Source organism: Chenopodium album, chromosome 10 (genome assembly GCF_948465745.1).
Source record: "Chenopodium album chromosome 10, dcCheAlbu1.1, whole genome shotgun sequence".
Classification (NCBI taxonomy): domain Eukaryota; kingdom Viridiplantae; phylum Streptophyta; class Magnoliopsida; order Caryophyllales; family Amaranthaceae; genus Chenopodium; species Chenopodium album.
In genome coordinates, this window is record NC_137843.1 from 3,560,224 (window position 1) to 3,785,391 (window position 225,168).

General features: G+C 34.7%; 21 protein-coding genes and 3 pseudogenes across 33 annotated transcripts; 10 read left to right on the plus strand and 14 right to left on the minus strand.

Annotated features, from left to right (window-relative positions):
• Nucleotides 1-4,803: 4,803 nt before the first annotated feature.
• On the plus strand, nt 4,804-10,055 carry LOC145561960 (monosaccharide-sensing protein 2-like). Of its 2 annotated transcripts, none has more exons than XM_081622098.1 (7): nt 4,804-5,017; nt 5,765-5,872; nt 6,039-6,605; nt 7,290-7,820; nt 8,254-8,618; nt 8,916-9,103; nt 9,216-10,055. In XM_081622098.1, the coding sequence occupies exons 2-7, from the start codon at nt 5,794-5,796 to the stop codon at nt 9,658-9,660; spliced, it is 2,175 nt and encodes a 724-aa protein (XP_081478224.1). In that variant the 5' UTR covers nt 4,804-5,017; nt 5,765-5,793; the 3' UTR covers nt 9,661-10,055. The 2 variants fall into 2 exon arrangements, with proteins under 2 accessions (XP_081478224.1, XP_081478223.1); XM_081622097.1 differs by lacking the exon at nt 4,804-5,017 and adding an exon at nt 5,051-5,402.
• A 1,242-nt stretch (nt 10,056-11,297) lies between these two features.
• On the plus strand, nt 11,298-15,023 carry LOC145561961 (splicing factor-like protein 1 pseudogene; annotated as a pseudogene). The gene is made up of 2 exons (XR_014094245.1): nt 11,298-13,747; nt 14,647-15,023. The product of XR_014094245.1 is annotated as a splicing factor-like protein 1 pseudogene (transcript).
• Nucleotides 15,024-21,307: 6,284 nt separating this feature from the next.
• Nucleotides 21,308-29,791, minus strand: LOC145563163 (MLO-like protein 10). Its single transcript, XM_081623593.1, has 15 exons — nt 29,397-29,791; nt 29,035-29,092; nt 28,640-28,845; nt 27,068-27,184; nt 25,805-25,865; nt 25,600-25,688; nt 24,530-24,604; nt 24,341-24,429; nt 24,175-24,224; nt 23,990-24,030; nt 23,743-23,916; nt 22,659-22,694; nt 22,484-22,551; nt 22,316-22,376; nt 21,308-21,823 (listed from the first exon to the last, which is right to left on the minus strand). The coding sequence occupies exons 1-15, from the start codon at nt 29,559-29,561 to the stop codon at nt 21,449-21,451; spliced, it is 1,665 nt and encodes a 554-aa protein (XP_081479719.1). The 5' UTR covers nt 29,562-29,791; the 3' UTR covers nt 21,308-21,448.
• Nucleotides 29,792-43,121: 13,330 nt separating this feature from the next.
• On the minus strand, nt 43,122-46,879 carry LOC145562961 (uncharacterized). The gene is made up of 2 exons (XM_081623375.1): nt 46,036-46,879; nt 43,122-43,168 (listed from the first exon to the last, which is right to left on the minus strand). The coding sequence occupies exons 1-2, from the start codon at nt 46,877-46,879 to the stop codon at nt 43,122-43,124; spliced, it is 891 nt and encodes a 296-aa protein (XP_081479501.1).
• A 23,350-nt stretch (nt 46,880-70,229) lies between these two features.
• Nucleotides 70,230-73,023, minus strand: LOC145563164 (uncharacterized). Of its 3 annotated transcripts, XM_081623595.1 has the most exons (3): nt 72,797-73,022; nt 72,004-72,053; nt 70,230-71,508 (listed from the first exon to the last, which is right to left on the minus strand). In XM_081623595.1, the coding sequence occupies exon 3, from the start codon at nt 71,503-71,505 to the stop codon at nt 70,816-70,818; it is 690 nt and encodes a 229-aa protein (XP_081479721.1). In that variant the 5' UTR covers nt 71,506-71,508; nt 72,004-72,053; nt 72,797-73,022; the 3' UTR covers nt 70,230-70,815. The 3 variants fall into 3 exon arrangements, with proteins under 3 accessions (XP_081479721.1, XP_081479720.1, XP_081479722.1); XM_081623594.1 differs by lacking the exon at nt 72,004-72,053 and having other exon boundaries at nt 72,745-73,023; XM_081623596.1 differs by lacking the exon at nt 72,004-72,053.
• Nucleotides 73,024-78,996: 5,973 nt separating this feature from the next.
• On the plus strand, nt 78,997-81,803 carry LOC145561963 (protein PIN-LIKES 5-like). 2 transcript variants are annotated; one of them, XR_014094246.1, is made up of 9 exons: nt 78,997-79,134; nt 79,390-79,514; nt 79,618-79,742; nt 79,884-80,066; nt 80,149-80,247; nt 80,437-80,556; nt 80,745-80,797; nt 80,879-81,064; nt 81,167-81,803. XR_014094246.1 is itself a non-coding variant. In XM_081622099.1 (9 exons), exons 2-9 carry the CDS (start codon nt 79,397-79,399, stop codon nt 81,289-81,291), a joined length of 990 nt encoding a protein of 329 aa, XP_081478225.1. In that variant the 5' UTR covers nt 78,997-79,134; nt 79,390-79,396; the 3' UTR covers nt 81,292-81,803. The 2 variants fall into 2 exon arrangements, 1 of the variants encoding a protein (XP_081478225.1); XM_081622099.1 differs by having other exon boundaries at nt 80,456-80,556.
• A 1,353-nt stretch (nt 81,804-83,156) lies between these two features.
• LOC145563166 (protein PIN-LIKES 7-like) lies at nt 83,157-85,397 on the plus strand. The gene is made up of 7 exons (XM_081623597.1): nt 83,157-83,448; nt 83,679-83,758; nt 83,994-84,118; nt 84,216-84,340; nt 84,495-84,665; nt 84,766-84,864; nt 85,273-85,397. The coding sequence occupies exons 1-7, from the start codon at nt 83,314-83,316 to the stop codon at nt 85,375-85,377; spliced, it is 840 nt and encodes a 279-aa protein (XP_081479723.1). The 5' UTR covers nt 83,157-83,313; the 3' UTR covers nt 85,378-85,397.
• A 1,411-nt stretch (nt 85,398-86,808) lies between these two features.
• Nucleotides 86,809-89,234, minus strand: LOC145563167 (uncharacterized). Its single transcript, XM_081623599.1, has 8 exons — nt 89,087-89,234; nt 88,546-88,818; nt 88,233-88,325; nt 87,922-88,066; nt 87,678-87,788; nt 87,486-87,568; nt 87,332-87,389; nt 86,809-87,163 (listed from the first exon to the last, which is right to left on the minus strand). The coding sequence occupies exons 2-8, from the start codon at nt 88,813-88,815 to the stop codon at nt 87,084-87,086; spliced, it is 840 nt and encodes a 279-aa protein (XP_081479725.1). The 5' UTR covers nt 88,816-88,818; nt 89,087-89,234; the 3' UTR covers nt 86,809-87,083.
• A 4,633-nt stretch (nt 89,235-93,867) lies between these two features.
• Nucleotides 93,868-102,854, plus strand: LOC145563168 (uncharacterized). Its single transcript, XM_081623600.1, has 16 exons — nt 93,868-94,245; nt 94,358-94,456; nt 94,639-94,730; nt 94,842-94,942; nt 95,484-95,574; nt 97,619-97,677; nt 97,771-97,891; nt 98,420-98,485; nt 99,057-99,109; nt 99,199-99,307; nt 99,591-99,761; nt 99,903-100,061; nt 101,042-101,134; nt 101,543-101,710; nt 101,912-102,087; nt 102,204-102,854. Exons 1-16 carry the CDS (start codon nt 94,113-94,115, stop codon nt 102,568-102,570), a joined length of 2,058 nt encoding a protein of 685 aa, XP_081479726.1. The 5' UTR covers nt 93,868-94,112; the 3' UTR covers nt 102,571-102,854.
• Nucleotides 102,855-103,289: 435 nt separating this feature from the next.
• LOC145563169 (exosome complex exonuclease RRP44 homolog A-like) lies at nt 103,290-115,989 on the minus strand. Its single transcript, XM_081623601.1, has 24 exons — nt 115,679-115,989; nt 115,447-115,584; nt 115,184-115,341; nt 113,761-113,816; nt 113,478-113,600; nt 113,263-113,393; nt 112,909-113,146; nt 112,085-112,232; nt 111,699-111,939; nt 111,380-111,536; nt 111,232-111,300; nt 110,108-110,233; nt 109,971-110,023; nt 109,721-109,827; nt 108,402-108,456; nt 108,191-108,290; nt 106,780-106,891; nt 106,389-106,509; nt 106,075-106,134; nt 105,870-105,975; nt 105,671-105,766; nt 104,819-104,900; nt 104,663-104,728; nt 103,290-103,551 (listed from the first exon to the last, which is right to left on the minus strand). The coding sequence occupies exons 1-24, from the start codon at nt 115,730-115,732 to the stop codon at nt 103,350-103,352; spliced, it is 2,799 nt and encodes a 932-aa protein (XP_081479727.1). The 5' UTR covers nt 115,733-115,989; the 3' UTR covers nt 103,290-103,349.
• A 5,018-nt stretch (nt 115,990-121,007) lies between these two features.
• Nucleotides 121,008-123,183, minus strand: LOC145563170 (thioredoxin-like protein YLS8). The gene is made up of 2 exons (XM_081623602.1): nt 123,038-123,183; nt 121,008-121,653 (listed from the first exon to the last, which is right to left on the minus strand). The coding sequence occupies exons 1-2, from the start codon at nt 123,155-123,157 to the stop codon at nt 121,345-121,347; spliced, it is 429 nt and encodes a 142-aa protein (XP_081479728.1). The 5' UTR covers nt 123,158-123,183; the 3' UTR covers nt 121,008-121,344.
• A 4,372-nt stretch (nt 123,184-127,555) lies between these two features.
• Nucleotides 127,556-135,528, plus strand: LOC145562962 (serine/threonine-protein kinase/endoribonuclease IRE1a-like; annotated as a pseudogene). The gene is made up of 6 exons (XR_014094475.1): nt 127,556-127,904; nt 129,046-129,251; nt 131,111-132,522; nt 132,948-133,145; nt 134,276-134,600; nt 135,169-135,528. The product of XR_014094475.1 is annotated as a serine/threonine-protein kinase/endoribonuclease IRE1a-like (transcript).
• Nucleotides 135,529-136,797: 1,269 nt separating this feature from the next.
• On the minus strand, nt 136,798-141,897 carry LOC145561964 (glutamate receptor 3.6-like). 2 transcript variants are annotated; one of them, XM_081622101.1, is made up of 7 exons: nt 141,547-141,897; nt 141,068-141,410; nt 139,259-140,613; nt 138,904-139,181; nt 138,654-138,685; nt 138,155-138,561; nt 136,798-137,790 (listed from the first exon to the last, which is right to left on the minus strand). In XM_081622101.1, the coding sequence occupies exons 2-7, from the start codon at nt 141,339-141,341 to the stop codon at nt 137,422-137,424; spliced, it is 2,715 nt and encodes a 904-aa protein (XP_081478227.1). In that variant the 5' UTR covers nt 141,342-141,410; nt 141,547-141,897; the 3' UTR covers nt 136,798-137,421. The 2 variants fall into 2 exon arrangements, with proteins under 2 accessions (XP_081478227.1, XP_081478226.1); XM_081622100.1 differs by having other exon boundaries at nt 141,068-141,897.
• Nucleotides 141,898-143,191: 1,294 nt separating this feature from the next.
• On the minus strand, nt 143,192-148,226 carry LOC145561965 (glutamate receptor 3.6-like). 2 transcript variants are annotated; one of them, XM_081622104.1, is made up of 7 exons: nt 147,711-148,226; nt 146,996-147,308; nt 145,489-146,840; nt 145,118-145,395; nt 144,998-145,029; nt 144,499-144,797; nt 143,192-144,174 (listed from the first exon to the last, which is right to left on the minus strand). In XM_081622104.1, exons 2-7 carry the CDS (start codon nt 147,276-147,278, stop codon nt 143,668-143,670), a joined length of 2,751 nt encoding a protein of 916 aa, XP_081478230.1. In that variant the 5' UTR covers nt 147,279-147,308; nt 147,711-148,226; the 3' UTR covers nt 143,192-143,667. The 2 variants fall into 2 exon arrangements, with proteins under 2 accessions (XP_081478230.1, XP_081478229.1); XM_081622103.1 differs by having other exon boundaries at nt 144,499-144,905.
• A 2,829-nt stretch (nt 148,227-151,055) lies between these two features.
• Nucleotides 151,056-151,753, plus strand: LOC145563171 (uncharacterized). The gene has a single exon (XM_081623603.1). It carries the CDS (start codon nt 151,102-151,104, stop codon nt 151,570-151,572), a length of 471 nt encoding a protein of 156 aa, XP_081479729.1. The 5' UTR covers nt 151,056-151,101; the 3' UTR covers nt 151,573-151,753.
• A 3,684-nt stretch (nt 151,754-155,437) lies between these two features.
• LOC145561966 (amino acid transporter AVT3C pseudogene) lies at nt 155,438-157,419 on the plus strand (annotated as a pseudogene).
• Nucleotides 157,420-160,198: 2,779 nt separating this feature from the next.
• On the plus strand, nt 160,199-165,795 carry LOC145561967 (uncharacterized). The gene is made up of 4 exons (XM_081622105.1): nt 160,199-160,654; nt 163,671-164,462; nt 165,039-165,086; nt 165,170-165,795. Exons 1-4 carry the CDS (start codon nt 160,472-160,474, stop codon nt 165,464-165,466), a joined length of 1,320 nt encoding a protein of 439 aa, XP_081478231.1. The 5' UTR covers nt 160,199-160,471; the 3' UTR covers nt 165,467-165,795.
• Nucleotides 165,796-168,961: 3,166 nt separating this feature from the next.
• On the minus strand, nt 168,962-171,099 carry LOC145561968 (uncharacterized). Of its 2 annotated transcripts, none has more exons than XM_081622106.1 (2): nt 170,941-171,099; nt 168,962-170,571 (listed from the first exon to the last, which is right to left on the minus strand). In XM_081622106.1, exon 2 carries the CDS (start codon nt 170,413-170,415, stop codon nt 169,273-169,275), a length of 1,143 nt encoding a protein of 380 aa, XP_081478232.1. In that variant the 5' UTR covers nt 170,416-170,571; nt 170,941-171,099; the 3' UTR covers nt 168,962-169,272. The 2 variants fall into 2 exon arrangements, with proteins under 2 accessions (XP_081478232.1, XP_081478233.1); XM_081622107.1 differs by having other exon boundaries at nt 168,962-170,496; nt 170,941-171,080.
• Nucleotides 171,100-176,889: 5,790 nt separating this feature from the next.
• LOC145563172 (DNA mismatch repair protein MLH3-like) lies at nt 176,890-188,396 on the plus strand. Its single transcript, XM_081623604.1, has 25 exons — nt 176,890-177,054; nt 177,320-177,371; nt 177,461-177,508; nt 178,138-178,292; nt 178,398-178,455; nt 179,336-179,393; nt 179,500-179,592; nt 179,673-179,835; nt 179,936-179,951; nt 180,051-180,253; nt 181,302-181,371; nt 181,473-181,556; nt 181,758-183,467; nt 183,558-183,660; nt 183,759-183,844; nt 184,912-185,009; nt 185,134-185,331; nt 185,516-185,560; nt 185,680-185,733; nt 185,838-185,944; nt 186,594-186,642; nt 186,867-186,926; nt 187,031-187,103; nt 187,804-187,889; nt 187,971-188,396. The coding sequence occupies exons 1-25, from the start codon at nt 176,929-176,931 to the stop codon at nt 188,148-188,150; spliced, it is 3,975 nt and encodes a 1,324-aa protein (XP_081479730.1). The 5' UTR covers nt 176,890-176,928; the 3' UTR covers nt 188,151-188,396.
• A 162-nt stretch (nt 188,397-188,558) lies between these two features.
• Nucleotides 188,559-190,609, minus strand: LOC145563173 (F-box protein At5g03100-like). The gene is made up of 3 exons (XM_081623605.1): nt 189,484-190,609; nt 189,217-189,399; nt 188,559-189,128 (listed from the first exon to the last, which is right to left on the minus strand). The coding sequence occupies exons 1-3, from the start codon at nt 190,411-190,413 to the stop codon at nt 188,841-188,843; spliced, it is 1,401 nt and encodes a 466-aa protein (XP_081479731.1). The 5' UTR covers nt 190,414-190,609; the 3' UTR covers nt 188,559-188,840.
• Nucleotides 190,610-190,816: 207 nt separating this feature from the next.
• LOC145561970 (uncharacterized) lies at nt 190,817-193,764 on the minus strand. Of its 2 annotated transcripts, none has more exons than XM_081622111.1 (6): nt 193,359-193,764; nt 192,934-193,015; nt 192,729-192,813; nt 192,324-192,378; nt 191,715-191,853; nt 190,817-191,595 (listed from the first exon to the last, which is right to left on the minus strand). In XM_081622111.1, exons 2-6 carry the CDS (start codon nt 192,994-192,996, stop codon nt 191,491-191,493), a joined length of 447 nt encoding a protein of 148 aa, XP_081478237.1. In that variant the 5' UTR covers nt 192,997-193,015; nt 193,359-193,764; the 3' UTR covers nt 190,817-191,490. The 2 variants fall into 2 exon arrangements, with proteins under 2 accessions (XP_081478237.1, XP_081478236.1); XM_081622110.1 differs by having other exon boundaries at nt 192,934-193,122.
• Nucleotides 193,765-194,334: 570 nt separating this feature from the next.
• LOC145561969 (WUSCHEL-related homeobox 8-like) lies at nt 194,335-197,744 on the minus strand. The gene is made up of 3 exons (XM_081622108.1): nt 197,279-197,744; nt 195,686-196,219; nt 194,335-194,689 (listed from the first exon to the last, which is right to left on the minus strand). The coding sequence occupies exons 1-3, from the start codon at nt 197,505-197,507 to the stop codon at nt 194,604-194,606; spliced, it is 849 nt and encodes a 282-aa protein (XP_081478234.1). The 5' UTR covers nt 197,508-197,744; the 3' UTR covers nt 194,335-194,603.
• A 3,343-nt stretch (nt 197,745-201,087) lies between these two features.
• LOC145563174 (uncharacterized) lies at nt 201,088-206,726 on the minus strand. Of its 2 annotated transcripts, none has more exons than XM_081623608.1 (7): nt 206,403-206,726; nt 206,094-206,152; nt 205,665-205,847; nt 205,367-205,449; nt 202,923-204,785; nt 202,620-202,788; nt 201,088-202,053 (listed from the first exon to the last, which is right to left on the minus strand). In XM_081623608.1, the coding sequence occupies exons 3-7, from the start codon at nt 205,735-205,737 to the stop codon at nt 201,416-201,418; spliced, it is 2,826 nt and encodes a 941-aa protein (XP_081479734.1). In that variant the 5' UTR covers nt 205,738-205,847; nt 206,094-206,152; nt 206,403-206,726; the 3' UTR covers nt 201,088-201,415. The 2 variants fall into 2 exon arrangements, with proteins under 2 accessions (XP_081479734.1, XP_081479733.1); XM_081623607.1 differs by having other exon boundaries at nt 202,923-204,788.
• A 6,392-nt stretch (nt 206,727-213,118) lies between these two features.
• LOC145561971 (transcription factor TGA4-like) lies at nt 213,119-218,524 on the minus strand. Of its 2 annotated transcripts, none has more exons than XM_081622113.1 (9): nt 218,094-218,524; nt 216,448-216,578; nt 216,264-216,341; nt 215,370-215,429; nt 215,206-215,283; nt 215,034-215,091; nt 214,186-214,457; nt 213,719-213,949; nt 213,119-213,557 (listed from the first exon to the last, which is right to left on the minus strand). In XM_081622113.1, the coding sequence occupies exons 2-9, from the start codon at nt 216,565-216,567 to the stop codon at nt 213,405-213,407; spliced, it is 1,050 nt and encodes a 349-aa protein (XP_081478239.1). In that variant the 5' UTR covers nt 216,568-216,578; nt 218,094-218,524; the 3' UTR covers nt 213,119-213,404. The 2 variants fall into 2 exon arrangements, with proteins under 2 accessions (XP_081478239.1, XP_081478238.1); XM_081622112.1 differs by having other exon boundaries at nt 216,448-216,684; nt 218,094-218,521.
• Between the last annotated feature and the right edge of the window lie 6,644 nt (nt 218,525-225,168).

Below are 225,168 nucleotides of genomic sequence, written 5' to 3' on the forward strand. Positions count from 1 at the left end.
ATCGCACTTAAGTATGGTACTTCTGGACCAAGAATCTCTTCATCATTTTCTCGAGGGCGGAATGGATCCTTCTTTACATCTAGTGATCTTACAACCATGGGATTACCCAATGGATGTGCTTTATCTATAGAAAACCTTTTGAGAACCTTATCTATGTATGTTGATAAATGCACAAGGATTCCATTCTTTAGGTGCTCAATTTGTAATCCCAAACAGAATTTTGTTTTTCCAAGATCTTTCATTTCAAAATCTTTCTTTAAGCATTCTACTGTCATTGAAATCTCTTCAGGAGTTCCAATTATATTCAAATCATCAACATACACTGCAACTATAACAAATCCTAATCCAAATATCTTTATAAAAATGCATGGGCTAATAGGATCATTTTAGTAGTCTTCTTTCAACAAATACTCACTAAGGCGATTATACCACATACGCCTAGATTGTTTCAATCCATAAAGAGATTTATTCAATTTAACAGAGAATTGTTCTCGAGAACTAGATTTTGCTGCTTCAGGCAGCTTAAAACCATCTGGGAGTTTCATATAAATGTCATTATCCAGTAGGCCATACAAGTAAGCTGTGATTACGTCCAGCAGGCGTAAGTCTAGTCCTTCTCTTATTGCCAGACTTATGAGAAATCTAAAAGTAGTTGCATCCACCACAGGAGAATATGTTTCCTCATAATCAATACCAGGTCTTTGTGAGAATCCTTGTACAACTAATCGTGCCTTATATCTCACAACTTCACCTCTTTCATTTTTCTTTCGCACGAAAACCCATTTATATCCCACCGGCTTTACACCTTCAGGTGTATGGACTACAGGTCCAAATACTTTTCTTTTTCCAAGAGATTTTAATTCTGTTTCAATTGCTTCTTTCCATTTTGGCCAATCATTTCTTTGTCGACATTCATCAATAGATTTTGGCTCATGATCCTCATTAGCATTCATAACATCTAATGCCATATTGCATGGAAAAACATCATCGACGTCGATTTGGTTTCAGTTCCATGTAATTCCAGACATGATATAATGTATTGAAATTTCTTCATTATTAGGTACCCGAGTTTTCTTTTGTATCATGTGTAAGGTCTCTTCTTGAGATTCTTCAGAAATTGTATCGTCATTTTAGCCATCATCAACCATTACTCCTTTCCTTTTTCGAGGATTCTTGTCTTTGGAACCTATTGGTCTTCCACGCTTCAGGCGTGCTTTAGACTCATTAGCAACTTCATGTTGCCCTTTGGGGACATCAATCTTGAATGGAGCATTTATAGTTGGAATATGTGACTTAGTCACTCTTTTTGGGTCAGCAAACGAGTCTGGCAATTGATTTGCTAAACTTTGCAAATGAATTATTCTTTGAACTTCCAATTCACATTGCTTCGTTCGAGGATCAAGATGAATTAATGATAACTCATTCCAGCTAATTTCTTTTTCAAAATGTTTGTTTTCTCCCCCTAATGTTGGAAAAACTGACTTATTAAAATGAAAATCAGCAAATTGAGCAGCAAATAGATCTCCTGTGGTAGACTCAAGATATTTAATTATAGATGGAGATTTAATTCCAACATATATTCCTAACCTCCTTTGAGGACCCATCTTAGAGCGTTGGGGTGGAGCTATTGGAATATAAACTGCACATCCAAAAATTCTCAAGTGGGAGATATTTGGTTCCTGACCAAAAACCAATTGTGATGGGGGGAATTTATGATAACTTGTTGGCCTGATGCGAATTAGTGATGCTGCATGTAATATAGCATGTCCCCAAGCAGAAATAGGGAGTTTAGATTTCATGAGTAATGGTCTAGCAATTAACTGGAGACGTTTAATCAATGATTCTGCCAAGCCGTTTTGTGTATGAACATGTGCTACAGGATGTTCAACATTTCTCCCAATGGACATGCAATAATCATCAAAAGCTTGAGAAGTAAATTCACCATCATTGTCAAGACGAATAGTCTTGATAGGAGAATCTGGAAAATGTGCTCTTAATTTAATCAACTAAGCTAGTACTCTCGCAAACGCCAGGTTACGAGTTGATAACAAAGATACATGTGACCATCTAGTCGATGCATCGATCAATACCATAAATATCTAAATGGTCCACATGGGGGTGTATGGGCCCACATATATCCCCATGTATACGTTTCAGAAAATTAATTGATTCATAATTTATCTTAACTAGTGATGGACGAATTATCAACTTGCCTTTTGAGCAAGCAACACATGAAAAATTATTATGAAGAATAAGCCAGCTCTTCAACGAATGACCACAAGAATTATAAATTATTTTTCGCATCATTATTGAACCAGGATGGCCTAACCGGTCATGCCAAACAACGAAGTCATTAGTAAACTTCTGGTTCACAATAGTGTGTGTCTCAATTGCATTGATCTTTGTGTAGTACAAATCGGTAGAAAATGCAGGAAATTTCTCTAAGATACATTTTGTGCCTTAGTTTATATTAGTGATTTGAAGGAATTCATCGTTTCCTTCACTTTTTGTCTCAATATGATAGCCATTATTACGAATATCTTTAAAGCTTAGCAAGTTTCTCTGAGACAATGGGGAATATAAAGCATCAGTTATTTCAATTTTGTCCCCCAAGACAATATTATGTTAGCTCTTCCGGAGCCTTCAATTATATTTGTACTACCCGATATAGTACTCACACTAACCTTTTTCAAAATCAATTGAGAGAAATAATTCTTATTTTTGAGTATAGTATGAGTAGTTGCACTATCAGCAAGACACAATTCTTCATCATTTATTGCCACTTGAACTTGAGGAGTATTCATACTATATATTAAAAGAAATAAAATATGTCACAAAAATTAAACATGTCTAGAATAATAATAATAAAATATGTCAACAAGATAAATAAAACATCTAAAATATTACAACATCTCATGAAACATATAAAATCATATTACAATCATAAAACCATAAAATATATACATAACCAACATAATTTAAAATTAACGTTCTATAACTAAAATCAAACAACATAACCAATACATTATTAATTATTTATTTCTGGGGTGGTAAGAAAATTATCAACTTCAAGATGAGTTGCATCGCCAGAATCAAAGTCACCTTCGCCATCTTCAACTACAAGATTTGTCTCAACCTTCTTTCCTTTCATTAATGATTCTTGATAAAGCTCGACAAGGTGTTTTGGTGTTCGACACACACGAGACCAATGAGTATTTACTCCACAACAAAAACAAATATTAGGCTCATGTTTTTCTTTCTCAACATTATCATTTTTGTGTTCCCACTTCCGGTGGGAATGTGAGCTCTTAGAGTAACCTCCACGACCTCTACCATATCCATGTCCCCGACCACGACCATGCCATTGACCGCGGCCTCGACCACTAATACTATAATGGTCTCTATTTTTTTTATTCTTTTCCATTATAGGAAATCACATTCTCTTCAGGGAATGGAGTAGAACCAGTAGGATGGGATTCATGATTATTCATCAACAACTCGTTATTTTGCTCAGCCACAAGTAAGCAAGATATTAATTCAGAATATTTCTTAAAACCTTTCTCTCGATATTGAGTCTGCAGAACAATATTATTTGCATGGAAAGTGGAGTATGTTTTTTCTAGCATCTCCGCAGCAGTAATTTTCTCCCCACTTAATTTCAATTGAGAAATTATTCTGAATACGGTTGAGTTATATTCACTAACAGATTTAAAATCCTATAATCTCAAATTTAACCAATCATAACGAGCTTTAGGAAGTATAACAGTTTTTTGGTGGTCATACCTTTCCTTTAGACTATTCCAAAGGATTTTTGGGTCTTTAACAGTGAGGTATTCATTTTTAAGCCCTTCGTGGAGGTGATGGCGAAGAAATATCATGGCTTTAGCTTTGTCTTGCAATGTAGCTTTATTACCCTCTTTGATTGTTTCACCAAACCCTTTAGCATCTAGGTGTATTTCGGCATGTAACACCCATGATAAATAATTCTTTCTCGTAATACCAAGGGCCACAAATTCAAGTTTGGCAAGGTTCGACATTATTCACTATACAAGATAGTATTTAAATCAGAATTTATAATACTACAATTATACTTCAATTCTCACAATCATCAAATAAAATAACCATAACCACTGATAATTCGTCATATGCATAACAATAAAGATAATGTCTAACACTAATAAAGTCTATCATAAAGAAATTCCTACGGGATATATATAAATGAGAGGGATGAATTTTCAAATTGACCATCAGATATTTCATATAGGGTTGCGAGTAATATACTAAAGAAATTATTAGCATCATTATAGACATTCACGTGAGACATTTCATATACAAGTAAAATTATGTCGTACTAATGACAAAGCATGGAGGTACTAACACAATATAATGATTAAGTAATCAATTGCAAAAGCGAGTAAAGTATAGAAACCATCAAAAATTGAAGTTGGACTCACGAAATTGTCGTTGCCTACAGGATAATACAGACCTTTTTAATTAAAGAAACTGAACACAATTGCTCAAATATGATAGATGATTGCAATGATTTAATTTTCTTTGTACTTTTTCTTGTTGCTGCGTTTTCCTTGTGATGTGTATTTGATATTCAATGATAATTATAGACAATGGTGTTGATAACGTATTGTAAAAGTAAAGAGAAGGGGATGAAGGAATAGAGGAAAGGGAGAGTGTATAGAAAAAATGTAGAATATCATAAAACTGTATCTCACATTAACCATCCAATGAAGTAATATATATATACAGAATTAACTACCAAATGATAATGAATAGACACTATTTTACAACAAAAGCAATATTTTAGAAACAGACAGAACACTCCGATAATAATAAAATCCGATCCGAACACATCCAACCCTACGTTTAATCATTGTAAAGTTAACTAACTCTAATAATAAAAAATCATCCTCGGAGAAACAGAGCAACTGAAAAATGCACGTTCTTCGCCTCTAAAACCTTGTCTGTCTTACATCTGGCGGGAATATACTCTGTTGAAGAACTGGTAATTCGATCCCAACTCTCACCTTTTTCACTTAATGTCTTTTTTTCATGTCAATTAATTACTGTTTGTAGTTTTTACTAAGATTCTTGAGAAGATTCTTTTGTGGGGATGATATTTTTTTAGTTTTAATTCCAGCTATCACCAAGCTAAAAGCCAATCTATGATATCAATAATGGCGGTCTTCATAATCTTCTCCTGCATCTGAAATCACAAATCTTGGCTTTCTGTATTCAATCTTTTTTATTTTATTTTAGGTTTATGATTATAATTAAGGGTCGGTGCAAAATTTTTGTATAAATTTGAAATTATATCTTTTGGCAATAATAAAGATTCCGCTTTATTTCCTGTATTTTTTGAGGGGGCTGATTTGCCCATTGCAAAAAAGGTACGTTTTTTTTTTCCCTCTTCTGAATTTTAGATCTTTTTTGATGGGCTTTTAGATCTATTAATATTGCTATTATTGCAATGTGTTTAGGTATATGTTTAATTCTGAATTCTGGTATTATCCCACTAAAAAAGTTTTGAACTTAGTAAAAATTTGCTATAATGTATGAAATTTGATTTGGAATTATGAATTTTTTTAATGGGAGGAAGATTTAGGTATTTCTCTTGGTTTTTTTTCTTCTTGAATTCGATGTTGAATTAAGGTTAAATATCGTGGTAGTTCATTGAAAGATTTGATCTTTGATTTTGAAAGTAAGATTTAGCAGTGTTTAATCATGATTTTGATGTGAAATAATGATTCAGGTTATAGGGTGCAATTTATAGCAAGCAAGATGAGAGGAGCAGTATTTGCAGCATTAGCTGCTACGATGGGAAACTTGTTGCAAGGGTGGGACAATGCAACTATTGCAGGTTTTACTCAAATTCTGTTCTTTTTAGTTCTTTTGCTGATTTGAATGACAATTGAGAAGAATAGTTTGTTGGGTGTTTATATGATTTATCATAGTCTTAGATTTCAAATTGGAATAATGTAATCCTAGAATTTTGAGAGTTGAGATTATGTTTGATGTTAATGTAGGGGCTCTAATATACATCAAGAGGGAATTCAACCTTGAAACACAACCAACATTGGAGGGGCTTATTGTGGCCATGTCTCTTATTGGAGCCACAGTTATCACGACGTTCTCAGGTCCCGTTTCAGATTCAGTTGGACGCCGGCCCATGCTGATCGTCTCATCATTGTTGTACTGTCTTGGTGGTGTTGTTATGCTATGGTCTCCCAATGTATATGTCTTGCTCTTGGGTAGGCTGTTGGATGGATTTGGAGTTGGTTTAGCAGTTACTCTTGTGCCAGTCTATATATCAGAAACTGCACCCCCGGAGATCAGAGGACAGTTGAATACCCTCCCACAGTTCACTGGTTCAGGAGGGATGTTCTTGTCTTACTGTATGGTATTTGGCATGTCTTTGATGGATGCACCCAGTTGGAGATTGATGCTCGGTGTACTTTCAATTCCATCCCTTCTGTATTTTATCTTGACAGTGTTTTACTTGCCTGAGTCTCCTAGGTGGTTAGTCAGCAAAGGGAAGATGAATGAGGCTAAGAAAGTCTTACAAAAATTACGTGGCAGAGAAGATGTCACTGGTTAGTGTTCTGTTTTTTTTTTCCCTAAATCTTTAAGTGGCTGTTATTTTAATTAGTATCTAAACATTGCTGACAGTTAGCATCCCTTAGTCTGTGATCTAAAGAGTTGATATCTTGAAAGGTTTTCATGGAGTTGCTTGATAGGATGTGCTCATTGATTTATAATTAATATATGCGGGCTTTGTTGCTACCATAATCCCCGCCATTATGTTGCTGGCACATAGTGAAGCAATAGTCTACTTTGATGTTGATAGATATTTGACATAAAATAGAAAAAGAAATAGTGAGAAGCTGAGTGTCAACTACTAGAGAAATCTGTTGTTTTGTCGAAAAATTGACATGATGTGGGAGAAGAAACAGAAAAGGCTGAGTGTATACAACTTAAGGGAGCATATATATAGTATAATTACCAGCTACTACAAATTCATTGTGGCCATCAACTCAACAAAAGCATGAGAAATTCTCAAGTGAGTTTTAAGTTATCTATGGACCTTTAATGCTAGTACAGTAGTACAGGGACGTATAGTGTTTTATGCTCGCATCAGTTAGTTAACATTCAATGTTTATTTGTAATCTTCAAAGTGTCTTCTTCATGGTTGTATAAAAAATTAAGAATACACACTGATGCTTTTTTGTCCAATTAATTACTTAATATTAATTTCGTATTATTCAATCATCTTTTAGGTGAGTTGGCGCTGCTTATAGAAGGACTTGGAACTGGAGTTGATACTTCCATTGAAGAGTATGTGATGGGCCCAGCAATTGATGAGGAAGCCACCACAGATAAGGATCAAATCAAACTATACGGTGCTGAGCATGGCCAATCTTGGATTGCCAAACCAGTCACAGGACAAAGCACGCTTGGCATGGTTTCTCGTTATGGAAGCATGGCCAACCAGGGAAGTATGGCAAACATGATGGATCCTCTCGTCACTTTGTTTGGAAGTGTACACGAGAAGCTGCCCCAGACAGGAAGCATGAGGAGTGCAATATTCCCAAACTTTGGGAGCATGTTCAATACTGCTGCTGATGATAATGGTAGAGATGAAAATTGGGAGGTTGAGAGCCGAGGTGAGGATACCTCTTCTGATGTTGGCCATGATGACTCTGATGATAATCTGAGGAGTCCATTGCTTTCACCTCACGCCTCTGGTGTAGCTCCTCCATCAAATGGCAGCATGCTGATGCAAAGTGGTGAACTAGTCAACAGTACAGGTATCAATTCAGATGATTATAATTCTTACATTAACAGTACTGTGATGTATTTTTGGTTTTTACTGCATCCTTTGAAAAATTTGTTCTTTCCACTCTTAGATATCTTTTTGAAAAAGAAGATGTTGATGATGGCTATGTAACCATCATGAAATTCTACCCCCTCCTAATATATCTGAATACTCGGGCTTGGAGGGAATTGGAGGAAAGCAGCTCATACTACCTTAACTAAATAATTGTTTGATAGATTTTAAGGGAAATGCGAGATTAAAATTATGTGAACTTCTACCTAAATCCTAAAGAGAGGAGAGACTTGGAGGGTATTGAGCCTTTCTTCTCTGACTGAAAAGTTTTCTTTCCTATTCCTTTTATGGTGCTTCCTGTTACTATTTATATGAGTTATATCCAACCTAATGTTTACATTCTTCCTTGACAGGTATCGGTGGAGGTTGGCAGCTTGCATACAAGAAAGCACAAGATGGAACAGGCGAATTGAAAAGGGTTTATCTTCACCAAGAAGCTGGCATGGGGTCTATGCGTGGGTCCATGCGTGGATCTATGCGTGGATCAGTCGTTTCACTACCTCCATCCGATCTTCTTGATGGTCAGCTTATCCAGGCTGCTGGTCTTGTGAGTCAGTCTACCCTCAACATCAAAGATTTCAAGGGAGAGTCTCCCCTTGAGGATGGTAATGTACAGCCTTCAGCAGCTGCTACTAAAGGGCAGAGCTGGAGGGAGCTTCTCGAACCAGGAGTTAAACGAGCATTGATTGTTGGTATGGGAATGCAGATACTTCAGCAGGTAAACAGCGCTTTTTGAAGTTCAGGATTTGAATTTACAGTAGTTAAAACTCAAAACAACTCAGAAACTCGATTCTTTTCTATCTAGGATTTGAATTTTCTGATCAGTCTGCTTATTATTATTGTTATACTTCCTAGGCTGTTTCATCTCCCCCCCTCCCCCATTCTGTTTCATCTTCAGTTATCATATTTCCCTTCATAGTTAATGGGGATGTAGGCAGTAGGCTTGACTATTTTCTCGTACTCCTGCTTATATAATTTGTCTGACATAAATTTTGTTTTTTTGTTCTGAATTCAGTTCTCTGGGATCAATGGAGTTCTCTACTACACCCCTCAGATTCTCTCACAAGCAGGAGTGGATGTTCTCCTATCAAGATTGGGGATTGGTTCGGACTCCGCTTCACTCCTGATTAGTGGTTTGACAACATTGTTGATGCTTCCTAGCATAGGCCTTGCTATGAGGTTGATGGATATCTCTGGAAGAAGGTAACAAACTTGCACAATTGCATCATCACAACTTGATGTTTTTAACACCTTCATTACTCTCTTCTGCAGTAGAATGTGCATCATCACAAACATGTGTTTTTTTACTCTGCAGGTTTCTTCTGTTAAATACACTCCCCGTCTTGATTGGATCACTGATTGTTCTAGTTCTTTCCAATGTTATTGAAATGGGAACTGTCTTACACGCAACATTATCCACTATTAGTGTCGTTGTCTACTTCTGCTGCTTTGTCATGGGATTTGGTCCAATCCCCAACATCCTGTGCTCCGAAATCTTCCCTACTAGAGTCCGTGGGATTTGCATTGCCATATGCTCTCTTACCTTTTGGTTTGGAGACATCATTGTCACATACTCTCTCCCTGGTTTGCTCTCCTCTATAGGCCTTGCAGGAGTCTTTGGCATCTATGCCATAGTTTGCACCATTTCTTGGTTCTTTGTTTACATGAAGGTACCCGAAACAAAGGGCATGCCCCTAGAAGTCATCAGCGAGTTCTTCAACGTGGGAGCAAGGCAAGCTGAAGCTGAGAAAGATATGTGAGTTTTGTAATATTCAGAGTTTTGATTTGCTCATTGCTTCAGGCCCTCGAAGTAGACGCCTGAAAGAAGTCAGTAATGAGGAGTCTGATCAACCGAGAGAAAGGGAGAAGAAAGGAGAGCCTAAGATTTTTTGCAATACAAACTTGATGCTGTTGCATCAGTCAAAGAAAAAGGTTACTGTGGGGGATTACACTACTGCAATCACCCCTTCTTCTAAAAACAATAGTTCTCGGTGATTGGATTTGCAGTTTTGTTCTGTTTATTGGTAGTATAATGTGTAATTTCTGTCATTAGTTTATTTGATTGTCTAATTTGTTTCTCTTTATTCATTGCCATTGTTAGCTGGTTACAATATGGAGAAATGGTTAGCTTTTACTTAAACCTTTTGAATCCTAAGACCATGTTGGTTTCTTAAAACACCTCACATAAATCAAGGAGGAGGAGGTTACTTTGAATGTTCAAAGACATGAAGCTTCCCTTTACTTTTCACTCATCAGCTTTGACCTATCCCTTTGCCTTACAAAAATTTCATTCATACATGATTTTCTTTTTAGTCAGCAAAGGTACAAGTTTGTTTCTTGACCTCCCAAAAGCTGCATCCCATTTGTGTCATCAAGTCTTTCACAAATATACTTGCATGAGACTATGAGAGAGAGAGAATAAGAGGTACAATTTGGAATTTGATTTATCTTGCTTTCACAAGAATCAAGTGTCTTGACTTGATCCACACTCACAAATAAGTTATGTTATATTGAAAATAAATTCGAATAACTTTGAATTGTATTATTGCTCATAAGTTCAAATAATGGAAATATACATGGGTTAAATTATAATCATGTGAATCCAACTCTAAACACCCAGTTCCTAATACAAACCAAGTAAGGTCCTGTTCACTTCACCTTAAAAAAATAATGTTAAGTAAAAATAATTTCAGTTCAGTAAAAATAATTTTAGTTCAGTAAAATCAGTTATCTTAAAGAAGAATTATAATAGGAAATCAGTAAAAATAATTTCAGTTCAGCAAAATTAATTTCAGTTCAGTATAATTAATTTAAGTTCAACAAATATAATTTTGTTTCAGTAAAAATAATTTCGGTTCAGCAAAAATAAAGTGAAGTGAACGAGGCCTAATACTTGATCTATTGGTAAAAACCATGATATCATCCCTCTAGGTACACTAGTTGGCGAGGATTTTCTACCCTAGTTGGCGAGGATTTTCTACCCTTTCGTTTGTTTTTTCCCCAGCTAAAGCACTACCAAGTTGGATAAACTTTTCCGAAGTTGTGACCTAATTGAAGCCTTCTTCGTTATCTACTAATCTCTTCATTCCATAATAATTGATAAAATTATCTTTTTTCCTCAATATCTTTAATCATGTATTAGTAAAAATATTTAATATTCCAATAATATAAAGTAAATTAAATTAAAATAAATCATGTCATTTCAATTATTTTTGCAAAATCGAAATTATTTTTACTGAAGTAGAATTATTTTTACTAATTCTATGTTATTATAGGTACCCGTTAATCTGTATAGCACAAAGCAAGATATCCAGATATCCCGAAAGTAATTGGATATGCCGCCTTAAAGTTGATAACTGTTTTTTAATCCAACCCTAAATTCTTCAATTCAATACACTCCATACACTTTCACTTCAAACAAACCAACAAACTCTCTTTCTTTCTCTCATTTCTTCTCCACTTTTCCCTCTTTTTTTCTGGATTTTCTCAACTCAATCTCTTTGATTCACCCCCATTAATCTTCATCAATGGAAGCTCAAAATCTCTCTGAATCTTTACCCCAATCTTTAGATTCCTACTCTTCTCAACCTCCTCACCAAACCCTAGCTTCTTACCAAGAACTCAACGACCAAACCCTAACCCTAGCTCAGCCTCAATCTGACCATCAAACCCTAGATTCTTCGCAGTTTCAGAACAATAACAACAACAATCACCAGAATGGAAATGGGGTGAGTGAATCTTTGCCGAAAACCCAAAGTGGGACTACTACGGCCGACAGAGATCAATCCGGCGGCGAAGAGGAGACGACTAGCCGTAGAAAACGCCGGAGTAGGTGGGACCCGCCTCCGTCTTCGGATGATGGAGCTGCTGCTGCCGCTGCTGCCGGAGATGGTGCCGGAAGAAAGAGGAAATCGCGATGGGCGGATGACGAGCCGAAGCCGGCGTTTCAGTTGCCTGATTTCATGGGAGGTATTGAATTTGACCCTGAAGTTCAATCTCTTAATAGTAGACTTCTTGAAATTAGTAGGAAATTGCAATCTGGATTGCCTTTAGATGATAGACCTGAAGGGGCTAGATCCCCGTCCCCCGAACCGGTTTACGATAACATGGGAATTAGGATTAATACTAGGGAGTATCGTGCTCGTGAGAAATTGAATAGAGAGAGACAGGAGATTATATCACAGATTATCAAGAAAAACCCGGCTTTTAAGCCTCCGGCTGATTACCGGCCTCCTAAGCTTCATAAGAAGCTTTATATTCCTCAGAAGGAGTTTCCTGGTTATAATTTCATTGGGTTGATTATTGGGCCGAGAGGGAATACTCAGAAACGGATGGAGAAGGAGACCGGGGCGAAAATTGTGATTAGGGGTAAGGGTTCTGTTAAAGAAGGGAGGTTGCAACAGAAGCAGAATTTGAAACCTGATCCTTCGGAGAATGAGGATTTACATGTTTTGGTTGAGGCTGATACGCCTGAATCACTTGAGGCTGCTGCTGCTATGGTGGAGAAGCTGTTGCAGCCGGTGGATGAAGTGCTTAATGAGCATAAGAGGCAGCAGCTAAGGGAGCTTGCTGCTTTGAATGGGACTATTAGAGATGAAGAGTTTTGTAGGCTGTGTGGTGAGCCTGGTCACCGACAGTATGCCTGTCCTTCGAGAACTTCAACTTTTAAGAGTGATGTGCTGTGTAAAATTTGTGGTGATGGTGGACATCCAACTATTGATTGTCCGGTTAAGGGGACAACTGGGAAGAAGATGGATGATGAGTACCGCAACTTTTTGGCAGAGTTAGGAGGTACAGTCCCTGATTCTTTGGCCAAAGCTGAAGATTCTTCGTCCCCTGTTGGGTCTGGTGGTGCTGGAAGCAATCCACCTTGGCAGAGTAGCAGTAATGCCAGTAGTGCACATGCGGGTTTGGGCTCTAATCCTAGTAAACCTAAAGATTATGATGATACCAACTTGTATATTGGCTACTTGCCACCTACTCTTGATGACGATGGCTTGATACGCCTATTTACTCCTTTTGGTGAGATTGTGATGGCTAAGGTTATAAAGGACCGTGTTACTCAGTTGAGTAAAGGGTATGGTTTTGTGAAGTATTCCAGTGTTGAACAGGCCAATGCTGCCATTAACGGTATGAATGGCTATCGTTTAGATGGACGGACTATTGCAGTTAGAGTTGCTGGGAAACCTCCTCAACCCACCGCTCCCCAGCCTCCTGCTGCTCCAGCAATGCCACCGTATCCAGCTGCAAATCAAGCTCCAGGTGCTTATCCGTCTCAGCAATTCACATCTGGTGGGCCTCTAGGTAGCTCTGCTCCAGGGAGCTACGGTACTCCTGTTCCTTGGGGGCCACCTGTCCCTCCCCCTCCTTATGCTTCCTATCCCCCTCCACCACCTGGATCAAGTTATTATCCTCCTATGCAGAATCAGTCTGTGCCTCCTTATGGTGTTCAGTATCCTCCTCCGCCTGTTCCTAGTAGCACTTCCACACAAACTGTACCTCCTGGTGATGCACACCAAAATTTCCCGCCTGGTGTGCAATCTCAGAGTAGCGCATCTGGTCAATCCCCTACATCTAGTGTATATGGTTCAGCAGCTACTTTGGCACCGCCTGCACCACCTGCCTACTTGCCTTCTTATGGCTATGCACCTTATTATGGAGCACCTCCTCCCCCACCTCCTGCTGATCAGCCACAAAACATGCAGAATGTCCCATGGGCTTCAAATCCTCCAGCGCCACCTGTATCAGCTTCAGAGCAGTCAACCCAGGGAGTAGATGTGGAGTATGAGAAGTTCATGGCAGAGATGAAATAATTCTTGTTTTGGCATACTGCTTAAATGCAATGAGGTATTGATACTTATCTTTTTTTGTTCACTTTACTTTCAATTATGTTTTGCTTAGCTATCTTTTATTATATTGGGCTGACAACTATAGAATTTGTTTCCTGTAACTAATCCTCTCTGCAATAGCTTTTTAGCTGAATATATGTCCCGGCTTCTTTGTATTTGTAAAAAGTAAGATAGATTTGTCCATAGCATTGTCATATACCTTGTAAATATTGATTGTTGGAAGATTTACATTGTGCTGACATTTATGTCTTTTAATTAAGATGCTGTGAACTGAAATCAGGCTGAAGTATTACAGTATCGTTTTTAACTCTTCAATGTCAGTTGGACAGCAATTTTTTTATTATCATCCATTACGGGAGACGAAGCTCTTTAGAGAGAGCAGTTTGAGGACAGGCCCTCGTTTTGTCATGAAACTCGTGCTAATTTAAGTGTAGTGACTAGACAAAAAAAACCGTCAAAAAAAAAAAGTGTAGTGACTAGACAGACAGTATCACAGTAGGGTTGAGGGATTTGATCTGTTAAGTATTGTGGAAGGAACTAGGCTGATATTTTAGGAAACTTTGACTTGGGAGTTAAGATGTTAGTGTTGAAGAGAGGATTGCGAGCTTGTTTTATAAATCCTTTCAATTTTATTTTATCTATTTTTTGACATCTTATCCTTGTCAATTCTTCACTGTGGTTTGTCATGAAGTTTGGTGTGCAGTTCTCAGCTTCTGCTGTCTGAATGTCGGTATTCCTTTCTGCTTCTGGTAGATCTATACGCTTCTTTCTAGTATCATATTAACTTGGTGGGAATTATTTTCATAGAATGTATCCATGCTGCTGTATCTTTTGGCTTGTTTCCATATTTTCGTTTGCTAACCTTTGTCATTGTTATTGTTGTAATATTCTTGACAGGCATCATGTTTCTTGGAGCTGTTGTGAACCTGATTTCTTACATATTGCCATGACTTGTTGGAAGTTTAGGACTCACCTCTTTAACCTTGCTGTACTGTTATGACATTTGCAGAGACGTGGGATACAAGTTGAGCTCCTCCAGCCTCTATTATACTAGCAATTCTGAAGTTCATCTATTTTACGTTTTCTTATGCAGGACTTCTCTGTACTGGGATTTCATGGCATTCATGGATCTGCTTCTATTTTTGTTTGATATTATTTTTGCTGTCAAGATAGCTAATATGTTACCTGGATAAGACTTGCTGATCCTGTTTTGTATTTTTTTGTCAACTATAATGTTTCACCTTCATACTTTTTCTTAATATCCTAATTTTTTTTCAAGTGATTACCACGTGTTCCTCACTGTGGTGGAAGTTTTCTTGTTGACAATGCTGCTCACTGCTGGTATGTTCAGAGCCTCTCATGCCCTATCTGGTAGCTGTTCCTGCACGATGGAAAAGGCTCCTATGGGGGGTTTTTGATTACTTGACATTTATAAATCTACCCAAGCCATTGATTTTTTCACATGCCAGATGACATTGCTAATGTAATTATTGAGCTGTTATTGGCAGGTTAAATAGCAATTCCTTGTGGTTGTATGCTTGGATTCTGCAAGGGAGAATGTTGCTGCTTTTTGGATGATCCATGAATTTTGTGACTTCATAAATTCTTCTTCTAGTTATTGATAATTAGTCTGATTCTACAACTCTCTAGATGTACTATGATAGATTGATAGCTCAGATCATATTATAAATCCATTGTTGTGCTTCATTAATTTTAGTAGAAGTCTCTACATGAGTTATACCCTTTGAGGTTTGATCATTCCCTGGGTATTGGTGGTACCTAGAGAAGATATACTGGATAGACAACCAGTGATAATTTTGGTATAGACTTGTGTGGTTGAGAAACTTGAGATTTAGAGAAGTATTTTAAGGATAGGTAAGGTACATTAGAGTCATCAATAAGAGGGAGAATGAGAATGTGTAAAGAACTACATCATGTAATGTTCATATTAAGGGTATGGAACAGCACGTTGTCTCGTATTTGTATGGACATTGAATCCGGATTTCGTAATTATCAGGTTAACCTTGAATAGTTCTGAGGGCTGTGTAGCTTTCATTTTGCAGGAGTGTGTTATGAGTCATATTGCTGTAATAGCATATATTGTGCTCTTGGAATGTCGTTTCCTTGTGAATTCATCTTTGTTGGTTGGCATAGCATGATGTGACAGAACTAAGGCTTTTTCTTTGTTTATGGTTTCTACTTTCTAGTAATATGTCACTTAGGTGGCCTGTTTTTCTTATAGCCTTAATTTCATTGTCATAGGCTCATAGCCCTCATTGGTGTTCTAGATAAACTGTCCTAGTTTGTAATCCTCCAATCACCTTCCTTACATAGTATCAAGCTGAACCAAATACAAGTTGATATTGTTATGTGTGTTCATTGCTTTCTTTTGATGTCAAAGTGAGCCTTTACCTTCAAATTCTAGATGTTTTATGTTGGGTTCTTTTGTCTGGTATGTAGATTTTGTAGGTATGATTGATGAAATACGAGCATTGATCTTTTGATTGGTTTTTCTGCCTTGTCATTTTCTTATGCCAATCACCTACCTATTTCTAAAATTTTCCCCCATTGATGATCTGATTATACTTTTAAAATATAAAGTGGTAATCATTTGATTGAGTCAATGGTTATACAGTATACACATATAAGAGCGCACACACTGACATGTTCCAGTTATCGTTAATAGTTTTTTAGGCCATGAACTACTACATGATTTTTGCTTGTTGTGCATAGTATATAGTCCATCAATAAGCTGTACTCACTCTCCTTGATCTTTGTTCCTGATCCTTATATCTCACTTGTTTGACTTTTGTGGTGACCTAGAGATCTCACCTTGTGCCTTTTTGAGTGTGGTTGAACATCAAAAATTGTTATTTGCCAATTTATTCTGTGCCTTGTTTGCCTTCTTGCCTGTTATTATATGTTACTTTGTGACTGGTTTCTATTACTTGTATAGGGTTTTATTCAACTGTTCTTTTGTTGTGGGGCTAGTGGGGCTAGTCTACCGAGTTATTAATATTAGATGGCATTTTCTTATTTTACCTTCATATGTGTGTGATTATTATCCTTGATGAATGTCCTGATGTTACAGAACCTTTTTGTTCTTGTTGATCTATTGATATTTGACTGATAATATCATCAGCCTTCTATCTCCTTCTAGATTTTCTAGTGTTAAAATTTTTCTAAAAATAACTTACTAATATTTATGATATGTCTATGTTAATCTTTGTACAACTAGTATATAGTATGTCAGGGGGTAGGAGGCCTTCAAAGGAAGTTTGCTGCTGTTGCTAATCTGCTGGACATCTGTTTATCTCATCCTTTGAAGAAGTTGGTATTCTCGTCCGATTGCGAACAAGGGAGTTAATTTAAGGGGGTGATGTTGTACTGCTAGGTATTGATGAGAAGGCTAAGGGTTGTTTTTTTTTTTTTTTTTTTTTTTTTTTTTTTTTTTCTTTTTTACATTATAATATTTATTCGGATGTGGGGGGTTGTGGTGTGGGCTTGATACAAGTATCTATTGCTACTAGGATATGGGTCTGGTAGGCAGATTTTTTTTTTTTAGGAATTTTTGTTTAAGGTTAGATTAGCCTGCTTTATGCTTTGCATTTGAAATTATGAATTATCCTCAATTTTGTGAAAAACTGTCTAGTTTTCTTGTTTAACCATGGCTATGCTGTGAATTTGTGATGATGTGCTTTGTTATTTATTTTTCTGATTGTATCATGTATTCCTGAGATCGTATGACTTCTTGTGGTTTATACCTGTTACCTGGTGCTGTTATTAGTTTCCACAGAATACAGGTGAAAACAACATAAACATTTGGTTAAGTTGTTGGCACAAGTAGTCAAACTGGCCTTTATGTTCTGGTAAGTGCAGTAAGTACACTAGATTCTTGAGTGCATGTTGTCGTGTACATGCTGTTCGGGCAACATGGAGACGCTGTGCTCCTTTCTGATGGCGATAGTGGTTTTCTAAGTGTACTGGGGGTAGTTTTTTAGTGGGGATTTTCTCCCTTGGTGCATCTGCATATGCTTTATTTTTGTGTAGTTTCGTTGAATCGTTGGAAGGCTTGAAAGGCATTTAATTGCGTAACCTGGTAAATGATAGGGACCAACGGCGGCCAGTCTGCCACTTGATTGTTTCCTACTTACATGATACAGAATAGTGCCTATTTGCTTTGCTCTTGACTTGAGTCATCTGAAACCATTTCTAGGACACCTGGGAAGTGTTGTCATTTGTAGGCCTTTTATTATTGAGGGTGATCGCACACTTTATTTCTGGTTGAATTTAAATCGTTGAGCTTTTTTTATTAGGGACACATGTTTATGATGTTTACTTTGCCCCAAATGATTACCAATGTGTATAAAATGAAACAACATACGAGTATTATACTATCTTATGAACTTTTGGCGGGCAATTATGTGTCTATCGTCATGATTTAATTTGCAAACTTTTTTAAAATACATGGACATGGTGTTGAGTAACACCGGGAGAAAACAAGCTATGATCTTTAAACCTAGTAAAAACCAACTTCATTTTATGCTTGCAGTGTTGCAAATGATAGTTTGCTAAATTTTAACCTCTAAGAAGCAATAACTCGACCAAGGTAGTTTTGCATTCCACCATAACTTGCTAATTAAGAATTTTTCAACAGCTATTTCAGGCATTTCTACTTGGCCTAATCTAAATCAATCTAAACCGAATTTGGACAGCTAATATTTTGGACAGAAAACATCTAAATTAATTATTGTTCTTAATGTTTGAAGAGAAATAAACTAATCATGTAACGCTCTTTTTGAATTGCTGAAGATGTAGTATGAGCACAATATATTAAGAACGGAAAGGTACATAAAGTTAGATTAATTTTCTCTCAAGATCGTAGAGTACGGGCATATATGCGCCTATATGAGAGTTGCATCATTGCATGACATAAGAAATATGAGGCTGCGTTAAATTACGTTCTATGTTCATTATTGTCCCGTGACAATTTCATGCATGGGATATTATTCATACCTCTTTCTCTGTTTTCTTTTTGCTCTCAATCTTACTTTTGATTATTTTTACAATTATTATAGAGAAAATTGGATGAAAGTTGACAACGATATTACCATTTCATATGAATTGAATATGGACGAACATGGAGGACATGTCTTTCGTGTGTTGCGATGAAACATAAAATACCAAAAGTGGTATTCAGTCAAAAATACCTAAAAAAAGAAAGAAAAGGGTAGGTTGAAAATCAAAGATGAAAACTGCTCCCAACTTAATATGAGTTGGTGGATGATTTATCACTTACAAAGTACTACTCGGCGTATATTGTCCTATTATGGAAACACAATTTTGATAGGAAAGTGAAATAATTTATCAATTGTTAGCTTAATTTGCAATTATCAATTGTCCCATTCATTTGTTTTCCAAAGTAAAATACACTACACAATTTCTTCATTAGAAGGATAAAAAGAGAAAAACACATTTATCTCAATAATTATGTCTATTATTGAAGCTCGAAAACGATTGCTATATAGAAGGCACATAGATGGCACATAACATTAAAATGTCCAACCCAAATTTTGCATCTCATTAATACAATATTTTGAATGAAACAATCACTACAAATGTTATTAGCATTTTGGTGAATGTTAAGGAATAATTGGATTTAACTATTGAACGGAATTTTCCTACATGGGATCGGATCTCAAGTTACAAACTCACCTCTAGTGTGGACTTGGTGGAGCTTTGCCCATTTCATTGATACCTTACCAAAATGATTTTTTTTTAATACTTGTCTTATTTTAGAAGCATTTTCATTAAAAAAGTATTTATTGGTATATAAGGTAAGCAAAAATTAGAAAGTTGTATTCAACAAAGTATTTTGAATGAATCTAACAAAATCTTATGTAATTAAAATTTTACTACAAATCACAAAACATAGTCAATAATTGAAGAATAATGTGAATTGTGAAAATACAAAAGCAAGTACTTTATAAGAACACAAGAGTCTATATAAATAATATTTTTTTTATACTACATTTAAATAACCTAGACAGTCCTAGCTCCTAGCAAAGTATAGAGTGTAAGAGTTTAAGTAATAAACTTAAAAAAAATAAATAAATAAAATAAAAAATTGTTGGTTTTTATTAAGAGTTTCACTTGAAAAAAAATTCTTATACATGGTTGCCTATACTGTGTGGGCGTGTGGTCAGTTATTATAGGAATTAATTCGTTAATGTTTTAGAGGTTGCTTGGTTAGTGTTACAGGGGTTATTTCGTCAGTGTTATAAAGGTTATTCAATCAGTATTATAGGGGTTATTTTGTATTTTTTCTTTCAAGTGGCCACATGGTGTAGCCAGTTGCACACAAAAGGCGCTGAATTTTTAAAGTTAGTCACATTATATTTCCCATGAAATTTGAAATGTAATTTCCGAATTTCGCCTTTGAACTTTAGGTCATACTCTTTCAAACAACCAAAAAGCACCAACAAAAAACAGTCAAGGATGCCGAATATAAACGACATAAGTCCTAAAAGTTGAGTGAACCTCAGAATATTTAGGATGTAGATGTTTTTATTTTTCTATTTTCCTTAAAAATAAAATCCTCGAAAAAGCTAACTTCACCTGATCCACTGCCCTACTCCTATATATAGACATACAGTCATTGCTCCAAAGTATCGTCTTGCAATTTATGGAAACTATTATCAATAGAAAATTCTCACACCTCAATACAGCAAAAGCAGCATTCTCAGTAAACTCGAACATGCTGATCATCATAACCTGCATTCTCTGTGCCCTCATTTATGTAATGGGACTCATGGCAGTAACCCGCTGTGTGTGGCCCAGCCCTCAGCTTCCTACTACGCGGGGAACTACTGATGAAATGGTTCCCAACAGATGCTTGAAGAGGGAGATCATTGACTCGCTCCCTAAAAAGGTCTTCAAGTCTGGCAGTCCAATAGCTGCTGCTGATGCGGATGCGGCTACAAGTGAGAATGATAAAGCAGCAGCAGAGTTTGTGATTTGTTTGGCTGAGTTTGTGGAAGGAGAGGAGGTTAGGGAATTCCCAGGATGTTCCCACGTGTTCCATGTTGAATGTATTGACACGTGGTTGATCGGGTCCCATTCCTCCAGCTGCCCTTCCTGCCGTCAAAGCTGGTTGTTGTTGGCCAGTGCCAGATCTGCAGGACCGGTGTATCTGTGGTGTTTCAACAGCAAGAAGCTGATTTCTTACCTTAATTTTGCATCTTACTCTACAATATCATACAAGAAGTATATATACTGTTCATAAAATAAGATCTCTCAGAAGAGAGAATTCTGTTACCACTGCTACTCTGCAAGTTTTCAAAGTGGTACAATAGATAAAAATTTAAGGTTACAGTGTCAAATCAAACTCAACCATCAAACTTTCACGTCCAAAAAAAAAAGAGTGAATATATCACAAGGGAATGCAACTATGTACTGCTTCATTATGTAATCAATGGAATGTAAAGGTGTACAAGAAACGCTAGTACAATCCAAGTTCTTCCTTTCACCTTTCTGAAGAGTGAAGACTGAAGTGCCCTACTACTAAACAAACCTCGTAAGCATTACATTTGTCTTTGGCCTTAATAAAACCAACCTATCTAAATTAAGGAAAAATTAGTCTATAATACCTGTGTAGGCTGTTTACATGGGTAGCAATCAACTAACTTCACCGCTACTGTCAATTCGGGTTGGGCTTGCCAAACAGGTCGTCTCCCTGCTTAATTTCCTTCCTAGTAGACAATAAAGCCATTTCACTCTCCCTGTGATTATCATCGACCTTAATTATCTCATCACCTTCACCATCCGTCACATGAAGCTCAACATAGGATGGCAAATGCGTTGAGTGGCCAGTTGTCATGAATCGGTGTAGGGTGGGGCCAGATGAGTGCCGTCTCTTGGAATTGCTTAAGCTCTTTGGGCTTCCTCCCAGGGTTTGGGTAGAAGGAGACTTCTCTGTGGCCTGCTCTTGCTTTCTCTTAACTCCCATGTGCCATTTCGTAAGAGATTTGGATGTTTGCTCATCAAAGATGGACTTCTTCAAGTTTGATCCCATCTGTCAAAGTTTTCATCACCAAGTTTCATTCTTGAGGCTGTTCTAAAATCTAACATCAACTATGATTTTCAGACTTGAAGATAGCAACTAAGAACTGACAACTAATGTAAGTTAAAGATAAAGGTATCAGGTATGTCCAATTGTCAGGTCTTTACTAAATTTTTGATGAGTGAAACTAGACATTTTAGGATGAAATAAAGAGTAATGTAGATTGTAGAGTAGAGAAACCTTAAATAGAGAAGGAAAACCAATTTTTCGTATCGAATTTGAGTCACATGTGGGTAATAAATCATTACAGGTTGTAAGGTTTGTACTTAAATTGGATCATACTCCTATTGTACATAATCTTGCCAAATATCAATCAATCATAGTCACACTAACTTTCGGGCTCATTTGTGTTAGATTTAGATTACAACAAAGCTTAAGTAACTTAAAGCTTTGTTTTTTGGTTGTTCAAGAGGAAGTGGTAAGCAAAAGAAATTATGATGATACCTGGGTCACAAGAGCATAGAGTGGAAGAGTACTATAACTGCAAAGAACCATAGCACCAATCCTGTAGTCCCAAGTTATACTCCATTAATCCAAGGAGAGAAGATGATGTAACACAAATGACAAATGAAGATTTTCATGCAGAATTACCAGAATTTATGGAGACATTACCCGATAATTATTTTAATAAGCACAAAGATGTGTCTATCATGGAAACAGGACTTCAATCCGAATTCATACTACAACCAAAAAGTAAGGGGAAAAAAAAAATCAGCATTTCATTATGATATTTTGAAATTTGGTATATTTGGGTCGAGTAATATTTCAAAGGATGTTAAATTATTACCAGTATCCACAAGAAGTATGTTATCTGGAAGGCATTCTGCAGAATATGAAACCAAATGGCAGATATGTCCTCATCAGATAAACAATTTCCATACAAAAACAAATTTTAAATGCTCAACAGATTTAAAGTAGCAATTTATGATTTATAAAATCGTATGAGAAGCAATGCTAAAGAAAATAATCTACCATAACTTGATATCACACAGCTATATCACGTACTAAGCAATGCACAATCCTCTTGTCTTATTTAGAACTGTCAAACACTAGCCTGCCAGCAACCCCACCACCCCCCCCCCCCCCCCCCCCCCCCCACCACCAAAATTAACTTTAATAGTGTGTTTGGATTGAAGGAAATGGAGGGAAAGGAAGGGAAGGGAAATGGAGGAGGGAGTTTCTTTCATTTGGATTAAAAAAAAAAAAAATAGGGATGAAGGGAATTAGAAGGGAGAGAAATGGAGAGATTAAATTCAAAGAAAACGATCCCTCCAACAATGGAGAGATTTGGGAGGAAAACTCATCCATCTTCCTTCCCCTTCCTTTCCCTTCCCTCCCGTTCACCTCCCTCCCTTTCTTTTCCTTCCTTTAACATTACCCAAACAAACTGTGAATCTTGAAAACCTGTGAAAAGTTATTCTAAGAGACTGACCAACCTGAACCAAATTCAACCCACTGGCAAAAATTTTGAGCATAAAACGATTCAACACCCAAACACTGCAAATTTATACTCAAGAACTTGAAAGCCACATTTTAAATTGGTACACATACACTTTAAACCCGAAAAATAAGACCAACCCATTTGGCACATTACTCTTGTCAACAGTAATGCAGTGAATTTGTATTTATCAATCCAATAATAATCATAATCCACACTACAGAAAACGTGAGACAAAAGACAGGAGAGTCTTTTGATCGAATGAACATGCATATCCTGAAGTTCAGCCTACATTTTGAGTTGTTGATGTATAATGACGTCATCATCGACAATGACGTCCGAAATTTTGTAATAAAGACTTCCATTGAAAAGCAAAATTCAATATGCTTCGTAGGATACGTAGTGTGATAAAACACCAAGACACAGTTTATACCTGAAACAGAGCAAAATGGAGGAGATGAAGAATAAATTGAGGCCGCGAGAACCAAAAGTATTCATCTGAACCTTGCACAAGAGGAATCCCTTGGACCACAGCATGCCTCTCTGTGATTTCCAAAGCCATCCTTGTCAGAATGGCTTGCAGCTTTGTTCCAACAGCTAATATAACCTAATGCAAACTGTAGTCTTAGAAAGTTCCTCTGATACAATTTCACAATTCATTTCTGAAAACAATGTCTTACCAACAGTGGAAGTATAGAAGCCCAGAAAAGTGTGTGCCATCCTGGGAATGCAACAGCACCAGTGGAAGAAGAGTAACAAGTTACAGTAATCAGTAAGCAGATAAAAAATCAATAGTAGCTCCGTCCTTGAATTGTGGGCCTCTAGACAGGATACATGGAGAATTGAATAAAGAATAGTGGCTCACCTTTGACATTTAGAAGCAAGAAAATCACAAAAGATGCCCATAAAAGTGGACTGCAAATAACATAAATTTTAAAAAAATGTAAAAAGATTTAAATTTGATGTTAAATGATAAATGATGGTTTAAATCTGTATTAAACATATCAATTGCTTCATACACGAAACTTCACCTGACACCAACAACCACTATAAAATCATCTTCCAATGACTTTTTGATATACTTCTGGAAGTTGAATTGGCTTCCTGGAGCTATATGGGCCTAAAAGCCATACCAAGCAGAAATCAGAATTAGGCAAGGAAGATTATTTATGAATGAGAGTAAAACAGCTCCAATCAATCAAATATTAAGAGGCACTCACGGTTATGAATCCATTTCTTAATGTCATGTAATCAGACCTAGCAACTGATCTATAGAATTGGCGAAAAAAACATCCCTGCAAGATTATGAAAGGAGAAATTACAGTGCTAGTAGTTAAGGTATGACCTCGTGGTAAACGGCTGATTAATGTAGCAATAATACAATGAACAAGAGGAACATAACAGGTCCTCGACTTTCAGCCAAGCAAACATTTACAAAATCCTCCTAGTAAAGTTTAATCTTCCTTTTGAACATCTCACTTACTTATTCTGCAACTACAATCCTCTATAAGCTAGAATACTTGAGGAAAATATTAAAGCATATGACTTTCAAAAAACACTTTCCAACTTTTCTTCACCCTTTAACATCCTTTTGCTTTTGAATCTGTATTACTCCTTCCGTCCCAGAATTGCAAAACCTGATTAAAGAAAAGAACTGCTAATACTTTATATTTCTTGGTACTTACCACTCCTTTGGACTCACTATCTCTTTTTACATTACAATTTCATCCACAATAATGATTACAATACCCCACAAACTCTTATCACATCTAAATTTACAACAACAACAAAGAAAGGAAAAACAAAACTCAACAAATGGTCCAACTAACTCTATGCAAAGGCAAGTGAACGATTATTCAGAAGCAAAGGGCTAGAGAGTATTCCACATGCACAGGCATCAGATCAGAAAAGGCTAAATCTCAATCATGATTCATGAATGCTCTTACACATTGTGACAGACAGCATGGAAGGAAGAAATATTAAAGAATATATTTCCTTCATCCCAAGACTCCCAACTCAGGGTAACAAATGAAGTGAATTTTCTACATTTACCCATTTTTCCTGTCTACTTTTCTCCCTCCTTAATCTATCTGCCCCTCATCTATATTATCCTGAGCTGAAATGGAGGGAGTAATATTTTGATAAATTCATTGTGTGCATTTAAAAAAACAGATTAATTCAACTCTCTTTCTGATGATATATGCTTAAGCACTAAATCAAAATTGGAAAGATTTACATTAAATTATATCTACTCGCTTTCCATAATTCATCCAAAATTTCTATTGCTTACCACATAAAAGAAGAATGGGATCTTTGTCCAAAATCTGTTGTGTGTTCTTACAAAAGTTGTCTGATGCGTGAGCCTGAATCTTGAAGGATCTAATACATATTGGCAATAAAACACACAGTCATAAACATGTCATGGAGAAACAAGAAGAGAAAATAAAGAATAAATAAACAGTTCACGCATCCCTCAGGGGCAAGAAATAATGTACCGTTCCTTAACTCATAGTTAATCGATGATGTCTCATACTCCCATGCTTTCCAGCCTTTTATCTGCAGAAAAAGCGTTATAGTGGGGAGAATCAACAAGTGATTCATATTTAGCATGATCAGCTACCCTAATTTTTCCCAAAGAATCAACAGTTAGAAGGCCAGTTAACCACAGGAAACATAGAATAAAGGAAATCTTCTGAGAAGCAGGAATTTCCAATAATGAACAGGGACATGTGAACTGCTATACAAGTGACTCTGGGCCATCAATCAAAACCCAGCGCCATGCGTAATTTCATTGATGTAGCCGATAAGGCACTATAAGAACCTCGTCACTTCTATTCAAATGATCTAACGATGGACATTGAAATTACAAAATCGTAGGTCATACATGCTTGCACAGATGAATCCACCCACTCCAAATTTTCCAAAATTATTACCCAAACTACAGTTCAAACATGATAGCATGGTATGAAAAATTCCTACTCCTCAATTGTCAGTTATCTAAAAAAAGGTTAGAGCTGTTCATTCATGAGTATTGTTGGGTAACTTGGGTTGATTGGTTATATTAGCGGTTGCAGTCAGGTCATTATCATTGTCGTTGATTATTGCAGTTAAAAATGGATTCAAGCATTGACTTAGGTCATCTATCACTATTAGCTTGCTTATTACTGTCATTTCAATTTAAGTTTTGGAATCCAACCTTTTAGTCCCAGTTCTCTCCAAAAAATAACAATAACAACAGCTTGGTGCAGAGCTTTCCTGATTAGGTAATGACACTAATGAGACCTCACAAAAAATAATTTCAGGTACTTTTGCAGTTAGCATATGAACAATCTGTGAGATATATGATGGACTACTGAAGTTATAATGCACCTACATTCAGAGAATTATGCCACAACCACTTTTGACACGTCAGCTCGAGCTTGTTGAGAATTAGTTACAATAAGGCCAGCTGTAATAAATGCCTTAAGCATAATCATTGTAATAAGTAGCAGAGTAGTATAAATACTACTGCTACCTAGCATTTCACATTTATTCTTTCTTTTTGCTTTCTTCTTCATTCATAGTTTCATACACTTGTAATAACTCAGAGATTTTCTCTTACCTCCATTAATGAAGTTTTAGTTTAGAACCCGAGCTTAAAGACTCTACGGATAGAGCTATGAGGGTTGAAAAATCGTGTGTTCTGTTTTGATTTCATCTTCAAATTCATAACACAATCACCCCAAAAATTTAAATAAATTAATTTCTGGCAAGGTTACCTTTAGCCTTCCAAGCATCATTGTTGCTGCACTATATAGCACATGAAAGACAGCTAAAAAGAATATGAGAATGTGTAGCTGATGAGCAGCATCAACTGTAATAAGTGGCACTTGATCCTGGTAGCAGAAAAATGAGTAGAGTTGGAGTAAGTAATAGGAAGTAATAAGGAAAAAGACAGTTTACGTGAACTAACCAAATGATAGGAAGGATAAAGACCAAAGTTTAAAGTAACAAGCTACAAGACTTGAGATGATTGAATCTTGTTTATTGGTGCAGTCAGGAGACTGAAGCTGCAGCAAATGAGCTCATACTGAAAATACGTCTTACTGTTCCAAATTAAGATTACATCTTGAGATTATACTGGCTTTTAGTCTCATAATTATATTAAATAGTAGCATTTCTATAAAAGCCTCCTGCCTATTTCTTAAGTAGTGTTGGTTGGTTCAAATTGTACAAAGTATAATTTATTCTGCTGGTGTCAATGACTGGCAAGACTCTAGAGATCAACAGGTAAAGTATAGTTCAATAATTATCTAATCACTACAATTGTTGAAACCTTCGGAGATATAACACAGAAAACATGAAACCAAAGAGCAATTATTGAACAAATAATACTCATTACAAATTGTGTCTAACAAGGTAATCAGAAAAGCTCAAAGTAAATTTCAAATTTTGCCAGACTATTCAAGATGAGTACACCCAGTGCCATAGATTCATAGTAATGTAGTATCACTGAGGCAATCAAGAAACGGTACCAGCACTCAGAGTCTCAGACATACTGTACATATTTGAGATGCAGTCAAAATATATATCCAAGGACCAAGGTAGTGCTATAAAATGCTAAAACTAGTGAGTTACTCCCTTGGTCCAGAAACAAGTGGTACTTGAATATTTTATGTTCATTTGTAAACGGAGAGAGGAATCGGCATAAACTAGGATTTAATACGGGATACTGGATAGGGTATGGCCCGTATGGGAATGGACCAACAACTATAAAGTGCCTTATATATAGTAGTACAGTTGGGACAACTTAACAATTATCTGTAGATAGCAAGAGATAAAACAATGAATTAACTTCATCTCTTATCAAAGGTTATTAAATTCAAGAATAGAACCTAGGTACTTGGAATTTCTACATGTACAAACAAAAAACAAAACAGATTTTAAAATTGTAAACTCATGATTGAAGTACTCTTGTATGGATGTACATAAAAAATCATACTCCGTACTAAAATTGCACGATACTTCATATAAATAAAATAAAGGTCAGTCAACTACAAATAAACCCGGATTTAAATAGGCGTTATAAACCGACAAGAATAGCTTGCTGAACAAATGCAATCTAGCACCTAGCTTCAGTACTTGGGTAATTGCAACATGTCACTCGAATTATACACTCAAATCATCATAATCGCCATAAATTCAATGTATATATCAAAGCAAACCATAATCACCAATTCACCATTAGTAATAAGCTGACATCAGTACCTTACTATCTTTCCTTAAGAAAGTTAAGCAATCAACTTTCAAAAGCATTAACATACCAGTATACCCCGACTTAACAATCATACCTTATGACAATGATGAGAGACACCACCAGATACTAAAACACGGCGCTTGTTCCAGAGCAGCCGCCTTCGATTTTCTTCACCTGAGTTGCGGCTTTGGAATTCACATGGTAACATATGGTCTGCAAAGTTGGAAGGGATACAGATTTTCGCGATGTATCCTTGACTAAATGTCAAGAGAAGTGAAATGAATCCCATAACCATCAACTCTGTAATATTTAAACAGCTCCTTAGTAAAAGACATCACCCAATGTATAGCTCAATCACAAATTTATAAATTTCAAAGACTATCATAAATTCTACTATAATTTACAACAAATTTACAAGTGTATTTCAGTCCGAATAAAAAATTACAGTATTAAATTACTCCGACACAAAATATATACAGAAAGAATTACCCTCTTTAACCTTGTCTAAGGCCTCATAAAGTGCCCTCTTCTGCTTTTTTGTTAACCACTGAACAATCAAATTCAACCGCAATATCAGCAACAATACCGATCAAATTCAACTACAATTTCAGCAAAAATACTAAAAAATCCCCTTAATTTAGTACAGTAGAAATTAGGCTAATGTGTAACACCATATATAATGTAGTTCAACAAATTTAACAAAACATACAAATTGTAACACCCACATGAAGAAAAATAATATAAACCCATCAACAAAATTCCCCATTTTTTTAATTAGCATTAAACAAGAAAAAATAAATTAGAAAAAAAAAAAAACAAAAAAAAAAACAAAAAAAAACAAACAAACAAACCGTTCCAACTCTGTGAAGACCCTTTTCCATAATGAATGAAATGAGAATAATAAAAGCACAAACTCCAGCAACAGCCCAAGTTGGAGTTTGATGAAGCATTCTCTCACCATCTCCAACTTCCTCTCTATTATTTTCACTACTACTACCATGATTTTCATTCTCCATTAAAACCTTGATTTCCCAGATTATTTTTTTTATGGAATAAAATCAAAAGTTGCAGAATTTGAATAAATTTGCTATAAATTTCAATGATTTAATAGGGTTGATTGATAGCATACATGACCAAATGGGTCCCCAAGAAAATGTAATGGGGGATTCGGTTGCAAAAACGAGAAATCAAAAATGGGTGACAACTGATAGTAGGGACATTTCACACTTTTGAGCATACAAGACTACAAAATCAAGAATAGTTCAAGGGTTATAAATTAGGAATTGTAGATTGTATGAATACATACTCAATGTTGAAAATATTTGATAAATGAAAGTGACAAAGTGTAGGGGCGGTTTCTTTAGCCAATCACTCCTTTAATGAAGGGATATCTTGTCTAATTACTAATTGTCCGTTTTTCATAACGTGGATAATTTAGTACTCTGTCACTAAAAGCTCTTTTAATTTGAAACTAGATATATTACTATTCACATCTTTTAAATTCTTAACTAGTGAATAGCCAGGCGTTGTATCAGAGTACTACTTTTTAGTTGTGCAATTACTAATTTTTAAGAGTGTTTAATAGTTTATATGTCGTATGTGTCTTTTATACTTTAGAGTATAAAATTACTATGCAAGATTATAGCATAATTGACCATTAGCCTAGATGGTTAAACCTTTTTATTCTAAAGCTTTTGTGCTTTTCTTTTATATGTATATATAAGATAAGTAAAAATCAGGTGTGTGTAAAAAAAAATCAGGTAAATAAAACACACCTTAATCTCGAATTCTCGATTAGTAGTTTTAGCATATCAAATACTTCCTCCGTTTTTTTAGTTGATACCATTTGACTTTTACACTATTCACACACTACACTTTGACTCGTGTTTGTGATTTATAGATACGATAAAATATAGGCATGTATGGTCTTGTTTGAATTGTCTCGATATATAATTTATTAATATTCACTTTTTATAATTTTACAATATTGATAATATGAATTATTAAGTGTTAAAAACATGCATTGACAAGCGTGATAATATAAAAGTATTAATAAAAAAAAAACATAGAAAGTAATAGTTTTACCATTCTTAATTTGTAAAGACCGGAGACGGAACAAAATCTGTCCTACATCCAGTATGTGCCGGGCCAACTCTTCAACAATGATGTATTGTTTCCGGGCTTATAACGAAACATTAAGTCTATACAATGATGTTTTCGGTTTTACTTTGCAGATTCAACGTTTCGACCTAACTACTTACTTCTCATCAACAGTATCTAGTGGAGTAGGAGTAATAAAGGGTCTACACGTCAATATAACTAACCACCAGTCCTTGATCATAAATCCTCCATATAGGAATAAAGTAGATTAATCATTTTTTTTTCAATTTTTTTTATACTTGATACAGTAGATTAATCCGGAGTTGATACCATTAGGCATTTTTAATAGTTTGATTGATTGTTTTTTTTTTTTTTTTTTTTTTTTTTTTTTTTTTTTTTTTTTGACAAGACGAGCTGAGAAAAAACTACTACAAACAAAACCTAGAAACAGAAAACTTAAAAAGACCAAAACAAAAAATGACGCTGTCGAGCTTTGGTAGCCAACCAATGAGCTGGAGCAACCCACTGACGAGGAACCTTTCGGAGTTCTGAGGCCGAAAGTCTGGAGATGACTTCCTTAATATCGTGAAGAAGCCATAAGCAGGAAATGTCCACACTACCTTTACCCTGAAGAAAAGAAGCCAAGCTTGAGTAGTCTGTGTAAATCAAAATCCGACGAAACCCCCGTCGTTCAGCTATTCGAAGAGCCCAAAGACAAGCCTGTAATTCTGAGTGAACAGCAGAGGAAGAGAAAAAGGCTCTCGAACCCCCTCCGATGATCAAATCTGAAGTAGTGTATCTAAAAATCCAACCCGCTCCTGCTGTTTGATCCTGTGACTTGAAAGCACCATCAAAAATCAAAGTAATATCATAGTCTAACCCAACAGAACCATTAAGACAAAGAGAGAAAGGAACGGGACTTGGAGAAGTAGTAGAACGAGAACTGGATAAGAGGGTAGAGGCCCGGAAGTCAGACGCAGCCGTGCTTCGAGAAACCCAATCCTGCATAAAGAAGAGTACCAAATCCGGAGAAATCACAGCTTGACGAAACACCTTATGATTCTGTGCAATCCAAATAGCCCAAAAGAAAGAAACCAGATAGACTAAAATCTCCCATGATTTCGAATTTCGCAAGAAAACCACCAGTTCAACAAACCAGACGGAGAACCGCCTATCCCGAGCCATCGGAAGAGACAAAAAGTGATGAACTGAACCCAGAGAGAGGAGACGAATGGACAGTCTCGAAACAAATGATCGACAGTCTCAACCCCGCGAAGATAGAAAACACATGTCGAATCCACTGGAATACCTTTAAGTTGAAGAACCGTCGTCAAAGGCAAAGCGTTATGAAGGAGCTTCCAACAAAAACACTGCAGCTTTGGTAAAAGTGGTAACCCCCAAAATCTTTTCCACCAAGAAGGAGGAAAAGAAGAAGAATCAGCAGAAGATCTTAGTCGGGAGAAAATCATTGAATATGCCGACTTGGTGGAGAACTTACCGTCTCTAGTAAATTTCCAATACACAAAATCATCCATTAGTTTACTAGGACGTTCCAAAGCTAAAATACGATGAGCTGTAGAAGAGTCAAACAGCCGGTGCACCATATTTGCATTCCACGCGTAAGAACGCGGATTGATGATAGAAGAAACATGAGACGGGATTTGCGTCTCACTAGTATCTCGAACAAAAATAGGTTCCCCAGGAACCCAAGAGTCTTCCAGAAGGCGAACCCGAACCCCAGAACCCACTTTCCAGGCAATACCATCAGAAAGAACAGACAATCCCTGCAACAGACTACGACAGCCCCAAGAGGAGCCTGGTATCCTTCTCGTCGAAAAATCATGAAGAGAAGGATATTTCGCAGAAAGAAGTCTGGAAACCAGAAGTTGGGGATTATGGTGAATACGCCAGCACTGACGAGCCAAGAGAACCGAATTAAAAGAACGTAGCTGACGAATACCTAAACCTCCTAAACCTTTAAGAAGATGTAAGAGGGTTTTCGAACGAAAAGCCAAACCCCGAGAGCCAGAAGCAGACTTCCACCAAAAACGAGCTAAAAGATTATCCACTTTGGAACAAATGGAAGCCGGAATCTGGAAAACCGAGAGAATGTGGTTGAACGAGGCCACGAGAACTGAGTTAATGATAACCAGTTTCGCCGCTGAAGAGAGCCCTAAGGAAGCAAAAGTTGAGAGACGCCGAACCACTTTGTCAAGCAGGAAGCTGAAATCCGAGACCTTACTACGTCCAAGTTCCACAGGCAAGCCCAAATAAGTACCAAGTGTAGACTTGCACTGAAGCTTCATACTATTCGCCAAAAAATCCCTATAATCATCCGGAGTATTGGGACTGAACTTGACAAAAGACTTCTGGAGATTAATAGCTTGACCTGACAAAGAGCAGAACTCAGATAATAGAGTCGTAAGGTTTTCACACGCCTCAGGAGTAACTTGGAGAAATAACAAGGAGTCATCAGCGAAGAACAAATGAGAGACCGCCGGAGCACCCCGAGCTATAGAGATGCCTTTAAATAAAGATGCCTGTTCAGCCTTTCGAAGCATTGCAGATAAAACTTCCATACACAACACAAACAGATAAGAAGAGAGAGGATCACCTTGTCGAAGCCCACATTGAGGATGAAAAGTTAGGAGCGGATTCTCATTGACCAGAACCTGATAGGAAACTGCAGTAACGCATTGTTGGATAATATGAATCCAATAGGTAGGGAAGCCATAAGCAGTAAGCAACCGAAAAAGAAAGTCCCAATTGACCTTATCATAAGCTTTATTCATATCCAACTTGATGGCCGCGAAAAACCGTCGCTTGGCTTTTGATCTATTCATATAAGTAAGCACTTCATGAGCTATTAAAGCATTATCTGAGAGAAGACGCCCCGGAACAAAAGCATTTTGAAAATCGGCGACCAGGGAAGGTAAAACTAAACGAAGCCGACTCGTAAGACATTTCGCCACACATTTGTAAATAACATTACAAAGGCCAATGGGGCGAAATTGAGAAATAGATTCCGGAGCATCCACCTTCGGGAGCAAAGCCAGAAAGGTCCGATTCCAGTCTTTTAACATGTAACCATGGACGAAAAAATGCTGAACTGCCCTGACCACAGAAGGGCCTACAGAATCCCATGAGATTTTAAAAAAAGCAGAAGGAAAACCATCTGGCCCAGGAGACTTACTATCATCAATGCTGAAAATTGCCTGTCGAATTTCCTCTGGAGTAAAAGGATCCATAAGAAACCGGTGCTGATCAGAAGTAAGAGTGGGTAACCAAAGGCTATCCCACCACTCATTGTCCTTGGAAGAGACCGTATCCGATACTGAATATAGGTCCTTGTAGAAAGACTGGGCAATGGAAGCAAATTGCTGAAAATCGCGATGCCAATGCCCAGACGAGTCTCTTAAGCCAAAAATTCTATTTTTCCTTTTCCGAGTCTGGACATAAGAGAAAAGGAGCCGAGAATGAGAATCTCCCAAAGCATCCCACTTAATCTTCGCTCGCTGTTGCCAAAAAACATAAGCTGCCTGTGCTTCAGCAATTTTCTCATTTTTGATAGAAAGAAATAAACAGTGATCCATCCGAGAATTAAGAGAAAGAGAAGCGTGTTGGACTTCAAAGACTAAATCCTTCCAATTAATACCCCAAACCTTTTTATGAGAAACACACCAAGCAAGAAGGCGATTGTAATCCCCCAAATTTTAATTTAATTATAATTTAATTATATGTTACTCTTATAATTATATTTATGGTAATTTTATTAAATAAATTATTTTATGGAAGTTTTTTTTAAAATAAAGTAGTGTTTTTTTTTATATTTATTAATAATCCTAGCCTATTTAGGAATACCAATCCTAATTTAATTAGGAGATTAAAAAGCCCAAAATAAAAACCCTTATAGCTCTCCTCCCTCAAATCTCACGTAAAAAAAAAAAAAGAAACACTCTCCTACTTCCTACTGCCTTTCACGAAGAGAAGAAGAAGAAAAAAAAAAAAAAAAAAAAACTCTTACCTGCTGCTACAGTGCTGCCGCCAGCAGCACCACCGGACTGCCGCCACTGCCGCCGCCGCCTGCCTGCTGCCGACCACCAGCAGCCCAGCCAACAGTTGCCTTCTTCCCTTCTCCTTCCCTTATTTCTCCTTCCCTTATTTCTCCTTCTCTTATTCTTGTTTTATTTAATTAAAGTTTTGATCTTTATTAAATTTTGTTTATGAATTCTTATTATTATAGTTTGATAGTATGTTTAGATTATAAAAGATTATAAATTTATGGGTTTTTGTATGTTTAAATTATTATATAAATTTTCAGATTTGGTTATGTATGAATTTAGGGTATTAAAGTGTTGATTTTTCATGTTTAAAGGCTTATTAACGTACTAAACAAGTTACTTAATTTTTCTATGTTCAAAGTATGTCAAAGTATGATTATTTTGGTTGTATATAAATTTTCAGATTTATTAAAGTTTCAATTTTTATGAACAAGTAGTGTTAATTTCATGTTTTTATGCTTCTAAACCTATAAAATAATTATTGTGAGTATTTTGTGATTGAAAAAGCTTTGAACTTTATATTCTAACCTTAAAAATAATTTTCAGATTTTATGTTTTTTATTTTGAAGCCTCTAATTGCATTGAATTGATATATTCTTGGGTTTTTAACACACTAATTTGCTACATAATGACTATTTCAAATAATTATGCTTATGGGATTATTTTATATGCTTAAACCAAATTTTCAGATTTATTTTACCACTCTAAAGTTGCTGTAATTTATTATTAAACACTATATTTTCATGATTTTAACACCTAAACTTGTAGTTGGGATGTTGTACTATTAATTTTGGCTAATTGGATTAATTTAAGGACTTTATCTTAATGGTTTGAGGGGTTTTTAAATACTTTAGTATTGCTGTAATTTTAATTGCTTTGGTATTGATTTATTCCTTATTATTTGGTTTAGGAGAGGACTTTGTAGAAGGCGATTTTTAGTCTTTAAAGTGGCCAATCGAATCGTTTACTCAAGGTACGTACAAGTTACAAAACCTTGCTTTTAGGTGCATGTTTAAGGATGGATCGAGAACTTAGTACCATGTCTAGGGATGACTGGGTTAAATTGTATGGTTATACATTGTGAATTTCATTTGATGTGCATTATTTATTATTGCAATTATTGGTTATGTACTAATTATGCAAGGTGTGCTTAGAGGCAAAGGTATGTGATTGGTGAAATGATTCAATCATTACTCATTCATGATTTAATGAAATAGGATGAGTAAGTTTGGGGTGCCTTATGCACTCAAGGTGTTTATACACCGAGGTAGTAAAGGAATGAATAATAAATGTTGCTTGCCACTAATAAATCAAGAATTGAAATTGAAAAGTTGTTTTACTTGATTGAATTGACATTGGATTGATTGAATTGTTATGCATGTGAGTCATCACCAAGTCTAAACCTGTAAATCACGTAAAGTGCAAGATGGATGAGCAATAAAACTCTGGATTGGTGCACTTCTGGAGTAATGACAATCAGGGGTTGGGGTACATGGGGTATTAGCCGTGTACTTTTCTCGAGGCCGTCTGATCTACGAGTCTCTTATTTCAAATACTTTTTTTTATAAAACTAGGAGTTAGGTGAGATCTCATACTAACTACGGTCACGGAGTCGCGCCCGTGGTCGTTGGATGTTTATTGATGTTTCCGAAAGGAGGCATGGGGTTTTTCTTTATTGATGTTCCAAATGGGACATGGGTTGGACAACCTTGTCTATTGCTAAATCCAATGAATAAATTGAAATGAGTTAGCTACTATTAGCTAGTGGAGTCTTAATAAATTAAATAATCGAGTCGTGTGTTGAGTTTGTGATCTACTTATGCGTATGATTGTTTATTAGTAGCATGTTAAGTATTTCCTTATTTTACTTGCAGCTTGTATGTACTCAGCTTTGCTGATTGCGTGCTTTTGTGTGTGTCCTTCTTGGTCATGGCCTTCGCCTTCAAATGACCCTGTGACGATCCAATTTTTACACTTGTAATATTGGGGAGCAGAATAACCACAGGTTCTCTCACATGCAGCATTCATCAGGGTTGTGGGATCTTGAGTAGAGAGTTGGTTGCTTATTTTCGCATTTCTTGCAAGTTTGATTTTATTTAACTCGTTTCCACTTGACACCATTTCTTTTGGTTTAAGTTTGTTTTAACACTGAATTTTAATTACTTACTTATGCTTTTGGGTTTTGAATAAGGGCCTTAAAGGTTCCAACTTGTAATACTTTGCTTTGAGGTTTATTTAAACTGTTTTGGTTTTCCGCTGCTAACTTCTGTAATAGCCTTAACGTTTGAACACGTGGCGGTAGCACTCCAGTAATTCTCTTGGATTTGTTCAGGTTATTTACAGGTTTCTCACAGGTTTAAAGAGAGAATTATTGGGGTGTTACAAAGTGGTATCTGGGAGCTTAGGTTTAGATTTAATTACCACTAAAAGCCAATTAGCTTAACATGTCTTAGGCGCCTAACTAACTAACTAACATTGAGGATTTAAGTTCAAAGGCTAAAGTGATTTTTCGAAACTTGGTATGTTTGAAATGTTTTATCTAAAATGATTTTGAAGTTTATTTTGTCTACTTGGTGAGCTTTGGGTAGACTTAAGAAGGGAATGCATGCATATTCCATACATACCTTTACATTTTATTGTCATTTGGAGTGTCATTTTCCTTATTTATCTAACATTTAGTAATTAATGTCTTAATTGATGTTTTTTTTTGTGATGTGCTTGTGTTATGCTTTTGTATGTTGGTTGCGTTGGGATGACGTAGAAAGGAGATGAGTGATTCAGTAAGCACGTCTGGAAGCACGAATAATGCTACTAGGAACAACCCTATTGTTATGTCTGAGGATGAGAATGATGTGCGAAGTGAAGATACCTTAGAGAGGTACGAAAGGACTATGACGCTAGATAATCCTGATGAGGAAGACTACCAATATTTACATGAGTTTAAAACTGCGAAGAATAAGAAGCATAAGATTAACACTTATGACAGAATGTTCAAGGACTATACCCTTATTGACTTTCCAGATGAGGATGACCTTGAATGGCTACAACCACCACTGGAAGATCCAAATGCGGGAAAAAGAGCTACTAGGAATCCTAATCCGCTTCACAAGTACATAACTATTGAAGATTCAGATGATGAAAAGGATCCCGACTTTGATATCAATAACTATGATGAAAAGAAGGATAGGAACAACAATGTGATACCTTGAGATATTTTTTTTTAGAGTATAGTTAGCATGAATAAGGCAACTTGCCATTAATAATAGTTATTAGAACTTCATTATAGTATGCTTTAGATGATTAATTTGAATAAGTAGCTAAAGCTATAGAGTTATTGTTCTTTGGGATTCATACTTTTATTTAAGTTATAATAAAGTCATTATTTTATATTAGAAGTTTCATTTTACTAATATTTGTGAGCCAAAGAAAGTTAAAGTTAGTTAAATAAAGATTTTAAGATATTTCCTTTGGTTATTATCAAGCTAGTAAGAGTGACGTGGTATGGGGATTATTTTTCTTAACTTTACTTGAATTTGGGTGTGAATTGTGTTTATATTTGTATGATTCTACTTGGGACAAAGGGGTGCAAAGCAAGGTGCCCTTTTGAACCAATATACGTGATATTTATTATGATGATTCTGTGAGTATATGCGTATGGTATTTGAACTAGAGTATGATGTCCCTATATTTACAGGCGTAAAACTACAATGGCCAATAACGCCGCCCTTGCTGAAGCCATCCGAATGTTGGCAGAGAATCTGAACCAAAACCGAGGGGATCAACTTGACCCCCAGGCAGAAATGTTCAAGAAGCTAGCACAAGTGAGACCCCCAGTGTTCAAGGGAGGTGCTGACCCCACCTTCTTAGAGAACTGGATACGTGAGTTTGACAAATTGTTTGTGGCACTGAACTGCCCTGATAATTTGAAGGTGGATCAAGCAGCCATGTATCTTAAGGATGAAGCTGACATTTGGTGGAGAGATAACTGTGAGCTAGTGAAAGCCAAACCTAACTTTGGGTGGGAGGTATTCAAAACCGCTTTGAGAGACAAATTCTACCCTCCTTTCCTAAAGAAACAAAAAGCCCAAGAGTTCATAAACCTGGAAATGGGGCAGATGACAATCTCTGAGTATTATAACAAGTTTATGGCACTTGCTAGGTTTGCCCCTGAAGTAGTACCCACTGAGGAGCTGAAGGCTCAGAGGTTTGAGCAAGGGTTAACTAACCAACTGCAAAAAGACCTAGCGGGGAAGGTATTTAAAACCCTAGACAAGGTATATGAAAGAGCTGCCCACATGTACCACCTAAATTCTAAGAGTGTGGGAGAGACTGCCAAGGCCGGGGAAAAGAGGAAGGACTTTGGGAGACCAGAGCACCAAAGTAGCTATAAGAGGCCTAGGAATGGGAACTCATTTGATAGAGGTGACCAAACTGCTAGCAACTCTTCTACTGTTAGCAATGGAGAGAGAACCTACCATTGTAAGAGGTGTAGGAGAAACCACCCTGGGAGAGATTGTGATGGGAATTTAGTGACTTGTCGGTTCTGTAACAAGAAGGGGCACAGGGAATATGAGTGTTACACCAAACAGAAACAACAGGGAAATGGTGGGAATGGTGGGAACACTCAACAGAGGCCTAACAACTTCAACAACCAGGGGAACAGGGGAAACGGTCAGAATGGGAAGTTTGGAAATGGTCAGAATGGGAAGTTCGGCAATGGAGGCAACAACAACAACAGATCTGGCAACAACAGCAACAACTCAGGCAACAACAACAATGGTTACCAGGCAAGAAACAACACTCCCGGACGCTTGACTGTGATGAGCAAGGGAGAAGCTGAGAGGTCCTCAGATGTAGTTACTGGTACTTTTTCTATTCATTCTGCCTCTGTCAACACCTTGTTTGACTCTGGAGCAGCTTACTCTTTCATTTCTACTTCTGTTGTGCGCAAATTAAACTTAACTGAGTCCAGTCATGTTGATGTGTCGGTTAGTCTGCCTACTGGCAAACTTGTCCATTGTAATAGAGTATTCAAAGGCTTGCCTTTGAAAATAGGAGAAGCTATCTTCCCTTCGAACCTTATTGAGTTTAATCTAGGGGATTTGGATGTAATTCTGGGGATGGATTGGCTGAGCTCATACAAGGCCAAGATAGATTGTGAGATGCAGAGGGTGCAGTTGAGAGATCCTTTGGGAAAGACGGTGTCATATAGACGTTTAGGGAAGCCTAAGGGTTTTGGGATCATTTCTGCTTTGAAAGTCAAGAAGCTAGTGAGTAAGGGATGTCCATTGTACTTTTGCTGTGTCCAAGATTTGAGTATGAGTGAGAGTAGGCGGATGGAGGATGTACCCATTGTGAATGAGTTTTTAGATGTTTTTCCAGAAGAGATTTCAGGAATGCCACCTAAGAGGGAACTTGAGTTTACCATTGATTTAGTCCCAGGAGCTGCACCTATCTCAAAAGCACCTTATAGGATGGCACCAGCTGAGATGAGTGAGCTAAAGGCTCAATTACAGGAGTTGTTAGACAAGGGGTTCATTAGGCCTAGTGCATCACCTTGGGGAGCACCTGTGTTATTTGTGAAAAAGAAGGATGGAAGCTTGAGGCTATGTATTGATTACAGAGAGCTGAATAATGTGACTGTGAAGAATAAGTACCCTTTACCTAGGATAGATGACTTGTTTGACCAGCTAAAGGGGGCAAGTGTGTTTTCGAAGATTGATTTGAGGTCGGGGTATCATCAGCTGAAGGTTGCAGATAAAGACATTCCCAAAACAGCCTTTAGAACTCGATATGGGCATTATGAGTTTACTGTCATGCCTTTTGGGTTAACCAATGCACCAGCCATATTCATGGACTTGATGAACCGAGTGTTTCATGAGTATTTGGATAAGTTTGTGGTTGTATTCATTGATGACATTTTGGTGTATTCGAAAAATGAGGAAGAACATGCTGAGCACTTGAGAACTACCCTTGAAACTCTTAGAAAGAACAAGTTGTATGCTAAGTTTTCTAAGTGTGATTTTTGGTTGGAGAAGGTTGCATTTTTGGGGCATTACATTTCGAAAGAGGGTGTATCTGTGGATCCTGCGAAGATTAAGGCAGTAAGTGAGTGGCCAACACCTAAGAATGTGACTGATGTTCGTAGTTTCTTGGGATTAGCTGGGTATTATAGAAGGTTTGTTAAGGATTTTTCGAAGATAGCTAGACCCATGACTACCCTTATGAAGAAGCAGAGTAAGTTTGAGTGGAATGAGAGTTGTGAGTCAGCTTTTCAAACCCTCAAAGAGCGATTGACTACTGCACCAGTGCTGGTATTACCTGATGGGAGAGAAGGATTCGAAGTGTATAGTGATGCTTCAAAGCATGGTTTGGGATGTGTATTACAGCAGAATGGAAAGGTGATCGCATATGCATCGAGACAACTGAAGAAACATGAGGTCAATTACCCTACCCATGACTTGGAGCTTGCAGCTGTTGTGTTTGCCTTGAAGATTTGGAGGCACTACCTTTATGGTGTTTCTTGTAAGATCTTCACAGACCATAAGAGCCTAAAGTACATCTTCACCCAAGATCACTTGAATATGCGGCAACGTAGATGGCTAGAGTACCTCACAGACTACCATGTCCACATTCAGTATCATGAGGGAAAGGCAAATGTAGTTGCTGATGCCCTTAGCAGAAAGTCGAGTCATAATGTCAATGCTTTAATTGTGGCTAATGAGTTGTGTGAAGATATGAGGAGACTGAACCTTGAGGTTATCAATCAAGGAGAGTTAGAGGGATTACTGAGTGCTTTAACCATCCAACCTACCATATTTGAGGAGATTAGGGAAAAGCAACTGGAGGATGAGTCGTTTCAGAAGATTAGGGATCGGGTGACTAGTGGTGCGGAGACTGAATTCAAGATTCATGAGGATGGGAGTCTGAGATATAAAGAGAGATGGTGTATACCACAGAAGTGCGAGGAGATTAAAAGAAAAATCATGGAGGAGTGCCATAATACACCTTATTCAGTTCACCCCGGGGGAGATAAGTTGTATAAGGACTTGAAAGAGTTCTATTGGTGGCCGAATATGAAGAGAGAGGTAGCTGAGTTCGTATCCAAGTGTCTGACGTGCCAGAAGGTTAAGATAGATCACAAGAGACCCATGGGAAAAGTACAACCCTTGGAGATACCGGAATGGAAGTGGGATTCTATATCTATGGACTTTGTGACAGGCCTACCCAAGACTCGTTCTGGGAATGACACGATTTGGGTGATTGTGGACAGACTTACTAAGTCAGCGATGTTCATTCCTATCAAAGAGACCTGGAAAAAGAAGCAGCTAGCAAGTGTCTATGTGAAGAATGTAGTTCGATTGCATGGAGTTCCTAAGGACATAGTGTCAGATAGAGATTCGAGGTTTCTATCAAAGTTTTGGCAAAAAGTGCAGGAGAACCTTGGGACAACATTGAAGATGAGTACTGCTTTTCACCCTGCAACAGATGGTCAGACTGAGAGAACAAACCAAACTATGGAGGATATGTTACGAGCTTGTGCTTTAGATTTCCAAGGAAATTGGGAGGATCACCTACCTTTGATAGAATTCTCCTACAATAACAGTTACCATGCAAGCATCAAGATGGCACCTTTTGAAGCACTATATGGAAGGAAGTGCAGAAGTCCAGTTTGCTGGAATGACTACAGTGAACGGGTTACTTTGGGTACAGATTTCATTGAGGATATGGTGGGCAAGGTGAGACTAATCCAGTCGCGTATCAAGGCAGCACAAGATAGACAGAAAAGTTATGCTGACTTAAAGAGAAGAGATGATGAGTTTAATGTTGGGGACAAGGTCTTTCTGAAAGTTTCTCCAACAAAAGGTGTGATGCGATTTGGCAAGAAAGGGAAACTTAGTGCTAAGTATGTGGGGCCATATGAAATCCTACAACGTGTGGGAAAGGTGGCTTACAGATTGGCTTTGCCAATGGAGTTTGAGAAAATGCATGATGTGTTCCACATTTCCCAGCTAAAGAAATATGTGCCTAGTGAAACTCATGTTTTGCAACCAGAGACTATTCAATTAGATGAGTCTCTAACTTATGAAGAAAGACCAGTAAAGATACTAGATCACAAAGTGCGCAGTACTAGAAACAAAGATGTGAAGATAGTAAAGGTCCTTTGGTCTAATCAGGAATATGAAGAAGCCACTTGGGAGGCCGAGGAGGAAATGAAAAACAAGTATCCCGAGTTATTTGACGAGGTGAGTTACGAGGGCGTAACTCTTTTCTTTTGAGGGGGGGAGAATGCGATGTAATTTCGCGCTTTTACCTTAATTATACCATTTATTGCTTGATTTTGCACGTTTTTGCATGTTTTTGGTTATCATTATGCATTATTATTGCGTTTACATACAATAAAAGTATGTACACTTAAGCCAAATATGAGTTCATTGAGTACAAAGTCCGATTTGTTAAGTCTGTTTGTTAAGAAGCAAGCAATTTACAGCAATACAAAACACAAAAGTTTGAGCTATTTTGAAAATTATGGTTTTTGGGTTAAGTTTCGAGGGCGAAACTTCTTTTAAGAGGGGTAGATTGTAATCCCCCAAATTTTAATTTAATTATAATTTAATTATATGTTACTCTTATAATTATATTTATGGTAATTTTATTAAATAAATTATTTTATGGAAGTTTTTTTTAAAATAAAGTAGTGTTTTTTTTTATATTTATTAATAATCCTAGCCTATTTAGGAATACCAATCCTAATTTAATTAGGAGATTAAAAAGCCCAAAATAAAAACCCTTATAGCTCTCCTCCCTCAAATCTCACGTAAAAAAAAAAAAAAGAAACACTCTCCTACTTCCTACTGCCTTTCACGAAGAGAAGAAGAAGAAAAAAAAAAAAAAAAAAAAACTCTTACCTGCTGCTACAGTGCTGCCGCCAGCAGCACCACCGGACTGCCGCCACTGCCGCCGCCGCCTGCCTGCTGCCGACCACCAGCAGCCCAGCCAACAGTTGCCTTCTTCCCTTCTCCTTCCCTTATTTCTCCTTCCCTTATTTCTCCTTCTCTTATTCTTGTTTTATTTAATTAAAGTTTTGATCTTTATTAAATTTTGTTTATGAATTCTTATTATTATAGTTTGATAGTATGTTTAGATTATAAAAGATTATAAATTTATGGGTTTTTGTATGTTTAAATTATTATATAAATTTTCAGATTTGGTTATGTATGAATTTAGGGTATTAAAGTGTTGATTTTTCATGTTTAAAGGCTTATTAACGTACTAAACAAGTTACTTAATTTTTCTATGTTCAAAGTATGTCAAAGTATGATTATTTTGGTTGTATATAAATTTTCAGATTTATTAAAGTTTCAATTTTTATGAACAAGTAGTGTTAATTTCATGTTTTTATGCTTCTAAACCTATAAAATAATTATTGTGAGTATTTTGTGATTGAAAAAGCTTTGAACTTTATATTCTAACCTTAAAAATAATTTTCAGATTTTATGTTTTTTATTTTGAAGCCTCTAATTGCATTGAATTGATATATTCTTGGGTTTTTAACACACTAATTTGCTACATAATGACTATTTCAAATAATTATGCTTATGGGATTATTTTATATGCTTAAACCAAATTTTCAGATTTATTTTACCACTCTAAAGTTGCTGTAATTTATTATTAAACACTATATTTTCATGATTTTAACACCTAAACTTGTAGTTGGGATGTTGTACTATTAATTTTGGCTAATTGGATTAATTTAAGGACTTTATCTTAATGGTTTGAGGGGTTTTTAAATACTTTAGTATTGCTGTAATTTTAATTGCTTTGGTATTGATTTATTCCTTATTATTTGGTTTAGGAGAGGACTTTGTAGAAGGCGATTTTTAGTCTTTAAAGTGGCCAATCGAATCGTTTACTCAAGGTACGTACAAGTTACAAAACCTTGCTTTTAGGTGCATGTTTAAGGATGGATCGAGAACTTAGTACCATGTCTAGGGATGACTGGGTTAAATTGTATGGTTATACATTGTGAATTTCATTTGATGTGCATTATTTATTATTGCAATTATTGGTTATGTACTAATTATGCAAGGTGTGCTTAGAGGCAAAGGTATGTGATTGGTGAAATGATTCAATCATTACTCATTCATGATTTAATGAAATAGGATGAGTAAGTTTGGGGTGCCTTATGCACTCAAGGTGTTTATACACCGAGGTAGTAAAGGAATGAATAATAAATGTTGCTTGCCACTAATAAATCAAGAATTGAAATTGAAAAGTTGTTTTACTTGATTGAATTGACATTGGATTGATTGAATTGTTATGCATGTGAGTCATCACCAAGTCTAAACCTGTAAATCACGTAAAGTGCAAGATGGATGAGCAATAAAACTCTGGATTGGTGCACTTCTGGAGTAATGACAATCAGGGGTTGGGGTACATGGGGTATTAGCCGTGTACTTTTCTCGAGGCCGTCTGATCTACGAGTCTCTTATTTCAAATACTTTTTTTTATAAAACTAGGAGTTAGGTGAGATCTCATACTAACTACGGTCACGGAGTCGCGCCCGTGGTCGTTGGATGTTTATTGATGTTTCCGAAAGGAGGCATGGGGTTTTTCTTTATTGATGTTCCAAATGGGACATGGGTTGGACAACCTTGTCTATTGCTAAATCCAATGAATAAATTGAAATGAGTTAGCTACTATTAGCTAGTGGAGTCTTAATAAATTAAATAATCGAGTCGTGTGTTGAGTTTGTGATCTACTTATGCGTATGATTGTTTATTAGTAGCATGTTAAGTATTTCCTTATTTTACTTGCAGCTTGTATGTACTCAGCTTTGCTGATTGCGTGCTTTTGTGTGTGTCCTTCTTGGTCATGGCCTTCGCCTTCAAATGACCCTGTGACGATCCAATTTTTACACTTGTAATATTGGGGAGCAGAATAACCACAGGTTCTCTCACATGCAGCATTCATCAGGGTTGTGGGATCTTGAGTAGAGAGTTGGTTGCTTATTTTCGCATTTCTTGCAAGTTTGATTTTATTTAACTCGTTTCCACTTGACACCATTTCTTTTGGTTTAAGTTTGTTTTAACACTGAATTTTAATTACTTACTTATGCTTTTGGGTTTTGAATAAGGGCCTTAAAGGTTCCAACTTGTAATACTTTGCTTTGAGGTTTATTTAAACTGTTTTGGTTTTCCGCTGCTAACTTCTGTAATAGCCTTAACGTTTGAACACGTGGCGGTAGCACTCCAGTAATTCTCTTGGATTTGTTCAGGTTATTTACAGGTTTCTCACAGGTTTAAAGAGAGAATTATTGGGGTGTTACAGCGATCCCTAGAGACTGAGAGTTTCCTAGAAAGAGTGAACATAGGAGAACCCGGGAAGAACAAAGAGAAAACAGAGGAGATGATGTTCTGAATTTCTGAAGCATGTAAACACCAATTCTCAATACGATAAGGACGCTTAGCAAACTCAGAAGAAGCTGTGTCAGTAAAAATGATCGCTGCATGGTCTGAGAAGAGAATTGGCTGGTGAATAAGTCTAGAATCCGGGTAATTAGTAAACCAGGTAGAAGACCCATAAGCTCGATCTAAACGTTCAAAAATGGGATCAGAGTTCAATCTATTATTGGTCCAAGTGAAACGAGGACCTGTAAATGGAACATCTAATAAATCCATTCCCAAACGCCAGTTCATAAACTCCAATTGACCGGGGATAGAAAAATTACCACCTAATTTATCCAAACTATATTCCACCTGATTAAAATCTCCAATAATTATGACATTTGAAATGGAATTTAAAATATTGCTAATCATTTCCCAAATCTGCAGACGATCAGCAATATGAGGCGAACCATACACAAACATCACAAATTTTATTTCATCTCCTTGCACCAATTTACAGAGATATACATTAGGAGAACTATAAACAGGAACAAACCCAACTGGAGAAAACCAACAGATAAACAAACCACCACTATGGCCTATAGCATCTATACCACTACAACCCAAAAAAGGCAAAGATGCTAATTTTTTTACAACATTATCTACAGGTAACCTAGTTTCCAAAAGACATAGCATATCCAAACCATAAGAGCGGACTAGTGAGGTAATATAAGGAATTTTAGGGGAGTCCGCTTGTCCTAAACCCCTACAATTCCATAGTGCCATTTTTCATCCAGACTTTGGTGACTTGTCCCGGGAAGTCACCGAACCCTCAGAAGAGATGTGTGAAGGAGAACAATGATCAGCCTTGCGCTTCTTATATGGAAGAAAACAAGGAATGCAAGCCGAATCTGAAACTTGCTGCTGCTCATTGTCAATAAGGTATTGCTGAGAATCAGGAAGAGGTGGTGCAGTTGGAGTTAACAACCCACCTGCTCGCTTTCGAGGACCACGTTGCTTAACCCATTCCCACATTTTTTCTCCACTCTTCCTTAATTTAAGACTAGAATAAGTCTTTAATTTACTCCCTACCTTGCGCAAAGGGGAGCAAGTAGGAGTTTTTGGTGGAGAAGAAACAATAACAACAAGAGAAGATGACGAAGTGGGAGGAGAGCAGTCCATAGGCACCACCGAATCGGTGTCAGAATCGGAATTCGGCTGCTCTGAATTTGGCAGATTAACGTCGTCCATTGGATTAGAAGAAGGATAAAATTCGAAGGCACCATAAGACGAGTCTGCCACATACCCCGAATGTTCCGAGCTTTCTACCGGAAAAGAAGAGGATAACGACGGTGAAGGAGAAGCTGCAGCCGTCGTCGCCTCCCAGTTGCTCGGACCTGCACCAAAGGGGTCTTCATAAATTGGGCCAGAAGGGCCCATTGGAGGAGGAGAGAAGTTTGGAAGATCCAAATGTTGTTCGGGTACAATCTGATTCGAACTCGCGAAATTTCGGGCTGCTTGAAAATATGGGTCGTCATTAAAATTGGGCCAGCCCATCAATGAAGAATCATCCAGCCCATTAGAAAAGGACTCCAGTGACACAGGGGAACTTATTTCAGAAGAAATAATTCTTGAATTCAAAGCCCATCCTGAATTTGCACGGCCCACTTGAAGTGGATCGAATTGAGAATTATCAGACCAATCTTGAATGTCAGAAGAGTCCAAAAATCGCCGCCAACCGTCACGTGAGCTGTAAGATATGGAGTGCCCGAGATTATCTTCTAACCTTTGATTCATCTCAGATTGCCACCGAACCCCTTCAGGACTTGCATGATTGACACGTGGAGTAAAAGTGTCGACGTGATCTTGTGTTTCAAGTTCTTCTCGAAGAAAGCGATTATTCCCGAGATTTCTCCGGCGAACCTCATGCTCACGGCTGCGAAAAACACCAGGTGCTGGTGGCGGAGATAATCCCGGGAACGAGTCGGCCATGGCATGATCATGAACCGTGGACCCAGACCGTGAATCATCCGATGCTAAGGGAAGTCCGAAGCCACCGCTGTCATAGTCCAATGGCCGAGAATCCGCTGAATTCTCTTGTGGATCATCGTCATCATAACCACCAAAAAACAACTCAGTGGTCCAATTTGAACGAATAGGGCGAATTCCACGAAGAGCATTAGAATATAATTTAGAATCTGTAGGACCATATAACACACGAGCGCCGCTTTCGTGGAGCTGACGGAAGCGAGCTTCTAGATGATAATTAATTGATGCTTGATCCGCGACACAAGAATCTCCTCCATGCCCGACAAAGCCACACTTTTTACAGAATCTAAAAATACCCTCATATTTAAAGCGAACCCACGTGACTTGATTATTAATAGTAGGAAAATAACAACCAGGAATCAAAGGCAACGATAAGTCAACTAGTATTTTAACACGAGGGTGAGGTATGGGAAACTGACCAATAGAGTCTTCTACCATAGTAACATCTCCAACATGTGGTAAAACGGTGGCTGCTATGTCCGGTGTAGAGTAGCGGACTGGAAGACCCTCCACTTGAACCCATAAATCCACTAAGTGCAAATTGAGATTGAGTGGAACCGAGTGGCCCCTTAGACGCTGAAGAACAAACATACCACCCCGGAAATGAACCCAACCCCTCGAATCAAGTTCATCTGCATCCTCCGGAGTTCCGCAAAAGAAGATATAGTCTTTTTCATAGGGAAATACACGAACTGGAGCTCTTAAGTGCCAAAAGCGTGAAACTAAACGCTGAACCATAATTGGAGTAAAATCCTCCCTGTCGTCCCAACAACGCCCAATTACACTACAATTCCAGTCTAAGTTTAATCCATCATCTAAAGGAGGAGGAGGAATATAATCCTCTCCTATATAGTGAGGATAGACAAAGGTTTGAGGAGCTAAGTAGCGAGACATAACTGTAAAGAAGCGATAATTCTTAGGAAAGAAAGGATTGAACAGTGAAGAAGACACTTTGAAGGAAAAGTTAGGAGAAGAACAGGAAGGGAAGTTAGTAAATGATGTGTGAGATTTTACTCATTGAGACTTTCCTACTCTAGAGACTTTCTCGCTCTAGGATTATATACTTTATACGATCGTTTGTTTGATTGATTGTATGTTGTTTGAAAGTGATGTTGTAATTTTTACATTTTACGTACTTCGTATTTAGGGCCTGTTTTGATTTATTGGAATGAGTTGAACTGAATTGATTGAAGTTAAACTGAACTGAACTGTTTATAAGAGAAGAAAATTAGAAACTAAACTGAACTGATTGGAGTTGAATTGTACTGAAATTAAATTGAAGAGAACAAGCCCTTAGGCTTCGTTTACCTTGATGGAAAATGATTTGCAAGAAAATGATTTTTCCCAATTACTCTTCTAAGTTCAAAATTAAGGGTGGGCAATAATTTTTGCTCTTTTCATTTCTATGGTTTTAAATACTCCATTACACAACACGGAAAAAGGTTGTCTTTAAAAGCACCCTTAAATTATCAAAGTGTTTAATATTTAATGTGCATGCTGTTTCAATTCATTACGAAATGCTATGTATCAAACGATCTTAATGCTAAGTGTCCCGTGCAAGATATGCTTTTTTTTTTTAAATTTTTTTTTTTATTTAATATAGTATGTATAATTATTTATGAGTACTCCATAGTATTTTTAGATATTTACTTCGTACATATTTGTGGGAAAATACTCTTTCATACATAGTAATGTCAATGGATCAGAATTTGGTTGAATTAGGTTTCATTCATTGGGAATCACCACCTACTGCAAACGTCATTTACATAAGACATATTAGCACCTGCATTTGATATAGAAAACACCATTATCTTTATCGCTAATATATCAGCTAAAACTTGAAAAAAAAGAGCAATAAAAAAAAATTCAATACATATATCCGCATCATCATATGGATCATAAAATTGATACAAATATGTAATTACACAAATATATTACCCAAATTCTGGTAACAGAAAGGGAACTTTATAAATAAAGGCCAAATACAAAGCATATTAGTAATCAAGGTCATAGATGTCTTATTGGCTTGGGGACACTATTTCTTGAGGACTAGTATAAAGTTGCACTCTACTACTAAACAAAAAACACTCCATATGGTTTGGATGAAGGAGAAAAATCCACGAGTTCGGGTGAAATTGCCAATTCTTACATTTGTTTATGTATGAAAAAGTGGTCTTACTTTGTACAATGTTTAAGTTATTTGACCTAAATGTTTTCTCAAGTTTATAATTGAAAAAATGGTACAACTCGCTAATTAGTTGTGTATTTAAAGTGTTGGTTGACAAAGTGTAATATTAAGTAATTTGTATTACTCATTCTATTATACGCTCCCTCTATCCCTATTTTTTCCACATTTGCCCGTACACGGTTTTCAAGACACATCTTAAAACATCTATATCTTCATTTTCATAAACGTAATTATTATACAAATGTGATATTAATAAAATATACAATAAGACGAATCTAACAAGACCACTCATGACTATATGATCTTGTATAGATTTGCGGTAATTTATGGTCAAAAATTTTAAAATTTGACCCATAAAATAACTATGGAGCAAAAATAAAGGGATGGAGGGAGTAGTAGATTACTTTGGTGGAGTTATAAACATTGATTATGGGCCCAAAAAGATATAGGGGAAGTTATGTTTGGGCCCTCTTAATCAAATCACAACATGGTTTAAAACACATTTTCAACGATTGATTATGGGCCTCGGAAACTTCTGATCACCAGCCCATATAATATATGCACCCAAAGTTTGACAATAAATTTCTGCTTCATTCCTACTTCTCAACTTCTGTAGTGTCCTAACATTAATTTCTTAATTTCTAGGTGGTTTTTTTTTTTTTTTTTCTTTTTTTGGGAGGCTAGTCCAATCTTAGTCGATCAAGGATTTAATGTATTTTGTGTTAAATACGTAGTAGTTAAAATAAATACTAATAATTGGAATTTTGTTAAATTCCTCTAAATATCAGAGTATTTTTTAGAATTGACAACACAAATTAAAAATGTCGTAATAAGTTCATGAAAAAAATAAAATACACTTAGAAAATACTTCGTATGCCTTAACATCTAATACTACGTTGAGTTAAACAATAATAAGTATCCTGGTAATTAAAACAAAATAAAATAAAAAATACGAGTGACAAATAAATTTTTTGTTTTTTTTTTTTAAAGTTACATAATAATGCTTCGTATAAATTAAAGTGAAGACTTTGAAGACAATATCATTAAAATCGAAAAGGAAATAAAATTTTTTCTCGTCCGTGTATCAAATACTCCCTCCATTTCCTTTTGATAGTCACTAATGCCATTTTTTGTGACACAAAATATTAGTCACATTTGCTTTTTTCAAGTACCATTAATATTATTTTTTTACCAAAATTTTCTCCCATTTACAAAAATATTTGTGCAAATTTAACTTTTCCATGTAAATTTTTATTTTCCCATGTACTTTAATTACTTTCTTTGTCTACTTTTTTACATACCCAATGTAAATTTACTTTTTTAATTTAATTTTGCTACTTCTTATTTATGTTTATTAATTCCCGTGATTTTCTATCAAAAATGACCATTAAAAGGGGACAGAGGGAGTACTCGGTAAAAGGCAAGCTAACAACATAGTTGTAAAAGAGAAGCATGAAAAACGTGGACACGTTCAAACTAAAATAATGCGGGGAAAGTAATGTTGATAATTAATTAGTTGTATTACTTTTAGAAATGCCCCATATTTAATGTTTTTAAGCTAGAATGAAATGAAGGGACGACAATCATCACTTTGCATGCGAGGCATGGTACGGTAAAGTGTTTTGTTCCCACGGTTGCTTACTTCAACGAGTTTAACCCAATTCTAATTAATACTTCCTCCGTTTCTTTTTACTTGCAACACAGTCTTGTGCCACGTGTTTTGAAGTCGGATTTATATAATGTAAACGGATAAATTATTCATTATAATTTTTACAAATGATACTTAACCCTATTCTAATCTTCGTGTAAAAATTATATTGATGAAATCACTCGTTTACCCTCACTAATCATCTCCTAAAACTACGTGCCTAAAAGGTGTGTTGCAAGTAAAAGAAAACGGAGGAAGTAATAAATTTACTATTCCCTCCGTCCCCAAAACTTCGACCCCTTAACTTGATTTCGCGGTTATTAAAAAACTTAAATAAAAAAAAATAAAAATATATCGAAAAGATAAATTTACATGGAGTTTGTAAAAAAGTAGAGAGATAAAGTATTAAAAATACATGGAAAAGCAAAATTTATATGGGAAAACTAATTTTGCACAAATATTATTGTAAATTGGTGGGTATTTTAATGCAAATGGGTCGATCATTTTGGGACTAAAATTAGGCCAAAAGGGTCGAAGTTTTAGGGACAGAGGTAGTATTATGTATTAGAGATAGAGTTGTTCATCGGTCCAAGACTGAAAATTAGAATTTTAAAAATCTAAGAACCGGACCGATTAAGCTGGGACCGAATCCGGACCGGATCGAAAGAATCGCTCTAGAACCTGGACCGCACCGCGTTGGACCGATTTAAGAATTTTTTTTAAAAAGAGTTCTAAATTTTTAATAATTTTATAGATAACTCGAAAAAACTAAAGGAAAAACTGTATTTTAACATTTTTAAAAAAAATATATATTTAGTACAAAAAAGCTTATAAAATTAAGTTTTCAAATCTTATTAAGGATAATTTTAACCATTATTTAAGGTTTCACGCATATTTTCAATAAAAAAATCGGTCCGGTCCAAAATCAGTTTTATAGGGTTTTGGACCGGAGACCGGAAAATAAATTTCCAAACCCGAAGAACGGACTGAATTAGTGGTCTGGTCCATTTTTTCGGTCCGGATTCATTTATGAACACCCTAATTAGAGATGTGTGTAACATCCCTCGACTAGAGGTGTCAATTCGGATACTTAATTAGGTTGATTCGGTGAGATTGAGTCGGGTCTATACGAGTAATGCTAAATTAATGGTCCCTATGAGTCGTAAATCTAAATTATTTTTTTTTCCGAATCAGTTCGAATTAAGCGGTCAAATCAGTTTTTCACCCCTTTATTAGGTCATCATCAGTGGTGCATGCAATGTATACTAACTCAGTCATTTTGGTTGTCAGCGATTCATTATAGGTTTTTTACTTTTTTTGTTGCATGCAGAAATTCCATTAGAGAACCGATCAAATTGGCCGGTACTTACTCCCTTCGTCCCCTTTTGATAGTCCCTTATGGGTAAATTTTAGTCCCAAAATGTTCACCCCATTTGCTTTTTCCAACAACCATTAATATTAATTTTTTTTACCAAAATTTCCTCCAATTTGCAATAATACTTGTGCAAATTTAAATTCCCCATGTAAATTTTGTTTTCCTATGTACTTTTATTACTTTCTCTCTCTACTTTTTTGTATATCCAATGTCAATTTACTTTTTCAATGTAATTTTACTACTCTTATTTATGTTTATTAATTCCCGTGAAAAATGCCCATAAAGGATATCAAAAGGGGACGGAGATAGTATAACTTAGGCAGTGATGGATTTGCATGCGACATGCCTTTTTTTGTCCCCGTTCATACCATACTAAATTAGTGATTGAATCTAATACCCTTAACCTAATTTAATTTTGACTTTTAATTCAAGAGGACATAAATTCATCATTACGAAACTACGAAGTACATTATTGTTTTCTTTTTTGTGGCTATAAAGGAGGGCCTAATGATTTACGTAAAATGTGATAGCTGGCCATTTTTTTTTGGCTCCGTAATTAAGTGAGGTCGGGATTAAAGAGATCTGGTGTTTGTTAAAGAGGAATTAAAGATAATAATGTTGGTGGGAGGGGGATATATATAAGAAATCTCGTACTAGTATTATTTATGGGGAAGGTTAAGATGATGGTATTTAAAAACGAATACATCAATATTATACCTAAAGTAAGTTAAAAACCATACACATGTGTCATGTACACAAAAAGTAAGTTAAGTTGATCAAAATAAGGTCTTTGAGAATAATCGGTGACGTTCTATTAGACGAAAAATAAGTAAAGATAAGGTGAAGATAACATAATTATTATTATTATACGGATTATTATTTAAGCTTTATCGGTCATTAATTTGTCAGTGAGGTATTGATGAGTTGGTGATATTCATAACATGCATGCCTTTTTTTTTTTTTTTTTTTCTGTGTTTTAAAACAAGTTGTAAAATACGGAGTAACTTATAACAATAATCTTGACTCTTGAGGAAATTGAGGTGGTGAATTGTGATAAGATGGGTGGGATGGGCTTTAATGCATGGGCTCGGTTGATACCATGAATTAAGCTGGCTCAATCCAGCCCACAAGTACTAAAAAAATTTTACTTATATATTGAACGCCGACTTTGTTTGGAAATTTTTGGTACGGAATAGCTTATTCCAAGTATAAAATAATAACATATAAGGAATACAAAGTATAATCCATATACACGTGTATCATACCAGGCTAAACTTGGTCTAGTGGTAAAAATTGTACATTTCAACCTTGATGAGGTTGGGGGTTCAATCCCCACTAGAGTCACTTTGAGAGTGGAGGATCCCTTATCCTTCCCCCCTCACTCCTCAAAGTGTCTAACCCGCAAATACCGAACCAAAAATCCGTGAGGATTGAGGTTCGATCAGGGTACTTCTCCTTATTTTATTTAAAGAACATAACTTTATTTTAATTATACGGATAACTCTATTATTTACTTCCTCTGTTCTTTTTTACTTGACCTGTTTCTTTTATCACGCTTGCCAATGCAAAACTTTAACGATCAATAATTTTAATTCTCCATAAGTAAAAATTACAAAAGTTATATATAATGATAGTACTTATTGAGACGAATTCAAAAAGATCTCACGTGAATATGTTTTTCCTTACATACTATTCACAAAATACGGTCAAACGAGGGGTGGTGAATAGTGTAAAAGTCAAAGCGGGTCAAGTAAAAAAGAACGGAGGAAGTAAGCTTTATCTTTTGTCGGTGAGGTATTAATGAGTTGGTGATATTATTCATAACATGTATGCTATGAATCATATATTAAAGATCTCTTATGACTCTATCTCTATCAAATCTTGCATGTTCAAGTTAAGCAAGTTGCTTGCCACATGCATGCACAGTCAGCATGAATCTTGCTGCTTAATGCCTCATATATTCTTTTTAATCATTTCTTATCCCCTAATGATCATACTATATATTACTACAATTATATTATTACAGTTGGATCTTAGCTGATTAGGACTTGGGGGTTGGGGACAATTAATTTGAATTTGATTTCAATTAATATTGAGGTCAAAAAAAAAAAGTTGCAGTAGTATTTTAATGTTTGATTGATGAGGAAAATTCTTTAAGAGAGTTGGTGTGAATTGAACTAGGACCTACATACTCCCTTGATTCAAGGTATTCAAGTTAATTACCAATAAGTTAATCTACTTTCGCTTCTTTTTTTCTTAAATACGCTACATATTAAAGCTAAGTTTAGTTCGTTCAACTTATTTTTACTTACTTGATTTCATATAAACTTTTTTTTTAATCTGATCTTATTGCTTAAACTTTGACCTTATATTAAGAAAAAGACGGAAATTGAGATGAGATAGACCATCTTTAATTGCATACAACTTTTTTTAAAACATTAGGTATTCTACTTACAATAATGTGTCTAATTTGGACAAATTTAATTTAATTTTTAGATTGGAAAGATATTCGAAACATAAGTATACAATACAAATGCGTGGCGTCGTTGAAGCGGTGAAATGAACTCTCAGAGTCTCCGCGTATACCAAATCCGTCTGATGTCTGCTGGTTGGCTGGTTCCTAATGTTTTGATTTTTGTCATAGGTTGAGCGGTTCATATTGTCAATTAGTTTAATAATTTCATAATATGATACTCGTTTATCTTAATATGATTCTGATTAAAGCGGTGACATCATCTAAAATTAATTTTAATGTTGCGTTATTCAACAGTATTTACAAAATTTGTGATGATGAAATATGGGCCTTTCCCTAAAAGAATAAATGAATGGTTTTGCTCAATCAATTCATAGATACAACCTTCCCTGAATGCTTCTTGCGTGATGGCTTGCTGCTCTACGTACGTACACTCACTCAACGTGCATGATAATGATTTACAATGAAATATTTTTATTTTACCATTTTCTATGCCTATGTGTTTTTTTTATTTATTATTACTAGTTGTTCGCGCGCCCCCCAACGTTTGGATATGTTGTGTGGTCGGTTTGTTTTTGGCTCCTACGTATCTAAGTTAAAGGAGTACTTGAAATTATGAAGTGATGTCGATTGTATGAATGTAGTATAGTTTAAGGTAGAGTGGTATGTGTGATGGAGTTATTAACTGAGTTTAGGATAATTTTTTTTCTTCTTTTAGTTCATTGTTGAGGGTACTATTTTGCTGTGATAGGTGTTAAATTGTTGAGAATTGTATTTAACAGGAAGTACCTTTGTTGGACATTGAGAAGGAGTTGTAAGTGTCATTGGTCAAAGATGTATTAAGTGATGGTTTTTGTGTATTTAATTGGAGGTTAGTGTTGAGCAATAGTAAGTATGAGTATTATTTTTTTTTTGTTGTTACTTTTTATTATAGTGTAATTGCCTTTGCTGTATATGTTTTGAGTATCTATTAGAGTTTTATGTAATGCTTGTTTATGTAGAATATGAATTATATTGTAGGTAGTAAATTGTTTTCTTGTTGAAAGCAACTAAAAGAAATGTATTGAATGTTGTAAGTAGGTTTATTTGCTGCTATGGGTGGCTTGGGTTTTGTATCTAAACTTTATAGTCTAATATTGTACTAATATCTTTTATGATATGTTATTTGTCCTGTGTAAAGTAGTGTTAATAATCAGAAGTAATACAATAAAACCTGCTAGTATAATGTTGTCTGAAGTTGTTTGAAGCATATAAGTAATAATGACAAAGTAATGAAAAAGCAAGTACCATAATAAACTTATTTATAGGGAACAACTTTTATGGCCTATGTTCCTTTTAAACACCCAAAAGATTTATGCCTTTTAATAAGTAAGGCAATATTTATATTAGAAACTGCTGGATCATACTTACTACTGAGATCAGGTCATTAGGATATACTGCCTATGTACAATGTGGGCTTCCTTGGAGTTCATTCTTTGTCAAGAGTGCTAGTAGGTGGAACTTCTTCTCCAGTGGTTTCTTTCTTATCAGCTTGAATAGGAACATCTAGTTTTGCCTTCTTCCTAGGATCATGTTCCATAGGTGCATCAGTTAGTTCTGAAGTAGTGTCAATGGATGCTTTGTCCTTGCTGATGCTTCGTTTACGGGAATGCTGTGCCCATGTTGGCAACATTCTCATTGAATCAGGTTGTTCAAAGCTTTCTGGTTCCTTAATTTGAAGGGGCTTGAACATCAGTTGTTGTGGTACTGGGTTGTTAGCAGTGTTTGTGTACTCTTCAACTTGAACAAGCTCAGCAAATGCGGCATCATCAATTGCATCAGGATCTTGGCTGAAACCAGGTGTTGTTTCATACTCACTAAGCAAAGGTTGCTTACCATGAGCTTTCACTTCTAGATTAAGTTCATGCTGAACTTTTTCCAGATTTTCAATTGAGGCTGCTTCTTCATTTGTGGAACGAACAACAGATACTGTATGTGCAGTTGTAGGTTGTGCAGATTCATCTTCAACTTCAATTGCTTTCAAAATCCATATGAGCACATTGTTTGATGACAGTTCATTTGTCGGACCCACTTTAATGAAGAAAGGTTTTGTTGAAATAAGTGCTGCTATCTCTCTAAAAGCAATTAAGTTTTCCTGTATGTAATGGATTATAAAGGTATTTAAGTGCCAAAAGATTTTTAGTGAATTTATTTAGAATCTAAAATGAAAGTTAATGTAGCGAATTGAAAATAATTTATGGTAAAGGTAAATCAAATTGCAAAAGTAATTTTAGAATGTATCTAATTGATGAATTCTTACAGTGTTCTTAATGCTGCATATTTCAATTGCTGGCCTTCTGAAGAGTCTTTCTGTGTCGTTGTTGAAACAAGTGAATGCCATTGTACCAGTGTCATCTTTTGCTTCAAACTTGAAAGTTACTCTGATTATGGTAGATAGCATTAGTGGATAAGCAAGTTAAAGACTACAATTAAAATGGATTAGAGGTTAGGCCTATTACCTATAAGCGGAGTAACTATCTCCTTTCCTGCAAGAAGCACAAGGAAAAGGCGTGCCTATACGAAGATTAGTTCGTTTACCGCAATTGACACAACCAGCATATGCATAAACTTTGCTCAAGTCAGGTTCTGGAATAGTCACTTTGATCCAGAATGTTTCATCTTGTTCAACATTTTTGGGCTGTAAATGTGTTTAAGTATTAACCTTGGTTAGTAAGGTACAGTGATATTTGCAGCATGATATAAATGTTATATCAATATCAGTAGCTGATTATATAGTTTGAAGGAAAGTAACCTTTTTGTTCCTCAAATCTTCTATATGGATGATTGTTTTCTCAGCACTTGGATATCTGATATTCAAGACACTTGCTTGCCTATCCTGCAGTACTTGTGGGTATAACTTGACCCTGCATTGGAAGAAAATAATGACTAATTATCTAGTGTGCATACAATTACTATTTAACAATGCAATGCGATAAGTGTAAAAGAACTACCACTCGCGAAGCATATCTGCTCTTGTTCCTTCTGGTTCGTGGATAATTCGAGTTGACATAGTAGTTGTCAAAGTAAATCCTGCATAATAGATTTGTATCCATAAATAAGCATATTATATGTTGTATACTTTGATTTGTAATTTAAAGTTATGATGATCAACCTCTTGCAGTCAAGGCTTTTAGAGCAGTAAATCCAACAACATTGAATGTTGCAGCCCAATTATTTAGTTCATTGCAGGCATTGATGGTAAGATCATTCCATGTAGAAACTGTCACAGAACGATCTTGGCTGGTGCAAGGAGGAAAATAAAGGTTAATGATATGATGTATCTATATATAATATAAAGAATCAAATACAATTGCAATGAAATTCATGAATAGGTGAACCTTGAGTCAGTGATGACTATTTCACGAACAGGACTTTCACGGCCCCGAGAATTGGGAATCATTCGTGCTTGTTCTTCAACAAAAAGGACTACTGCAACTACATCTAAATTATGGAGGAAGAGATTATATTAGAAAATTGTAAAAGCATTAATATATTGGAGATGAAATATATTGATGTTGTTTAAGATATTACCATATCTAGCATCAGGTTCGGGTGCCCTTGGAATACTTGCTAGGGGCTGATATTTAGGCAGTATAGGACCAGTTTCAGTATCCAAGCGCTGCACAACAGTCTGATGTCCGATTGTCATTTGATATGGAAGTTCTTCCAAATTGATCTTGTATTGATCATCAATAGCAGAAATAGGTGCTTTAGAGATTTCATATTTTGCAGTTGTGTGGAAAACATCGTGGCAAGTGATGTGTTCATTTTATATATATATTTACCCCCGTCCCTTGGTCGTAATTAGTAGCGTTTTTGGCTCCTACGAGCCACTTTTATTACTAATTTGTGTTTTCCAGTGCTTTGGTAGATTTGCTTGAGTTTTGTAGGAATTTGCGTACTTGGAGCATTTTCCCGGGTTTTCAAGGAGCATCTACAAGTGTTGGAAGACCGCGACCCAGTTCGATAGCCCAAAACCGATTGGAAGTAGCAAATCGGTGAATAAGGGCTCAGTTATGGAGATTCAAGGCCTTGGGCCAAGTTCGGAGGCCCAAAGGAGGAAGATTCGAGGCCCAAGAGATCCGCCCGGATCTACAAGGCCCCGCCCGAAGGCGCGCCCGGCCGGGCCCGGCCGGGCGGGGCGAGGAAGCCTTTGAAGAATTCCTCCGCCCGGAGCACACGCCCGGCCGGGCGCGAGAAGGAGCTTCTTGAAGAATAGGACGGGCCCGGTCGGGCGAGCCACTGCCCGACCGGGCGCGAGTATGGCTTAGGAAGTTGTTACTTTCCGTTCAGCTTTGTTTAGCGATTAGTGCTTGCTTAGTATTAATGTGATTTTATTAGGCAAGATTAGATACTTCTTTTCACTTCTCTTACTCTAGATTTTAATTCTTTCTCTCACTACTTAGACTTTCTCTCTCTAGACTTATTCTCTCTTGTTCCTTAACTCCATTGTAATTCCGCCGTCTTTGTACGATTTCTCTCTTAATTAATCTCAGTATTTTATTCATTCAATTTCTTCATGTCTTGTTTAATTATTATGTTCTGTTTAGTTTTAATTATGTCTGAGTAGTTTAATTCTAGGGTTTATGGGGATCCATAATTAATATGAAGGGATAATTTGTTATTGTTGATTATTGATATTGCATGATAATTTCTTATTGAATTGTTTTAATTCTTTGCAATTAGATTATGAATCGAGCACATGTAATTTGATTGTGAATGTTTAGCAATATTGAATTGATGAATCGAGCAGATGTTAATTTAGTATTAAAGGCTATTTTCAATAGGAACTTAGATCTAGTAAATTGCGAGAGCCTGTTAGATCTATGTTGGTTAATAAATTGCGAGAGCCTGTTAATCATGTTATCTGTGCAATGTTGATTAATTGATTGTTATGTTTTATCCCGGAATATTAATTATTGGTGAACCTATGACCCTAGGCTTTCTTATTATCGACTTTCTCTCTAAACTCAATCTTCGTAGTATAATTTCACATTACAAACAACAAATTGGTTACTTTAATAATTTAGATTATATTAATTAATTAGGAGTAGAAAGACCAGTTTCCCTGTGGATTCGATCCTACTTCCCTATCTACTTTAGTTAGAGGATTTAGGTAATACTTTTGATTAGGTGATACGACTTTAGCCTGTCAGTAAGCTTGTACTTGTTCTCCAAATAAAGCACAACACATCTTATTTTTCTGTTAAATATGTAAATCGAAACAGATGATCATTAAAATCATAATGAATAAGTATTTTTCATCAAATACTAAAACTTGGTATGTGTTTTTTTTTTCATTTATTGCTACTTATTAATTTTAATTATTGAGTTCATAATATTGTGAAATGGTGTGTAGATGATATGGTTAATTCTTCTTTACCTTTTTTTTTTCTTTTTCCTTTTTTTATCTTTCGTTTTATAGATATAATTTAGAGTCCAACTTAGTAATACATGTTGTGTACATGGAATGTGTATGAACATGCAAGTATTTTTTGTAAGAAATATAGCCATAGAAATTATGCTACATATAATAATGCATCAAATCAAATATGTTTAAAATATCTAGACATATTGTGTAATAGCTAACAATTTTAAAGAAATATATCAAATAAGTTGGGGCTATCAAGATTTCAATGGAATTTAAAATACAATAAACATATAAACTTGATTATAGTTGTAAGAAATTGATACCTTCTTATCTTCAAGGATCAATGTCTGATGTAGTGTCCCTGATTTTTTTGGAGAAGGTTGTGCTCTACCTTTTTCAACCACTGTAACTTTGACTCTATAATCTTTACTCTGAGGAGTTAGTTCATCCAAGTATACTGGTTCCAGCTTCATAGTGCATGAGGTTAAGGTCAACTTAGTTGGATATTTTTTGCAGAGCTACAAATAAACAATAGGTTAGATTATCAATTACTGAAGCGCCTAAGAATCTGTACATGCTTGATGATTTAGAAAGGGGAAAATATATTTGCATGTTACTAAGGTCTGATGGTGTAAGTGGTGAAGGTTTTTGAAAGGAAAAGTAAAGCTAAAAATACAGGAAATGATAAATTATCTTACGAAGTGATAGATTATTCATAAAAGTGCTAATATATATATATATATATATATATATATATATATATATATATATATATATCCAACACCTTCAAGGAGATAGTATTATATTGTTGTCATTAATTGCATTTTAATCGTTTCAAAAAAAAAATTGCATTTTAATTGTTTACTTCACATGGATAATGCAAATAGAGAAAGAATCATGTAAGGCAAAGATGTTTAAAATTGTGTAGACACTGAAGAAATATGTAGTGCATGTAGGAAGCAGGATCTGAACAACTGACAAACCAAACCTTAAAAGAATATGGAGAGCATAGGATGAATGCAATTATGATACGTGTGTAATGGTTAGCTTAATGTGCAGCATGCAAATGAGAATGAAAACAGAAAGCAGGGAATTTAATAGCATGAGAATCTTAGCATGGAAAGTTGTATAGCAGACATGTATAAAGAATAATTTGACATAAATGTGGATATTAAATAACTAACAATGAAGCATATTCATGTCAAATAATTCAATTCAACGTGTAAAATATTCTATAAATAAAGAAAGAAATTAATGGTAATTGAAAGGTAGAAGACATACCTTTATCAAAGAAGATTTCTTAGCAGTTTAAGTGGTAGTTTGAAAGCAATAAGTACTTAAGTATTTATAGGCAAAAAGAAGCTATCATAGTCGGTGCTTTGTAGCAACAATTACTGTTAAGGACTGTAGCAACCATACTTAGTATATCTAGCAAAAGTAGTGTAGTACATCTTTCTAAAAAAAAATAAAATAAAGTAGTGTAGTACATAAGAGGTAATTGCTTTGCTTGTTTGACTGGTATTTTGCTTTTCTCTTACATTTATAAAAATTTAATTGAAAAGTTACAGAGAGTAGGTAATCTTTTAAAATTGTGTTTATTTTTTGTGGCTGTAAAATAAATAGTACAAGATCTCAATTTTTAAGTAAGAAAATTATCTAGCAAAAGTACTTATACTAAATACAAATTTTACAAGTGTTATATCTACAGTTAACTTGACCATTCTTTATGTTGCTTGTAAAATAAGATATCTACTATTGTACTTGTATAATTCAACTCTCTTATTTTTTTTATCCTTTAACATAACATTTAGCCATCCAATTTCAAAACAATGTAGCCCAGCCCATTGGATATAGCATTTTATCATTGTGAGTTGCACGTAAATTGGGCCTAGGTCATACCCACATTGTAGCTATTAGCTGAGAAATAAATAAAATAAGAAGGAACTCATAAAAATACATTTATTATATAAATATATTCATATAAGCTACATTAACTTATCTGATTGAAACTGAAAATTTAAACTTCTAATCTGCACTAATACAAGCATGTGTTCCTATTTTACCTTATATAGCATTAATATTAGCTATTTAATCAAAAATAATAATAGCTACTTAATCAAATACTCTTAGTCTGTAGAATACTTATTAAAAGTACAATATGTTCTTACCATAGCAAGCTCCATACATTACAAGTTCAGACTGTTTTTATTTACCTTATTCATAACATTCTAACCTTCAGTTTGTGCAGAATCCAAAATCAGGAGACCCTGCAATGTAAACCAGTAATTGTCGGAATTAATGTGTAAAGCAACACGACTACACAATTTAAGATGAAGAATTTGTTAGAATATGCTTACATGCACTATATATTAATTAACTTGAAGAATTTGTAGTGCATGTAAGCATATGGCTTCTTTTAAATTTGTAGTACATGTTAGCATATGTTGGATGCCCTTCCTCAACCGATGTCTCTCATATGCAAGCATAAATTCTTTTTAAGATAACGAATTTGATAGAACATGGTTGGACACCAGAATATTCTGATTTTCAAATGGCACAAAGGTCAACAGAGCAAATTAGCCCATCCCATTGTACATCAATCTTCATACACCTAGCATATGTTTTATGTTCAACAGAACAGGTGTGCTTACATAGTTTCCTTCTTAGTCTAGTCCAATAAACTTGCATATTAATGATTACAAGTAGAAGTATGTTTAATTTCATTACTTTTGGAATAATACGTATATAATATAGTCAAAAGATGTAACGTCATCAGACTAAATGTCCTAGTTCTTATGTCTAATTAAGCATCAATCAAGTGATGTACTTCAAAACTAACATATATAGACAGCAAATGCCTCGTCTAACCCAAACCGCTATCAAAACTTAATCTCTAGAGCTTTAGGAAAGGACAATTGGAGTTCTGACACTATCAAAGTATGAAACTATTGGCGTGCTTAAAATCCCTCATTTAGAATAAAGAAAAGAAAAGGCTACTGCATCCTTGTTTGGTAGCCCCATAACATGGGCAGCAGATAGCACCTGAATTTTACTGCTAAATCAAGACAATCAATTATATATGACAATCAAATCAACCAACTATGACTCTTCAACTCTTGGTTAGTTACCAAATGAAGACAATCAAATCAACCAACTATGAATCTTCAACTCTTATTTAATTCCAACTAAATATAGCATTCCAGCAATTTACAAACTACGAGAATAATATGTACATCCAAACTCCTATTAAGCTATCCAGTTCCTCACAACTCCCAAAGCTTACTTAGAGTAACCATCAATTAGTTCAAGGCATGATTTTTACACATATAAATTCAACTACATTAATAACTAATTTTAAATTCATAAATTTACAAAATTATAAATTAAGGGTAAAAAGTAAACATGATTGTTGATGCAGTGGGTGAGGTATAAATCAAGAAAAAATTGAAGAAGAACCGCTTCAAAATATGGTGGAGAGCATAATGAAGTACCAGTTTCCATCACATATTAAATAATACCAGCTAATCGCAAAACTTCATATGACACTACATTTTTAACACCATTTTGTGGATATTGGTCTGGTGGTTTAGCAGAAAAGACCTGAACATCTTTTGCTTTCTTTGCACGAGAGAGTGCAACATACAATTGACCATGAGAGAAGCAAGAGCGAGGTAAGTATATTGACACTTGATTGAGAGTTTGTCCTTGAGACTTATTGATTGTCATTGCAAAACTCAACTTGATAGGGAACTGCTTCCGTTCAAACTGGAACGGATAATTAGTAGAACTTGAAGGCCTTAGATTAATTCTGTGAATGAACACATGCTCTCCTTTATAATGTCCAACTGCAATTACACATTCAATCACATTTGGAAAGAATCTTTTGCAAATGAGTCGAGTGCCATTACATAAGCCTGATGATGGTAAGATGTTCCTTAGAAATATCACTGGGCAATTCTCTTTCAGGACAAGTTCGTATGGACTCATACCTCCTGGACAGAGTTTGTTCATAAACTCTGTGGGATATATACTGCATGTATCATTTAGCATAATATCAAAACTCTTGTACGTGACAATGTCACCGGGGAACTTGTCAATCATAACTGAATTGATAGAATCAACATCATCATTCATTGGAGTTAAAATTGCCCTTGTTATGAAAACATCATCTACAAAGCCACCTTGCATGATTTCAGGGAATGTCGTTTCTGTGAGATTAGCTATTAAGCTTGTGTCATCTTCGAAAGAATGTGCAACTTGAATTGGCAAATCAACGAATGAGATTTCAGTGGACTGTAATTGACCATTGCCCAAGGCAAGTAAGAAAGAGGAATATGCAGGATCATCTCGTGCTCGAATGTTCTCTGTAAGTTTAAACTTTATGAATGTCTCCCATAGATGTGAAGTGACAATACTTGTGTCTACTGCCTCTTTCATTGTTTTTTGAGGAACAACTGGTAGAACTTGTCTGAAGTCACCTCCAAAGACAACTATCTTCCCACCAAAGGCAGTGGTTGTGTTACATATATCTTGTAATAATAAATCAAGGGATTCAATATTTTGCTTTTTTGCCATTGAAGCTTCATCCCATATAATTAATGTGGTTTCTCTTAGAAGTGTTGCTAAACTACTCTGTTTAGGAACAACACATGCTAAGGATATGTCACTGTCAAGAGGTATTTTAAACCTTGAATGAGCTGTACGACCAGAGGGAATATTTGCTGCAACAATACCTGAGGTTGCTGTGGGCAATACAATTTTATTCATCAAGCGAATCTCTGCATACAAGGCATTATATAAGAAAGTTTTGCCTGTACCTCCAGGACCATCTATGAAAAAAGCACCTAATTTCCCTTTTGTGACAAATTCCATGATACATTTGAAAGCAGAATTTTGTGCAGAATTTAATCTGGATCGACATGTTAGGCACTCCTCTGGAATAGGCGCATCAAGAGCATCTATAATATCCTTTGTTCTTTTGAAACCATCATCAACTTGGCTATTTAAATGATCTAAGCCAAATGTAGATAATGATTTTCCCATTGCTTCAAGATGTTGTTCAAGAGACCTAACAGTCAGCTGATGGACTTTCTGCATATCGTTTGGAAATCTGTAATAAAAATCCTCAGATAAGGAAGGGAAAAATTTGTTCCATAAACCAGATGGATCACTCACTTGACAAAATATGAGCACTGTTGCAAACAAACGACGTAAGGCTACTGGGTGTTGAACTTTAGAAGCTTCAGTCAAAGCTAAATCTGCTACATCATCTTCTTCTATCAAGCCTAGTTTAAGAGCAGCCTCTTGAAAAGTAGGACAAACATAACCATTTACAGTTCGTAAATTCTCAAAAGATGTAGGACTTCTAACGTTCAACAATAAAAGGCGCAAGAAAAAACGTTCATCTTCTGCGGGGTATACAAAAGCCAATCTTCCTACTGCATATCTGTTTGTAGCTCTGTCAGTCCATTCTTTAGCCTTTGCATCCCATTTGAAATGTTCACAGAATTCACTGTATAGATAACCAGTACCACCTTCTACTGCAGCATTCATTGCAAAGAATTCGGTTAGCTGAGTCCTTGAACGCTTAGAGTCAGAAATAACAGTGTTTAGCCTCTCATGTGGCCAAATATGAACCGTATGCATATTGGGGAGATGAACTTGTAAAGGCAATACTGATGGAGACATCTCAAACAAATCAAAACCAAATATTCGCCAAGCAGCTTCACATGGAGAAACCCATCTTCCTGACTGATATTGTTCAATTTCATCTACAGAATCATCATCAGCAGGGCGAAAATTATAAGAAATCCTGTCATGTCCCTTGTAAACATACTTGTAGAGATATTTTACTGCCTTGATTGTAGAGCAAACTTCGACATTAATATGACAATCAAACAACATGGACAAATAAGGATTGTAAGGAATCACCCATTGGTTGTTTAGCTGTGCACCATGAATAGTGACATTTTCCCCCGTGTTTCTTCTTCGGTATATAGGATAACCATCCTTATTTGTACTTGTTTCAGATGCACATGGTTTAGGGAATTTATTCTTACAGCTTAGTTTTTGCCCTTCCTTCCGCATACATGGACAATGCGGATTTAATGAGCCACATGGACCATGCATCATGTGTGCTAGAACAATCTTGCGAAGAATAGGGTTAGAAGTATCTGGAATTTCAGCATATACAAATTTATCATAATCAGCAGGACACTTTAACTTGAATTCTGGTTTTAAGATTATCAAGAAATGAGCATGTGGAAGGCCTCGTTTCTGAAACTCTACGACATACACCATAGCTGCAACCGTACCAAATACCTTTTTCTCCATAATTTCTCTTTTCAATGTAAGTAATTTTATTCTGAAGATCCGTGCTACTAAATCAGGACGATCTTGTGCTGCTTCACCAGGTGCTAATTCAGACTTTATTTCTGGCCAGTTAGCGTTGCATGTCATCGTGACAAACAAATCAGGCTTACCAAATCTCTGCACCAAAGCCATGGCATTAAGATACCGTTTTTTCATATCCCGAGGACCTCCTATGATACTTGGAGGCAGGATTACTCTTCGACCAACATTGTGTGCTTTAGTTTCTCCACTATCTAGAGAATCAAGGATTCCTTGATATAAATCAGCTCTAATGGTTGACTGGTTATTGCGCAGATAGTCGAGCCTTGTATTCTCTATCTTGACATACATGTCAACAATGTATTGTTGTAAACATCTACCGGCTCTGAGCAAGAAATTGTTAGGCCGTATTTTCAATCTATATGCATAATATTCTCTTGGAGAAATGAATTTATCAGCACGTGTATGCTTCTTCTTTGCCCCTGTAAATTATAAATGCATCTTATTAAGTAATAGAATATAATAATACACTTGAACATAAATATAATCATGTACTTACGTATTTCTTCCTGGCTCAACAAGTCTTCAACAGTGTGGACAGCGCATGACATTATTGGATTAGGGTATAAACTTGCTTGTCTTCTGTCAGCATGAGATGTTTTCTTTAGCCCTTGCATCCAACCACATTCTCCACGAGGAAATAACAATGGATATTGTAATGGATCATAACACCCATATTTGTGATAGATTCGATGAGATTCACAAGATTTACCAGATACAAGTATGTGAGGGCTTAAAGTATCACTTGATGAAGCACTGTCTGGCCAAATAACAGCAACATCATCAACAGTTGGGGCATTGTACACACGTTGATCATATACTGTATTTTTATTCAATACAATACGTGTGTCTTCAGCTACATCTCTTTCTTTTAAAGAACGGAAAAATGCAGCATATGGATTCTGCTGAGAAACACTCATAAGAATATCAATTATATCTTGCCTTAATTCTGGAAAAGACCCAACCCTATTCTCAGCTTCACGTTGGCAATCATAGAAATACAGTTGCAAGTATTTAGGTGGCCCATCATCAGGTAATAAATCAGGTACAAAATGATATAGTTGGCCATGCAACTTGAACACATAAATGCCCTTGTATGTACTTGCATCAAAGTTTCCACCTATGGAACTAAATGCAAATAGATTATTATATAACCGAGCATACTTTCAAAAGTGTATAGCATCTTCTTCCAGTGATGTGAATAAGCGAATAAGTTCGGGAGGGTACTCATTTACGGCTAGTTGGATATCTCCATCACCGCAGCAGAAATGGGCGGTCTCACTTTCAAATTTTTTAGCACAACATTTTAAACAATAATGAGGTGCACACAAAGTATGTGACTTTTTGGGTAGCGGTTGACCAATCATTGCAGCAGGTATACCTATGTACAATACAAGATATAAATGGATGTACATAAAAGCTTCTAAGATACAAAACAAGGCAGAGTAGCTGCAATTTTAAAACATACACTTTTCTTTCTGTTTAGGGGCTTTTTTGACCACCTTCTTAGCCACAGTAATACCTTTTCCACTGCAAGGTAATCAAAGACACTTAATATATAATTAATCTAATTATCATTAAATTTGATATTTATATACACATACCTCTTTGCATGTATGCTTCCATTTTTTTTCAATGCATTGACTACGTTTAGTCAACTGCGTCTGAGATGTACTACCACTTTCTTGTTCACTGCATATTTACAAAGGCAATAATAACAATAAATTTTAAAGTTTCTCTTCTTCTGCTCTTCCTCCATCCCTCAGATGTCAAAAAGAAAGGATATTAAATGAAGTTGAAGGCTATGATTCTAATCAGTGCATAAAGTAGATGTAGTAAATTAGAAATGGACAATGCATGGCATGCAGAATTTGCATATGCAAAATAAACAACGTGCACAGTAATTTGGGTAAGTCTATAGGCAAATATTGACAAGTTTTGAATACAAGTACTTCTCTGAGTAATGATTAGCCTCTAAATTATAAGTAAATATGAGACAAAGAACTATAACTAATAACAATAGTATACCTATATCTGAAAATTTCAGATGATTCTTCAAATGAACGTCTTCTTTTAGACACTCTTCGAATAAGCTGAGTTGAATCATGTACTGATGGACTATATGTAGAAGTTAAATTGCTGTAGTCAGTATGAAACATAGAACTAATTGTAATGTAAATACTAATCATTGTTTCAGTACCTAACAGATGATGATTTAGATGAGTGTTGTGCAGCCTGATTTAATCGTTGACAACTCTTACGAGATAACCGCGGTATTCCAGAATTACAATCTACCATACAAAAGGAATTTCCAATAAAAGGTTCACATTATTGATATCAGTATAGTCCATAAGTATAAAAAAATTTTGATATAATGAGTGCAAAACATGTAAAGAACAGAAGGAATTACCCATTATAATGTAATTCTGCAAAGTGATTACTGAAAAGGCAATTAAGCTATCTGCAGTAACCTAACAACCATAAATGATTTCAGGACTTTATCATCTACTTATATCAATGAATATAATTTCAAACAATAAACAAACACCATTAAACACCAAGGGCACAAGTACAAAACATAGTGAATAAGTACTTTTTCATATAATTAAGGAAATGATTACATGATTTCAGAGCATGCTCTGCGTACAACTTCCTAAGCAAAATAGGCTTCCCTTAGCAAAAGGTAACATTACATTAATAAGTACCCCAACCTTCCAAAAAAAGCAAAGTAAAACTAACAACCAAAGCTAAACTGGCTGTCTTCCAATACCTCTAATTTCAAAAGGGAAGCTAATAAGACCTAAAGCTTATTCTAAAGCCATTGAAATACAACAATGACATACTACAACAACATAAATCTAATCTAACTTAGGCTTCTTAAAAAGTGTTTCTACTTCAGGAATATCAGCCTCAGCCACCAGGCCTTCAGATGTTCCAATTCTCAAGGCTGTTGGGCGATAAACATTTCCAACATTGGTTCGCTTGATTGGACAAGGAGGAGGTACTTCACTAACAAGGATCTTTGTTACATCATCTGTTGGAGTGACACACTCAGCATTAGCAGCAACGTCTAAAGGCTCAGATTGTCTAGATTGCTCTCTTAGACAGTCAAGATGTTCTCTTAAAATGAAATACTTCTTTTGAACCAAAGAGCATTCTTCACTTACTTTAATTTGCTGCAGTACCATAGTTAGCATCAACTATCTCTAAATTATATTGGCAGGCAATGTAAAACACTGCTCTCTTTGCCACCTTCTGTTGAGCAATGGCTGCTGTTAGACAAGGTTCGCTGAAAATACACTCCTTCCTCATGTTAGTAGGTGGACAAGTCACCACAACCCAGGCTATGTAACCATGGCCATCAACCCAAGTATATTCAACAGCAGTTGCACAAGCACCAGTTTTCCTGACAACAACACCTAGAAATTGTGTACAGTCAAGTGAAACATCAGCATAGTCCAATGCTGAATGCGTTCCAGAGTCAACTCTCCCAGCAGGTCTACATGACCCCCTCCTCTCTTGTACTAATTCAGCACATTTGTGCTTGTAAAGCTTAGTACAGAGCTGATACATTTTAATTCTATCGTAAGTGAAATCAGCTACCCGAACTCCAAACCTAGAAATCAGTCTATGCACAGCTTTATGAGCTGCCCTCTCACGAGATTCATCAGCTGAATCAACCTCTCCACTGTAAAACAGAAACCCAAATCGACTATTTGGTCGATTCACTCGCACACACGCATTATGCTTCGCTACATCTATGAAGCCATAAACTGGTTTTGAAAATTTCAACCAAGCAGTTATCTTTTCCAAAAGAGGCTGGAATGGAATGAAAACTTTGCGTGGTGCTACAGCCATAACCTGTAACAAGAATAACCACGTTAAGGACTATGAGTAAACGATGAATGGCCCTTTTCATCATGGCTTTTTCAAAAGCATAAACTACACAAACAAACTTATACAAAAGAAAAGTAAAAACAAAATCTTAAAACCACCCCCCCTCCTCTAAAAAAAAAATTAAAAAATAAACCACCAAAAAGTAGAAAACAAAATAAGCAGAAAAGAATGTTTATCAAAATTTCTATTCAAAACATTTGCTTGTATATACATAGATATACAAAATAGGTAGATGATAGGACCAGTAATTACATAATTCCAACCTTAGCATCATTCATGATAACAATCTAAGTGAATTTACCCATGGAACATAACAGTAAACATACAACACAGTCTACTAAAACCAAAGGAAATGGGAATTTGTACAGGGAATAGACCAGTCATTAAATAAAAGAAACTCAAAATCAGTCAAAATACTACACAAATGAAGCCTTTTAGAACTGTAAGAAGAACACATACCAAATAAGAATCACACTACAATGATAGAACAACAACTCCTACACAAATCCCTGCCATGTAAAGAAGAAACAATAATCAGCTACTTATTAATCAGGATTGCAACAACAGCACAATCTAACAGTATTTTTTGTTGAATGTATGGATTTTGTGTTATATTCAAGTGATTTGTACTTCCAGATTTGTCCAATTCGGATAATGCACTGGTCAAGATAATAAAAGTAGAGATTTTAGGTAAGCGATGTTTAATGTCTGAATTTGCAATCGTTGTCCAAGAAATCAAAGCATATGACATAGAACCAGCTTCTAGTTCGGTGCAAAAGTACAAGCACTTACAAATAGAACACTGTCTGAATTTAAATCCTGATCTACCAGCAACCACAATAGAAACATGCACACGCTCATCCAACACCAGACATCTATATATATATATATATATATAAAGAGTAAATTCCCAACCCTAGCTAACAACACCGCCTTAATTTAATTTTTTTTTTTAAAAAAATAAATAAATAAAAATAATTCAGTCAAAGTAATCGTACAAAAGTGCTACTACCTAAGTCACCTACTCTGATAATAGGCAACACTAAAACAAAGCAAGAAAATATGGAATTTGTCAAAAAAAAAAAAATTGGAATTTGCAACTTGGGACCACCGACAACAAACACAATGCTAGCTAAATTAACAAGACTAACAATGAAATATTGTTATTAATCTATAATTAAACCAAAACATGAACTATACCCAAATAAAAAATACAACAATGAAATCCATGTCCACAAATCTCGTGACTTACGCGGCTGCCTGAGCCTCCTCCACCATTCCTCTAGCAATTTCTGGCGACCATTGAGCAGTACCACCGCCATGGCAACGACTTCCATTCTTCTGAAGACACCTCCCTACCTAACCCAGACAATTGGTTGTGCAAAAAAAATAGTTGCGTAATAATAAATTTTTTTAAATTCATTCATCAGAAAAAGCAGCTAACACTGACCAAAGATGCAACGTGGCCCATAGAAGCAGCTGGAAACAAACAATCCACACATACTACTCGTATATTACTATCTCATTCACAAGAAAAGGGGAAAAAAAAAAGGGCAAATTGGGTAATATATTATTGTTGGGGGCAGTAGAGTAATAACACCAAGAATCACTGTTCATAAGCACAGTAGAGAGCAAGTTGATGGAAGTTTTAATGTTAATATGGGTTATAGATTATTTTTTGATTCGCTGGTGAGACACTTCAACCCTAGCTATTAAACCAAACTTAATTTGGTAATTATTGTACATAGTGTAGATGATATTGTATAACGTTATGTTATATAATATAAACTGGTGCAACACACCTAATGAAAGTCGTCGTATAAAATTCCACTTCCCTAAAAAAAAAAAAAAATCAATTATGTATATATGTTTTCAAGCATATTGGTAATGTCACTATAATGGTCAGGATCGGGATCCTACTTTGGATCAGAAAAGGGTGATAGGATCAAATCGGTAAATCAGATTGTAAGATCCTACCAAACCCGTAAAAGAGGTGATAAACACAATAATAATACTTATTACATGTCATTCGGGGTAAAATTGATACTAAAACCAATAATTTTGAAATTAAATCATTAACCATGTTTAAGACAATACAAACCAAAAAAATAACTTATAATACTACTAAGGCCCATTCTCTTCACCTTAATTTTGCTGAACTGAAATTATTTTTATTGAACTTAAATTATTTTTGCTAAACTTAAATTAATTTTATTGAACTGAAATTATTTTTGCTGAACTGAAATTATTTTTACTGATTTTCTATTATAATTCTTCTTTAAGAAAACTGAAATTTACTGAACTGAAATTATTTTTACTGGACTGAAATTATTTTTACTGAACTGAAATTATTTTTACTTAATATTATTTTTTTAAGGTGAAGAGAACAGGGCCTAAATAGCCTAAAAATCTAGTAGTAGCAGAACAAATAGGATTGTGTGATCCTCCATGATCCTATGAGATCCTATCCGATTCTACAATGATCCTATTAAACTTGGGCTAAATTTCTCACAATTTAGTTGATTTGCAGGATCGAGTAGGATTGATGGGATCATACGATCCTACCAATCCTATACGATCCTACCCGATCCACCTCAATTACGATTTTGCTAATGATCTGGATTGTTCGGTAAAAATTGGATTGTAGGATTGTTCGATCCTACGATCTGAATCGCGATTCTAATAACTATGTTCAACTATCAAAGTTTTAATTTAAAATATAATAAAAAATTGATATCTTAAAAGTACATACTCCTTTATATAAAACAAATTATATATTTTACATGGATTTTTTTTAAAATAGTGAATTACAGTTAAATTATAGTATTATTATTTAATGAAATTTGATATGTAAGTAGGATATATAGAATTTGAATGATACTACTACTCTACTAGAGAAGGTTACATTACGATGATAAAAACAACTACGATCCGATACAATCTCACATTCTCATAATCTCAATATATTAGTTTCCGGATGATAGTTACACGATAGTTACATGCTTACATCTATGTTATCAATCTAAACCAAAGAGGATATATACAAAGTATGACTCATTCAGTAATACAAGTATAAAACTTGGGCGACATACGCAAGAAAAACAATATTGCAAGTGAGATTCACGTAAGAAACTATTAAAGAATAAAAACAAATTCCACGCATTTTCTATGTGGCCAATTGACCTAAGAATAACCCCTAAACCTCTAACGGACCAAGTATTTCTGATCAATTAACCTCTGCTCAACCAATTAACCTCTAATTTAGTAATTTTGGCTATACGATATGAGCATATGACCAACTACATATGAAATTTTGTAAAAATCAAAAGCCTAATAAACGAGGAAAAAAATGGGAGAAGGTTTCGTAATAAATAAAACATATAAATAAATAAAGATTTAAGTTTGGTTCAATTTGAACTCCAACTAGCGACAACTAGAGAGATACAAAATAAATTAATAATACTTGTACAAAAGATTTGCAAAGCCTGGCTAAAAAGGTAATATTAATAATAATGAACCCCAGTTTTTTGGAATATATACGTGTCTTTGCATTTTATTTCCACGGTCTTTAGCTTTCTCTCTCAATTTTTGTTTTCTCCACCTCCAAATATATACTACTCATAATTCATAATTTATAACACCCAATATCATACTTCGTAGATTATACGACTATATATATAAAAGCTTATTATTTATCTTCTTCTTCATATCATAAATTCCAATGAGGCAATGACATGAAATTTTGAAGGCCAATTTCAATTCTTTTTTTTTGTGCAGATTCGTGTATACAGGTTCGTTTTGCTTGATTATCAGTTTTTGCTTGTTAATTATTCAGGCGTTTATGATTTCATGCATCATTTTTTTTTTTGGTTACGTTTTCCTTTTTTCTTGCGGTTTTCTATGATGAGATTATAAAACCAGCAAACTAAATAATGCTAAAAATGATTAGATTCTGCAAATTGCTTGCTGTAGATTAATGGCTTTTATTCATAACGCGATATATAGATGAATTTATGTGATTACAAATACTCCGTATAAGATTTTAACTTCTAAAGTAATGATTATTTTTATTTGAAAAATTTGTCAATGCCATTTAAAGTTTCTATTTTGTAAATTTCAGCTATTTAAAAAAAAAAAAAAATTTGCAAATTACAGCCTAAAAGTTCTTGTAAATTGTAAATTATAACCCAATTCAACCTTTTCATCGGTTTGCATTTGAAAAATATTTGATATTTAAAGATCCGTATTGAGCTCGGAATTAGCAAAAAAAATAATGTCATTATTACAATTAAGCCAATAAAATTATCTTTAATTAACAGAACTTAGCATAGCTAATACAAAGTTTAAGACAATTGTCATTTTGATGAAATTACTTTTAATTAATACTTCATTGACCCTTGTTGCTGTACATCCTGTTTTTGTAACGATTTCGTCCAATAAATTAAAATAGATCTTGCTAACGAACGTCCTTGGGACGTTGGATAGGCATTTAAAATATTGCCTAAAATGGTATTAATTTGGAAAAATATGACAAAATCACGCGTTGATAGGTGTAATTAATATTCATTTTAATTTAATCTTTCAACTTTTAGCTAGCTTATCCAACGTCCTCGGGACGTTTATTAACTTTTGCTAATTAAAATATGTGTGTTTAGTATATTACGTAGTACGGAGTACATAATTACGTGATATTAGAGAGTGGGCAATAGTAATTTTAAGATCCCAATAATTGTTCTTAATTATAAGCGGTACGGAGTAATTATCAAAGTTAAATTCTTACTCCGTATTAAATTGAGATGTATGAAATAATATTCTCAGACAAGAGAGTACCATATATTAGTCACACTAATTAATACTCCGTAATTGATAGTGTGAGTGAGAATCAGTCACATTTATTAATTAATTAAGTGATTATGAAACCATAAGAATTCGCCTAAGCATCTTTTTTCGTTCGAACAACAACAACAACAAAAATCCATGGAGAAAACTTTCAATCAGGTACAAAAATTACTCAATGCTAATCATGTTGTTCTACTCCGTATATAAACATGCTTATCATGCTATCTTTTTTTCAGTGGGCTTACGTGGAATAAAACTTTATTTTTGGATATGTATGAATTTCAACTTTTCACGACGTAGCGTCATCTTTATCCTTAAAAACAATATGGAGTACTTCCTCCAACAACCCTGTAGTCTCTCCCAAAAAACTTGTAAAATCTTGAGATAAGGAATGCAGAGTATGCGTTTTTTTGGGAGTTGAGAGAGCCACAAGGACAGGAAAGAAAATCGATCCCCAAATCTTTTAAAATTAGGAGGAAATCTCTAACCAATTAAAATATCTCTCACTCTCAAAGAGTACCAGTATGTAATTTTGCAATGATAGCTCTATTTGCCAAGTTGTGCCAAGTTGTTGACCCACTTTTTTCAAAATGAAAGTCTTTTGGGCATACATTACCTTAGTTGCACATTTTTATTGCAATAATTTAGAAGAAAAAAGTAGGGGCCCTATTGATGGTATTTATTGTAAGAAAAAAAATTACATAAATTAAAAGACAAGTGGGAAATGGTCACTGTGTGAAATGTAGGTGCAAAAAGGTCATTTTATAGAAAAACCAAAGTTATTTATTATTATTTGGGAAAAAAAAAAAAAAAACCAAAGGCCATTTTGTTATACGGAGTATTAAAAATGGAGTACTCTGCATACGAGTATCATTTTATGTAACTCACATATTATAACCCGATGATTTAGGCTTAGGGGTAAAGGATAGTCAGTTACTCGTATTGTTTAAAGTTATTTTATGCTAATGAGCCATAAGCACATTGTAATTGTAGTGTAAAATACTGATAAGAATAGGATTAGGTGATTTGAACTTACGACCTATCATACACACTCTGGATTAGACTATACCTTACAAAATAGGTCAAGTCCACATCCTTGGTCCAACAAGCTATGTTCTGGAAAACTGTAGAGGAATATGGGGACGTGGGCAGCCAGGCCCAGGCAGGTATATATCATCAGTCACTACTAAAGAATATGACATTTATTTCAAGGGTACGCTAAAGAAAACGAAAGTCAATTAATTGGATAGGATTAAATTATTGGAGTTGCGCAATCAGATCATGGCCGCCAATATTGTAGACGTAGATAGATTTTGTGTCTTTTCATGATTATTGACCAATATTCAATATTGGATCCAACTTTATTTGTTTTTTGGTTGGCCAGCTACATAAAAAAGTATGAAACTCGTTCATGTAGTAATCATGAGCTGTAATTACACTGGACGAACTAGCTTAACAATGTGAATGAACGTAATTAATATTGGGGCTGAGTGTTATTATTCCTGTCTATATTTGTTGGTTAGTCATCATCAAACTTATCACATGGACAGAATTTTGTTATTGATTACTCCGATCCCGATGTCACTATTGTTATTCTACTCCGTAATTATCAAAAGTGTATATTAAATAGTCATTATTGTTTCCAGGGTTAGGGAAGAGAGGGGGCGGTTTCTAGGGTTGGAGAAAGGTGATCAGCCGGTTTTTGAGGTAAAGGAAGGGAGGGGTGGTTTGGGGTGGCATAAGGATTTTTTCGGTGGGGAAGGGAAGAGGGTTGGCAACCAGCGGTGGTTGGAGCTGGTGGCTCCCACATTTTCTTCATTTTATATTTTCATTTTTTTTAGTAATTTTTAGACCAATCAAAACTTGATACGTGTCATCTGATATAACAAGTTGTTGACCAGTTAGACCTGTTAAAAGAAAACGCACCACAAAATTAGGATTTGTATAATTGTATGATAAATCAATATATAGCACAAGTATACATCAGGAATTTGTTTGAATATGTGATGTATATCCCATTGTAGATTATGTGTTCTTTACTTTTTAATAAGATATGCTCTCCTACTATTATTTATTGACCGAATTTGGCTTTTGGATATGAATCGATTCCAATTGCTTCGTTATAACGAGTATACTTTTTCATCATCATCTTTGGGTCACCTATTGTATGTATAAAAAAAACTCTAGGTATAGTGTTACTCCTAGAGTCCTACCAAAACACGTTTTTATTTGTTGTTTTTGCAATTTCTCATGAACCAACAAAAAAAAAAAAAAAAAAAAAGAAATACGTAGAAAATGTTTTGCTTATTGCTAAATTTATGATTATGAATTAGAGAGTGAACTGTTGATGTCGATTTCAAGGATATTTCTTGCACTTTGCACCAATTTGTAAGTTCAATCATACAATTTATTTTCGTTTCTTTGTTTTTGTGACCCCAAAAAAAAAAAAAAAAAAAAAAACACCCTTCATATTTATGAAAAAATTTAGCCAAAATTTTAAAATATTGAATTAAATCATCATTGAACATTTTTGCAGAAATTTTTTTGCTTCATTAGAAAAACATAGAGAAAGTTGGAAACTTTTGAGCAGAACTTAGAAAGAAAGAAGAGTTAAAGATGGGTTTCTTGTCACTCTTTGAAGTGGCATCAATGCCCATTTTGCAAGTGCTAATAATCAGTGGATTAGGAGCATTTTTGGCAACTGGCTACTGTAATCTTTTGAATGCAGATGCTAGGAGGTCCTTGAATAAGGTAAGTCCCGCGACTATATCTTATGTACTCGTACATATTTAATTGTTTTTCATACATGGATTATGGATTGAAATTCTTTCCAGTAACTAAATTGTAGTCCTATCGAAGGAATTTAGAAGGCGGGTATAGCATACATTGCATACATACATATATTGATATATAGATACATTTTAGTGTACTTTAATTTTGGAGGAATATGTACAAAAAATGAAATAACAAAACAAATGTTGAAATATGGTATATGTCAAACTGCAGGTGGTTTATGCCTGTTAATGTAGGGCTAACGTTTTTAATTGGAGGAATCCTTGGATGGATTACAGTTAAGATTCTGAAACCTGGGTTACATCTTGAAGGTTTAATCATTGCTTCTTGCTCAGCAGGTAACAAAATTCAGTTTCTAAGTTTTTTTTTAAATCTGACTTGGTAGTTTAGCAATATTCGTCAGAGTTTCTAAAAATTATAATCTCATCTTTGATATCCCAGCAAACTTGGGAAACCTTGTTCTGATTGTACTCCCTGCAATCTGCAATGAGGATGGCAGTCCATTTGGCGACGACCATGCTGCTTGTTCTTCAATTGGCCTTTCTTACGCCTCTTTCTCAATGGCGGTATGCCAAAATAGCTCCTCCTCTGGTTTTTAGTAACACATTGATGAGCATCTTTTGATAAGAATTTTGACAAATCTGCTTGCATCATAGGCTTAAGCATGCTTTCGCACTGAAACACCTAGCATGCTGTTGTTATTGCAGCTAGGGGGGTTTTACATATGGACATACACTTTTCACTTGGTAAAGAGTTCATCCATTAAGTTTAAGGCACTAATAGCCGCGGAAGAGGAGGCTGCAAGGGATCCAAATGACGACTTAGAAGCTGATGTAAAGGCCCATCTTCTTAGTGGAGAGAGTCAAGGGTATGATGCAGGAAGCCATCCTGTAAGTTCTTTTCTTCTGTATAGTATGTTTACAGAATATAACAATAGTACTGTCACTTATCTGACCTATATAAATAAATCAGGTATCTCCTAAGAAGGAAAGCAAGCCCCTTTGGAGGAAGATAATAGAGTTTCTACATCTAATATTAGAGGAACTAATGGCACCTCCTAGCCTTGGTGCAGTGAGTAACTCGTTCTCTCTATAAACATAAACTTTTACAGACTTAACTTTTACAGACTTTGTATGGTGAAATAGCATTGTATGTAGCACCTTGCATCATTGGTAAAGCGAGCTTAATCTGCTTGAAATGCTACTACCAAATGTTTAATACTACCTTCTTTTCGATCCTATATGCTATGAACTTGTGCAGTTTTATGCTTTTGATTTAGATTATTGGACTCATTTTTGGAGCTACTACTTGGTTGAGGGGCCTCGTCATAGGAGATGGAGCTCCACTTCGAGTGATACAAGATTCTCTCAAATTGCTTGGGTATGTCTTGGTGAAATTTTCAACTCTCTTTTTTTCAGCTTATTAAATCCAGTTTCAGCAAAAATAACTATATAAGTTTTGTTCATCAAAAACAAGTGCAGTTCAGAAAAAACGAGTTCAATTTTACAAAGCCTGTATACAAAATAACATCTACTAAACTATAACATACCTTATAAATTTTCTTGCAGGGATGGAACAATACCTTCTATCACCCTTATACTAGGTGGAAACCTTATACAAGGTAAATTAATATCAGATCATTTGAGTTAACAGTCCAATTAAACAGGATTACAATATCTGACTAATTACTTGTTTTGAACAGGATTAAGATCATCAAAAGTAAAGCCAACTGTGATTATTGGGATCTTATTTGTCAAATACTTGCTGCTTCCTGTGATTGGAATTGGAGTAGTAAAAGCTGCTGATACTTTTGGCTTCCTCCCATCAGACCCTTTATATCGCTTTGTGTTGATGCTTCAGTTCACGTTGCCTCCGGCCATGAGCATCGGTTAGTCACCAATTAACTCCTAAGCTTTAACATCTTGCTATATAGTAAGTCTAGTTCAGAGTTCAACTAAATTTTCCTGTCTGTTTTGGTTGGTTGTTGCAGGTACTATGGCACAATTATATGATGTGGGACAAGAAGAGTGCTCAGTGATATTTCTTTGGACATATCTTTTTGCAGCACTAGCACTTACTCTCTGGTCCACAGTATTTATGTGGATCCTATCCTAAACAAAGCATTATAAGGGCAAGCAAGCATAATATTATGATTAATCATTCACACAGAATTATACATTTGTCCTGAAAAGAAAAAAACTTGTCACAGATGGTCCATGCAGTCAAGTTTTCAGCAACTGGAATTTTCGAAGTGACAAGTAATTCGAAATGATGCATATTACTCTACATCGCGGTTTAATATCAGGATAAGTTTCGACTCTAGTGCCAGTGCAAGCTTCTGATACAAAAACGCGGTGGCTATATATGTAATAAAGAACAATTTTGTCAAGTCATATGTGATTCTCTGTAATCACACCTGTATCATTCTTTGTAGCCTTCTCTTTTAGAGGGGAAGGGTTGATTTATGAAGTCATGTATCATTGACATAGATAATACTTCATATTGTAAAATTGAAGGCCACATTTGGGTCATATTTATGTTATATACTAGGATTTGGTTTAAAAGTACTCTCCAATTAAACACTTTCATCATTAAAACTATGCATGCTTGAGATTTTTTATTTTTTATTATTATTATTATTTTTTTTTTTTTACAAATTAACTCTACCATAATCAATCAACACCAAATAATAATAATTTCCCCCATTACTTTAAATTCTATTGCAAGAGCATTTTAATGTTTGATGAGAGGAAAATTCAATACAGAGCAACTTTAACAATTGACTAATTATTACCAGTCAAATAATTTGTTTTTCCCTTTTTATTTGCTAAGGTAATAGTTAGCTTTGTGGAGCTAAAATAAGCCTAGCTAATACCTTTCATATGCTCCATTAGCCAGTCGATTACCAAATTAAAAAAAAAATTTATTGTAAATAATAAGAAACAAAGGTACAAAGTGGTTTAAAATTACAAGCAACAAGCAAGCTTCTAAAACCATTGGAGAAAAGATAGGTGAGGAATGAATTTGAGGATTGAACTAGGACCTACTCCCTTGATTTCAAGGGATAGGAGTTGGTTACCAAATTAACCTACTCGATCTCATTTTTCATAAGTCATTAGCTATAGTTAATACTCACTCCAAAGTTTCTGTTTAGTTATTTGAAAGATTCTATTATAAATATACTGGTAGTAAGAAAATTTGTACTAACGATTGATCTAGTTAGATTTGTCTTGATGTGTGTCATTTAAAATAGTATTTTTTTTTTATTTATTTATTTTCAATTTAATGTAAATAATTAAATGAGAATTACTCTAAATTTTTATGTTTATTTATTTGAAAGATTCTATCATACAAAGTACTAGGTATAATGGTACCTATTAAAAAAAATTATAATCATGTGTGATTTAGTTAAATTTGTCTTGATGTATTGTATAAAAATAATACTTTGTATTTGATTGTTAATTTTGTAATTTAACATAAAGCTAGCAAGTATATTGTTGTTCAATTATGTACATTGAGGAACAGATCGAATGGAGTACTCCACATGCATGCTCAAATATTCAAATAAGAATTAATAATAGCATGAAACACAAAAAAACAAGTACTTTGAACTTTTGAAGTGGACTAGTGGAGTATTTTATAATCATCATTTCTTATTTCAGTCAAAAGAATGTATATTTAAAGCATGATAGATCACACACTCATCATTTTTTGACTAAATATGTGTTCTACTACAGTCCTACTATGGTAGATCGAATTACTGGGTCTGGGACAAAGATGCGATTCAAATTGCCTCATTATTTTTTTCCTCGAGTGGAGACCTTCTTAAGTGTAATTAACATATATATATATATATATATATATATATATATATATATATATATATATATATATATATATTACCTTCGTTTCTTATTATTTGTAACAAATGAGTATTATTTGTGAGACTCTAAATGCCAGTTTGTATTTGCATTTCTTTGTTTTGTGACAAAATTCTTCATTTACTCGTATATCTGAAGAATTGAACGAATTGGATTGCGGAACTTCTTGCTAACTTTTATTCATTCATTCTAAAAACATAGAGAAAGTTGGAAGTTTTTGAGAGAAATACAAGTAAAGGGAAGAAGCTAGAAGAAGATGGGTTTCTTGTCACTCTTTGAAGTGTCATCAATGCCCATTTTGCAAGTGCTGATAATCAGTGGATTAGGAGCATTTTTGGCAACTGGCTACTGTAATCTTTTGAATGCAGATGCTAGGAGGTCCTTGAATAAGGTAAGTCCCGCGACTATATTTTATGTACTCGTACATATTTATTTGTTTTTCATACATGGATGATGGACCGGAATTCTTTCCAGTAACTAAATTGCCATCCTATCAAAGGAATTTAGAAGGCGAGTATAGGATACATTACATACATGTACATAAACATTTTAGTGTACTTTATAGCTTAAATTTGGAGGAATATATACAAGAAATGAATTAACAAACAAATTGAAATGCAGATAGTGTACGTGGTTTTCACTCCTGCACTCATGTTTGCAAGTCTTGCCAAGACTGTAACGTTGCAAGACATCATTTCATGGTTAGCTCATCGCTATCTTCAATTTCTATTCTTACAAGATCTCTTCAGACTTTCTGCTCTTCTCAAGTTGTTTTTTTCTTTGCTTTGCTACTGTACTGTTCTTTCACATCCATGTTGATGTGTAATGGCTATATGCGAATAGCTTATCATTTGGCTAACTGTTAATCATCTAACGACCAGGAATTAAACTTGTGCTATAATTACATCTTAATATATGGTACATGTCAAACTGCAGGTGGTTTATGCCTGTTAATGTAGGGCTAACGTTTTTAATTGGAGGAATATTTGGATGGATTGCAGTAAAAATTCTGAAACCTGGGTTACACCTTGAAGGCTTAGTTATTGCTTCTTGCTCAGCAGGTAAACTAAACTCAGTTTCTAAGGTTTTTATAACTTGGTGATTCAGAAATTATTGTCAAATTTTCTGACAATTCTTTTCAGGTCTTTGATAACACAGCAAACTTGGGAACCCTTGTTCTGATCGTACTCCCAGCAATCTGCCATGAGGATGGCAGTCCATTTGGCGATGACCATGCTGCTTGTTCTTCAATTGGCCTTTCTTACGCCTCTTTCTCCATGGCGGTATGCCAAAATAACCCCTCTACTGGTTTTCAGTAGCACATATTGAGCATCTTTAGATAAGATTTTTGACAAATTTGCTTGCATCATAGATTCATAGGCTTAACCGCATAAGCATGCTTTTGCACTGAATCACCTAGTGCTGTTGTTATTGCAGTTGGGGGGGTTTTACATATGGACATACACTTTCCACTTGGTAAAGAGTTCATCCATAAAGTTTAAGGCACTAATAGAGGAGGCTGCAAGGGATCCAAACAAGGACATAGAAGCCGATGTAAAAACTCTTCTCAATGGAAAGAATGAAGGGTATGATGCACAAATCCATCCTGTAAGTTATTTTCTTCTGTATAATTGATTATTTGTATAGTATGTCTACAGAAAAATAAGAATGGTATTGTCACTTAATTTGGCCTTCATAAATTTTGTAGGCATCTCCTAAAAAGGAAAGTGAGCTCCATTTGCAGAAGATAGTAAAATTTCTACATCAGATTTTACAGGAAATAATGGCACCTCCTACTATTGGTGCAGTGAGTCTCTCTTTCTCTCAATTAGCTATAAACAGTAACTTTTACAGACTGTGTAGGTTCAAGTTCAAATACATTGTAGTATTTTCATCATAGTTTAAATTGATTGAGACGGCGCTACTGAATGATTTGGGGGTACCGTCTTTTGGATCCTGTGTACTTTGAACTTTCACCATTAAGCAATATTTTGGTGACAAAAGTCCTAGGATGGGTGCTTGTCTTTAGTCAGTGATCAAGGCCAGTTCCAAACATTGCAATACTAGCTAGGATATAAATACTAATTACTCAGTATAACAGATTCGCCGCTCTCAATTCTGCATCTTAAGCCCAGAAAACCCTGCAGTTAGGCAAGGTGGGTGGCTTTTTGTGTAGTCTTCAACTAGCTAATGCAGTTTTATAATTTTGTTTCAGGTTATTGGACTCACCTTTGGAGCTATAACTTGGTTTAGGGACCTTGTCATTGGAGATGGCGCTCCACTTCGAGTGATCCAAGATTGTCTCAAATTGCTTGGGTAAATCTTGGACCTCTTGGTGAAGGCTCTGTTTTGTTCAGTTCATAACATTTAATTTCAGTAAAAAATAAGTTTAATTCATCAAAAACTAATTCAAGGTAAATACAACAGAAAGAACTAAACTATGATATACCTTGTGAACTTTCTTGCAGGGATGGAACAATACCTTGTACCACCCTTGTACTAGGTGGAAATCTAATTCAAGGTAAACTAGTGAATTGAGTAAATACCAGGTTTTAACAGGATTACGGTCTCTGACTAATTACTTGGCTAGAACAGGATTACGCTCATCAAAAGTTAAGCCATCTGTGATAGTGGGAATCTTATTTGTCAAATACTTGCTGCTTCCAGTGATTGGAATTGGAGTGGTAAAAGCTGCTGATTGTTTCGGCTTCCTTCCACCAGACCCTTTATATAGCTTCGTCTTGATGCTTCAATTCACAATGCCTCCGGCCATGAGCATCAGTCAGTCATCAATACTTGAGACTTACAATCTTGCTTCATACTGTAAACGACTAGGGTTCAACTAAATTTTCCTCTTTGTAATTTGATTAACCAAGTTTTTGGATGGGGGTTGCAGGTACCATGGCACAGTTATTTGATGTGGGACAAGAAGAGTGTGCAGTGATATTTCTTTGGACATATCTTTTTGCAGCACTTGCACTTACTTTCTGGTCCACAATATTTATGTGGATCCTATCTTGAACAAAGAATTATAAGGGCAAGCATATTATTATGATTCACCAAACACTTAGAAATAGACAATTATCCTGAATTTTTTTTTCACAGATGGTCATATTGTCTAGTTATCAGCAACTAGAATTTTCAAAGTGACAACTGACAAGGAACTCGAATAGGTGCATATGCAACTCTATTTTGGGATAACTTTCAACTCTAGAGCTAATGCAAGGCTTTGATACAGAACCCCAGTGGCTGTTTAGTGTATCGAAGAACATGTTTATCTTCTCTAACACTCACACCTGTATCTTGTCTTGTAGTCTTCTCTTTTGTTGGAGTGTCAAGGGGAAGGGCTGATTTGTCGACGTCATGTATCATTGACATAAATAATACTCCGTACTTCATAAAATTGAAGGGCCAAATTTGGGTCATAATAATGTGATACACAAGGAGAGTTGGTTAACTTGGTTTAAAATCTTTAAACACAACTCTCCAAAGTCCAAACACTCAGTTTTTAAAACTATGCACTCTTTTATTATTAATTTTAAATCAAATAATCATTTACCCTCCCAAAACCAATTAAAAATAGGTTCCCCATTACTTTCACTTCTCCTGCTAGAATAGTCTTTATTTCTGGAGTAATTCAAGATGTATCCCGTGGACCCATGCATTATGACATATTCGCTAGGAGTGCAGCGATAATTGGATGCACCATGTTGTCATAGTACATTTGTAGTGTGATATCAAACTCAGTTACTCACAAAATGGACTGCAGTTAAATTGGATGCACCATGTTGCCATACAAAAATATGGCTAACAGTCTAATAATATGCCACTAGGAACTCAGTAGTGGAGATACCACTGAGTATCTGCTTACACCAGAAAGTATTGAGGAATAAGAAGAATAATGATATAAATTGCAAATCTTATGATTTATGCTCAAGCATATTCACTTCATCAAGAAAAGGTTCATTGTGAGCTATATTTCAGACTACCGGTAGCTATTAGCTAAAGACTAACCCAGCAAGGAATTCACAAGACACTCCATTTATGTTGCAAGCCTTCACAAATTCTTGCTATACACCATGCGGCACTCAATGGATATCCTGAGACTGCAAAATTAAGAATTAAATAGTCAATAACATCAAGTGACAATTTAAGAGTGCAACAAATTGTATAGCAAATTGTCAAAGTAAACTGAAAAGCATGCATAATTTACAAGAGAGGAAAAATAGGTTAGCATGATGGGCACCGATGCAAGTTAGTTTTCAATAACTTACTTGATATATAGTCTTCAACAATCTCATCATCAACCTTTCCATGAGCCATAGCACCAACCTGAACAAGCAAACAATTAAAAGACACCCAAGTTTTGACTCATATGAGTAATATCCATGGAATAATAGAGAAAGTTCAGTCATTTCAGATGCATACCACAAAGACAAAATTGGAATCGTCCTTAACAGCATCCACATATTTCTGAATGTCAACTAATTTTTCTGAACTGAATGAAAAGCCTGACACATGAATAGCCAAATGTCACTGACTGTGAAGAGGGATATAGATGGACGTGGTCTGAACGCTGTACACTAATCAGACAGGATCACTAGTTTAGTCTAAGCTCACCTATCTTACGAGAATTAAGAGGTAGATACTGAGTGACAGGATTTTTAACCACACGAAAAAGTTTATCCCGCTTGCCAGCAGCAGATATGCTCAGCTTCTGTAACAATTGCACTGCAATGATCAATGAGATAGGGCATTAAGGAATTTGACAACCACAGATCAAGCCCTCAGTAGCAACTCACTATTACATTGATGCATGGAACTTGACAAAAGGAAGGTGCAAGACAAAATAATTTCAACTCACACATGATGCCAGCGAAACGCTTATATGTTCTTGGAATACGAACATGAGGTTTAACCTCAAAAAGTACACCTTTCTCAGTTTTTACATACACAGATCGAATCCTCCCAGCCTTATTCAAGGGGCTATCCAAAATCATCAGAAGAGCCTGAAATATCAATACATAATCACAACAATGGCATACTTCAGAAAAACAGCCAAATACACAAGACAATAATGGAATACATCTTTGCAACCTTCTGAAAGTGTCAACAGAAGCACAAAAATAATAAATAGAATGAAGTGTATCATAAGATAAAAGTTGAATTATAAACCTGATGAACAATGTCTGGCCTGTAATCTGCAGGATTCTTTTTGTGCTTCATCAAAAAATTGGCATGGTCCTCAGAATTCAAAATTTGGTAGGTCTGCAGTTACATAGGAATGTGACATCAGAATTCAGTTAAAAACAGGAGCGAAATTCCCGTTCATCTATTAATACCCCTCCCAAACACCATCAACACAGTTATCTAGGCCAACCCTCTAATTAATCTTTGCAACATATCCAATCAAACCCAAGCAACACACAACACAAACAAATAAACATAATGGAAAACAATAAAACTTAAAGCTTGTTGGTTGATATACCTTTCCTACTTTGGCAACCTCAAGGGAAGCCCTTTCGAGCACGAAAACCACCCCAGGCTGGCTCTTCTGCTCCATAATAATAATCGGAATTCCAGGGATATCATCGGCCAAATCTTCCACTACCTTATCATCTTCAGCTGCTTCATCAATAGTGGCAGCAGCTGGTGCAGCCTCTTGTACCATTTCTACTTGCTCCTCCTCTTCCTTATCATACTTCTCCTCTCTCTTCTTCCTTTTCTTACCAGATTTTACTCCCAATGGCCTCGGCATTTTCTACATAAATCAATTCCTCTAAATTTCAAGCTTATATAATTCTAACAACTAAAAACTACAAAAATCTGAACTTTTCAAAAATGGGTCCAATAGGGAAAAGGGTAATTAAGAAGAGGAGAAATATAGAAAAATAATCAGATTATAAAGTGCTAATTAAGCAATAATAGTGCCCAAATAAAAATTTTTGAAAAATGCAGAGAAGAACAAATTTTTGAACAAAAGAGTTCAATTTCAGTAATAAAAGTATGAGAGAGAGAGAAAGGTGTACCGTAATCAACAGCGAGTGCGCAGAATCAAGGAAACCCAGAAGAAGGAAAATTAACAAATTTTAACAAAGTTTAGGGTTTATGGAGAAATGAGGGCGGAAATTAAGAAATGGTGGATAAAATAAAATTAGGGGTTTAGCTAGGGTTTATTTGGAGAGGATTAAAGGCCCGAATTTTGGTCCATGCTATTGGAGGACGACAACTCGACTTTTTTTTTTTTTTTTTTTTTTTTTTTTTTGGGATTTAGATTAAATCAGAGCATAAACAAATTAACCCATGAGGCCATGACCCCATGTTATACGGTTTGGTTTCATTTAGTCATGTGGAGTAATACAATTTGATTTGATTTGTAAAATGTCTACCCAACGTTTATGATTTATTTGGGTTATGTTTAGCACTACGTCAATTCATATGTTTTTTTTATTGTAATTCTTAAAGATTTACGAATTTGAAAAGTGATTATCTCACAAAAAAGTTAAAACAAGAACAGTTTCAATGAAAATAAGGGATGCATTTGTGATTACAATTGAGCACGAGCCGACATGAAGACAAAAATGTCCTAATTCGCTACAAGCCCATTGAGCCCTACACGAAACGAAGGACATGCAAAGGTCAACCATGGATCGTTCACAATCATCAATTTCAAAATTTGACATGATGTGAACTATCGCTATGTTTTTTTTTATTAATTTACCTAACATATCAAAATTAAACTTAAAAAGTATCCGCTAATACGTACTAACACATGGGTCAAGGCATCAAGCCGCACATAAACTATGTTTAAAAGATCAACACAACCATGACATATAATTTTATTTTGATTCAATTTAAGCATAAGTAGAGGTAATCAAAAAATCAGGTTGATCCTGACCTTAACATCATATCTCGTGTCCAAACTTGAAAAAATAACGGGCTTATTGGGCCAAAGCAGGCTTTCAATTCGAATTCAGGTTTTTTAAAATTTAAAATCGATCAATTGGTATTACATACACCATGGTGCACCTAGAAATAGGTGCACCAGGCCCAAATAACAGCCCAGTAGCTATATCTACCCAAAAAACATGCCCATTACATACTAGCCCAATATTTATTCAGATTTTTATTAAGAAAAAATTGTTTCCTCCTCTCTCAACTGTCATATTAATTTTTTAATTTGTTTGAAAAATTATGTTTCATCTCATAATTTCATAATCTTTCCTCATTTACTCACTTTAATTTTCTCTTTCCTCTCTCCAGTTTAATCTCTCAAAAAAACTGCTTTATCGCCATGGATAAAAACAAATAACAAAATATTACTCTTTCGAAAAGGTGAACATTACTTAAATTTCTTTAAATTTACTAATATTATTCAACAAATTTCAAAATTCATGAATATAATTGTCGTTTTAATTTTTATCTTTCAATTTAATTTTTGTTGAAAATCACAACTATGTTCTCCTATTAATGAAGATGAAGAAGTGTAATTAATATATTGCTCAAAATCCCAATTTTATCTTAAATTGTTGATTTTTGGAATTAAATACTAAATTAAACCCTAAATTTTTTTAATAATCCAATTAGTCGAATGTTCAATATCAGAACACCAAAAAAGAAGAAGTTAGATGATATACCTGAAGGAAGTCCAATTGTTCATCAAAAATTATTGGAAGAATTAGACAAAAAAATATTAGGAAATCCAATTAACAGGTATATTTATGTTCATATATTTTTTTGTTTGATGTTCATATACGTTGTGCTTTATGTCCATATATTATGTGCTTTATGAAGTAATAATTTGTTTAGAAATTCAATTAAATACGTTCTTATGATGTAATAATTTGTTTAGATATTATTTGTTTGCTCACTTTGTTGTTTGATTTTTAATTATCAGATTGATGAACCAAGTACTGAACAGCCACCAGAAACTTATGAACAACATACAATAGCCACTGATCAACCTTCACAAACCACCTATTTGCCCCCACAAACCACTAATTAGCACCCTGAAACATCTGATCTACCCCCATAAAATACTGATCAGCCCCAAAAACACTAATTAGCCACACAAAACATTGAACAACCCCTACAGACATTTGAACTACCCCCCACAAAACACTGATCAACCCCCATAAACATCAAAACTACACCCACAAAATATTGAACAGCCCCAATTAACTTCTGTAAAGCCTCTAGAAACCACTAGAAAGCCCTCAAAAACCATTGAAAAGCCACCACAAAACCCAAATAACCTAGTAGAAACCGATGAAAAGCCCCAAGAAACAAGTGAAAAGCACCTAGAAACCTCTGAACCCCCTTTCAAAGACCACTGTTGAATGCCCTTTTAAAAAAGCCGAAGGAAAAAATTCCTAAAACAAGCAGAGTAACAAAAAGTAAAAGCTCCCAAGAAGTAGGTTAGCTTGAAGAAGCACTAGAAGTTCAGGAATCAACAACGGTTCAGGAATGAACCTCTTACAAAAACTTCTGAACCCCTACAAAAACTTTTGAACCCCAATTACAAACCATTGAACACCCTACAAAACCTTTTGAACCCACTACAAAAACTTCTTAACCCCAACCACGAACCACTAAACAACCTACAAAAATCTTTTTACAACCTACAACAACTTCTGAACCCCAACCACAAACCACTAAACACCCTACAAAAACCTCTGAATCCTCTATAAAAACTTCTGAACCCTAACTACAAACCACTGAACACCTTAAAAAAACCTCTGAACACCCTACAAAACCTTTAAAAAACCCCAACCACAAACCACTAAACACCCTACAAAAACTTTTGAACCCCAACCACAAACCAATGAACACCCTACAAAAAGTTCTGAACCCCCTACAAAAACTTCTGAACCCCAACCACAAACCACTAAACACCCAACAAAAAGTTTTGAAACTCAACCACGAACCACTGAACACCCTACCAAAACTTATGAACACCTTACAAAAACTTTTGAACCCCAACCACAAACCACTAAACACCCTACAAAACCTCTAAAACCCCTACAAAATTTTTTGAACCCTAACCACAAACCACTAAACACCCTATAAAACCTCTGAAACCCCTACAAAATTTTTTGAACCCTAACCACAAACCACTAAACACCCCTACATAAACTTCTGAATCCCAACTACTAAACACCCTTCAAAAACTTCTTGATCCGAAGACACTGCTCAGAATGTTGCTCAGCCTTCAGACTTTCCTCATAAACAACTTCATACGTTCTAACTGCAATAAACAAACACAACTCATAATAATCATTACTGGAGTTCAAAAATAAAACAACAAAGTTCAAATATTGGAAAAAAATGTTCATAATTACGTTTACAATTATTTTCTTAACAGCATATACACATACTCAGAGAATAATGTAAAACGGAAAGATTCATTAAAGTAACCTAAAATGTTCATAAAAATAGAAACAGTGTTCATAATATGATACCGCTAATAACAATTTTGATAATAAATACAATGGAAAGTGTGTTACTCAAATTAGGAAAATGTTCAAAAACATGATATAAACAAATTATATTCATAAAATACAAATTAAAGTATCAATTCAACAATTAAATTAAAAATGATATTGAAAATCATCAAAAAAAAAATCAAAAATTAAATTCAACACACTTTCAACAACTTACATAACATTAAATATATGAATATCTTTCAAATAATCAATCTAACTCAATTGTTCATACAAAAAACAAATACATGTCCAAATATCTAACATAATAGGTTCATAATTACAAAACATAAGAAGGTTTTAAATCATAAATCGAAAACAAAATACATTATCATTTGCAAAGAATCAAATGTTCAGATATATAGATTATAAAGTATAGAACACCAATTTTTTTTAATTTAATTTAATTTTTTTTTTAAATGATTACAAAATACATAGATCTAAAAAAAGTTCATAAGAAATGTATCACATGTTCAAAATTATAGTTAAGATGTTCATAAATCCAAAAATATATGTTAGTAAAAATATATATTTATAGAAAACGTATCCTACGTTCATATTTTAACTTAAAATGTTCAAAAAAACCAAAATATAACAAAAAACAGATCTGTTAATAATAGAATACACATATATCACTAACAAAAAAAAAAATCAAAATAATATGAAATCTACATATTTCGAAATTCAAACCTAGCCATAGTGATTTAGACAACGGAATCTCATTGGAAAATAATCATCTCCGTCGTCTTAAACACCTTCTCCTCGTCAAATCCGCCATTTTAAACGTCACTTCTTTGCAAAAACTCCATTAACAAAGCTTCAAATATAATTGAAGGTTGAAGAAAATGAATTTTGAAATTAATATATGGTAATCATCAACAATGGTGATGAAAGAATTAAATCAACAACAATGAATGAATTTAAGAAAAAGAAAATTAGAGGTGAGAGAAATTAGCTAGAAATTATGAATTGTAAGAGGAAGATATAAAGGATCTCAATCTATGGTGATGAAAAATAGTGATAAAGAAATTAAATCAAAAACAAAATAATGAAAGAATTTAAGAGAGAGAAAAATAGAGGAGAGAGAAGATGGAGGAGGAGAAATCAGAAATTAAGAAAGTGTGAGGGATGAGAAGAGAGGAGAGAGAAAATACCGAGAGATAATAATGTTGGTAGTGATGACAAATTGTTAAATACGTGGCATCTTATTACTGGTGGTGCACACAGTTTAACATGCACCATGGTGCATGTTAAAATTTGCGAAAATCAATTTAAAACTTGCCCAAATCCACAATATTTTCAGGCTGGATTGGCTGAGCCAATATTGATCGTACAATAAACACAAATGCACAACTTGTCCTCCCCACCAAAAAAACACACAACCCGCTAGCATTTCACACGGGCTTGTCCGACCCGTGCGCAACTCTTTTGCGACTCCGCAACAAAAAGCAAAAACCCCGCCTTTCTTCCCCAACTTCATTATTCAGTATTCCTCTTCCCTGTAAAACCCTAAAATTAGAATCAAGTTAAACCCTTTTACTTGAAAAAAGCTTCCCAGAAGAAGAACAATAGAATGGCTTACCATGGAGGTACACTCAAATCAACCTCCATTAATGGCGTCAAAGTCTATTCTTTAACCGGCCATCAACGTTCTCTTGCAACCTGGCTTAACCCCAAGAAACAGCGTGCTCTCCGCAAAGACACAGGTACCTCTTCAATCTTAATTTTCTGAAATTTGCATAAGTTACGCTATTATCATTTGATTTGATGATGAATATGTTTGTTGTATTGATTAAATTTGCAAATTTTGTTGTTCAGAGTATTCGCAAAGAGTAGAGTTGATTCAGGACTTGAACTTCGAAACCGCAACCACCAAAATCAAGGCCACACCTGATGGAGAATTTCTTCTTGCTTCAGGTAGGTCATCTAGGAATTGCATTACTGGAATAAAATTTTCGTCGTCGATCGAATTAATTAAAATTGTTTTGGGACTAGTTGTTGATCAATTTAGTTAATGTTAGCGGACACAAAATCATATTGGGACGAAGGCTTTGTTGTTGTTGATTGAAATAATTGATGTTGTTAAAAATCGATTATAGGTATTTACCCTCCACAAGTTAAGGTGTATGAGTTAAGGGAACTTTCCTTGAAGTTTGAAAGACATTTGGTTTCTGAAATTGTTGATTTCGAGGTACTTTTCCCATTGCTTCATTTGCATATTGATTTAGGTTATCGAATATGAATATGAACATTGTTGTAATAAATCATACTTGGGATGATATTCGTGGCTGAAACGAAACAGGTGCTGTCTGATGATTACTCTAAGATTGCATTTATGTGTGCTGATCGCTCTATCTGTCTACATGCTAAATATGGAAGTCATTATAAAGTGAGGATTCCTAGGTAAGCTACCTCTTACTAATTGCATGTATCTTTTTTGTTGAATGAGTTCATAAAATCATATTTTGGTATTTTCGGCACTATTGGCATGGTACATGAAAAGAAACAAGTCTTAATGTGAGGGAATAATATTAAAAATAATCAAATATCAATTACATTGCTAAACTTATGGTTTCTAACGGGCAAAGTCAGCTGGAGTTTCCATTCTGTTAATTACTTAACTGTTGGTGCAATAATTTGGGTTTTTGCCAATTTGCATTCTGTTAATGCTGCTCGACCTTTTATTGTCAAGTTCACATCCGCTAGCTCTCTCCCGAGAAAAGAAGTTGGAGGAACTTTCACATTAATTAAGCCTTCATCTTTTGATCACCATTTGAAGTCTATGAAGGAACATCACCTGAATGTCTCATTTTCTTTCTTTTTCATTTTAACTACACATGTGAAAACAAATTTCAGTTACTTGATCACTGAGTTTCCATTGACTTTCATATGTTAATATGTTTATTGTTGGATATAGCTAAACTTCATTGCGTCTTATGAATAGGATGGGAAGGGATATGGTATATGATTCATGGTCTTGTGATTTGCTCTGTGCTGCCTCCTCACCAGATCTTTACAGAATAAATTTATCGCAGGTTTGCCCTGATTACCCTTAATTGATATGTAGTTGACAGGCTGCCTTTGCTTCATTGTAATTTTAGTGTCAATTATTACTGCAATTGGTGTTTAAAATGTACTTTAGCATTTGCCATTATCTGTAATGAGGAGAATCCCTTATATGGATTGCATTTCCTACCATCAATATCACCCAAACAACTGGTGACCATAGATTGCGAAGTTTCTCTCAGAGACTGGGTTTATGGTTTAGACTCGAATAAGGTGATATATTACAGAGGCATGAAAGATTATAGATGAAATGGATGTATGTTTTCACCCTTAGCTTAGTATCTACTAGACTGCTTGTTGAATAATCAGCCACACAAGATTCTTCCAATGATTGGTTCATGGTTCCTTCTTTCAAAATAATCACATGAATACCTGACCAAATCACTTTACTTATGCATTATAGTAAGTCATTTTTTTTAGGAATTGTTATGGGGCAGGGCTTCTGTGCCGCTTTTCAGAGCTTCATGTAAACCATTTAGAGAGGAAGTTAGGGTATTGCTTAAGTTTGTGGATGAAGAATGCTTGAGCACATGACCAAGTGACTATTACATTCCCTGAATGATAAAATTATTTTGAAAGCTGATGATGCTTTAGAAAAACAATCTATCTAGTATAGAAAGGTTAGCATTTCTTGTCTAGCTGATCTACCTATCTTGCTCTTAAGCAGTGTTGTGTATAATTGTATATGTTGAATGAATACTAACATCCAATACCAGAAAGTTCATATACTTGCGTACTGGATTCCTGTATTTGATGTATATACTCCCCACATTCCAATATAGTATGCCTACTTATCAAAGTACATATTGTTAGGAGGTGTTTGGTTATCAATTATTATTTTTGTAGAATACTAGATGTGGGAGTATGTCTTACACTTCCTTTTTCTATGAAGGGGAAAAAAACTGCAAAAACAGAAAACACTTATAAATATGAGTAATAAAAAAAAAAATAGATAATACAAATAATACTCTGTATTTTAACATTTTATAATTCTATATCTTTGTAGAAAATACACGGGTTTACATTCCGATTGTATTTTAATACTTCCTCTGTTTTTATTTAGATGCATCACTTATATAATTGCGGACTCCTAGGCAGTTTTTGGAGTAGAGAGAGAACTAGAGAAAAACTTCTATTTTTAGAAAGTGATGCATTTAAATTAAAACTTCTATTTTTAGAAAGTGATGCATTTAAATTAAAACTTCTATTTTTAGAAAGTGATGCATCTAATAAAAAACGGAGGAAGTAATATATCTTTAAATCTGGAACCCATTCCGAATCAGTTTGAATTTTGGATACTTTTGAACAACTCTGGCAGTTATAGGGAACTTGGGCAGATCTTGCATTTTTCCAGTTTATTATTTTGTAGATAAGCCTGAAGAAGATTGACTTTTTGCAATCTTTGGCATTCTTATAATCACCAAGTTTTGTTTTATCTTTCTGTATACTTTTCCCCTGCAATAATCTTCATGTGGATTGGTGTTGCCCTCTTGGTCTTAATATTTTTCTTTGTTATCTATTACAAAAACCCTCAAGATACATTGGGCTCTATCTTTATGTGTTTAGTAAGTTAATTGTATGTAGAGGATATGACTGTCCATGCTTTTGTTAAAAACAAATCTGTAAAATTTTATTTTTCTTTGTTGGGTAATGAAATTGCTCTTATTTGTCCGATTGAGTTAAAATTCGGCTTATTTTTTTGCAATTCCAATTTAAATTAAAGACTATTCTTTATTCTTCTGAGATAATGTCTCAATTTTGTATGTTACGTATCCTAGTATACCTCTCTTTGGTTTTTGAAATGAGCAGATGTAGAACTGGACTTGTTATCCTGGTTAGAGCACTAGCAACTGGGGTATTGATTTGGAATTTTGTACCTGGAAATGGATGTTTGCTAATTTTGAAAGTTTTCCTTCAGATATATTTCTATATTGCTTCAGATGTCAGGGCTAGTTTGCTATCTGTTGAGCAGATAACCACATTTTTGACACTACATGTGATTCCTCCATATAGGGTCGGTTTCTTGCCCCTCTTACTACTCAATCTCCTGGATTAAATGTAGTATCTAGAAGGTAATGATTCTATCCGTAATTTATTAGTCTTTGGTTCATCTCGCTCAAATAATTCTTTGTTCTAAGATCTGTAAATTTTCTTATTTGGATCAGCAATCTTCATGGATTAGTTGCTTGTGGTGGTGAGGATGGGGCTGTTGAATGCTTTGATATGAGAGCAAGATCATCTGTTGGTAGAATTAATGCTGTCGCTGCTGCTGAGGACGATGGTCAGGTACTATTTTTTATTGGCAATTTTTTTTGGTGGACATAGAGCAACAAAGGGCAAATGACGTAGACGAGATTTGATCCCTAATTCAACCTAAACTATTTGGCATTTATTAATTTGCAAGATGTAATGTGAATGCCTTTAGCTTGTACATGCAGCAAAATCTAATTTTCTGCGCTTAATGCTCAAAATTGAACTGTATATGAAAAGGACCTTCCTCTTACGACAATGGGCTTGGCTGTCTAAATTTTCCATATTTTGTTTTTAGTAAACCTCCTCTGTAGACATGTCAGTGATGAACTATGTGGAATTTATTATTCTCTTTGTGTTATGTAGTTTTATCGTTGGGTTTCTTCATCTTTTTCTTATTTTTAATAAATAAATTGAATGTATTAAGAATCGGTTTAGTTAGTAAATCAATTAAATATACAAAATTCAGTTTTGATCAGTTTCTTATCTCAATCAGTAAGGTGGCTAGATTAGGACCTCAATTTTTTGGAATATCCGCCAACCTATTTGCTGCATCACTTGCAGGTAACTGCTATTGAGTTTGATGATGAAGGAGGCTTTCAAATGGCTGTAGGAAGCAGTGAGGGAAAGGTAAGCTATGAATTTTCTTAGCAGCTATATAATTTTGTTCCCCTGAGCAATTCGTTTAGCATACCTTTAGATTAGAATTTCTGATTTGTTTGGTTCTGTTTAGCTGGGATATTTGCATCGTGCAAGATCAGTATGAAAGTTAACGTGTAATTGTGGAGGTTTTTATCTTTAAATTTCTTGGACTGTTAGACCACAACGGTAGAAGCCTTAGACAATAGGCTTTTTCATCAGGTTTGTTGCAACTGTTCAACTAGAGCCAGATTCACATTGGAGTAAATATTTTAGCACCTAATTTACTTCCTACACGATCTTGGTTGCGTTTAAAACAAGCTTTAATTCGTTAGCATCCTAAAAAACTAGTAACATATATTGAAAACTGTCATTTCTGATAACAAGTCAAAAGTGAATTACATTAAAATCTTGAATACATCTGTGTAAACTGTTAAGTACATCTGTGTGAACTACATAACAAGTCAAAAGTGAATTACATATGTTGTTTTTTCTGAGATATGTGTGAGTTTTGTTGTAAGTGTTTGACAATATGATCAATATGTGTTATTCTGTGCTACAGGTACTGACCTACGATTTACGATCTTCCCATCCTATTCGAGTTAAGGATCACATGTAAGCATGCAATTTTCACGGTGTTGCTTATTGATTTTTAATGGGAAAGGAGAAAATTCCTTCTGATGTTTTGTCATCCTGTCTAATAGGTATGGAAGCCCAATTTTGGATATCAAGTGGCATCGGACTTTAAATTCAGAACATCCTAAGTTAATTAGCACAGATAATCATATCGTCAGAATTTGGGATCCTGAGACGGTGAGCTTCTTTCACCTTAATACGTGTTATCTTTGTGAAGATTGGGAGTCTTTTTTCTCCCTTTATTCTTCTGCGTGCTCTAAATTGGAAGAAGGCAAGCTGCCTGTCAGCAAGCTGAGATTAGCTGGAATAGGTAGCCTCAAAATTAAGCTTGACTATAGAGCTGAAGTTAAGCTTGTTGCTTGACAAATGGAAGCTTTGACCTTCAATTGTATCTCAAATTTTGTATCAGCTTTTGCTTAAGCTGTTTATAGCTCTTAAAATGATGTTTCTTTAATTGCAGGGTGAAGGGATGACCAGTATCGAACCAACAGGTGGTGCAATTAATGATATATGTGTGATTCGTGAAACTGGGCTAATGTTATTGGCTCTAGATTCAACCCATATACCCTCTTACTTCATTCCTGCTCTTGGGCCTGCCCCCAAGTGGTGCTCTTATTTGGAAAACTTGACTGTAAGTACTTGGTCTAGTCCTTTTATACTGTGCGATGATTTCTGTTTGAGATTTGAATTAATTGAATATATCTTGAGTTGTCTTGTGGTGTTTTTTATACTCTGCTGTTGTATCTTACCACATTTTGCCTTGTCTTTTCAGGAAGAGCTGGAAGAGAATGCTCAGACAAGTATATACGATGATTACAAGTTCTTAACTAAAGAAGAACTTGAGAGACTTAACCTGACCAATTTAATCGGAACCAACCTTCTCAGAGCTTATATGCATGGGTACTTCATTGATTATCGGTTATATAAGAAGGTAGATGGTCTAATATGTTGCCATTGTATTCTGATTTTGGCTTTGTTGGGCTCTACGGTTCTACCTGTTTATAATTATGCATAAGCCTTACATGTCTGATGTGAACTCAAAATGCCTTGTTTGATGTATGCGAATCTGTTGGAGTTCCTGATTAGAATTTTTGGGATTTCTTTTCATGGGGGATAAAAGCAAAGGACATAGCCTTGTTGTAATTCATATTATATTTTTACATCAGGTTACATACTTGTTTACATCATAAATTCCACAAGGAGCATGAATTTTTTGTTCCAAAATAATATTTTCAGAACTCCTGAATTACCAAGATAAACTGGGAACACTTGATGTGTATAATATGTTGCGAGGCATGCGAAGTAACCTACAAGATGCAGCTTTTGTGAAACTGTTACCATTGTAGCGATCATCTGATCACCTTTTTTTTCCATATTTGGAAGGACATATGTGGTTCACATGGTCACTTGTAGATTTGTTTGGTTGTGGGGGTGGGGAGGGGAGGAGCTGTTTTCTGCCAAGTTTTGCAGTAGCCCAAGTGAATAGTCATGTGTCTTTTATTATTATTATTATTATTATTATTATTATTATTATTTTTTTTTTTTGAAAGCGAATAGTCATGTGTCTAAGCATGACAAGGTTTTGTGTAACAATTTTGTGAGAGTAAGAGGAATATATGGTGATTGATTAACTAAGCTGTCACCTGTGTTGTATTTTTGCATGCATTGTTAATGCTGCTGCTAATTGGGGGAATTAAGCTTATTGTCTTTCATTGATTTTCTGCTGTTTTCCCCCCTATTTACGGAATAATATCTACTTTTTAACAAAAAGCATGAATGTGTATTTCTGAACCTGTTTACTGTATTATAGACATTGGCTTTATATTTGGATCGTGCTGGCTGTGGAATAGATTTTGGATACCCCTTGTTTTATGGACATCTGATTGAAATTTTTTTGGGTGATAATTGCAGGCAAAGTCTATAACGGATCCATTTGCATATGATGCTTACATCGAGAAGCGTAAGAAGGAGAAGCTGGAGGCCATGCATCGTGGACGTATAACGGTCAGTTTTGTCATTCAAATTACATTGCTTCTGTTTTAATATATTCCCATCAGTTAAGTAACAAACTTTTAGCATCAAGGCCAAGTTGTGAGGCTGGTATCTTGTGTTTTTCAGTTTTTCTTCTATTTAACTGTTATGTGACACATGAAATGCTATTGATACATCATTTCCATTTTGTTCTGAAATTTTTTAGAACTGAGAACTTGTCAGTTATTATATGAAATAATTATTGGGCATGTGGGAGTACAATTTATTTTATCAGGCTGGACTGGGGTCATGACATTATCACCATGGCCATGCATTTTGCAAATGAAGAAAACTAATTTTAATTTCATTGCTAAATTGATGTAATATTGCCTTATAGTTATTTGATATCATTTGTTCTCTTGTGGCTATTGTCTTTCACAGATTAAGAGGAAGCTGCCAAAGGTTAATAGGCGTCTCGTACATACTCTTCTCGAGGATGAAGAAGCAGCTGAAAATGATGCTGATAAAAAGAAATCCTCAAAGAAAAAGAAGGGATTGAACAGTGACATACTGAACGATGATAGATTTGCGGAGTTGTTTGAGAATCCGGTATTGCCTAATTATGCCGTTAACATTATTCTATATTTCTTATCACTGAATTTTTGTACATGCTTATTTGCTGTGGCATTTTCATTTGGCATTCAGTAACTCTGGCTAGTTTTACCTCAAGGACTGCCTAAAAGAAGGCTACAATATAATTTGCTTCACTTCGTCTCATAACAACCTTTCTTTTCTATTTTCTTTGCCCAGGAATTTGAGATTGACGAGAATTCCCAGGAATATATGGCATTACATCCTATAGCTCCCCAGAAGCAGACTGCTTTGCTGGATGAGCACTTTGAGCCTATCATGGAGGATGAGATGAGTGAAGGTGATGCTTCCTCTGATGATGAAGGCAGGCTGGATAAGAAATCGCGGACTCCTAGGTGAGCTAATTTCTTTTCCCATTTATTTCAGCGAGTTGAATAAAAGATAATTAAGAAGCAAATAACTTAAATTTTTTATTTATTTACAATTGTTAAACCTCTATCATATTCTTCAGATTGTATGAAGTGAAGGATGAAAGGCATGCACAAGCGTTCTTGGAAAGTGTCTCACTTGCTAATGAAGACGCTCTTCCTTTGGGAGAGAGAGTGGCTGCTTTGCATGATGACAATAGAGCATCTCGTTTGCATGGTGATGTTAAAGTAGGACGAGGAGGGTCACGAGAGATTTCCTTTGTTTCTAGAAGTAAAGGAAAGTACCAGGAAGATGAAGATAACAAAGATCCACGACGTAATAAGAGGGGTGTTCAGTCGTTAGGTCTTAAGCCTACAAATTATGAGAGGAGGAGCCGAGGTGGTAGAGGAGGCCGAGGAGGAGGTAGAGGAGGGGGTAGAGGAAGAGGCCGAGGAAGAGGTCGACATTGAGGTTATTGAGTTTTAATTGGTAAAGGTGGAAATTTTTATTTCTTTCTTCTGCCTTGCAATTTCTGACAATATATTTTATTTCATTGTGTCTTTAATATTATAGTGTTTTCTTCAAATGAAAAAAAAAAATGCGAGTAGATAGAATCTATAACCAGATTTTATTTTTTATTTTTTACAATCTAACTTGTTTTATGTTTTTTAATTTCAATACTTAATATTTTAATTAGGTAGTCAAAAATTTAAAATGTAGATAATGCAGTGCTGGAATCTATTTTTTCTGACAACCTCAATCCAATAATCACTTCATGAACTTTGGACTATACACCACATTATGTTTCATATGAATGGATCACTTCCTAAATCCCAAAAGAGAAAAACATTTTCAGCAAGAGATGAATTGTTTCGAAACATTGAATGAGATCAACAATCAGAGTAGGAGCCTCAATTTCACAGTGACATTCCAACTATTTTGCAAATAACAGAGTAATACGGAGTATTTATATAAATTTACCAACCAAATGTCAATTGGGTTTTTTTGTATCAATGATAAAGTACCAGTGTACTGAAAGCACTACTAAGGAATGAATTTTACCAGCAATTGCTGGTCATACAAGGCTTGTACTGACATTTTTACGACATATACCATGAATAATAACAGCACGAATGAAAATAAAATTCCCAAACACACTTAAAATTAAATGGGACGAACTAGAATAGGATAGTATGGTAGAAATTGCTTTTTATATATTCCAACGAACAAAAAAGTTAAGATATCTGTTTTATTCCGTAAGAGTCAGTTCAAGTTTAGGCCTGTTAGGCTGGGGTTCTACAACCTCCATATGAATTCGCACCATTTGCAGAACATTGTAACAAAGGCTACCATCTGCCTTTTTAACCTGCTGATGCTGCTCATCCACCATCCACTCTCCACTCCCATTATCACCTCTTGCAGTTAAATAAACAGGCCCTTCAATACCATACCTATAAATATAACGAACCAGCATGTCAGAAATCATCCAGAGGGTAGAGGGTGAATAAAGGGTGGAGGATACAGAGTAAAAACACAGGGGGGAAAGAGATCAAGTAGAAGATATATGAAGTGTTCACAGCCAGTCAACATAACAAGAAAAATGCATGCTCGCTTGTTAATATTACAGGCACAAAGTTTAATACAAGTCAGATATTAACTAAGAACTCGTGTAATATTGGCAGGCTGTTTCCTGTCATTTAGGAGACTTGGATGAGTTGGACCTAAAAGTCCATCTCAGATCATCCCTTCCCTGGTGTTTATGTACAGATGTACAAGGTGAGAGTCTCAATCCCATTTATCAGCAGGCATCGTCTATAGCAGCTACTAGTGGCCTGGTCTGGTGCTTCAAATGACACACCCAAGGGCAAAATGCCTTACCCTAGACACCTGTCCAAGAATTTCATTTTATCCTAAATAGGATGAGGAAAAAGGTCAATTAGCTTCAGACATTGCCAAAGGCCCATAACATATGTCAAGATCATCATCCACAGAGCTTCAGATCAAATGGTGTAATATGGCACTAATAAGCTTGCAAATTCTGTGGGAAAGATGGCACCTGGCTGTGTCGCACTTGCCTGGGGTTTCCAAAGAGTGGCCCAAGAACAACCTAGTTCTATGTACCCAACGCAATTCATGTCAGGCCGCATAATGCCTAGGTCCTAGGATAAATTTCAGTTATTTTGTGTGCTTTGTCTTGCCCATCATTTCGAACCAAGCAGTACTTATCCAATGAAAATGTGGACCAAGACCGACCCAAAGCCTAGAAATACGGCAGCCATACCTTGCCTCGGCTTGGCCCAGTATCATTAGCCCATTTTTTCCAGGGTACTATCAATATTAATAGTCTAAATTGCATGACTAAAATAGCATCTGTAAGTTACTAAAACTACTGCACTGTATTTGAACATGAATCGTGACATCATTAAGACAGAAAGATGCGATCTTCTTATCAAAGAAAGAGTAGAGAGGTCTGGTGTCTAGTAGATCTCCAAGCAACTAATTCAACAAAAAAATGTAAGAAAGGATTACCAGAAGCCAAAATAAGGAGAGTAGAAAACATACTTGGGCACAAATACAATAAATCCATTGGATCTTATCTTCACTATTCTGGCCTCTGTATCTGTAGGCCTGCAAAGAGTAAAAGAGTTAAAATGTATCAATACACATCTGTAACATATACCCAGATGGTGCAGAGGGAAGATTGAAGAAGACATGTACCGTTTCCTGAAGTATATTAATGTATGAAGCTCCACTGAAGCCCGACCAGCCATTTGGGCATTTCTATGTCGGTAGTTCAAATCTGAAGGCAATTGAGATGGTATGACATTTAGTAACGACACTAATGAGCACAAACATGTAACTAACTAGACAGGCCTTAGTGGCAAATATATTCAACGATAATAAGGAGCCTATTCTTGGAGTCTTGCAGAGAGAAACAAATCTTAATTAATTTTGTAGTATAAAGCCTGTTCTTGGAGTTTAGGAATATATTCAAATCAAAGACGAGCTTAGGAATTTCGGAAGAGAGACAATAAATGAAAAATAGGTAAGAATTACTCCCCCAATTCATTTTATTTGGTACCTCAAGAAGTGTACAGAGCTGTCAAATAAAATGGGAAGGAGGGAGTAGAATAATTTGGCCAATAATCTTTTTCCAAAAAAGTACAGAAGAACAGTGGCAAAAAGCTCATATAGTCAAATGGAGAATCACACAGCACTGATGAGATAAACAATAATAGCAATCTGGTAGAAATAAGCTGGAAATGACATAACAGCACTAAGCAATAGCCCAACCATTCCTAATGCAACAAGCACTAACACACAACAACGATCCATATACTCAAATCCAAAGCTATAGCAAAAACAAAAATTAGTGATCAAGGACTGAATATTTCACATAAAGTTTAACATCACAAGTTTCATATTATTTGTCCCTCGGTAGGATTATATGTTTCTCTCAGTTTACCACTCCATCTATGTCCGAGACATCTAACTCCAATACAAAGACTTTGATCTGCATTGGACGATATTACCCTACACAATTAAGCATAGATATCAATGTATACTTACTGTCAGCAATACTAGTAAGTTGAGGCCTATCCTGGAAAATTTCTGGAAGCTTGGATATCCCTATGGATGCAGCTAGCAACCTGTGTACTACTACATCTGCAATAACAAAAAATATGGGAATTTGTAAATAACAAGTAGCATCGACTAATATGACACTGTTAAGTACACTAACTATGAGAGGCTCAAATTATGTACCAACCTGCATATCTTCGGATAGGAGATGTAAAATGAGTGTACAAAGGTGCAGCAAGACCATAATGAAGATACTCTGGAGGGCTGAGATCTCCACTGCAGAAATATACTGCCTAAAATTGTATATTGGAGAAGAAAAAAAGCCACCACCTTGCAAGTTAGACATCAAACCTCCATTGCATAACATTATATCCACAATACCATGTACTCACCTGCGACATGCATCTTGTTGCCAGAATTCGAATCAGCTTGTTGAAATAAGGATCATTACCCTAGAAAATAAAAACTATGATGGTCAGCAACAAACTCTTTTCCTCCTTGCTTGATTTGGAAGGTATATCGTATATGCATTGGACATGCAGAAGTAAATCATATTGTTTGAGGTTATTTAACCATTAATAAAGCTTGTCAGTAACATGCACCTTCTTTCTCATCCATTAGTTATTTTTTGTGTTTTGGCCATTAGGATCTGGGGTAAAGGGAAGAAGGAAGAGAAAACTCAGAAAAGAAACTAAAAGTAACTTACCACAGCCCGGTCTAATGAATCGGCAAGTGCCTTTGATGATGATACATCCAGATCAAGGCCAACAGCAGCAGCAGTGCGTAGAAGAGGCTCAAGCATCTCTTTTGTTGGAGTAGGGTGACGCCTACAAGCATATTTCAGAAGAAAATAAATCTAGAATATCAGTGACATCAAAAATTGATATATATCAAAGTATTTTCACCAATCACTGGTCTTATTGAACAAAAAAGTAGCTTTCAAATTCAGATGCAGCTGAAGTCTCTTGGACTTAATTTCATTATTATGACAAAAAAAGAATTGTATACGGTAACATTATTGCTTAAGCACTTCTGAAACATTGGCAGCAACCTTTATCACTCTAACTAAATAGGCAGTTCCTACGGCATAACTGTACCTTAATAATGAACAAAATGGAAAATGTTTCAACACTTTTTCTGCAACCGAAACATTGGCAGCAAGCATAAACTCCTCGACCATTTGATTAGCTTCTCGAATTTGATACATTCCTATTAAAACAGTGAAAAGGAAAACAAACATCAGTGCAAGCTGGTGATATTAGTGGAGTTAGAGCAAGAAAAGTAGAAAGGTCAGTGTAGCACGTCAGCTCATAGATTTGACTTAAGTGAGTAATTACAGTCACCAAAAAAAGATACCATTGACAGAAATACTTAGAAAGATATATTCTATTCCATAGAATTAGCATGCTTGTAAATTATCATTTTCGTTTCTCATCAATTTGACACATATCCGTGATGAGTTTTCTTCACCTCTTACCCTAGATAAGAATTTACACTTACCTTTTTACTTTGTCCCACATTAAATTTTACACTTACATATTAGAAAAGGCCCCACTAATCGATACATCTCCCTTTCCACTAGGAAAATGTTAAGGTACCACACCCTTACACTCACATTCAGTTAAATGAACCTTACTATCTCCTAGTACTCCACTTTATCAATGTACAGTAATAAAACCCCACTATCTTTTTCACATCTACTATTCCAATCATATCACAATTGATAAGAAAACAACTTATCACTTAAAACTGTGTGTCATGCAGAATTTAAAATTAAGTCATGTGAAAGTCAGTTATTTGGACAATTGCCAAACAAGAAAGACTTTGATTACATTTTGCACAGCTATTAATAATTGTATTCATTCAAGATTTCAAGGGTCCAGTCAGATGCCAAAACAAAATCACAATAAGTCTGAGGTCCTGCATATATCATGATTGTTGTAATCGCACATCAATTCCAAATTGTAACATCTCTTGATTATTGTAATAAAAGGCACAAGCCACTTTAAAGTGCAAAGGTTCCATCGCTAAAAAGAAAATCATGAGGCAAAAGAGCACACATCAATCACATAAAGAGCACATTTTTGCAAAAAGTCATATAGAGTATCTTGAGTTCTTGACTTCCCTATATTATAAGATTACTGTCTTTATTATGTTATTTTTAACAATGGGGGACTTTCCAGACGAGGTAAAGAAATAAAGAGGACTGAGATGTATGAAAGAAATAATAAGAATGAAGGGAATTTGGGTTTCACAAGACTCTCAAGCATTACGGATTCATCTCCGGAGTACCTAACTGTCCTATTGTGTCCAGCAATTATTCAGGATTCATCTCAGGCAAAAGCTAGCTCCTAAGCGTGCTTCTTTTACTCAATGGTCAACTTGGTATGAGAAATTCTGGTGTAGCTCCACAATATTGCATAGGAAAAAGTTTAAGTCATGAATATATTTTTTCTTGTTCTTCAGCATGGATACATAATTCTTAAAAAGATAAATAGAAATATATACCAATATCAAGAGGGTCATGAGTCTCAGTATCAATCTGGAACTTGACCTCTGCGGAAGCAAGTGTCAAGGCTCCTCTATCAATACGCCTTTGTCTCATTATCTGCAAAGGATAACAATTAAGGTACCTGTTAATCAGATAGGCAGAGAATGGCAAGCATCTGTATATAATACAGGAGCAGATGGCAAAATATAGGAAGTTAGTGAAGCAAACCTTTGCTAAAGAATTCATGTTTCTCAGATCAGTAGTTAGTGGATCAACCAGGCGGCTGCGGGTAAAAAAAAAAGGCATTCGTGATCATTTTATAATGACAGCCGTACAAGAATCCCCACATGCAGTAGTTACGCAGTTGACAAGGATAGCAAGAAATGAATATATGCTCATTATATGAAGTAGTGGCTATTATTAGACGCAGGCCATCAACTTTATGTTAACCAGCTATTCTTAAAGAAACCCAGTATATTGAGAACAAATTTTCCACGTTGAGATTCAATCTGCAGACTACAACATAACCTTATAACAATTGTTTTCAGACAAGGCACAAGAATCTAACTACCCGGGGCCAGTTCGATAAAATAAGCTAGTCTCAGTTAGAACTTAACCGACCTATTATGTGTACTAATTATGCTGTGGATATTTTTACAAAAATCTAGAAATTGACATGCTCTCATCGTCCTCTGTAATGAAACAGCAATCCCACACTAATTATCAAGTTCTCTCCATGCACCTTTGTCCTCATCCCTGACCAATATATAATTAGAATCACCAGTATAAAGAAAAGCAATCAAACAACCACTTCAAAGTCTATTTACGTTTATCTATCTACACATGAATTTAGTCCTGGCTTAAAGCCTTAATCAATAAGGGTATAATAATTGATCCAATCAAAATCACACAAAAATTTATTCATGCAAACCGATGGCTCACAGGGAGAACAGTTTGCTAAGACCTTTATCAATATATATAACAGACACATCATGAATTAATAAAAAGCTTCCTATCTAGTTCAGAGTCTACAGACTTCAGTAGTTCTGGCTCTGGATTTGAAACATTAGTATTATTATAAAGTTCTCCCACAGGTTCCTGACATTTTCCCTACAACATGAGGGTAGAACTACTTCAAGAGTGATTTCTCCAAATAAACTTCTCTTGGCTCTGAGTACTTTTCTAATGATGTTATTTCTTTGAAGCACAGCATATTCTATAAATCTTTTGGGCAAAACGGCAGATATTTCAAAAATTTTATAAACAAACGAACAAACAAAAATAATATAAAAAAAGCAGGTACTGCAGTCTCAGCCTCCAAGAAAAGGTCAACAAACAACCTGCTGAACCATGTGAATACTTATTTCCAGGAACATTAATTTCATTACATACTGCAGAAACATCAGAAGCACAAAATATACTTGCCACGCTCATGCAAGTACTTCAAAGTCTCATACTGGAATAACTGATACACCACTAAATCTAACATGACCAGGCTATGATGCAATAAATAAAGGCTTTAAATAATGTTAGAGATAAAAGACAACCTATCGTCCATCCTGGCTTGAGCCTCAACATAAGACATTGCTGCACATGACTTGATGATGCTTTTTGTGAATCTAGAAGATATGATGTCTGCTTGTGGTGTCATTTCCTGGAATTAGAATTCAGTACATATTTAGATACTTGGTTACATGACAGATTTTGCAAAAGGAAGGATGCATTGGAATGATAGGGAACATGCATATCAAAATAGAAGATAGCATGTAGGTACTATGCAAAAAAATGAGGACTTACCCAAATAACAGAAAAGGCCAACCTTTCGACATCTGACCTAAGAGAGCAAATATCTGCAAAAGCCAAAGAATGTAACCACATCTTGGCACTAAAATTCTAATTTCTGAAACACTGTCAATTACAGAAACTGTATTAACCTTCTGTCAAAGGCTTTGGAAGCATGTCAATTCGCCGCTCCACAAGATACACCGATGTCCCTCTCTGTGAAGCCTCATCGTCAAGAGGAGTTCCAGGATGCACAAAATTAGTTACATCAGCTATGTCTGAAAAAAATATATTGTCAAGGATCTCCAGGAATAACAGTCCAGTTCAGCAAACAAAGTACAGCATGTACACTTCAACAGTGCAAAGGCCAAGTGTTACTCGCGTAAACACAGAAAAAAGTACACTTTGAAATCCTGCAACCTTATACATGCAAACTCAAATATTTTCATTAACAGTGTCAACACCAAAAATTCTAAGCAGTGTGCAACTTGCAAACCAAACTATGCGCAGAAGCAAAAAATGAAGAGATAAATAGATCAGGAAATCATTAAATTCCCTTTCAATTACAAAATCCAGCAAGAAATAAACAAAGTATTTTTTTTTTTTTTTTTTTTTTAGCATAGACTTAAGGTTTAGGGATAGTGTAGAAAATGGTACCAAGTTCCTACCCAAATAATCTCACCCTTAGTTCATCAAGAACCATAAATAACTTAATTCACAATAACAACGAATTATAGGAGCTTTTTTGGATTGCTAAACGTTGCTTTACAGTTTCTTTGCCTTTTCAGGTTGCTTGTTGGTCTCATATATGAATATTAAAAGATGAATTTCTAATAAAAGAAGACAATTTTTTTTATTAAATAAAATAACCATAAGTATATACTTAAATTAGGAAAAATGACACCAATTAACAAACAGCCATGATTGTGAATAAGATACGGAATGGAATGGAACTGATAAATATGGAATGAAATGGGATTCATGGGAATAAAAGAAATAACTTCATACCAATACTTTGAAGAAATTAAATGAATGGCATTGTTCATTTCAAAAAAAAAAAAAAAAAAAATAACGAAATGGAATGTGGTTAGTGCTAGATATGACAGATGTATAGCCTGTTTGGTATATATGTACTAAAATACATTTTAGAGTTGTTTAAATGAAACAACTGCCGAGTTGAAGATCTGTGAAATACACAAGCTTCAAAGTAAGAACACATGTATAGAAACATTGTCAGCAAATATTTGGCAATCTCAAAGTGACAATAAAAAGATACGGACTCCCACAGCAAAATTTCCATTTGGAAGAAGTGTACAATGAAGAGCATCATCAATGTCCCGGCAACCTATATCAATGTAGAAAGAAGATAATTTAGACATAGATACATGATTTAGAAATCTACATAGCAGCAAGATATGCAGTACCTGGAGGATCAACGCTAAAAACTTGTAAATGTCTTAAATCCTCTCTGTTGGGATCAGAAAGATGTTCAGGAGACACTGACCACGGCAATGGTGGCAAACAAGCCAACACTTGAGAAGAAAATGGTTTAGAATTTATATCATTCTCAATCAGTACAACCTGCATCATCCAAATTAGTCAATAAAATCTCAAAAAGCAGGAGGTTCCAAACAATAAAAAGAAATTGAAGATGAATAGCATTAGTCAAGAAACACAGAAATACTTGTTCATAAGAAACCCAAGAATGAAATCCATGCATGAAGATTCACGAACTATCCATACCTCAGTTTCAGTTTCCCTATCACCAATTTCTCCAATGGTTTGGACATAGTGACCAGAGGGATAGCGAGACAAACGGTCCCAAGAGTCAACGGCCACAACAATTCTCTTGTCTAAAAGATTTCCAAGCTGTCGAGTTTGAATACGTATCTTAGGTATTCTACGATCCTTTGAAACAAATAAAGCATTAGCAATGCCACCACTACCAGCAGGCATAGGCATTGGCTCTAACGATCCACAATAACTACAAAAGATAAAGTGAATAAGGAACAACTATAAAATTCGCTTTGATCAGCATACAGAAAATATGTTGGAGCAAGGAAGAATATTCTGCACAAAGGAAATTAATTTGTCTGAGGGATTCTGTTCCAACAACAAAATTAACTTACGAGTGCCAGTTCCTCTTAATGACGCCTACAACACATCCAGATGGACGACTAGGAGTTGCATCTGCAATGGATCCTTGGACATTTGTATTTCTAGGCGCATCATCAGCACTGCTTGGAGCAAGATGCACGCTTTCATCTTCTTCATCCTCTGCAAAAAAGTAATCACAAATTTATCTCATGTTAGGTAAAATTAAAGGAAATATGATAAGCTGGATTCCTCCACTAGTCAGCTCTTGTGTGCCCTAAAAGATACATCACAATTTATGACAGTTAGAAAAAGATACTTGTTTCAGTATTGAAACAAAAACAGAGAAAGTCAAAACATTTTTAGCAACATAAACAGCTAAAAAGGACAAGGAACCTCAGCATACCATGATATAGAAGAAATACTGTTGGATAGTTGCCAAGTGGAGTTTTTTATGAACAGCATGACAACCTGATGGATCTTTTTACTAATTGGTTAACTTTATTGAGATAGCATATGCAAATAATATAATGCTTAGACCTCTAAATTCTCCAAGTGACTAAAAAGGGTGTGTTTGATGCCTTTCACCAGTTTATTGGTATACTGATTGATTGATTAATTTTCACTAAAAGTTTCCATGGTATGCTTAAACTTCACTGAAACCTTTATAGATGCATTCACCTTTCTACAAAGGAACGTGAAAGAAGAGGCAAAGAATTAAAGCCAACTACCTGAGCTAAACAAAAGAGTCCTAGGGAGTCAACAATGATGAGGGAGTACAGCATCGACATTGACATTAACCCAGCCAGCACCTCAAAGGAGATTTTGTGCAAAGGAAATTTTAACTATGAGTGCATACCTTCATCTGCTATTCTGGACTTCTCTGCATGCCACTGATCTTGAGGCAATAGTTCCACAGCCACTATATCACCATCAAAAGCTCTGTTCATGTTTGTTCGTCCGTGTATGACAATCTCATCACCAATACTCTCACTTCCAACATATGCTTCAAATGGATTATATCGGTTCACACGTAGTTTTCCTTGATGATAAATGCCACGATGTAAACCAGTAGTGATCTCAGACATTGGTTTATGCTGTACAAAAGAGGAAGCGGATAATAAATTAGATCTAGTGATTAGAGATTAACAAGACAAACACTTCGAAAAGTTCATTATATCAGTGTGGTGGCATAAAATTTCAGAAATTTTACCTCACTGTAAACAACTTTCCTCTTCGAAGGTCTCATGTCTTCAACACTATCTATCACCATGTCCTCGGATGCAGGCTGCGCAAGCAGATCAAGCAATTCTGGTTGACCCAGTGATTTGACATATGACTCAACTGAAACATGATATGAACATTATTGTCAGGTTTGCAAAGGTGAAACAAAATACTGTAAGTTAAGAGGGACACTTTCAAGAAAACCTGTCTCAGCAGATATGCCTTCCTCATTTGCTTTCCTTTTGTTTTCCCTATCATTTGTAATCAGTAAGACCGGTACTGCTGAACCCAGATGCTTCTGATACCATTGAGTTGCCACACGAATTGCTGTAAAGCCATTCATCACATATTATAATTCAAAACCAAGAAAAGAAAAGATTGAAAATGTCACTAGGGAAATAAAAGTAAGTGCTGAGAAACTAGGAAGTTCTTGAAAGTTTGCCTAAATATAGGATAAAAATTAATTTAGGTACGACATAGAACGTACCTCTGTCATTTCGATCATTTGGACTTTCATTGACCATAGCTTTGACATAGGTCTCCCTGAAGAAGGTAAATAAGCAAAGGCACGGTCAAGAAAAATCAATATTAGAAAGGGCGAAGTAACTAGATTCTTATAATTGACAAAATAGCTATTACAGCCTACACAATATAATTCCTCTGTTTTTTTATTAATCGCACCAATTTTCTCTTTGGGAAGTTGCATATTAATTGCACCATTTCCCTTAATGGTATGCTTTCATAAACTTTAAGCATGTGTTCACACACCAAATACCTATTGTACCCTTCTAGACATTTGAAAATAACCATTATTACCCCACCTTTTCTCTCTCTCCTTTGTTTGTAGTCACATGGGCATTCTAGGTATCCCCCACCTTTTACTTCCTGTCTTAAATCTCGTGCCCAAAGCAAATGGTGCAATTAAAAACCGGAATAAGTATAAGAACAAAAAATATGTTTAGCTAATTTCTTCACACTTCATGTGTGTAGTAAATCTTATACGAAGTACATACTAGGGAAGCTAGTTACACACTTTATCATGTTTATGCGACACTACCAGTGAAAGACAAAATTTAAAAAGATGAAAATCTACAACAGTACACTGAGATTTGTAATGGGCTTATAAAATTTTGGAGAATAAGTAATGAGCTCTACTTTAACCAACTGCCAGAAGTTCACTAAACTAACTTGATTGCTATTGCAACTAGTCGTAAAAATAAATGGTTATCCTCCAGATTGCACAGATTGAAAATTTTTGATCTGAACCCAAAAATGAAATGGAACCTGACCCAAAAACATTGAGTTTAAGAACAAATGTTTTCCAAGATCCAAATTATCTTTCCTACCAATATATTGCACTGGAAGTTGGACAAACTGTGCCCAACTTGACAAACATGTAACTGACGTAACCAATCTGGCGAAATATGGTATATAAAGTAGAGGGGTTTCAAAGTTAAAGGTGTTAAGTTACTCATTATTGTATATCTCAAGCATATTACTTTCACAGTAGTTAATAAGATCAAAATTATGGTTTTAATTATAAAATTATAAAAATAATCATTGAAACAGCCTAAAATTATAACAATCTTTGTGATCTAAATATGTCCTACATCAATTTGCAACCAAACTCAATATGTTTGGATCATGAACAACCACTAGTCAACCCAAAATCAAGATAACCCAACCACTTAATTAACATACTCAACATTTGATGACAACTTACTGAAGTTCATATTATCACAACAGCTACTTAAGACATTTGATGGTCCAATATAGTAGAGGGGAGTGCATTGTCCTACAACAGATACTACAACTCATTTCACATTGTATTCCTATTCACTATAATTTCAGCATTTCACCACCTCTCGCCCTCGCAAAATGAAAGCATGAAATTGATGTTCATAACTTACTTGTGATGCTCATTCGAGAAAACGAAGAACCTCCTTTGCGAATTGCTGCAAAGAGTTCTAAGCCGGTTGTAAACCGATAGGTTCTTATTCTTAACCTCCTCCAACACCACTGACAACACCACCACTTCATCAATTGCGGAATTCTCAAGCAAATCAATCTATAACCCAAATCAAACATAACAATTAACAACATTAATTGACACTATTCATCATACAAAAATCAAAATTAAGCTCAAAATCAAATTCAAACACAAATACAATACCTGATTAAGAACAACATTGGTATCAAGAACAAATATAGTAGAAGCATCTGAGCTCAACCGAGCAACCGAAGAATCACAAGCTTTACAAATTAAAGCTCCACAATAAATATCATCTCTTAAATAATGCTCTCGAACAACCTGTATCAAGCATAAAATCACAAAATTTAGGAAAAAATTAGGGTAAAATTAGGGTTTAGATTTCGATAATTGGGAGAAAGAAGAGAGAGAAAACCTTGACAACTTTGCCTCCCTTCGTCTTCTTAACGAAGGACTTGCTTTGCAACATTGTTTGAGAGCAAATTTATTCCAGCTTTATTACAAATTACAACTTTATTTAATCAATCAATTGATTAATCAAAATATTAGAAGTTCGTCGAATTGATTAAATTATTGAAGAGATGAATTAAAATAAAATTTAAACAAAAAAAAAAAATACTCTCTTTTTTCTCTCAACCCAGAAAATTGCAAGGGTTTTAGGGTTTAGCTGTTTTGCCCACTGCACTGAACAGTTGTTAATTTGATTTACTGGAGTTAAACATGGTCCAAGCTATGGGCAGTGTTTTTAATAAGGTCTTATGTTTCCAAAAAAAAAAAAAAAAAAAAAAAAAAAAAAAAAATTCGTCTTTGAATTTGACTTTTGCATTACTCAAGCATTAAGTTTGACCATATTTTTTTTCATATATTACTATTATCTTAAAATCAAATAATACTCAATCACTTTGTTTTTATGGATTAATTTAAATATTCCCTCTATTTTTTAAAGTAAAAAGAATTTTCTACCGAATACTAGTTTAGAACTTTTTACAATTCAACTTTTTTTTTTTGAAATAACTTTTTACAATTTAACTCGTTCAGTTTTGCTGATTAATATTTGGATAACTCAAAAGGTAGGGGATCTCCATCCTTAAAATGCCCCTCATACGATTGAACTCTTAAGTCAAAGTGCCCAACGTTAGAAGGTTTCTTTCCTACTAGTTCAATTGTAAAATATATGATAGCATTTATAGCGAATATTACGACTAAAGGTGTATTACTCTTAAAATACTAGCACAATCCTAGAAAAAAGCAAGTATCATTGTTAATTATAATACCTAGGCATGTGCTACTCGTGCTAGCTAGTTTTTGCATTGTATGCATCTTCTAGTGATTTTAAGGAGTACTCGTATAACATATAATTATTTTACTTAATCAAAGGCAAATTATAATGATTTGACACTTCACTTCGTTCTATTGTGTACCAAAATACTTACAAGAATCAAAGATAATTATAAAAAGAACACACAAGTGCATTATCACATAAATTATTTTAATTAACTTAGTCACGTATTTCATTTATATCCAATTCATTTTATCATTAGATAGTATACATCCCTACCTTATAATAAAAAGTAGCTTAGAAATTTGTTCTTATGAATAGTGCACGGACTTTTATACCCTTTAAAATGTTATTTTACCTTTGTACCCCTATTAACCCTTCAAAATGTGTTTACCTTTGTACCCCTATTTGTAATTTTGTACTCCAACAGTCCAACTTCAAATTGTTCTTACCCGTCTCCATTTCCTTACACATTTGAGCTTTCTCTCCTCCTCTCCATGACTTCATCTCTTGAAAGCTTTTAACTTTCTCTCTCCACACTTTCTTTGCCATTTCCAAGTACTAAATTCCACATCTTTGTTCACCACCTTCCCAAAATTTCCAAATCAAATTGTGGCCAAAAAAAAGTTGACAATACCAATATATACCGGAAAAGGAATAAATAACGAGGACCTTTTCGCGGTCGATGGTCTGGAAACGGGAACGCTAAGGAAGGGGGCCTCGAGAAGGGAGAGGGGAAAGGGGGAGGCAGTGGAAGAGGGCGGCCGGATTTTCTGGGAGCAAAGTCCATAGGTTTAAAACAGGATTATCATTAAGTTAAGAACATTCTACTATGGATTTTGAACTTCATAACCTGTAATGATAGGATCACACTGGGATTCTATCAAAGATCATTATTTTAGCATATGAGCAATTCATCAGTGTAAGATAAGATTAATTTCATAATTTAGTCTGGGGTTGAATTTAGTCACTATACACTATACAAGACTTTTTAAGTCTAAGAACTCATTGGTTAGACTGGACTTGATAGGTGGATATAGGCTGCTTTAGTATAATATATATACATATCATGTATGGTTGGGCATAAGTGTGCGAAGGAATTGGTTGTTTCGGTTTCATCTAGAAGAATTGTACTTTTAAATTAGAAATGAACTCATTGATTAATATTGTTAGCCTCTGTGATGGATGAAATGAACTCATTGATTAATATTGTTAGCCTCTGTGGTGGATTAGGAATTGGTCGTTTCGGTTTCATCATTGATGATTCTTTCTCTAGTTCGTATTGTACCACCACAATTAAGTAATGCTAATATCAACACTGTGAAAATAAACAAACAACAATTCTAACATTTGTTCCTTTTCTGCATTATCATTGAAAAACCTAAGAATTATATTCTAATGTAACTCTACATAGTATTCCAATTAAAAGAATCACCGTATACAAATAATAAAAATAAAGATTTTTTTCAATATACGAGATATTTCACATGTAACATTCAACTTAGCACGACTACAAACAAACAATACCTAAGCAATAGAAATATATACCTTTACCGGTCTTTTATTCCTCCATGTAAAGTTCAAATACAAGACAAGTAAAATTAAGTTGCAAAGGCTAGCCATTTCGCGCGCAACGCGCGCGTTGGCTGCTCTAATAACTTCTAAAAGGTATATTAGTCTATACGTAAAATTACACGAAATCAACTAGTTATTATTATTATTATTATTAGAACTAGCTTTTCATCATATAGATGAAAAAAGCACATCACACAGTACACCAGTCAATTACTTCAATTCGGAGTAATTTTTATGGAGTATGTAAAAATACAATACCAAACTAATACAATAGCACGCAACACCGATTATAATTCCTTATTGTTTGTTATAGATCTACTAGCATAGAAGATTAGAGTTTTGTCTCTTCACAAAGATCACAACCTAAAAAAAAATAAAAAGAGCTAAAGTAAAAACACCTAGCAGAATGAAACATTTGAGTTGGCGGGATGCAGGCCTTGCGCTTAACAAACTACATGTCACCTCTTGGCACCGTGGTGGCAGCGTCGACATAGGTTTGTCCGGTTCATCTTGTTTGTAGCTGTAGTGTAACACTGGTCGTCAGAGGCGGGAGTGGGGTCATAATAAGGACGGTGGAGACTCATGGCAGGTGCGGCCCAGGCCCGTACGTCTCGTTCCAACCGAATGTGATGGCCAGGAGCTGATGGACCAATCATGACCAGATTATTGTTGCTCTCGTTAATCATGAGTAATAACCTTAAAACCCCGTTTCGAAGTAGATGCACGTTGCACGTACGATCAACATCAAATGAACAACATTTGCACATCAATGTTATCCTACAACGGTATTCACGTCCACCATTATCATCCAGTATACACTCTGCAGTTGAATCCCTAGGCCCATAAATATCAACACACTTTTCTCCTATTTCCACTTTGTAATAATTATCAGAGCAATCCGGCATATCCAAACGGAAGTACATGTAATAGTCTTCGCCCACTGGATCGAATTTGGTCTCGAATACACCCTTCATTCCTCTATCAATGAACGGGTTAATACGACCATTCTCTTCATGCCACGGCCCTGCACCATCATAACACGAAACGTACACGTAATTAGATCCAAAGCTACATGTACATATAACTTTTTAGCAACGAAGATGAAAAATACAAGTATTATATTCCATTAAAAGTTATACACCCGCTCTGGCCTTTGCAGCAGTAACAATTCACGCTGTGAATAAAAACATCGTGCAGTCCCTCTACGATGGTTTAAGGAATAAAAATTGCACGGCTGATTAATTATTATATTTATCATAAAAAAAAATTAAAAATTCACAAATAAGATATATATGTACATGAAAGTACTTCATTACCAATTCGAGCTTTGTCAGGATTATCAAGATGGTTTTCATACACATCAGGTTCTAAAGATCCTTCATCAAAAAATAATAAATATATAATGTTAGGACAAACAAATTAAAATTAAATTTCAAGATTATTTCATCGAAATTAAATAAAATGAAATAAAAAAACAGATAGACCTACCAGAGTTCTTAGGAGTACGAAAAGAGAAGTAGGCATTATTATCAACACCACCAATGAAGATTCTGCAGGTACCATTGTTGACTTCATGATTGACCCACACTTGCTCAAAATTCTGATGACATTCAACTTTAATAGTACCAGTGTAAAACCTACGTGATTCATGGAAAGGCCAATAACAATAATCATCAATATTCATGGAGCAGCCTCGAATATGAACCTCAGTGTTATCTTCATCCTTGTCAACGTTAACACTTCTCTGAATCGTTCCCGGCATGTCTACACGAATGTAAAAACCATCTTTGGTCTCCTTTAACTCGAATGCTCCTTTCGGTCCAGGACGAACGTTTCGTTGCAGAGGGTGTTGCTTAGAGGCTTCTTGAATGAAAACAAAAATGATTGAGAAATTAAATGTATATTCAAGAACAAAATAATAAATAATGAAGAAATTAAATTCAAGAAATTAAATAATTGAAGAAATGAATGAAATACGTACTAAAAAGAAAGAAGTTGAAGAAATGAAGTATACCAAAGATGTTAACAATTTCTTCATCCCCCATTACAGAAACCTCGTGGTCGATTCTCTTTAGTTGGCAATTTCTGCTAATAATTTCTTTTAATTTTACTGACTTTCGATCTCACTTTTTTAAGTGTAGATATCAGGTATAGATAGACAGATTATACCCGACATCTTAATTGGGTTACTACCTCAATTATTTTATATTAAAATAATAATAATAATAAAAAAATAATAATAACTACTTTGTAACAGAAATGGAATTAGTTATTAACGGTTTCAGAAAATGAAACAATAAAAAAATAATTTATTTAATTGCATCCCATTCTGTTATTTCTGTTGCAAACCTCTGATTCTGTTTTTAGTTGGTTTTTTGTTTTTCTTTTGAACTTTCATTATGTTATTACACACTCTACCCTATAATTTTTGTTAGTTTAAAGTTGGGTTACACACGTGTTTTAGTAGTTTTAGTAAGATAAAGTATTAACTTTAGTATTAATCTGTATTTGAATGTTTTTGTGGGTGGATGTGAAAGGCGAGATACGACAAACTCTAAAATTTACGGAGTATAATTTTATAACAAGTTCTTCGACTTTTTAGACAATCAATTGCACAAAAGAAATAAGAAACACTTGAAAGTTGGCCGAATAAGAAGTGAACCTACAACCTCAAAGTTGTAAGGTTTCTTTCCTACCACTAGGTCAATAATTTGTTACTCCGTAGTAATTATCCTCTAATCAAGTTAGCATAGATCCTTCAGCCGCTTAATAAAGTTATTATTGTTCCACGCCATATGCTACTATATTTGACTTTTAGGCATTTTAGTCAATGTTTCAAAATGTTACTTACAAAGCCTTTTCAACCAAATAAATCAATGCAACCTTGTAATTTGAATCAGAAATTTGCTTATTTGTTTACAAGGAAAAAACTCCTTAAGAGTATGGCCAGCCATACGGCATGTCATAACGAGAGGAAAGAAACATTAATTTCCATAAAAGTACACAAATTTTGCCAACTAAAACAAGTATACTATGCGATTAACTTGACTTATTGACTAGCAAATACAATAATTACAAATATAGAATGGAGACTAGACTCCTAGAGCACCACAATCGTAACAGTTTGTGAGGTTACAAAATCCCCAGCCTCTGAACCTGAACTACAGAAATAAAGCCCAATTCTAATCACTACAAGCTACAGCAGAACCAATATGCACCTAACCAAATTAGTAGCGGTACTTGGTTGAGTAGTCTTTGGGTGAGATCACCAATCCTCGACCCTTCCTTGCCCCACGATAGACTGTCTCGACAATGTCAATAAACTCCTGCTTGTTCTTAAGAGCCCAGTTGATTTTATTGTTGTTACCAGTACCAAGGTCTATCATTATGTGCTTGTTCCTAAAAAAGAACATGACCGTGCATGGATCATAGAGCTCATACATTGTGGTGAAATCAGGCACCTCTGTTATGTCCACCACATAAATCACTGCATAGTTCTTTATTTTCTCTGCTACAGCAGCCAGCACTTCATCCATCTGAAACAAGCCAAAAAAAGTTCACACAACAAAATGAATTAATGTTGTATCTTTCTACTAACCTCAGAAACATGTAACACCACCAGACAACTCCCCAAATTATAACAACACTGTTAAACATATATAAAGAGTCTACCTTCCGTTGAAGATCAGCTGTTCTCTTTAATCAAGGCACAGACATTGCCTCTGAAAAAGAAACGATAAGATGATGTGAAGGGGAACGATAAAAGGTAAATATTTTATGTCCACAAAGACATCAATGGCACAGACATTCAGATACAAAATGGGTGATTTTCACTCTTTTTTTTATTTTTTTTTATCTTTATAATGACTATACGAGATATGTACAAAGAGACTTAAAACTATCAAATTATAATATGATACATCTCAATCAATTAAGATTAATAGACTTAAATGGGGTTAAGATAAAGAGCTTTGTGCATAATAGTAATGTTTCAATCAACAGGACAACACAAATGCAAAACTCAATGCTTATAATAAAAGTTGACGGGTGATTGTATGGACATTAAATCATTTTGCTGTGTGAACTTACGGGATTAAGGCTTTGATTGATTGATAAAATGGTTGTATAGACAACGCAACCGTGTTAATAGCCTCTAACATTTGCAAATTGTTAGCAACACCTATAACATCATAATATAGTTTAGGCAGAGCTAAGCCCAGCAGTAATAGGGTATTTGTAACCATGAAATAGCACTTAATATTATAGTTTAGGCATGAGCTAAACCCAACAGTAATAGGGAATAACTAAATATAGCTTTAGCAAGACCTGCAGCAATAGCACTTAATATGGACAATTAGCCGAATTAGGCAGCTATCTTATGAGACTCATAACCATGATCAATTGACACAAACTGTACTTAATTGTGCAAGAACTACAATCATTAATTTAGTAATTAACTAAGAAAGAAAGCATGTTAATATATGCCCAAATCAACATTTCAGGTTTAATCTATGCCCATGTCAACAAACTCCTCCACTTATAAAACCTAAATTTCATTTTTTGCAATCAGGTTGCTCTGTTCTAGTATTATCCCAATTCAACAACTAAGTACTTCGTATAAATTAGAATCTTAGATTATAGCTTTTGCAGATAGGTGTTACGACGATTCATCTTTAAAACCCCTTTGTTGTTGTATACCCAAATTAGCTTACATTTATTTATTCAATTTTTTCAAACTCTTAACAAATCAAACTTGTCGGTTGTCACACCAATCGAACGAATTTAGAATTAACAAAATTGATGTGAAATACTAATAACAAACTATGATTTCAATACTTTAACATGCTAATCTAATCACATTAGTAACTAATGCTAGAAAAATTGGTAAAAAAAAAGAGAAAAATGGAAGAGAGGGAGTACCTGCATACAAGTGTCGTCCCAATCATGGCCGAAACGGATGATGACAACACGCGCTTCCTCGGTAAGAATTGCCTGATCGACAGCCCAGCCTGAGTGCAAATGCGGCAGCAAGTATGACATTTTCTCTCTCCTCTCTACGAAATTTGGGAAATTTGGAATTATCTGGAGCTTCACTTCCTATTTATAACTATCAGTTACCAAGTGTTCACCAGAAACCTCTAGAATATCACTTTTTTCAAAGGTGATCGGTGGGCCGGTCCGGGCCTATGACTAAAAATTCTGCCCTAGTTAAGGCCGGACTGGACCAAGGTTCGAATTGAAAATGATTGCTCAAGTTCGTAAATTTTGAGCGGATCTACAGTACAAATTTTTATCTAGACTCTAGTCTAAAATGAAATCCCTGCACCCCTTTTAAACGATGTAGCATTTCTGTTGTTTTTAATTTCTTTCATCTCCAAACTACAAGACAACCTAACTTGACCTCCATCTTACATCTCTCTTAATCTCACTGCCATTTTCTACTTCTTCGTCGATCACAAAATAATTTTCTGTAAAATTGTTGCATTTGCATGCTATAAATATATTTATGAATTGCAGAGATTTTTGTGTATCGCTTTGATCAAAAATTGATTGTCGTAACTTACGACCAATTAGTTCAACAAGCAAATAACGAGCTTAATCAAATAGCCAAGCCAAATCAAGAAACTAACACAAGAATTATAAAAATAATTTGATCCAAAATTTCCTTCTTTTTTTTTTTTTTGTGGGATGAAGATTTGGATTTATGCTGATTTACTGTTGTGGTGGTGGCGATGACGAGGCAATTAAAGTTGTCGATTACTTGTTGTTCCAATTTTTAATTTATTTTGTGGTTGATGCCAAATATGAAAGTGATAGAGAAGGGGAGAGAAAAACATGAAGAATGAAGCTTAGAGGATTGCAGAGTATTAAGAAGGAGAGAGAAAATTATGAAGACTGAAGCTCAAGAAAATATAGCAGAAATACCGTACTGTATAATGAATTTGTTCATGGATGAAAGAGAAACATGTAAATGAATATATAATATTTTGTAATTGAACATTTAATTATGGTTTGATAGAACATTTACTTATTTTCATAGATGATAAAAAAAAAATTATAAAAATTATATTTTTTGTATTATTAAAGGAATTTGAGGATAATGATAGAGGCTCATGTGAAAATAAACATTTTAAAAATTAGTGGAGTATAAATGTTTTTTTTTTTTTTTTTCATTTTCATGTAAAACTATAGAAAATTACAAATTGTTATTGAAATTCCTTATTAAATATGTAGAAAATATATAAAGATCGAAGATGGCAAAAGTGTGGACATTTATCAGAAATCTAATGATCATATATTAATATGCGAATAATGATCATATACTAGTGTATAAATGAACATTTATCAAAATGAAAATGAACATTCAACAAAAAGAATTTTCGTAGTTCATCAAGTAAACACTATAGATTGTGCAATATGAGTTTGTTCTTCTATAGCTATGGCTTTAATTGTATTGTCAATATATCTATAACTCAATAACTAGGTGTACATGTATAATTATGACAATCAACATGCATCCATTTCTAGATGAACATATTTCAATACAAGAATGAACATTTATTAAAATATCAGTATGAAATTCAAGCAAAAATTTAACAAATATCTTGACCGTGCATTTAAATTATGGGATTGAACAATTGCAATAATATCTGTATAAACATCTACTAAAAATTCAAAATATACATCTATTAATATCCTGGCTATGTATCTACATGAGAATAAGCACAAGACTTTGATAAGAACATCAAATTGATTTATATGTAGTTTAAATATACTTCCTCCGTTTTTATTTAGTTGCAACACACCCCTTTGGCACGCATGTTAAGGAAGATATTAAACTAGGTAAACGGATAAATTAATTTACAAAATTTTAACACCTATAAGAAGAAAGGGATAAGTTGCTACGGTTTAAATTTCATAGCGTATTCATTCGTTTACCTAGTTTAATCACCTCATCGATAAGCGTGATAAAAGGTATGTCGCAACTATATAAAAAAAAAGAGGAAGTAGTAAATATGAACATTTGACGCTCTATATATATATAATATGAAAAACAACACATGAAAAAGTATATAAAGACAAAAAAAAAAAAAATGAAGTAATGAACCTGAAAGAGTATAGAAATTGGCATGATCAACATAATATGTAAATGAGCATCTACTCATATATAAATGAGCATATATTGAAATGATAATGAACATGGCATAAAAATTAATGAGCATTAAAAAATGTATACGATTAAACATTTAAAGCTCTACTCAACGTGTTTAGTATTTACTGCTTGCATAAAATATACTTTTGTGTTAGGTGTGACATACAAGTAAGCTAAGTAGTAAGTACTACATATACTTAATTACTTACTACTCCATAAAAAAAAATAAATAAATAAATAAATAATTAAAATTGTAACAATCAATACACATTATTTACAAAATGTGAATGAATGTCTATCAAAGTTGATGTAACAAATTTATCAAAATAAAAATGAACATTTATCAATACGAAAATGAACATACACCATATATATATCAATATCGTAATACATGTATATATATATATATATATATATATATATATATATAATATTAAATGAAATGATCATGTATCAATATGAAAACGAACATTTATCAATATAAAATGAATATTTATAAAAATAAAAATAAAAGAAAAAACTACTTTAATAAATCTTCTTTCTTGATTTGGGAAAAAAAAAGAAGGCAGATATGCTTATGATGATTGTCAATTAGAAAGAGAAAGTAGAAGTAGAGACTAAAAAAAAATTAAGTGGCACAAAAATTGATCGGAAATTCAATGAACGAAATTTTTGCTGATTGGATTTTTCATGGAAATGAATAGTAGAAAAACAAATTATACACTTCTAAGTCACACACACGATTACTCATCTCTGCCATCGTCGTCGACGACAACTTTAGCGTTGGAGGTTTTGGAATGCAGAACCATGGAGGTAGTTTGGGGAGTGTTCAATTGTTAGATCATTAACTGCTAGAAATTTAATTGTCGACGAGAGATCTTGATGGTTTTATGAAGCGTGTCATTTTGATGGGTTTAGAACTGGGGTTAGTAGGTGGCTAAACGCATCGTTTAAGAGGGAGTGTAGGTAGAGCTACATACACTAGAGTCTAGGGATAAATAATTAGACCTAGCGGCCTTTTTGGGCCATTTCAAGCCAGCCCAAAAACGCAAATTTTTCCCTGGTCATTTACTAAAAAAATAAAATAAAATGGTCATTTACTAAAAAAAAAAAAATAAACATTTAATTATTTGAAGAAATTTTTGAAAATCGATTTTTTCTCTTATGGCAATCTCAGAATCGCGCGAAGATTATCGGTGCGATGGCAATGGCGACGGATTATTGCGATTCTGTTCGCTAGCGAGATAGTGCAGATGGTGGTGCAAGTTTTAAAGCTTCTTCTTCTTCTTCTTCAATGGCGGAAGAAGCGAAGTATTCGAAGAAAATTTCTAATAGAGAAGCTGGTGATGATAACAAAATTGTTGATGGCGCTGAGAATAATGATAGTAAAAGGAATAATACTGAGAATGTTAATGGTGTAAGTGAAGCTAAGGTCGTTAATGGCGATGGAGCTCACGATTTCGAAAGTGCGATTTAGTACTTGTATTGGTAAAATATGTTAGTTAGAAAATGAACAATTATTTTATACGAATGAACATCATACTATATGAAAAATGAACATTTAATTACTGAGAAATACAAAATTATTGTAAAATAAGTTAGTTAAAAATGTTCATTTTTATCAGGGTAAATGTTTATTTTTGACTGAGGGACCAGCCAACTCTAGCTGGTTTCGAGACCAGCTATTAACAACTAGGCCAAAAAACATAGCTAGTAAAAGTTTGTACTACATATTATACTTGTGCAAGCCCCACCCAAAAAATAATAATCTCGGGCTATATTGGGCCTGACCCAACTTCAGGCCCAATTCAACATGACCAACAATGAGACAAGGACCGATGTTTCACCCAATGCTCATAGTAAGGAACGGGGAGTCATACACTCGTACTTGTATGCGTAACTATTAATCCATTAAAGCTCGAAACTCGTTATCTAAATTAACAATCTTTAATTAAAATTACGTGCCTAATCAAACATTAATTCGTACGATTTTATTAATACGGATGATTAGACAAGTGGAAGTGAAAGTGTAGGATAATAAATCTTCACCTCAAAGCACATAAGATTCAATATGATGTCAAAAACTCAAAATTAAAGAGTAATCAACTCAATATGACCAACAATAGGACAAAATCCTGTTTACCCCTAGCCCAATATACTCCGTACTCGTTATTAATCCATCAAAGCTTGGTACCCGTTATCCAAATTAAGATTTTTTAATTGAAATTACGTGCTTGTCTTCCCTAAAAACACCTTAAACCCAAACCCAAACCCCAAAGGCAAACAAAGCAACACAAAAAAGAAAACAGGAACCTTTTGGCTACGACAACTAACACAAAAAGGCAACCTTGAAACGTTGAATTTCGAGGCAACCTTTGAATTTTCTAATCAAGCTTCGAATCTCTTTCCTCCCTCCTTCTTCAACCCCACTAAATCCCCTAATTCTCTGTAAATTATCCATCTAATCCCACCAACATTGATCAGTGTTAAACCCTTTTCAATGAAACTGAGGTTTGAATCCCTCGTTTTCTTCATTTTTGCTCTTTCTTTGTCAACCGTCGTCGTTTTATCCTCTTCTGCTAATGAGTTATCCCTCCACCGTCCTGCCGGACGAAAACCGCTTTCTCTTGCTCCGTTAGTTTCTCTCTCCTTGATTATTATTTGATTTATTAACATTGCATGATTATATTAAATTAATTTTTAATTGGGTTTTTCTAAGAATGAATTTGTGATTGGGGGTATGTGATATGATCCTAATCATCCTATGTGGGTGTGAATATGGAGAATTTTCAAAATTTGAGACAAACCTTTTTATCAGGAAGAGTACTTATGGTTGTTCATAAAATTTTGCTTAGGAGGGACTTTTTTCCGGTGTATTTTGAACATGATTGACGATAGAATTGAATATATAAGTCGTTTCGGCTTTATGATTACATTTTACTTTCATTGGAGAAATTAGGGGATTGTAATGAAAATCGAAGTAGTTGTTTTCTGGTTATATGCTGTCAGTTGGGTGTGCGAGTTGTGATCAGTATGTCAAACTGATGGTTTATGATTTGAGTTTACAAGCTGCACCCTAATCACTAATCGAGTAACTGTTAGCTGACAACATACTGCACTGAAATGTAGTTTAGCTATTTAGCTTATATCAGTGAACGAGGTAGGGTCTCGGCTTATGCAAACGTGATGCTTGTACTTGTATTGTTGATCAGGCTAAGTACATGTTGGAAATTGAAATGGGTTAATGCTCTTGGTAATATAAGAACTCTAGAACAAGAAGACTATCTATATTTGTATATGTTGTTTGGTTCTACTTGTTATCTACAAATATCTCAGTAGTCATGTTATTTTGTTTGTAAATCATTACAGTTTATCATGACAATGTTCTTAACATATGATCACGATCAGGCTCCATTTATTACTGTTGCTTCTCTTCCACTCGCCATTATGCATAGTTTAACTAGCATTACTATATTTGTTGTCATTGTTGCAATGATGCTGAATTATCTTGTTTTTCAGCAGAATACTTAAATGAAAACCTGTTTCTTCCCTGGCGTATAAAGTTATTATACCTCCTGTATGTTGTTCATTTAGTATTGACCCCTTCTCAAAAGAAAAACAAAGGAATCGGAGTGTAAAACTTTTTATTTGGTTGTTTAACCTCCCCTCCCACCCCTCTGTCTGGTTTGACTTGGATATTTTACCATCTAATACTTGTAGTTCCTTGTACTTTTTTCCTCAAATATCTCTTATGTGCTTTATCAAATTTTTGCAGGACACAAGATGTTGAGTTAGTAGCTGCCCTTAATGGCACTGTCTATTTAATAGATAGTGATTCTAGAAAAATACTTTGGTCTGTCTTATCACACTCCGATCCAAGAAGATGGTGAAAAGGATAAAGCAGTGGGACGCAGTAGATATTCTTTTATGGACTGTGGAGATGACTGGGAGTTGTATCTGAATTATGACTATGGAAAACTGGTTGGTCATATTTTCTAACCCTCATTATTCTTCTCATGTTATACAATGTGCTTGTTTTAATTTAATCATATAGCATGTCATGGATTTTCACTTTAAATTTTTTGCTAGGTTTACGGTGTGTGCTTGTAGTTTTAATTGATTCTTTAGCAATATAAGCTGAAGAGCTTTGTATCTTCTTTTGCTCATAACTTTTATGTTACTCCCTCTGTTTTTTTAAGTGTTACACTAAGCAAATGCAACTGTTTTTTTAAGTGTTATACTTTCTTTTTAGGCAAACTTCTCCATTCTCCTCAAACAAACAAGGGAATTTTTAGTGAGTAGCATATATTTCTCCTCTCATGGTCCCCATTCAAATCCACTAATACTTTTTTTTTTTTATAATTATTACAAGTATTTGTTTATTTCTTTCCCTCTTACATCCCTTACTTTTTAATAAAATATTAACTCCACTATCTTCTCTTAATTTTTTAAAACCTCCCCTAATTACCCCACTTACATCTTTTTATATTAAAGTCAATTGATTCACCTAAAATTATGTGCCGATCAAAGTGTAATACTATATATAAAAAAGGAGGGATTACGATGATGACTCTATGGCCACCAATGATATATTCTGCGAGCAGAAATTCTCGTTTTTTTTTTTTTTTATAATTAATTTATTTATTTTATTGAGAAGTTTGAGGTGAGGTTTATGATAGTAATTAAGGTCTTAAGGTTTTATCTCTCTTTATGTATTTCTTCCGTTCTAATAATATTGCAACAACTGGACTTTTACACTATTCATCACGATTGTTTGACCACATATTATGATTTATGCGTAAAGTAAAATATAATCATGTGGGGTGATTCGCCTCGTAAAATACTTTCACAATATCAACTTTTTATAATTTTTACTCTTATATAATTTCAGATATTTAGCATATAAAATGTGCTTTGGGATGCGTAATTTCATCCTTGTTGCAATATTTGTGGAACCGAGGGGTACAATGGTAAATGGATCATGCCACTAATGGTAAATGGTAAATGGATTATGCCACAAATGGTAAATGGTAAATGGATTATGCCACAAATGGGAGTTGTATCTGAATTATGACTCCCTTACGGGGGGGCATTTGGAATGTAGTAATGGGAATTTGGGGATTAAAATGTGGGATTGGGATTAGGAATTGATTGTCGGGTATCAAATGAAAATATGCCAATACCTTGTTTGGGTAGTGGATGGGAAAATGTAAGAAATAAAATCATAAATGACAAAATTATAAACTATCCTTACTAACCTTTCTCTTCTATCTTTTTCATTAATGGCTAAAATGTCATTTTACACCAATTCTTATTCCCATTAATTTATTACCTACCCCCACTAGGTAATAAAATGGCGGGAATTGACCCCATCTATTCCCATTCCCAATCCCATCAAACAAACAAGGGAATTTTTCTTAGTTGGGATTCAAACTCCCAATCCCACCCTCAATTCCCTTATACAACACCCCCTGTAAGTTGTAATTACAGCAATTTATTGAATTTTCGCAATGTCCCTATTGAAGCAGCTTTAACCTTCACAATCCAAACTGAAATTAAAGATAGAGATATATGGGAAGGAGAAGATCCAAATTCTACTAGGGGTTTCTTCCTTTTTTAATATCTGATATTAAAGCATGGAATACTTGTCTTTCTCTTCCCTTTTATGTAATTGTATTTCTTCCAATGAAGAACCCAAAGATAAGTGAAGCATAAATTGTTGAGGAGGTTTTGCAATTCTCAAGTTTTACAGCTTCTTGTTGTTTGTATACTATTGTACTACTTATGAGGTCATTACTGATCAATTCACACATAAAGCCAAAGTTTTTTTCTCTGTGCAGAAACTTGAAGGTACTATTCAAGATTATGTGAATAAAACACCAATATATGAGGATGATGAAGTTACTATAGGATCCATGCATTCTACAGTTTTCAAGGTTGATCCTTGGTCTGGAAGACTCATTCATGATTATGGAAAATCTGTATCCAGAAAGGTGCCACAATGGGGTGCAGAGACTTCCTCTGCTGAGGGAAGAAGTGATTTAGAAACTTATAGCTCTTCAAGTGCGAAAGGTTCTGATGTGGAGCTATACATTGAAAGAATAGATTATTCACTTTCAACTAAAGCATTTGACAAACTACTGTGGAATCTAACGGTTGGCTTTTTTAAAGCCAAAGTTCGATGTAGAGGGACTGATCAGTTGCTTGACGGAGCTTTGATGAATTTGGACCGCAAACTGGGTTCTGGCTCTGGTTCTCTTAGGACTGTCTCATTTCCTTGCGAATATGAATTTCCTGTACGCCGTTTTCGCAAGCAGAGTATGTTTGAGTACTTTCTTAAACTAGATGGCTTACCTGATTCCATGAACGATCGTAATATGCTTCCAGTTGGTGCTCCAAGTCAAAGGCTTCCTTCACAGCATAATGACGATAAATTCTCATCTACTCACAAGGAAGGGATCTTGTTACCAACTCATGGCCATTTACGCCCATCGCGTGAAGTTCTAGAATCTAATTTGGGAACTCATGTGAGGCATGACAGATTATGGATATTACGAAGGAGATATATTCCATGGTATTGTGTCTTTCTTGCTCTCCTTCTCATTGGCTTTGTTTACCATAAAAAATCTGCAGTGGCAACAGGAAGTATTGAGTTGGATGTAGAGTCTAGGTTGATTCCTCAACCAGTATCTTCCAAAAAGAAAAGATCTCGTAAATCAGTGAAGAACATAGCGGGCTTAGAGGAAGGTCTGCATTATGAAAAGACTGTTAGATGTTGGCCGAATCTCAATAGTCTTTTGCAGGGTGAGACAGATGGACACACAATTGGTAAATTGTTTGTATCCAATAGAGAAATTGCAATAGGAAGCAATGGTACTGTCGTATATGAGGGGGCTTATGAAGGAAGGAAAGTGGCTGTGAAACGCTTGGTTCAGGCTCATCATGATGTGGCCTTCAAAGAAATTCAAAACCTTATTGCATCCGACTGTCATCCAAATATTGTTCGATGGTATGGCATGGAGCATGACCATGATTTTGTGTATCTTTCTCTCGAATTTTGTTGTTGCAGTTTATATGATCTTATTGAGTCATATACGGATCCCTCCCATCACTCTATGTCTATCTATGACAAATCATTGCGTGGAAGGACAGAGTACAAAGCCAGGTTGATTTCCGTGAAGGCGACCATGCAAGACATTAAATTGTGGAAAGGCAATGGCTATCCTTCTGCCTTATTGGTAAAACTAATGAGGTGGGAACAAACTCTTGTCTATCATGCATATTTAAATGCTGTAGTCCGTGTTAAGTTCAGTCATATATTGAGTATTGATTAATTGTTTTGCATAAGACACGAGTGGTAGTTTTTCTCTAATGGGAAGTGTTTGGTTTGATATTTGTTTCATCTTAAGGGGCGCTAAAAACCTAATTCTTAACTAAAATTTGAAACTTATTGCGTATAATAATTAAGGATCCTGCTGCCAATAACCACCTTTTGTATACCATGGATACTTAAGAAAGCCATTGTGCAATAGGTTTGCAATTTGATGCATTAGCTCAATAATGAAATTTGGATCAAGTTTTTTTAGGAGTTTGGTGTGATCTAGTAACTTTTGGCATCTTCGCATTTTATTGATTTTTGACGTTCGATTCTATGTTATGTGTTGGTTTCTAATGCAGGGATGTGGTTTTTGGGCTTGTTCATTTGCATGAACAGGGAATAATTCATCGCGACTTAAAACCTCAAAATGTACTGATAAACAAGGAAAAATCCCTTTGTGCAAAGCTTTCTGATATGGGGATCAGCAAGAGGCTTCCTGCAGATATGTCTTCTTTAGGTCATCATGCTACTGGTAGGAAGTCTGGTCTATTGCTTCTGTAGTGTTTGCACTGACTTTGCTTTATAAGTATCATGCATCATCTTGAAAAAAGGTTGTGGGATAGGTCTATCTACTTGGCAATTCATTTATCATTACCATTTACTTCAATTAGAAGTCATACAATCAGTTGATCAACTCTATATAGTGTTTGGCATAATATCCACACATGCACTGTTGTGCGTGTTTGGCATAATACTATGCTTTTACTATTAGAGAACAGAATTCAGTTACAAATGGGGGAGCAGTTAATATTATTATGATTTTTACCCTTATTTATTCTTTATGAGATTTATTTTGTACACCAACCCATACTGACATAATACTCCTCCCCACCCCCCCTCTACTTGCCTTCCCATCTTCATAATTCTCAACTACTTTTATTGCCACCATCTTTAGTGTAACAGCCTCCAGGACCAACACCACAGATGATAGCAGAGAAGCATGTCACACATCCTGGATAGTCCAACCACCTCCTCATACCACCCTGCCATCCTGCATATCCATCAATACTCTTCACAGCCATCTCCACCTGGTTAGAGGGAGAAGTTATTTTCAGATCCAACTTGACTGAAAGGATCCAACATGGTAGATGTTGGATGGAATCCACCTACTATCTTTCTATTCATTGTTGGTTCCAACTCCTAAGTTCATGCAAAAATCTTGTTTTGAAGCTGGGATTGGATTGGATTGCTGGGTAGTGATTGTCACTTGTCACTGATTGTGATTGGATAGTGGTTCCTTAAGGTAGTGTTGTGGTTTTAGGTGACCATAATGGTCAGATGTGAAATGGTACCTTAGTCGTGATGGGTGCTGGCGTCCTTGGCGATGATGGGTTCCCTCAGCCTAAACTACAAAGTGGGGGTGAAGAACTTTGGGGAATGTGGTAGGACTTATGGTAATGGGTTTTTACCTAGTAAGATCATACACAATTTTAAGCAAACACAAAGAAGGGATCTGTTGTTCTCACCTCATTTCTTGCTTCCTAAATGATTCCAAATTAGACACAGATCTTGTTTATTCTTTCTTGAACTAAACAAGGGTACAAAGCTGGAAGATAATTAGTTAATTAGCCTTATCTTGGACCTGTCTTATCCCCTTTTACTTTTTATCTTTTGATTGATCTTTCTCTTACATTCTCATTGTTGTCAGGCCTATAGCATTAGAGGTTCTACACCATCCATTCTTTTGGAATAGTGAACTGCGCTTATCATTTCTACATGATGCTAGTGATAGAGTTGAATTAGAAGACAGAGAGGCAAATTCAAGTATCTTAAAAGATTTGGAAAGTATTGCTCCTACAGCTATAGGTACCAAATGGAATATAAAGCTGGAGCCACAATTTATCAATGATATTGGCCGTTACAGACGTTACAAGTATGAGGGTGTCCGAGACCTGCTGCGTGTCATACGAAATAAGCTGAATCATTATCGAGAGCTGCCTGCTGAAATTCAGGTACAGCTTCCACTTTATGAATTATAATCTTCATCCTGTTCTCTTGATGTCTGTTTATGCAACATTTTTTTTTTCTTTTTTTTTTTTTTTGGAGAGAGGGGGGGGGGGTGGTTGGAGATGTTAGCAATATTACAATAGATCTATGAATTTACAATACCAGAGTAAAGTAATTTATGCAGTCACGTGTGAGCAGATTAATAGTATTAAATTACACACCCTAGTAGGATTTTGATCATGTGAAGCACAGTAGTTGTGTTCAGTTGTGAAGACAAATCAAGGATTTGATCATAGATGGGACTTGAGCATTATTCAGATAGAATTGCATTGGTTGTTCGTTTTTGCGATGATGAAAGTTGCCTTTTGATCATCCTCATTCATGGCCTTCTCTCACCTTTTCCCTGAATACTCATAGATTTTTTTTTTTTTTTTTTTTTTTTTTTTTTTTTTTTTTTTTTTGAGATGAGGTTTGCAATTCTTATCTGTTTACTGAATAGACTCTGCAGATTCGGAAGTTCTGCTCCTCTATTATATTTTCTGGTACTTATTTCTTCTTTAATTGATATTTCAGGGACTTCTGGGATCAGTCCCTGATGGATTTGATGAGTACTTCATGAACAGATTTCCCAGACTATTGATTGAAGTTTATAAGGTGGTTAGTAAATTCTGCAGATCTGAGAAATGGTTTCAGAAATATATTCAAGACAGTGTCCTTTGATCTGCCTAGCAGTACAGTGGATTTAAGTGTTGTAGCATGTACATACCCACATCAGTGTGTTTATTCAACTATCTTCAAACAATTCAGATGTAAATGAAATTCCTGATATTATTGCCCTTTAATGTATACAACAACATTATTTATATAGCAGATGTAATGTAATGGTTTATTTTTATTATTTATGTCAATTTTGAGCACAAAGCTTCACCTTTTCTTTTGTTATTCCTTTTGTTGTCTGTTTTTTGAAGACTTGAAAGAGTGTTCCATCTGGCTATTTGGACCATCTGATCAGTACTTTCTCTTTCTGCCTTCTGCCACTCCAGTTGTTTTAGAGCCCTGGTTTTGAAGTTAGGAAACAATGATCATTTCTAGGTGACCGGATGCAACCCCTGAAGAAATTGTTTCACTGTTGTTTTAGTCATTATTTTAATTTAAAACCAATTCTCTTTCAGAACTCTTGTTTCTTCTCATAAGTATTCTCTCAATCAGCTTCTTTTGGTAAGGAGTAAGATTGTGTACGTCTAATCTTCCACATACCTCACTGATAAACACGATGGTGGGACTCATGCTCGGTGGTTATGGTTGTATTAGTGTCTCTAAGGTCAGCAAAGTAAAAATGAAGTTAATTGCTAAAAGTGCAAAATTTGTATCTGCAATCACAATTGACCTGATCTTGCAAGCATTATTCAGGTCTTCTGCAGGAGATTTCACTTTCCAGTCAGTTTAGTTTGCAGGTATGCCGTTCCCTTTACTCTTCAATCAGATTATCCCACTTAACACAAACACACTTTTATAATATCTTTGTTAATTCTTTTATAGTGTGTTAATTCTTATGTTATCTTTGTTTAAAATCTCATTGTCATGTCTATTAGTTGATTACTTGATTTTCTAGTATGAGCTCTTTGTGGCCCTTTCTGCTGTATAAAGAGAATTTTGAGAATTTCTTATGTTTCAGAAAACATATTTCTGTGTAGTTTATGGATTATAATTTTAAACAACAATGCACAAACTAAAAGAATTTTGACAGGGAAAGTTAATGGAATAATTGATTAAGGGCATGGGTATTCTAGCTGATGCCCGGAAAATGGCTTTGTTCGTGTAATACTGACGAAGAACATAACAATCTGGTATAAATCCGCAGATTGCACTAGTACATCTCTCCATTTCTTCACTCACACACACACACAAAGACACAATAAAAAGCAAGAAAAAAGAGCTGAGCTCTTCAGAAACTGAAAGGTCATTTTTTGACAGAAGATGAGCTTTGTCACTTGTTCTCAATGTCTCCACTTGTTTTGTCTCCACTTCTGCATAGAATCAAAGTTATCAGGGCAAGTATAGTGGCTTTATTTTGTCTCCACTTCTGCATAAAATTAAGATATCAGGGCAAGTAAAATACTAGAATTAAGAATGGTTAATAATATAATTCGTAGGACAAACTGATAGAAGTGCTACTTCATATTACATATAATTATATGGCTCACAAACTTTTTTCGTGTTATAAACCAATCTAACTTGTACATCTTGTCATTGTCCTAGGTTACACGCGAACATAATACCCCCCACATATTTTGTGTTTATCGGTCTTGATCTACGAATGGTAGTTACAAGTAAATGACAATTTCATCTTTGTTCAATGAATAAGAATGGCCAAAAAGTAAAGGGTATGTAAGAAACAAATGAACTCTTTAATTTTACCCTTAGAGGTGCCTAAGGACTAATAGTCAGAGCTTTATTACTTCTTTACAAATCAACTTTACAATTGGATATCATCTTTCTCTGATGAGGTATGACAAGGAACAAGCATCGCAAAGAGTATGGATGAGACTTAATATCATGTGTGTAGTTCTAATAAACTCGGATGCGATATACATAGGTGCATTTCTTGCACCTATTTCTTTCACATGAAAAATTTTCATCTTTTACTACATAACTGCCGCTACTACTTTGTTATTTGACTTTTGCCAAACCTTCTCTTAGATAATTCATACTTATACATGATCACAGTAGAATCAAAAACTGAGGTGCTAGAATATCAGGTATATACATTAATGATTATGTACCAGGGTCCAGTAATTGCTGCTGCCTTTGTCTACCTAGCTATTCTTAACAGGTTTGGGTTTCTTCATCCTTCTCTTTGACAAATGTGAAGAACGTCGTGAGACAAGTGGACTGTTGGGTTAGGTCCACTTCGTTAACTGATTCGTCCACTTTGGGTGGCTGACGGCGCATGTACTGCCTCACTAGGAGCACAAAATATAAAATGAGAGCGAAAAAGCAAGCTATGCCAGAGAGGAGGAAGAGACCCCAGAAGCTTTTCAGGTCAAGCCTGTCTACTGTAAGTTTAGTATCCTGTGACCTGCAAGCACTTTTCTTCAGCCACTTATCATGGATCCTCTGTAAGTCACCATTCTCTGCCAGTTTCAATATGGCCGTGGACATGTCTACTGCCAAGGGAGAGCCTCGCGGAAATGCCTAAGGGGAGAAAAGGAATTTTATTTAGCCACATCCAACAGATAGCACTAAAAATTAGCAGTTTTGTCTAGCACATATTAAATCTGTATCCTTTTATAAGACAAGCACTGTTTCTCAGGTTGAACTAATCTCAATATCATTAAGTCATTAACTCAGATCAAAACACAGATAAAAACTATAAGATATATTATGGAGAGCTAATTAAAATAGATCTAATGCTATCAATTTTACTAATTAATTTCATCAACATACTTTCAAAATTATTAGTGATCAAAGTACTTCAAAACTGTGCTTGCCTTCTAAGAAAGAACAGAGGTAGTATTCCTAGTATATTTGGTATATGATCAGTGGAAAAGGTACTTACAAATCCCCTTCCATTTTTGGTAAACTTTTGACCTCTGATAGTGAATTCACATCTCTTTGCAAGGAAGGTTTCTATGCGTGTCATATCATCAACTATTGCAGCAACTCCACCATTCTTAGGGCCCTTTTTGAGAGCTTCCACATACTCGTCTTCATCTCCAAGAGCAATAAGCCGAGACTTGGGAAAGTGGAGCTCATCATGCAAATAACTTTCAGAAAATGAACCATTTTGGTATCCAATGGGATCTTTGCTCCTCATTAGGCTTTCAATCCCTTTGACAGGGGAATCAAGTTTTTGCACTGTTTGTATAGAGCTCAGACTTGCAGTATAACTTGACTTGACAATTAGAACTACAAACATCCATATGAATAGCACGATACGACCCAACACACTTAGAGCAGTTTCCCCTGCATAAGATAGAATATAAGCATATGTTAGTTGGGGTCTTACTTTAGTCATATATGAAAGGCATAATTAACTGTCAAATTATTTCACTTACTTTGAGAACCGAACCATGTTGAACAGCTGAACCTGGATTCAAAAGCATAATCCAATTTGATTACTAAGTTCTGGTTATATAACAGAAATATGCAAGACATAAAGACCTTTATTTTCGTTTCTTTATATAACAGAAATATCCAATTTGATTACTAAGTTTTGATTGTTTAACAGTGGCATTGAGAGACAACTCAAAGTGACTTCAATAACCCAAAAAAATAAAAATACTTGGAACATTGTATAGCACTAACCATAACACTGTTTTTATTTGATTTTGAGGTGAGCCACGGAACTCATCGTTGAACCTATGCTCCAGAATCCATATGACAACTCCCAACACGATGATAGATAAACCAGTAACACACCACAACCTTGGAGTTAGTGGCCACAAGAAAGCCCATGCATCGGAGTCCTTGGTCTTAACAGGGGCCACAACAACAAGACCTGACTCAACAAAGGGCTGTGTAAAATCTACCATTCTTGCTCTTTTGGTGGTAATTACAATATCACCAACTACAGCATCAAACACCTGCAGTAAGACAAAATAAGACCATGTACTTTGTATGTTGGTATAAAGTTAAGAGAAATCAAACATTATGCACTTACTCCTCTAGCCAAATTCTCAATAAGATCGTCGATTTTTGGGTTATTCTTCCCATCTCCAAAAGGTATATAAGTATAAGAAAAACCATATGGAAGCAAATTTAAAGCAGAAGTGAACACATCAATGCTGTATCCTGTGCATGAATTTGTGCGTTCTGTCGAATCTAAACATGATACGAATTCTTGGTAAGTAACACGACGAGGAACTCCAATCCTGAGAACCTTCCCATTGTTTGGGTAAACCCATCCACGAGGCTTCTCAGTGGTTTTCCCAGGCCAAATCACACTTAATAGCCGATGACTTAGGTTAGGTGGTTTAGAGTGTTGATCTTCTGGTGGCTTAACCGATAAACCTGTACTGTTTGACCAATATCCTATAGTGTAAAGACCCGTTCCAACAACATTGATGATATCAAAAGAAGGATTGATCAAATATCTGTCTTTATCAAACTGAATATGGCCTGTCAACCCTGTCATATTGACTCGATATATGCTGGAGAGTAGGAGGTTTCCTCCATCAAAACTACGGATGGAATCAAGGTGCAAGTTGCTGTTGCCCTTCAGATGGTTAACAGATGAATAATCTGAGAATGATATGTTTCCCCCTTGAGCAAAATATGCATCTAGAGCATTGGCAAGAATCCAAACAGTATCATACGCGTAAAGACCAAAAGTATTCAATCCAAACGAGGCATTCCTATCCGCTTTTCTAACCAAATTGCTCCACCGAGCCATGAAGTTTTTCTTAGGCTGTGAAATGGGTGTGTGAGGTCTCAGGGTAATGATCCCTTGAACATCATTCTGTGCATTGGCAGATAGAGGAGAATCTGTATCTATGACATCAGTGAGCCATCGCGTTGCAATCCAAACAAAATTATTATCTAACATCTCAAGAGAGCTAGCCACCTCAAGTATTTGCAGACCAAATTTGTCATAAGTATGAAGAACAAGAATCCTAGACTCTTCTGAGATCACCTTAAACAACACACTCCTAATGTCATCTATGGTTGGCTCAGGGCTAATAGGTGCTTTGTAGCTTATCCTACACTGCCTCTTAGCCAATTCATCATCCAACGACACGACCCCATTTCTTCCATAGTTGTCATCAGTGTAAATTGCAGTCACTTCCCGCCATCCATAGTAGCTGACAATGTCTGCTATAGCAGCCATTTGGAATAGATCATTCAGGGTAGTCGGGACAATGAACGGATACTCGATAGACGACAGGGTCGGGTCTGTGCCTGCAAAGGTTAGCAAAGGGACTTGCAGTCCTGTTGCAACCTGAGAAACTACATGAGCTATTACAGATGACTGTGGACCTATTACTGCCACTACATCACTCTCCATGAATGTCATTGCTGAAAAAACACACAAAAAAAAATATTAGATGATGAGGTTATTCGCAAGAAAGTAGGTGTGGCGGGCATTGTAGATAAACTAAGGGAAAATCGTCTGCGTTGGTTTGGACATGTAAGACGGAGACCCGAGGGTGCACCGGTGCGAAGAGTGGAAGAGTGGGACCATGGAGGGATTAAACGAGGAAGAGGGAGACCAAAGATGACTTGGTTGGAAGGAGTGAGGAAGGATATGAAGTGCATGGATTTACGTGAGGATGAAGTTTTGGATCGTAAGGGATGGAGGAGAAAGATTTATGTTGATGACTACACGGAATAATCAAACTTGGTTCATGTTAGCCGACCCCACTTTTGGGATTAAGGCTTTGATTGATTGATTGATTGATTGATAAACAATCAAAATAAAACAAGAATCAAATACCTAACAAAAAGATTAAATTGAGTATAAAAACTTTACTCTGAACAATCCCTAGAAAGCCACTCTGACAATCCTGCATTGAAATATTGAGCTTGGTTCCATTCAAAATTTCTGGGGAAGAATTAACATCATCCACTGCAGCTTGAATTGCAACTTTTGCAACTTTACCAATTGTAGAATTATAGGACAAAATTGCTCCAATATTCACATTTTTAGGTCTTGTTGAAAAATTAGTACCAACCCCACTTGCAAAAAATAACCCATGTTCCAATTTCAACACCAATAATAGCAAAAACACCCACAATACCCTCATAATCTTGGTGGGTAAACAGCTAAACACTAATCTAATCACTAATGAAAATTTAAAAATCAAGTTCTTCACCTGCAATTTTTCATATTTATTAGACTTAAGAAAAGAAAGGAATACCATCACCAAGAATACATAAATAAACAAAAATAAAAACCCAAACAAATAGAGTACCAGTACCAAATAAAAAAGAGAAGATTGCTACATTTACCTTAAAAAATTGCCAAATTTAGTTAAAAGTTTAAATCAGAAATTCTAAACAAGTAAAGTAGATTCTAAGTACATGTGATAGTAAAGATGAAAGCAAAAGAAAATTGGAGAATAATGAAGGGCACATAAAAGTGGGTCCAGTAATGGAGGAAGTGGTGGAATATTTGTAAGTTGTAAAACAACAAAAGGTGTTTACTTGGAAGAAAGCAACATCCACATTGATATGATGTTGGATTTCAAGACTGTAATTCTTGATTTGACTTTGAGTGGAAGAAGGGAGAAGGAAGGAAGCAGAGCATCTTGTACTGTGCTAGATATTCCTCCACCTCTAAATGTGTAAATCATTTTTTTTTTTTTTTTTTTTTTTTTTTGAGGGTTGGATGACTTTTGTTGACTTGTATTGTACTCGTAGTGTAGTATAATAATCAATATCACAAGATATTTGGAGAGATAAGTTGTGCACTAAATTTTTGGAGGGTTCTTGATGTAATTGTTTAATGGTCCTGCATCTAATACAAATGTACACAAAATAGTTCATGTTAAATTTCTTTTGCACATACACGTATAATCCATCTTACGTATGGTCAATTTCAGTTATTTGAGTGAAGGCTAAATCGATTTTGATGTTGCTTGGTAAGAGATGGACCAAGGGTCAAACAATGGCTTCCTTTAAAAATACTCTCATTCACTAGTGGAAATCACACGTAGGAAGAAGACGCAAAGGCTTAATAAGAAACGAATAACCTTTTTGTCAAGGTATGAATGGTAACACTAAAAGTATCCATTCAAAAACTGTAATACTCACCTTAAATAAAAAGAGTTATCGTGAATTATTAGATAGAAAGACTTTCTTAATTAGATAGAAAGAGTTACTGCAGCTTAGTAGCTTCATAGTTCATACTATGTGAGTATGTGTAGTAAGGAGTTATTGAGATGTCATCTCAAACGAAATTTTGGCATTGAAATTTAGGTCTGCCTTTAACACTATTCCTCAAAGGTTTTTTTGAAAAGGATCTCTAATAAAAAAAGTCATTCAATTAAGAATTATAATCACCATGTCTTCAACTTGTTAATACTTAAATACTGTTGTTGTTTTGTTTACAAAAATCCTGCCAAAACTTGACTTTACTATTATTTTTTTTTAAGCTAATCTGCTTTTCCATAACCCATATAGACTAATAGGCCATAGATCACATGTCAGTTATTTCAATCTTTTTAGTTTGTAAACTCTGAAGAATCCACTTTCTGAACAAAACCCAAGTTATAGGAAAAGCGTTTGGCTCCTCTAAATATCTAAAGTGGCGCTTGACGTCTAGGTGGCAGATCAAATGTCAAAAATTGAGACTGGTTTTTTGCAAACTCGTACTCTTTTCGTCCCTCTAAGATTGCGGACTTGCGGTATTTTCCATCTTGGTTTGTTTTTTGGGTTGTCCCATACCACAATCTACACAGTGATAAACTTCATGCATTGTGAATTGTGATCGTTATAAGTGAGTGATCTCAGTTTTGAGCAATTAGACTAAGACATCATCATCATTACCTTTGACTAATAAAAAAGACAACCTATTATTTTATAGGTTGAAATTGTATAAACCTTTTGTCAACTTAACAAGCGAATATGCAAGAGTCACTAAGGCTAAACGACCAATTATATAATGGCAAATACAACTTTTATGTTTAATGTTTAAAATATACATTTAACTATATAAGTAATTTAAGGATGGTTTTTACATTGAGAGATACCTACTTTTTTTTCTCATTTACTTTTTTTCTCATTGAAAAGAAATAGATGTCTAAATAATACAATTTTCATCCTACACCCAGGTGTAATTACGCGTGGCTGCAGCCGTGCAGGATTGACATTAGAGTCGTAAACTCAGAAAAGCTTACAAATCAATCTAGGTTGTCTATAGTTTTTTTTCATCAGTTTCTCTCATATGAAACAATATCATCATAGTTAGGACTGCTGCGCCCACCCTTGCTGATTGTTAACATCAGTAGATGAGCTATACGAGTACAGTTAGATTAAAAGTTGCGAAAAGCTAGAAATTCAGCAGAGGAAGTTATATGCATATATTTACCCAACTTCCCTTCTGCTGATGTCAATAGCTCGGTTATGTATCTACACTTCAGTGTTCCCACCATTACTTCGACCAGGGGAAAATTCCATATGATTAATCCTAGAAGCACTCATTGACAATTCTGCAAGGCTTCTATTTGATGCATAACCCCTGCTTGATTTCCTCTCGGTTTTCCTTTTCCTAGACCGCTTCTTGATTTCCTCTTCCTTCTCATCAACAAATGACAGGAACGTCTGAACACGAGAAGACTTTGAGCTAGATGAACTCGGGCCAATGGCTTCTTCCTCAGGAGTGTAATGGCGGAGGTACTGCTTCACAATAAGGGCAAAATACACAATCAAGGCAAGTACGCAAGCTATGCCACAGATAAGGAAAAGGCCCCAGAAGCTTTTCAGCTCAAGCCTGTCTACTTCAAGTTTTGTGTCCTGTGAGCTGCAAGCTTTTCTTCTAAGCCATTTGTCATAGATCCTCTGTAAGTCACCATTCTCCGAGAGCTTCAGTAAGGCCGTTGACATGTCTACTGCCAAAGGAGAGTCTTGGGGAAATGCCTGGGGAGTAAAAGAAATGAAAGTTACATACATAGGCAATTTTGAACACTTATCTGGGAACATAAATAGGGCCTGAACAAGCTGACAAGCTAGTCGAGATGATAATTGTGACAGTATTAACGTATCATATAGCAGTTAGCTTAATGCATGTTAGTGTAGGCTTTGTCAGCCAAATTTTAGGATTACTAGCAGTTAACTGTTAGCATGTTAGTGTAGTTAACAATCTAAGCATATTATATTAGGTACATCAGCAGAGGTAGTATGACAAGGATATAGCATTAGCATATCCTCTAAACTCAATAGTTTATCGAAAGTAATACTTACAAATCCCCAGCCATTTTTGGTGAATTCTTGACCAACAATAGTGAATTCACATCTCGATGAGAGGAAGAGCTCCATATATGCCCTCTCATCAACAACTGCAGCAACCCCGCCTTTTCTGGGACCCTTTCTCAGGGCTTCAGCAAACTCATCCTCGGAGTTAAGAGGGACAAGAAGGGACATAGGAACATGGAGCTGCTCATTTAAATAGTTTACAGCAAAGGAACCTGCTTGGTATCCTATAGGTTCTCTGCTTTCTATCAAATTATTTATTCCTTTGACATGTGAAGTAAGCTGCTGCACTGTTAGCATGGAGGTCAGACTCGCAGTATAACTAGAATTGATAATCAAAACTACGAACAGCCATATAATAAGCACAAGCCGGCCCAGTGTGCTCACAGTATTCTCTCCTGTAAAAGATTATCTATAAATCACCAAATTATATTATCACTACACTCATTGTTAGGCATAAACCGCATTACTGCTTAAAAGTCTCACTTACTATGAGCAAAGAACCAAGTTGAACAGCTGAACCTGTAAAAGCATAATCATATACTTGTATTAAATAACATAATATCCAAACATGTAAATTAAGGCAACTAAAGAAGTGAACAGCACTTGCCATAACATTGTTGCAACTTGCTTTTTGGGTGGACCCCGGAATTCATCATTAAGCTTATGCTCGAGAATCCAAATAACAGCCCCCACAATGACGAAAGATGCACCAGTAACACACCACATCATTGGAGTAAAAGGTCTCAAGAAAGCCCAGGCATGAGATTCCTCGGTGCTAACAGGGGCTACAACAACTAGACCTGACTCAATGAATGGTTGTGTAAAATCTGCATTCCTTGTTCTGTCAGTAGTAATTGAAACATCACCAACAACAGCATCAAATACCTGAAAAGGCAAAGAAAAGGTGTATATCAGGATATAGTACCTCGCAAGCTTTACTAACAAAAGGTTAAAAGACATAAAACATTCTATTCTTACCCCTGCTCTAATTTTCTCAACAAGCTCATTGATGTTTGGATGATTTTTCCCGTTTCCAAAGGGGATCAACCTATAAGGAACTGCGTATGGAAGCAAATTAATAGCAGATACGAACACATCGATGCAGTAGCCTGAGAATAAATCTGCGCCGTCTGAATATGAAATGAATTCACGATAGTCTATACGCCTTGGAACTCCAATTCTCAGCTGGTTACCATTATTGGGAAAAACCCATCCACGAGGCTTCTCTATGGTCTGACCTGGCCAAATCACCACGGACAGCTTTTGACTTAAGCTGGATTGATTAGGTGCTTCAGAGAGTAGAGATTCTGGAGGCTTAAGTGATAAACCTGAAAAATTGGACCAGTATCCTATAGTACTATGACCTGTACCGACCACATTGATGATGTCAAAGGCAGGATTGATCAGGTTCCTATCTGAGTCATATTGTATGCGACCTGTTAACCCATTCAATTTGACCTGCCATATGTTGGAGACCAAGAGACCTCCACCATCAAAGGTGCTCATTGCATCAAGGTGCAAGTGTTGGTCATTCAGCTGCCTTAATAGAGAGTTATTCGAGAATGAAATGTTTCCTCCTTGATCAAAGTAAGCATTTAATGCATGAGCAAGGATCCAAACAGTGTCATAGGCATAAAGACCATAACTATTTAACCCAAATGAACCACTTCCATTTTCTCTCCTAACCAAATGTGTCCACCGAGCCACAAAATTTCTCTTGAGCTGTGAACTGGGAGTGTGCACACGAAGGGTAAGTAGCCCTTGGACATTGCTAAGTTCACTTGGAGAAAGAGGTGAATCTGTATCTATAATATCGCTGAGCCAATTTGTAGCAATCCAGACATAGCCTTTTTCTAACATACGAAGAGAGCGAGCAACCTCAAGCACCTCTAGGCCATAGTTATTGTAAGTATGAAGAACAAGGATCCTAGATTCTTGTAAGGACACCTCAAACAAAACATTTCTTATGTCCTCTAAGTTAAAGTCAGGGCTCATAGGTGCTTTATAGCTTATAGTACATCGCCTCTCAGCCAACTTATCACCTAAAGCAGCAATCCCATTCCTCCCATAATCATCATCAGTGTAAATAGCAGTTACTTCCCGCCATCCATAATGGCTTAAAATGTCGGCTATTGCAGCCATTTGAAAAAGATCATTTTGGGTTGTCCGAACCAAGAAAGGATACTCGAGTGAGTTAAGGGTTGGGTCTGAGGCGGCGAAGGAGAGCAAAGGGACTTGGAGTCCCTTTGCAACCTGAGATACTACATGAGCTATCACAGATGATTGAGGACCTATTATTGCCACTACACCACTATCTATAATGGTCATTGCTGAAACAATATAAACAACAACAAATATACATTTCCAATCAAAATCAATGCTTGTAAAATGCAAACAATTTTGCAACAAAAACAGTAATTACAAAAACAAAACTAATTAGATAATATTAATAATAATAAAAATAACTGGGTTTTTAGTAAATTACCCTCAACAGCTCCAAGAAATCCACTGTGTTTGCTATCATGCATTGTGATATTGAGCTTGGTTCCCTGAAGAACTTGAGGGGAGGAATTTACATCATCTATAGCTGCTTGAATTGCAAGTTTTGCAACCTTACCAGTTGTGGAATTATATGAAATTATTGCACCAATGTTGACAATTTCAGGTCTTGCAGAAGGATTTGTATCAACCCCATTTGCAGAAAATTTCCCTTTTTCCAATATTAATAATCTAAATAACATCAAAAATCCAAGCACCCTAAAAATCATGGTGGATCAGCAAAAAATCTATCCACCTTTCTGCACAATACATATAAGGGTAATAAATTAAATAGACAATTATATAAAATCACTAAACCCCATAAAAACCCAGTTTTTATTAGCAGCAATAAAAGAAAAGTTTATTAAATCTGAGAGAAATGATAGCAGAGAAGCACATGGTTTAGAATACCCAGCAAACTGAATAAATGCATAAAGTTCAAATTTTTATTTAATTTTCAAGGGATAAAGTTCATATCATAAGACAAGAAGAATAAACAACTCATGCAAACATTTATTAATTCAATTACTTCAAAATTATTAAACCAGATGCATGTTTCTTTTCATAAAACTTTCTTTTTTTCTTTTTTTGAACACTTTTCATAAAACTTTTTTTTTTTTTAATTAAAATATTGAACCTTAAAGAAATGTTAGATACATTACCATTAATAGCAAGTAGCTAGATTTGAGATATTTATTAATCAAAGCTTCATAGACATCAGTAATTAAATTTCAGCAGAAAGTGTAAGTATGTATATTCTGTATTTAATATCAGGAGGAAATATGAAAAGGAGAGGAAAGGCTAGAATAAAATAAAATCCTCTAAAAAGAAAATAAGTGGGAAGAGTTAATGCAAGACAGTTATTTGTGAATATAATTCAAAAACAAACTGTAGAGAGTGTCTTTACTTGGTCTAGTCCAGAAGGTATAATTTGACAGAAAACTCATGTGTAAAAAGAGAGTGAAAGTGTGTTGTTGAATTGTAATGTAGGCCACACAATGACACAACTTAAGAATTGTGGATGCAAATTTGACATGACATTAAAGAGAGAGCAAGCATGAAATAAGAGATTATGATATAAAGGTAATAGAGCTACAAATTGACATTGTTCCACTTCAAAAATCTAATTATACCATATATGAAAATAAGTAGATTACGAAATCAATATAGGTTGCTTCTTTGTAATTATACAAAACTCGGACCATAATAAGACGTACAATGTAACTAGTTCAGGCCATAGCACGATAAGTTGGCAATTATGTAATAACTTGAGCCATCGGATAGAAAATTGATACTTCATATTAGCAATCAAATCAAGAAGAGAGAAAGGGAAATGTCATTAGTTGTTTGTACTAATGTGGATAGTTGATAACTAAGGTAGGTGCATTTTGCATTTTTACCACATGTTTTTGATGTAACAGAACTTGGAAATTAGGAACAAACACAATATGCCTATGATAATGCTCTACAGAAAATTATTTTCCAATCAAATGTTGTTAAAAAGACAAAAAATATATATAAAAGCATTACATCATCTATTAAAATTTAAAAGTGCACTCGTAAAAAGAGCAAAGAATAAGATAAGAAAATGTTCTCCCATGTCAACTTCCTAATTAAGTAACCCCACATTCCAAAACATAATGGACTCTCCCATAGGCCATACTACAATACTCCAATAGTCCAATGTCAACTTCTGGAATAGCACCTCTTAACAAGAAATTGGACTTATATGACAAACATTATTATGATCTCGAGAATCTTTTTTAGAATATCTTTCAATCTAGATAAAATAAGTTCAAATAATGACTAATAATTCTATGAAAGTAACCAAGTTTTATTATATTATGACTGTATAGATTCTAATAAAAACTGATATTTTTTACAAGGTTACTATTTAGTGTCATATAAAGGGTCTGTTCTGATTGGTTGAATTGAGCTGAATTGAACTAAACTAAACTGAACTGAACTGAATATTTTATAAGAGAAAGAAATTAGGAGCTGAACTGAACTTATTAGAGCTGAACTGAACTGAACTGAACTGAAAATAATCGTATCACAACAGGCCCGAAGTATATATGAGTGACGGGCTCTCTAATTGGGTGAGCTTTCATATCTTTATTTAACAGATTATGTTTCTACTAATAAGCAATTATAAGAGTCCACATACTTAGAGCAAGTTTAGCCCCAATTCTTAAGACTTGGATGTGACATCATTTTTGGTGGTCCCCATTGAAACTGATGTCATCAAATTCTTGTTAAGATTCACTAAGACTTGCACAAATTTATCACTTTAGCCTTAAGACTTAAATATTTGATATATTATATGTAGAAAAGTGTTAAAAAAAAAAAAAAAAAAAAAAAGGGAATAATAAAAATAAAAGTGAGGTGGGTGAAGTGGGTCCTAATCTCAAGTCTTAAGTTGAGTATTGGAATTTCAAGACTCAACTTGAGACTCGCTTGAGATTTAAGAAGAAAAATGGGGAAAGTCTTAAACATAAGTCTTAAGACTCAAGATGATGATGTCACCCTAAATCTTAAGATTTGGGGCTAAACTTGCTCTTAAGGAAGGAGCCGAATTTTCAGTGAAAGAAGGTAATAATGCAAAGAAAGTAAAAAGAAAAAATAAATCATGATTTTATAAAGTTAAAAAAAATGAAAAAAATAGGAGAAAGTTGTAACTACCAAAATTATGAAGAGTAAACTCCGTACTACTGTAGGTCTGTAGTAAGGAGACACTCATTTTCATACAATATATTAGATCACCCCACAATATATGAATATTCCCACTTTTGATTTTTAATAGCTGAGGACACTTGTCATATTTGGAAAATCTATAAGGCAATCACAATTTCTTACCTTTTGTAGGACATTTTGTATTTATGTACTTGTCTCAGATATTCTAACTTCTAAGTCCTAAGAACAATTTCCTATCCCACCACTAAATCACACACCCATCTTTCTAAACATGCTATCTTTGTCCTTAAAATGCAAATAGGAATGGCAAAACTAACTCTATAAAATAGTAGGATAAAAACTTAAGGAAAAAGAGTAACATAGATTGAATTAACATACCAATCTAGTCGATTGCCATATATGAGATGGATGTTATACATTATACACCTCCAAGACTGCAAGTTATAAAAAACATGTTCATTAATTCATATTATACAAAATGCAATCACGTGTACTTAGTTCTATATACTCTGTAGTACATATATAAGAGTTGTTAAAAGACAAATCTGATCCAAAATGAACGGACATAACTAACCAATTAATTGAGCCAATACGACTCCAAATCACTCAAACACAACCCCCAAACAAACTGATCCAACATGTCACTGACTCATTCATTCACAACTCCAACACCCAATCTAACTATTATAACTTACTTCTATAAGACTATCTTCTTAACCAACACCCTTTGAGATGCATCATAAAATTTACAAGCTTTTTTTTCGACTTCAAAGTTGTTCAATACTAATTTGGGCTTCAATTAAGCCCAAAAAACAAACAATCACGGCCCAAACCAGAAACCACAATTCTCCAATTCTTCTTTCCTTTCCCAAGAAAAAAAAAAACCTTAATTCAAGAGGTTTCAAAAAAAAAAAAAATTAATTCAAGATGACCGTGCATAACTGGCCAATTGATTGACCCAACACAACTCCAAATCACTCAAACACATAAACAAACTAGCCCAACATGTCACTGAATCATTCATTCACTACTCGAACACCCTATCCAATTATTAAAACTATCTTTTTGTTGATTTGAAGCTATTGAAACAATGAAGAAATATCAACACCCTTGAAATGTATCATAAAATTTACTAAGCCCTTTTTTTTTTTCCAAACTTCAAAGTTGTTCAATAGTAGTTGGGCTTTACCCCAATAGTAGTTGGGCATAAGCCCAAGAAGAAGCCCAAAAAACAAACAATCACGGCCCAAACCCATAAACCACAATTCTCCAATTCTTCTTTCCTTTCCCAAGAAACCAAAAACCCCTCTTTCTCTCTAACTCACTTTCTCTCTCCTCTTTCTCTCTCTATCTTCAACAATGGCGGCAGCAAAAGCAAAAGACCTCGTAAGAAAACCAGTAATGGCGACAGTCCGACTAACAATCCCGGCAGGAAACGCCAAACCCGGTCCCCCTGTCGGAGCAATCCTAGGTCAACTGAAGCTAAATCTAATGGCGTTTTGCAAGGATTTCAATGCTCGTACTCAAAAGTACAAACCCGAAGCTCCAATGGCTGTCTCCCTGATCGCATACAAGGATCAAACATTCGATTACGTCATCAAATCTCCGAAAGTTTCATGGTTTCTGAAACAAGCTGCTGGTGTTGAATCTGCTAGTGGTCGACCTGGACATGTCGTCGCTTCTTCGGTGAGTTTGAAGCATGTTTATGAAATTGCTGCTATTAAGAAGGAAGATCCTGGTTGTCAACATTTGTCGATTGAAAGTATTTCTAGGTCTATTATTGGTTCTGCTAAATCTATGGGGATTAATGTTGTTAAAGAATTGGATTGAATTTTTGGTGGTTTAGGGTTAGGGTTTTTTATTTTTGTGTTATTGTTGTTGATCCTTTGAATTTTGTATTTTGTTGCCTTTTTGTTATGATTATAACAATATTACATTCTTGTTACATGTTTTTTCATGTAATTTGGACAAAATTACTCCATATATTTCAATAATCTTGATGTTTTGTTCATTTTGGTTGTGAATTGGAATTTTTGGCTTTCTTGGTTGGCTTGATTAATTGATTATCAAATGAATGTGGAAATGGCTGGGAATTTCCCAGAGAAATGTTCCAGAAATAGGAAAACCTCAAGTTGAAATCATATATATGGGTTTGATAACTTTGATTAGCTTAGAAATGGTGGAGTTTTAGAAACATTTCTGAATTCTGATAAGAACGGTGAACCCAAACCAACATTTGCAGCCTTAAAACATTTCCTTGATTGTTCACAAACTTACAAGTGTGTTGTAATAGTTTGGTGATTTGTACCAAAGTTTGAGCCCTTCTGTGATGAATTCTCTGGCAATGTCAAGTTTCGAGCGCCTTGGAGAATTTTCCTGGTGCTTGAATTGGGGTGACAGCTGAATTTCGTCGAGCTATGGAACTGTCTTGGATAAATTTCACATTCTTATCAAATAATTAGTGTACTTGACTTTTTCTGGTGAATTGAGATCCATTTGGTTAGGTTTGTCCAACGATAGAGCATGCTCCAAACCTATGTCCCTGGAGTTTTTTGTGTGAATGTGATTAAGTTAAAGCAGTCAAGAAGAACCATTGCCAAATTTAGCATGTAAATTTCACGAAATTGGGAGCTGTGTTAGTGTTAAGAGTAACAAGGGAGATATAAAATAAAGATGGCCATGGGCTGTGCCGTGAACAAAATTCTGGAAAATTGGCACAGGCACGACGGGCGGCACGATTGTTGGCCCGTGGGTCCGCAAGCCGGCACGGCCCGCCAGCCCGACACGTGGCACAACACACAGCCCACCAGACACGTGTTTTTATTATTATTATTAGCAAAACATTATTATTTTTTGCTAAATTAATAAAATTATTTATATAAACTTAAGTTGTTCAAAAAAAAAAATTATACATCGATTTTTTTTAATATACATATATATTTTTTTAAAAAAAAAAACAAAAAAAAAAAAATCGGGTTGGCCCACAGCCCGACACGGCACGGCCCGCCAGGCACGTGGACTGTGCCGTGCCGTGGGTCGAGATGTGCCAAAACTTGGCAGGGCACGGCACGGCCCGTTGAGAATCCGGAACGGCACGATGCCTATCTTTAATATTAAACAATAACATTAACTAATGCTTGAATTTGTCATATAATTTTTTTTTTTTTTTTTTTATGAAAAAGAATTTGTCATGTAAATCAACTCAATGCAAGTAATGTTGTACAAAACCCTGAGATTTTTGGCATCGACCAAAGTAAAATAAGCTGGGGAGTCTTGCCCTCGAGTCCACTGATTCCCTAGCTTAGAGTGATTCACAGCTATCGACTAATTTATATACACCGAGCTAAATGATAGCCCAGTTATTTCCAAACCATGAGTCAAAGCTGTTTTCATGTTGATCATAGTCGAGGTCAAGTCCATTTGAGCTTCAGCAAGACTTCTAAATAGTCTTGGACTTTCCAGAAACTCTGTTTCAGAGTAATCAAAATCTCTTAAATTTCCCAATTCCAGGTTCAGAAAGAAGGGTGATGTTGGTTTGTGTGATGGAACACGGAAGTGGTCTCCTCCCTCATATTTGATAGTCAGCACATAGATGAATTTAGGCAACAAGCTAGCTGGGACAAGTTTCCACCGTCCATGTTGCATTCATAGTATATATGCTACTAATGAAGTAGTCGTATACAAATAATTTACTTCCACAAAACATATTTCAAACATGTCAGTCAATAAAGGTCACAAATTTAATGTAATTAGTCTTGCCATGTGGCAATTTTCTTCTGGTTTATTCAATTCATCAAATAATACAGTAATATCAACATCGCGTAATTTTCATCCAAATTGTACAGTTTATCTTTAAATCTAGAATGTTCAACTTCTTTTTATGGATTATACTCTTGAATTGAAGGTTCTTAACCCCACTCTTTATATTAGGGCTATTCTTTTCAAACGATGATAAAAACAAAACATCAAGATACAGAGTATATTGATTGATTTTTGTTTTTTGTTGCTAACCTTAGTTTTTGTATGAGTAAATAATTTTGAGTATGCGAGCCTCATTCCTCTATGAGTTGATTATTACGAGTAATTGCCAAGTGATTGAACCATACCAAAATTACTAAGCTTTTTACATGAGTCCATTTCTATGATCTTTGTTTGTTATTCTACTTATTAGTTATTACAGTACAACACTTCAATCAATACAATACTCTTTGCTTGGCTATTCAAAGACATAAATTACGTGTAAGCTTGATTCATTTTTTCCACTATATGCTTCTTAATGCGATATAATATGTTTTTCTTTTGATACAACCACTTGCATTGCTTCTATACCAAGTAGTATTTAGATCCCTTTCACTTCACCTTATTTTTTCTGAATTGAAATTATTTTTATTCCTCCCAGTTGTGGTTCCTAAGGTGAGAATTTCCTTATTCTCTTCCCCTCATTCTCCAAGACCCTGATTTACATAACTAGACTAGTTTACATATGAAAGATTGCGATTTAGTATGGTCAATTTCCTTGCCCCTCAAACCAAACCAAACAATCCCCCCTTCCAATAGAAAAAAAGGAACAAATAAATAGAAATTTGCATGGCTTCTTACAAAAATAGGATGTTAAAATATTTCAAGTATTGTAGTTGCAAATATCACATGAGGTTTTGCTGTTCTTAAAAGCCAATAGATGACGGCTGTCCATAGCACATGTTTGACATGTTGGAAACTTGGAATAGCTTGCCTGTATAACGTCTAGGGCAGCTCCTATAGGCAATCATTGCATATACGATGACAATGTAGTAATAAAGTTGAAGTTGTAGTGGGAGTATAAAGTATCATTTAATAGGTAAATAGTATCATTAAATGTTGTAGTGGTATAAATATTATGCTAATAGTACAAATAAGTATGTAAATGGTACATCAAAATATTATACTACTGTGAGATATAATAGTACTACTAAGACATAAATAATACAATATACATGTACACTGAAACTATAAAAAGTACCATTCTAAATGCGGCTTTTCCACTTTTACTCTCCTATATTGCATATAGGGACTATGCGACAAGATGCATATTGCAACTTTTTTACCCTTCTCCTAACAGTAATTATAATTAAATTTCAAGCAACTTTTTTTTTTTTTAATTTTCATGATAAAACTAGTAAACATAATTGATTTTTTAATATTTTGTAACCATTTTTTAAGGAGTAACTTTTGACGTGCCATTTTACTCTAACTATAAATATGAGATATTTACTAAGCCAAGCTTGGCCTAATGGAAAGGAGAGCACCTCTCAACCATGAGGTTGGGGGTTCAATCCCCACAAGTGACAATTTGGGGGAGTGAGATTCCCTTATCTTCCCCCTACTCTTCCAAATTGTCTAGCCCGCTAACTTAGGCTGGGAAGCTCTGTGAGAGGTTTCGGCCTAATAGGGTTCCTTCTCCTTACTAAAAAAAAAAAAGAGAGAGATATTTTCCTCATTTGTCTCCTGGCATATTGCAATCATTTTTTTTTTCATTAATTATAAATTCATGCAAAATCTTATGGAGTATTAACTATTTATATCATATCCTTGATTTTTTCTCTTCCCTAAATTTAAATACGTATTTGAAAAAAAAAAATCTTTGTAACACTGTACCAAATTAAATTACAACCCTTGATAAAGACCGTGTACCAATCCTACATACATACGCCAAAAAGGTTTTTGTTTGACTTACCTATCATTTGCCTGTAATCACATTTCCAACAATTCCATTCATTAGAAATACAAATCCCAAAAATCCAAATCCCTTCAATTTCATTTCCCTATCCCAAATTATCATCAACTCAAATTAAAATCCCTAAAATTTAATTTCAATTGTGATCTTCCCAGAAACACCCACAATTCAAAACCACTTAATTCTTATCTGGGTAGTTCCATAAACCTTTAAATTCAGAAAAAGCTGGGATTGTTTTGAGATAGAAAACAATATGGGGTTTAGGAAGAATGAAAATGAAGCAGGATCAAGCTCAAATTCAATCCCAATTGCAAGAGAAGATACCCCACTTTTAGGTAAATCAAAGCAATCTTCTGGGTTCAAAACTTTAGCAAACATTTTTATTGCTGTTGTAGGATCTGGTGTTCTTGGTTTACCTTATACTTTCATGAAAGCGGGTTGGTTGTTTGGTATGATTACCCTCTTTTCAATTGCTCTTTTAACTTACTATTGTATGATGTTATTGGTTTATACTAGAAGAAAGCTTGAATCTGTTAATGAATATTCGAAAATCAATTCGTTTGGTGATCTGGGTTTTGCTGTTTGCGGATCAGTTGGGAAATTATGTGTTGATTTTATGATAATTTTATCACAAGCTGGGTTTTGTGTTAGTTATATGATATTTATTTCGAATACTTTTGCACATTTGTTTAATAGTACTGATTCTCAGGCTCATAGTTATCTGGGTCTTACCCCTAAAAAATGGTACATTTGGGGTTGTCTTCCTTTGCAATTAGGGTTGAATTCAATTCCAACATTGACCCATTTAGCCCCTTTGAGTATTTTTGCTGATGTTGTGCAACTTGGAGCAATGGGTGTTGTGATGGGGAAAGATGCAGTTATTATTGCTAATAATAGGCCTGTTGTTCAGGCATTTGGAGGGTGGAATGTGTTCTTCTATTGTGTTGGTGTTTGTACTTATTCGTTTGAAGGGATTGGAATGGTTTTGCCCTTGGAAAGCGAGGCGAGGAATAAGAAGAACTATGGATTGGTGTTGGGTTTGGCAACAGGAATGATTTCCATCTTGTATGCTATATTTGGTGTAATGGGTTACCTTGCTTTCGGGAACGAAACAAGGGATATAATCACCACCAACATCGGAACCGGGTTTTTGAGCACTTTGGTGCAACTAGGGTTGTGTATTAACCTTTTCTTCTCATGCCCATTAATGATGAACCCAGTTTATGAGGTGTTGGATAGAAGGCTAAGTCAAGGGAGCTATACCTTGTGGTCTAGATGGTTGGTGATTTTCTTGGTGGCTTTGATTGCCTTATTTGTGCCCAATTTCACCGATTTCTTGTCACTTGTTGGAAGCAGTGTGTGCGTTGCGTTGGGTTTTGTTTTCCCTGCTCTCTTCCACTTCATTGTTTTCAAGGATGAGGCAGGTTTGGGAAAGCTGATCTTGGATGGAGCAATTGTTGTCATAGGCATTATTCTTGGTGTCTCTGGTACTATGATTTCTCTGAGGGAGATTTTCGGTACCAAAGCTTGATTTTTGCAAAAACTGTTGTATGGTTTCTCAACATTAGTCAATTATTTACTTGAGTACTCGTGTCAGACGTTCGTGTTCAAGTGTAGGACTTGGCTAAATTATGGAACAAAAACCATGGTTCAGGTGTAAAGTGAAGTATCACAAGTGTTTATACCCTTGTCAGAGTGTTGATGGTGTGATAGCACAGAGTCAAGTAGCTGTATTCTGTATGCCTGTATGGTTGGTCGGAGTGTCAAGATATGGCATAACACAAGTACTTGAGATGTTATGAACAGCACAATTCTGTATCATAAGTGTGTATAACCCTAGATTTGGTATGATCAAGTGTTTAATGTGATCATTTTTTTTGCATGATCAATCATGATATATGTGCAAAAACTTCAAATTGTCTGATAATGATAATAATCAAATTACATTTCTTTTCAGTGAGAAATTTCATGCTAATTTCCTTCTGTTGCTTGCATTGCTTGTATATTTGGTCTCTCTGGTCAATATTGGTGGGTTTCACAAAATGGTAGAACTAGTAGAAAATATCCCATGAGATTTTGTCAGTTTACTTCGTTCATTCTGCGAAAGCAGCAACGTCGTCTGCATGATTGTTTTTTCTGTTTTGAGGCATCAAAATCTGCGTTTATCTGCGTGATTGTTTTTTCTGTTTTGAGGTATCAATGACAACAAAATGCCAGTTTTCATTGTTTGTTTTTCGTGAAGATGTAATTTTCACATCTTCACTTTACCATGTTATGCAACGTTGATGGTTTGCCTCCCTCGCCATTGGGTATTGGCTTTAGCCTTTTAAGCTCACGCATACGTAATCTAGCTCGCTAGTTTGCATTTTTTTTTTTTATTTTCCGTGAAAGTGACTGCAGAGGAAACGTTATTAGTAGCCGGATGGACTTCGCCTTGTTTTCTGATAGGAAACGGGCAACTTATGTCTAGAAAATCGCCAAATATTTAAATAAAATAACGTCTAGATTCATCTTAAATCCATCTATTTTCTGATTATTGGACAGTTTCTGCGTTGGAAGTTTGTAACAGTCAGATAAGAAAGAACTTTCCTGGTAGTAACATCATAACAAGCTTCTTTTTTTTCTTTTTTTTTTTTTTTTTTTAAGGGGAACATTATAAAATGCTTAAGCATGCCAAAAGTACAAGTCTTTTAAGAGAAAATATATAGCACTCATTTTAGCAGTTGCCAAAAAGAAAACACGCTCATTCTAGATTATTTTGTTTAAGGTATATATTATACATTTATACACCTTATATCATGCAACAACCGAGAAAAAGTGTAAAAAAATGTATGAAATCCTCATTCACGTGTGTTTATTTGGAGAAAATTTCTTTTCAAAATCAACTGAAAAAATGGGACGAAGAGAGTAGTCATCATTGGTTACTCCGATTAATTAATCTATTTGTATTACTTGTATTAGTAACGAAAATATGTTATCATGCTGACGTCATAGTCATCTTCCGATAAGAACGCAAGGCAATGAGGCATAGCATATTGTACTTGATATATGGGGGAGGAAAAAGAGGAAACAAATTGATAAGGAGTGCACTAATGCATGCGTAATTTGTATAACTTTAATTTGGAGTGGGTTTCTATATTTTAATCATCCAATTCACCGTCATGTTTGGTAATGACATTTATGCGTGTATACCCCTATAATTAATTATGTTAATTTTGTACTAACCACTTTGTTTACAAATTAAGTGTATGGTAGCAGCAAACAAGTAGCACATTAATGACACTGCCATTTGTTGATTGCTACACTATATTGTACGGAGTATACTTTAATAACTATAACTATATTGATCATTTATACGAAGAATAAGCTATAAAACAATTTTATAGCTTATATAAAACCATGTTATAGAGTGGTGTGTGCAATATCACATCATTCATTACATCAACATGAAATTATATACCATCAGACAGTAGTATCTTGTGTGTAGTTTGTAATCTTTGTATGCCTGAAATACAAGTACTTCTGGTTTTAGTTTTTGTGTTATCTAGTTTACATTGGAATTAAGTCGTTATCTTAAGAGTTTGAGTTTCAACATCCAACTTGAAGTCCAACCTGCCCAACTTATGAGGGCCAGTTTACCTAGGCCCAATTTTCTAGTTTATGTTCTACTTGGAAACTCTGTATGAAAACAACATACAATAATCATCTATCAATACCTAATATACTTATACACTTATATACGAGTATTAAAAGTAGAATTTTTTGGAGGGATTTCTCCCTCATAAACCCTAATTTATTTTATTTTATTTTATTTTTTTTTAAAATTTATCCTATAACTTCATCATTTATTCTTATAAATGACTATTGAGTTATATTTTTAGAGGCTTTTATAATTCAATTACTAATAATTTTAAAGATCAAGCATGATTTGGGAATCATCTACCGGTTAGTTTACTAGAAATAGGATCATTTAAATATGTTAACTTGTTAAGGGTCTAATTCTCCGTTCTTTAAAACGAGAAAAGAGCATTTGAAAAACTTAAATGAGCTTTTGTTCTAATGACAAATAATTGTCACAAGTTTAAAACTCTCTCCTCCATTTATAAATCAATATTATTATCTTTTATGTCTCATTTAGTATTTTAGACCAGAAAAAAAAAAATAAAAAATAAAAAAATCTAAATGTAATAAGCATAACTAACTCATACCCTAATCATATACCCCTTGAAAACTAACTGATAACATAATTCAATTTTTTACCCCAAGATATCGAGAAAGTGGTTATCGTGACTTTTTAAGAGAGTAGAAAGATACGTATTGAACCATATTCTATCACAAAATAGTCAACTTGGGAACACAAGTGAACGCTTGAAAATAGATGAGAAGATAAAGCATCCTCTACATCCAAGCATATGTACATGATGAAGTTCGAATTTGTAACCTCATAGTCACAAAATGAATTTCTCACCATCTTTACCAAATAAAATTAGTTTAAGTAATCACTGTGACATGACCCAACCCGAGTGAACTAACTTAATTGTCACCTCACAATACCAATACCAAAACCAAGACTTACAAAGTCACAAACCAAACGAAGCCTTACTGAAAAGGCGCACAAACTCATATCCTTGGAGGGCAAAGTTGTTAAATGGTCCACAAACCATGATCCAATCCCACTAAAATTTTATTAAAAAAAAATAGGACCATTGATTTTGATTTTGATCTCTCTTAAATATCAATAATAAGGTGAGAAAGATATAAGAAAAAAGAAAGAAAAAGAGAGAAAAGTGGAAGAAGTCTTGAAATTGAAGGCCACATATAATTACAGCAAACCCAAAATCTCTCCTTTCTCTTTCTCTCTCTCCCCCCAAATCATCTGAAAAATACCCATTTCATCTCATCAACAAAGCTAGCTTTTTGAATCATACCCAGATCAAATCGACCCCCAAATTCATTAATTTCGCCCAGAAAATTCAAAATCAAATTCAATTCAAACTCATTTGATCAATTTGAAAAATGTCGTGTTCATCATCATCTGGGTCAGAGGAAGATGAGGAGGAGTTCGATTCATATAGAAAAGGAGGTTATCATGCGGTGAGAGTTGGTGATTCCTTTAATGGCGGACGTTACATTGCTCAGAGAAAATTGGGGTGGGGTCAATTTTCTACTGTTTGGCTTGCTTATGACACTCGGAATTCCGTATGTTTCTTCTTCTTCATATTGATCTGATCACTTTATTAATTTTTAATTTTAATTTCTATTCTATGTATTTTGGGAATTTTGCTGCAATTTTGTTTGTATTGGATCATATTTTTGTGGACCCATGATTTAGGTTTTATGAATTATTGTTGGGGTTTGTTTATATGGGTATTTGTTGGATGAATTAGTGAAATGAGTTGTCTTTATCTTGCTTAGATTGCAATTATTCAGTGGTTTACCTACCAATGATAGTTATGATCCTTAATTATTTGCAATAGGGTGTCCTACCTTTGGGCTGTAGGGTATGTTGAGTATTGAAGATCACATCTTCATGTAATCAGGGAAGAAAGGGCAAAATGAGTACTTTTAGTAATATATTGATTATATCTTTACTGTAGCTAAAATTGGCCCCTTTTTGACATAGTATAACATTGTAATTTGGCAAAGCAATGTTGTCATTGGATATGGAATCATGGATCGTTAGTGTTGTGCACGATGGGAACTGTAAGCTTTTAAGTAGTTGATGGCCTATTTTGTGTGAATGGTGTTATAATGTATATTGACAGCTCGTTTGGTAGATAGTTATAAATAAAGGTAATGGGAATGAATTGATGTGTAACTTGGCAAGCAAAATAACATGCTAATTTTCACAGTATAAATGTTCATTACTATCCAACGTTACTCCAAATGGTAATGGATGGTAATAAAAATTTGGGGTGCACTGTTATTAACATGGCCTAATGATAATGGACTTTGTTTTCTGAGATAAGTGTATATTCATTCTCTTTACCATCATTTATTATCATGGACCAAACAAATTTTAAATGAAATACTCTGTAAAAGCATAAATACTCAGTTGGTTTTCTTAACTTGTTTACTTAATCTATGTTCCTCATATTTAACTTCAAGACAAAATCTTTTGTTTGAGATGTAATTCCTTTAATCTTGTTGAATTTTTTTACTCTATGCAAGCTACCCTTTCGAGGCTTCATTAATAACAAATAATTAAACTTATGTTATATTTAACAAATAATTTATTACCTACTCAAAGTTTAATTAGTGACAACAGCTATACTAGGTATGGTATCATTCTCATTGCTGTAATGCAAATTTTAATGATACTAACATTACTGAGATGCAGATATTGCTTCTTAATCAGTTTATTTTTAGCTTAGCTAGCACTAGAAATTATCTGAGTTGAGCAATTGAAAAATTTTCATCCTTTTTTACAAATGTCCTCCTAAAGTGACACTTGCTTGAAAATGTGGAACTTTGTAATTTTGTTGTCTTTGGACTGAATGATCAAAATATATTACATTGGTGTAATTTTTTTTTTTTTTGGGTATTTCCCACATGTCTTCATGGGTATGAATGATATCTAACCATGTTATAGCTAAAGAAAAACGTCTCAGTCATATGGGCTTAATCTTTGTCAGAAATTGAATTGATCGCCGGTCTGTGCTTTATGTTTCAATGACCCCCTCTCCCCGGATTTTTTTTTTTCTTCACATTTTGTATTTGTACCAGCTTTTATATGTTGTAATGGATTGTTAATCAACAATATTGCTCAAGAATTGTTTTTCGTGAGCATTTGATGTATGTCCTTTTCCATATTAGGGTTCAATTTGCTTGGTAAAAACTAATTTGAGTATTGTTACATTATATTGCTCTCCCAAAGTCGCAACTTCTAACCTCCTCCTACATTGATAGTACTAGATTTTAAATAAGTCTGAATATAAATATAGGTAGAATTCAAGCCATATCCTGATTTTAAGAACCTTTTGTTTATACTTTTTATGTTTCAAGAGTATCTTTGTTGGGCGATGGTGTTAAGATAAAGAAAGAGATGGGAGATTAGGTTGATAGAGAATGTCAGAAACAAAGAGACAGGGAAGACAAAAAGGAATATGTGAATTTTCTAATATTCGATGCTGAATGGGGTCTTAATTTTGCACCAATATCTCATGAGCCATTATTAGTCAATTCTTTCTGTTCGGCATGAAAAATTCTGAGAATATTTTTTTTTTTTTTTTTTGGTTTTTTCTCTCTCTCTCTTGGGTAGTTTAGATCACGTGCAATATGGAACGAGACGATTGATATCAATGATCAGTGTAGACTAGCATTTGAGTGTAATTTTAAATAGTGCTACTATTAGATTAGCTCCTAATTGGACTCGTTCCTCTTAGTGAGTGAGATTTTTGTATGAATAAAGATTTGATGAATGGAAAGGAACCGCATGTGGAGAACCACACATATTTTCACAAATTTCAAGGATTGACAAATACTTTAGAAATGGCGTGGTTGGAATTCAATCAAGAAAAGCTGTTGTTGAATATTTGAGGTCTTCCAACTTGCTTAGTAATTGTACTGTTGGATATTGGTGATGATGTGATATTGTCAATCAATAAGAGAAGTATCATATTGATGCTTTCTTCCACTTGAGTTGTTACTCTGTATATGTGTCTGGCTATATGTTTATGTACAAAGGAGTATTGAACCCATGTTCAAATTTCATGGAGTACAGTGTATGTTATTTTTTCAAATATACGATCACAGTCTCTGTACCTTTTTTCAAATATACACATGAACCAGGGATAGGAAGCCACTGGGTTATATATTCTACTTGGTTGTATTCCCATCCCTCCCCCATTCCAATTACAGTCAAATTGAAAGCACATCTATCCAAATGTTTTGACTCTTGAGTGAGTTTCCCCCTTTATACTTTCACAGTCAAAATGAACAAGAAAGTGTATGTTTTGCATGTTTACAACAGCTCAAAACGCAGAAAGTTTGTAGAACAGTTTTTACTGCTTTGCTTGGAAATGTCGAAAGCTTTTTGATAGAATTAAAACCCTTTGTTCTTGAAATTATTGAATTTGACCCTTTTTCTTTTCTCTATGTTCTGTTACTTTCTTTATTTGTTCTGCGCTTCTTGATAGTTCTTAACTTCTTATGTCCATTATTGCATCTCTTTAATATTTTATAATTCAATTTATGGTGCCTGTATTTGTATCAGGGTTTTGTGGCTTTGAAGATACAGAAAAGTGCGATGCAGTTTGCTCAGGCTGCTCTTCATGAAATTGAAGTCCTTTCAGCAATTGCTGATGGAGACCAGACTCATTCTAAGTATGTTGTTCGATTGATCGATCACTTTAAGCATTCAGGCCCTAATGGGCAGCATCTGTGCATGGTTCTTGAATTTCTTGGAGATAGCTTGCTCCGTTTAATTAGATACAATCATCACAAAGGTATGGATTTGGACAAAGTTAGGGAAATCTGCAAATGTGTTTTGATGGGCTTGGATTATTTGCATCGGGAATGTAATATAATCCACACAGACTTAAAGCCAGAAAATATTCTTCTTGTCTCTCCCATTGATCCATCTAAAGATCCAGTAAAGTCTGGATTTACCCCAATTCTTGAGAAGCCTGAAGGAGGAAACCAAAATGGTGGAGGAGCGTCAATGAGTTTGATCGAGAAAAAGCTTAAGAGGAGGGCAAAGATGGCAGTGGCCAGGATATCTGAGAGAAGGGCTTCCATGGGTATGCAACAGCGCCCAAAACCTCAGAGATCACTAGAAGGGATTGATTTGAAGTGCAAAGTTGTAGACTTTGGAAATGCTTGTTGGGCTGATCGACAGTTCATGGAAGAAATACAGACAAGGCAGTATAGAGCTCCTGAAGTTATTATCCGATCAGGCTATACCACATCTGCTGACTTGTGGTCATTTGCTTGTACAGCTTTTGAGCTTGCTACAGGGGACATGTTGTTTACTCCTAAGGGGGGACAAGGATTTACAGATGATGAGGTAGACAATTTTTGTCATCAATCAAGTTCTCCATAGTTCAGAAGTTCTGTCTAAATCTCAAATAATACAGTAGTTGCTAGTGTGTGTGCTAAAGTTGTGAGTTGTTGATGGTGAACTATAAAAAACTAAGATTAGCCCCACACATCATTTTTGGTGAAATGAGATTATGTTACATAATTTGCTGTCTGTTCTCATCGTGTCGTTACTCTCCCTCCTTTTCGTTTGATTGAGGCATGCAGCGCACTTGTGCTGATAGTAACCTCTTTGGCCAGGTGGGGGAGGGTTGGGGGAGGAGGCTTGAGGGAGTTTACCTTCTAGTTTAATTTTGTTATATTATTGTACCCTACATTGGCAGATTTAGTGCCTGACATGCCTTTCTTGCTATTTCTTACAGAATATGAATTCAGTCTGCTGCTCTGTTCTTTGCTCTCTCTTGTAAAATGGAATTGTTTCTCTTGCATTGTTTTTGTCCCGTGATGTTAAGTAGCCATATTCACATCTGAAATGGAGTAATTACTTTACTTGAGAATATTTATCTTTTTATAAAATCTTGATTACTTTCTGCATTTGTTATAGGATCATCTTGCCCTGATGATGGAACTCCTGGGAAAGATGCCTAAGAAGGTGAGCTAGCATCTCAATTTTCTTCCTTTTTTGGTTCCCAATTAGGTTGCTGACCTGTAGTTTGTCAATGTTTGCTTGTGCAGATAGCCAATGGAGGAGCGCGTTCTAAAGATTTTTTTGATAGATATGGGGATCTTAAGAGGATCAGAAGACTCAAATACTGGTCGCTTGATCGATTGCTTGTCGATAAGTATAAATTCTCAGAAGAAGATGCTCGTGACTTTGCTGATTTTCTGTGCCCCATATTTGATTTTGCTCCTGAGAAACGGCCCACTGCCCAACAGTGCCTGCAACACCCTTGGCTTAACCCGAAACTGACCTCTAACGATAATTCTAATGATAAAAAATTAGCTGTTGGGATGAAGAGCCTTCAAATTTAGATAGCTAATGAAGAAAAGACCACATTTACATGTTATCTGCAAAGTTCATCTCTCTTCTTGCTTCCTGCACAGTGAAGAAATTACCCCACGATTTGATTTCAGTTTTTTGCCTTGGCTACAATAAGGTTACAAGAATTTCTATAACCCCTCATTCCCCCCTCTAGAGGGTTATATATATTTCTCATTATACCTGATGTAATATATAATGATTGAATTTTTTTGGCGATGATGTAATGTTATAGCGAGAATTTTGGTCGAAGTTTGTTAATTAGTTTGAAAGGGTGTAAATCTGGGTTTTTTCTATGAATGTGGAAAATGCTATTCTCTCATTGTGTACTTGCCTTTTGCTTTCTTGTGTATTTACACCCTTTCACAGTTTCAGTCTTCTATTGTTCGCCTTTCTCTGAGCATGCCATGGAAGAAAAAATTATCTGGAATCCATTGTTCCTCTTTGGTTGAAAACGGTAGAACACTTCATCTGAAGCAGCTTCTCATCTGAAGGTGAGAATAGATATGGTGTGAGGGGTGAGCAAAAATTCCGGGTACCCGGAATTGGAACTGGAACCGGTTAGAAACCGGCGGGTTCGGATCTTGAATTGGACCCGGTGGTTCCAATTCCAGGTAATAAATTTAATATATATTAAACTAAATATAGTTTTTTCTTAAAAAAAAATATGTTAAATGTATCTAGTTAGTAAAATAAGAAAATATATATTATTAATATCTAACCTAAACAAAATAGTTTTATGCAATCATGCATATATAAATATAAGTATTAAATGCTAAAAATGAAAATGGATCAAAATAAGTATTAAATTTGTATTAAAATTTAATAATTATGTACATAAGTGGGTATCTGGAACCGGACCCGGTATGCGGCGGTTCCAATTCCAATTCCTAAAGTTTAAGACATTGGTTGAAGTGGTTCCAATTTCAATTTCGAATTTTAGGATCCGGTACCAACCAATTCCGGGTTCAGTTCCTAAAAATTTGACCGGGTACCCAGTTTGCTCACCCCTAGTGAGATTGGTGTCGCCTAAGGAGGTGCAGATTTTGGCAAAGGTCCTTTAAATCCTTTGACCTTGGCTGAAAAATAAATATGAAGTAGAAATTAGAATAATCTTCTCTTAAAATTAAATCTTGACCTATCAATCAAAATATAAAATATAAAAGCTCTGTTGTTTGTTTGCATGTTATTGTTGTTGATGTCTCAATTATACAGTGCGGAGTAGTATTTAAGTTGTTCGGGGTTTCATGTAGCTTACGAGCAATAAATTTCGATAAAGCCAATTGACTGAGAATGCTTGGGGTATAATGGTCAAAACGTTCCACTATCATTGAATCATGGATAACAATGTAAAATCTTGTAAAGATACAAAACCTAAAAAAATAAAGAGATAATAAAAGTCATAAAACTTGTAACAAGATATGTTTAGTTGATTACCACATTAACACCAAACAAATAGACTAGTAAGAGTCAATTTTCGTTTGAAATGGACATTTAAATAGATTTGATGTGAAAACTATTATGGCAATAGTGGATAAAGTGAGCAAGTGAGAAAGGTAGGTATATCTCAACAATTTGCTAAAGTTATCAAATTCTGCTTTTGCATACATACGTAAAGCTTGTTTAATTAAAGCGTATCTACCTCGTAAATTTCATCATTCAAATGTACGGATTTTTTTTTTTTTTTTTGAGATTTTTCTTTAAATTTTAATTTGGAGCTTCCTCAATCATTTGATATACGGACTATGTCATTGACTCTTCTCCAAAGTCCAAATTCTGTTTTCATTATAGAATAATAGTTTCCCGTTGAGCTTGGTTTTTTACGGAAGTGTTTTTAGTAGCACCTTAAAACCTTTACTCAAAGAACTGTTTGTTGAGCAGTGAGCAAAAGAATGGTGCTGCAAAAGCTCGTCCTTGCACCACATATGTAAATTGCACGGATTTGTTTCCTATTTTACAACTTGCATACTGTTGCCTGTGTGACTATTGGTTAATCCAAGATTCCAAGGTGGTCGCACCATAAGAGGGAACAAATTGGTGATCAATAAGTTCTTGAGGCTTAACATCAAGAAAAGTCAATTCGAGCTAAGATGTAAGGCCTTGTTCATTTAAGCTTCTGGCAAAGCAAAACAAATTCCAGCACAACAGACTAGGAGTCAGCATAGCAAATTAAGTCAGCAAAGCATGGGTCAGCAAAATAGAGCAGATTTCAGCAGAGTAAAGTACAGCACAGCACATCAGCTCTAAAGGGCAGGGCCTAACTCTATTGGAAGGGGGTATTTGAGAGGGATAGAGTTCATTGTATCACTTCTTTTCATAACTACAAGTAATTTCATTTTCATTATCACTATTTATTACCTCCTACTGCCCCCGTGTTTAAATAAATGAAATGTTTTGACTTTCACGAAGCTTTAGGAAAGTTAGTTGAATTTATTAAAATAATAGATAGTGGGGTATAAGTTGAGGAGATTGAAGAGAGTAAAGGATTTTGTGGGAACCATTAGTTAGTAGAATATTATTAAAAAGTAGAGTGAATATTATTTTTAAAAAAAAAATAGAGATAAGTTACTTAAAAATAAAACATTTCATTTATTAAACGAGTTGTAAGAGACTAAAAAGCTACTTGTAGCCTTGTACACCACCTTTTGAGAAAAAGGGGGGTGGGATGGAGGTGAAGGAGTGGAGGGGTTATGATTTTTAGTACACAAATGTTGTGATGAAATTTATAAGAGCTTACTATTGTCATCTAACCTAAATGGACAAAACATCATTACCTCACACTTTTGACAAAGCTCCTAATCACGTTAAGGTCATCAAGGGATCACATGTACACAATCTTACCTATGAAATTATAAATTGGGCATACAATCTCTTTTGACCATCTTATTACTAATGCAAACTTTTAATAAACACAAGATTATCTTACTTTTGAGATCAAATTCTTATAATATTTCTCGGTTAACGGGTCTGTTCTGATTTACTGAGCTGAGCTGAATTGAATATAATATTTTATGAGATAAGGAAATTAGAAACTAAACTGAACTGAAAATAAGATGAAGAGAACAGGCCCTTCTTCTCAAGATAGTTCCTCGTCAGCTTGATTGAGGATTGAAGGCTAAGGTCTGGTTTAATGAGAGTAGCAAACTAATTTTGTGATTGCTCACATAATTGAGCCATTCTAAAAGCATTTAATGATTTAAGAGTTTTTTCTCAGCAAACTCGATGATTAAACAAAAAGAATGTGGATATAGAATGTTGCCATGCTGAAAGGAAGCAGAGTAAAACAGTATAATCAATGAAACTCAACAATTAGAATAAGGTGGCAAAAAGCTAGCTGCAAAAAATAACTCCTGATAATTCATAATTCTGTTTCACCGAATTCTCAGAATCTCATATATTGTAATTTTTCTGCCAATTTCCATTAATAGTTCCAAGACTTCCAACAACACTATAAGTCATTAAGCTATGGCAAAAAATATAAAACAATATTTAGAGAAAGAAGTTGAATCGTTCATTAAATCATTATCAGAAAGATCATACATATAAGTGTCTTGTAAATCTACACCTACATCTACAAAGTGAAAGCAAGTACTGAGTGCAGCAACAAAAGCACTACACATTATTGCGAAATCTATTCTATATCACACATCGATATGAGAATCTGAACAGTAAAGATATACATTGTTGTCAACAACCCATAAAATGCAACAGCAAGCAACAGATACAAAAAATACAAGTAAATAAGACCTTTCTACAAGAAGACCATGATGAAATACTACCTGAGCTGGGAGCTCCATCATTAAGACTGCACAGCTTTGTCTTGATTAAGGCACTGAGAAACTTTGAAATCCTGGCATTTCCATGTTGGTGCAACCTCCATTGGAGTGACATTTTCAGCAGGAGTCTCCAATGACAGCAACGATACATGACGAGCGGTTGATTTATCAGTTCTACCCCTACTTAACAACGAGTTTGTCAGAATCAGATCTTCCTTAGGGTTTGACTGATCCTTAGAGCTACATAAGCTTAGAGGCAACTTTTTTTGCTTGATTCTACCTCTCTTCCTACCAATAGTGCACACATCATCTGATGGTGTAAAGGTTTTCTCCTTCGATTGACTTGATTCCGCCTCACCACTATCCACCTCCATCTCATCAGGCTTTGTAAATTTTGACACCTTATCATCTAATTTGACAGTAAAAGGCTCTTCATTTGACCCTTCACAGTCCATACCTCCCTCTATAACATCCCCATTGCAAGCTGAAGGCATTTTAGCATTTTCATCCCTTGCACTTGTACCATTAGCAACGCCACTCTTCTCACTGGGCGGAGAGACTTTCAGCTTCTTGTGCTTATGACTCTTAGAATCCGACCCTGGCGAGTTTCTATTGATTCTCGGGGAGCTGTTTATAGCCCGATGCAGTTTCCTAGCCAGCTCTTCATCTGTCCCACAGCTCTCAACTGGTTGGTGCTTTTTGTACAACAGTTGAACAGGAACATGCTTCTTCAGTTTATTCTTCTTCTGGTGTTTATCCTTGCTGCTTGTCTCTTCAGATATAGATGCAACTTTATCCAGGGCACTCTTAGCAGCAGCTACTGCCTTTGCAGCAATGGCAGCCTTTTCCTCAGCAACAGCTCGTGCAGCTTCAGCTGCCTTAGCTGCAGCAGCAGCAGCGGAACCTGCAGCCTCTGCTATCTCCTCAGGAGACATATTAGATCCATTCTTATATGATTTCAACAGATTATTCAGACGAACATCAAATTCACTCAGAGGGTTTGCACTTAATGATGGGCTTGGGGTAGGGCTCGGGTTATTTTCTTGCGAGCATTGAGAATTACTCTCCGAACAACTCTGTTTTTTCAACCCAGCTAACAACCTCTTTCGAGGAGGTAGACGAACATCGGCATCTAAATGATTCGTATCACACTCATTGGCATCCATGTGAATTCAATTCCCCTCTCTTTCAGCAATCTCTAAATACCGAAAACTCGAATTTTCCACATGATGAAACAACTGCCACAACTACATTCATGCTATGATAACAGCAATAAGACCACCCTTTTATAAATCAATTCAATACAAAACCCTCCTGTACATCTGATTTCACCAAAACAAAAGAAAACCCAACATGCCGAAATTTAATAAGCAGAATGATAATCACTCAAAATTCAGGATCTAAATCTAATTTACTACAATCAATCAAACATAAACATAATTATCAAACAATTTCCAAAGTTCATCAAATTCAAATAAAGGGTTTATTGCTAATCAATGCAATACACAAACCCATTTAATAAAATCAACATAAAATAATAAATAAAAAATGCTAATCATCAAAACAAACAGCTTAATAAATAAAATTACAATAAATTAAAAATGTGAAGTAGAATTTCAATACATGTGATCGAAGAGCAAAAACCCAGATAAGAATTGTGATAAAAAAAAACAAAGGTGAAGAAGATTTACCTGATCTTAGGAGAAATAAAAAGTTGAAAAATAAGGAGGAGTTGAAATTAGGGTTTGGGGAAGAGAGAGAAAGAGAGGAAAGATGGTGAGAAGGGCAAATCCAATTGTAGGGAGAAGGTGATGGTGGAGAAAAATGGAAGATCTTATGTATGGACACAAGGTACTTGTATTTGGAAATTCTCTTTTATGGTATTGGTTCTAATTGTAATTCTTGTAATAAAACCCCCAAAATATTATTATTAAGTTTTTTAAAAAAAAGTTTTTTTTTTAATTAAATTAGTGTAATATATTAATGTAAATAATACATACTTTGTGTTATATTATTTTTTTAAAAAAAATATTTGTATAAAAAAAAACATTGTTAAGTATTATATTAGAAAAATGTGTGATGGAACATGTAATGTTAGCCCTTGTTTTGTACACCTATTAACAAATTTGCCATTTAATAAAAAAATTATTTTTCTTTAATTTTCTTTTTTTTTTTTTTTGGGAGGGGGGGGGGGAATTTTGGGTATTATGATAATATCTTGTCAAAAATAAAATAAAAATAATGGATAATATGATAGTTTCATGTTTTGGATTAAGTTTATATGTTAAATTTAATTTAGTTGTGTTTTTGTATGTATTGAATAGCTATCAAGTATAAACAATATATGCCTTGTCTTATTATCCACATCTATTTAATCAATATTATTATGATGATAAAGATGTGTGTGTGTTTTTTTTTTTAATGAAAAAATACATATACGACTATACGTACCAAGTAGTATTAATTTCATTATAAAAAAAAAGTAGTAATTTATTGAAAGTTATGCTACTAAAAAAACAAAGAAAGGTTGTAATACCCGAATATTTTATGATTTTATATATAGTTTATATTTATTTATTAAATTACTTTCTTATTCTCATATTTTTATTTTAGAGTTCGAAAAGGTTTAAAACCCTATTTTAATTTTAGTAGGACTCTTATTTAATTTATATTAACTAATTTAAACCCTATTAATATTCTAAAACTTTACAAGATATTTTATATATAAAAAAAAAAAGACAGGGACAACAGTCAGCGGTTTTCCGATTTTGTGCGTTTCACATTCACATACCAAAACCAAATATGTTCTTCTTTAATTTTTTTTCTTTTTCGTTCAACAATTTCCATCATCATATCAATTGCTTTGTTTGATGATTACATCATGATGAGATCCATATAGAAGCCACATGATATATTATTTTTGTAAACTCAAAGTCTACGAACACCAAGGTCGCCGGCCTATTTCTCGTTGTAGTCCGAAGCTATTTCATCCGTATGGTAATCACACGTATTTATTTTAGAGTTGTTTATATTATTATTGAATGATTAATTGTTCATATGCTTTAATTTATATGTATGATTAATGTATATAATTTCATGATTTGATCAGATTTAATGTCTTGTTATTATTGTTGTACGTATATGATGAATCGTATAAATATGTTAGGGTTTTTAATGTTGTTGTTATATGGAGTATTGTTTTATCGAGGTTTAGGTTTATAAATGCAGAGTATTATTTTGGGTTGAGAATTAATTAATTTTGGGTACTAGTATTAGCCCTGTAAGAGTTGAGATATTTATGAATCGAATTGTTATGTTATTTGGGAATCTGTGCCATTGTTGAGATATACATTATTAGTTGTGAATGATTATTTGATCAAGTATGAGATCAAAAGGTTGAGAAATTATTATTTTGTTACTGGTTTGAGGCTCGGCGTTATAGACCTTGGTCCTTGGCATGTTTGGTAATGAGATAATGACCATGAGTTAAGAATAAGGTACAATCTTTATTATTTATTTTTCTATGGTCCCCTATAGTGGGAATTGGCCCGTATGTGGTCTGGTTTAAGGTGTTTTCTGATTATTGAGAGTATTCAAGTTTTTATACTTGTTGGTTTGTTATTCGAATTACCCATGTCCAAGGCTAGGTATAAAACAAAGAGCGTGGCACACTTATTGGTTAGAGGAGTTAATTGAGCAGAGTATCATATTATTTTGAGGTTGGATTTTATCAAGGTTAGTTATGTGAAGTGTCGTATTTAGTTTGATATTTTGGTGAATGTAGCTTCAAACTACATTGTCAGTGAGCTAATTATATTATTAAATATTAAATCATTTCATTATATATTTGATAAGTGGTGATTACTCAGCTTTTTGCTGACGTGTGTGTATTTTTGTTGTGCTACTTGTGTTTGCGGCCATGTCTTTTTCTTATGGTGGCCCTGCGACGATCTATTTTGGAATTTGTCCTTAATGGTGAGCAGACAAGATTGTTTTAGCAGGTTGATCAAGTGATCGTAGCTAAAGGAGCTCAAGTGATCGATTAGTATGCTATAACGAGTTTATACAGTTGTATAAATAGCTCACCTAGTTTATTGGGTTGTAATTATTGGGATTTTGTAAGCCTTAACACTTGACAAGTTGTCGAGTGTGGCGGTAATACCTCCGATTTAGGTGTATGCTTCCGCAATTTATTTAAAGGTTGTTTATTTTTCCTTTATTTATTGTTTATTATTAGCTAGTAAATCGGGGGTGTTACAAAGGTCTTGCGTTAGTTCGAACTAACGAAATGCGGATTTTGGTATCCTCAATTAGCTGGATGATATCCTCAATTAGCTAGATGATATTCTATAATGGCTGGATGATATCCTCTGCTACTGGTCGGATGATATCCTTTATTAGCTGGATGATATCATATAGCCAATAGAGGATATCATCAGCCATGATATCATATAACCAATAGAGGATATCATCTAGCCAATGAAGGATATCATAAACACAATCATAAATGATATCATAGCCAATAGAGGATATCATCCATCCATGATAAATAGAGGATATCATCTAGCCAATGAAGGATATCATAAACACAATCATAAATGATATCATAGCCAATAGAGGATATCATCCATCCATGATAAATAGAGGATATCATCTAGCCAATGAAGGATATCATAAACACAATCATAAATGATATCATAGCCAATAGAGGATATCATCCATCCATGATATCATATATCCAATAGAGGATATCATTTAGTCGGTAGAAATATCATCCAACCAATAAAGGATATCATATAGCTAATAGAAGATATCATCCATCCAATAGAGGATATGATCCAGCTAATTAAGGATATTAAAATCCGTATTTCGTCAGTCTGGACTGACGCAATAGTTTGTGAAAAACAAAACAAGTGGTTGTTTGAAAGTTATGCTCCTTAGTAGATATATTTCTTTCTTTTTCTTTTACAGTGTTATTGGGATAATATTGAGTAGTAAGACATAAAACGTAAAATTATACAATTTTAGTAGGTAAAGAGTTATAGTTATCGTTTTTGTGTTTTTTGCGTGAGAGATGGGAGAACCTATGCATCATAAAATGCACAATTTACAAATCAAACTAATTATAAAAGCTATAGTCTTTCACATTATAAGCGTAAATCATACTCGTATTTCACGTTTTTTAACGCAAATCATAGCTTTACAATATCAACTACACCTTCTGTATTTGAATAAACTAATTACACAATTTTGAGAGTTTCAAAAAATAATTGAGCAACCACGAAGGAGTAAAAATAAACAGTCTCTTCGTAAATACAATTTTTTTCTTTTTTAATAATAATAATAACATATGAAGATAATCTTTATATAAAAAAACAGGCATTGTAAATACATTTTTTTTTCTTTTTAAATAATACTAATAACATATGAAGTATAATTTTTATATTAAAAAAAGGTATTATAAGTTTTTTGTTAAAAAAAAAAACGTTGAATTAATTGATGATATGTTTAATGAAAAAAAATTCATTAAATATATTAATGAGAGCAAATATATTAATGAGGGTTAAAAAGTAATTACACAATTTTTGTACACATTTTTGAGGGTATATTTGGAATCACACTATTTCTAAGAGTTATCTTCTACAGGGATATAAGGTAGGGATGCATTAATTTAACTTCTGCATTATTTTCATTTTTAAGTGTGACGTGATTTAAAACTGTTATTAAAAAAGGCATAAACTATTTTTCTATCGAATATCTGTTGTTATATTGTTGTAGTAATAGAATGAATGTTGGGGAAGGGATTAGAACCCTTGACCTTTGGTAGACAAGTAAATGTTCCAACCACTAAACTACCGGTAAGTTTGAGCAATAAAATTCAATTTGTATTCTATTTAAATAAATTTTAACTTAAAAAAAAAAAATCTGGTGAGCAAGTGCCCTACCAGGACATACAAGGAGTTTTATGTTTCTTGAAGAACATGTGTTAATGTATTGATATTATGCCCCAAAGGTGTTCAACAATTATTGATTACTCCCTCCGTTTTTAAATGCTTGTTCAATTTCTCTATGTGCGGAGTTTTAGGAGAAATTGGAGAAAATAATAAAATATGGAGTAGTGAGGTTGGTGGAAGAATAAAAAATTGTAAAAATCCAAAAGTAGTGGAGAGAATTGGAGGAGAAAGAATATGAAATTAATATTGTTGGATCCACTTGGTGAGGTAAACCAATTAAATATTGTAAAAGCTTTTCAAATAAGGAAATAGAGCAAATATTTAAAAACGGCCGAAAAAGGAAAGTGGAGCAAATATTTAAAAACGGAGGGAGTATTTAATAACAAATATGGAATATCAAAATATACATCGGATTCATATACCGTGTATTTGACTTTAAAAGTGAATTATAAGTCTAAAAAGATTATGGTGTGTTATATTAACTTGATTTTTTAATCTATTTTTATTGCAAGTGAATTGTAAGGTAAATAAAACAGTGTAATTTAGAGCCTGTTCTAACTTACTGAAAACAACTGAAATGATTGGGCTAAACTAAACTAAGGTTAAATGAATTGTTGATGAGATAAGAAAATTAAGAACTGAACTGATTAAAGCTGAGTTAAATTGAATTGATTGGAGCTGAGCTGAATTGAACTTAATTGAATAACCCTCGTAAGAAAGGGGGAGTAATAGAAATTAGAAACGGACGAACTTAGCTCTTTCCCGCGCTATATCCCTCTCTCAGTTTCTCCATTGAAGCGACTTCTGATACTTCGTATTACTTTCCTCCATTAAAGCAGCTTCTCAGGTACACATGTTTTTTTTTTTTTTTAATCATCGAATATCATTTTCACAATCTAGGGTTTATCGTTAATTTAATTTTCAGTATACTCAATTTAGGGTTCTTCTAAAGTCGATTACTGAACTATTGCTTTTAATTACAAATGCTAGGAAGGATCATAACGACCGATTTTATTACTAGAGAAGAAAATTATGTGAATTTTCGAACCCTATTTGATAATTAAATCAAATTTGCCTTTAATGTTAAACTGAAACTAAGAAATTGGATCTTTATTTAACTAAAATTATGTGTTATTTCGAGCCTAATTTGATGATTGAATCAAATTTGGCTGTTAATTTGTTGCAGAACCCTTTAATGTCAGTATGAAACTATGAAATTGGACCTTTATTCGGCAGCTGCCCTACCTGCCCTGGCTCAGGGATGGGCATGGACGTGTTCTCTTTAACTTATTTTTTCTGCGATAAGTCAAGATAAGCTGAGGAGAACATAATTTAAATCATAGTCCATATTTTTTATGTTAGTTAATGCCCTTCTACATACCAGATTTGCTGCTAATTAGTGAATTTTAGAAAACAATTTTTCTAACATCAAACAACTAGGATGTTATGCATATAATAGATACAAATCATATAAGGAGTTAATTATATCTTTGATTCATTATTTCCACTAGGTTTTAGTATTAAATGTCTAATTGTATATCAGTCCTATTCAATAAGTTTATATAACAGTACACAAACATGGGGAGCAATCTATGATTTAGTTCGTTATTTGCACAAAACTTGTTTTTGTTGCAATTGTTGTTTTTCCTCAAAGTAATATTCAGTAATCAAATAAAAATTTCAGTTTGGGCAGGCAAACAGATTGGTTAGTAGTTGCATAGTTTGATGGAAACCATCAAGCCTTTGCCAGAGTCTGTTCAAAGTATAGTGCGTTCTGGGTTCATCATCAGCTGCTTTTCAACCGTTGTTGAAGAGCTCATATATAACAGCTTAGATGCTGGTGCAACAAAGGTACATTTTCTTTTTGCTACACAAATGGGAAAATTTGCTGTATGTATCTGGTAAAGCTCCCTCATTTATTGTTATTATATATATATATTTTTTATATTACTTTTCTTTAGTTAATGACTATGATGAGTAAGCATAAATTGTGATATTGGATTTTTTTTGGTCATTATATTATTGTTTTAAGAGATTTAACTGAAATTGACCGTACTCATGAAGAGTGTATATAGTATTGTATAATTGGATTTAATCAGTCACTGTATTGTTTCAGGTATCTGTATCCGTAGCTGTTAACAATGGCTACGTTAAAGTAGAAGATGATGGTCTGTAACATTATCTGCTAAGTTATGTCAAAATACTGTACCTAGCTGATCAAAGCACTAAATGGTTCATATATGGGTTGACTTTGCAGGATCTGGCATTAGCCGGGATGGACTGGTGCTGCTGGGAGAACGCTATGGTAACAAGGACTTCTCTTTGGTTAAATCCATGTCTTATTATGTTGTAGCGTAAGTGCTCCTAGTGATGAACCTCTAGACATCTTTGCTACATTGTGTGAATGGTTGGATTTTTGCCGGCCTAGATTGTCCGTCTTTTCTTCATGTGAAATCATTAGCAGGAGAAATCTTTGATGGTTTACTAAGTCATATCTTTGTTTTAATTCAACAAGATGCTATTAAAAATTAGCAAAATGCTTATGTTTCATGTGTTTGATGCACTGCATAAATCAAGATCCTTGACTACTTTGTGGCACAACTGCATGACTAAAGCACCTGATTCAATTAGCCAAATTTGTGTTCCCACTGAATTTTACTTTAATATTTTCCAAGGTACTTGTTCATTTTGGATATGATGAGATTTATATCCTTTTGGCTTCCGCTTGAAGAGTGGAAGAGAAATTGGGGATGCAAGCATGCTGTTTAGCTGCACAATTTTTTTTTTTTTTTTTTTTTTTTTTGTGCCAGTGTACCTCTAGTGTATTGAAACTATGGGTAGACTCTTCAGAGTTAGGCAAAACTTGAGATGCCTTTAACAGATGTTATTTTTGTTCCTTGAAATCTTGTGTGAATGCATTGTTACCATATGCAGTGACATCAAAACTTCGGCATATTCATGAAAAAGATAATTTAGAAGAAAGCTTTGGGTTTCGTGGAGAGGTTCTGTGCTCAATTGCTGACATTTCTTTAGTAGAAGTTGTAACAAGAGTACAAGGGAGGCCCAATGGCTATCGTAAAGTCATGAAGGCGAGTATGACTTACTGCTTCATGTTTCAGTTTCATAGTGTCTGGATTTATTTGGCATCATCTGATCCATTTTCTTGTTCAAAATAACATGTGTATATTCTTTAGGGTCGCAAATGCCTTTGTCTCAGTATTGATAATGATAGGCAAGATGTTGGAACAACTGGTAAGTTGGTTCTTTTATGGTGTTGTTACTGACCTCTCTCTTTAAACGTGTGCATATTTTTGGGTTGATACAGTAAAGTGCTTTTTCAAACTAATGTTGGACTTCCTTGATATCAGGAAGCAATTTATATATAAATTTTCCACGAAACAATTTAAATGACACACAGAGAGGCAAATTATAGTAGGGTGGTCACGAGCTGAGTTGTGCTTAATTCCAACATAAAACTACACAATTTACTTTGAGCTTGTGTTGAATGTTAGATTTGGGAGTCCATATTCCACTTCAAGTTCAACTCAATAAACAATCTTCAAATTATAAACAAAGTAATCTGCTGTTGCTGCTCCCCTCTATGTCTCTATGATGATCTTTGGCTTGGGTAGGTTGTGTGAAGAATTATTTTTGTTAGTAATTATATGAGAAGGCCTCTTAAAATTTGAAACTTATGAACATCCTCCATTTAAGAATACATTGCAAGCTGTTATCTCCACATCTATGGTATTGACATCAAATTCGGCTCATTCACAAAAGCTGAGCCATGCCTTTAGCTGATTTAAATCCAAATTTTTCACGACCATTTATGGTCACCTATAGTTGTAACTCTTGTTTTCGACATAAATAAGGTGGTTGTGCCTAAAACTCAATGTCATGATTGCTTGATCTACAGAGTGACTTACTTTCAATTCCCATACAGTTTTTTGGGCCTCTTACGTGAATTGGATGTTGCATGTAATTTTCTATTACAGGTGATAGGACAATAAATTGTGATACTATGTCTTCTTCGTGCACACATATTTTCTTCTGTCACTTTCAAGCTGTTGGTAGAAGTTGTCATTGCATTTTCTTTCTCTAATTGAAAGTTTATAATATTCAAATTTTGCAGTCATTGTTCGTGATTTATTTTACAATCAACCTGTTCGGAGAAGACAAATGCAGTGCAAGTATTGTTCATTTTAGTGACAATAATTACAGTTATAATTTATAGGTACTGTCTGGTGATCTTGGATTTAATAGTATGCTTGTATTGATGATGCTTTTGTGCTGTAGTGTCAAGAAAGTTTTGCACTCAGTTAAAAAATGTGCAGTACGGATTGCTCTTGTGCAGCCTAATATTTCTTTCAAAGTCATTGACATGGAGAGGTGCGCCTACTGTACAATTGTAAAAATTATTATTTTTGGCTAGATATGCTGCAGTTTTATCTGATGGTGTCCATATGCAGTGAAGATGAATTGCTTCGCACACGCAGTTGCCCTTCTCCTTTGACACTTTTGTGCAGCAATTTTGGTATTGAATCTTCTAGCTTACATGAGCTGAGTTTTTCTGAAGGTCCATTGAAACTCATGGGATATGTGTCTTCTCTGTCTAGTCCATTCTTGTCAAAGGTGAGTCTATTGTACCTAAATTTAATTAATAAACTAAGTAAAGTGTAAACTAACTGGCATGAAAAATCTTTGTGTCTGACATATTGATTATGTTTTGCAGGATGTTCAATATATATGTATCCAAAATTTTAAATATCAAAATTGAACTTGACATTTATGTGGTAATTGAAACGAGCCAATCATCTTTTGAAATCCGTGGACCTTAACATATGAAGATGTCAACTCCAGGTTTGTGGATAAAGGCCCAATGCATAAACTCCTGAATCATCTGGCGGTTATGTGCCATGACCAGTTGGGAACTGACAGTTGTGGAAAGAGAAGTCAGCCTCAAGGTCCAGTGTACTGTTTGAACCTAACCTGTCCTCGCCATTCCTATGATCTGAATCTTGAATTTTCAAGGGCTTCTGTAGAATTCAAGGTATCATTTTTTATTGCTCGAGGTTGCATTCTTGTTGGTACTTGTGCAGGTTATTTAGAATATGGCTTCTATTCAAAAGTAGTATCAAATTTTTTCTGTTGAAAGGCTTGATGGCTCATGATGCTCTCATTAGAGATAGATTTATGTAGAGGTTTCTGTTTGACGTTTATTTATATAGAATGGCAGGAAACATGACTGGATAGTCACATAATCGATAATTCTCCTTATTTGGTAGTACAGTATGAATGTACTCTCATACTCTGTCTTAATTGGGTTAGTTGGAGATGGATTTGAAAGCTATAAACTACTGCTTCTGCTCTTAAGCTTTATTGGCATTGTAACATTTACATGGATTGTGTTTCTAGAGCATGTTTGTTATTTATATCTGTCTCTCACTATCCTATATTTTAATGATATTTGCATGTGCTAGTTATAAGGGAGGAATTGTTTTGTCTCTTAAGATGTGATGGGCAGAGAATTAACATTGTAACATAACAGGAAAGTAATTTATCTTGAGCAAAGTAGGTTTTTTTTTTTTTTTTTTTCCTCTCACATCTATTCTTCAAACAAGAATTCTATGCTTCAGCTGTCTGTTTGGGAATGCACAATGTATTCAACACTTAATGTTATTCTGGTAAATAAATAATACTAGGGTTTTTCCAGGAGTTGAATACAATAATTGCAAGTGTACTTCAATATTCAAATTTTCAAATGTGGGCAGGGTTTTAATTTGAGTTAAGGGTTTTCAAAAACTTAGAATGTTTCCTTTTACCATGAAAGAAGTGAATGCATTCTTCAACTTTATCAATATGAAGTGCTAGCTTGGTCCTATAATGAGCTCTAATTAAGGTGAATTCAGAGTCAAGGAACTATCTGATTCCAGTTTTTTTGTATACCTTTTTTTTTTCTTTTTTTCTTTCTTTCTTTCTTTCTTTTTCTTTTCCTTCTTTCTTTCTTTTTTTTTTTCTTTTCCCAATTTGCTGCTTGCAGTTTTGCTAGTAATATCTTATGAGTGTACAGCATCTGAAGTGTTAGTATGGTGTTGCAGGATTGGGCTCCTGTACTTGCATTCATTGAAAAATCAGTTATGTCTATGTGGAGTGAGGAAATAAAGAGGGGTAAGACTGTAGTCATTGTACATTACGTTTGTCCAAATTGCTTAGCTGTGCCTTAAACTCCTTATGGAACAACTGTCATGGCTGTCTTTCTTTCCTGCCAGGAATTTCTCATAAACATGAAGCTGACCTGATCAGGAAAGATGACAGAAAGAAAGCTGTTGAAACGATTTCTTCTGAAGAAAAAGGTTCTCTGTTCCTATCTGTTGAATTTAAGTTGTATTTTTTTCAAGACTTCATGCTGTTTCTTGTGCTAATAGCCCTTGTTAATTATGCAACATCTGTTGCCTAGGCAGTGCTCCTCTTCTCACCTGCTCCCATTTGGGGGGAAAAGAACAATGCGTATGTATACTTTGAGATGATTGTAATAAGCTTCTTTTCTGATGCAGATTGGTGGTTGAAGACCTGTGAAATTTCTACAAAGAGACGTAGGATCCAGAACAGTGAGAATCAGCTTGCATGCCCTGAAGATTCACTGGGAATGCAAATAGAAGACTGCGACAACTCGTCTGTTTGGAAGAACAGCTGTAGACAGCACTTGAATCCAGAGAGAATCAATGTGAAATTTAGGGAATCAGACACAAAGAGGGAGTCTCCTTGTCAAATGAATTTTACTGGAGTAAGTGAATTTTCTCACTCTGACCATATGTGTGATGTAACAGACAACATCGACAGTGATCTTTTGGGGCCTGATAAGGAACGGGTGGATAGAGATTTTTTGAGGAATGATGTTACTTCTGTGGAAAAAGAAGCCAGTTATGCGAACATTAATCTCTTTAATTCAAGATGGAAGGATGAAGTCAGTGTACATAGTTCAATTGCTTGGAACCTTGAAAAAGGAAGCGCTTGGAGTATTGAGTTCATGCCGGAGCATGACAGGAATAGAGCTAATGATGATCAGAGGGAGTTAGTTTTGCAAAGTTACCCATGGGAAAATCCAATTCAAGCACCTCTGAACTGTGATAAGGAGTCCCAATTTCAGACTGATAATTTCAAGGCTAACAGAAGCTGTAACAATTCCCATGGCAATGAAGATGCTGATAGTCTTAGTCATAACTTCGATATTCATCAACGAGCTCAGTGTCATATTGGGGTAGCAAATCCTTGGCCACTCCCTAAATCCAATATAGGAAGTCTTACAAGGAAAGATCTTGACCTTGATCATATGGAATATGACAACTTGTTATCACCCTGTGGAGGATCTTTTATCAGAGAATACCCTTTAGAGTCTCTAAGTAAACCAGGCGCAGTGCTCTTCCCCTGCTCGTCAACAAACTTGGGTCAGCAATCTGCAACTACACATCCTTTCATTAAAGTGAAAAATTGGGATTTTGATGATATTACTCAGTATGAAGATTTTGAGAGGAAACCTGGAGTAAGAAAAAGTGTTGATTTTGAGCAGTCAAATTATGAAAAAGAGGAATTTTATGAATCTAGTCTCGGTGATAGGTTTTGCAACACGAATTTCACTTCTATGCGTCATTTGACTTCAACATCTCTGTTTACAAATGAATATGCAGGAGTTGAAAATGGCATGTATGAATATTCTTCACTTGGGCATAGTGTTGATGAAATGTCCTCTATAAGATTTGATGATCCCTTGTTCAAAGACATGTATTCACCATCTCCGGACAGAAAGTGTAGAGACTCATCAATCTGCTGGAGTCCATTTATGTCCTCCGTCAAAGGAAACCAAGTGGACCTGCAAAAATGTCAAGAGTTTGGGCAGGACTATCCCAGAGAAAGATCAGGGAGGGGCTATGACAGTTCTGGTGGCCTTAAATGTAACTCTATGGTAACAGATGAGACTTTTTCTCCATGTCTGGATTTTCAAAACAAATTAAGTTCATATAAACCATCAGTGTGTTTTTCATCCTTATCTGATGGTAAAGATCACAAAAGTTATCATCCAAGACGTGAAGATTTAGAGCAAAATCATAGCTCATTGGCATCAGGAAGCTCTGTGAGATCTAGAAGAAGCCATTCCGCTCCTCCATTTTTTAGGGGCAAGAAGAGATTTCTCTCAGTAAAGAGTTCTATGATTTCTACAACTAAAAATTCTGGTTTGCAGAGAGCTCCTGAAGTTTGCACTGTCCCAGGTTTTGCTATTCATAGAAATGGCTTCTGTAGATTCTAGGTTTATGAAAGTCGTTTAGATGTACTGAGATCAAATCTTTGTTGACGTGCAGAAAAAGCCAAGTTGAAGCACCCTCTTCTACCAGCACCATCTTCTAGGTTAAATTTCCAGCATGATGGGATGAAATTTAGGGAAGATTCCCAGTCCTTTGTTGAGTATGTGTAATGTTTCTGACTTCCCGTTATGTTGTTAACATTCATGCTCATTTTAGTCAAATATTAATACCCCCTTTCATTTTTTTTTTTCCCTCCAGACAAGAGGTGAAGGAAACCTCAAATATCACACAAGCCAGTGCTTGGTTACTAGATGGAAACACAGAGGATGCCTGTTTCAGCAGTGGTATATGTTTTTTAAAAATAAATTTGTTTTTTACTTGTTGATATAGGCACCCCCTTTCGTTTTGAATGACGGTTAAGAAAAACCCACTCAAAATATTTTATCATTTCTCTCTCTTTCATGGTCCCTACTGAAATGATTAAAAAACTACTCTCTCTCTCTCTCTCTCTCTCTCTCTCTCTCTCATGCTCTTTTTCATGGTTCACATTGTACTTTTAATAAAATTAACTAATCCTCTCTTTGCCCCACTTGCACAATATAATACTAAAGCAAATAAGCTCTCCTAAACTCCGTGTAAATGCTAGTGATGCATTTATAATAAACGGAGGGAGTACATAATTGGAACACTGTTTCCCTTGCCTTAACTCTATCTATTGCACATACAAAATATTACCTTAAGTAGCCAATCATTGAAAAGACAATGTTAGAATGAGTATAACATGTAGAAAAAATTATGTTCATTCCCCTTTGACAAAAGATACACACCCAACTTACAAACTAGCTTGAAGAAAGTGGTAATGGGATATTCCTGAACAGTAATGTGAAACCTACTTATTGGGACTAAGGGAGACTAATGAGTATTAGTTTTACAGAGGATAAGGGGTGCTTTATTTATATGAAAATTCAACAAAAATTTTAGCTGTAGAGTCCCTTTTGATGAGATCAAATAGCCTAATCTTTTGAGACTTTTGAAATTAGGCTCCCCTTCTGATTTCCATCGGTGATGGGCTCTAATTGCAGTAAATGAATTATATGATAGATTTGCACTTCTGCATTCATGTGACAACCTGACAAATAATATTTTGGAGCAATGCTTCTTAAATCTGTGTATCATATGCACCTGTTTACGAAATGATGAGGAGGATGTGGGTATTGTCTTCTGGCTTTTCATTTTTGATTGATTAAGTCAGTGACAAGACTTTTGACTTAGCTTTTACTATTTATTTGATTTACAAGAGCAGGAAAAGCCATAACTAGTGCTATAATTCTTACTTGTCATTCCAACCACTGAATTAGTGCTATAATTCTTTGCCATGTTTAAATTTGGAAAGCTCAATATCTGGCTGTAGGCTGCTTTAAGGACTTTCAGGATTCTGAAATGTCAAATTTCAAGTGGCGAGAAGGCTGTCCAGATCCTAGATCAAAGGAGGTTGCTAATAATCTAAGAGTAAGTTAATCAGAAATGATAAGATATCTTGTACTGCATATATTTTTAACGGTTTCTAAGTACCTTTTTTTTTTAATTAATTTTTTAATTTTTTTTCTTTTTTATTTATAAATTGCTGATACAGGCTGGAAATAGGTTAATTGACCTTAAAGCTGAAAGTGATATACTGGATGTTCAGTCCTCTATGCTTGATCTTGTTGGTGATTTATTAGTTCCAAAATCTATCAATAGAAATGGTTTGCAGAATGCCAAGGTGCTTGTGCAGATTGATAGTAAATTTATTCCAGTTGTGGCAAATGGAACTTTAGCAGTAATTGACCAGGTCTGCACTTATGCTGGTTGTTTCTTTACATATTTTATACGAGGATGGAACCCTCTTGTGTTTGAATACTTTGTTTAGAAATTGATTTTGCTACTTTAAATAATGTGATAACTTTGTTTTGCTCATCAATGCCTTGAAGCATATGATTGGATCTGATCTGACCTAATGATGAACTCTTTTTCAGCATGCTGCAGATGAGAGAATTCGACTTGAAGAAATGCGTCGCAAGGTATTGTTGCAGACTATTTTTTTGCCTTTTTTGTGGGGGTGGGAGTGGGAGGGAGGGGTGTTGTGTGGTATTGAAGTTTTGAAGACATTATATGCTTATAGCTAAATGGCTGGTCTCAGGTTCTTTCCGGTGAATTGAAGTCAATAAACTATCTGGAAAAAGAGAAAGACTTGGTATGATGGAAACTCTGCTGGAGAGGGGTAGTGAATGGTGGAGATACAACACCTCTCTTTATATACATCTTAAAATCTTAATTTTACAGAAGCTTTCATTGTAGGTTTTGCCTGAAATGGCCTACCAGTTACTGTGCAATTACGTGGAGCACATAAAGCACTGGGGATGGATATGTAACATTTTCTCTAAGGATTCTGGATCATTCACAAAGTAAGTTTTCTGCTTTAAATGCTTCTCCTTTTTTTTTTTTTTTTTTCTTTCTATTTTTTTTTTTTTTTTTTATATATCCCTTTTCTTGCACTTAAACTCACATATTCCTGCATGCCAGCATGTGCACTGAAATGAAGCTATCAGTGATTGCTTTAGTCTGAAAGGACAAGCATGCACAGTAATCTGCAGACACACATACATGCCCAGCAGAGTCACACACGCATATTCATGCATACATAGCACACACACCTCATACAGGAGACATAACGAAGCAAGTTTGCTCATACTCGAGTGACTTGGGCTTTTATTTCTATATCTGTATAGTTTAGATATATCTTTCAGGCTGCTGTAAAATTTTAGAAGGGTTCAAGCTTGCAAACAAACTCTGGGGAGGAGAGAGAGAGGGAGGGAGAGAGGGGGGAGGTTTTGTTAAAGAAGCAAGATATGAATTAAAGTCCAACTTATTTAGGAAAGAGTTGTGCTTGGAACAGTAGAACGCACTAGAATCTAAGTTTCTTGTTAGCTATATTTCAATCTAAAATTTTCTCTTTGTGCTCTTAGTCATTAACTATTCCAAATTACAACAAAATACAATCAATATATTCTCACTGCAATATACTTTTGGTGCTTTACTAATCCAATTTTGCAGGAATCTGAGTCTTCTTAATGGGCGGGCATCTGATCTCACAATTATTGCGGTATTTATACTAATCCCTCCGCTAGCTATTCTTGACTTCCAATAGAAGAACAGCACCTAAAGTTTCTTTTATTGTTGAAATCCAATTTAAAGAGTGCTTGATATACATTTAGTAGAGGAAGTTGCTTCTGGTGCTTTCTAGTCTGTGATCTCTTTTTTCCTTTGAGACATAGAGACTAGGTTAATTTTATAATTGTCAATTCTGATATATTTGTTGGTGTTTAGGTACCATGTATTTTGGGTGTAAACTTGTCTGATAAAGATTTAGTGGAATTTCTTGAACAAGTAAGTCTGACCTCAATTTTTAAGCTAGCTATATCCATCTATTAGGTCAATGAATGTTTTCTCCAAGATAATTATCTTTTCTCTGTTTTATACATTTGCAACAGCTTGCTGATACTGATGGATCTTCAATCATTCCACCATCTGTAGTTCGAATCCTAAACTACAAAGCATGCAGGGGTATAATCTTAATCTTTGTGTAGCTCTCTCTTTTGTTTTCTCTTTTGCAGCACTGCATTTTGAATTTATGACTTGATTATTTCTTACATGAATTCTATTCTGGATTTGAAAAGTTTTGTATGCTTCTGTTTTGCCTTTTCTATGCCTGGCTGAAATTGGATAGAAAGTCTTGTCTTTTATGCTGTCCACCTTGCAAGTTCTGATTGGAACCTGGCTTATGTTTTATGGAAGTCCTGAATGATTTACTTCAATTTATACTTCCCTCCGTTTTCTTAAGTTGACGCGTTTTGACTTTTGACACTATTCACAAAATTTACTTTGACTCGCTTTTGTGATTTATAGCTATGATAAAACATGGTCATGTGGGATCTTATTTGAATCGTCTCTATGTAAATTTTATTAATATTAACTTAGAATTTTTACATGTTGATATTTAGAGATGTTAATTGTTAAAATCGTGCGTTGACAAACGTTACATAATTAATGTGTCAACTAAAAAAACAGATGAAATATATTATACTACGGAAGTTGAAAATTAGTTTAAATTGAGGAAATAGATTATAAAGGAATCTCAGCTCTTCCCACTCCCATTTTAGTCTGGTTACTTGACTCATACATGTTCCTTTTACTTGAAATTTGTGATTGGGCTACTCCTTGCTGCCAATATTCTTTATAACATTATCTTATTTTTATTCTGAAGGTGCTATTATGTTTGGGGACAAACTCATGCCATCTGAATGTTCCCTTATCGTTGAAGAGCTGAAGCAAACTTCATTATGTTTTCAAGTAAGCTTCAAAACAATGGGAAATCTCTAGGTAGTGTAATGTAGATTGAGCCCGAGTTTGCTTGACAGTTTTATTTTGTAGTGTGCTCATGGAAGGCCAACAACAGTGCCTCTGGTGAATCTGAAGGCATTACACAAGGGAATTCTACAGCTTGGATCCTGGCATGAATATTCTAAGAATACATGGCATGGACTCTGCAGGAAAGAGATTACTCTTGATCGTGCCAAATGTAGACTTGATATGATAAGAGGCTGTGACTGAAAAACTGAGCTTGCTGATGTACAAATTGTACAATGGTGGTGGTATAAGGGTTTTCTTTATCGTCTCCACACATTTTTTGTTCTCTAGTAGTTTTTTTGCATCTTCTTTTGTATAATTTTTTTTTTTTTTAACAAAAATTATTGTTCTTTGGTGAGTAAAACAATAATAGCTGAGTACTCCCTTTGTATATATGGAGAGAGTATATTGTTCTTTCGTTCTTTCAAACCTGTATATGATGTAATAACATGGCCGTTCATTGATGGTACAACAATTAAAGAATAAAGGATGAGGATAGAATTCATGAAACCATCTTTCTATCTCTCTCTATTTCTTTTTTTTTTGAATGCAGAACGGGAAGTGCATATATTACGAGGAGAAAATGATTCCTTGGATAAAAGGTTTGTTACAGCATACAGCATTAACTTATAAGAGTAATAACTGCTACATAGATAGGAACTGCAGCCCATATTAGTTACAAAAGTAAACCAAAAGGAAGACTAATAGCCGGTAAAAGGAAAAGTTGTGACCATGAGCCACCGATTAGGACTAGACTGAAGCCGCAGCTGCAGCTAGAAGAAGCCCCAAGCCCACATCTTCTATTCTTCATCAACAAGCATTTGTTTGTAGTGGTAATATTAACGATGCTGTATTACTTCGTATATAATTGCAGCAATTTGCCGTTCAAATTTCTCACAGTAGAATAACTTTTGCTGTTCGGGAGGCTCTTCTGAATGTTGACAGCTTCTCAGAAAATTCTGACAATTGTTCTGTCAGCATCGCCGAGGATTCATTGCTGGCCTTGTAGTAGATCACCATTTCATCTAACACTGGTGAACTCCTGAGCAGAATCTCAACCAAGTGAACCACGACAGGATATGAACTCATTGAAATGTTATGAATGACAATGGTTTTAAGAGAGCTCCAGCAGTACACCTCTTCCTTACCCGGGTTGCAACTTTCGAGTTCTGAATCTACATTCTGCAGTGAAAGAATTTGTTATAAATAAAAGAAGCAATTTTAAGATTTAAGGGAAGCTAGAGTTATTGTAAAGGTAAATTAATCACACCTTGACTAAATCAGAATTCCATGATGGGATGACAGTCAAGGCAAGTTCCTCCAAGTAAGGCGATTTCCTTAACAAATGACTAAGACCAAGGATGTGCTTATCATTCAACCTAATTTTTAGATCCACTCGCTTCCAGTGAACAATTTCCTGAAGATTGCATTTTAGAATGCAATAGAACAACACCTAAAAAAGTCACCAAAGAACATAAGATATCATTAGGAAATACAGTATAAGAAACAGAAATGAACTGAGTATCAATGTCAGTACCGTGACAAATGTATCTGATAAAGATACATTCTTGACATGCAGAAGTTTGGTTAGAGCAGATTGAAACCGGGTGAACTCTTTGAAACTTGTTGCTGAAATGTTACACGTTAAACGAAAGGAAAATTCAGCAAGAGACGAAAGGTTCACAATCTCCAGTCCATCCACACATCCACTGTAGTTAAACGATGACAATTTTGGGCAATTGATCTTCATAATTTCCTCTGAATCTGCAACTATTTCTCTATCAAGCTTCAATATATCTAAATTTGGGGCATTGATTTCAGTGAAATCGCGAGAGTCCAAACAGTTAGATATCTCTATTCTTTTGAGCAAAGGGCAACCTTGAATGATTTCTTTGAAAACATCATTATTCAGACTCATATATTCAAGTTTCAGAACTCTAAGTGACCCCATTTTTACTCGCTTCTGAAGTTTCATTTCAATGAACACCAGCTTCAGCTTGACCAGAGTATCACTAATGAACTCTATGAAAGGCAACTTATAGACCTCATTAACAGGTTCAACCATTCCGAACCCAAATTCTAGGAACTTGACTTGTTTCTTTAGAGCGAAAGCTAACCAAGAATCTATTTCACGTCCCCAATTCACAGATTGGAAAGATGTTATATCTTCATATAACATGGTCGAAATGTTAACTCTGAACCTGTCGACTGTAGGCCTCTGATGGAGAGTTAGCGCCTTGTGGACAAACCTAAAGAAACCTGAATTTATATCCTCATCTGCCCATAAGTGGGAGAGCAAGTCATCATCAAAATCGATATTTTGAAGGGAAGTCCACAGGGTGCCGAATCTTCGGATTAGGACAGTTTGGACAGCTTCATTTGTAGGGAGAAAAGACAGGATGTGGCAAAGAAGTGAATCGGGCAAAGCGCTAAGCCTGTCTTCTGGTTTAGCTTGTGTACAAGTCATGGGTTGAGAATGAAAGATATATTTTTTGCACTGAAATACTTGTATTCTGGTGTATAGTGAGTGCTAAGGAAGAAAGTTAGGGGATTTATAGAACCTATCTTCTCCTTTCTGTACAATCTAAAAGATTTGAATAAACTAAAGAGTACTGAAGAAGCTTTTTAAGGTTGCAGGTTACTTTGCTTGACTTGTTCATACTAATTGCACAATTGCACCTACTTTTAGGTTGAATTAACTAACTTTTTATTTCCACCCCCCCCCCCCCCTCTTTTTTTTTTTTTTTTTTCTTTTTATTGAAGATCTTGTTAGTTTCTGGAGTGATGACGAAAGATTAATTAAGCAAAATTAAATTGCAAAAAATGCAGCATTTGTTCAATCTTAGAAAGTAATCAATCATTCCACAGTATCAAGTAAAAATTTGCATAATATCTGTGCATCCATATTTTTTGACATTTATGTTACTAATTAAAAATGAAAGCTGAAACAAAAAGATTAATTAACCAACCTCCTCTTATTCTAAGCATACAGATTGAAAAACTCCTTAATCTACATAGTATATACTACAACCTTCAACGCCCAATTAAACAAGGGAGTATCGTTCTTGTTATAAAAGAATAGATTGACTATTCAAAGAACATATGACTAAGCTGCTCATCCAGTCATCCTAACAATAAACTGCTAAGCACCTCAAGATGTAGCATCAAAACAAAACTCAACAGCCTGAAATCAACTTCGCTTGAATCGATCTGGGTGTCATTTGACATATCCATAGGCAGCAGATGCTTGGGTGTGAATTCCTTTACAAAGCTTAAGATACTCTTGTGAAACTGGAAACGGCTCCCAAAGGTTTATTAGTCAAGATTTCCAGAGGAAAATGGCAAAATGGAGAGGGGAGCAGTCTCCCATCTGCTACCTCTATGGCACTATGATAGGGATCCATTTCAATGGTTCGTTCATCAAGGATTCCCCGACAGCCTGACACCCTCCCCTGCGGCCCCACAATCTATGTAGCCTTAGATTGTAGAATTCATTGGCACACAAAGCCCTATATGATTTCACATTTCAAACCTTACAAAAAATTCAGCCCTGGGAGTCTGATTTTGTCTCTAAGCTGTCACTGGAATCTGTAGCAGCACAAAGCGCCTTCCAAATTGGCAGCAACATCTTAAGCGGGGGTCTCAATGTCTGGCAAAGGAGAGCAACAATAAGAGGCACTCTAGAAACAATACTACACGCACAGATAGCATTCAGAGATTTTCTATCACTAAAGCTAAAGAATGAGCGAGAGGCCATATATAGCATACCTTAAAGACTAACATCAACTCATCTTCTTCACGTAAAAGTAATGCCAAGCTCCAATAACACGTCACTGGAGTCACACATTCATTAAGAATAGGCTTCAATATCTTGTCAATGGGGACAAAGCAACGGACAGCTCTCCCACTATGAGCAAAAACAGGAAAAGAAAATATGAACACAGATAAAAGACAAAAGAAGTAAAGTTCAAGCTAGATAAGATTCAGCCAAAAATGTTAACAGCTACAGCATAAGATAATGTGAGCTGCAATAAGTATTTTCATCACTACCACCTCTAATTTCTAAATACAGATTCAGGAAGAAATCTAGTCTAAGCTGCACATTGCAACCTTCTTCATTTATTTGCCCTCTGCTAGGCTGACCAAGCTTATACTGTCACACTAGTCACTACCACGCAAAGTATTGTCCAATTACAGGAAAGTAAAACATGATCCAACATAATTTCAGTCTACATACTGTGTGCACTTGATTATCCTATATGCACTTCATCAAAATAAAGATTATATTCTAGACTTTTTCAAGGCCTCATCCAGTCATCCTTTTAACATAATGTTACTTAGACAACTTCGTATAATCTGTGTAAGTCAGGAAAGTACCTTCTATAATGGGTTTCAAGTTGGACTCCAAACGATGGAATGACCACGACAGACTCTGTCACATAAGAAGATGGGAATTAGAAGAAAAGTTATTCTTTAAGAACCTGTGAATTACAGAAAATTTCCTTCCAGAACTTCAGACATCAGATAGAAGCAACATTCTCTAAAACAACATTATTTTCTTTGCAGGATTCACATACCCAACACAAGTAACATGCAGCATTTCAAAGAAGCAGAACAACAAAACTTATATTACTCCTGTGACTCCTGTCAATATGTCAATTCGCTTCAATAATGAAACTCGTCTAGCATTTTGAGCAAACATATCAATCCCATACGGGATCATGCAATTTATAGAAAGCAACCAAAAAAAACAAAAATCGAGTGCATCCTCAGTTCCCTCACCTTTCTCAACAATCCTCTTACGCAATAGTCTGAATACGAAGACACCAATAATCAAGTACAAAAGAAAAACAGAAACAAGCATATCCTGCAACAAAACCGGACATCGATTCAAAATCTTTTATTACAGTATAGACTAAAAATTGCACAACAAGGTGACAATTAAAGAAACACGAAGCGACGTAGCTCAAAAATTACACTAACATACCTGTGCTAGTATAAGATACAAGGCATTTAACAGTAAAACAACGGCTGAGAAGCAAGCAAGCATAATCCATCGACGATTTTTCCTGATAATTACATGATGAACATCAATTGTTTGTGAAGGCCATTTTCCAGCCTCATGAATGTACATGTATTTTGAATTGACAATGCGTTTCTCAGCCATTGCAAAAATCTGTAAATTATTCAATACTTCATCAATTTATTCCGGAAACTCAGAAAATTCAAAATCTGAACACCGCGAAATTGATTAATCTATCAATCAAATCGATTATGACTCAATTAAATAGCTCGATTAGTATGAAAATTTCGACCTAATTTTGTTGATTTATGGATTCATACATCAGATGATATTGAAATGAATCAATTGTAAATTAGAAAGAAAAAAAAAATGAGTAATGAATGTGATACCTGCAGGTTGTAATTCGCCGGAGATTAGAGAATCAGTTTTCTCTCAACAAATCTTGACGATATAGAAGCCGATGGAGAGGCGGAAGTGCCAGAGTAGCTCTGCGGACGACGGCACCACCAAGAGCCACCGTTAGTCCGTTACTACCTAGCTAGTTCGGACGACGATATACAGCTAAGGTTAGTTTTGGTTCTTCCTTTGATCGTAAAATGAAAAACCACCGTCAAAATGAGAACAAATACTCATGGGTGTACGGTATATAACATCCTCTTGATCCTCTCAGGTTCTCATTAGATGCAAAAAAAAAAAAATTATGAGTTTTTTTTTTTCATAAATGAGATGGTTCTGAGCATAAAAAAAATGTCTGGTCTAATGAAAAGCACCTCAATGTCTAACCTTATTGGATTTAAAGTGTTCACTTGACGCTAAATTTAAGGCTATGCACGAAATTGATTTAAGATTTTGTAATCTATTTTTGAAACTCAAATTACGGTTGGGGTGAATTATGGGATCAAGCGACGTGTGGAATTACACGTGGCCACTAGTTACTCACAGAAAGGCAGAAGGGGTGACATTGAGTTATTGAAAAGAAGCATGTATGTAACCGACTAAATTGATAGATAATAGGTAAAGTCGATGGTTTTTTTGTTTTGTTTTTTTCTTTTTTCTTTTTTCTTGGGTAAAGTGGAGGTCATTTGACATTTAAATGATTTACAAGAAAAAATATAATAATTATATATATAGCGCAGCCCTAAAAACTGTGCATAAAAAACAACAAATATGAAAATGATTTGGGAAGAAACAGTGCAAATCCATTGCATTAAAAACCAGCACATGGAGTACAAGTATATAAATCCCATGCATAAGATAGACACAAGCCACACCACTCTCCACTTCTCCAGTTAGCGGGGAGTTATATAAAACAAAAAAGTTGTCATGATTCTCATGAATCAGCCAAGGAAATATACACTTCTAATATATCAGACTTCAAATACTGAAATTAAATCCATAAACAAATTCACACACAAAGTTTGATCAGCTGTATCATTACAGACTTCAGAAGAGCAATCGTGAACTATCAGGGCGTTATTCCAAAGGTTCCAATTACTTTCTGAGGGGTGTCACTACTGCTACCTAGCTCAGTAATCTCGGCTAGAGACCCGGCTTGGCTTCAAACTGCAAACATGGTTTTTTCCATGAAAAATAAATACTCCGGTATATTATAGCACAAGGACGAAGGATAAAAGTCAGCCAGTCATGCTGTAGTCCTCTGTTGACTGATAAGAGTTATAACTGCCGGGCACTTCAATCTTACCGATCAAGTCATCAATTCCTGCATTTACAAAAACAGGAACCCATAAAAAGTTTTTAACAGTACTTTGTCATAACTCAAAACTAATACTAGTAGCAAAAAATTCCTTAAAATTCAAGCATATCAACAATGTAAGCATTTGCCACCAGAAGTTCTCATACACGAGCTCAAATGAAAATTCAACAGTGAAGGCCAAGCAATAGCAGCAAACTGGATTACTGGAGCCAAGATGGTTTTAAAAGGCCAAAATATTAGACTCTCCAATTTTCCAATTTTCCGCTGAGACTATAGTACTATACCAATATACCCTGTCGTTTCAACATCAGAATTCTATCTTCTTTCAGACAGATGATGAATAGGAAACAAAGTGGAGTACTATCCCCATTCAAATATATGAAGAGCTATTGGAATTTTTAGCCAATTAAAAAAAGAGCATGATATGACTAAGCAACAATATTCTGCCAGGGAAAGAAGCAGAGACAAAAATATTTGTCTCAGCTTTCCTTGTAGAAGCAGCTGTTAGCTGAGGTCAAATTTCTGAAATAAACAAAAAGATCAACAAGAGAAGCAAAATTGAAGTAAAGTCAAAAGGAATTTATTAAGGTGAAGTAACAGTTTGGTTTAAAAGAAAATTAAGACGGGGAAAAAATAATTCTCAACAACCCAATGCCAAATATACAATAATCCTAAACACAATGGAAAGACTGAAGCACAAGGTTTCAAAGCTGTGAGTCAAGATCATTGCTTAAATGTATGGCACGACTAAATTTTTCCCAATCCTACTTCTTGAAATCTTAAGTAAGATAACAGAACGGACACATCATCTTAAACAAAAGAAAAACATTACAGTAATATACTTAGCCAACATAAATCTGTTTTAAGCTCATTAATTCCTTCTACATTTTTTATTCTTGACAACAAAAAGGAAGGAGCAAAAAGTGAATTTTATAAACAAGCAGAGGGTGGGGTTGGGGAAAGAACTTATTGATCATATATAGCATTCATGTAACTACATACTTGGATTCTGCATGATGCTTTCATAGAATCCTAGGTGGCTGAGACTCTGGCTCGATTTTGAACTGCCATCAGAAGCAAACACAGAATCCATTTTGCCGGACTGTGAATCGATTGTGTGCATACTAGAACTTATCTCCTGATTCTGAAAACAAGAATCATCAGTCCTCAGCATCGAGTTAGGCTGAGATTGGAAATCCTCAGGCTTTGTCTTTTTGTCTTTGGGTGATTCTGCATCTGTCTCCACCTCTGATTCAGCATTGTTTTGTGCATTATTGTTTAGCTGCTTTCTTTTTGATCTAGCACGCCTGTTTTGGAACCAATTATAGACATTTGTTTCGGAGATTTGTCCATGCTGAGACAATTCTATAGTAATTTCTTTGATCTTCTGTTTGCTTGGAGTTCCTGTGCCTTGGTCAAAGATGCGCTCGAGGATCTGAAGTTGCACCGGTGTTGGAGTCCATCGTTGCCTAGCAGTAATTTTGTGCCCCATAGCTGTGACCAAAGGATCACAGTACATATTTCCTAGCCTAACTCCTGTATTATATATAAACGAAAAATGTATCATGAAGCTATGTAATTAAGGACACAATCATCCAAACCAGCTACTCAACCAACCTTGTAATGGTAAGTCAGTCAACCTCCTCAACAGACATGATTTCTCAGTTGAAGGACTTATTTTACAATATCGATCACACATGATAGATATCATATCATGACAATCCAAACTGATCCAATTGACATATGAAGAATATTGTTTGATTGTATTGTTGCTAAAAATTATTTTGAACAAACATTTAGATTGTATTTCACTATCTTTACTTTATACAAGTAGCTTATAACTTGATACACCATCAACGGAAACCTGGTCTGAATTAATTTTACTTGAAATCTCCAAAAGTTGTAAATTTGCACACATGGACCAGCTTTTAAAGATCTATCAGTCCATAATTAATGCACACAAAGACCAGAATCCAAAAATAGGCATGGGACTAGAGTATACTTAATAAATGATGATCTACCTTGACAATTGTGCCAATTTAATTCAATTAACAAAGTACAAACATACCATAACATTTATCACATGTACACAATCTCTGAACAAGTAAGACATTCCCACACCTAATTCACACTCTCCTTGTCAAACAACAACGTCACTCATCCCGATAGTCGTCACATTACTAGATCAAATTAATTACCATATCAATGTAACCGTTAATTCTAGAAGGAGGATATTACAAGATGGAGTACAACGATCACATGAAAAGAAGGTGAAAACTAGAAGTTCAACATGATCAATTCCTACTTTTCACTGACAACTGACAAGAGTAACACCTAACCAAATTACTACTCGTATAAAATTACAGCAGAAAATTCCAAAACTAAAACTTGATCTATAAACAAATACTCTAAAAATGCATATTGCCAGACTCATAACCCAATGAAATTAAAAACCCAGAAAAATAAAAAGTGAAAAACCCAGAATTTGCAGTAGATAATCAATAAAATTAAATATAAAAAAATACCCAGTTCAATAAATGAAGTAAAAAAGATGAAATTCTTAAATAAAAACAGAATGAAGAGAGAGAAAAAAACCAGCAAAATCTTGTTGCGCAGTAATGGCTTTATGCATATCAACAAGCTGCTCACAAATTGTAGCATAAACCGCAATTTGAGTCCGAAGAATTTCAAGCTGTTCATCAGTCATTACTTTGACATACAAAACCCCATTAATCCCACCATTATTACTCGCATTTCCGTCAACTCCGCCATTCATCAACCCATTCCCGGCGTCATGCGGCGGAATTTGCTGGGGATCCATCATTTTCTTCACACAATTTTCCAGTAAGAGTAGTAGCAGTGGTAGGAGGAAGACGAGTCGAATTGGGAAAAACTCGTTTTCTTTTCTCTCTCCTCAAAAAAAGACAAAAAGGAAAGAGGAGAAAAAGGGGGGATTTAGAATTATTTTTTAAAGGAGATAATTAAATAAAGAAAGAAAAGATTTGGAATTTGTTTATACTTTGTACATTTCTACTATTTCTGGGTTTGCTGCGTATTACTCAATACAAACTATATAGTGGACTAGTGGTAGAAGAAGAGGAGAGGATGTATGTTATGAGAATGAGGGATCGTGTTCGCATGTGGTTAACTTAAAACGGGCATCGAGGTCAGGGTGCAGCTTTTGTCCGTTTCTCGAGAGATTTTGTTCTTCTCGAACGGGCATGACAATACTGATTCATATCCGAATTATTCTATTCAATATTGTGTGTATCAGATTATTCTATCCAATATTGTGTTGGTATCCGTATCATCATATGTGTAAGCAGTAAATTATATCTGATTTTATTTTAAATATGAGTTTAACCTAATTCAAATGAGAGTAAAAAATAAAGTGTCTGATTTTAGACTTGAGATCGTTGTATTCAGATCAAGAATTGAATTTGACATATTTGATTCTACAATCCAGTACATAATAAAGACTACTGTCGGTTGAATTACTCGAGCAATCACTTTTACTTGTATTATAATTGTTTTCCTAACAAAAAAAAATGATTTTGGTGCGTGGTTTACTTTCAACCGTTTGTCTATATCCAATATTCGTTTTGGTTTTAAGTGTTGATAATAATCAGATACAAAAGAAAGGTACTGAGTAATTATTGTATCTAATACTTATTGCGTAGTAAGTTTTAGTTTGTGAAACTCGTATGTGATTTTAATACGCTACCTAAACATGTTTAATCGGCCAACATATTAGTGTTCTTGACTTACTGTTCCAATACGCACACACGTTCCTGATACAATGCACCCAACACATCAGTCTACAAATCAAACATTAAACATAATTTTGACATGAAGATAGAATATTCCAACTACAAAACTATAGCCTTATTAGTTATTATGCCCATAAAATATTTGTTTAGTGTTAAGGTTATTTTCGAACTGTTCGCAGTAAACCGACAAATCATGTGCTTCTCCAGTCCTCCGCCGTACGCCAATTGTCATTTGGCCGAATAAACCTGATCATACATGTTTTTATAGGACTATAAAAAAACGTACCAAGTAGTTAATAATTGTATTGTAGCAATTATGTAACCCAATCTCTCGACTACTTAAATTACAAAACATGTTGTAATCGGTTTTGGACTTATTAAGGGGGTGCATGTTTTATTACTATACAATTCGTGCGCTGCAGCTAGGGTGGCGCATAGTCTATTATTCAATTAGGTACTGTGCATGGTCGTGTAACGTGTTCGACTACTAATATGTAGCTATGTATGTGCTAAAATGCCTTATATTAATTAGCCCCTTTTAGCATGCATATGGGATAAGGTCTCGCTATCCAATTAAATATACTCGAAAACAACTAAGAATTTAGGGCTTGTTTTGATTGACTGAACTGAGCTGAACTGAACTAAACTAAACTTATTGGAGTTGAATTGAACTGAATTGAATACTTTATAATAGAAGGAAATCAAGAAGTGAAGTGAACTGAACTAAACTAAAAATAAGCTGAAGAAAATAAGTCCTTAAAGTATTTAAAGGAACAATATGTTGGCCAAAATAAAACGGAAAAAGTAGTAAACTGCATAAGACACGGGAAGTATGACGTAAATCATGGTCTGAGGATGGCAAAGTATATGTAAGAAAAATATATCCTCCTCTTTTTGCAAAAGTTGACTAATGGATTAAAGTTAGCTATACCAAAGTTTAATAAAGCTAGTAGTGTGGAATTATTATTAGTTATCCACTTCATGAGTCCCTTAAAGTAGACCCCTTGAAAGTGAAATGTTGGGTCTTAACTTGACCTATTGTTTTTCGGATCTCTAGTCTTCCCTTGAACAGGCCCAAGGCCAACCTTTTCATACCTTCTATTTCTAAGGGATACACCATCATCTGCAATTTATACTGTCAATTCCGAATTAGCTGGGGTTTAAGAAATTTTGGTGATTATTCCTAATATTTCAATAGTCTACCCAACTAAAAGAGATTATGCATGCACGATCTATACAATCATCCCATATGTGCATTATAACTTTATGTGAGATTTCATTGTATAACTATTTGTACCATGTTCATGAACAAAGAAATAACTTTAATTGTATAGGGTATCATACTTAAGGTACAGTTGGTTGTACATAAAAATTATTATACAAGTACCTTTAAATAAGTTTACATATATAAAAGAGCCACATGAGTGATACATCCAACTTAAAAAAAAATATTTTTTAATATATATATCAAATTTGCACGAGAATGTAGGAGATGGAGGGATGGTTAGTCCTTAGTCCCTCCATCTCCCCCGCCCCCCCCCCCCCAAGTGGTTGGGTGTTCGACTCCTCACCCCCCATTCCTGTGATAGGGTGGGGGCCCTTTCCATGTATCTTACAGATTAAAATAAATAAATAAGTTTACGCTTTGCAATTTGTAATTGCTACAAGAAAAAAAAAAAAAATGAAATTTCTTTATTTGTTGGGTAGAGCATCATTTAATGCGTTTATTGCTCAAGTCTACAAAGTTAGACCCCTATAAAAGTCAAATAGAGAAATAGGTGAACCAACCTTCGGCCGCCCAAAAAAATGATGAGTTGCCTGCAGATAAAGGCAACTCTATTCATGAGCTCGATCAAGTCTACTTATTTTTTATGGTCCTCTTTACCAACCTCTTATGTCACTGGCACACAATAAGCTAGTCTTTGGTTATCTTATTTTGTTAGGTCCATTCATTTTTAATGTGACTAGGATAAATTAACTTTGTTTGTGGTATATGTTCACCAATTTGTACCAATTATGTACAAGTATGATCTGAGTTTGAAACAATCAATAAGTTTTGAGTCTTCTTACAGTTTAATTTTGCTCTTCCAAGTCTTTATATCAGTTTGTGGGCCATTTGGTCTATCTTCTTATGTAAGACTTGGCAAAGGCCCAATGACAAATGGAATTTGATGAGATTGGCATTGTATAGACTGTATTGAGGGGTTTTCAAGTCAATAGGTGGGTAAAGGGGGTTAATCGGTCAAGGTTGAACTTAATTCATGGTTGGTTTTATCTCAATCGGGTTTGGTCAGATCAGGTGTGATTTAATGATATTTTTAGCAGGTTAGGCTTGGTTTTTTCAATCTGAATTTCGAGTTCGTATTCAATTTGAAGCTAACTTGTCTAGGTAAGTCAATTTAATCAGATTTTTCTTTGTTGAGTTTGGGTGGATCAGACCAATTTAGACAAGTCATCAAGTCAAGTAGTCAAGATTTGGGTTAGGCTTTGGCAGAATAGCAGATTTTAATACTGTATTGATATAATGTGATTACTTTGTTTTTCTTCAGTGAAAAAAGTGAGAACAGGTTGCTGAAATGTGAACTGTATGAAAGAGCAAATTTCTCAAAGCAGCAAATGTTTAAGTTTCCTGGAAAAAGTTGTTGCACATCCTTCAGAAAGATAAAGCAATGTACAAGACAATTTATTCAGCATCTCACTCAGATTATCAGCATTTCCTGTTTTCATTGTAGATCAACTTGTCAGGAAAAAGAAAAAATAATTAGTGATACATGAGAAGTAAAATTTACAGTCATTGGTTAAATCCCCTACCTATTCACGAACACCTACAATCTCGTATGACATATACGTAAATTTACGAACACTGATCACAGCACTGGTGAGTCCATACTTCACCCTTATACACAACGCTATCTCACGAGTAAAAACTGTGGTATCTGTACACAATCGTCACAACCAAAATTTAAAACTGCATATCCATCAGAAGCTCTTCCACAAGGTCCCCTATAATTTGATATTCCAGTTCTTTACCCATATCACACATCTCTTCATCCAAATGACTAGACCAAGGCATAACATTCAAATCATGAGCCACCAAATCGTCGAATGAATAACAGGATGAGTAGCTCGAGGGATATAAAAATTCACATACCATATCCCATACCTGCTCCAATAGTTTTCTGCCCCGAGGGTGGGGCAACATGGCAACTTCAGTTATCTTCCTCTTGAACTTGGACAATGTCCTAGGGGGTCCAAGTACAATTGTGAGTGCCTCATTCAATAAATCAAACAATAATTTATGCTCCAAACTACTGTCATTGTAGCTTGCAGCTTCATATTCGTTGGTTGGTTTTTGGTATGATTCTTCCACCTTTTCGAAGACCCAATTTCCCATGGGCTTCACATATGGATCCCATCTCGAAAAAGATTTAACCCACGATCCATCATACAAACCTGAAGCAACAAGTAGGTTCTTGATATAGACTTCTGCTTCACTTTCCAATTCAATCATCTCTGATTCTGAAGGATCCTCGGTAACAGTGGTGATTTGACTGATTTCTGATCCTTCATAATCAAGTTGATTCAACTGCTTTCGCAACTCTGTTGCACATAAATTGATGAAGAAAAAAGATGATCAATTTGAGTTCTTAAGATGATGAAATACAAATCAAAATTTGTCTACAAATGGAGAGTGTCATTGTGGCATGCACAAACAACTTCCTGATCAGACAGCTTATTGGCCAATTCATCTATTAAGTTCAAACATAAATGCATTTCCAAATTTCAGCAGCAATGTTCCTAGATAAATTTCTAGGTAGCTAATAACAATCAATTAACTTACTCATGCATGGACATATTTGACACAGCTATGGTATACCAGGATAGTTTCCTTAAAACAATAAAGCATTAGTCTGACAGATATACCTAGCTAAAATACAATGATATACATTGACTATGGTGCCGGTAATATTAACATTAACCAATCACTAGGCAATGATGTACTTGACTATACAACTGACAAGAAATTGTATAGCAGTGATGTGATATATTTATTCAAAGAGCAAAAACCATATGTACTTTGTATTAGAAACCAGGAACATAGTAATTTGCTACCCAATTAATGATCATAATTATAAAATATATAAGGCATCTTAGTATGTTCCAACCTGTAAGATTGGAGCTGATGTCTTTAAAAACATTGCCCACACCGTGATCTTCTACTGAGGTCACGTCAGAGATTGATGCAGGACTGGTATGGTCTATTGGCTTCCAAAATTCTTCCTGATAGCTACTGCATATGGATGCAGGACTAGGCGGAAGCTCAGTTGAATTGTCCTACAATGACAGCAGATGAAACAAACATGAATTAATGATCTTTCAAGGTGAGCCACTACAAATGGTATTTATCTGAATCCTGAAAATTCAGGCATTAATAAATACTTCAATATTTGGATAAAACATTTACTTACATTTCTGTCATTAAAACTTGATATAACTGAGGGTCCATTCATTATATCTTTTGTTGAATCAAATTCATTGCTCTCAGAGAAATCCATTGACTCGAGCTTTTTGCTAAACAACATCCTTCTAAGAGAGAGGCTATGTTTGAGACTAGAAACCTTTTCTCGCAAATTAAACCTTTCTTTCCTTTGGTCTTTAATATCAATTGAAAATTTATCAAAGGCCTCGTGCTTCCTTTTAATATGTGCCCCTGGTGAAACATATCTATCCTCTAGAAGAAGCTTCCCAAATGACATTCCGGATACCGGAGCTGACAAAGATCGGATAAGATTCCTGGGAGATGGCTGTTCTTGAGTATTCCCATCGTCTTTTAGCTCATACCGGAAGGACCTAGCTCGTGTATCTGCACCATAGTTCCCATCACACCAAGAGTTCTTTCCATGTTCAGCATTCAAGATATCTCTTGCTTTCTCTAATCGTACCCTAGCATCATCAAACAAGGGTTCCCTGGGAGAACCACCAGAGGTGAGATGATGATTTGGGTGTTTTTCCCTATCCAAGATATTCCTCAGTCTCTCCGACAAGAATTTTTTGGTATCTTTAGTCATGTACTCTGGCGATGATGGAGCCAGCTCACTCATCAGACTTTCATTTTTATAGAACCTTGCTGATTCTGATCGAAAGAACTTCCTGCCCAGGTCACCATCGGTATTCTCTATCACACATTTAGCAACTGGTTGACAGGTTTGTCTTTCATATGCTGGTTTTTCCTTAAACGGAGTCTCAATCCCACCTCCTCTAACCATGGAACCCTTATTCAAGGCATTACCCTGCATTTCATATCTTAGCCTTTCCCTCACTTCCTCGAGAAGATCCTCTATACAGTCTCTATCATCCATTGAGCTAGAAGAAGTAACCCAAGACTCATCATTGGCACTAAAGCTATCAGGACCAGGCTTTAAAACTACAATCTTTGAGGGAGCAGAAGATTTCTCCAAGTCTATATCAGAATCCCTTAAAGAGAGCTGCTCAAGGTCTCTACCTGAGCGTACTCCACTGAAAGAATATGATTCCTTGTGCTTAGGTATGAATGCATCCTTCTTGTATCCAAGACGCTCAAAATCATCTCTATGTAGAGACCTACATCTCTCAGAGCCTATATCAGAATCCCTTAAAGAGTGCTGCTCAAGGTCTCTACCTGGGCGTAATGCACTGAAAGAATATGATTCCTTGTGCTTAGGTAGGAATGCATCCTTCTTGTATCCAAGACGCTCAAAATCATCTCCATGTAGAGACCTTGATCTAATTGCGTCCCTCTTGTGCTCCCCAGATTTATCCATAGCATCTTTTCTGGAAGTTTCATAGATAGACATCTTTTCCTTTGTAAGATCCAACTGTGCAAGCCACTGTTCAGGAATATTGCCGAGTTGAACCACCCTTGCACATTCAAGGAACCTGGATGCCTGCCAGGCTTCAAAGTCTTTCTTAAATTTCTGAAGCTCTTTCTCTTGAGGATGTATTCGAGGACGTGGCTTTCCAAGATTTTTGCCACTGCTCCAGTATCTAAAGTATGTATCTTTATATGAACGGTATTCCTCCTTTTTGCTAGACGACTTTGACTTTTTAGGGGCACGAACAGATGATACCTTTTCTACGAGCTGGACTTTTTTGTCAATGAATTCGACCTTGTCTTCTTCATCCTGAAGAGGTTGAACTTCAGGCTCGGAATCCACTGGCAATAGATCCATCCCCATCAGCCTTGCAACAATACTTGGTGAATTCTGTTTATTACTTTGTTGCTTTGATAAGTCCTTGCTAATCAACTTCTTCATTGAGGCATTGGTTGGATAGTAGCTCCTCTTGGGAAAATCCTGCTGTTTTCAATGAGTATTGAAAAATGAACCAATGCAGTTAGCGACAAAATAAGCAAGTTGAGCATTTGAATTATGGTCGTGAAAAACTAAAATGTGATACTCTTGCCTAATATGCTACTAGAATTATCTTTATTTTTTGGATGGGGTTGAGAAAGAGACCAAGAAAACTGACAGCGCCGGATTGATTCTTCATCGAGCTATGTAAAATGAGACCACTGACAACAATAGAATACGGTGAAGCTGTAATCACTCAATAAGGAATGAGAGCTCACTGACAACAAAGGACATTACTCATCAGAAATTGAAGGCAGGATCATCTTCAGAACAAGTGTGATCGGGCTACAACTGACTTGAGTACCCTAAATTAACACTTCATTCTGAATTGATTGGATTTCTAAGAATGTATAAGTTAAAATGCAAGTAATCATAATTAATTTCCAAGTTCTCATGTTAATGAATCATGAACTAAGATGAGGAAAGACAAACTACGCCAAACTGACAGGCAACATAGATACTCGATAGGTCATGTATCGTTCTTAGAAAAATTGCAGGACATTGTAAGGAATCAGGGCAATCACCTGTTCATAGCTTTCGACAGCATAATGATTCCGCAACGTTTCAGCTGCCATCTCTAAACTATTGCGAGGAGCTGCTACATCGGCTACATACATAAGCCAATTTACAAGCAATATCAGTCAATTCTGTTTTGATAGAATTACATAGATCACAAATGCCATTTATACATGTTTCTAATTCTTACATTTAGCTAAATTTCTAGCCAATTACAATACATAATCAAGTATCAAAGTCTAAACAAAAATCAATACAGAACAAATACAACGATTTCGTGTATGATGAGATTGAATGAATGCATACCACTCCCTTGTTTCTTATGCCTCCTTCCCATGGACCCTTGATGAAAATCAAAAAGGTGCAATAATCCTCCCATGCAGCCTCCAGTTTATCAAAATCCAATAAAATTCTCAAAATCTTAACAATTCATCAACCCATTAAAACCTCGAAAAATCGAAACGTATCCTCAATGTCTCAAGCATACCACTGTACAACAACATGAACACAAAAATTTACTAATTAGCTTCAATGCTTTTGGTAAAACCATATAATATACAAAAATTAAATATAAACCCACATAATTAAGGATTGTCACATTCAATATATCTCAATGCATTCATAATTTCATTACTCAATCTAAAAAAAAAAAAGAGAGTCTTGTAAAATCTCATCATCTTTCTTGCCTAACATTAAGTCAAATTTATTGATTAACCAACAAAAAAAAAAAATTACCTTCAATTATGTTCAGATTGTTCCAGATGATTATGATTTCCAATTGCAACTTTATCAAACTGCAGATATGAAAAGAAAAAAAAAAAAAAAAAACTTAAATTAGAAAATTGTTAAAACTACATAATCAACTAATCTGAACTATCATACATCGTACTAGATAATTTAATTATGCTCTTAATCAATGTGGTTAATCATTCAAACATGCATTAATCACCAAAATGTTAGTTTAGATTCTTAAGGAACTAAATTGATGAAGACTAAAATATTCAAATAAAATCCAACAAATTACAAAATTGAGAATTAACGCACCCAATAAATGACAGGAAAATGCGTTGAAGTAAAAGAGAGAGAAACTGCAACAGAAAATGTTGCTGAAGTTTAGCAATTTTAGAGAGAGAAAGAATGGAGATCGTGGGGAAGAATTGAAGATTCAAAGCAGGTAATGGTGGATATGAAACTATAATAATAATTTAATAAATGATGATAATAATAACAATAACACTCGTATGTTAATAATGTTGAAGTAGAAGAAGATGATGAGAATAAAAATTAATAATGTAATAATAATTATTATTAGGGGTTAGAGAGAGTAAGCTTTTTCTTTTGTTTGAGTAAACGAACATTTAAAAAGTATTAATATCTAGTGCATTAATACGGGTACAAATTAATTAGTATATTGTCGTCGTCGGGATTAAAGAATGGAAAAGTAAAGGTGAGGTTGAAGGTGTAGAACCCCACAACCAGCTAAAAAGTGGGAGGCAAGGGGGGGTTTTTTGCATCTTTAGGAAGTTGATTATTGTAATAGGAGAAGTACTCTTGCTGTGTTTTTTATGGGTAGTTGTTAAATGGCCCACTAATATTTACTTCCCTGAGGTGAGAGAGACATAGAGAGGTTTGTATCATGAATGTGATTTAATGGCTAACAAACATGTGCCACGTCATTTTTAAGGAGAAGTTAATGATTTACAATTCAATCATAAATTTGGAATTTGAAAAATATGATTAGATAGAGCTTACTCATACTAATGAATTGTACTTATACCGTCATACGTCGTTGTTTTAGATCTTTCATTGGAAATCAGTGTGTTTTATTTACCTGATTTTTATTTATTGAAATTAGACCATGTAAACTAAAGTTAGTCATCCTGAAACTCAATAGTACGATAACTAAGGCTATATTCAAAGGCATAGAGCAATCGAGACGAGTAATGTATATGAGTATTAAAATCATTATTAAAAAATAAAAAAAATGGGAGTAAAAATGGTTTTAAGTTTTACGGTTTTTTCACCAAATACTCTTTACTTTTTGCAAAATTCACCAAATACCCTCAAGTTTTTCAAAATTTATCAAATACCACCGACGTTTGTTATTATTCACACCGTGACCTCAAAATACCCTGACATTAAAGGTCCGTTAGCAATGAAATTTAATTTACCAAATTCCCTAAATTTGTTAAATAATTACACAAAATACCCTCTGTTTTTTGAGGTACAACGACTAGTTTGAAATTTAGGAAACTAGCTGTTAATTTTGATTCTAATCCTTTTTTGCATAAATACTCAACACATAGCAGTCCTCTTATTTGCTTAACCACAATTTTATCATCATGAGTTATATGTCCAAATCATCTTCCTTAATGTATGAGTACTCTTAGAAGCTCTAAGTCCATTAGCTCGCGGACAAGCCTAGACCGTTTACTAGTGCGGATATGAACAAATTGTCAAGCCCGCATAAAAGGGGCTTGAGTTTGCTATATTAAGCCCGTTGGAAAATATATGAACTATATGCCCAGTCCGTTTCCCGCCCAAGCCTGCAAAATTATCATCTCTACTTCATTTGACCCTTTTTTTTCTTTGTTTGCCTGGTCTCCTACACTTCTTTTTATGAATAGAGGTTATTTACAATTCTGATGCACTCATACATTGAGGAAGAGGATTTAGACATATAACTCATGGTGTTAAAATTTGTGGTTAAGCAAATAAGAGGGTTGCAATGTGTTGAGTATTTATGTAAAAAAGGGTAAAAACCAAACTAACGATTAGTTTTCTAAATTTCAAACTAGTCATTCATTATTTGGTGAATTAAATTTTATTTAACAAAGTTAAGGCATTTGATGAATTATTTAACAAAGTTAGGGCATTTGGTGAATTAAATTTTATTGCTAATAAACCTTTAACGTCAGGGGCATTTTGAGATCATTGTATGAATAATAACAAACGTCAGTGGTATTAGGTGAATTTTGAAAAACTTGAGAGTATTTGGTGAATTTTTCGAAAGGTTAAGGGCGTTTGATGAAAAAACCGTAAGTTTTAACAACCCATAATTATGAAGAAGTGATGAGGATATGAGCAACAACTAAGAAAGGTCCATGCATGTGATTAAATGATGGCAGTGCTATATATCCTTGACCATCGACCGCAGTTTTTACAGTTCTTAATTTCAACAGAACTAGAAAAACTGTCTGGTTTAATTAAGCCAATAATAATATTTTGACTTAAATTAAAGAATAAAAAAGGGGTAGAGTAGTTGATAAATTAATTATACAAGAGGTGTTTAAGATTAAATTAATTAATACAGCTAATAATTAGACAGTTGGTTTAACGCACGAAGTCATACAATTGGAGGAGAGAGAAAGAGAATTGGAAAGAAAGAAAAGAATATGGACGACGTGCTACTCTTTTTTGTAATGTTAGCGTGTGTGCCGTAAACTGGACTACCAGTAGCATTTCATTACTCTTTCTAATATTTTTCACTTAAATTTCAATTAGATACGAATTATTATTACTTTATTAGTTAAATAAGGAGTACTTTACAGTTAGCAGTTTGCACAATTAGTCACCAGACTCACCAGATAATCGCACCTCTATCTTGTTTCTTGGTATACCCGTATATATCGAGTACACCTAAAACAAGGTGTATCCAATGACCATTCAATTATGTTCTAACTCATTTTATCAATTTTGTTCATTAAATAAAAACATTAATGAGCAAATCTATAAAAGAGAAAATACTCGTTAATAAGGCATATTGACGAGTATTGTTAATATAAGGGGGCAGCGACGTCATTTCGGTTAGTAAAGTAAGGGTTGTTTGGTAATTTTGTTGACCACGAACGCATTGAGTTACTCGTATTAGCTACAAGCCTACAAGTATACTCGAAAACAACTAAGAATTTGTAACTGTACTGTGGGTCTAATATTGGGAACCCTAAGTCGTAAATTTGTAGGCCCGATTCACCTTAAAAATTAAAGGTTTAGGAACAGTAATTGTTACCAAATTCAATGCATATTTTGAAATAAATTCGTATAAGTTTTAAATAAGTAATGATTTCATGTTGGATAGATTTGGGGAACATGATGAACCCTTATTAGTTATTATGAAGTACTCTATTAAAAAACAAGATTACAATATATTCATATTTAGAAAAATTAATGTGAAATCATTAAATTCAATGTCTACCAAAGCTTTACTTTTTTATTGTTTGGTGACTTGGTGCAAATGAAGGACAAGGCTCAGATAAAAATGGAGTACAAACTAAATTAAACAAGAAATTATATATATATAGCATAATCGAACACCAACTCCAATTATGTCTTTCTAATTTAATTGCCGGAGATTCAAATTAGAAGAGGATCATGAACGACAATATGCATCTTGTTTGTTTGAGTATGAGTAGTACATTATTTCTCTAACAAAGCAATACTTGTTTGATAGTATAAATTTCAGATTGATATGTGTTTGTTTATAGCTTGTTCCCATTTTAATTTGTTTATGTTTGGTTTTAATCTGATTAGTTTCATATATAGGTCTAGTTCATTATATGCGCTTTTCGGGGTTCACACACTTTCTATAAGAGCTTGTTTTTATATGTTGCGTAATTGTTGTATGTCCTGTTACATCAAATTAAAGACGATCTAGGCCAATCAATGCTATAGTTAGCGTTTCACTACTCTTTTGTCTTACTACCTAGAATTTGTTATCTCAAAATGTACAATTGTAATTCATTCAAAAGGACAATAATTCAAGCTATCCCGCCTTAGCTTACTTTTCTTTCTATAAGACCCTCCCTTAATCCTAGTAATCTATTGTACTAATTGAAACCTAAAATGATGGTAAAATGAAGTCCAATCGTAGGGTAACCCTTTGGTTTCGATGAATAATATAGGGATTAGTTGATATTTGTGAAATGTGTATGTCGTAGTTGGTTGGCTAAAGTATTAGCAACATTTCACTATCTGCATTTGGACAAAACCGCTTTAATCACATGCATACTCAAGTGTACTGGTCTACATGCAGACTCTGTATATACTATTCATCCATGTAATTATTATTATAGAGTACTACTTACTTCATATTAATAATATAGTTTAGGGCACCAATGGATAATTGGAAGTACATAGTACTAGTGATGAGGGGAGAAGTTGTAACATTCCTAATGCTTTATGACCATATTTTATAAAACCTTCGTTTCATATTATTTGCAACGATTAAAGTAGAGAGGAAAAATGTCAAATTGTTGCAAATAATATGAAACGGAAAAAGTATATTCATATGAATATGATTATATGAATATGCTTAATATGTAAATTCAGTCAAAGATTCTCAAAATTACATTTGTGGGTTAATGAAATTTTTTTAAAATTAATCATTAGAAAAGGAAATTCTATGGAAATTTTGTGCACAAATTTAATTTGTACATATAAACACTGACTTTATATTCTCGTACTCTTTAAATACACTGTCACTATGACTTTAAAGATAGGGAGAATTTTTTTTTTCTCTTTCGATCAATTGAGCATTTGAGCTTCAAAACATCAAATTATCACTTGTTTGGCAGCAAATGAGAAACACTTCATAATATCAAAATCAAATTATCAATTGTTTGGCAGTAAATGAAAAAGTCCCTATCAAGTACGGTATGTATCAAATAAGTAAATAATATAACCACGAATTTCCTTATTCACAACTACACTCTTTACTACTAGTTTTGCAAAAGATTTTGCTCTCCTACTCTAACGAATTTTTTAAATCACTCATCAAACAACATGGCCTACATTTCTAATAAAATGACTCAAAAAAAAAAAAAAAACCTTCTTTTCAAGAGTAATAATCTCCAATATTTGTCAAATTCTAATTAGTAAGGGAGAGCACCCTAGTCCCCACTAACAAACAATAATTAAGATCATCCACAAATAAAAAACATAAAACAAAAGGGTCAAATCAAAAAAATAAGCTAACGAGAGAACACTCTAACCTAATACGTGGTACTTAAGAAACAACTAAAAAAATGCAATAATTTATAATTTAGACTGGTGCAAACTCAAATGCAATAATGAACAAGCTGTTTTATTGGTGGGGTTTACGTTGTTAAAGGCTAAGATGATGATATAAAGTGCGCGGAGTCATGTGCACAAACTCGATCGATCATTCATTGAGATGCAATTGAACAATTTGTGGGGAAAGGTATGATTTAGCCGTCTCCCATCATTGCTATACATACGTGCTACATTGCTTGTCATTGCTACAGTACAAGAGCGGTATCCAAATCCGATTCGAAAATTTCGAATATTTATTTGAACTATTCTTCTAAAATTTAGATTCATGGATTGGATCTTTGCTATCCAATATTTGGATATCAAAAATATCTCTCTCAAAATTGATTTTCAAATTTTAGAATCGAACATCCTAAATTATTAGATTGGATGCAAAATGAATCTTTAGATTGTTTTACTCATATTTTATCCGATAGAGGCATTCCTAATACATTTGTACCAAACAAACACCTCTTACCTGAGAACAATCCGAAAAATGATTATTTCCCTTTTTCATCCTTTTTGAGGTTAGGTAATGATGCAAGGCTTGGATACTGTCTAAGGTAGGGTGCTCCTAGGGTCATGGTCAATCAAGGCCATACGATAATGGCGCCAGTCATGGCGGGGAAAGGGTAGAGTAACTACACCTACACCTCCCCCTCCACCCCCTAATACAATCATAGTGGAACTTGATTTTATAACCTTAGATGCCGAGGGACAAGATTTGGTCCTCTAACCATCGGGCCAAGGCAAAGAGACCGAGTATAAGTTTTTGTGTTGTTGTTATTAATAAGTTTGTGAACTGGGAGTCAAATACATAGAGTGATATTGATGTAGCAGTGTAGCACATTTGCTCATAACTCATAGCAAGAGAACCTAAACAACTCCACAAAGATCAAATGGACTTTTGAGCCTTGAAGGCTTTGGGCAGGGCGGATCAAAATTGCCAAGAATGAGCCCATACAAATTTTTAAATTTTTTTTTGAAAGCAAGCTAACCCATACATCTTGCTTTTCCCCAACAATATAGTATTATTATTTTATTTTTTTTCGGTAAATGAAACTAGGCTTTGATTATGCCCTACTAGACTACTATCCTTCCTTGTACTCCCTGTATGGCTCCGTCCCTGACTCATAAAGTGAACCCATAACGCAAAAAAAAGGGGATAGAGATTAGGGAGTAGTCAAGCCCATACACCATGAGGCAAGGCATGCAGACAGGTAAAAAAACCCCACCCTAAAATGTTCATAGTGAAACATGAACTTAATTATAATATCGCGCGCTTGAGGAACAAGCTCTACCCACTAAATTAACTAAGGCGAGCTTGATAAAAATGAACATTTATCCCAAATAAGTGTTCTGAATCTGCCCCTGGTCTCTTGGGCACATCCTGGCTCTAAATTAAGTAGTGTCGGATTGCCTGCCATCTGCAGCGGCCTATAGGGGAGGGCATAGGTCTAAGATTCAGAGCTTCTGGATCTCCACATTATGATTACATACTTCACATTTTTGCATCAAACATCATCAGACCGAATTTATGAGCAATGAGCCTACAACATTGCTCATAAAAATTTGTCAGACCAGATTTTAGTATACCAAGCCTCACCAATGCACCATGAATCCAAGATTCACTTAGTTGACTTCACCATGTATGAGTGAGCCTACTGCCTACTACATTGCCTTCATATATTTATTGGATAGCACTAAGATGGTGATTTACAAAATTGATGACGTACACAAATATGCCTACATCATTTACATGTACATACATACATCACACTCAGATGGGTAAACCAACTTTCAAAAATATAATTTTCAAGTCCATAACAGTAGGGGCTAGCATCGGAAACAATTGCATTGCTGCTGTTATATACAAAGTTTCCTGTTGAGGGAGGGCGCGGTTCTTCAAGAATATATCAAGCTATACATGAAGTGCAATAATAGTATTGCTGCAAACGCACCTTGATGAGCTGAAAATTTGATACTTTATCGGTTAAACTAAGATGGCTGACGAGGACGACTGCACCAAAGGGAGCTTAGAGCCCTTAGACGCTGGAAGTACTCTCCTAGAGCTAACAAGCCTCGAGCTGCTTGACGTACAGTGAGGATCCGGTGCATTTGCTGCAGGGTCTCTCGTCGAAGATGGTCTGCCTGGTGGACAAAGGAACAAAGGTTAACTACCTACACTGTCGAAACAGGAAGCGAAAAGGGTAGATACTAGTTCCCCGCCAAAATAGGCAGAATGCAGTGGGCAGGAAAAGAAATTGTGAATAAGGTATGGAGGATTTTATGATGAATTATAAAGTTATTACCTGGTTTACAAAGCTCACAAGAGCTTCAAGTTTCTCAATTGCATTGTTAGCCATTTCTGAAGTGTAAATCCCTTCACCTAATCGATCTGTACCTACGGTTTCTGCCAAAGTCTGCTGCAGTTTATCCATTCCCTGTGACAGTGCCTCTTCTGCTTGCTCACATGATTGTTTGAGGTTGTACACATCCATCACTTGTTGATTTGTCAAGGGTTCAAGCTGAGGCCCAAGTACCTACAAGTGTCATAAAAGCAAATATTGTCAAATTACGTACTATTGAAGAAGACTAACCATAACAGTCAGCATGACAGCATTACATCTTTCAAGTACAAAACAATCCTAAAACATGACCAAGCCTAGCACATCTCTCTATTTTTTTACTAAGGAAGAAGGGAAGTCAACTGTTTTAATCTGAATTTGTTAAATTTCACAAATATATTGGAAGTAAACATGGAAAGAAAATGCTTCACCTTCAATAAATCCGATGGACGGAACCCCCCAATCCACAAGAAAAAGCGCTCAGTTGACGTTTTCCACATGCCAGACATGAGATAGAATACGTCGGCCTTTGCTGCACCTGCCTTCAATTGAAAAAGATCAAAATAGTGCTTCATGCCACTATCTACCAGAATCCGAAGTTCAACATCGGTTATATGGGTATTCAATGCATTTCTGAGTTCGCAAATCTGTTTATTCTGCTCTTCAACCCAATGTCCATACTCCATCTCAAATGCAACAATCCCTAAAAAGGAAAAAACAATTATTAATGAATGCATAAATCTCATGTTTTAAAATTAAAGTAAGCTTAATAAATTTGCACTAAAAATAACCAATATTGATAAAGCTGGATAAATGCATAGGATCTGGTAATGGAGATAGAAAATGAAATCAAGAGACACACTTTGGAGTCCCAAGTTCCCAATAGTCTGACTTTACTTCAGTATAGTTTCATAGTCTATCTCAATATCAATTTACAATAAAAGGTCTATACTCAGCACCCCGGTTACAACTTTCGAATGACTTAGATTGATCTTGTTCGAAAATAGATAGCTGATATACCAAGCTATGAAACAGTACCCACTTCTACAATTCAACAAAATAAGAAGGCTATTATTCAAAAGACTCTTTACTGGTCTGTTTCAATTTATTAAACCTTACTTCACTAAGCAAATTTTTTTTTTTTTAAATGATTGAATGAGCAATAAGTTTCTTAAAATAATGATTTAATTTGCAGCTATATATTACACCAAAAACTAATTGAATCAGCAATTTATCAAAAGACAAAAATTTTAAGTAGAAGAATGCTAGAAGCAGAAACCTGAATTTACAGTGGCAGAGAAAGGAAGCGGATCAATACCACTGCTCACAAGCGTACCCTGGAATCAATCATTCAAGGAAGTTTTAGCATTTTGATTAAAGATGCAGTCTTTAGGAAACACATCTACAGTAGATAAGAAGGGCAATGAGAATTATGTCAATTATCATCATACCTGTTGTCTCACTCGTTCAAGCTCTTGCTCCATTTGCATCAATTTTGAACGGCTTAACTCTAATTGCTGAATATAGACCTATAAATAACAAAGTTCCAAGAAGAATTAGATCAGCAGAAAACAAGTACCACAATTCATTAAACTTGTAACACTTCTCTTCCCACCTTTTTCCGCATACGACTTTTGCGAGCAGCCTCACGATTTTGTGCAAGACGTCTTTGTACCTAAAAAAAGGCAGACAAGCAAAGAAATTTTCAAAAGACTGGAGAAGAAAATGCACATCAGCATCAAAATCATCTGTCTGGCAAAACACTTATTTTAGTGTCCAATCCATGATCTCCTCAGGGGCCAGTGAATGGCAACACATACAAATGTAACTAAAACATAACTAGTGTCACATAAACTAATCGAGTATTATCTGATAGCAACAAGATGAAATATGTAATCACAATTTGCAACAACCTGGGATAAGACCAAGTGAGGCTTCGCCTTAAAACCAATTGGCAACAGATAAAGTGACTTCCTAGAAGTGGAAAATGATACTTTGCTCTTTTTCCCAATGTGGAACAGCACTCAAGTGCATATATGGGGTTCGATTGTTCAAAAACTCCAAATGGCAATACAAATAAAAAGGGAGTTAGCCCCAAGGGAACACATACTCTGTAAAGAACATATGTACATCATAGTGAACTTTATACTTAGTAAGATCAGTTAATCAGAAAGTCGAATCAAATTCCAAAAGAAAAATTACAAAAATAACTAGATTTGTAGCCAAGACTTTTGGCCGTGTCATTAACACAGGAATTTATATTTTTCAAGGCAATGTACTAAAAGCGAGCATGCAATTGAACTCTCAAGGTAGCCAGGTGAAGAACATGTTTTAGTTTTGACAAAGAAAACTGACATTCAAGATCTTCCAGATAATATGAGGGTAAGAAAACAACTAACAAGAAATGGAATCACTAAATCAAGTTTTAAGACAAACAAAATCTTGGGAGCCAACATGTTAGCTTATATTAATAACCCTCTGGTAAAACACTAACAGTAATTCTTTTTACCTTGTCAGTAGGTTTAGATGCTTCCTGGTCATATCTGTTAGAAGGTGCCTGTCCTCCATGAGATGAAGTGTCCTCTGACTGTGAATTAACGAAAGTGAAGGTTAAAAAAGTGCCAGAACAATATGAGATTAATAATTGACCAGAATGTATGAAGTATGAAGAGAATAATGCTGATCAAAAGTACCAAGGTGTCAAGTCTCTCGTTTACTTCTACAACAGTGGACGGAGATACATTTGGAAAGCCATCATCTCTGAAACTGTCTACCCATGAACTAATCTGGTGAAGAGGCTCGTATATATTCATCCTTCTTGACACTAAAAATTGAGCAGTAGGCGAATTCATATTCATATGAAGTAAAAACGACTATCAACTTCTCTAGCTACTAAAATCAACTTCAACAACCCAACAAATCTGCATTACCTGAAATGCATGCCTTACATCAGCTCAAGGTATATATGAGAATAGATTCTTGTTTTTTTTTATGGAAATCATGTCATTAAGTAGAAAACACATGTAATTTGCAAACCCAATACACGGAAATTTGAAAACTCTTATAAGATACACATATGTAATTTTAGCCAAATTATCAAGTTACTGCTGTAGTAATTCTAAGTAACCAAGAAACAAAGTGCAAACTACCAAAGCTTTATCGCACAAGAACACACTTTAGGTGATCAATTCTTTTCCGTTCAATTCATCCTGATCGAAAAAAACAAGCACCAAGGTTTCACTGGTGACATCAATTCTAGTTCACAATATATTGCAATGCCACTTGAGCACCTGATGAAACATCCACCTTAAACAGCAATCTTTAACGGAAATTAATTGTCTCAGTTGATCATTTATCAGTTACTACACCAACATATTCCCAATCAAGTTAGTGTAATGTCCCTTTGTGATATTCCAAATGCTTCCATAGATACATGAAATAGTGAAGTCCTTCAAATCTTGAAAACCACCATCAAAATCATCTCATAGACACTACACCTAATTCGTTCTTCGGTCTTCAACACTAAATTAAACCCTCTTCAAATCAATATTATTCCATGTGTATATATGCAATCAAACTCACATGCCTAGCTAAGATAATGATACACATACATAAAATCGCCGGTGCAATATTTGATGTATGATAAAGAATTATACATCAAAATTACAGAGTACAAAACAAAACATTTCTAAATCCTTGTGATATTTACTCAAAATTATTTCCAAGAAGATTGAAAAATCAAACAATATAACTTCTAACTAATTAAGTACATAATATGAACCATAGGATCACATCTAAGAATAAACACGTAATCATATAACATCCCATCAACTTGGTGGAATCAATAATTATTCCCACTATATGATGTTCTACTTCACCATTGATTTAATATCATCCAAATTGACCCCAAAAACATAAATATTTTAACAATATTTACCATCATCACCTTCGAGCCAGCCAGCTCGAAGGTGATGAATTAAATGTACCCAACTTTATCCTTAGCTCGCGTTACAGCGAATAAATACATAAAGTTACGATTTTTAGATAAGAAATCTTTAAAAACAGCAAATGAAATTTACAATTCTAATAGTAGCAGTATTTCTAGTTGTAGTTATACAATAGAAAAAAGCAAAAAAAAAAAAAAAAAAAGTAAGTAAAAAAATTAAAGTCTATGACATGCTATATCAAATCATAAGACAAAAGCAAATCCCAAAAAAAAAAAAAAAAAAAAAAAAAAAGAACTAAAAAGAAAAAAGGAACCATATTATTAGTTAGCTAACTAACTAAAATAATTATCAAATTTAAGGATAAAACTTGTATTAATGAAGTAACAAATTACCTGAAACTTGGAATTATCTCAAGAACATCGAGAAATACAAGGAGAATTGGATTGTTGGAAGAAATAAATGTGGGAGAATCTTCCAACGAAACCCAGAAATGGAATCCATTTTTTTGACAAGTGAGAGAGAATTAATAATAACAAGACGAACGCAAGGTTAGCTTAAAAGATACCATCATCATCATTATTATATTTTATTTTTCGGGTTTATTATAACCGAGTATTCTATTTTACTCCTTTCGTCTCATAAAAATAAGTATTATTAAGTGGTTTCAACTATTTAGATAAGGGGTAATAAAAAAGAAAAATTAAATTAATTAATGATTAATAAGTAGCAAAAGTAAGAAGAATTTTATGAAGCAATTTGACTGAGAAGAGTACTCGTAGAGTCGTAGTAGTTAACGAATGAATAATTGTTTAAAAACTGATTTGTCGTAAACGAAGAAAATAAGAAATAGGTGGGATGTTATAATGTAATTGGACAAGTAGTGATAATATATAATAATGTTTTATGAGGAATTTAAAATGAAGAGGATTCATAATACATAATAACAATAATAATAAGTGGACTGTTATATTTTTGAGTTATTATCATTTTGAATGATGAAGTAAGCGAATGAACATATGATACATACATCGTTATTTTCTCTCTCCTAATTTACTTTTTTCGTTGTTGATATTAATAATTAAATTGCTGTTGATGTTGATGATGGCGTCATATTTCCACTTTGTTGGTAATATTTATATGATCATATCATGCGCACCAGGTCAGTGATAAAATATGGTGTTATCCTACGCGCACTAGGCGCATGTTAGATGACCCTACAAAAGGGTTGACGTTTTGGCGGGTGGATAAGACAGTTATCCACGCGCTTATTTTGGCGCGTGAGTTTTTTGTGGTTGGGGTTCCACGTATGTTGTGTTAGCTTTTTTACAATTGTTAGGTTTCGTGATAGATTGATCGTACGTATTGTTGTTGTTAGTTTCGTGTTAAAGATACTAATTAATTTAAATAAAGTGATCGTGTTTGAGTTTTTAACTTTTACAAGTAATTTAATTAATGATTTTGAAGATGTAGATAAATCATTTGTTGATTGTTTATTGTTTTATTGTATGGTGTAAAAGGTAAGGTAAGTTTAGTGAAAGTATTGATAATGACTATAAGGAAATTTATTTATTGTATTTTATGGTCTCATCTTTATTCATTTTCATACTTATATGTTAGATCTTGATTGTGTTACTTTGTGTGTGATGTGTGTTGTCTATATTGTATTGTTGCACTACATTTTTAAATTGTACGCAGCACATTATTATTTTTCACTACTCTCACATTCTCGTAGATAGGATGGGATATGGGCTATTTTTTCTCCTAAATAGATTTAAAAATATATATATAAATGTTATTGTGTAGAACTTTTAATTTTCTCATTAATTTTTAATTAAATGCAAAAATGACAATGTATGTGGGACCAAAAAATTTCAAAGTCACATATAAAAGTTTACATGAAAATGACAAATAGAATTCAGTGGATCATTTTGTGGTAATGACCCTGATGATACTTTAGAAATTATAATGTACAACAAGACATGTCATGTGGTACGTTAATCATACTATGGATCTGTTCTCTTCAGTTTAATTACTTCAACTTAGTTTCTAATTTCCTTCTCTCATAAACAATTCAATTCAACTCAGTTCACTAAATTAAAATAGACTCTATATCACACAAACTAGACAAAGAAAAAAGCTATAGCTCAATTATTATCATTACCAAATCCTACAAACTAATTATCATAGATCACCATCTTCTATATTCATTAACTAAACTCAACCTTAGAAATTATTTGAACCTTAATACTTTATAGAAGTAACAAATTATTTGCCAAACACTTCATAACTACTCATAATTCATAAAGAGACAAAAACTTTACATACATGTATTAATTTTTTATATATATATAATCTCTCAAATATCTCCTTTATCCAAACGCCAAATTAATCTAGCTTAGGGGGCAAATAGACTTTCAACACTAGATAGAGTATTAAACAATAGTTAATTAATAAAATAAGTAAAAAATTAGCTAGCTTAGAAGAGAGAATTAAAAAGGTAATAGGTGCGTCATAGTCACGCATTAAGATGCGTTTAGTGTTCGATTTGAAGCTTTACATCCTAATTCTTTATGTAACAGTAGTATTAGAGCAATGGTAGTGGTGTGAAAATGGGGTAACGGATAGTGGGATCAAAGGGCCAAAAACACTTATATTCATGTCATGACTTTTGAGTGCACAGAAGCGTCATTATGTCAATTGATCATTCTTAATTTCTATTTTTATATATGTGCTTATTCATTATTGGTTTTTCTTTTTTTCCTACCGGATCAAGTGAATCATCATGCACTTTGTTTTTCTTTTTTGATTCTATAAAGAAAGAATTGAATTATTTACGATGTAATACTCTTTTACCTCGTTCTTAAATAAAAATCTCATTCTTTTCTAGAAACGGAGGAAGTATAGCTGGACATGTACGGATGATTATTGATTAAGGTTTAATAATGAGAGAAGATAGTGAAATAGTTTATAGAGACAATACTCCATTCAAATTGAGAAATGAAGTTTTAGGGTGCTTTATATTCACTTGATTGTTTTTTAATTTCCTTGAACTTAATTGAAATAGTCTGAACTTATTAGGTTAATTATAGTATAAACTTTCATAAATCTTAATCAAAATTAAACTTAATTTTAATAAATATATCTTATCTGGACTAATTAGCTCTTACTTGAACTTATATTTCTTAAACAGTTAAACTTAGTAAAATAAAGTGAATACAAAACCTTGAATGATACGAGAATTTTAGTGACTTTTCTTACGGGACAAAAGTTTTAGTAAGTAAATCTTTTTTATGGACAGTTGGAATTTATTAATTGTTTTTTTTTTTTTTTTTTTACTGCTTCGTAACCCAGTTAAGCTACGAGGGGTCATTTCTTATCATTCGTGGTCTTCGGCTTCAATCTAGGAAGAAAAACAATAAGTACAGTTTTCCTTTATATATTAGTTAATTAATTAGGTGGCCTGACTTTTTTTATATAATATACTCCACATAACAATAACAAATTTAAAAAGTCCAAACTTTATTGATTCTTATTATAGTATTCTGTATTCTATTTGTTTGAATCGAATCATGTAACAAAGTTTTTTTTTTATAATTTTTTTTTTCCCTAGTTGTCTTGAGAATCAAGTTTTCTATTAGTAACAGAAATATGAGCAAAGTTAGCTAGTTGTACAAAGGAATAATGCCAATCCACTTATCCACCTCTACTATTCTTTACAACGGTCCATGTAAGTTACAACTTCATGCCAATAAGCCACGTCTTTTAGGTTGAAGATTGATAAGAGCAAGACTAGATTTAAGTCTTAAGACTTAGGATGACATCATCATTTTTAAAATTTTTGGTCTTAAGACAAGAGTTTGATTTTTTTAATGTATTTAAGAAGTAGAGTCTTAACAAAATCTGAAGAGGAGTTTTGAAAACTCTAGACTCAACTCTACACACTATACACAGTGTTTTCCCTATATATACATCAAAATACAGTGTTTTGATAAAAAAAAAAAACTTTTTTTTTTTATTTCTTAAATACATTAAAATCTATGTACATTTCTTCAAAAAAAAAATATTCTATGTACGTTGTTTCAAATTTTTTTATAGATATGTACGTTGTTTTTAATTTTTTATACACAAAAATCATATTGTTTGTTTTATTTTATCTTAATTATGTACCTAACTTGTTTCAAAAAAAATAAAAATACGTACCAATCATGATTTAACAATAATTATTAATTTAAATTATCTTGTATTTTAACTATCCTATTTTTTTGTTGTTGTTTGTTGGTTTTAATATTTATCATGTATGTACCTAGTCATAATAAAATTACTTTATATATGTATTATATTATTAAAACTAAATATCCTATTGATTTTATTATCATTTATTTGTCTTCTTTAAAAGCCTACAAAAAATATAAACGTACAATATTGAAATATATATGTTAAAATACAAAAACAAAAATTAATAAATATTTTAAAGAAATCTAAAATAAGTCTGAGGAATGAATAGATAAATCTGATTGAGTCTTAAACAGTCTTAACATAATTAAAAATAAAAAAATAATTAAATTTAATATAAAATCTGATATGGCAATAGATTAAAATCTTAAGATCAGACAGGACTAATCTTGCTCTAAGTTTAAGTTAAAAATAACATTAGAGTATAAGTTTGACATATACTCTGTATAAAATATAAAATGGATTCGATTTCATTTATTTATTATGTTCCTTCTTGAGATTGATGTTTAATGTCCCATAATCTTTCATGTTCGATAATATATTGATTTGATTCGAACGGGGATTAACTCTTAATCATATTTTATTTGTAGCAAGAACTTAGCCTATTAGTCATCAAGTCTTGTACGGATTATATATGTTTTACAAAGTATAGATATTGAACAATCTTGCATGTAATATGATTGACACTATATATTTCTTGAAAAAAAAAAAAGGTTGTTAGGCGTAAGGCATGTTCACTTCAGCTCCAATCACTTCAGTTCGTTCAACTCCTAATTTCCCTCTCTCACAAAATATTCAGTTCATTTCAGTTGAGCTCCAATCAGTTCAGTTCAGTATGTGTGTGATTTATCAGTATCTTTTTTTATCTAATAAAAAAAAAGAAGGATTTTTTTTTTTTTTTTGGTTGTTGTAAAGATGGTAGTTATACTTACAAAAATGGTACTCGTAGTGTTTTTTACAAAAAAAAAAAAAAAAAAAAAAGGAAGGGTATATTGGGAAAGTAAAATTTATCATCCTAAACCCCTTTCATTTTATATATTACTCTGTACTATAGGTATTCTAATAAGCATAGATTAATTTAAACTTTCTGTTAATTTCATTAACTAGTGTCATGTTAAAAGGGATGAAAATGTTGTTGCTCATAATTTAGCCCGTTTAACGCCTTTTGGTATAGAACAAATTTGGGAGAAGCATTGCCTTTGTGAGATTTCTCCGTAATTTTGATGGACAATTTATCAATATAAGGCACCTTTGATGTGATTTCAAAAAAAAAAAAAAAAAAAAAAAATCCGCGGCGAAGTAAAAATTTAAAATCTTGGAGGCCTAACTTGCTAGCCGACCAATAGTTTGATTAAAAAAAGGGCAAATAGTTTAGTGTTACGAAAGAATTATATATACTCCCTCCGTGTTTTTTTAAGTGTTACAGTTTAACTTTTTTTTTACTATTCACATAATGGTTTTGATTTGATTAGTTTACTAATCTAAAGAAAACAAATAATATTGTAAAATACATTATTGGATTCGTCATAATGTATACTTTCATAAATTCAAATTTCCTATGATTTTACTAACATATAATTAGATACATAAGTGGTCAAAATCGTGTCACAACATGTGTGTTTGGTCAAAATATAACACTTAAAAAAACAGAGCGAGTAGGAATAACAATGGTAAAACTAGTTAATCCACTTTAGTGACACTATGGGTAATAATCAATTCAAGTGTGCAATAATTCACTGTGTGGCGGAAGAAAAAGCAATGAAATATGGGTAACTTTTTGTGATACCATAGGTAATAGGTGACTTTTGATAGTTTATGGATAACTTTTAATAGTTTAAGGGTAATTTGTGAGAATAAAAGTAGATTGGATAATATATGTGTAACTTTTGATAGTTTTATGGTAATTTTGTGAGAATAAAAGTAACTGGATAATAAGGATAGCTTGTATAGTTGTATGGGATTAAGATTAACTTTTATGATAATATGAGTAACTTTTAATATACAATAATTTACCTTAAATTTACCTTACACCCAATTCATAACAAAATTAAATGGGAAGCTGAGACCTCTTACATGCAATGATGCAAATGTGAGTCTTTGAGTCCTTTAACCATTGTCACATTGTGAGACATGTGACACCTATTATATTCTGATACATACTAGTTAACAATGTTAACTTGTATCCAAATTTTAGGTGTGACCAACTTTAAAATACTACCTCCGATTTTTATTCCAAAGTTGCAAATAATAAAAATCAGAGGTAGTATAAAGAACCATGGAGCTGGGCCATGCATGGAGGCTTCCTTTAGGCTTTAGCTTCACCCTTGGTTGTGGTAGGATCAGATATAATGTGGTATAGGGATTAGACATGTGAAACATGTATGAGAGTGTGCCCTAGGTTTGGAACTTTGAACTAAGGGCATGTTTTTTTCAAATTATTTTCAGTTCAGTTCAGCTCTAATAAGTTCAGTTCAGTTCTTAATTTCCTTCTCTCATAATATATTTAGTTCAATTCAGTTCAGCTCAGCTCCAATAAAGTTCAATTCATCTCAATTCAGTCAATCAGAACAAGCCCTAAGTCTAAAACTACATGATCCTTACAATTAGTCAAAGTCCATATCTATGCTTCTTCTCTAAAATAAAAAATAAAATAAAATAAAATATTTAATTTTAATTTTAGAGGGATTTTCCAAGATTATGATGCAATAAAATTGGCCAAATGTGCCAACTTTTGACTAGGACTTGTACATCAAACACAAAATTTTGAGCATTTGAAAGTGCTCAAGTTCCTAGCTTAGAGTGTAAAGTTTGATATGCATCAAGATTGGATTTGGCCTCGAAAGGGACCCTTTTCAAATTCATGAATTTGAATATTTTTTTTCCTTCTTTTGAGCTTATAAGTGGTGTACATTATATTCTAATGGAGTAAGTAAGACGATGCTTTCTTCAACTTAATTATGTCGAATTTAATTTATTTTTTTTTTAAAAAAAATTATTTATGTGAATAAAAAAAATAGTAGCTATTTTGTTAAAAAGTAACTACTATTTGCCAAACTTTACTTAGATTGTTAAATTATTATTACTCCGTATTAAATTAGGCTCATATATCCCCAATTGAGCACCAAAATTCCAAAATTATGAAAATATTCACATAAACCTAATTCATGTACATGAGTGCATCTAAACAATAAAACAAATATCCCTTTTAAAAAAAATACAATAAAACAAATAGGG

Bases quoted from the DNA above. Each gene is read 5' to 3' on its own strand.
- LOC145561965 (XM_081622103.1), bottom strand. From the start codon at position 147,278: ATGATTTTTAGGGTGCTTGGATTTTTGATGTTATTTAGATTATTAATA. The intron at 146,841-146,995 runs GTAATTTACTAA...ATATTGTTTCAG, and splicing joins ATTTCTTGGAGCTGTTGAGG to CAATGACCATTATAGATAGT. The intron at 145,030-145,117 runs GCAAGTGCTGTT...ATGCTTTTACAG, and splicing joins CAAGTTGCAACAATGTTATG to GTTCAGCTGTTCAACTTGGT.
- LOC145563170 (XM_081623602.1), bottom strand. From the start codon at position 123,157: ATGTCATACTTGCTGCCGCATTTGCACTCAGGCTGGGCTGTCGATCAG. The intron at 121,654-123,037 runs GTACTCCCTCTC...GGCTTGTTTCAG, and splicing joins GGGACGACACTTGTATGCAG to ATGGATGAAGTGCTGGCTGC.
- LOC145563172 (XM_081623604.1), top strand. From the start codon at position 176,929: ATGGAAACCATCAAGCCTTTGCCAGAGTCTGTTCAAAGTATAGTGCGT. The intron at 186,927-187,030 runs GTAAGTCTGACC...CATTTGCAACAG, and splicing joins TAGTGGAATTTCTTGAACAA to CTTGCTGATACTGATGGATC. The intron at 187,104-187,803 runs GTATAATCTTAA...TTTATTCTGAAG, and splicing joins AAACTACAAAGCATGCAGGG to GTGCTATTATGTTTGGGGAC.
- LOC145561969 (XM_081622108.1), bottom strand. From the start codon at position 197,507: ATGATGGATCCCCAGCAAATTCCGCCGCATGACGCCGGGAATGGGTTG. The intron at 196,220-197,278 runs GTTTTTTTCTCT...TATATAATACAG, and splicing joins TGCGCAACAAGATTTTGCTG to GAGTTAGGCTAGGAAATATG. The intron at 194,690-195,685 runs GTATGTAGTTAC...TTGTAAATGCAG, and splicing joins AAGCATCATGCAGAATCCAA to GAATTGATGACTTGATCGGT.
- LOC145561968 (XM_081622106.1), bottom strand. From the start codon at position 170,415: ATGGATGCCAATGAGTGTGATACGAATCATTTAGATGCCGATGTTCGT.
- LOC145563174 (XM_081623607.1), bottom strand. From the start codon at position 205,737: ATGGGAGGATTATTGCACCTTTTTGATTTTCATCAAGGGTCCATGGGA. The intron at 202,789-202,922 runs GTAAGTAAATGT...CTGTCATTGTAG, and splicing joins CAAGTTTTAATGACAGAAAT to GACAATTCAACTGAGCTTCC. The intron at 202,054-202,619 runs GTTGGAACATAC...TATGTGCAACAG, and splicing joins CATCAGCTCCAATCTTACAG to AGTTGCGAAAGCAGTTGAAT.
- LOC145563164 (XM_081623594.1), bottom strand. From the start codon at position 72,774: ATGGATTTCATTGTTGTATTTTTTATTTGG. The intron at 71,509-72,744 runs GTATAGTTCATG...TTCTTGTTACAG, and splicing joins TTGTTGTATTTTTTATTTGG to GTTATGGCTGTAGCACCACG.
- LOC145563169 (XM_081623601.1), bottom strand. From the start codon at position 115,732: ATGTTGCAAAGCAAGTCCTTCGTTAAGAAGACGAAGGGAGGCAAAGTT. The intron at 113,147-113,262 runs GTAAAATTTCTG...TCTTTTGTACAG, and splicing joins GGAAAGTTGTTTACAGTGAG to CATAAACCAATGTCTGAGAT. The intron at 103,552-104,662 runs GTATGTTTTCTA...TTATATTTATAG, and splicing joins TTTATTGTATTTGTGCCCAA to GTATGGTATTGAAGGGCCTG.
- LOC145563173 (XM_081623605.1), bottom strand. From the start codon at position 190,413: ATGACTTGTACACAAGCTAAACCAGAAGACAGGCTTAGCGCTTTGCCC. The intron at 189,400-189,483 runs GTACTGACATTG...TGACTTTTTTAG, and splicing joins TATCAGATACATTTGTCACG to GTGTTGTTCTATTGCATTCT. The intron at 189,129-189,216 runs GTGTGATTAATT...CTTTCACTGCAG, and splicing joins GGAATTCTGATTTAGTCAAG to AATGTAGATTCAGAACTCGA.
- LOC145562961 (XM_081623375.1), bottom strand. From the start codon at position 46,879: ATGGCACTATGGAATTGTAGGGGTTTAGGACAAGCGGACTCCCCTAAA. The intron at 43,169-46,035 runs GTAACACCCCAA...CTTAACAAACAG, and splicing joins CTCAGTCTCTAGGGATCGCT to ACTTAACAAATCGGACTTTG.
- LOC145561970 (XM_081622110.1), bottom strand. From the start codon at position 193,113: ATGGCTGAGAAACGCATTGTCAATTCAAAATACATGTACATTCATGAG. The intron at 192,379-192,728 runs GTGAGGGAACTG...CTTATGTGACAG, and splicing joins TAAGAGGATTGTTGAGAAAG to AGTCTGTCGTGGTCATTCCA. The intron at 191,854-192,323 runs GTACTTTCCTGA...TTTTGCTCATAG, and splicing joins CTTGAAACCCATTATAGAAG to TGGGAGAGCTGTCCGTTGCT.
- LOC145563166 (XM_081623597.1), top strand. From the start codon at position 83,314: ATGGGTTTCTTGTCACTCTTTGAAGTGTCATCAATGCCCATTTTGCAA. The intron at 84,341-84,494 runs GTATGCCAAAAT...TTGTTATTGCAG, and splicing joins ACGCCTCTTTCTCCATGGCG to TTGGGGGGGTTTTACATATG. The intron at 84,666-84,765 runs GTAAGTTATTTT...TAAATTTTGTAG, and splicing joins ATGATGCACAAATCCATCCT to GCATCTCCTAAAAAGGAAAG.
- LOC145563171 (XM_081623603.1), top strand. From the start codon at position 151,102: ATGGCGGCAGCAAAAGCAAAAGACCTCGTAAGAAAACCAGTAATGGCG.
- LOC145563163 (XM_081623593.1), bottom strand. From the start codon at position 29,561: ATGGAGAATGAAAATCATGGTAGTAGTAGTGAAAATAATAGAGAGGAA. The intron at 28,846-29,034 runs GTAATTCTTTCT...TAAATATTACAG, and splicing joins CTTAGACAAGGTTAAAGAGG to AGTTGATGGTTATGGGATTC. The intron at 24,605-25,599 runs GTAAGCAATAGA...ATAATCTTGCAG, and splicing joins TCCCATTCTTCTTTTATGTG to GGATGTTTTTTTCGCCAATT.
- LOC145561967 (XM_081622105.1), top strand. From the start codon at position 160,472: ATGTCGTGTTCATCATCATCTGGGTCAGAGGAAGATGAGGAGGAGTTC. The intron at 160,655-163,670 runs GTATGTTTCTTC...TATTTGTATCAG, and splicing joins CTTATGACACTCGGAATTCC to GGTTTTGTGGCTTTGAAGAT. The intron at 164,463-165,038 runs GTAGACAATTTT...CATTTGTTATAG, and splicing joins AAGGATTTACAGATGATGAG to GATCATCTTGCCCTGATGAT.
- LOC145561971 (XM_081622112.1), bottom strand. From the start codon at position 216,612: ATGAATATGAATTCGCCTACTGCTCAATTTTTAGTGTCAAGAAGGATG. The intron at 213,950-214,185 runs GTGAAGCATTTT...TGACACTTGTAG, and splicing joins GTCCATCGGATTTATTGAAG to GTACTTGGGCCTCAGCTTGA. The intron at 213,558-213,718 runs GTAATAACTTTA...TTTGTCCACCAG, and splicing joins TTGTGAGCTTTGTAAACCAG to GCAGACCATCTTCGACGAGA.
- LOC145561960 (XM_081622098.1), top strand. From the start codon at position 5,794: ATGAGAGGAGCAGTATTTGCAGCATTAGCTGCTACGATGGGAAACTTG. The intron at 5,873-6,038 runs GTTTTACTCAAA...ATGTTAATGTAG, and splicing joins GGACAATGCAACTATTGCAG to GGGCTCTAATATACATCAAG. The intron at 9,104-9,215 runs GTAACAAACTTG...TTTACTCTGCAG, and splicing joins ATGGATATCTCTGGAAGAAG to GTTTCTTCTGTTAAATACAC.
- LOC145563167 (XM_081623599.1), bottom strand. From the start codon at position 88,815: ATGCCGAGGCCATTGGGAGTAAAATCTGGTAAGAAAAGGAAGAAGAGA. The intron at 88,067-88,232 runs GTTTATAATTCA...TTGATATTTCAG, and splicing joins GGCCAGACATTGTTCATCAG to GCTCTTCTGATGATTTTGGA. The intron at 87,390-87,485 runs GTATGCATCTGA...TTGCTTGTTCAG, and splicing joins ATTCCAATTTTGTCTTTGTG to GTTGGTGCTATGGCTCATGG.
- LOC145561963 (XM_081622099.1), top strand. From the start codon at position 79,397: ATGCCTGTTAATGTAGGGCTAACGTTTTTAATTGGAGGAATCCTTGGA. The intron at 79,515-79,617 runs GTAACAAAATTC...TTGATATCCCAG, and splicing joins CATTGCTTCTTGCTCAGCAG to CAAACTTGGGAAACCTTGTT. The intron at 80,798-80,878 runs GTAAATTAATAT...TGTTTTGAACAG, and splicing joins AGGTGGAAACCTTATACAAG to GATTAAGATCATCAAAAGTA.
- LOC145563168 (XM_081623600.1), top strand. From the start codon at position 94,113: ATGGCTTACCATGGAGGTACACTCAAATCAACCTCCATTAATGGCGTC. The intron at 101,135-101,542 runs GTCAGTTTTGTC...TGTCTTTCACAG, and splicing joins TGCATCGTGGACGTATAACG to ATTAAGAGGAAGCTGCCAAA. The intron at 101,711-101,911 runs GTATTGCCTAAT...TTCTTTGCCCAG, and splicing joins CGGAGTTGTTTGAGAATCCG to GAATTTGAGATTGACGAGAA.
- LOC145561964 (XM_081622100.1), bottom strand. From the start codon at position 141,458: ATGGTATTCCTTTCTTTTCTTAAGTCTAATAAATATGAAAAATTGCAG. The intron at 140,614-141,067 runs GTAAAGTTTTTA...GTGTTTTTTCAG, and splicing joins CTTTCTAGGGATTGTTCAGA to CAATGACATTCATGGAGAGT. The intron at 138,686-138,903 runs GTTAGTGCTATA...TTTTGAATCCAG, and splicing joins CAAATAAAAACAGTGTTATG to GTTCAGCTGTTCAACATGGT.